At 47.0% G+C, this 283,629-nt stretch overlaps 9 protein-coding genes and 2 long non-coding RNA genes across 21 annotated transcripts in view; 7 read left to right on the top strand and 4 right to left on the bottom strand.

Moving 5' to 3' along the window:
• Positions 1-4,085, top strand: part of ZBTB47 (zinc finger and BTB domain containing 47) — a 10,388-nt gene extending 6,303 nt beyond the window's left edge. The window contains exons 3-6 of one of the 2 annotated variants that reach the window (XM_061196558.1): positions 524-671; positions 2,026-2,141; positions 2,792-2,936; positions 3,200-4,085. In XM_061196558.1, coding sequence (XP_061052541.1) covers positions 524-671; positions 2,026-2,141; positions 2,792-2,936; positions 3,200-3,537 — 747 coding nt within the window. In that variant the 3' untranslated portion in view covers positions 3,538-4,085. Of the gene's footprint in view, positions 1-523; positions 672-2,025; positions 2,142-2,627; positions 2,684-2,791; positions 2,937-3,199 lie in introns of those variants that run through there. The other variant, XM_061196559.1, reaches the window with a different exon arrangement.
• Positions 4,086-10,926: 6,841 nt separating this feature from the next.
• KLHL40 (kelch like family member 40) lies at positions 10,927-18,547 on the top strand. Its single transcript, XM_061195271.1, has 6 exons — positions 10,927-12,081; positions 13,573-13,733; positions 14,008-14,115; positions 14,299-14,484; positions 17,012-17,158; positions 18,019-18,547. Exons 1-6 carry the CDS (start codon positions 10,927-10,929, stop codon positions 18,128-18,130), a joined length of 1,869 nt encoding a protein of 622 aa, XP_061051254.1. The 3' UTR covers positions 18,131-18,547.
• Positions 18,548-18,890: 343 nt separating this feature from the next.
• Positions 18,891-26,053, bottom strand: HHATL (hedgehog acyltransferase like). The gene is made up of 11 exons (XM_061196552.1): positions 25,948-26,053; positions 25,487-25,554; positions 24,825-24,938; positions 24,504-24,698; positions 23,924-24,133; positions 23,525-23,696; positions 22,852-22,996; positions 22,700-22,735; positions 19,746-19,947; positions 19,199-19,340; positions 18,891-19,014 (listed from the first exon to the last, which is right to left on the bottom strand). Exons 1-11 carry the CDS (start codon positions 26,051-26,053, stop codon positions 18,893-18,895), a joined length of 1,512 nt encoding a protein of 503 aa, XP_061052535.1. The 3' UTR covers positions 18,891-18,892.
• LOC133095339 (uncharacterized) lies at positions 23,242-51,585 on the top strand. 3 transcript variants are annotated; one of them, XR_009701587.1, is made up of 5 exons: positions 23,242-23,759; positions 38,125-38,296; positions 40,020-40,110; positions 47,939-48,091; positions 51,407-51,585. It is a non-coding gene; the product is annotated as an uncharacterized LOC133095339 (long non-coding RNA). The 3 variants fall into 3 exon arrangements; XR_009701588.1 differs by lacking the exon at positions 51,407-51,585 and having other exon boundaries at positions 40,020-40,106; positions 47,939-48,510; XR_009701586.1 differs by lacking the exon at positions 51,407-51,585 and having other exon boundaries at positions 47,939-48,510.
• On the bottom strand, positions 33,299-61,872 carry CCDC13 (coiled-coil domain containing 13). The gene is made up of 15 exons (XM_061196551.1): positions 61,652-61,872; positions 59,655-59,803; positions 57,372-57,514; positions 55,706-55,795; positions 51,562-51,678; positions 50,216-50,320; positions 47,909-48,070; positions 47,118-47,294; positions 45,018-45,224; positions 43,338-43,477; positions 42,773-42,856; positions 40,437-40,559; positions 36,148-36,302; positions 34,016-34,130; positions 33,299-33,458 (listed from the first exon to the last, which is right to left on the bottom strand). Exons 1-15 carry the CDS (start codon positions 61,870-61,872, stop codon positions 33,299-33,301), a joined length of 2,148 nt encoding a protein of 715 aa, XP_061052534.1.
• Positions 61,873-78,175: 16,303 nt separating this feature from the next.
• Positions 78,176-85,029, bottom strand: HIGD1A (HIG1 hypoxia inducible domain family member 1A). The gene is made up of 4 exons (XM_061196553.1): positions 84,964-85,029; positions 80,611-80,725; positions 79,835-79,969; positions 78,176-79,154 (listed from the first exon to the last, which is right to left on the bottom strand). Exons 2-4 carry the CDS (start codon positions 80,705-80,707, stop codon positions 79,105-79,107), a joined length of 282 nt encoding a protein of 93 aa, XP_061052536.1. The 5' UTR covers positions 80,708-80,725; positions 84,964-85,029; the 3' UTR covers positions 78,176-79,104.
• Positions 85,030-85,142: 113 nt separating this feature from the next.
• LOC133095340 (uncharacterized) lies at positions 85,143-126,647 on the top strand. The gene is made up of 3 exons (XR_009701589.1): positions 85,143-85,228; positions 89,326-89,607; positions 126,306-126,647. It is a non-coding gene; the product is annotated as an uncharacterized LOC133095340 (long non-coding RNA).
• Positions 126,648-135,289: 8,642 nt separating this feature from the next.
• Positions 135,290-143,524, top strand: ACKR2 (atypical chemokine receptor 2). 4 transcript variants are annotated; one of them, XM_061195266.1, is made up of 2 exons: positions 135,290-135,417; positions 141,137-143,524. In XM_061195266.1, exons 1-2 carry the CDS (start codon positions 135,360-135,362, stop codon positions 142,324-142,326), a joined length of 1,248 nt encoding a protein of 415 aa, XP_061051249.1. In that variant the 5' UTR covers positions 135,290-135,359; the 3' UTR covers positions 142,327-143,524. The 4 variants fall into 4 exon arrangements, with proteins under 4 accessions (XP_061051249.1, XP_061051251.1, XP_061051252.1 ...); XM_061195268.1 differs by having other exon boundaries at positions 135,343-135,435; XM_061195269.1 differs by having other exon boundaries at positions 135,343-135,483.
• A 5,357-nt stretch (positions 143,525-148,881) lies between these two features.
• On the bottom strand, positions 148,882-150,441 carry LOC133094630 (5-beta-cholestane-3-alpha,7-alpha-diol 12-alpha-hydroxylase). The gene has a single exon (XM_061195265.1). It carries the CDS (start codon positions 150,415-150,417, stop codon positions 148,882-148,884), a length of 1,536 nt encoding a protein of 511 aa, XP_061051248.1. The 5' UTR covers positions 150,418-150,441.
• Positions 150,442-158,393: 7,952 nt separating this feature from the next.
• Positions 158,394-165,462, top strand: ZNF662 (zinc finger protein 662). The gene is given in 6 exon segments (XM_061196550.1): positions 158,394-158,484; positions 159,948-160,073; positions 163,104-163,161; positions 164,192-164,578; positions 164,581-164,628; positions 164,631-165,462. Coding segments are annotated over 5 exon segments (1,113 nt in total). The 5' UTR covers positions 158,394-158,484; positions 159,948-160,040; the 3' UTR covers positions 165,218-165,462.
• Positions 165,463-174,428: 8,966 nt separating this feature from the next.
• GASK1A (golgi associated kinase 1A) lies at positions 174,429-256,479 on the top strand. Of its 5 annotated transcripts, XM_061196546.1 has the most exons (9): positions 174,429-174,447; positions 176,448-177,162; positions 177,666-177,799; positions 186,321-186,434; positions 193,628-193,757; positions 236,878-238,146; positions 253,274-253,396; positions 255,209-255,312; positions 255,931-256,479. In XM_061196546.1, the coding sequence occupies exons 6-9, from the start codon at positions 236,923-236,925 to the stop codon at positions 256,139-256,141; spliced, it is 1,662 nt and encodes a 553-aa protein (XP_061052529.1). In that variant the 5' UTR covers positions 174,429-174,447; positions 176,448-177,162; positions 177,666-177,799; positions 186,321-186,434; positions 193,628-193,757; positions 236,878-236,922; the 3' UTR covers positions 256,142-256,479. The 5 variants fall into 5 exon arrangements, with proteins under 5 accessions (XP_061052529.1, XP_061052530.1, XP_061052532.1 ...); XM_061196547.1 differs by lacking the exons at positions 174,429-174,447; positions 176,448-177,162; positions 177,666-177,799 and adding an exon at positions 185,495-185,742; XM_061196549.1 differs by lacking the exons at positions 174,429-174,447; positions 176,448-177,162; positions 177,666-177,799; positions 186,321-186,434; positions 193,628-193,757 and adding an exon at positions 205,443-205,739 and having other exon boundaries at positions 255,977-256,479.
• Positions 256,480-283,629: the final 27,150 nt, after the last annotated feature.

The raw sequence follows: 283,629 nt of genomic DNA, 5'->3' as shown, positions 1-283,629 counted from the left end.
TCCCGCCACCGTCTATTGCCTGATAGGCCCGTGTACCTCCTACAGTCCCCAGTCCTTTGGAATCTGTCTCCTTGGGGATCTCCATGGTGTCAGGGCATGGGTCCCAGCAGGGGGAGGCAGCAGAGGTAATGGCCCAGCTCTGCCAGGACCTGTTATCTGAGGGACTTCTCCATGAACCGAGTAGCCTCCTCACCCACTGTGGTCCTTCAGCCAGTTGTGTCTCTTCTTTGTAGAAAGATGCCTTGTTGAAATGAGCACAGAGGAGGGACTTCCTGGAAGAGGTGGCCCCTGACCCTAGTGAGTTCAGGATGAGGGACCCACCCTGGGTGGGTGGGTAGGTGGGTAAGTATTTAGGGAGTTACCACCCCCAGCTCTCAGAACATCACATCTGGCTGGTCCTTGGACATCAAGGCCTCTCTCTCCAGCACAGTTCAGGTGGGGAAACTGAGGCCCAGAGAGGGGCAGTGACTAGTCCTAGGTCACATGGTCCTGACCCAGGGCCTAAAGTCTTCTCACCCCGCAGTGTGTGACGTGTGGCAAAGCTTTTAAGAAGCTCTGGTCCCTCCACGAGCACAATAAGATTGTGCACGGCTACGCAGAAAAGAAGTTCTCCTGTGAGATTTGTGAGAAGAAGTTCTACACCATGGCTCACGTGCGCAAGCACATGGTCGGTAAGTCCAGGCTGGTGAGGGATGGAGCCTGAGGTCCAAGCGGGCCAGCTGCTGGGTGTTCTGGGAAACACTTCCCAATCCAAGGGCAACATGAAGGGGTGAGAAGGCCCCTCGTAGCTGGGAGGTAGGGGGTGGGGGGCTGGTTGCAGTGGCAGGTGTGTCCTGGACAGGCTCTGGGGCCAGGGCTGCCATGCATAGTTGGGCAGGTTGCACATGGCACAAGGACTCCTGGACAAGATGGCACGTGGGGACCAGAATCCAGCTAGCACGCTGCCAACCGGGCTGTGCATCCTGCCATGGGGCTGTGTATCCTGCCATGGGGCTGTGTCCACCAGAGCACCTTTTTCTAAATTACACGAACTGCCATATGGGCTGACACAGGCCCAGTCTCGGTCTGAGGACAGCTGTGCCTCTGATAGGGCTTCAGGCTTCTCTGAATGCAACCCTCCCCCAGGGGTCATACCTGGACACGGTAAGGAGGCCCCCAAGTGTGTTTTGGGCCACTTCGCTGCCTTGGGCATGGCTCTCCCTCCCCTCTAGGTGGGAGTCTAGTGGAGTCTGGTGTCCAGGTGGCCCTCCCTTCTTTGCCCGCTTGGGGCCTGGAGCTCTAGGGAGGGGTAGCCAAGGAGGGGCAGTGTGCCCTGGCCAGGCCTTACCCCCGTTCTCTACCAGACGGTGCTAGAGGCCTCCAGCATGAACTGACTGGGAGCTGGGACCCTGGGGTCTAGGTATCGGCCAGAAGCATGCTGGGTAACCCAGGATTGGTGGTCCTTCCTGGGCTTGGATTCCCCAGCTCTGAACTCTGAGGGGGGGCCCTCTGTGTCTCCAGTTGCTTCCTCCCAGATCTTCCTTTGAGTTTGTTCTGGGAGGAGCGCAGGTAACTAACTCCCTCTGGATGGCATGGGACCCAAGGCTGAGGCCTTTACAGGTGCCACCCTCTGTAAAACCCAGCCACCCTGGAGGCCCAAGACCACTCTACCCTCTTTTTATAGAAGAGGATGCTGAGGCTCGCTGAGGCACACATTGGCCATACAGGGAGCCGGTGGCTGAGCCAGGATTTGAGCCGAGGCCAGTCCCACTTGAAATCCTTCTATCTTTCCCCGAAGCTTTGGGAGTGAGGCCAGAGGCTAAAGAACCAAGAGGGCCTCCATGCCTGTCTGACCAAACAGAGAGACCTAGCCGGGAGGGAAGGGGCCTCGCCTGGGGGACAGAGGCTATGGGGCAGGCCCCAGGGTAGGTGGTGCCCTGGGAGGCGGGATCTGGGCTGGATCTGGGGGGTGGTCAGGCAGGGGTCCCCTGGGAGGAGCCAGATGGGTCCCCCCGAGATGTCATGGCCATGGTGCCTGCCCTGTAGCCCACACCAAGGACATGCCCTTCACCTGCGAGACCTGTGGGAAGTCCTTCAAACGCAGCATGTCTCTCAAGGTGCACTCACTGCAGCACTCCGGGGAGAAGCCGTTCAGATGCGAGGTGAGCTCCCTTCTCCTCCTGCCCCGGGAGCCATCCTGGACGGGGCAGGGATCAGAGGCAGCAGCTGCTTAAAAACCAGGGGTTGGGGTACTGGAGTATAGGATGCAGAAAGAGAGGGGCCCCTCCTTGATGTCTGCCTCCCACTCCATCCTTACCTGGTTGCCCACCTGCACCTCCCCCCACACCCCTGCCACCCCACCCTAACCCAGTCCCCGAAGGTTCAGGGTGGGAAGTCTGCATGGGCTGGAACCATGGGGCAGGCTTTCTGGAGAGGTGGAGAAAGGAGCATCTTAGGCAGAGAGATCAGAGATGGAGCTGCAGGTGGGGATGAGGGGGGGCCTTTGGACCAGGAGGAAGGATGGAGGGCCTTAAGCATGAGGGCTCCCTCCACTCTGTGGCCTCTTCCCACTTCCTGAGCCCCATTCCTGCCTGGGCACTGCATGCCCATGGCCTCTCCACCTGTGCCCGTGCACTGCCCCACCCCAGGAGCACCTCGGCTGGCCTTTGCATCCACACCTCCTTGCCCAGGAGCCCCTCCCCATGTGAGTCCTTCCCACAGCCCTGTGGTCTCGGGCCAGCACTTCCCTCCCTGAAGGCTGTTCCCTGCTCTGCGTCGGGTCTCACCCCCTCACCCTCCACCCCGCCCTCAGAACTGCAATGAGCGTTTCCAGTACAAGTACCAGCTGCGGTCACACATGAGCATCCACATCGGCCACAAGCAGTTCATGTGCCAGTGGTGTGGCAAGGACTTCAACATGAAGCAGTACTTTGATGAGCACATGAAAACCCACACAGGTACGGCTGCCCCACGGGGAGGACCTCCACACCGGGCCGGGCCCCCTTCTCCGCTAGGAGGCTCAGCGCCGGCCTCCCTGCCTCCCAAGGTCGGGCGAGGCTTGTACAGGCCGGCCCAAGGTGGCGAGGATCCGACAGTGCCAGGGCCGGGCCCGGGATGGATCCGTGGACGCCCAGAGGCTGGCCCGGGGCGGGGGTGGGGTGGGGGGGGGCGTAGCGGCCCGCCAGCAACTCCCCACGGCCCATCATCACCCACCCCGCAGGGGAGAAGCCGTACATCTGCGAGATCTGCGGCAAGAGCTTCACCAGCCGGCCCAACATGAAGCGGCACCGGCGCACGCACACCGGCGAGAAGCCCTACCCCTGCGACGTGTGCGGCCAGCGCTTCCGCTTCTCCAACATGCTCAAGGCGCACAAAGAGAAGTGCTTCCGCGTCAGCCACCCCCTGGCCGGCGACAGCGCCCCCGCAGCCCCGGGCCTGCCCCCCGCCCCGCCCCAGGCCCTCCCCCTGCTGTCCGGGCTGCCCCAGACCCTGCCGCCCCCGCCGCCGCTCTTCCCCACCGCTGCCAGCCCCGGCGGGAGGCTGAACACCAACAACTAACTGCCTGCTGCACGGGGCCCAGGACCCTCCACTCGTCGTGGAGCGGGGCGGGGGGAGCAACACCTCCGGAGTTGGCTGGACACGCTCTGCCCGGGGCCCCTGACCCTGGGGGCTGTGCAGGCTGGCAGCCCCCAGAGCTGGCGGAGGACACCTCGCTCCCAAGTGCCCCCTTTCAGCGGCTCCTTGAAGCCTTTACTTTTTGTCTGTTTGTTTGTTTTTTGGAAGTGAAGGAAAACGAAAAGAGAGGAAACTCTTGACAGCATCCCCCTCCAGGTGAGGGGGGCGCTGGAGGCAGCAGGTACGGGTGGGGAGGGACCTGGGGAGCAGGTGTGACTGGTCACTCCGCCGAGGCCTCAGCCAGAGGGGCGTGGCCAGGCCCAGCCCAGGTCACCTTCAGCTGCTCATCCCCGCCCCTCCTGGGCCCCCTCACTTGCCCCTCATCCCGGAGGGTTTGGGGAAAAGTTGGGGTGCCGTCCCCCTTTGGAGGACTTGTGGGCCCACCGTGAGGGCTGCGGATGCCGAGGCAGGGACTTGGGCCCGGACGCGGGGGTGGGGGGGGTTGTGTGGGGTGGGCGTGCGTGGCGAGGTGCACCGCCTGCAGCTGTGCACCGTGGGGAGGGGGGCGGGCGGGGGCTGGACCCCAGGCATTTGCTTTCCCCATGGCATCCCCGACCTGCTCCCGGCTGCACCGAGGGCCCTGGGTCCTGGGGAAGATGTCCCCAGGAGCTGCCGGGCCTCAGGGTGTGGTGGGCCGGGCCCTGGGTGGGCAGATGGGCTGGCTCCCACAGCATCAGCCCCCAGGTACTGCAGCCCAGGAGCCCCTGCACATGGGTGGACCCCAGGGGCTGGGGCCCTAAGGAGCAGGCTCGGGCAGATGTTCTGAGGTTTCAAGGTGCTATCAGTGGGGCAGGGGGCAGGGCAGCTGTTCACGGAGCAGCCCATCCCTCAGCAGCTGCCCCAGCCGAATCTCCCACGCTAGAGACATCTGTGTCTGCGTCTGTCTCTGCTCCTGGAAGGCAGCACAGGCCTCAGCCACTCCCTGGGCCTGGCCACAGCCTGCCCCTGGCTGGTGTCCAGCGGCCTCGTCTCTCCTGCGCCTCTGCTCATGGGTGGGGCGAGGAGCCTGCATGATCAGGCCCTGGGGGTCGGGGTCGGGGGTACCGGGAGAGCCCCACCCAGCCTGTGCCCAACGCTTGCCCTCACGAGGCCAGCACTAATAGGACATCCTTTTTCGTTGTCATTTAACGTCTCTATTCCTGCCTTTGAAATGGGGAGGAAGGTTCCATAAGCTACCTGTTTCCTAGTTAAGCTCTTTCCTATTGTGTTTATACAGTTTTGTCTGTTATACTCTTTGCACCTTAAACCCCTCGACTGCCCCCGCATCACCACCTTCCCAGCATGGCTGGAGTGGGAAGAGGCCTGAGCCCAGGGGGCGGGTTGGGGGGACTGGCCCCACCAGCCCAAGGGCTGAGGGGGTCAGGACCCCTCTGACCTCCTTGTAAGGCCCATGGCACTGGGGCAGGGGGCTGGGGACATTTTAATCATCAATAAACGAAGCACTTTATTATGTACAGATGTGGGCAAGCCCAAGGAGCCCGAGTGATTTGAGGATTTAGAATCCAAGCCACACAGCCCAGATGGTTCTCTGGGCTTAGAGGGGGCAGTGCCCTGGCCCGGTTGAGTTTGGGGCTTTAGCAGGAACAGTGCAAGCCAGAGTCTACGTACGCACCCTCAGACGCCCCTGCTGTCCTCTGGGGAGAAAAAGTGGTCCCCTCCCCGAGAGGGGAAAGCTCCCTGCCTGGCTCCCAGGACTGAGGCTCCCCCCACGCCAAGGCTGGGAATTCCAGCCTCTTATGGGGTCAGCGCTGCGCCTCTCAGGCTCCTGCTTTACTGTAGCTCTTTTCCTCTCCTGCACCCCTTGATCTCTGGGCTTCCATGACGTCCTCAGGGTCCTCCCCTCCCTGCTCCCCCCTTCCCTTTGCTATTTCTAACCTCTGGTCCCAGTGCCTGGCAGCTTCAGAGCTGGCCCACATTTTCCTAAGAAAAGTCTGATCTCCCCGAATGGGCTGTAGGCTGGGACTCCAATGACTTTCCCACCCCCTGTTGCTGACGCTGGGGTCTCCCATAGGGGCTGGTGGCCCTGTCACCTGCTACCCTCACTGCAGCCTTAGTGAGCCTAGGGGGCCCTGGCCGGGCTGCGCCTCTGGTCCATGAGGCCAGACTTTGACAAGCAGAGGCTGGAGATGGGTGTGGGGAGCTGGTAGCAAGACCCTGTCCCAGGACTTGGGTCTCCTGTCCTTGTACACTTCCCCTCTCAGGGCACAAGAGGGGTCCAGACAGCAGGCTGGGCACTGGTCAAATGGTCATTGTAGCTGTAGGTGGGCACGGCCAACCCCTCTCCTGGGAGGCCCCTACCCCAGCGGGGACAGGAACCCTGTGTCCCTGGTGCTAAATGCTCTCTTCCCCTTGGGCCAGTGTTGGTGGGAGCTCCTTTTCGGCCAGACCACAAGGGTCTGAAGCAATAATGGTACCTCAGCAGTGCCAGTATGGATAGGGGTTCTTGTTTTACCAGCTTTTACATTTCCTTTTTAATTGTTAAATTAACAAGCACCTGGGTATTGGAGTGAGGGGACTGGGCATCATACCCACTTCCCAGGGCTGGCGGTGGGGAGGGGGCTTGGGATCATCACCTCCCACTGGAGATCTGCCAGGGCGTCCCTCTGTCCAGCTGGACTTCTCAGCCCAATTGGCCAAGACCTCAAGCCCAGAACCTGGGCCTGCCCCCTCCCCGGCTCCCCTTGTACTCCCTGGTCTTGGGCTAGCTGGAGGTGAGTGGCCAGAGAGATGAGGTGGGCCTCAAGCCCTAGGAACCCGGGCCGGGGGCAGAACCTGAGCCTCCGATCCTGATGCGTTCCACCACGGCCAACATAGCACCCCTCAGGGGGGCTCGGTGGCAGAACGGCTGTGCCCAGGCATGTGGACCCTTGATGTCTGGCCCTATGTGGCCACCCCACAGCCGCAGAGCGTGTGGGGGACAACAGGAGGGTGAGGAGAAGAGTGAAGGGGAATAAAGGCAGTACAACTGTCCCTTGGCCCAGCCTCTTCTTTACACATTGCCGCCCTGACTACTGGCTGAAGAGACTTGGACCAGAGCAAGGGTAGCGCGGAACCTGACAGCTTGGCCGAAGACCACATGGACACCCGTGCCCCGAGCATCTGCACACCCCGTCTCCCTCCCTTGAGGGTGGGATTGGCGCCTGGGGAACATCCAGGGTCAGGAGCTGAGGTCTGAAGGAGCCCGATGTCAGCACCCGGGAGGACATCTCAGATGGAAGACAGGTAGCGGACTCCGAGGAGGGAGCAGGCAGCTCTCCCTGCGGACCTCCAAGAATTATTTCACTGGAGCGCTGGCTCTGTGCAGGATAGAACTCCAGGCTGTGGTGACACGTGGTGAATGAGGCCCCCATGTATGTGGCACTTGGTCCCAGATACCTGGAGAGGGGGATAACTGGGAAGGGCTAGGAGAGGAGGCTGGTGGGTGGGTTCACTAACCAGCCAGAGAGGGGGTACAAATCCCCAGGATGGGGACATTGCCTTCCACACGGTCCCACTTCTCTGAAGGGAACAGGGGCTCGCCCAAGTCACCCTAAAACTGAAGCTTGCTGTCAGGCCTGCGGGCCTGGCTGCTCCTGCAGTGTCTTGTGGGGATTCAGCTTCTCTCTGTTTCCCCTCTTCTACCCGTCCGTCTGTGGTCTGTCTGCTGCCTCTCCCCATGGCCTCCTCCCTTCAGCCCCACCGTGCTGTGAGCAACGGCCTGATGCCACAAGCATTGTTTTCTATAGAATTCCTGGGAAAATATCTATTTTTTTAAATGAAAGTTTTACTTGGGCATAGTTGAAGAAGCCAAATATTGATACTTCTAGAACTTTCGTTTTTTAACAAAAACCTGCAGTCCCCTGCACCTGCTCCTCTCCAACTCCCAGTAGGCGAGCAGTTCCAATTCAGTTGGTAGTTTTGGTGTTCTCATGCCCACAAAAAGCACACCTCCAACGCTACTTTCCTGATTTTTTTCAGTTTTAGGCATCAGCTATGGATGTATTTCTTCATCACTCCCATGACACGCACAAGCACTATGCACACAATTTCCCTTCCTCCTTCCTCCCAGCATGGTTATATTATTGTTTGGGGTTAGAGTAATATTTAGTGTGTACATTATTATGACTGTGTAAACACTGATCTCAACCAAGCCATATAATAGAATATGATTCCATTGCCTTTCTTGCACAGCTTTTTACTTGTGTCTCTCTTAAACGTGATTTGCTTCGGTTTCTATGTGCTTATCACTGCTGCGTTCCCAAACCCTCTGCTATAAATTCAGTTTTCCGTCCAATATGTGCAAACACGGCGGGTGTTCCATCGATTTCATCACTCTTGTAACCAGGGAGCCGTGCAGCAAGATGACTCGGGGGTGCACACACTGCAACCAGCTCCCATGAGGAGACTCGAGAAACTGCCTAACAACATCCCCCAGCCAGTGGTTCCCTGTCCCACTTTGCTGAGACTGTATCCCTTTCAGTTCATTGCAGAGATCTTTAACTTCTAGAAGGTTTATGTCTTGGTGGACTCCTTTTTCCTAACCCTAAAATTTACCTTCTCCTCAGGACCACTTCAGGGAATTAAATTCCAAAGAGCTTGACTGTTTCTTTCACCCTGACACAGGAATGAGTTTGCCTGGGTCTAGAATTCAGGCTGGAAATCATTGCCCCCAGAATTTTAGATGCTGGCGCGTTTCTGTTGAGAAGCCCAGCGCCAAAACATTTAAAAGGATGAAGTGAGATGACAGTTTCCTTTGATTCAACTACAAGCCCTGGAGTCATGCTTCCTCGCTGCCACATCCGATCCCTGGGCATGTCCTTGGGTGAGAACAGAGTGGGTGGGGCAGAGATGACACAGGATTGGCCATGACTTAATGACTTGATAGTTGTTGAAATGGGATGCTGGGTACATGGGAGATCAGTATATCATTCTCTCTCTGGAAATACATGCATTTCCCATAATTATAATTTAAAAATAAACAGTGATTCCCCATTTCACTGAGGGGAAAAACTGAAGTCTGTACACTGGCCAGACATGATACCCCACCACAACCTCTCTGCCCTTTTCTCCTACTCACCTTCTCGTTCATTGTTCACTGGCCTCCTTGCTGTTCCTGGAACATGAGGGGTGCACTCCTGCCTCAGGGCCTTTGCTCAAGCTGTTCCCCTGCTTGGAAACCTTCTCTGCATTGGCTTGAACCTGCTCAGGTGTAGTCCTCTCAGTGAGTCCATCCTGACTGTTCCATTTAAAATTGTGACCACCTCCACCTGTCACTTCCCATGCCCCCTTCCCAGCTACTTGTCACCATAGCAGTTCTCATCTGACACCCTGTATATATTTATATATTTATTTGTTGCCCCCTCCCTCAACTGACGGTAAGCTGCATAAAGACAGGAATTCTTGCCCGATGTGTTCACTGCTGAATCCTCAGCATTTAGAAGAGTGCACAGTAGGTTCTCGATGAATGGATGAGCCACTTGTAAACATTCTAGTAGAATGCCTGGTAGGAAATGAGCACCATGGAATTCATCATAATCTAAAAATACGTCACTGAGTCATCTGATAAATATAAGTTAATTGTTCAGTCAGTACCTTCTGTCCTGGTCTTTGGAAAATGAGACTATGACTAACAGACATTTTTTGTTATTTGCAGGAGCAGCAAGGTAGAAAGGGATTCCCACAGTCTTTGGAGGTAGGCAGATCTGCTTCGAATCCTGGCTCAGCCACTCGCCAGCTGTGTGACTTGGCCAAGTTGCTGAGCCTCTCAGAGCCTGGTCTCCTCACTGATGGTTCTTACTGGAAGTGCCCTGCAGTCCAGGGCCGGGCTGGAGGCCCCTGGGTGAGCCTTTGCCCTTTCTGAAAGACAGACAGGACCACCTCCAGGAACCGCCTGGGTGCTGTGCCCCCCTGGGACCTGCTGGTGGGGTGAGCAAGCAGGTTGAAAGCACTGATCAGAGGGACAGGCAGTGACATCACTGAGATCACAAAACGGGGAGGTGACTCAGTCCTGGCCCAGCCTGAGGCCCCCTCGCCAATCCCCCCTTCCCCCCAAGGCTGAGGTTATAAACAAGTGACTCAGAAGAATGGTGGGAGAATGCCCCATAACAGTTCACACCAGTGTCTCGGGGGCTAAATTTAACCCACAGCTGCAGCCTCTGGCACTTTGGGAACAAGTTAATCTTGGTGGCTGAGGCTGATGTGTGTGTGCATGTGTGGAGTAGGGGGAGGGTGGTCAGAGGTCCAGAGCAGGGTGGGCATCGGGACCGGCTGTCCCAGACCTCTACCCCGATTCCATACATGCTAGACGGGGTGCAGGGGCCCCAAGGCTGCGGAGGCTCAGGCCAAGCTTAGTGTGGACCAAGAACCGAGCATAGACAGCTTTCCTGGAATATTAAACTCTGAGTGTTATGTTTGTTTTTTGATCCCTGGGGGTTTAAACACCTAGAATAGTTGAATCCTATGAAATTAAATCTTCTGGCATGTCTGACGACTTACAGGGTTAAACCCTGTGCCAGTGTACTCGCAGGGACACAGAACCTCAGTGCTTCCGAATCTCAGCAGAACTGAGGCCCTTAAAATTGAACTCGCCCATCTCTTCGCTGTGTAGGAAGGGAAATTGAGGCTCAACAGAGTGATCTGGCTTTCCCAGGACCCACAGGAAAGTGGTGACCTTGTTTATTTAAGTACCTTCTTGCTTTCTTGCACAGTCCAAGGAGGCACTCAGAGCTGGGGCAGAAAGAGGAAAAGCCTTCCCACTTTAAAGTTGAGGCAACAGGGTCCCCATGCCCAAGTTCACTGAGCAGGAAACCCAAGCACACTGCGTCCAGGGGTGGCTGGAGCAAGATACACTCCAAGGAGGAGGATAGAGGCACCTGGGCAGAAAGGCCGAGAAGGCATGAAGGAAGGGAGACCCTGGAAGAGGGACTCAAAGGCTTCCCTCTCCTTGGACTGAGGGGCAGAGCTTGGGTCATCCCCTCCCCTGAGAGGTATCACCCAACCAAGGAAAGCAGTCAAAGCCTCTCTGTGCTCCGTTTAGAAATGAGACAGCAAGGCCCCCATCTTTCAGGGAGGACAGAGACACCCCACCCCCATCCCATAAGCCCCTGGGCTGAGTCAAGACTGCTCTGGGAGGGGGCCTCAGCCCAGCTGTCCCCCCTGCGTCATGTGCAGGAGGCCAGGCAGCTCGCCTTACAGGGCCCAGTCCACCTCTATATATAGTCCAGCTCGGACAGCTGCGTAGACTGTGCGCGACCCAGCAGGAAGGCAGGGAGTGCGGAGAGAAGGCCACCCACCATGGCGCTGGGCTTGGAGCAGGCAGAGGAGCAGCGGCTGTACCAGCAGACGCTCCTGCAGGACGGGCTCAAGGACATGCTGGACCACGGCAAGTTCCTCGACTGCGTGGTGCGGGTGGGTGAGCGCGAGTTCCCATGCCACCGCCTGGTGCTGGCTGCCTGCAGCTCCTACTTCCGGGCGCGCTTTCTGGCCGAGCCCGAGCACGCGGGCGAGCTGCGCCTGGAGGAGGTGTCCCCTGACGTGGTGGCCCAGGTGCTACACTACCTGTACACGTCAGAGATCGCGCTGGACGAGGCAAGCGTGCAGGACCTGTTCGCCGCGGCGCACCGCTTCCAGATCCCATCCATCTTCACCATCTGCGTGTCCTTCCTGCAGAAGCGCCTGTGCCTCGCCAACTGCCTGGCGGTCTTCCGCCTAGGCCTCCTGCTCGACTGCGCGCGCCTTGCCGTGGCCGCCCGCGACTTCATCTGCGCGCGCTTCTCGCTGGTGTCCCGCGACGCCGACTTCCTCGGGCTCTCGGCTGACGAGCTCATCGCCATCATCTCCAGCGATGGCCTCAACGTGGAGAAGGAGGAGGCCGTGTTCGAGGCGGTGATGAGATGGGCGAGCAGCGGCGACGCCGAGGGGCAGGCCGAGCGCCAGCGCTCGCTGCCCACCGTCTTCGAGAGCGTGCGCTGCCGCCTGCTGCCACGCGCCTTCCTAGAGAGCCGCGTGGAGCGCCACCCTCTCGTGCGTGCCCAGCCCGAGCTGCTGCGCAAGGTGCAGATGGTGAAGGATGCACACGAGGGCCGCATCACCATGCTGCGCAAGAAGAAGAAGGGGAAGGAGGCAGCGGGGGCCAAGGCCACTGACAAGGGCACAGCCGAAGCCAAGGCAGAGGAGGATGAAGAGGAAGCCGAGCGCATCCTACCCGGGATCCTCAATGACACCCTGCGCTTTGGCATGTTCCTACAGGACCTCATCTTCATGATCAGTGAGGAGGGCGCCATGGCCTATGACCCGGCAGCCAACGAGTGCTACTGTGCCTCCCTCTCCACCCAGATCCCCAAGAACCACGTCAGTCTAGTGACCAAGGAGAACCAGGTCTTCGTGGCTGGGGGCCTTTTCTACAATGAGGACAACAAAGAGGACCCCATGAGTGCTTACTTCTTGCAGGTGCCTGGCCAGCCTTGGGAGGGGCGTGGCCAGCCTTGGGGCCCAGGAGAGGCCTGTGTCTCCTTGTTGGGGAATGTCATTGGGTCCAGGCTGAGATGTAGACCGGGGAGGATGACTGACAGCCGCTTGCCTGAAGGCTGAAGATAGTTATAGGCAGTTGACAATAAGATGCATAACTTTGGTGTCTCACTTTCAGGGAGATGTCAGCCTCAGGATGGTCTGATATGTTGGAGGCCCTAGCTCTGCACAGCGGGTGGGGTCAGGGACAGTGAGAAGGAAGAGCAAGGTCAGTGTAGGGGTCCTGGCCAAGAACTTTGCCTGAGGCCAGCACTGGAATGTGGAACGGAGTGTCTCAAACAAAGGGACCATCCTCCCTTGCTTTCCCATTGCACAGATGGGGAAACTGAGGCCCAGGAAGGACAAGGAGAGTGGGGTGCCCAGTCCAAGTTATAATGTGACAGTGGGATCTCAGAGGGCAGGAATGGTTTTCTGGTGGCTGGCCATGTAGGTGTGAGCCTTGCTAGTTGGGTGAATTTGGAGACATGGAGGGGAGGGTGCAGTGCTTCTGGCTGGGAACCAGTGAGCAGGGGACGGAGATGGGAAGGAGCCTATAGTGAGTGGTGTGCTTAGTGAGGCCTGACCAGGTTTGAGAGGGGTGAGGGGCAGTGTGGTGCCAGGGTTAAGCTGGGGCGGGTGGGGGGGGGGCATCTCCACCAGCCAAGGCACATCATGGGCACATTGTTTATTCTCTCTGGGCCTCTGTTCGTAAATGGGGATATTATTCTTCCTTGCTTGATAAGGTTGTTTGAAGGTTAATTGATGGTTATAAAGTGTTCATCAGCACAGTGCTCAGGCCTCAGAAAACTCTCCCAAAAGATGAGCCCCTAGTATGGTTATTAAAAGACTGTTGGGGGAAATTTCCTGGCGGTCCAGTGGTTAGGACTCCACTCTCACTGCCGGGGGCCCAGGTTCAACCCCTGGTGGGGAAACTAAGATCCCACAAGCCGCAGGGGTGCGCGAAAAAAGAAAAAAAAAAAACCTGTTGGGGTACACAGGGTCGCAGACTTACACTGTAGATTTTAAGGGGTGAGTGGCTGTATTTGGATGTTTCCTGTGCAGTGGGATGGAGTGGAAAACAGGGAGCAGGCAGGCCTCAGTTCAGGAGTTGTACTGCGGAAAGCCAGGACGGCAGCTGGGCCTCCTTCTCAGAGGCCCTTTCTCAGCTCTGTATGGGATGCCCCATCACGGTGCTATAACGGTGGTCTCCTGGCACCTAGGGGGGTGGGACGGTCGGCTGTTCTCAGCCTGATAGGAGGAGAAGCACTGTCTCCAGGCACCGCCTCCAGTCTGCGCTGGCCCTACCTGGAGACCCGGACTCCTCTGTGACCTGGGGGTGGCCAGAGGGGGCTGCGGTGGGGCCGGGCTGGGACTGGGGCGGGGGGTTGGTGGGGGACGTGGGGGGCGGTCGCTGACTGGCCACCCGGCCCGCAGTTTGACCACCTGGACTCAGAGTGGCTGGGGATGCCGCCGCTGCCCTCGCCGCGCTGCCTCTTCGGCCTGGGAGAGGCTCTTAACTCCATCTACGTGGTCGGCGGCCGAGAGCTCAAGGACGACGAGCGCAGCCTGGACTCGGTCATGTGCTACGACAGGCTGTGAGCGCGGCCTGGGGGCGGGGCCGAGGATCCAGGCGTGGAGCCTGGGGGCTGGTCCAGGACGGCGGCGGGGCGTGGCGGGGGAGCGAGAGCCCAGGACTGGGGGCGGAGGCGGGCTTGGGTAGGGGCTGGGCTGGGTTGGCAGGTGGGGTGGGAGCGAGGAGCTAAGAGGTCTGGGAGTTCCGGTAACGAATCGGGGGCATCCCAATATGTGTTGGGTGGTGGGTGAATGCAGAGACGGGGGCTGAGAGCGCCCTACTCCCCTCCCCTCTAGGTCGTTCAAATGGGGCGAATCGGACCCGCTGCCTTATGCCGTGTACGGCCACTCTGTGCTCTCCCATATGGACCTTGTCTACGTCATTGGCGGCAAAGGTAGCGACAGGTGAGGCGCGGGCCAGGAAGGAGTGCAGCAGCCGGGTCGGCGGGTAGAACGGAAGCAGAGTCTCCCCGAGGCTGTCAGGGGTCTGTCCTGACTGCCTTGCGAGGCAGCTGGAGGGACTGGGCCAAGGGAGAGGCGGCTCTGCTCCCGCCTCCTCCTTCTCACTCACTGCCCCCCACCCTACAGGAAATGCCTGAACAAGATGTGCGTCTATGACCCTAAGAAGTTCGAGTGGAGGGAGCTGGCCCCCATGAAGACTGCCCGCTCACTCTTCGGGGCCACCATCCATGACGGCCGCATTTTTGTGGCTGCTGGGGTCACAGACACAGGGCTGACCGGTTCAGCTGAGGTGTACAACATCGTGGACAGCAAGTATGGCTGCTTCCCCCCTCCCTGCCCCCGTTCCACTGGACAGCCAGGGACGAAGGGCCCCACTGTACCAGCCCGGCTGTGTGGCTTTGGGCCTATGTCAGCCCTCTCTGTGTCTGCCCTGGCAGGAAACATAGCCTCTGTCTTGAGTCTCCACTGTGCAGCTTGGACATCAGCACAGAACTAGCCCCTCTACTCTGATCAGCAGTGAGGTGGGCTTCCCCCACAAGGTGGGGCAAGGGTTGTGGCCAGCCTGGTCTGCAGGAGAGAGCTCTCAGGAGATGCCAGGTTCCTCATTCAGAGACTCGTACCAGGCACTGGCCTGGTGCTAGGGATACAGCAGTGACTGAGACAGAAGCTGCCCTGCCCTGGGAGATCAGGAAGAAAACTGAGCTGGCAGACCAGTTGGACTCAGCCAGCTAAAGGGGTGGTGGGAGAAGGATGCCCAAAGGCAAAGGAAGGCTGGTGCCGTGGCATTTAGGAGAAAAAAAGGCAGGCTCATTGGAGGAAAGGGCATTGGTCAGGCTGGATGGAGTGTGGTGGGTGAAGGGAGGTGGGGATTGTGGGTACTGGGGCTGGAGAGGGGGCAGTTGGGCTGAGGGACTTTATCCTGAGAGTAATGAAATGCCTCTGATGGGTTTTAAGCTCCCTTCTGTGTTTTCCTAAGATGCCTCATGGCAGCTCATGTAGAGAAGAGATTAGGGATTTCCTAGGAGGCAGGGGTACAGCTGTATAGCAAGAAGTGATGGTGGTCTGCAGCTGGGGGTACAGCAGGGATGGGGCAGAGAGCATGCACTGGAGAAAGACTTAGGCCAGCGCTTTTCACGTGCCCGTGAATCCCTGGGGATCATGCTCTGAATGCAGATTCTGATTCTCAGGTATGGGGAGGGACCTCAGAGTACATTTCTAATAAACTCCCTGGTGATGCTGATGCTGCCAGTCCGGGGACCATACTCAGGAGCAAGAGTTTAGCAGACAGAAGAATAGGGTGTAGCAACTGATTGGATGGTGGGGGTGAGAGGGAGAGGTGAATGCTTTTGAGTGAGGGTGAGAGGTCATTTTTTTTTCTTAATTTATTTGTTTATTTATTTATGGCTGTGTTGGGTCTTCGTTTCTGTGCGAGGGCTTTCTCTAGTTGCGGCGAGTGGGGGCCACTCTTCATCGCGGTGCGCGGGCCTCTCACTATCGCGGCCTCTCTTGTTGCGGAGCACAGGCTCCAGACGCGCAGGCTCAGTAATTGTGGCTCACCGGCCCAGCCGCTCCGCGGCATGCGGGATCTTCCCAGACCAGGGATCGAACCCGTGTCCCCTGCATTGGCAGGCAGACTCTCAACCACTGCGCCACCAGGGAAGCCCTCATTTTTTTTTAAATTAATTAATTTATTCATTTATTTTTGGCTGCGTTGGGTCTTCGTTGATGATCGCGGGCTTTCTCTAGTTGCGGCGAGCGGGGGCTACTCTTCGTTGTGGTGTGCGGGCTTCTTATTGTGGTGCCTTCTCTTGTTGAGGAGCACGGGCTCTAGGCGTGCGGCTTCAGTAGTTGTGGCACACAGGCTCAGTAGTTGTGGCTCGCAGGCTCTAGAGCGCAGGCTCAGTAGTTGTGGCGCACGGGCTTAGTTGCTCCGCGGCATGTGGGATCTTCCCAGAACAGGGCTCGAACCCGTGTCCCCTGCATTGGCAGACGGATTCTTAACCACTGCGCCACCAGGGAAGTCCCAAGGAGGTCATTTATTGAAGAACTGTTGGAGTTAGGTAGGAAAAATGAGGGTCGAGTTAAAACATGTGGATTTGAGGTGCCTGGGTGTCCAGGAGGAGCCCACTAGGGCAAAGAGAGAGCTCGAGGGTGAGATCTGGGGAGGGGGGACAGTACTCGGAGGGGACAAGCTCCCTCAGGAGAGAGGATGTTAGTGGGAGAAGCCGAGGCCCAAGCCCTGGGGGCAGCAGGGGTAGATGCATTATTCAGCAAGGAATCCCAAGAGGTGAGGCTGGGAGGTGGGATGTGAAGAAAGTCACATCAGCAGAAGTGCATACTGTGGACCCTGGATTCCAGAGCCCTGTGGTGGCTGGGGACCCGAGAGCAGTTTTGGAGGGATGAAGACCCAACTTCGGGAGCAAGGGGAGGGGAGTGAAGGCACCTTGAGATTCACTGGGCCGTGAAGGGGAGAAAAGGGATGGGGCAGGAGTGCAAGGGACGGTCTCAATGGTCACTGAGGTAGCAAGCTGGAGCTGGTTCAGGAGCAAAGGCGGGACACTGGGGAGAGCCCTGGTGGGTTTCATGGGGCAGGTTAGATGGAATGACAAGGGGACAATGGAGGGAAATGGGAGGGGCAAGAGAATGGGGAAGAAGTGAAGACCAGAGGGCATTCCTGAGAGGTCAGGAAACAGGTTGTGCTGGGAGCACGGGTGCCTGGGAGTCGGATTTTGCAGGGTGCACCTGAAGCTGTGAGTGCTGGTGGGGGACAGTCCCTGGGCTTGCTGCGGCCCCCCAGGGGCAGGCGAGGCACCTCCTCACGCCCCCTCCTTCCTGCCAGGTGGGCGCCCTTTGAGGCCTTCCCACAAGAGCGCAGCTCACTCAGCCTGGTCAGCCTGGCAGGCACCCTCTATGCCATCGGCGGCTTTGCCACACTGGAGACTGAGTCTGGGGAGCTGGTTCCCACAGAGCTCAACGACATCTGGAGGTGAGCCTGGCCCTAGGGAGGTGAGGGGAATCGTGAGCAAGGCCAGCTGGGCACCGAGGCAGCGCCCAGCAGGCTCATCTGTGGGCAGAGCTGATCCCTCTTCCAGGGAATCCTGTGGGGACAGGGCAGCAGACATGCCTTGCTCAGCCCAGGGTCTCTCCAGTTTGTTGGGAAAGTCTGGGTTTGCACACAAGGCACCACGCCCCCCTGTGGAGCATTGACAGTGTCAGTCAGGAGCTGGTGCCAAGGTTAGGGCCCAGAGCCACAGAACCGGGCCCCAGGGAGCAGAGCAGGCCCTGAGAGGCAGCCGGGTCTTTCCTCTCCCCTCCCTCCTGAGGCGGAGAGCTGGGTCGGGATTGAGAAGCAGCTGGAGCCCAGCTTCTCAGAGCCATTGCTTCTATGGCTGGTCCTAGCTGGGGGTGGAGGGGAGAGGTTTCGACAGCCTGGGGCAGCTTCTGAACCTTCAGTGATGCCCAGTGCTGCAGGCAGCCTCTAGAGAGCAGTGCTGCTGGGAGAGCAGGACCCGGGGGCACTTCTCGGAGGGCTGAGTACAGAAATTCTCAAGAGGAAGGGTTTGGGGAGGTGCAGACCTTCCTGGAGGGAGGTGGACTTCAAGGAGTGTGGGCTTCCTGAGAGGCGGCTCTTCCTGGAAGGTAGGGCAGGTGTTCTTTGGGGGTGGGGCCCCTTTTCCAGAGCGTGGACGCTCTCCAGGAGCTGACCTTCCTGGAGATGGGCCTGAGGCTGGGAGGTGGCACTCCCCAGGGGTGGCCTACTGCACCCAGCCACCCCTCCCTGCTGGGTCCCACCCTGGACTTGGCTGACCAAGCTCCTCATCCCTGTCTCCACTCCTCCCACCCCAGGTACAATGAGGATGAGAAGAAGTGGGAGGGGGTCCTGCGGGAGGTCACCTATGCCGCTGGCGCCACCTTCCTACCTGTACGGCTCAACGTGCTGCGCCTGACCAAGCTGTGACCCACCCAGAGGACCTGACTGCGCGCCCCCCATGCTGCAGCCCACACAGGCCCGGCCTTCTGGGATGGGGGCTCCCAGGAGGAGTCTGGGAGAGGCAAAGCCCACCTGTATCCCATCCCGTCATAGTGCCTGAGGGGCCGCTGCAGCCAGGAAAGGGAAATCGCTGCCTGGAGCGTCCCTGCTCCCTTTCGGGCAGGGACGAGAAACTTTTGGCCTCTCCGGTGTCTCCATATCCCCCGTGTTCTTGGTCCATGAGGCAGAACCTCGGGGGGTGTCAGGCTGCATCCTGGCCCAGCCCCGACCTGGCTGTGTGTGCCCGTAAACTCCCCACAGAACTCAGTCTCCTCGCCTGTCAGATGGGGAGGGTCCCCATTGAGTGCACCTTGCAGCCTGGGTAAGTCTCCTGTAAGAAGAATAAAGTGCCTTCCGAGCAAGCAGCTCGGGGTCTGGGATCAGGTGCGCCAAGCGTCAGCGACCAGGTGCTTTGAAGACCTGGGGCTTCCGTGTTCAGCTGCTGGGCTGCCAAGGTCGGTGGTCTCTGCCCTCCACACGTGTCTCCTACACGTTCTGTTTGTGCCAAGAGCTTGAGCCCCCTCCCTGAACCTCCAGCTCCTCATCCAGCCTGGACAGGGAGCCAGGAGACTGCTGGAGCAAGGGGCAGGGAAGAGCCAAACCGCGGTAGAAAAGTCTTTTATTCTATCAGTCAGGCCCCTCCCAGGAATAGCTGAGCGGAGCCCATCCCCCTCTCCCCCTCCCCCTCCCCTACTCGGGCTTCTCTTTGTCCTGCTTCTGCTCCTCCAGCGTCAGGGTTCGCTCTCGCTCCTTCACCAGCTGGACACCACAGTAGGTGACAAACAGGATGGCCAGCGTGGTCTGGGGGAACCCTGTGTGGGGAAGAGGTCATGGGCGCCGGGAAGCAGCTCCTCTTTCCCCCAGTGACTCTTCTCTCCCCACTTGACTGTCCCGCCCTGCTGAGTCCCTGCGGAATTGCGGTGGGGTGGGGACATTTCAGGAGGTCACAGTCCTTGAGGTTGATACCTGGCATATTCCGTATCCCCCGTCCCTCACCTGTGAGTAGCAGGCGCTGGGCGACCAGCTCTGTGAACTCAAAGCTGTTCAAGCTTACAAGGTTGTACATGATGATGGCCCAGAAGTTCATGGCCCCAAAGATGGCTCGGACCCTGCGGGACATCTGCTCCGACAGAGAGGCCTGCTGGGTCCAGGAAAACATAGGCAGTGAGGCAAGAGGCCCAGGGGAAAGAGGACGTGGCGGGTCAGAGGCCTTGCCTACGTGGCCACCTGGGTCCTGGGGGTATGCCTGTGTCCCTGAGAGTCCCCGGTCAGCTCTCCCTCATTGTTAAAAGATGGGAAACTGAACTCTGGAGAGAGGGCAGGGCCTGAACAACACAGCCAGGCCCGGGTGCACCCCGACCCTGCAGAAGGGAAGGGAGGGCCAGGTACCCACAGAGGGAGCCATTGCCCCGACGACCCGGAGGGGGGTGGTGGTGAGAAAGTTCTGGACTGGGAGCCAAGCGTGGCTGGAAGACTCCAGAGAGCAGTAGTGCCACCCCCTCCAGTGTCCCAGACAACCCAGCCCCAGACCTTCCTTGCTCACCTCAATTCGTGCCAGGGGCCCCCACTCTGCCAGCTTCTGTACCCAGAGCTCAAAGTTGAGGCCAAAGCAGTTAAGGCATGACCACAAGTAGACAGTATCACAAGGTCCGAGCCACAGAGTGGTGATGGCAAATGTGGCCACAGTGGCCCCCAGCTCTGGGATCACCGCAGAGTGCTCCCCACCAATGTGGTCATAGACGTACCTGCAGGAAAGGCGGGAAAAGGGGCCGGTGGGAGTGTGGGAAAAGGCAGGTGGGAGACGGGCAAAGGATACACAACGGGGGCAGCTTCCTCAACGCTATCATCCTGGGCACATTTAACATTCTGGGCCTCAGGTGGCTGCTGCTCCTCTACCCAACTTCAAAATGTGGAGGGCTCAGCCTTGAACTTCCTGTCTTCTCTAGCTACCTTCATTTCTCCAAGTGATCTCATCCAGACCCAAGACTGAATACTGTCTCTATGCAGACAAGCCCCAAATCTGTCTCTTTAGCCCAGTCTCTCTCCTGACTCATATATCCAACTGTTACCAGACATCTCACATAAATGACCAACTCCCCCATCCCTGCCCAAACCCACTTCATTCCCATCTCAGCTAATGATACCACCATCCATTCAGTTGCTGGCCAGAAGCCTTAGTGCCATCTTGGATTCTCAATTCCCCTCTCCACTCACATCCAAACCAGCAAATGCTACGGGCTCCACTTGGTCCTGAGCACTGCTTATCACCTCCACTAACACCACCCTAGTCGAGGCGATCATCTCCTGTCACACAGATTATTGAAAGAGCCTCTTAAGTCATCTCCCTGCTTCTGCCTCTGCCCCCTACAGTCCGTTGTCCACACAGCAGCTAGAGGCATCTTTTAAGAGTGTAACCCAGATCACCTCACTTCCACAACCACACCCTCCCGCAATAGCTCCTCATTACAATTAGAATAGACTCAACCACCTTCCTATGGCTAGAAGATCCCACGTCATCTGGTTTCTGCCTCCCTCCCTTACCTATCACCCACCATTCTCCCATTCATTCACTATGCTCTCCCCTTACTGGTCTTTCTGATACTCAGACACACACAGCCGGTTCCTGTCTTAAGGCCTTTGTACCTGTTGTTCCCTCTATCTGGAATTCTCTTCTCCAAATTTCGTTATCACTCAAGTCTCAGTTCATCTCACAGAGGCCTACCCGGACCCCAACTAAAGAAGCTTCTACCCCATTACACTCTTTTATTTTCTTCATAACACTTACCACTCTCTAAAATTATTTTTTTTAAACCTGTTTATGGTCTGTTTCTCCCCACTAGGCTGTAAGTTCCACGAGTTCATGGTCTTTGCCATGTTCACTGCTGTATCCCCAGTGCCTAGAACAGTGCCTGGCACATAGTAGGTACTCAATAAATATCTGTTAAATAAATTCAGTAGAAGACCCATTGCATAACCAGCCTCTCTGTTCCTTGACCTCCTCATTTCACCAATGGTTTCCTTTCCACTCCACCTCAGTCACCCACTCCCATGGCCACACCCCAACTTTTTCACCACTTATTTGACTCCTTCCTAATTCCCATCCTTCACCCTGCCCCACCTGACCTGACTCCCTAGCTCCACTTCTTCAGTCTCATTGACCCCCCCCACCTTCCTCATCTTGTGACCCCCTCCTATTTTTACCACCCTTCTTAACTATATTCAATGAGTCATCATTACAAATAACCTAAAAACCCTTCTCCCTCACTTCTTCTTTCTCACCCATCTGGGAAAGCCCAATCACCCACTTTCTCCTCACCTGCACCCAAGAAGCGAAGCCCTGATGGGAAAAATCCTACACCTTCACATATTAGAATCCATAAATCCACTACCCCCAACCCCACTTGAGCTGTCAGTGCCACGGTTTCTCTGGTCAGCATCTTCTCTGAGGCTCTGCAGTGGCTACTCCACCTCATCTCTCCTGCAAGTGTTAATGGGTGTGGTGATCTAGGCAGGAGGAGAGAGGCAGCATCTGTGTGGCTCCCTCCACCCCCAACCCTGCATCTCTCAGCTGATGACCTTGCCTCCTACTTCATGGAGAAAACCAAAGCTTTCAGGAGGAATCCCTCACCTTTCCACACTCACCTGCCATTCTTCTGCATCCACACTGGCCTTTCTTCCTCCTCCGTGTCCCGAAGCCAGAGCTCTGCCTGGTTCCATCGCCTCCCCACCTTCTCAGGGAGCTCACTCCATCAATCACCCCTCTATCCTGCACTGCCAACTTCCTCCTTTCTATTGAATAATTCCCCTCGGCACCCAAGCATGTCCCATAATTTCCTGTCTTTAAAACACCCACTTCTCCCTTCGGCCACTTCTGTGTGTCCCCCTTCAGTACCAGGCTTCTTCCAGGAGTTGTCCACACAGGAACTACCCTGCCGTTCCTCTGTCCCCCACGCCCCCAGCCCCGACTCCTCCCCACCCCTGCCTCTCCAGGGAAAGGCTGAGAACCTCCACGCCGCCCACACTCACGCTCAGTCTCTGGCTTCCTTGACGCCAGCAGCATCTGACCCAGTTGCCCCTACCATGCCAGGATGGTCTTCCCTTAGCTTCCAGGGTGTCCCATGGTCCTGACTTTTCTCCTGCTCCTCTGACCGCTCCTTTCAGGCCCTTCTGCCGGCTCCTCCTTCTCCCTTCAACCAGAGTCCTTCCGGGCACACGACTTCCTGGGAGTCATTGCCCTCTCCTTCCTGATGCCCTCAATCCACGGCCAAGTCCTGTCCAGGCTGCCTGCTGTGTGTCTCCACTCCATTCCTCTCACCTCCAGGGGCCACACCCAAGTCCAAACCTCTGTCTTTCACTTAGACCTCTGCCATGACCTCCTCCCTCCCTCCCTGCTTCCTCTGGCCCAGGGGTGATCTTTGAAGACGTGGACCCACCTGGCCACTGCCCTGCTCAGACACCTGGGGGATGGCTGTGACATCCCACCCCACCCCAACTCACCTGCAAAGCCAGTCGTTGATGCCACGGTCAAAGTGCCTGTGGGAGGAGAGCAGACGGGTGGAAATCAGCCAGGAGACGAGCTCCGGGGCTTGGGGCAAGAGGCGAAAGGGAGGTGGGGATCCCGGAGGCGAGTCCCCGGACCTCGCACTCACGTCTCCGCGAAGACGTAGAGCGCTGTGATGCACTTGGGAGGCCGGGGCGGGTCCAAGTGGTCGAGGCGCGCCACGGTGTTGACAACGCCGAAGAGGACGGCCGCCTTCACCCAGTCGTACACCAGGTTTGAGTAGGCTAGGCCAGCTGGGGACAAGGGGTCGTCACACAGACCTTCCCCCCCCCCCCCCCCCCCCGTCCCCCACCCCGCCCCGGGCCTTCCTAAATCCAGGGGAGCCGCGGAGCCCCGCCCTCCCCTAAGGAAACTCTCTCCCCAGCTCCGGGGTGGGGGGGGGAGGTCCTTGCGCCCCGGCCGCCCCCACGGAGGCCCCGCCCCCACGCAAGCCCCGCGCCCCACGCAGGCCCCGCCCCCACGTCCTGGTGGGAGGGGCTGGCCCCGGGGAGACCCTATCCGACTGGGGAAATCAGCCCCAGGCCCCGGCGAGGTGGGCGGCCTCTGTCGGGTGCCACTCCGGGTCTCACGGGGCAAACCTACCTCCAAGTCCCACGCGTTTCAAAGGCTAAATCCCCGCTCCCCCACCCTGCGATAGGTGCTGTCCGCCGGGGCGCCAGCTTCCCCAGCTGTGACTCCGCCGCCATTGGGGCGCAGAGGGTCCGTCCTTCTGAAGTGGCGGCCCCATCCCCGTCCCTGTTCTGGGCCCGGCGCGCACCCACCGAGGGCGCTGTCCGGGAGCCGGCTGGCGAACTTGAGGTCACTGGGGATGGTGAGGATGTAGAAGAAGTGGAAGAAGATGTCCACGGCCACGATGGCTACCACGCTGAGGCCCGCCTGGGCCCGGATGCGCCACAGCTCGCCCTCTCGCCGCACCGGCTCCACCTGGCTCACCTGAGGGACGGCTAGTGTCTGAGGGGGGGAGGCAAGCCCTGCGCGAGGAGCCCTGTCTTAGCGGTGAGTCACGAACTAGCTGTCTGGGGATGAGAGGGTGAGGGGAGACGCTTCATCCTGGCAACCCTGAGAGTGGAGACACGGGCCCCTCTGGGGTCTGAGGGGGGTTCACTTCCGCCCGGGGGGGACGCAGTCCTGTCTTGGGAGCCCACAGGGTGTCCCCTCACCTGAGCGTGGAAGCGATCAAAGGTCATAATGGGCCCGAAGAAGAAGAAGGGCAGGTAGAAATTGTACTTGAGCAGGTCAGCTAGGGAGTAGCGGCGGTCAGGGTGGGTACAGCTCTCCAGCGCAAAGCTGGTACAACGCAGCACCGTGAAACCGCTGCCCCCGTGAAACAGCACCTCTTGAAGATCAAAAGTCCCTGTTACAAACCCGCTCTGGATGGGAGAGAACAGGCCGCCAGCTCACCAGGGTGCCCCTTGCCTCTAGGAAGCCCACCCAGCCTCCCGCAGGGGCCCAGCCTGGTCCTGCCATCTCCCTCTCTGCCAGCGCCCGTCAACACTGGCCACCGAGGGCCAATTTCATGTTAAGTGCTGGGGCAGAGCAGGGAAGGAGCTGGACATGTCTCTGCTGCGGTGGAGGCGACCACCTTGTGGGCAGGGCATGCTCCATGGTCAAAGGCTTGAAGACAGGTGGGAAAGTGAAGGAAATGCTTGGGGAGACTTAGGAGGCAAACGTTTTGGATGGGGTGAGAGGTTTGGGGTCCTATCCCTGCACCCTCCAACCCTGCCCCGCCCCAGCGCACACCTGCCAGGAGATGAGGGGGTCCAGCTTGAAAGAGGCAAGGCTGGCCAGGCCGAGGCCGAGACAGAGCCAGGGCTGGCGCAAGAGTGAGACAACATAGAGGCCCACGCAGTGGCCAAGCAGCAGCAGCAGGTACCAAGGGCCCATCGTGCCCACCACCGCCAGGGCCCCGTACGCAGCATACATCCAGGAGCGGAGCTGTGGACGGGGAGAAGGCTTTGTCTACCTCTCCATGTGAACAGAGGTGGGAGCCCAGTTTGGCTTCCCCACAACCCTTGTAGCTGAGGGGGAGGGCGAGTCAGGGGGGGCTCAGGTCCAGCTCACCTGGGGGGCAACCATAGTGCAGAGTTTAGCAAACAGCACGTGTCCGGAGAGAGCGAAGATGATGGCGTTGCGGAAGGAGGTGAACCACATCACCCACTCGAAGTCAGCCACGTCCTGGGGCAGGCCCAGGCAGGTTAAGGTGGGGTGGGGGCAGAGTGGGCTGGCACTTGGGCTGGTCAGAGTCTCAGCCCCTTCCCTGCCCCCAGAGTCTTCTTGTGCATTAGAGGAGAGCAATGGCTGAGGTCCCTGCCTCCCCCTCTGAGGGAAGTACCGGGAAGGTAGGTAGAGAGGAATGAGGGGCACCACGTGGGCTGCCCTGCTGCTCCAAGCTCCCCCTCTGTCCAGCACATTGCCTGACATTCCACCATTATTGCGTTGTTCCTGGGGAGGATGGTGCTGGAGGCCCTGCGGAAGCCCGTCTCAGTTTGTTTCCTAAATGAGCAGGGTCTGAGGCAGGCTTGATTTGGCCCCAGGAGGACAGAGGAGGGGCCAGTGGAGAAACTGAAGATGCTGAAAATTCAAGCCAGAGACCTTCCCCATTGCGAGCCCTCTGTTATGTGGGACCATTGGGAACAGGGGAGAGCGGGGAAAGGTTTGGGACAGGAGAGATGGGCCAGGGATCAGAGACCCCGGTCAGGGACCCTGGGGTGCGGGGGACCTACCATCTTCCGGCCAATGTACTCCCAGCCGGGTCGCACAGACTCCCGGAAGGCTTTCCTGTGGGCCCCACCTGAGAACAGAGTCTGGTCTCAGGGCGCTTCACACCCACACCTGCCTCTACAGCAAGGCTGACGCCACCCTGGGGGGAGGGGAGAGGGTCTGGGTCTCTCTCTGCCTCTGCTTCTCTCTGGGTCTCACTGTGTGTCTGGGGCCAGGTCTCTGCATCCCTGAGTGTCTGAGACACACACTCTCTCTCTCTCTTTCTCTGGCTCTGTCCAGGTCTCTGTCAGTGCTTCTGCATTTGAGTCTCCCTGTGGCTGCATCTGACTCAACCCCCCAGCCCCAAGGCCTAGGGACTGCCCTTGAGTCTGGAGCCTCTAAGTTTCTGGCCTTGCTGGGTGGAGCCCTGAGACCCCCAGCGGAAGAACGGTCCCACCCCTCTGTCCCGGGGCCCAGCTGTTACCTTGTGAAGCCTCAAGGAGGCCCCGGGCAGCATAGGCTAGGGCCCCGCTCAGCACCAGGGAGTACAGGCCCAGCTCTGCCGCGGGCAAGGCTGTCTTGATGCCCATAGCCTGGATGGGGCTGAGGGAGACAGACTGGGTGAGGGCACTGCTGCCCCCCAGCCCTGCCTAGCCCAGTTCATGGTCCCCACTGAGGTGATGGGGTCCCCATTCTGAAGAGAGACAGCCCCTTGGGCATCTCATGCCATCATTCTCCCCGCCCATCTCCCACTCCTCCCAGGCCCCCTGCCATTTGGTGCCCCATCCTAGCTGCTACTCTCGCTCCCGCCCTTCCCACTGAAGGCTCTTGAAAGCATTGTCTTCACTCTCAGCCTGCCTTCTTCACCTTCATTCACTCCTCCATACCTTTCAGGTGGACCGGTCCCCACCCTCAGCTCAAACTGCTCCTCCAAGGTCTCAGATGACTTTCTTGTGGAGAAACTCCCTCTGCATCACCTCAATCATATTTCTGGCCCCCAGGGTTCCCACCCCCCTCAGTAAGTCTCTCTCAACTCCTGGCAAAACCCCCCTCCTCCGGGCCCCTTTCTCTGATTCCATACCCTCCTGAGCTGCCTTTACTTCCCATGACCTCCCCAGGTCCTACCCCAGCAACAAACCTCCATCCCTCTCATTCAGCCTATAGCTTCTCATTGACCCCCATTACCCCAACCAGCCCCTGAGCCCCAGCCTGCCATGTCCCTGGTTCCTTCCTGTGTCCGTGGCCACACCTGCCCACTCTCTCAGTGCTCTGTGTATTCAGGCCCTGGATGCCGGCTGGAGGCTGTGCTATTTGAAGAGGTGCCCTGGGGTAGTGGGTGTGGGGCTAGGCTGGGCCAGGCAGACACCAGGGAGTGTGCTGGCCGCTACCCAAGGTGCTGACCAGTATTGGGTTCAGGGTGAGCCTGGCCACTCCCTCCTGCCAGGGCCTAGCTCATCCCCAGGAGTCCTTCTGGGTCATCCCTGGGACCTAAGCTAGCACCTGTGACCTCTCTATCCTGCTCCGGCCTGACCTGTGGCCTTCCCAAGGGCCGCATGGGTGACAGACTCAGGGCCCAAACTGAAGGGAAGAACATGTCTAGGCATCCTTTCAGGCTGGGCTGAGCAAGAGATGGCTGGCATGGCCCTCTCTCCTGCCCCAGATCCTCTAAATCTCCCTCACCAATTCCGAAACCAGCTCTCCTGGGCCGCCACAGTCGGCATTCTCCCCATTACACAGATGGAGGGCTCATGGACCAGAGAGGAGCAGGGACCTGTCAAGGTCACACAGCGGACCAGGGACAGGATTGAGTGTTCTCAGTGAGCCCCCCTGCAGTCTCTGATCAGAGAAGACCGTCCGCTGCCCCTGCCCCTACCAGCGGCCTGCCGGACCTGACTTCTACACCGCTGGCCTGAGGGCTGAGGCACCTTCCCACGGGCCGGGTGGGGGTAGGGAGGCCCTGAGGATCGGGTTAAGGGAGCAGAAGTTTGAAACCGGAGCACGGCGAAGAGCCTGCGAATTAGCTTTGTCAGCTGCCTCCCACTCGCCACTTTCCAATTTTAGCTCCCCATGGCCGGTGCCGGGTGTCCCCTGTGAGGCCTCTGTGAGCAAGGCCAGGGCTGGCCCCCAGCCTGGGACCTCTCCTGATAGACCCCCAGACCTGGGCCAGCCTGTGGACAGAGGAGTGCCCCCTGCCCACTGACCTGCCCGCCTGAGGTACACCTGGAGTAAAGCCCACTTTGGGGCCTGAGGTTTGCGATGAGGGGCCTGGGGTGGGCTCTACAGGTCTCAAGGACCCCGTAGTGGCTACATCCCTGGCTGGCACTGACCTTGAGGAAGCTGTGAGGGACCCTGGCACACTGCCCACCTCGGGGCTCTGGGGTCCTGCGTCCGACCGTGCGACCGTCCGACCAGCTGGGCTCTGGGGCCCTGGTGCGGTGTGTCCAGCCCTGGGGTCTCCACCCCCTCGAGGCTTTGAACGGTGAGTGGTGACAGCAGGAGGGGTGGGGGAGGAGGAGGGCAGGGAGGAGGTGGCCTTCCTGGAGCGGAGCTGAGCGAAGTGGAGCAGAGCTGAGTGCCGCAGAGCTGCTGGCCACAGGGAGCTGCAGGGAGGATTGGGGAGGGGCAGAAGGGGTGGCCATTGGCATAGGCTCAGACAGGGACACCTGGACCTCACTTCGACCTGCCTCCCCTGGTCCGTAGAGCCTGTGTCTCCTTCTCACTGCTGGCCAGGACTCTCCTCTTCCAGGAAGCCTTCCAGGTGGCCCCCGCTGGCCTCTCCAGGCTTGTGAGCTCTGCCCCCGCCATGCAGACACACACACTCATACCATGCACACACTTTCATGTGCAACTCCATGAATTCCAGCGTACACCTTTACATGTGAATTCCCAATGGCTGTCCCACGGCACACCCACCTAGCCCCCTGCCCTGGTACATTTCATCATGCAGAGAGTCCTGGCTGGCCAGGCATCAGTGCCTGGGGGAGGACTGACTTGCCTAGTGGAATTGTAACTGGCAAGAGACATGTGGGCCCTATACCCCAGCCCTGTCCCATAGGGAGCTGACCAGGTGGAGGGGAGTTAGCAGGGTCACTTGAGTGGGTCCTTGGAGTGGCTGGCATCCTCTCCACGGCAGGGTGGAGGCAGACAACAATGTTCCTAAGCAACCAGGACTCCTCTGGGGGAGAGGAGTGGGGGGACAGGGCCCTCACTCTGGGAAGGGGCAGCCGAGGCCTCAGCCCAGCCTAACTGATGCAGAGGGGTATCCTGAAGGCCACCCCACCGTGGCCTCAGAGCCCAGCTGGTTGGACGGATGCATGGTTGGATGCAGGACCTCGGAGCTCCATGGTGGGCAGTGTGCCAGGGTCCCTCACAACCTCCCCAAGGCCAGTGCCACCCAGGGATCCAGCCACTCTGGGGTCCTTTAGGATGAGGATCTCAGAGTCTGTGAGGGCCTGTTTATGCATGTGCACGGGGGGCAGGGTCTGGGGTCTGGTGGGTAGAAGGAGCTGTGTGACTATAATGAGTCACAGGACAGGTCCTGGAGCCCGTGCTGACCCTCTGAGACCAGTCATAGGCTCAGCGGAGACTAGAGGAGGAAGAAGTGTTCTCCTACCCCGACCCTCAGCAGGGGCACTTCCAGGGCCTGAGCAAGGCCTGGGAGGGAGAGTGCCCTACCTTCCCACAATACCTGGAGGCGCTGAGCTTCCTCTCAGCACGCACTCCCCACAGAGTGACACGGAGGCCTGCACGGCGGGTCCCTGACTCTGAGAAGCATGAACGGTGATTACAGCACTGGAGGGGCTGCGTGCGGGCTGCAGTCATGGATCATGGGTGCTAGAGGAGGCCAGTGTTGGGGAGGGGGTGTGCCTGAGCCAGACTGTGGGCATTACGGAGGGCTTCCTGGAGGAGGTGGGGCACCTGTGTAGAGTCCTGAGGTAGAGTCAATGGTTGTTAGAGGAGAAATAAGTTAATCACAGTTCTAAGGCTGTACCTGGATTAACTCTTTTTAATGTCACCACAACCTCTAGGGAAGTGGTTGTTACCATTTTCCCCAGTTGATAGAAGAGGAAACTGACGAACAGGAGGTTAGATTAAGTCACTGGGTCAGCCGCATGAGCTTCTGGAGTTGATTGCCCTGCAGGGGCAAGAACCCAGCTCACCCACACCTGGTGCTGGCTGAGACCAGCCTGAGCCGGCCATCCAGCTGGTGCCCTCGTGAGGCTCTAAGAGAATGGCTCTGGGAGGCAGACGTGGTGGTCTGGCTTCACCGTTAAGAGCACAGGTGCAGCCAGCTGACTTGAGCCTGAGCTCCGCCTTGCTGGCGACCCACTTCTCTGAGCCTCAGATACTCATCTGTAAATGGGCACACTGCCGGCCCTGACCTCACTGGGCCCTTGGGGGGATTCGACGGCTCACTCCGTGGCCAGGGCCTGGCTCACTGAACTGCTCATAAAGAGAGGCTGTTAGAGAGGCTGAGACCCCTCACTCCAGAGGCCAAGACAGGCAGCACTCACACACAGCAGGAGGAGAGGTCCACCAGGCGGGCCGCGTGCAGTGGGGTCTGTAGGGAGCTTGGCTTGTGGGGATGGCAGGCGGGTAGAGGGCTAGGGAGGCCCCTTGGACCTGGGGCTGGACAGCCTGAGGCCAGCTTCCCCCGAGTGAGGGGTGGTGAGGGGAGGGCGCCTGGTGCCCACAAAACGAGGGGCAGGAAGTGACTGGGCTAAGACCAGCAAGGGCTACTGGGAAAGATGGGCAGGGGGCCAATTCTCTCAAGTCTCAAAGTCCTTTTCATTTGTTTCTTGTTGTTGCTCAAAGTAAAATGTCGGGGAAAGTGTGTGTGTGTGGTATGTTGTTTTTGGCATGTGTGTGTGTGTGTGTGTGTGTAAGGCTCAGGGACTACAGGAGATACGGCATGTGTGCAGGAGAGGGGGTGCGTGGGCAGAGACTTCCTTGTGGGGTGGCCGTGAGCTCGCTGGAGGAGGGGATGGGGAGGCTAGTTCTGGCCACCGGATGTGAGGGCCCAGAGGAGTCCTCTTGCTGCAGGCCACCCTGGCCTGGGCTACTGAGAGCAGGGGAGGGCCCAGGGACATGGGGACGTGTTTGGGGCTTGAATAAGCCTGAGGCAGACTGCAGCCTTGTCCGATTCGGCTGTGGTGCCCCAAAGGCCCCCAAGGGGACAGTGGCCAAGCCACACCCATGGCTCAGCCGGGTCTCACCTGTCAGTGTCGGAACCTGAGCGCCCAGGCCTGCAGCCTGGGGTGCGGCCAGGGAGAGTCCTCACGTGAGGTGCCTCCACCCCCGGCCTCATTGCTTGCTGTTCCTCCACTCTCCAGGCACCTGTCTCCCGCTCCCACCACCTTGTGGCTCCGGGTAGGGACCTCAGTGTTCCCATCTGTGAAAGGCAGGTCCAGCCCACCTGCTGCCCACCTGCCTGAGGGCTGGGAGGTCCTCCTCAGGGCCGCAGGGACAGGCGGTGCTGCTCAGGAGGGGCTGCAGGCACTAACCTGGACAGACCAGGTTGCCGCGCTCCGTGCCTGGCCCACCTGAGTTAGATCCTTCAGGGCCCCAGCCCTTGGTCCTTCTGACAACCCTTTCTTCTCCTGGGCCTTCCCCTCCCCCCCCTTGCCTACCCACACCGCAGGGAGATTGGAAGCACAGCCCTCACCCCACCCAGACCTGGGCATTGAGCCCGGAAGCCAGCAGGAAAGGTAGGAGGCTCTGAGATGCCGCTTTCTGTCTCTGCATACCCCCAACCCATCCTGCCCCGTCGTGGCCCTCTATTTCCCACGCCTCTCTGACCGGACAAGCAGCTCCCTGAAGGCCACAGCAGCAAGTCAGATTCGCCTCTGGGCCCCTCACAGGCCTGGAGAGGCTGGTATGCAGTTGGCACTTGATGACTGCTTGATGGCCAGCTGGCTCGGTAGATGGTGGCCTGGGAATCTGTCTCCCCAGCTGATCTGGGGCTTCCGGGAGCTCGGGGACTGAGTCTGCCTCACCTGGCACCCCCTTGCCTAGGGCAGAGTAATTGCTCAACAAGTATTTGTGGAACTAATAGAGGTAATACTGTGGGCTGACGTTTATTGAGCGCTTACTGTGTGCCAGCCGCTGCACTAGCACTTGGCACCTTTTAACTCAGTGAGTCCTGAAGAGGGATTCTGCTGGGGGAATGGAGCAGACCTGCTCTAAGCTGGCTCCTCCTCACACACACGTGTATGTGTGTGTGTGTGTGTGTGTGTGTGGATGTAGACGCACATTCCCGCTCGTGAAGACCGGTCACTTGTGTCACTTGTGCAGAGACTCACATATGCGGCATGCATACCATGAACCCCCTCCATGGGGGAAGCTACCTGGGGCTTCTGGGACCCTGTCTGCCTGAGCCCTTCCTCGGGGATGGGGCTGAGGAGGGACTCCATGCTGGCCCCGCTACTCGGAGCCCCGACCCTGCATGGGGTGACAGGTCTAGAGACCCCCAGCAAGTGTAGTGAAGGCCATCAGGATGAAAGGGTCCTCAGTTTTCCTGTGAAGGAAGTTTTTCTCTGATCCCATGTGAAGGGAAATGGCCAGGCAGGGCCTGTGAGTGTGGAGTCAGCACTGTCTGCTGGTACATGTGTGTCTACATATGATTCATGCTCCTGAGTCTAGGTATTTGTGTGCATCTGTGTCTTTGTGTGGGCCCCTGTGTGCACAGGTGTGGCCAGGGTGTCTGGGGTTGGGATGTGTGGCTACCCTCCATGGAGCCACCCCTCCCCATGGCAGTAACTGCAGTTGAGAGGGGTGACACTGCGGCAGTCACAGAGAGGCCTGGGGGCTCTCCTGCAGCAGCCCTCCCAGTTCACCCCTGTGCTGTGGTGAGGCAGGTACACTATGCCTTCGCCTGGACCCACTGCCTCAAAATCCCCCTGCCCAGAACTCCAAGCCGGCCCCACCTCTGCCCTCTGCCACCAGCACCCACCAGCTGCAGCCTTTTGGAAGCAAAAAGAGGTGCCTCTTGGAGCAGCTGGCAGGGGGACAGAGCTGCCCAGCAGTGGGTAGGCACGCCCACCCTGGGTAATCGGATCCACTGGAGGACCCTGGGTTTTGCAGGCAGGCAGGCCAGCGTTAAATATTAGCTCCGTGTCTTTCTGTGAGCCTCAGTTTCTCCATCAGTAAAACAGGGTGACAACCCCCTGGGTTGCTAGAGGTCTAGATGGGGTCAGGTTTCCACAGTAGGTGCCCACTCACTGGGAGCTGTGGTGATCATGAAAATCATCATTATTATTACAAGCCTGAGGGTCTGCACCTAAGGAAGAACACTAAGGGGTGGGCCGACAAGGTGGCTAGGAGTGTGGTGCCCCCAAGTCTGTAGAGGGTGGGGGTGCCCACAGAGCAATGGAGGTAAGAGTGGGGTGTGAGGATGCGCTGGTGAGGGAGGTGGGGCGGGGCTGGGCGACCTGGGGGATGCTCCCAGCCTGGAGCCCTCTGGGCTCTCCTGCACGTGTGGAGCCCTGTGGGCATGCAGGGTCCCCCGCTAGGCTCTAGGATAAGGGCAGTGAGCACCTGCCCAAGGGACTGCATCTGTCCGTTCACAGCCGGCTTCTCATCCCAGAGCTCTTGCTGATGCCGACAGGCTGCTGGCCTCCTCCCCTGCCATCACTAAGCGTGCCCAAGGCTTTTCCTTTGCCCTCCTGCCATGGGATGTTGGCTTTTGTCACCCTTGGAGAGCCTCTTCTAGGAGAAGGGGCCCAGCTGGCTGCCCCAGGTTGGCTTCCAGGAGCAGATGGAGTCCTCAGATAGAGCCTCGTCCTCTCAAGGCCTAAGGCTGCCCCGTCCAGCCAGGCTGACACTGGGCCGCCATCCTAGTGCTTGTCCGCCTTCTGCTGCCGCAGGGCCTGCAGGAAGACCCCTTTCACCTGGCCCAGGGTCTCATGGTACATTTGGAAGTCCTCCTCCTTTCCCTGGAGGGCACTGCCTAGGGCAGCCTTCAGCATTTCGTTCTCCTCCACCTGGATGGCCAGCCTAGACCACACAGAGAAGAGGGCTCAGCGCGGCTGAGGTGGCACACGTGAGTGTGTGTGCATGCGTGTAGAGGGCCCTGGGGATGGCTGCCAGCTCGGCTGCTCTTCAGACTCAGGGTACTCTCTGACCTCCTCTCAGGGACCCTTGGGGGAATACCATATGGGATTCCTGTCTGGGCCCAGCCACAGCTACTGGGCCTGGTACCCTGTTGTTCCCCCAAATGTTGGCTGCCTCAGGCATGAGTACTAATTTATAGAGGTTCCCCCTTTCCCACCACCGCATTTGACCTTAAAAGGTTTAATTGAATTAGAAAAGTGGGTTCAGTAACCCACACTTGATAAAACTTCTCTTGGGACCATGGGCTCTTTAGGGTTATGGCTGGGTTTCTCTGCCCTCTGATGGCCAGTTACTGAATTGCAGGCCTAGAACCCAGGACCCAGCAGGACCAGCCTTCTGGGCAAATAGAAGTCAAAGGGGGAGGGATGTGATCCCTCTGCCTATCAAAACACCTCCACCCAGGCAACACCACCCTTTCAGGAAGACGGGGCAGGGAGCACCTGGTGGTCAGCTCCTCCATCTGGGATTCCACGGGCACACTGGAGATCTGGGCGGAAGATGGGTCCTTCCTCTCACTCTCCTTTGGGTTGTGCCTGGTGTTAGAGGTGGGCACACCTGTGGGGCAGCAGCAGCCACTTTCCGTGATGAGGCCATGGCCCTGTGTTAACACTTCCTTCTCCCACCCCCAACTGTCCACTTCCTGCTTCTCCACTTGTTGAAACATTATACCTCCTTCAAGGTGCAGGACAAGGGCTGCCTTCCTCCAGGCCCTGACTGCCCGCTTTGTACCGAGGTAGTTCCTCTCACTACTCTCTCCATATTTGCACTTTATAAGTTTCTGGAAGGCAGCTGGGCCTGAGGTCTGGCCTGCAGGTTGAGTCTGAGTCTAGGCTGTCACTGCATCTGATGCCCTCTTACCACTGGGTCCCCCACCTCCAGTCTCCATCCACACTCACAGGGGATCCACGGTGGCTGGGGCCAGGGGACAAAGAGTGCTCAGAAAAAGAAATCAAAGCGCACCTGGTGGGGAACTCGAGCACTGTCACAGCATCAGAAAACCTCTGTGCTGAACAGGCCCTCAGGGGCAGCATGGCGCAGGGGAAATCACTTGGCATCAGCAGACCTGGCTTTTACTTCCTGCTGTGTGGCCCCAGGTAAACCATCAACCTCTTTGAGCTGGTTTCCTCACCTGTAACGTGAGGATAATAGTTCTTGCCTCTAGAGCTCTGTGAGGCCACAGTGAATACACATTTGGCCCTCAAGGCCTGTGTGATGGGACCATCTCCTCAGCACCTCGTGACTTCCCTACCTCACCACATATTCCCCTCCCCATGATCCAGTCTCACTACCTCCAAGCCTCCAAGCCGTGCACCCACTTCAGGGCCCTTGCACTTCTTCTTCCCTCTGGTATCTATGCCACATCCTCACCCCCTTCCACCATCCCTGCTCAGACATCAGCTCATCAGTTAGGGTGGCCGCCCCGTAGAAGACAGCTGCTCTCTGTACCTCCTGTCCCCTTACTCAGCTGTAAGCCACAGCACCCGCCTCCATCTGACCTACCATCTTTTACTGGTTTATTGTTCTCTTCCCCACTGGCATGGAACTGCCATGAGGGACCACATTGCACAATCAGGCTCCCTATTGTACAGGTGGAGGGGTGTGCTATGCCCCCAGGAGGGGCGGTGCTCTTCCCATGTCACAGGCCAGCATGGACAGAAGCCACGTGGTCACTTTCTCCCCAGGCAGTTGCCCTTCCCTGTCCAGGCAGGACCAAAGTGGTTTTTCCTGCTGTGGCTTAGCTGTCCCTAGTTGGGAGCCCGGCCACTTGGCAGGAGGTGAGTCCATGGCCTGGAGACACTACATTCCTAAGGGACCTGTTTCTGGAAGCCCAGTAGGGCTAAGCCCTCAGGACCTTCCCCAGCCTGGACTCGCAGCAGCTCCTGGAAGGCCCCTGGAGCCCTGGCCCTGCTGGTGGGAGAATGGCACCACTCCCCCTCTGTGCCCTACTTCTGGAATGTCCTCCTGAAACGTTCTGATCTCTGCGCTGGGAAAAAATCTGAGTGTCCTTGGCTTGGGGCGGGGGAGTACTGGGGTGTTGAGAGGCAGGGAAGTGGGGGGCAACACCTCTACTCCCGAGCCTGGAGGGGTTGGGATGGGGATGTTGGAGAGAGACAAGCTCATCCTCTTCACACTGAAGGTTCTTCCTCCCCAGAAATGGCTTCTGGTTCTGGCATCCCACACCTTCACTTCCCCAGCCCCACAAGATGCTGCCACTTCTGGTCTGGAGACTGTACCTTAAGAACTACTGTGTTAGAGCAGTAGAACTAACCTTTTGATTTAGGACAACTAAACCGTCCTCTGGAGCTGGTGTGGTCATGTGATTAGGATCTGGCCAATGGGATGAAAGCATAAGTGACACAAGCAACCTTAGGGTCCTGCCCTTGAAAGGTAAGGAGCTCAGGAAAGAGGGAGGAGCCAGTCAGCAGCAGCGGTCAGCCCCTCCGTCAGGGTGGAGCTTTGCCTGCCCCTGCTGCTGTGTGTCTTCTCCCCCCCTGGCCCCCGAGTCAGAACCAGGAGCCCCAGAGCACCGTGGGCCCAGTGTGACCCTGGGCCTGCCCCACCTCAGCCCTACCTGTTTTGCTCCTGGGGGCTGCTCTCTGAGAAGCTGACGTCCTCCCAGGCTCCAGGCGCATCTTCTCCAGGTGCTGCTCCAGCACCACGGTGCGGTGCCGCTCCTCCTGCAGCTTCCTCTCTGACTCCAGAAGCTTGCTGTTGCTCTCCTCCACCCTGGTGATGAGAGAGCAGGGGCTGCCATAATCCCTGGCACCCCACCTGCTCAGGCTCTCAGAGAGGTGGGCACACCTTACACCAGCGGGCATGGGACTCGTTCTTCCTGATTTTTATTGCAGTAACACAGGAATGTGCATTTAAAACCATATCGTTCTCTCCAAGGCTTAAAATGAAAAAAAAACCAAAAACAAAAAAACACACAGCCTCTCCCCACCCCTCCTCACTCCCAATTTCTGCTCTCCAGAAGCAACCACTTCTACCGCTTTTAGCTGTTTCTACAGATGCTTAGGCTGCTATTTTTTAAGTCTTAAATATAATCTTTTGACTTCCTGTCAGGCAACATGAGAACTTAGTTTTATTTTAGTACTCTCTCCTTGCCAAACAGAATCGCCTCTCCACCTCCCAATGTAGTTATATTACCATTTTTTGGCTCAATTAATGTTAGGTGGTGTATTAGTTTTCTATTGCTGCTGTAACAAATTACCACAAACTTAGCTTAAAACAACACAGATTTATCGCTCCGTGGTTCTGTAAGTCAGAAGTTCAGCAGGTTCTGTTGGTTTCTGTGCTCCAGGTTTCACAAGCCAAAATCAAGGTGTTGGCTGACCTGGGCTCTCACCTGGAGTTTCTAGGGGAGAATCTGCTTCCAGGCTCGTCCAAGTTGTTGGAAGGATTCAGTTCCAACTGAAGGACTGAAATCCCTGTTTCCTGCTGGTTGTTAGCTGGGTGACTTTCATCTTTTAGAGGCTACTTGGCCCCCTCCATCTTCAAAGCCAGCCAGATACCCTTTTCATGCTTTGACTCTAACTTCTTCTGAAGCATCTCTTTGGCCCGGGCTGGAGAAATTTCTCTGCTTTTAAGGGCTCAAGTGATTAGATTGGGCCCACGTGGTAATCCAGGATAATCTTCCTATTTCAGGGTCCATAACGATCATTACATCTGCAGAGTCTCTTTTACCATATAACATAAAGTATTCACAGGCACAAGAGTGGGGTGAAGGGCACGGAGGACAAAATCCTGTCTACCACAGGGGGTTACATTAGGACGATTATTCAGACAGGCAGTATACTCATGATTACATTCTCTTTCTTATTTGCTTGCTTTTCCTGGAGTTAGTGATTGCTTTCTGTTTGTTATTATTATTATTGTTATTCTCTATATGCCTGTCATGAATTCATGGGCCTTGAAGAACTTGTTATTTGGTTATTTCACTAAAGCTGGGGCTAAGGTCCTTCTTGTGGTTAGGTATGGCATTTCAGACTTCTGTGATACTGAAGGCTCAGCTAGAAGGCCAGGACTGTCCCAAGAGATCTCACCCAAGCAAAGGATTACATACGTACATACACACATGCAAATCAGAGTGGAAGCCTGGATATGTACGTGCAGTGTTGGAGGAAGTGTTCTTCCCACCTTGGTGAAGAGTCAAGAAGGAACAGAATGGTAACAGTTCTGAAAAGAATACAGCTACCAACACAAAACTGTATGCCAGCATAGTATACAGCTACTAACACAACCTGTTCAAACGTGTTCCTTGAAACTCATTTGCAAAAGCAAAAGACTAAAATAACCTAAAGGTCCATCAACAGGGGAAAGACCAAATGAATGGTAACATATTCACACCATGAAATATGGTAGAATATGATGGAGTAGTGCTGTTCAACACAGTGGCTGCAGCCTCATGTCCACATGTAGCTATTCAAATAAAAACTAATGAAAATTAAATAAAATTCAGTTCCCCCAAAGCTCTAGGGTATCAGCTGAGAGAGAATCACACACGCATGACTCTGAGAGTGAGTGTCTCTTTAATTTTGTGCCCCAGGTGCCTTGCTTGCCCCACCCTCATCCCAGAGGCCCTGGAAGATGAGGCACCACATGGAGAGAGAGGCCACATACAGGAGAATGGAGGTGCCCCTGCTGAGCTGGCTGAACGGGGCATGAGTGATCCAGGTGGCATGATGTGAAGCAGAATTACCTAGGCCACCCACAGAATGGTAAGAAAGAATAAACCATCGTGTTTGAGGCCACTGGGTTTGGGATGGTGCAGCAGTAGATAACCAAGTCACCTTGATGCACAAATCCACTGCCCCCAAACTCAGGTGTAACTCAAAGGAGGGACTTCCCTGGTGATCCAGTGGTTAAGACTCTGCGCTCCCAATGCAGGGGGCCGGGGTTCGATACCTGGTCAGGGAACTAAGATCCTACATACCGCAACTAAGCCTGCACCGCAACTGGAGAAGCCCCTGCACCGCAGCGAAGACCCAGCGCAGCCAAAATAAATAAATAAAATAAATAAATTAAAAAAAAAAAGAAACTCAAAGGAATTGGGAGAGAAAGTCATAATTGGGTATGTTTCTTCCATTGGATAGGCTAGAGGCTTGTACTATCCATTATATATATTTTTAAAAATTTATTTTATTTATTTATTTAAAAAAAAATAAATTTATTTATTTATTTTTAATTTTTGGCTACGTTGGGTCTTTGTTGCTGCGCACGGGCTTTCTCTAGCTGCGGCGAGCGGGGGCTACTCTTCGTTGCGGTGCCCGGGCTTCTCGTTGCGGTGGCTTCTCTTGTTGCGGAGCACGGACTCTAGGCACACGAGCTTCAGTAGTTGTGGCATGCGGGCTCAGTAGTTGTGCACAGGCTTAGTTGCTCCGCGGCATGTGGGATCTTCCCAGACCAGGGCTCGAACCCGTGTCCCCTGCATTAGCAGGCAGATTCTTAACCACTGCACCACATAATATAATGGAGGGAAGCCCTCCATTATATTTCAGTGACAGAAAAAGAATTAACGTTACTTTTTCTCATTTGCTTGAGCATGTCTGAAATTCATACCCTCCCTTTTCTACTGAAAAGAAAACAAAGCTGATCACTCCTCACTGCTTAGGGAGTGGCCATCCCAGCACCCCAGCTCCTTTGGTGACTGTACTCCATCTTTCCCTTTAGCAAGATGCCCCTCCTCCATTTCTTTTTTTTTTTTTTTGGCCGCGCTGCACGGCATGCAGGATCTTAGTTCCCCGACCAGGGATCGAACCCACACCCCCTGCAGTGGAAGTGCGGAGCTTTAACCACTGGACAGCCAGGGAATTCCCACCCCTCCTCCATTATGTCAGCACCTGGAGGTCCTTCCAGTCAGGGTGCCTGGCCTGTGTCCAGGGTTGGACGTGTGAGCCACCCAGGCCAGCTAGACCTTCTCTCCTAGAACCCACTGGCACAAGAACTGAAAGCCACTGGGCCTACATCGTTCCAGTGGCCCAGGAGAGACCACTCAAGGGTTCCTGCTACCAAGGTCCCTGGATCTTCTTGGGCTCCTCTTCTGCCCTGCAAAGGAGGGCAGTACCCTGGAGTCGGCCAGCACCTTCCCACACTCTCCTTTCCCTTAACTTAGGCAGAACTGGTTTCTTTTGTCTGTCACCAAAGAGCCCTGACTGACATGTGACACGGCCTGTTCAGGCAGACACTCAGTGGTGTCCTTTATATTTTTCAGTGCGGAGGTCACATGGTTGGGCCATGTGTTGGCCTGGGCACCTACAGTTCTTGCCAAAAGGGTCACTTGAGCGAGGAACGCTGATTTATCTGAATAGAAATCTGTCAACAACCCCTTGGAGGAAACCAAACCCCCTGGTCCACTGCCTTGGGCCACATACTTTCCTCCCCCAACCAGGGAAGTCTCAGCTCCCCATCTATCAGTGGCTCTCTTCCTCTTTGTAATTCCAGACCTCAGTCTAGCCTGGGACTTCTTCCCACCAAAGCCGCCAGTGACACCGAGTACAGTGCCATGCTCATCCTAGATCTTCATTATTGGTGGGTGAGTGGATCTGACTCATTTACCTACTCCAGAGAGTCCCTCCCTTGAGATGCCCACCTCACAGCCACCTGCGTGCAACTGTCCTACTGGGGGCACGTAGGACAGGGCAAACCACAAGTGTGACAATGGGGCCCCGAGACTGAGGGTCACGTGAGATGTGGCTGGGAATGCCCGGGGCCAACACTGTGGGAGCCAGACTCACCAGTGAGGTGGACCCAGTCATGGACGCGGCCTGGCCTCTGTCCAAGAGGGATGCCCTTGGGCCAGGCTGCCCACCCCCAGCCCACCTAGGCCCGTGAGAGTGCATCCCTGGCGCCAGGTGTTACCGTTTCTGCAGAACGGTGACAAACTCGGTGAGCCGGTCACGCTCCACCTCAGCGGCCTGCCACAGGGCTTTGAACTCTGTCACCTGTGTCTGCCAGGCTTTTTGTTCTGGGGAGTCCGAGAACCTGGGGACCAAGGTGCGGGCAGAGGTCATTTAAGGGTTACCTGAAGAGATGCTTATCCCTGTGGTGGTGGGAGGGGCTGGAAGGACATTCAGGGGTCCTCAGAGGGAGCCAGAGAGAAGAAGTCAGTCCAGTGCCTCCTGGCCTCTTCTGCTGGCTTCTTCTCAATTTACTATTCCCGGCCCTGCTGAAGTCTCTAGACCTCGCTTAGCTGGCTCCAAAGCCAGACCCCAGCAGGGCTATAGTTTCATCAGCACCTCTGTCCATCCAATCCCTGTAGGGGCCTGGAATTAGTCTGGCTGCTATGGAAGTTGGCTCTTGGGGACCTGGGGGTGCCCTGGGAACCTGTGTGGCCTGGGACCTGACCGCCCTTCTCAGTGTCAGGTAGGCCCAGCCTCTGTCTCCCTGTCCGCCTGTCCTGGCCCTCCTGTATCTCCTGGCATGGCCCCAAGCCCAGTCCACTTTCCTGGACCCTGGACACTTGCTTTGTAATTTGGTCAGTTTTCTCCAGCCCTGATCCAGCCCATCACCGGTTCCCTCCTCACCCCTGGGCCTTACCTGCTGGCTGGGGTTGGGACCCAAGGTGAGCTCTGTCCCCGACCCCAAGCCCCCAGAGCCCATGTGCGAGTGCCAAGCTGCTTTCTGCTCTGCCCTCACCCTTCCCAGGGAGACCCTGGTGATGCTGACTTGCTCTTCCAGAATCACAGGACATGGGGAGGGCAGGGCCCCAGTCCTCCCTCTAAACGGGGGTTGGTTGAGATGGGCTCTGCGGACTACAGGCTCCTGCATTTTCTGGCTCCTAAATATACTCTAAGGCCCTGCCGCTCAGCGTGGTCTTTGAACCAGCGACTGTGGCATCACCTGGGAGCTTGTTGGAACTGCAGGATCCCATTTCCTGCAGGATCTGACCTGCAGAGTCAGAACCTGCATCTAACCTGGCAGATCCTCAGCTGATTCGTGTGCACAGCGCAGTGGGGAACCCTACGCCAGTCACCCCTGTGATCTCACGTGTTGGGGGAGGAGCTGATCCCCTCGCCCCGCCTGCCTCCCAGGCACCCCGTCAGAGCCGCCACGCCAGCCCTGACAGACACACTCTCTGGGGTCACTCCCAGCCCGTGAACGTCTGTCCTGTCGCTGACGGGAGAGCACTATAAGTTCCATGAGGGCAGGGCCCGCATACGGTTGGGTTCAGTAAATATTTGTGTGTGGTGGAAGAAACAAGCTTAAGAACCAGCAGTCTGGGCAGCCCAGGGCACATCGGCTCCTGTATCCCTGTGGAGTGCAAAGGTCATGGCCACATAAGCCTGGAAGGGACCTTGGGGGCATCTTGTCCGTCTTCTTGCCTCTACTACTGTGACAACCACGTCAGAGTGACAGAGCCTGTCTGTTTTCCTTGTGGTGTGAGGAGAGAGTGGCAGGGGCCCTTGAGGCTCAGAGTTGGGCCCCTCTCTCCCAGTGCCCTTGTGACCCCAGGCTGCTGGATGGGGCATCTGCAGGGGTGGCCTTGGCCCACGGGTACCTGGGCTACCAAACGTCAGGCCAGAAGTATCCCAAGCACTTCTTGGGGAATAGCAGCCCAAGGAGGACCGATTTGCCGGAGCCACACAGCAAGTCAAACGTGAGACAAGGACCCCTCAGAGGCTCGACCGGAGCCTGAACTGACCTGCCCGAGGAGTGGGAGCGGCAGCTGACAGCAGGAGCATGGCTCCAGTGGACAGTGGGTAGGGCTCGGGACGGGGCTCCGAGGCAGGACAAAGCCACCCTTTGTCTGTGAGCTGGCAGGAAGAACAAGGGCCCATTGAAGCTCTAAGGCTTGATTCTATCAACAAAGAGGGGGCCAGAGAGCTGAGGGGATATCAGTGGCTTAAAGTGGGAACCCATATGACGTGAAATTCTCCCCCTAGAGATGGACTCTCAATGCGCAAGAGGAGGCAAGGGAAGGTGCTGGGCTCCAGGCCCTGGAAGATTCCTCGTGTTAACTCTGTGGTAGCAGGAAGGAACACTAGACCAAGACTGTAGTTCTGAAGCCACTTGCCCTATCACCTTGGATAAGGCACTGGACCTCCCTGACCCTCCATGTCGTTATGGAACCTTGGAAGAGTCCCTGGACTTGGCCTGGCCTCGGTTTCCCATCCTTGTAATGGGATGGCAATACTGACTGAGCAGTCAAGCATGGGAAGGCCTGTGAGGGCCCAGGGGGGGGCCTGGGTTCCTACCTGGGTGAGGGCCCGTGAGGACCGTGCAGGGAAGGCCATGTGAGAGCAGATTCCACCAGTGTGTGGCCCAGGCTGGTCACGGAGCTGTGCGAAGGCGGAATGGGCACATCACCACGGGCAGGCAGGCTGGGCCCAGCTGCGCGGGGAGCAGGGGCCCGCAGGGAACCGGGGAGCCGGAGGAGGGGGCCAGCACCGGCCCTTGCAGCAGCCCTGTGGATTTGCTGCCCTCCTTTCCAGAACTCTCGCTTGCTCAAAACAAGACAGGAGCAGGGGACATCAGAGCCTCGAACAATCCAACACAGGTGTGTTTGAGAATCCTAGAAGCAGGTGAGATTCGAGGCCAGCTGGGAGAGGATTTTACAGGGAGCCGCAACCAAACGCTCTTGAAGTAATAGTATCTGGACCTAACTGGCTCCTTCACGCAGATGCAGGGCTGACGGAAGCCCCCCCGCCACTTTGGAAGGACACCACCACAGACATCATAAAATTGCACCCGTGGCTTCCCATCCTTTCTTCTGAATAATTAATATTCACTTTCCAACCCCTCCATCCCACTTTGTCTTACCGAGAAGATCCAAGCCTGCCAGCGTGATCGCCTGCTGAGGCCGGGGACTTGGTCAGGCCTGGGTCCTCGGGGAACTTGGTGGAGGCCGGGTTGACCTCGGGCCCACTGGACCCCTCGCCTACTCCTTTATTCCGAAGATACTGCAGGGAACAGATGTGGGTTCCATTCTCAGGGCTTTGGCTCAGAGGCCTGGAGAAGGCAGGAGGGGGCCTTGGCTTGATTTTGGGGCTTTCAGGGGAAATGAAAGAGGTTTCTTTTCAGGAGTGCAAAGCGAGGCCTGTTTGATGAAGGCGCCCCTTGCATTATAATGACAGCTAATAATGCCTCTCTTCAGAAAGGGAGCTTCATGGCCAAAGGAGGGTGACCGGGCCAGGAAGCTGTTCCACATTCAGGTCCCAGGGGGAAGTATGGGGACAGGCCCACCTCTCTAGGTAGCCCCACCCACACGGATGAATGCCAGGTGTGACTTGAGGCCACTGGCCTTTGTCAGCTGGAGACACTCAGACCTTCCCCCATTCCTCCCTCTTCCGGATGGCTGGTGGGGCTGGCTGAAGGAGGAGCACTGGAGGACCCCCAGCAGGAGGTCAGGCTGCCGTCAACGGTGGGCCAGTTGGTGTGAGCCCCAAACAACCTGGCATGTCCCCCAAGCCCTGCCCATCCTGAGAAAACTCGCAGTGTGTGCCAGCTTGTCTGGTGGGTAGTGCTTGGCCCCAGCTGTCCGGTGGCCTCTGAGGTGAGAATCAGTCTTCTTTTGTGTGCCTGGAGCCAGGACAGCGGTGAGGTGAAGATGCTGTTCCTTCCAGGCCTCTGCCAAGGCAGAATATCTTCAGGAGCTCACTCCTTAGACGAGCATTGATTGAGCAACTACTGTGTGCTCAGTCCTGGGCCAGGCACCATGGTCTTTTCCCCCTCAAGGAGAGGTTGGGGGAGAAAACAGGAAATTGATCACACAGCGTGACCAAAGTTTGGCTTGGGAATGTACAGGGAGTTAGGAGAGTGCCCAGGAGGGGCACGTAACACAGAATGGGAGCCCTGGAACTTCCTGGAGGAGCTCTTGACTAATAAGATCTAAAGGCTGAGGGGGAGGAAAGGGAAGGTGTGTGCTTCAGGCATGTGCACAGGCCCAGAGTGGGGAGAAAGCAAGGCCATGGAGGAGCTAAATGGTATCCACATGGCCAGAGTTGTGGAAAGTGGGGAGTGAAGAGAAGATGCAGGAGGGAGGGCAGCAGGAGCTAGTCACATGGCGCCCTGCAAACTGGACGAAGGAGCGTGGCTTCCCTTCTGCCATCCCACTGCCTGGAATGTGGATGTAAAGGCTGGCACTGTGGCCACCATCTTGGACCATGAGGATGAAGGCCACAGCTGGGAAGGGAGAGGGTGAGCTGGCAGGAGCCCGAACCCTTGAGGCTTGAGTGAGGCAGAGGGTGATGGGGAGCCACAGACAGGTTTTATGTGGAGCAGGGAGACAATCTGGTGTGTCCTTTCGAGAGGAAAGGTGTGTGCACAATGGGCCGGGGAGCCAGATGGAAGCATGGAGCCAATGTGGGACCAGGTAGGATGTGGCGCAGCCCAAGTGAAGGCAGGTGGGGAGAAGTGGAGGTGGCTGAGGTTTCTCTGGATACCGGATGGACTTGCCAGGACGTGGGAATGGATGCTGGGCTGAGCCAGCGCCCCACTCACCTGCATACTGAGTTGCCCGATCTCCACCTCCAGCTGCCGCACCTTGGCCTCCCGCTCAGCCACCGTGGCCCGCAGCTGGGCCACGAGGCTGCTGCTCTGCTGGGCCTCATTGTTGAGCTGCTGGTCCAGGTGGTGCTGGGACACTCGCGTCTTCTCCTCCTGCAGACTCAGGCTGCCCAGAATCTCCTGTAGCTGCTTCAGCTGGTCCTGCGGGGCCAAGTGGGAGGGTGGGCGAGGGTCAGCCACGGCCCTGGGTAAAGAAGGACACGAGAGAAGACCGCCTCCTCCCACCCCTTCCCTGCTCCCTCGGGAACCTAACAGTGGGACACTAGTGTTTCCCTGAGAAGCAGGAGGAACACCTTGCCTGTCCTCGGGGGGGTTCAACCAGGCTTTCCTGTCCTCAACTTCTTTCTCCCTGAGATCGGGGCTAAGAAGGACATCCAAGGGGCTCTCGGGACAACAGAAAACAGCTCAGATGGTGGCCCCTCAGCCAGTGGGTAAAAAGAAGCCCTATCCCACTGTGCTGGAAGACCACCTTTGAAGGCAGTACCTGGACCCCTCACCACGGATCCTTCAGCACCTGATGGAGACCCCATCCCTGGAGATGCTCCCAAGGAGACCTCTGGGGTGGAGACTTCCTGCCTGGGGGGCTGGGAAGGACCATATTCGCGACCTGGAACAGGTGAGGGCGTTGTCTTCACGTCATTGTGGAGGAAATGGAGGCCCAGAGAGCCCAGGACACACTGCTGGTGAATGGCAGGGCTAGGGCTTGTTTGCAGCTCTCACCATGCACCTTCAGTGACAAAGAATAGTGGCCCCAGGGACCTCAATGGACATCCAGCCCACACCTTATTTAAAAACTGGGAGCTGAGGCTTCCCTGGTGGCGCAGTGGTTAAGAATCTGCCTGCCAATGCAGGGGACACAGATTTGAGCCCTGGTCTGGGAAGATCCCACATGCCGTGGAGCAACTAAGCCCGTGTGCCACAGCTACTGAGCCTGCGCTCTAGAGCCTGCGAGCCACAACTACCGAGCCTGAATGCCGCAACTACTGAAGCCCGTGCGCCTAGAGCCCGTGCTCTGCAACAAGAGAAGCCACCGCAATGAGAAGCCCACGCACTGCAATGAAGAGTAGCCCCCGCTCGCCGCAACTAGAGAAAGCTTGTGCACAGCAACGAAGACCCAATGCAGCCAAAAATAAATAAATAAAATAAATAAATTTATAAAAATAAAATAAAATAAAATAAAAACTGGGACCTGAGGCTCAGAGAGGGGATGCAACTAGTCTAGAATCACACAGTGAGGTATGAACAGAGGGGGCCCAGATTCCAGGTCTTCTGTGCCCTGCCCACCACCCTGCCTGGTGAATTATTATGGACCAAGGCATGCCTAAGCCAGCGTCAGTTCCCCCTTGCACCACTGTCAAGCCAGTCATGACCACCCCAGGGGCCTGTGGGCACAACTTGGAATTCAGAGGCCAAAACCCTGGGGTGGCTCAGGCCCCAGAGAGAAAAGGCCAGGTTAGGGTCAGGAAAGCAGTGCGGCTTTGTTAATCAAAGGAGGTTTTACGATCAGATAAATCTGGTTTGAATTCAGTTGTGTGGCCTTGGATGACTTACCTAGCCAATTAGAGCCTTGGTTTCCCCATCCGTGAAATGGGATTATGTGTCCCTAAGGGTTATCTTGGTGACTAACCATTATAAACCACACCCCACGTGCCCAGAAGTGGGGGTGCTGTATGCTGTCACACAGACAAGGATATGCACCAGCGCCCCCCTCAGTTGTCCCTTCCGTTCCTCCATGAGAAATATCCCAGGGTGTAATCCCATCTGCTGCCCCCTCATCCTCTTCTTTCTCCTTTGGGGTCCACAGGTGCAGTGGCTTGTGCCCGGCATCAACCTCACATGACACGACCTGTACTGGCCCTCGGGCAGCCTCTGAGCTGCTCCCGTACTTGCGGCCAAGCTTTGGGGCTGGGCCCAGTGGAGGCAATGAGTTCCCGGGTTATGCAGGTGGCATTTTGGGGCGAGGGAGGGCTCCAGGGGGGCTGGGGCTGGGTCACAGGTCTCTGGGTGGGGCGGGGGTCCCAGAGGTGGCTGTACCATGAGAGCGTCGATGAGCTCGTCGTCATGCCGGCCCTTCTCCACGAGGGTCCCCATCTGACTCCTGAGGGTCTTCACTTCGCTCGACAGCACCTTGTTCCGGGACCTCACGCCCTCAAACTTCTTTTTCAGCTCTTCGAGCTCTCTCTGGAGGGCATCCCGCTCTGCTGCAAGTTTCTGTAACCAGAGGGCGCGGTCACGGGCTGCAGGGCTGAGTGGGACTCGGGCCACGGCTGAGCCCTCGCTCTCACTCGCTGGTGAGGCCAGAGCTGGGAGGGGACTTGTTGAGGTCACAGAGCAAGTCAGTGGAGCTGGGGCCCTGACTCCCAGCCTCGGCCTCCTGGGGTGTCAGGCAGCCCAAGCACGTGATGGATGTGACCCAGATGGATGACAGCCTGAGAACACAGGGGCCAGACTCGGACACGAGAGGAAACCCACTGGCCAGCGCTGGGTGTGTCCTCCCGAGGACCCTCGATCCCTGCCTGAGAGGCAAAAAGAGAAAAGCCATGCTTCGGTGGACAGCGCCAAGCCTAGGGTTCAAACTGAAGTGCCTCATTCCACCAAGAGCTAGTTTCAGGTCCAGCATCTCCAAAACAGCCAGAATGGGGCCACCCGATGTTCATGAAATGGGCCCTGGGTGAGGAACCAGTCAGGCAGCTCAAGGGGGATGGATAGGACGTGAGGAACATGCACAGAGGTGACCCCAAACCCCAGAGCCTCCAAGTCCTCACAGGGGTGGTCATGGTCTCCTGGCCCCAGGCGCCCCTGACCTCCTTCCAGGCACACGTTACCTCCCAGCTTTCCTGTTTTTCCCTCTCCAGGTTGCGGATCCTCAGCAGATTTTTCTCCTGTGCCGACAGCTTCCTTGGATCGGGATAGACAGACAACTCATCACTGGCTGTTTCTACCGACCGGCTCCGAGTCTGTCCCAGCTGTTTCTCAAGCTCTCGAACCTGAGGGTGGTTCCACAACAGGTCTGCAGTCAGACTCGACCCTCAGGGGGGCCGCCCTGTGATGTGACAGGAGACCCCACTAGACAGACGACAACACGGTTCCAGATGGACGTGGAGGTCCCTAGGAGAGGGACTGGGGTGGGGGAGGGATGGGAGGGCTCTGCGGTGGCATCCTGAGCAAAACAAGGGGAGACACTGGGGAGGTTTAGCTTGGAAAAGAGAAACTTCAAAGTAAATGAGAAAAATCACCCTATCTCTGAGGCCAAGAAGCAGATGTGTAGCCCCAGGAACTTGGGAGGGATAGGATAGCAGGTCTCAGTACCAGGAAGAGCTCACAGACAGGCCACCCAAGCCTGGGCGGGCTCCTCGGGAGGCTGCGGGCTCCTGGCCACTTGGAGGAGATGCTGCAGGGGGCGGGCAGGGTTTGGAAGCGGGGAGACCAGCTCAAAGCCTCGCTGGCTGTGTGACTGTGCACAGGTTACTTAACTTCTCTGAATCTCAGGTCCCTCATCTGTGAAGAGGCCTGTGAGTACACGCTGCATAATGTTGTTATGAGAATTCAGTACCCTGAACTTGTCTGAGCCTGGGAATCCCCAAGACGCTTCTTGGGATGACAAATCTTGGGGCCCACTCCATACCAACAAGTCAGAGCTCCAGGGGAAGAACTCGGGGATCTGCATTTTAAACAAGTGCTACAGGTGATTTTTAGGATTAGGCAACTTCGAGAAACCCCAAAATGGCCTGGGTGAGGCCCTCAGCACAGGGGAGGTGAATGTCATCCGACAGAACGATGGCTTTATCACACTGGGTTTAAAGTGGATAACTCCTAGGGTCCTTCTAACCCTGATTTCCATGTCAACACAACATAAATGATGGAACAAAGTTGGGTAAACCTGAGCCAGGGGCAAAATTCACTAGGTTCCCTGGTAAAGGGCCTCGGTATGGCTTTGAAAGCACATTTCAGTGCCCTCATGTGGCACTGTGTGGTAATTCCATCTAAACGTTAAAGAACACAGTACTATTACTTTTAACCGTTTGTTTACACAGCTTAACAACACTAACAATAATAACCAATGTGTTGAGTATTTATTGTGGCCAGGCACTGTGCTGGGCACTTCCCAAACGATATTTCACTTAACCCACAACAACCCTACAAGGAAGGCATTATTATTTCCATTTTACAGGTGAGGAGACTGTGACACAGAGAAATGAAGAGATTTGCCCAAAGACACCAAACTTATAGACCAGTGACTGAGGCCAGACTCAAACTCAGGTCTCTTGAACCACAAGGCCACACACTGGTCGCTAACCACAGTTTTTCAGAGACCTCTCCCCCTTCATGTTGGCTTCAGGGATCCCACAGGAGACCCTGAGGGTACAAGCCACCTGGGAACCTGGGGATGAAGGCGATGCACTTGGCAAATAGTGGAAACGACACACCTATTTGTGTGACTCTTGGTTTCCTGGTACAGCTAACCTTCGGATGGTGTTTCCTGCATGCCAGGCACTGTGGTACGCAATTTACACATCTGTACTCATTCAGTCCTCCCAACAACCCTGTGGGGTAGGCACTGTCATTATCCACAGTACACAGAGGAGGAAACTGAGGCACAGAGAGGCGAAGCAACTTGCCCAAGGCCACACAGTTGGTGGGTGGTGGGCTGGGATTTGAACCCAAGCAGTCTGGCTGCGGAGCCCCTGTTCCTAGCCTCTAGAGATGCTCCAAAATATTTAGAGTGTAAAGAGGGAGACAGGCTAAGTTTTTTTTGCGGGGGTGGTAATTAAAACCTTCAAAAGCCTACAGGCATCTGGACAAAACTGGAAAAAGCCTACAAGTACAACAGTCACGCAGATTTACATGAACTAGGGGAAAAAAATCTGCCTGGAGTAAAATAAATCAAAGGCTCTGGCATTTGTTGAGCGCCAGTGCCTGGTATGTAGTGTTATATAAATGCTCGTTCACTTAATAACAAATGAAAACCAGGCTGGTTGGGGAGAATGTAAAACAACAGCCCTGCAAGTGCGCTCTGCAGAACCTAAAGGCCTTTTTTGGGTTCTGTGTCTCTAATGTGGGTCAGCGCGGGTCTTTCTGGGGCATTTCAAACCTAACGTTCAGGGCCAGGAGAAGTCTGATGACTCACTCACCTTGCTCTGCAAGACGAGAATTTGTTGAGCCCGACCCCTCCACGTCCCAGGCGAGGACAGGAGCTGCTGGATGTTCACATCTTCCCCAACCTCACTGGTTAACACCTGAAAAAGGTGAGGCCTTCAGTATGGCCGGGAGAGAGGGCTCTGCCAGAGCCCTAAAGCTGCTGCACATGCAGAAACAGTGCTGGGTGCATGGGGCTCCCCGAAGGCCCGGCCTCCACCTGCACAACCTTCCCCCTTCCCCCGCTCCCTGCCTCAAAGGCCAATTGACCACGCTCCAAGAGCAGCTCTCCCTGGGAAAGCAGTGAACCCATCATCCCCAGCACTTCTTGGTGATGCTTAGAGCAGACAAGGAACTGCTGACAATGCCCAGGTGGGGGCCCTTGCCCTTGACACATTCCGGGATGAGTGAACCACAGAGTTGACCAAGACCTGCTCCAAATTTGTTCACCTGTCACCCAGAACTATCATTCTGGATGGCTCCAGGGAGGACATGGCCACAGGGCCTCACCCTCCGTGCAAAGCCACTGACAAGGGGCCATGTCTGAGTGCAGCAAGGAGGGGTGGGCTACCGAATGTCACTTGGGGATGTTTGGTTCCAGAAGGGCCCAGCTTTGTGGCTGTTGCAGAGAGGTGTTCAGGCCCAACTTCGAGGCTTTGAGGTGGAAACAGTACACCCCAGCTTGTGCCCTGGTCCCCTTTGCAGCCTGTCACAGAAACCCATCTAGCGTACCAAGTCTCTGGTGCTTGTTTCCACAATAGAACTCTGTTTTGGAAATCTTGGCTGGCCTGAGTGGTTCCAGCAGGAACCGCTGCTGGTGGTACAAATGCCAGAGAATTCACTATGTAAATAAAAATAAATAATGAACCAGCTGGGCCTGCCTCCCAAGTCCGAGCATTTTCCTTTGAAAGGGGCCTTTAACACACAAACAACCTTTACATTTTCTAATATTACAGACAGCAGAGGGCAGGAGATGGGTCGTGGTAGGCTTCCAAGTCCAAGGTGGCTTATTAAGGAGATGCCCAGGATCTGTTGGGGTGCACATAGCACAGGGAAGGTTTAAGGGCCCCTCCAGGGTGGACAGCACTGTGCTCCCCCATCCAGGGTTGGGCGGGCACCACAAGGGCTTCTATGCAGGGCCCCGCAGGCAGCCGGCAACCCCCCTCACCTGCTGGGTCTGTTTCAAGGGCTGGTGGAAGGAAGTTACTGGATCTGAGCCTGACCCAGAACAAGCAGCATGATGCTCACGGGGCCAAGCTCCTGAATGGAAGCCATTGTCCCAGCCATGACCTTCCCAGTCCCAGGCCCACCCACGAGGACCTGAACCCTGGCTTGGAAATACCTTCTGGGCCATCCGGAGCTCCTGCTTCACAGCCTGGATCTGGTTGCGGAGGTCACTCATCTTCAGGTTTGTGGCCGCCAGCCTGTCCTGCAAGACCTTCACCTCTGGGCTGTCCTGCTAGTTGGGAAAGACAGGAGGGAGAGCAGTCATTTGAGGCCTAGATAGTAACAATAATCACAGCCCCCGTTTATCCAGGTATGTGCAGGTACCACACGAAGTGCTTGACAAGGAGCAACCCATTTCATCCTCACAACCCCTGTGAGGTAGGTTCCGTTACCGATGCAGAGCAGAGGCTGGAGGGGGGTGACCCCTCGGCTTGGGGGACCTGGTAGGTAAAGGGGAGCGTGGATGTGGATCCCGGCAGCCCAACTTCGGGGGCTGAGCCCTGTGCTCTGAGTGTGGCGCACACAGGGGGACGTGGGTGGTGGCCGCAGACGGGGAGCATCTGGAGGGGGCTGCTTCCCAACCCCCAGACACTCCCAGGCTCTGGGCTCTGCTGTGCTCAGAGACTGGCATCATAGCAAATCCATCCTCAGTCAGGATGAAGAGGGAACTGGTTCCTTTAGCGAAGGCAGCCCCAGCTTGGCAGGAGGGCCATGACCATCCCAACTTGGGGCCTTCCTCTCCTAGAATTGTCAGACTGGGCCTTGGGCTCCCTTTCCTGGCAATGAGCTCACTGAATAGAAATAAGGACCCAGTTTAATCCCCAAATGCTCCATTTCTGTGGCTTGAAGAACTGCAGGAGCCATGAAAACTCTGCCTGCTGGAACTCTTAGCAAAGTCTTTTTTTAAAAAAAATATTTCATTTAAACTATTTGGATGAAACTTTTCTCAAATGTGTTCCCCACTTATGACTTAAATAGAAGTTCCTGAAACTCTCAGAACTTTGGCATTAAAGGGACTCCAAGGTCAGCCCATTCAAACCCTTTCCGTAGGTGAGGCAGATAAGGTCCAGAGAAGGGAAATAACATGGCCTCACAGGCACACAGCTGGTTGGGATGACAGAAGTGGGAGTAGAGGCCTGGTGCTTCCTTTGCACTGGCGGATTCTCCCAATATAAGCTTTTGCTGATGCCAGGGCATCGTGGTGACAGAAACATCTGTTGGTTGGTGGGTTGAGTGTCCCATCAGGCAATGACACTAAGACCATCTGCTCCTGTCCCAGCAGATCGGGTGGACTAGACTTCTGGGAAACAAGATGGGTCCTGCAGCGGCTTTCTGAACTTACCTTAGTAGCCACAGACAAAACCGCCTGTGAACGCTAGTGTGAAAGATAGATCCCAGAAGACTGGGTCTGGGGAGTTCCATGGACCCCAGAGGCTCTGGGCAGCCCCGCTGAAAACCACTGGTCAAGGAAACTAGACCTGCACAGGGCCCAGAAGGCCTGGACTCATCCAGTCTTCTCATCTAGGAAATGGCTGCTTCCTCACAGCACCCCCAGGAGGCTAAACAGAGTAACCAGTGAGAGCAGAATTTGCAAATTGGGAATTTACATAAAACACACATGCATCTTTTAATCTATATTTTTGTATGTCCTTCCACCGCCTGGCTGTATGCCATCCCTCCCCACTGCTGTTGGGAGCCTGTCTGCTCCCCTGCTAAGGTGCTGCTTTGAATCTGCCCTGCGTTGGGAAGCAACAGTCCCTGCCTGTCAGATCTTCGGTGCCCTGAGCCCCCTGCTGGCTCTGGTGGGTGGCGGTACAGGAGCCGTGAGAGCATTTGGGAGCCTGAGGGCACGGAAAGAGCACACCGATTGGATCCGCATCTGAGACCCAGGCGGCAATAACCATCTCCAAGCCTCGTTTCCTCTTCTGTGAAATGGGGGCACGTTATACCAGCCTCCGGGGTATATGTGAGTATTGATGGGATAACGCACGTAAAGGGTGCCCTCTGGGGCAGATGCTGACGGGGGTTGATGCTGGGGGGCATAGCCTGGCTTGGGTGGCCAGCTGGCAAAGGCGGCTGAGGGCCATATTGTGTTCTGGTGAGGGCATCACCCTCTCTGCTCTGCCAGGCCCCAGACCTCCCCTCCCAGGAAGCTGAGCCAACCCTACCTGCCTGACATTTCAGAGCTGTTTCTGCCCAGAGTGAGATTTCACAAGCTTTGTGGGTGTCTTGGGCCTGGGCACCCCCTTTCCCCACCCCGGGCTGTTTCCTCTGAGGCGATACTGGAAATGGTGTCCATGGGAGCAGATAGCGCAAAGGCCACTCACACCACAGCTTCATGAGGCCCCACGCGGAGTGAGGGCGCTCAGCTCCACTCTGGAATGTGCTTGGAGCTCTGGGCTGGGATGTGGAGTGAGCCTGCAGGCTCTGGAGTATGGCCCAGGCTTGGGTCGCCCAGAATAGTCTAACAAGGGGAACATGGCTATTGTCCTCTCTCTGATCAGAAGATGCCCGGGAAAACACGTGTCCCGAGGAATGGAGACTGCAACCCACCACGCACTCTTCCGTCAGAAACCTCCCAGGCTCCCTGCAGCCACAGAATGAAGTTGGAATTCCTACTCCAGCTACCATCAAGGCCTCGCTCCACAGGTGACCCCGCCCCAGCTTTGTTTGGATATGTTCCCCTTTTCCTCCTCAGGGCCCCTGGGCTGCAGCCAAACGTTATCCAGCTGATGCCCAGCTAACAAACAAAATAGGAATATTGACGCTTTCCTGCTCTGAGCTTGCACTGCTTCTGCTGGAAGGGCCACCCCCATCTTCCTGCTCCAGCAAGGCCACTTGAGGAAGCCCTCATCCATCCCACCTCCTGGCTGCCTCAGGTAGAGCGTGTGCTCCCTCTGTGAACCCAGAGCCTAGGGGCTTTCTCTGAAGGCCCTGTCCCCCTCCTTCCTTTAGTATGCCTACTCATCTCCCCTCTTGAACCCGCTGTGGACAGTGGGCCTGTCTTTGATTCTCTGTGTTCCAGGGCTCAGAACATTCTGTCAGGCTCAACAAGTGACTGAACAAGTAGTTTCCCATTTAGGACAGCCCCAGTCAGAGATATGGATAAACAAGGGGCAGCTTAGAAGTGTCCCTCAGAGCTGGGAAAGGCACTGAACGACACTCAGTCTAGCGTCTGCTGAGGGCGGAGCCCCTCCGTTGCCTCCCCAGCAATGAGACAGATCTACACAAGACTAGCCTTCAGGAGACACGTTCACCCCTGGAACCTGAGGGGCCCATCACTCGAGGGCAGTATTCTCAAGACAGGCATGAGGAGGCTTGATCTTGAGTCGTAGACAACAGGGAACATCGGGTGGAAAAGGGGCACTGAACTAGGAGTCCTGAGGCTTGGATTCTGTTTCACCAACTCATTTGGCTTCTTAAGAAAACCATGGGGGGGAATTCCTTGGTGGTCCAGTGGTTAGGACTTGGCGCTCTCACTGCCGAGGCCCCAGGTTCAATCCCTGGTCGGGGAACTAAAATCCCATAAGCCGTGAGGTGTGGCCAAAAAAAAAAAAGAAAAAAGAAAACCAAGGGGAGGCCTCCTGGGATGTTCTTGAGACTCTGAGCTATTTATTGTCTGGCTTGGGCTCCATGCTTCTCCCCGGTAGCCCACTGGGTCAGACTGCCTTCCTTTCATGGAGCTGCAATTCCCATGCCCTGAGTTTCATGGAGGCTCATTGGCTTAGAAAAAATGGAATCTTGGGAACAGCCCCATTCCCAATAGTCACTTTTACGCTGTAGATTTGGAGTTCCACAAAGGGAAGACTTCTTACAATATGGATTGCCCCAGCAAAAAGCAGGGTTCCACTGAGGAGGAGTGAGCTCCCTGTCCCTGGGGTAAGGTAGAGAGGCTGGATGTCTCCCCAGTAAGGATGCTGTAACGGACATCCTTTACAGCTGGGCTGAGAGCAGGAGGCTAATTGGATCAGGTCTTCCCTCCTGGTCCTGAAATTCTAGGATTCCAGGGTCCTCAGGCCCCTCCTGACCTCCCTCTCTGGGGACTAAATCAGAGTTAGCCCCTCACCAGCCTTCACCGGGGCATTCTTGGCCTCAGACGGTAGACTTGGCCACTGTCCCCTGATGGCTACTCTGAGGATGCTGCAATGGCTCAGCAATGGGGTGGAAGCCGGACAGAGGCACCTACGCCCCCATGGAAGAGGGGAGGCCCAAGCCCATGGCTGCCTCACACACTCCCCAGCACAGAAGAGAATTCATACCAAGGCTCTGTCTCCCATCTGGGCCTTCGGCAGCTTGGCTCCTGCGTCGGTGGCCCCCTTGGCTGGCAGCCTGGCCAGGGCCATCTGCAGCTGAAAAAGCAAACCTGGCACTTAATATTTAATTCTGCTCAGCAGTTGCGGCGCCTGAGTGAAGGGCTCTGGTGCTGCCGTCGGATGTGTGGTCACGGATCTCAGCAGTCCGTCCCTTCAGCTCATTTTAAGACCCATTAATGGAAGAACTCTCCTTTACAAGGCGCTCTGCGATGGGAGAGGGTTTAACTGATTGTCTGCCCCACTCCCCAGTCACAGCCTAGGATTCACGAACAGCTTAGTAAATAATGATTCTGCAACCATGGTCTGCATCTAACAACAGCCTGGGAGCCGGAGAGAAAAGGAACTACGGACTTCACGTTACAGTTGAGGAGACAAGGTCAGAGACACTGAGAAACCTGCCACTCAGGCTCATGGCCTGGTGGCCAAGACCACTGCTGTATACAGACAGCCAACCAACCCTTTAAGGGTTTCCCAATTGTCCTTCACACAAAGACCATCCCTGTCTGACAAGGCTGGGCACAACCCGCCCTCCCACCTCTCTGACCTCATCTTGCTCCAAGCTCGGCCACATTGGTCCCCTTTCAGGCCTTTATTCCTATTCAGGGCCTTTGTACCTGCTGGGTCCTCTGCATGAAGGCCTCTCCCCGACCCCTCCGAGTCTGGCCCCTTCTCATCCTCCAGGGACCCACTGTGCATACTCCCTCCTCTAAGGGGCCCTCGATGCTGGTCTGTCTCCAGGAGGGCAAGGACCAGGCCTATTTTGCTCCCCACGGTCTCCCCAGGGCCTGGCCCAGAGCCTGCGATGGTTCTCAAAAAATACGTTATAGAAGAAAGAAGGTCTAATTCAATGCCAAGTGTAATGACTGTGGAGGATTTTGGAGGGCAACAGAACTGGATCTGAAATCTGGCACCACCACATGCTGCGTGACTTGAGAAAGCCTCTTAACCTCTGCCAGCCTCTGCTCCTCCAGCCACATAAGGAGAAGCTAAGTAGGTTCACTCTAGCTCCTGAGGGACCATGAACCGCTGGGGCTCGTGCCCTCCCTCGACTGGAGGGGTTTGTCATTAGCTGTGGGAAGCTCGGGGCAGCAGAAAGAGGAAGGTGGACAAAAGTGAGACGAACTGGTGGAATGCTCCTGGCTCTAGCTTCAGATTAGCAAGGATCCCTGTTAATTTATTCAACAATGCCTTTCTGGTGCTAACTACCTGCTAGGCCCTGTTCTAAGCATTTTACAGTGTTAAGTCATTTAATCCTCAGAAAACCTTGGGGTGAGTGCCGTTATGACTGCCACGTGACAGGTGGAGGCACGGAGAGTTTATACCTGGCTCAAAGTCACAACACAAGTCAGTAGTGGAGCTGAGATTCACACCCAGGTGGTCAGGCTCCAAGCTTGCGTCCTCCTTGCTGTGTCGGGCTATCTCTCCACCGCCTGCGTCCTCCTTGCTTCCCGACACTTTCCCCTCTCAGGATATGACAGAGACTGAGGGACTCCTCGAAAACACTGACCCACCAGTCCTTGGGAAGGACCTACAGCATCTAAGTGTGCTCCCTCTCTGGCGGAGTGGCGTGGGGTACAGGGAGCCCGGGGCAGGGGCGCCTGAGGCCCCTCACCTCTCGCTCCAGCTCCTGGATGCGGTTGCTCAGCTGCCTCGCTCTGGTCTTCGCACCCTCGGACTCTGCCATCAGCACGCGGTTCTTTTTGGACAACTCAACGATCTTGGTGGCAGTCACGTCCCCAGCCACACCAGCCGTCCCTAAAATGAAGGAAAGCAGTGAGGTCAATAAAAACACAGCCCCACACATCGAACAGGCTTGCTGCTGCTGGCCTGGGCCAGCAGCCATTTGGGCAACTATGAGTAGCTGTCCTCGGCCACCTCGTGTCTGTTGAAGAGGATTAGGACACATCAGGAGAAAGGAGAAAGAACCTGGGGAAGGAAACCAAACCTAGAAATACAAATGGTCCAGTGGTGAGTTCTCTGGTTATGTTTTCCTCCCAGGACCCAAAAGCATTACAAATCCTGGAACTAGACATCAGAAAGAAGTCTAAGAGAAGCCCTCTGTAGTCTGAAGGGCAGGAAGTGGGGCTAAGAGCGAGCCAGGGCTCTCTCCCAACACTGTCTCCAGACAAGCTCCACTCTTGAAGCTGCAATCCCATTATAATGGGGGCATCAGTGAATGGGCAAGCACAGAAATGCTAAAATATCTGGGTAAATATAATAGACTATTTTGCATCCTTCAGTTTTTTAAAACGTATAATGGTTGAAAGCAAATATGATAGCATAGTCTGATGGGATGTTCAACATATACAGACATAATACATATAAAAGCTGTAATATAAGGGGGGAGGGTAAATGGACTTATATGGTGGTAAAGTTTCTTCATTCCACTCGAAGTGGTAAAATATTAATTCTAAGTAGACCATGAAAAGTTATGTGTGTTGTAAGCACTAGCGCAATCACTAAAAAAATTGTACAAAGAAATAGAAAAACTAAACTAAAGCAAACACTAGAAGTCCACCCAAAGGAAAACCAGTTCATCAGCTGTCAGCAGCCTGTCACTGTAGCCTGGTTTAAAAACATGAACTGAGACTGTCAGACTTTTCTCTTCAAAACATGAAGTTGGAAATCAGAAATGGGGACTGCTGAGTGAGGACTGGATTTAAGAGGTCTTGAGGGAGCCTCAGGGCTGGCACTCAGATGAGGCCATGAGCACGCCAGCAGAGGCAGCAGAAGACAGGATGTGGGCCAGGCTGGAGAAGAGGGGGCAGGCCCTGTCTCCCAGGTCTCCTGGGGTGAGGAGGCATCTCCTGCCCTCCCCGGAGCCCATCAACTTCTCGACACCCTTGCAGAAGCTGCCCCTTCGCATCTGAACCCCGAGCCAGGTTAGGTGTTGTCTTCTCTTCAGTGTGGATTTGTTTTAGACAGAAGAGGCCAAAGAATGGAGGGAAGCACGACAGGCTACCAAGGGCCTTTAAGATACCAGATTCCCCTTGTTTTTTAATTCAGCACTGGTCCTCTGGGTGCACCTACTCTTAAAGTCATTTACTAGCAAAGGCAGAGAGAGACGCTCTGGCAGATGCCAGGTGAGGCATCATGCCCTCTGTGATTGCTGACACTGACTTTGTGCTTTCTCAGTCAGCCACCTGGGAATTGCTCAATGGGCGTACATCGAGCAGAGGACAATCAGGGCCAAGGTCCCCACCAGATCTGTAAGAACAAGGTCTAGCTCATAACCACAGAGTCAGTGGTCAATGTCCAGCCCACACCCACAGGGCTAAGGTCATCTCCAGGCCCACAAAGCCAAGGTCCCTAACAGACCCACAGGGTCAAGGTCTCCAGCAACAGAACCAAGGTCCAACTCCGACCTGAAGGGCCAAGGTCCACTGTACATGCTGCTGGATCTCAGGAAATCCTCCCAGAACAGCTAACTCCCCTGTCTTGTCCACCCTTCTGGAGCAGCAACAGCAAGTGTTGTAGAGTAAATGCCTACTTCCACTGGGGCTTTTTCACGTCCATGATACAGTGTTTGACCCGGAGCATCCAGATAGAACGGATGCCGTTGGCCCACCGAACATGCAGCGAGCATCACGGAGAACTCTTGTCATGAGTCTCAGTGGGGTCATCCACACTGCCTGGAATGCCTGCCTTCTGCCCCTGCTGTTCTCGTGCTTCCGTTTCCCAGCATGCTGGCCTACCTGGCCTGCTCCATTCCTCTCCCCTCTCCCTCACTTCCAGGATTCATCTGGACAAGCTTGAGCACAGCTGAACCTTGCACTGTCTCTTGAGCACCTGCCCTCTGGAACCTGCTGTTTGTCCTGCCCTGTAGGCTCCATGGCAGCTGGGCCAGCCGACCTGGACTTCAGAGCAGAAACTGTCGCAACAGCAGTGGAGCTACCTGTGAAGGCAAATCTGTCCTCTTCTATTTTCTTTTTGAGGTGTTTGATTTCAAAGTCCCTCTCCTTCAGCAACTTATACAATCGCCCGTTCTCATCCACTGTTTCCCTGAGTTGATCCCGAAGCCGTTCGATCTCGTCTTCAAGCATCCTGCAAGGCAAAGGCAGAATCACAGGAACCGATGGGCAGGGGTCAGGCCTCCACAGCCCAGGTTTGTTGTACCTGGTTGGGCACTGGGTGGAGATAAGAACTGGTCTGTACAAAATAGGAATGAGAAATTAAGGGAATCTCAGTGAGCAGATTTTTAACACACTGTTCTCAAAACTGAACGATTAAGGACACACACACAAGTGAAAGGAGAAAGAAGTTTTCAATAACATGGTTTACTACTGATTCAACAGAGCTATATAAAACCCCACCCAGAGAATTCATAGTGTTTTCCAGCATCCATGGAACATGCATAAAGATGTATTATAATTTAGGCTTCAAAGGCAACCTTAGCAAATTCCAAATAATGGACATCATACAGACCATTTTCTTTAATGGCAATTGACTAAAATTAGAAATCAATACTAAAAAGAGAACAAAAGTAAAATGAAAAACAGAACTCCAAACCCATCATATGCTTGGAATGGAAAAAAAAAAACCACACACATACACACACTCCTAAATTATTTATGGGTTAAGAAGAAATCATAATGTGTATTATGAAGCATTTAGAATGGATTGACTGTAGAAGCAATATATATGAAAACTTGCGAACAGCAGCTAAAGTGATACTTAGAAGGAAATGTATAGCCTTAATTGCGTATGTATATTAGAAGACGAAAGAGGAATTGTCTAAGCCTTAAGTTGAGACCAGGTCTCTGGGTCTCAGGTAAACCCAATAGGAAATCAGAATAGGTGGCTAGTTTTGTATATTACAATTGTCTTGCAAGTCATTTTTTTTAGAACTTTAAAACATGAGAAACATGTGACTGGTTGGTCTGTGATCACTTCTACCATTAGGCAGGGAGCCAGCTCCATAGAGGCAGTTGCTCAGGAAGTAAATAAGTTACAGAAATTATAGATAACAGTAATTATTTACTACCAGCTATTATTATTGTTGGTGTTATTCTACCAACAGCTCAAGTCTCCACAAATTCCAGTTTCTCTGACTTGGGGAAAGATCATTTGGGAATAGGTCTGGGGTTAACTTAGAGCTAATATTTAGGAGCCGTATGAATTTTTTCAATTATTGAGAAATCTTTATTTTTTCCTAATTAGCATTTTTCAGTAGAACATTGTGAAAATCAAGAAACCATGAAAAGTAGAATTTGCAGATGGAGAAGATAGATTCTGGGTGAAACCAGAAGCAAAGAGATAGCTCGACAACTGCTGTGATTTTTTTTTTTGCAAAATGACTAGCAAAGAATTTTGTTTCAATCCAGACTCCTGCTTCTAATAACCAATTTAAATCAATGCATCTGTGTGACATTGGCAAATTTAAAGCAAAATGAGAAGATTCTGGACTCCTTTCAACTGTTTCACCAACCATATAAAAGCAAGGAATCCATAAATTGCTTCTTCAGGACAGGTATGTTTATGTGTCTTTATGTGTCAGGAAAGGGAAATTGACACAGGAGAACAGTCCCAGATGAGGTTTGGAGTAGTGATCACCTGTGAATCATCAGGGCCAGCCAACCAGCTCCTCAAAAACCAAAACACATTTTTCACGAAAGAGAGACTACGTAAGAAAATTCAAGTGAATAAACTACACCTTGATGAGTTTCAAATTTTCCATTTGACTTTAAGTGGTTTTTGAACACACTTCATGTCAAATTATGTCCCTTTATCCGATGCAAGAGTCTTCAATAACAATCTCTGTGTCAAAACTTCTGGGTCTCAGCTGATAAACACACATCTGGTCAACCTGCCTGTCGAACTGTCTGCAATCATTCTCCCCCACCTTCCCTACCTCCCTGCAGTGCTCCTGGGAGAGTCCAAACTTGCATTTACCTCTGTTCAAAGCTGGTTTTTGAGTTCTGCTCCCCGGCTTGGAGGACGCTGAGGCCATCAGAGATCTCCAGGGGCTCTTTTTGGTCATCAACTCTGCTTTGGAGGCTAAGTTCTTTTTCCTTCCGTTTCTCCATCTGCTTCTGTAACCTTCTGTGCTGCATCTCCTGCATGGCCCTGAACTGGAGCCTCAAGGTGTCCTGTGAGCCTTCATCCTCTGCCATCTTGCCCTTGGAGTAGGAAAAGAAGCCTGAGCCTAAGCAGACTCCACAAACTGCTCCTTTCCCAAGAGTGCTCAGCACATAGTCAGCCCTGTCTACAACCCCCAAGCCTGGAGTTGGCTGCTTATCTTTGCATGTATCCATGAGGAAGCTTGGAAGACCCACCCTCACTTCAGGTCCCCTGAAAGCCAAAGCTGAGCCGAGCTAAGCGTCAGCTCTCTACACACCCTCCCGTGCCTGAATGTGCCACCAGACCTCGAATGGCATCAGAATACTCTCCCCATCACTCAGGTTCAACAGTTGACTCCTTCCTGTCCCTAAAAACAGTGGCTCTCAACTCTGGCTGACCATTAGAATCTCCTAGGAGTTCCTAAAATATAGCAAGGCTGGGGCGCATCCCTGAACCATTTAAAATCTTAATTCCTAGGAATGGGGCTCAGACATCATTACTGTTTTTAACTAAGGTATAATTTTAGGTTGAATTATAATTTACACATAGTAAAGTGCGTAAGTCCTGAGTGTACAACTCAATAAATCTTTACACAGGTATGCAGCCCTGGCTCCGGCCAGGGCCCCGGTGGCTGCCGGCTCCCCCAGCTCCAGCCCGGGCCCTTCTGTACTTTTCCCCGCACTTACAGTGGTCACTCCGCTGCTGCCTTCTTTGGCTGCAGCAGCTCGGGCACCTCTTCCAGACGCCTTATTGCGCTGCCCCGGCAACCGTCACCAGGGAAACCAGCCACGCCGCTGCGTGACGTCCTCACGAGTCTACGGCAACCAAGAGGGCGCCGGGAGTTCGGAAAGGGACAGAGGCGCAGATGGTCCGGGTTGAGGCGGTAAGTACATAGGCGAGGTGGGCTGACGGATGAGGGCGTCTTGTGTATGAGACTTTAAAGTTGGCCAGTGGTCCGCTTCTGGAACATATTTTAAAAGTTTTGTGGGCCAAACGTTCTGCACAGAGATGCGCATCCCGCACTCCTGCTGGGGGGAATTAAGGTGAATGATCCCACCATGAAATTTAACGTAGCCATTCAGAATGTCTTTGGAAAATGTGGAACAGTGTGGGGGGAAAGGTTATTTTGTGACGGTGAGTGAAAAAGGCAGAACACGAAATAGTAATTGCTAAGTAAATGAAGTTGTGTTTTTAAAAACTAAGAACGGAGGGAATTCCCTGGCGGTCCAATGGTTAAGGCTCCGCGCTTCCACTGCAGGACACGGGTTCGATCCCTAGTCGGGGAACTAAGATCTCGCCTGCCCTGCATGGCGCGGCCAAAACAAACAAAAAACAAAATTAATAACCCCTAGGAACAGAAACAAGACTGCGGAGGAATGCATAGAAATATTAAAGTTAAAAATGGTTGTATTCGTGTGCTGGAATTGCAGTGCTGTGTTTTTATTTTTGCACTTTAGAGGATTTAAAATATAGTGAACATGGTTTATTTTCAAAGTGGAAAACACTTGTATGTTTGTTTTTTTTTAAAAGACACTTACCAATTTAAGACACTACTGTATCCGGGTCTTTATAATTAGAAAGTCTTAAGATATCTCACGGTTGTTTTTCTTTCTTTTTTTCCTCATAAGGCATTCACCCACAGACATGCATGAAGGTGGGGCACCAGATCACATTTTGCAGAACTCTAATGCAATATCACAACCAGAATATTGACGTTGGTAATTTTACTTGTATTCATTTGTGTGTGTGTTTAGTTCTATACAGTTTTATCATGCTTAGGCTTGCATATTCACCACCATCCTCAGATATTGAACACTTAAATCACCACAAGGATTCTTCTTGGGCTTTTGTAGCCACACCCGCTTCCCTCCCTCCCCACCCCCAAAGGCCCTAATCCCTTGTGACCACCAATCTGTTCTCCATTTCTAAAATTTTGTCATTTCAGAAATGTTATATAAATGGAATCATATATATGTAACCTTTGGGGACTGACTTTTTTACTCAGAATAATTTTCCAGAGTTTCATCCAAGTTGTTGTATGTGTCAGTTTGTTCCTTTTTATTGCTGAGTAGTTTTCTATGGTATGGATGTACCACAAATTGTTTAACCATTTGCCGGTCAAAGGACATCAGGGCTGTTTCTAGTTTGGGGTTATTACAGATAAAGCTAATATAAACATTCATGTATAGGTTTCTGTGGGAACTTAACGTTTCATTTTTCTGGGATAGATGCCCAAGAGTCCAGTTGTATGATAATAACATGTTTAGTTTTGTAAGAAACCGTCAACTTATTTTGTAGAGTGGCTGTACGATTTTACATTTCTACCAGCAGTGTATGAGTGATCCACTTTCTCCATATCTTTGCCAGTGTTTGATGTTGTCACTTTTTAAAATTTTAGCCATGCTAATAGGTGTGTAGTGACTTCTAATTGTGGTTATAATGTGCGTGATGGATAATGATATAGAACATTTTTTTCAGGTGCTTATTTGCAATCTGTATATCCTCTTTGGTGCAGTGTCTGTTTATGTCTTTTGCCCAATTTCTAACTGTTGACTTTTGAGAATTCTTTATACATTCTAGATATTAATCGTTTGTTGGATTGTAGTTTGCAAATATTTTCTCCCATTCTGTAGCTTGCCTTTTCTCTTCACATGGGTTTTCACAGAACAAAAATTTTAAATTTTGACTAGGTCCAGTTTACCAATTTCTTTCTTTCGGTGTCAAGTGTAAGAACTCCTTGCCTAGCCCTCGATCCCAAAGATTTCCCCCTGTGATATTCTAAAAGCATTAGAGTTTTTTGTTCATGATTTATTTTGGCATAATTTTTATGTAAGATGTGAGGTTTAGATTGAGATTCTTTTTTTTTTTGACCTATGGCTGTCCAGTTGCTTCAGCAGTATTTATTGAAAAGTATCCTTCCTCAACTGAATTGCTTTTGAACCTTTGTCAAAAATCAGTTGTGTAAATTCAGAAACAGCAACAAAAAACAACCCAATTCAAAAATCGGCAAAGGACTTGAAGAGATTCCTCCCTAAGAAGATATACATATAGCTAATAAGCACATGTAAACATGCTCAACATTACTAGCCATTAAGGAAATGCAAATCAAAGCCACAGTGGGATACCACTCCATACCCATTAGGATGGCTGTTATTTAAAAAATGGAAAATAAAAAGTGTTGTCCAAGATGTGGAAAAATTGGAACCCTTATGCATTGCTGGTGAGAGTATAAAATGGTGCAGCCGCTGTAGAAAAGTTTGGCAGTTCCTCAAAAATTTAAACATAGAGTACAATCCAGAAATTCACTTCTGAGTATATGCCCAAAATATGAAAGCAAACAGATATTTGTACACCAATGTCCATAGTAGCACTATTCACAATAGCCAAAAGGTGGAAACAATCCAAATGTCCATCTGTAGATGAATGGATAAACAAAATGTGGTATTATCCATTAAATGGAATATTATTCAGCCATAAAAAGGAATGAAGTACCGATACGTGCTACAACATGGATGAACCTTGAAAACATTATGCTAAGTGAAATAAGCCAGACACAAAAGGACAACTATTGTATGATTCCACTTATATTAGGCTCCTAGAATAGAGATTGCCAGGGAGCAGGGGAAGAGGGAAATGGGGAGTTATTATTTAAGACTATGAAGTTTCTGTTTGGAATGATGAAAAGGTTCTGGAGGCAGATGATGGTAATGGTTGCATAGCATTTTTTTTAACGTTTTTTATTGGAGTATAATTGCTTTACAATGGTGTGTTAGTTTCTGCTTTATAACAAAGTGAATCAGTTATACATATACATATATCCCCATATCTCTTCCCTCTTACGTCTCCCTCCCTCCCACCCGCCCTATCCCACCCTTCTAGCTGGTCACAAAGCACCGAGCTGATCTCCCTGTGCTATGCGACTGCTTCCCACTAGCTATCTATTTTACATTTGGTAGTGTATATATGTCTATATATACACTACCACTCTCTCACTTTGTCGCAGCTTACCCTTCCCCCTCCCTGTGTCCTCAAGTACATTCTCTAGTAGGTCTGCGTCTTTATTCCCGTCTTGCCCCTAGGTTCTTCATGACCATTTTTTTTTTTTTAGATTCCATATATATGTGTTAGCATACGGTATTTGTTTTTCTCTTTCTGACTTAACTTCACTCTGTATGACAGACTCTAGGTCCATCCACCTCACTACAAATAACTCAATTTCGTTTCCTTTTATGGCTGAGTAATATTCCATTGTATATATGTGCCATATCTTCTTTATCCATTCATCTGTCGATGGACACTTAGGTTGCTTCCATGTCCTGGCTATTGTAAATAGAGCTGCAATGAACACTGTGGTACATGACTCTTTTTGAATTATGGTTTTCTCAGGGTATATGCCCAGTAGTGGGATTGCTGGGTCGTATGGTAGTTCTATTTTTAGTTTTTTAAGGAACCTCCATACTGTTCTCCATAGTATCAATTTACATTGTATCAATTGATACAATTTATCAATCAATTTACATTACTGTATCAATTTACATTCCCACCAACAATGTATGAGGGTTCCCTTTTCTCCACACCCTCTCCAGCATTTATTGTTTGTAGATTTTTTGATGATGGCCATTCTGTCCGGTGTGAGATGATATCGCATTGTAGTTTGATTTGCATTTCTCTAATGATTAATGATGTTGAGCAACCTTTCATGTGTTTGTTGGCAATCTGTATATCTTCTTTGGAGAAATGTCTATTTAGGTCTTCTGCCCATTTTTGGATTGGGTTGTTTGTTTTTTTTTGATATTGAGCTGCATGAGCTGCTTCTAAATTTTGGAGATTAATCCTTTGTCAGTTGCTTCATTTGCAAATATTTTCTCCCATACTGAGGGTTGTCTTTTCATCTTGTTTATGGTTTCCTTTGCTGTGCAAAAGCTTTTAAGTTTGATTAGGTCCCATTTGTTTATTTTTGTTTTTATTTCCATTTCTCTAGGAGATGGGTCAAAAAGGATCTTGCTGTGATTTATGTCATAGAGTGTTCTGCCTATGTTTTCCTCTAAGAGTTTGATAGTGTCTGGCCTTACATTTAGGTCTTTAATCCATTTTGAGTTTATTTTTGTGTATGGTGTTAGGGAGTGTTCTAATTTCATTCTTTTACATGTAGTTGTCCAGTTTTCCCAGCACCACTTATTGAAGAGGCTGTCTTTTCTCCATTGTATATTCTTGCCTCCTTTATCAAAGATAAGGTGACCATATGTGCGTGGGTTTATCTCTGGACTTTCTATCCTGTTCCATTGATCTATGTTTCTGTTTTGGTGCCAGTACCATACTGTCTTGATTACTGTAGCTTTGTAGTATAGTCTGAAGTCTGGGAGCCTGATTCCTCCAGCTCCATTTTTCGTTCTCAAGATTGCTTTGGCTATTCGGGGTCTTTTGTGTTTCCATACAAATTGTGAAATTTTTTGTTCTAGTTCTGTGAAAAATGCCAGTGGTAGTTTGATAGGAATTGCATTGAATCTGTAGATTGCTTTGGGTAGTATAGTCATTTTCACAATGTTGATTCTTCCAATCCAAGAACATGGTATATCTCTCCATCTATTTGTATCATTTTTAATTTCTTTCATCAGTGTCTTATGGTTTTCTGCATACAGGTCTTTTGTCTCCTTAGGTAGGTTTATTCCTAGGTATTTTATTCTTTTTGTTGCAGTGGTAAATGGGAGTGTTTCCTTAATTTCACTTTCAGATTTTTCATCATTAGTGTATAGGAATGCAAGAGATTTCTGTGCATTAATTTTGTATGCTGCTACTTTACCAAATTCATTGATTAGCTCTAGTAGTTTTCTGGTAGCATCTTTAGGATTCTCTATGTATAGTATCATGTCATCTGCAAACACTGACAGCTTTACTTTTTCTTTTCTGATTTGGATTCCTTTTATTTCTTTTTCTTCTCTGATTGCTGTGGCTAACACTTCCAAAACTATGTTGAATAATAGTGGTGAGAGTGGGCAACCTTGATCTGATCTTAGTGGAAATCTTCCTGATCTTAGTGGAAATGGTTTCAGTTTTTCACCATTGAGGATGATGTTGGCTGTGGGTTTGTCATATATGGTCTTTTTTATGTTGAGGTAAGTTCCCTCTATGCCTACTTACTGGAGGTTTTTTTTTATCATAAATGGGTGTTGAATTTTGTCAAAAGCTTTTTCTGCATCTATTGAGATGATCATATGGTTTTTGTCCTTCAGTTTGTTAATATGGTGTATCACATTGATTGATTTACGTATATTGAAGAATCCTTGCATTCCCGGGATAAACCCCACTTGATCATGGTGTATGATCCTTTTAATGTGCTGTTGGATTCTGTTTGCTAGTATTTTGTTGAGGATTTTTGCATCTATGTTCATCAGTGATATTGGTCTGTAGTTTTCTTCTTTTGTGACATCTTTGTCTGGTTTTGGTATCAGGGTGATGGTGGCCTCGTAGAATAAGTTTGGAAGTGTTCCTCCCTCTGCTATATTTTGGAAGAGTTTGAGAAGGATAGGTGTTAGCTCTTCTCTAAATGTTTGATAGAATTCGCCTGTGAAGCCATCTGGTCCTGGGCTTTTGTGTGTTGGAAGATTTTTAATCACAGTTTCAATTTCAGTGCTTGTGATTGGTCTGTTCATATTTTCTATTTCTTCCTGGTTCAGTCTCGGAAGATTGTGCATTTTTAAGAATTTGTCCGTTTCTTCAAGGTTGTCCATTTTATTGGCATATAGTTACTTGTAGTAATCTCTCATGATCCTTTGTATTTCTGCAGTGTCAGTTGTTACTTCTCCTTTTTCATTTCTAATTCTATTGATTTGAGTCTTCTCCCTTTTTTTCTTGATGAGTCTGGCTAATGGTTTATCAATTTTGTTTATCTTCTCAAAGAAGCAGCTTTTAGTTTTATTGATCTTTGCTATCGTTTCCTTCATTTCTTTTTCATTTATTTCTGATCTGATCTTTATGATTTCTTTCCTTCTGTTAACTTTGGGCTTTTTTTGTTCTTTTTTCTCTAATTGCTTTAGGTGTAAGGTTAGGTTGTTTATTTGAGATGTTTATTGTTTCTTACGGTAGGATTGTATTGCTATAAACTTCCGTCTTAGAACTGCTTTTGCTGCATCCCATAGGTTTTGGGTCGTCGTGTTTTCATTGTCATTTGTTTCTAGGTATTTTTTGATTTCCTCTTTGATTTCTTCAGTGATCTCTTGGTTATTAAGTAGTGTATTGTTTAGCCTCCATGTGTTTGTATTTTTTACAGATTTTTTCCTGTAATTGATATCTAGTCTCATAGCGTTGTGGTCAGAAAAGATACTTGATACGATTTCAATTTTCTTAAATTTACCAAGGCTTGACTTGTGACCCAAGATATGATATATCCTGGAAATGTTCCATGAGCACTTGAGAAGAAAGTGTATTCTGTTGTTTTTGGATGGAATGTTCTATAAATATCAATTAAGTCCATCTTGTTTAATGTATCATTTAAAGCTTGTGTTTTCTTATTTATTTTCATTTTCGATGACTGTCCATTGGTGAAAGTGGGGTGTTAACATCCCCTGCTATGATTTACTGTCGATTTCCCCTTTTATTGCTGTTAGTATTTGCCTTATGTACTGAGGTGCTCCTATGTTGGGTGCATAAATATTTACAATTGTTATATCTTCTTCTTGGATTGATCCCTTGATCATTATGTAGTGTCCTTCTTTGTCTCTTGTAATAGTCTTTGTTTTAAAGTCTATTTTGTCTGATATGAGAATTGCTACTCCAGCTTTCTTTTGATTTCCATTTGCATGGAATATTTTTTTCCATCCCCTCACTTTCAGTCTGTATGTGTCCCTAGGTCTGAAGTGGGTCTCTTGTAGACAGCATATATAGGGTCTTGTTTTTGTATCTATTCAGCCAGTCTGTGTCTTTTGGTTGGAGCATTTAATCCATTTACATTTAAGGTAATTATCAATATGTATGTTCCTATTACCATTTTCTTAATTGTTTTGGGTTTGTTATTGTAGGTCCTTTCCTTCTCTTGTGTTTCCTGCCTAGAGAACTTCCTTTAGCATTTGTTGTAAAGCTGGTTTGGTGGTGCTGAATTCTCTTAGCTTTTGCTTGTCTGTAAAGGTTTTAATTTCTCCATCGAATCTGAATGAGATCCTTGCTGGATAGAGTAATCTTGGTTGTAGGTTTTTCCCTTTCATCACTTTAAATATGTCCTGCCACTCCCTTCCGGCTTGCAGAGTTTCTGCTGAAAGATCAGCTGTTAACCTTATGGGGATTCCCTTGTATGTTATTTGTTGTTTTTCCCTTGCTGCTTTTAATATTTTTTCTTTGTATTTAATTTTTGATAGTTTGATTAATATGTGCCTAGGTGTGTTTCTCCTTGGATTTATCCTGTATGGGACTCTCTGTGCTTCCTGGACTTGATTAACTGTTTCCTTACCCATATTAGGGAAGTTTTCAACTATAATCTCTTCAAATATTTTCTCAGTCCCTTTCTTTTTCTCTTCTTCTTCTGGGACCCCTATAATTTGAATGTTGGTGCATTTAATGTTGTCCCAGAGGTCTCTGAGACTGTCCTCAATTCTTTTCATTCTTTTTTCTTTATTCTGCTCTGCAGTAGTTATTTCCACTATTTTATCTTCCAGGTCACTTATCTGTTCTTCTGCCTCAGTTATTCTGCTATTGATCCCTTCTAGAGAATTTTTAATTTCATTTATTGTGTTGTTCATGATTGTTTGTTTGCTCTTTAGTTCTTCTAGGTCCTTGTTTCTTGTATTTTCTCTCTCTTGTATTTTCTTCTCTTTCTTGTATTTTCTCCATTCTATTTCCAAGATTTTGGATCATCTTTACTATCATTATTCTGAATTCTTTTTCTATGCCTATTTCCTCTTCATTTGTTAGGTCTGGTGGGTTTTTACCTTGCTGCTTCATCTGCTGTGTGTTTCTTTGTCTTCTCATTTTGCTTAACTTACTGTGTTTGGGGTCTCCTTTTCGCAGGCAGCAGGTTTGTAGTTCCCATTGTTTTTGGTGTCTGCCCCCAGTGGCTAAGGTTGGTTCAGTGGGTTGTGTAGGCTTCCTGGTGGAGGGGACTAGTGCCTGTGTTCTGGTGGATGAGGCTGGATCTTGTCTTTCTGGTGGGCAGGACGGCGTCTGGTGGTGTGTTTTGGCGTGTCTGTGGCCTTATTATGATTTTAGGCAGCCTCTGTGCTAATGGGTGGGCTTGTATTCCTGTCTTGCTAGTTGTTTGGCATAGGGTGTCCAGCACTGTAGCTTTCTGGTCGTTGAGTGGAGCTGGGTCTTGGCGTTGAGATGGAGATCTCTGGGAGATTTTCGCCGTTTGATATTACGTGGAGCTGGGAGGTCTCTGGTGGACCAATGTCCTGAAATTGGCTCTCCCACCTCAGAGGCACAGCCCTGACGCCTGGCTGGAGCACCAAGAGCCTGTCATCCACACGGCTCAGACAAGCGCGGGGCCCCAAGGGCGGACTCTGCATAGCATTTTAAATATACTTAGTGCCACTGAACTGTACACTTAAAAATGCTTAAAATAGTAAATTGCTATGTATATTTTACAGTAAAAAATTTTTTTAAATCAGTTGAGCATATTTGTTTGGGTCTAACTGCTCTTTTTTCTAATCGCTAAATTACGTCCTTCCCACAGTTTAATGTAGCTCCAACTTTAAACTGGGACCTTTATCTTTTTTAAGATGATAAGATCACCAAATAGATTTCCCTTCACTGAAATAATATTCTGTCTCCCACAAATAAGTAAATATAACATAAGCAGTTAGTGATTCTACTCTTACTATGAGAAGCAAAATTGAATTGACTAAAGTCTGTCAGAAGTAAGAATACCTAGGCTTTAACTCTATGACATTAGTCAAGTCACAAATCCCAACTTTCTTCTTAAAATAGCAACAGTAAATTTATTCCCGTGATAACAAATAGGTCACGAAAGTGCTTTGTAAACTGAAATGCTCTTCAGCTGTCATGCATTATACAGACTTAGCTGTTTTGCCTCAAAATGGAAGTAAGCTTTGCTGCAGCTTAAAACCAAGACTCCATTTGGCTCTCCCCATTTCAGGGCTCTCCTCTTAATGGACCTTAGCTTTGCAGGTCCAAAATCTAATTTGGTCATTAAACCGGAAGTGTCTCTTGGGACCAGACTTATGCCAGCCATGGTATTAAGTGATTAATGTGTAAACAAGAACACTAAGGCACTAGTTTACACTAGGGGATTGTGCCCCATATCCAGAGCTCCTCCTTTCCCAGAATCAGACACCCATGAAGCCAAAAGAGTCATCAGAAAGATATTGTGAGCGATTCAGAGCAAACAGAAGCAAACTGCATTGAAATATTTTTGACCCAGGGTTAAGCCTTGTTAAACATTCTACTTCACAGTCAGAAGCACCCACAGATAAAAATTGCCTGTTGTCTCCAGGTTCAAGTTCCTTCTCGCTAAAAGGTGCTGGATACGCACTGCCAGTTCTGCCTCTTCATCTCCCCATGGATTTGGGCTTTCTTTTTTGGCCGCCAGCCTCTCAGACTCCCCTGCTCCCCGCACACTCTGCCTTTTAACTTAACACCATTTTGGCTATAGTCAAGTCCTATTTTATCTATGGAGCAATTTTGTCTAAGACGTGTTTGTATATATGGTGATCTCATTCATCATATGTTGACTTTATTAGAAGACTCAATGTTCTGCCAAGATTCATTAGTCCTTAGTTCCAAGGGGCCTCTCTGATGGCTGAGATCTACCGTGGCTCTCCTCCAAGCATAATGGATTGGTAATATATTTTCTATTTTCCCCCCAAATTTCTCAGTTTCACTCTTGGCTCACATCATGGTCTTTCAAAACACTTGGATGAAAGTCACCTTGTCTCAGTGATAACTGGTTTCTCCCCTGGTGATTAGGTCTCCAATGCCTTGTGTACTTCCTAGTTTTAATTTACTGCCTCCGCAGTAAGACCATGGTTATGTGGGAATCTCCGCAGCTTCCTTTTTTTTTTTTTTTAGTTGAAGTATAGTTGATTTACAATGTTCTGTTAATTACTGCTGTACAGCAAAGTGATTCATTTATACATATATACATTCCTTTTTAAAATATTCTTTTCCATTATGGTTTATCATAGGATATTGCATATAGTTCTCTGTGCTATACAGTAGGACCTTGTTGTTTATCCCTTCTATATACAAAGGTTTACATCTGCTGACCCCCAACCTCCCACTCCATCCCTCCCTCAACCCCCTTCTCCTTGGCAACCACCAGTCTGTTCTCTATGTCTGTGAGTCTGTTTCTGTTTCATAGGTTCATTTGTGTCATATTTTAGATTCCACATAAGTGATATCATATGGTATTTGTCTTTCTCTTTCTGACTTTACTTAGTATGATAATCTCTAGTTGCATCCACTCAGCTTCCTTCTTATATAAAGACCAAAACAAATACTGACTGAGGATTTTTATATATAAAAAACCTGAGGATAAAGCAGCTACAGTATATTAGAAAAAAGTATTGGATTTGGGACCTAAGTGGGGAGTAAGTGTGCATGTGTGTGCAGTGGAAGGTGGAAATGAAGGGAAGGGAAGAACAAGTATTTCTTGGACAGGCATGATTTTACGTACCTGCCTTCTGTTCCATCATGCAGTCTTTCCATGAGACCAGGGGTCTCAAGTTCTGGATTTGGGTCCCAGCTCTGTCACTTTTCAGTTGTGTGGACTTGAGTAAATTACAGCTTTCCACATTGAAAAAGTCAGGATAATACATACTTCATTTTTTGTGAGGGACTTTAAAGAGTATTAAAGCACTTTATATACAGCAAAGCACTATACAAAGTGTTACCATAGTGGAACACGCATTGTGTTTTAAACTCAAATATAGCAAGATTTGTAAAAAGGTAAAGTTCACCATGGCCTGGGAGAGTTGAGAGTTCACCAAAAGTAGAATTGGGTTGGGTCTTTAAGGAGTGCACTGAATTGTCAGGAAGGGGGAACATTCAGGAAAGGACTAGAGTCCAAGCAGAGGTGTCAGGGGCAGTGGTGAGCACAGGGCCTTTGCATCAGTGGCTCTGCTGGAGCTAGGTGGCAGGACAGGAGGTGAAGGGCCTAGGCAACAAGGAAAAGAAAAGAGCATATCTGAGTGATGAGGGACTCTGCTTATGAAAAATGGCAGAACTTGGTGACTGGCTTTATAGTGATAAATGAACAGGAGGAAGGAAAGACACTTCTGAGTTTGAGCCCAGGGTGTGACGTGTGAGATGGAGATCCCTGAGAGGAACGGGTGATCTCAGAAGGAGCACTGGTGGGGAAGACAGTAAGTATAGCTGCAGATAAACTGAGTTTAGGTCATAGGGCTCTAGCCGAAAGGTATGATGATGGCATTTCTACCTTATGTTGTAAACTTTTAGTCATTCTGTGACACTTCAGAGTTACACTGGGGACAGGAAAAAGACCTAACACCAATGTTATAAGAAGCTCAGGATACTACAGAGGGGACCTGTTCCTGGGTTCCTCTGAGGGGACCAACTGGATGCTGGCCTCCACTCTGGAACTATTTATCACTGCTGAATTTAGGAGAAAATTTCCTAACTTTCGTCTTGCTAAAAACACATTATTTTGCCCCATTTCAGTGACTAAGGGGAAAGTAGGCTCTCTTTATCTAAGAATAAAGCCAGGATGCATGAGTAGTAGTGGCTGTTACATGAACTTATAGCAGGTAAATCATTCACTAAGAAAGTGGTAATCAAGTCACGGTTGGTGCATGTTTGGTTTCCTTTCTCCAATTTCCTGTTCAATTTGAAGAGCTTTCAAACAGGATTAAGTATATAAATAATTGGCAGTTCCACTATTTGACACATGAGAACTTTAAAATACTTTATGTTCATTCAGCTTTGTTCTGGCCTTTGTTTTTTTTTTTTTGGCCTTTGTTTTGATGGGCTGTAAATTTAATGGGGGTAGAGTCTAAATTTCAAGTTCCTGAAACTCTGAGCAGTGTTTCCTCATCGGTGAGGCAAGAGGCATGGTCTGCATGACCAGTCCTCTACTCCAAAGTTCTGACTCCGTGGTACAGAAGCAGAGGGTACTTTGGGGATTTATGTGTGGAGTCAAATTCCAGCTGTCACCACCGGATGTCACTATTGCTCGTTAACTAGAAATAGGCTGATAACTTTTTTCCGGGAATAGCAGGATCCTGAATATAAAAATACAAAAACCTACTTATTCTTTTTTTTTTGAAGTTTTGAATTTTATTTTATTTATTTTTTTATACAGCAGGTTCTTATTAGTTATCCATTTAATACATATTAGTGTATATATGTCAATCCCAATCTCCCAATTCATCCCACCACCACCCCCGCCGCTTTCCCCCCTTGGTGTCCATACGTTTGTTCTCTACATCTGTGTCTCAATTTCTGCTCTGCAAACCGGTTCATCTGTACCATTTTTCTAGGTTCCACATATATGTGTTAATATACGATATTTGTTTTTCTCTTTCTGACTTACTTCACTCTGTATGACAGCCTCTAGATCCATCCACGTCTCTACAGATGACCCAATTTCATTCCTTTTTATGGCTGAGTAATATTCCATTGTATATATGTACCACATCTTCTTTATCCATTCGTCTGTCGACAGGCATTTAGGTTGCTTCCATGTCCTGGCTATTGTAAATAGTGCTGCAGTGAACGTTGGGGTGCATGTGTCTTTTTGAATTATGGTTTTCTCTGGGTATATGCCCAGTAGTGGGATTGCTGGGTCATGTGGTAATTCTATTTTTAGTTTTTTAAGGAACCTCCATACTGTTCTCCATAGTGGCTGTATCAATTTACATTCCCACCAACAGTGCAAGAGGGTTCCCTTTTCTCCACACCCTCTCCAGCATTTGTTGTTTGTAGATTTTCTGATGATGCCCATTCTAACTGGTGTGAGGTGATACCTCATTGTAGTTTTGATTTGCATTTCTCTAATAATTAGTGATGTTGAGCAGCTTTTCATGGGCTTCTTGGCCATCTGTATGTCTTCTTTGGAGAAATGTCTATTTAGGTCTTCTGCCCATTTTTGGATTGGGTTGTTTGTTTTTTTAATATTGAGCTGCATGAGCTGTTTATATATTTTGGAGATTAATCCTTTGTCCGTTGATTCATTTGCAAATATTTTCTCCCATTCTGAGGGTTGTCTTTTTGTCTTGTTTATGGTTTTCTTTGCTGTGCAAAAGCTTTTAAGTTTCATTAGGTCCCATTTGTTTATTTTTGTTTTTATTTCCATTACTGTAGGAGGTGGATCAAAAAAGATCTTGCTGTGATTTATGTCAAAGAGTGTTCTTCCTATGTTTTCCTCTAAGAGTTTTATAGTGTCCGGTCTTACATTTAGGTCTCTAATCCATTTTGAGTTTATTTTTGTGTATGGTGTTAGGGAGTGTTCTAATTTCATTCTTTTACATGTAGCTGTCCAGTTTTCCCAGCACCACTTATTAAAGAGGCTGTCTTTTCTCCATTGTATAGCCTTGCCTCCTTTGTCATAGATTAGTTGACCATAGGTGCGTGGGTTTCCCTCTGGGCTTTCTATCCTGTTCCACTGATCTATATTTCTGTTTTTGTGCCAGTACCATATTGTCTTGATTACTGTAGCTTTGTAGTATAGTCTGAAGTCAGGGAGTCTGATTCCTCCAGCTCCGTTTTTTTCCCTCAAGACCGCTTTTGCTATTCGGGGTCTTTTGTGTCTCCATACAGATTTTAAGATTTTTTTGTTCTAGTTCTGTAAAAAATGCCATTGGTAATTTGATAGCCATTGCATTGAATCTGTAGATTGCTTTGGGTGGTATAGTCATTTTCACAATGTTGATTCTTCCAATCCAAGAACATGGTATATCTCTCCATCTGTTTGTATCACCTTTAATTTCTTTCACCAGTGTCTTAAGATGATGTTCTAACTTAAGATGAAAAATCATCTTAAGTTAGAACATCACTTCCTTGGGGATACCTTCTCTGACTCCAGCCCTGAGTTAGGTCCCCCAGTCTGCCGCATCCTGTACCTAGTATTTATCATGCTTTTCGAAATCACTGATCTAATGCCAGCCTTCTCTGCTAGACTGTAAGTTGTGAGAGGAGGGCTCACACACCTTTTGTGATGCCACATTCCCAAGCCTAACAGTAACAGTGGTAACAGCAACCATTCAGAGATTACTAATGCATCAGGTGCTATGCTAAGCCCTTTTATGTTCACCATTGCATTTTATCTTCCCAGCAACCCTAGGCCACTGACATTGTCCCCACTTTACAGATGAGGAAACCATGGCTACTTGGCTCCTAAGTGGCAAAACCATGAACCCAGGTCTGACTCAATAAAAAGTAGTGTTACATCCACTTGAGCCACTTTTAAGAACTTCCATAATCTGATGCCAGCCTATTCATCCACCCTAATTTACCACTGTCTTCTTCAGGCAAGCACCCTTACTTATTGTCTCCTGATCACTTAATATGCTCACTACAGTCTCAACATTTTGCTCCTGTTCTTCTATCCTCTGGCATTTGTCTAGATCAATTTCTCTCAAATTAGTATTTATTTAACAAAATCAATAATGTACTCATCCATCAGAAAGAGTTTCTGAAACTTGTTCACAAATTTGTTCTTCTATAGAAGGCTTATCCTTCATGAAATAATTGTTAGGACTGCCTACAAGCAACTCCAATAATGTCTACTGGAGGCTGAGAAGAGTTCCTAGTAATAGCTTATATTTTTAAAGCACATTTCCCATAGACCCATGTAATGATCTATAAACTAGATAGGACTATAGAAATTACGTAGTCCAATCTCTCATTTCTAACTAGCAGAAAACTGAGAAAACCTTGATTGGTCCAGGTTATATAGTCAGTGGAGCGGTGAGCCAAGACCATGCCGTACCCTCTTGTCTAACAGTACTAATTTATGATAACCGCTGCCACTCAGCATTAACTTCACAAAGGCCAACATTTCAAGTCTCTGTTGGCATCTACTGCTTGACTGCCCAGGTTCTAGTCCCAAACCTACAACCTTCTCTAGCTTATGTGACCTTGGGTTAATTACTTAAAACTATTCATGCCTCAGTCTCCTCCTCCGTGAAAGGAGGATCATAGCTCCTACTTCTTAGGGTTGTTAGGAAACTTAAATGACATTATACATGAAAAGTGCTTAGAGCAGTGTGTGGCACACAGTAAATGCTCAATAAACGTTAGCTATTATTCCTGTTTGTTAAATACTCTTTAACTATGGCTCCTACAAAAGGCATAAAATGTTCTCCCTCTTTTCTTGGAACTACTTATGCTACTTTGAAGAATGATAGTTGTTTCCAAATTGAAATAAATACAGGACATTTGATGTGTTCACTTACTTTAATAACACTACATTTACCACGTTATCACCATGGAATGTAAATTCAGGTTAGACAAGAGAATTTCACAAGTACAACAAAGCATTCTGTAGTATACCAAAGTTTGTATAATGTCTGACCAAACCAGCTTGCTCATAAATCACTTCCATTATAGGAAATTTATTTAGTTTAACATTTATGATTCTTTCAGAGAAAATAAACAGACTGCACACATTTAAAAAGTATTTTTCATTTACCTTTGCATTAGCACTTAAAATACACACTTCTATTTCAAAATGCCATTTAAAAATTATTCTAATATAACAGCAGCAAACTATAATTCTGCAATTACAAAACAGCTAAACGAGGATCTACAGTTAAGTTATTCTCATGTTTACAGCTATGATTCTGAAACAGATACTACTTCAAAGCAGCTGTTACCAAAACACACACATAGTTGCTGGGAGGTTTATAATGTTGTATTCTGTGCACTGTTCTGAAAGGGTTCTTCAAGAGCTAACCAGACCTTAAAAACAGTACTCAGTCCACAAGGCAGTCAGAAAGAGTTAAATTAACTGGGGTAAATAGGATTCTTACATTACATCAAAAGCATATGATATTCTGCAGCAACTGGGAGCATTTTCAGGTTTGGCATGTTGTCCTCTTTACAACTAATTTTATCAGAAGAGTTTAAGAAGGTGGACATTGTACCACTATCAAGTGCATTTAAAAGTGACATGTTTTTGTGCTAATCTGACTCCCCTGAATGACCTAGCTAGTGAACTAGTCGCTAGGCAAATCAAGCCTGCAAGAAAGGAAGCCAATATTCAAATTATCATGTTATTGTCCGACCCACAGAATTTATTTTCAACATAAACATATAACCTCAATATGAGATGTCTAACTAAAGCAAGCACCACCAAGACCAAGACAGCATCTCCTCTTCTAAGGTTTAGGTTTTGCCCAGAATTCTTGATACATGGAATAGCCCATACCTAAAGAAAAAGAATGCCAGTTAAGCATTTAAATATTTTCTTCAGTATTAGAAAATTAAAAACAGTTCATAAAGTAGCTAAAAGTAGCACCCTTGCTAGCATACAATATTTACAAGGGGAACAAGGCACTAGGCTGCTTACATTCTTGCTTTCTTAAACAATTCAAATTTCTAAAATTCTTTTTACACAATTTCCCAAGTATCTCAAGGCCAGTATGACTAGCTCAGACTGTTAAAATATCAATATTTATCTGGCAACTTTAAAAGGAGTTACTCTTGCTATATAATACCAGATAAAGTCAATTAATTATAAAGCCTATAAAAGCATGTAATATCTTTTCCACCTTCAAAAACTCAATAAAACAGCAATCATGTCTCTCCCAGACGATGGATCTTATTACCAACCCTATTTACATATCTAGACTCTTCAACGAAATTATAAACTCAGTGATGGGCAGCACTATCTTTTCTTTCTTTCTTTAAAACCTTAGTAAGATTATATCATAGACAGTAAAACTATGTCACTACTTGAACTATTTTTATTCAGTTTTTATGTGAAAATGAATATAAGTGATATTTGCAAACTGCTTCAAAGTCAGCTAAAAGTATCTACCTTGTTTTATTTACAAAGAAATCCATTAATGGGGAACCACAAATTTGAAATGTCCTGTAGGAACCTACCAAGAGTCATTGCTCCCACAACAAAGCCTTGGGCTGCCACACGCATGTGGATCAGGTGAAGAGACATTTTAGTATTGCCCCTGCTCTTCAATTTATATAATCCATATGCAACGACTGCTGCAAAACCTGCCAATCCTGTAAAACAGACAGTCACAAATGTGTCAGATGCATGGGGGCAGGGAATCAAGATGATTTTATCATCAATCAACGTTCTATTTATTTTTTATAAGGATGCTTTAGGAGACCATTAACCAGCTAACGTACAAATTGAATTTTTAATTTTTTCCCCCTCAGAACTAAAAATCCACAATTGGAAGCAAACAGTAGCAGATCCAGAAAGTTAAGATCATCTTTAAAATGTGGGCTTGTGAAGCCAGTAAATAAATTCCTTTAAGAGTGCCAGGGGAACTCTTCTCTGTCTCACTTCCATCCCCAAAGGCAATCAGTTAATATAGTAGAGACTGTAATAAACCACAACTGTCAGTATAACAACTCTTAGTCTTGTGAGTCCTTCCAGCAAATCATTGAGACTGATGGTAGTCTTGGGGTCCCAACACATTCACTGAAATAAGTCACTAAAACAAGAAGTCTGAATACACAGAGAAGAATTTTTATAATGAGAGCTACATCATACCAATCTAAGCATATTTCAAGATATGAAAATATATTCAAAAATAAATGCTTTCAGGAAATTCTTGATGAACCAAACAAGTTTACCACACTTCTACTGTGTTAAAGCTTACAATAGCTTATTAGACCATCAAAGTCAAACTTACCAATGGGGACAAATGGTGCCTCTCTAGCTTTTCGGATAAGTTTAGATCCCTGACCTTCATCATATGACGAAAGAGAAACATCTGTGTCACTTGACATAGTGATTGAAGAATCTTCCTGAAACAGAATTTCCATGAGGTTCTGCAGTTAAAAGCATACTTCTATTATAAGATTATTCCTTTAAGTGGTACCAAAAAAGGCAAGATACTAGCCTGATTATATGAATTAGAGGGCAGAAAAAAAGATTCATTTCTATCACAAAGGGACCAAGGCTCCATTCTCCCTTTTTGGTCAATTTTTTTACACAAGACGCTAGTAGGCATTTCATCACAATAAAGTAATAAATTCAATTTCACCTTAGTCACAGTAACTATGTACATATTTCCTTCTGACTGAGCTGAACAGACTATAAACTGTACGCGTAGATAAAAAAGGGAGTCAAACATAGTATGTAAGTGCACAAGTCTCTGATTGACGTCAGTTACAATAAACTCAAAAGTTAACTGCCATTACCCATATAGTCTTACCTTAGCTTCTGGGTTTTTCATGTGCATCACACTCCCTTCAGTAATAATAGCTCTTATTCAACACTTTGCTATTCAAGGGGTTTAGTAGTAGTCAAGGTCCTCAAAGAAAATCCAACTCTAGAGGGGAGGCTTAGTGCTTAGTTTGAAAAGTGAAATTGTCCCTCCAAGCCCCCATCCTCATTGGGAAGAGTCCAATTCTGTCATCTGACAGAGAAGAAAACCTTAATGCAGATGAGTTGTACAGTATCACACAGCTAGATAGAAGAAATTAGAACTAGACTTTCTCTTCTTTATTGTGCTCCATTACCTGCTAATTGAATAAACCCTTTCTCTGAGCTTTTATTATATACAAGGTTCAACAAGCTCAAGGTTCAGGATGCTCACTATATATTTGAAGAGATAGAATGTAAACACTGAAATAATGTTTCACAAATTAGATTCTTTAAAATAGACATGCCAGAGTGTGATCACTTTGCCAGCAGAGACAATGAGAATTTGGAGTGTGATGTCTTTTGGATAACAAAGTTTGGGAACTTTCAGAGAAATATTTGAGATTGGCTTTCAAGATACTACATAAATGGTGACTTCCCTGGCAGTCCAGTGGTTAAGTCTCTACACTTCCACTGCAGGGGCCATGAGTTCAATCCCCCGTCAGGGAACTAAGATCCTCCACGCTGTGTGGCAAAAAAAAAAAAAAACAACCAGCAACAAGAAGATACTATATAAATGTACGAGATGGTAAGATTAAATACTGTATTTATTTTAGGCCAGTATGTTTATTAGTTTCCTTCATAACCAATCTAAACTTCCCAAAGGCAAAAGTTTCAAAGACTTTTCTGTTTTATCACAAATCCTCCTTCAACCTCCCTCACCAACCTCACATTCTAATCACATTAAACTTCTTATAGATGCTCTCTAAACCTCCAAGCCTTTGCACAAGCTGATTCCTCTGCCTAAAACGTTTCTTCCCTTTTCATTTCCTTCAGATACTCTTTCTGGGCTAAGTCCTCCCATTTTTCGGTTTCTTGCCTTAACTGACCTCCTCTGGAAAGTCTTCTCTGACTCTCCAAGTTTATGGTAAGTGCTTTGGTTACGCAGTCCCATAGGACCTGATGCCTTCTCTATAATAAGTCTTTCTTATAAATGCAAGTTTAACTGTTTTTCTCGCTAGAATCCTTGAAGTCAGGAGGTTACACCTGTCCTGCTTGTGTCTATACCATAGCCTGGCATGATGCTTATTACATAAAGTATACCACAAAATGTTTGTTGAATAAATTTTAAAGTAATATTTTCAACAATTAAAATTATTCTCAGGTAATTAGGAATATTTAGTGAAAACTAACAATTATACACATTTGTAGAGTCAGTAATAAAAATGTCAAGCTGTATGTACATAAATGCTTATTTTTCTTTTCATTCTTATATTGTATCTATGAAAGAACACATGATAACCTGAGTAGGTCTTGGATCCTTGCAACCACAAGAGACAAAACCATTATATACCACAATCCACTTTTAAAAACTAGCACCTTCTTTCACATATATAAAAGCATGTTTTCTTCCTCTGCCTTAATTATTCCTAAACTAAGAAGTCATTTGGGAATTGTCTTTAAAAGCAAGAAAGTTGGTAGTTTTTCCTTTAATCTATCACATCTGGATAACTTTAACTGTCCAACAGGTCAATGGAGCAAAAGTTCCCTTCTTCCTTTCAGGAGGGAGGAGGATCACCTTTCAGCAGTTTGTTCGGACAGGACATTAGATCTGGCTTTCAGAAAGTAGTCCCTGGGGAAAGAATCAGGGCGTGAGGGAACCATGTGGTCATTATGTCTCAAGTGACTAATGATAATCTGTCTCTGATCCAGAACACCTTGTGTGCACATTTCAGGATAAAATAAAGGGGAATATTAAAAGTCCAACATATCACAAAGTTATTTGTTATTCTATGGTTCAAATTATATATCTAGCATAATATATATCTGTAACACTCCCTGAGTAAAAGATTTTGATAATTCTCTTCCTAATGACCACCTAGAAGTTTCCCAAGTATTCATGATTTATAGCCACCTAAGTAAAAAATGGTTAACTTTTAAAATATCAGGGTCAGTAAGTACAAATCATATAACTTGAGAGTAAAAACCCAGATTATTAATCCATGCCAATAGGCTTATTTTACAGAAGCAAAAAAAAAAAAAAGGTTATGAAGGGTTAAATGAACTGCTCAACAACAGGAATACATCTCTGGCAGGGTAGGATTAGAACCCAGCTCTCCTGATACACAGTTGTGGGTTCTTTTGATTGACAATATATTGCCAAATCATCTGTCGTATAATGCTGTTATGTATTTAATCTGAAAAACATTTAAAATCTACTCCTTAACAGGAGCCCACATCTCTTTCTTTGAATTGTAAAAAATGTCAGTCATGCCTAAAATTAAATGGAACCTTCTTTCCCAGTGACTTAATTCATCTAACGATTTCAAGTGTGATTTGAAGATTTTTTTTTCCCTAGCGCCACTTCTGAATTTTCCTTTATTATCATTTTCTCATCCACCCGCAGCAGCTGACCCAGATCTCTTTCCCAGTCGGAAAGTTGAACAGGTACAAAAAGAGTATCTATAACCAGAGTATCTATAACCAGATACTCAAAGCCAGTTTGGAAAACACGAAGTAGTCTGTAAACTTGGTAAGATACTACTGAAGACCTTTCCAAATGCATGGGAACCTAGAAGAGGCATAAGGGAACTGGAGCTGCCCAGCATCACGTGATGTAAAAGATTTAAGGATCTTCACAGCCCGTCATTTTGGTCACTGGAACTACTATCTAACAACAATGGTTTCAAATTTTGATTTTGCATCCGTTACCTGTCAACCTATTTAAAATGGCTGCAAAGGCCCCACCCCGGAAGATTCTGATTCAGATGGTATGGGGCAGGGCCCAAGGAATCTGTATCTTAAGAAGACCCCTTCAAGAGATTCTGGTGCATAGGGAAGCAAGAGAACCCCTGGTATACAGAACTCAAATACGATTGTCATGCTGGGGCCTGGTACCGCTTAAATCCATCATAACTTTTCATCCAAACCGGTCTGGGTACTTCCGAAAGCACAGATTCCTTCCATAGGGATTACCCCGAAGAGGGATATAACTGCTTCCCGCACCGGTATAATAAAAGAGGCGAATAAACCTGCCGAATCATTTCGGCTGCTCCCAATACTAATCCCGTGCTATGTTTTGTAATTTCCAATCTGGCAGGTTTACTTTTTAGGGAGAAATGTAAATTACGTCAGAGATGCTTGATACATGCCCGGGTCCTTTTTACCTCCCTAGGGCCGAAGAGGGTCGCCAAAGGTGGAAGGGAATAGCGGCCCGGGGGAAGATGAAGCCGATGGCAGGAAGGTCGTTTGGTTTTACGCCCTCCTCTCAACCCTTCAACTTTCCTCCCCTCTCTCTTCTTGTGACCTTGTCAGGACTCTATGGCCAGAGCGCCCGCCCTCTCAATCCCTCCTCACCCACCCCGCTCTACGAGTTCCCCGAAGTCGGCCCCAGCCCCGTCCCTCCCCAGCTCCATCCGCGAGGCTTCGCTCCTCAGGCCTTTGCTGCATCCCCTCATAGGCTCCGTGAGCCCTCACCAGCCTCCCCTGCACCGCGAGGTGGGGCCTGAGCCCCGCCAACCAGACTTCGCCCCCTTCAGCCCAGGCATCGCCCCCACTCCCAGCCCTGCGACCCCCAATCCTCCCAAGGTGCTCTCAGCCGGGCCCAGCGCGGCCTCACTTCTTCCCATCCCAAGGCCCAGCATCCCCCGCTCCCAAAACCCCGGCATGCATCACTTACGGACAACGGCACGACGTCGCAGTCTCCAACCGGCTTCTGCCCTACCTAGCGCATCAGCTGTTGGCCCGGCTCCTCCCGGTCCGCCCACAGCCGGCCTTAGCCAATCAGAAGCCAGTGGCTGGGACGCCGGTGTCGGGGCCGGCGGGTGAGTGCGGGCCTATACGCGGTGCGTGGGGCGGCCCGGCGCGAGCCCCGGATTGGCTGGGGCGACGTGCGCGGGCGGTGACTCAGCGTCCCCGGCTCTCAAGTAGGGATCGCGTCAGAGGTGAGAGCTCGGCGATGGGGGTGTCGCGGAGGACGCGGGCGGGCTCTTGGCTCTTGGCCCGGCGGTACTTGAGATTACTCTCGCCCTTTTCCTCTCGGGACGCGGCGGCGGCAGCGAGCATCGCGAAGGCGGTGTCCCGAGCGCCGGCCGGGCGGGGCGGGGGATCAGGGGGTTCAACCGCTGCCGGTCCTTGTGGGGTTGCGGGTGAGGAGGGAGCACGTTCCTGCCTTCGGGGGCGCCGGCGGCGGTGGGGCGCTGGAGCCACTCCCAAACCCTGGCGGTTATCCGCCACGAACGTGCGCTGTCGGCCTCCCGGCTTGGCGCTTACACTGTAGTGGGAGGAAGCCACTCATTGCAAGCACGGGTGACTCCACCTAGATCGGGGTGGTTTACCTGAGGAGAGAAGTGTCAGAGGCCCCTTGTGGCAGTGAACTTCCCGGGACAGAGCCCCTAATTTGTTCGTAGAGAAGTCGGTAACCACCTGGCGAATTAGTGCAAAGCATCAAGCGCTACCGTGGGGACTCTAACTAAACTAGAATCTCTGGATGTAACCACGGAACGAGGCAGACTGCCAAGTGCTTTGTCCCACAGGTAGGAGCTCAGTGTCATAGGCTCAGGATTTTGAAAATCTTTTGTCTCATAATTGAGTTAAGACACTGGTAGGAAACATTCATGCTGAGTACGATAAATTAAAAACCCTTTACTTTGGTCATGTGGAGCGCTTTCAGCTGCTTGAGGGCACGTATATTTGTCTGGTTCATGCAGGCATCTCCTTGAACACTGTCTTTGAGCTCAGTAGGGCCTCAGTAATGCTAAAAGAAGAAGTGACAACTGATGCAGTAGCTGGAGGGCTTAAAAGATAAGTAGGGGGCAATTCCTTGGCGGTTCAGTGGTTACGACTCCACGCTTCCACTTCAGGGGGCACGGGTCGATCCCTGGTGGGGGAACTAAGATCCTGCATGCCGCGCAGTGCGGCCAAAAAAAAAATTGGAAAAAAAAAGATAAGTAGGAAGATCAGGAACTCATTTAGGTTAATTAAAGCGATAAAAGAGCCTGACAGATTTGAATGTGAAAGTCATATGCATAAATAAAGCAAGGGCTTCCCTGGTGGCGCAGTGGTTAAGAATCCGCCTGCCAATGCAGGGGATACGGGTTTGAGCCCTGGTCTGGGAAGATCCCACATGCCACAGAGCAACTAAGCCCGTGCGCCACAACTACTGAGCCCGCGTGCCACAGCTACTGAAGCCCAAGCACCTAGAGCCCGTGCTCCAAAACAAAGAGAAGCCACCTCAATGAGAAGCCCGTGCACCACAAGGAAGAGTAGCCCCCGCTCGCCACAGCTAGAGAAAGCCCGTGCGCAGCAACGAAGATCCAACGCAGCCAAAAATAAATAAATTAATTAGTTAATTAAAAAAAAAAAAAAGTAAAGCAGAAGTCAAGTCCCTTGATTCTGGAAAGACAAAGGCTAACTGCAGCAGTGACCACAGCATGTTCATTCCTGAAGAGGATTTATATGAATCAAAATAATGTTAGCTAATTTGCTAATTTCCAGAGAATGAGATTTGGGGTCAGGCAGACCAGTGCTGGTCCCAACTTAGCCACATACTAACCATGACCTTGGGCTTCACTTTCTTCCTTTGTAAAGTGGGGATAACAGTAGTGGTGGTTAATGGGGAAATAAATGTAGAGTGTTAGCTATTAGTTTAAAAATTCCTATGCCATGCATTGTGCAGAAAGATGCAGACCCTGCCCTATTTGTGTAAGAAATGATCTCTTTCTGATCATATGTAGAAACCAAAATCTTGGTAAATGGTGATGATGCCTATCTGTATCAGATGATGCAGAAGTTTTTTTTAAAGATTGTTCCGCTGTACTTTATTCAGTATCATGTTACAAGAAAACAACAGTGACAGCTGATTGAACTATTAAATTTTTCATAATAATTTTTCATAAGACATTGGTGACAAATGTACATCATATATTATTCCACTCTTCTTACTTTGTGTCATTTCAAAGTATCATATTGATGCAGAAGACTTTAAAAAATTATTTGGGTTCTCATGTATTAAATTAATCCACCTGTAATTTATAGGAAGGCAGCGCAAGAAGTCTCTGACAGCTTTGCTAATTTCCCCTCTTTAGAGAGCCTCTGTAACTTCTCATGCTCCAAGTAGCTGTCCACACATGATCATATGCACTATAAGGGAAATGGGCTTCTAAACTCAGATTTGGGCTAAAGCTCAGCTTAAAGCTACACTATCTGGCTTTTGACATCCTTAAAAAAATACTGTGTGATTTTGGAATTTTGTGGAATTTTGTCCAAAACAAATATTAAAACTTTCGAGAAAATTGGTAATATCTATGACTATTTTCAAACTACAGTTGAGAGTCACAGTCAGCAAATACTGGACATGTATATTGTGCCCTGTACAGGACTCAGAAATTAGACTCAGTTCCTTCCCTGAAATAATTTATCATCTGATTAGGTCAAAGGAACAGGTATAGAAAAATATCAAAAACAGTCTGTGATAAGTGCTTTGAATGGAAATCCAGGCAGATATCATAGTGAGTGAGCGGTTTCAAAGAAGGCTTCTTGGGACAGGGGCTTGAATGAGTGGGCTTTGAAGGATGACTAGCATGTAAATAAGTTGGAAGAATATTCCAGAAAAAGGAAACAGTGGGCAGAGGAATAGAGGTAGACTATGGGATTGTAGCTCTGGCATGGAGGACAGTGAGTGGGGAAAAGGCAAAAAATTGTGACTAAAGCAGAGTCAGAGAATAATGGAAAGTAGTGCTAAGTTCACTGGGGAGGACCTTAAATGCTAATCAAAGAACTTGGACAATATTATATTAGGTGGCCCTTGAAGGTTTTGGAGCAGGATGTTTCAAGAGCTGAGTGAATTTGAGGTACTTGGTAGTGAAGTTGAATGCATTAGAAAAGGACTATCAGCATTTCTCTGCCAGGAAACAAGACTATCCAGTATGTAGCTTATTATATTCTTTATATTGAAGCCATATCCTGGGTCTTAAGGATAGGGAAGGCTGCTACATGCTGTAGTGTCATCCCTCTACCACCTTGACAAGGCCTGCTGCTTTAAAGTAGCAACAGTCCATACAGACCAGTCTCCAGGGAGAATTGACTAGGGTCCAGGCCATCATAAAATTCCAGACTCCACAGCACGTCTGTAACTGAACATAATTATCTCTCTCTTCTCCTTCCCCCTGCTCTGGACACCCCTTCCTCATAATCCTGTACTTTCTCTTTAAATTCCCTGACTTGGTTGGTAGAACTGCTTTCCATCCCATTAACCGAACATGAAACCTGGGTAAATCCTTGATGCTACTCCTACTTTTGTGCACACGTAGCCAGTGACATGTGGGCAGATAACTGAATGACAAGGGGCCAGCCTTCTGAAGATGGGTGGCAGAGGTGAGACTGTGCCTTCACTCTCATAGTACTGTGCTCTGACCATACTGGCCCAGTGATGTTGAGAGGATCATTTATACAGGAAAGCACTTAAACAGATTAAATAAGGAAATACATTTGCATCATTTTACGCTTGATGCAAGACTGTTTTCACTGATAATATTTTCCAACAAAAAGCTGTGCGGTTGTCACTAAAAAATGGATCTTGGACTCACTGAAGCTCCTCAGAATTCCTTTTTGTTCTTCCTGTTAGTTATTTGCGGGGGGTGGGCACGGAACTTCTCTAACTGAGCGGAAGCCCTCCTGCCTCATTCCCTCGCTTTGGAGATAATTGGATTTGGAATTAACAACACAACCATCTCGTCTTAAAAATTTATATAATTTTATGTACACCTGAAACTAACACAACACTGTAAATCAACTATACTCCAATAAAAATTTAAAAAAAGAAAAAGGTAATGCAAATCATACAATGACCAAAAAATTTATATAATTTTATATCCTATATAATTTATTAAATGTGTCTTTTAGTAGAGAATAAGTAAGCAGAATTTGGTCTTTTAGTTTTATGTAGTTTATATCCTGATTTTAAAAATTAGAAAATTTGTAATCTTATATAAGCTATATAACTGAAAAGATTGACTTATTTTTATAATCTGTATTTGTACAGGTAATTTGACTAGATTGCACAAAGAAAGAATTGATCACTGGAAGCAAAAGCTTTCTGTTCGCCACAGCTCTTTCCACCAGAAAGCATAAACATGATTTTCCACCTGGGCTCCCCAGCTGGCTCCTGGTACTTGGTATGATGGAGAGTACCGTGGTTATGCATGAACGTTGGGTTACAAGCACCCTGGCATCAGAACCTCTGTTAAACATTTTCACGCACAGCATCTGATGGTGTGCTGCACGTGGAAAATACTTGTTGCCTCAAGACTATCTCTCTGCAGAGGTGAGTACCTGAGTTCAGGGACTCTAGCTGCATTTCAGCTACTGGGGCTGCAGTAGCTGGGCAGGGACTGTGGGCTCCTGTGGCTTCTTAATTCTCCTGATCACCCACCATTGACAGTCTCCCTTTCAGAACCCTCCTCTCCTCTCCCCCACTGCCTTGGATACTGATGGCCTCTCTGCTTCCCCCCACTCTGTCTCTCCCAACAATGATTTAGGGCTATTTTTACAGCCTGCTAATTCGCTGAGAATGAGGTGCCTCTTATGGAAGGCACTGCCATACTCAATGGCACTGCAAATAGGTTTCTATTGACTGATCTCCAGGCCCTCCAAGTCATTTTGCCGTGACACTGATTGTGAGGCACCATCTGTTTGTCTTGATGGCTTAATGAATTGAGGGCTCATAAACGTAGCCGACATCGAAATTAGATCCATATCTCAATGAGGACAGGATAATGGTCTCCTTTGCCAGAGATGGATGGACAGACAATTACTTCTATAACTCTGAGAGAAAAATGGATTATGCAGACAGACACTTCACCCAAATTGGTGGCGCTGAATTACTCTCCCTGTGCTGATGCTTTTGCTTAGGGACAGGAACCTGCCTACCCTGTTTCTGGAAAAACCGGAAAAGAAAGATTACGTGCCTGACCCAAGTTCACTCAGTGAATCAGCAGACAAGTGCTAGCCGTCAAAGTCCTTCTGCTACTTTGTTTTATGAGAGTCAGAAGAGTTTCTAGAATGATGAGTATTAAAATAACTGTAGAAAAAGTGACCTCATAACCTTGGCCTGTCGCCTAGTACAGTATGTCTGATTAGAGGGAAATGACAGGCCATGAGATGGCTAAGCATTAGGTGTCCTGCGCAGATCGTGATTCCTCCTGAAATTGGGTGAGTTGTTGCTTAAGGGCAGTTCGCTCTTTCCTTTAGCTGGGATCTGGAATCCTTGTGATCCCTGAGCTATAGTGAGAGAGTGTCCCTGGCCTCCCTCTTACCTGCAAGTATCTTACGTCAGAAACAAGCAGCACCACATGCAGCTACCCAAACAGCCTGCTGTACAACACCAGCACGTGCTCAGCGCCTCCCATTCTCTGGGCACACTGCTACGTACTTGATGTACTCAAGTGATCATTAAAACAACTCGATCAAGCAAATATTATTATCCCCGTTTTACTCATGAGGAAACTGAGGTTCAGCATGGTTAAGTAACTTGCTTATGTTTCCATAGACACAGAGGCAGGATTTGAATCCAGTCCTGTTTAGCTCATACTCTTTCTGGAAGGTTCCATTGCCTCTGTGCTTTCTTTTCCTTGCCTGTGCCTGGTCTTTCTCTTACCTTCCATTTCCCCTGGTAGAATCCCTATCAGTCACAACTTTTGTTTTGAAATATGTGTGTGTGTGTGTGTGTGTGTGTGTAGGTATATCTATATATGTATGTATATATTCACAAACACATGCACTTTCATATCTGTATATCTATATTTATAGATATTACAGATATTTATAAATAGATAGAGGTATAAATAAATAAAATGAGGAAAGGTGTACCCCTCAAATGTGTTTTTTTTTTAAAGGGGAATGTAATTTATTTTAAAAATAAATTTATTTATTTTATTTATTTATTTTTGGCTGTGTTGGGTCTTCGTTGCTGCGCGCAGGCTTTCTCTAGTTGCAGCGAGTGGGGGCTACTGTTCGTTGCGGTGCACAGGCTTCTCATTGCGGTGGCTTCTCTTGTTGCAGAGCACAGGCTCTAGGTGCACAGGCTTCAGTAGTTGTGGCACATGGGCTCAGTATTTGTGGCTCATGGGCTCTAGAGCGCAGGCTCAGTAGCTGTGGCACAAGGGCTTAGTTGCTCCGCGGCATGTGGGATTTTCCCCCCTGTGTCCCCTGCATTGGCAGGTGGATTCTTAACCACTGCACCACCAGGGAAGTCCCCCCTCAAATGTTAATGATGGTTTTATCTGAGTATAGAATAATGATTTGTGATTTTCATTTTTTTCTCTGTGTTTTTCTTCTCTGTATTTATCAAACCAAATTTATCGTGATCAGAAAACACTTTTTAAAGTCTTTTGTATTCTTTCAACTTCATATGCCACTACCTTTGTAAATAAAATCTTTCCTGATCTTCAAGCTGATGCTGCCCCTTTTTCTGTTTCTTTTTTTTTTTTTTTGCCCACGCCGTGCGGCTTGCAAGATCTTAGTTCCCCAACCAAGGATTGAACCCGGGCCACAGCAGTGAAAGTGCCAAGTCCTAATCACTGGACCACCAGGGAATTCCCTGATGCTACCCATTTTTCTTTTGAAACACACTCCCTTTCCCCAGCACTTTATATTTTGTTGAGTCATTTCTAGCATTTTGCTTTGTATTCTGTGTAACCTTAGTTTCTCGGGGCCCCACTCAGATATGAAGAGTCAGGGAAGCACACCTAATAATAAAAATGGTAACAGAAGAGTTATTACTCCAATCTGCTCCCATCAAGAAAGCTAGGATCTTCCTGCTATATCCACTATATGCCAGTCTTACATCTCTTTTCATCCCTGTGATCTTAGCTGTGTCTCCTCCACATTGCTGTTCCCATGACATGAGTCACCTGTCATGCTCACTCTGGTGTTTATGCGTGATGCTGTCCTGTCTCCTATCACTTGGTGCTAAGCTACGCCCCATTATTCTATCAGGCCCCATACAGTCCAGGCTGTGCCTCTGTTCTTTTTCACTTTGTTGAAGTTGAGGAAGGACATCTCTTCCCACCCAAGTTGTGCTTTTTCAAGTACAACCCTTGTACAAGTTACCCCTTCCCCTTGTTTTCTTGATCTCTGATAAAACCTGTTGTGTGACAACTCTTATGTTTGAGTTTTTCTGTCTTACAGCACCCCTCCCCTACCCTCTTGTCTAGAGGAACTTGTACTAAGCTAAGTCAGGGGTCAGAGTAATCTGACCCAGTCCTTCCCTGTTCTCAGTCAAGGGCCCTGGACAGAAGGGCCCACAGCTGTGCTCTTGTGCTCCCTCCTCCCGTTCTCCCTCTCTCTCTCTCTCTCTCTCTCTCATCTGAGAGATCAAGGTGTGATTTCATTCTATAACTTAATCAAGTGTCTCTGGGGCAGCCTGTTAGCCTTCATCTCACCAGTCATTGTCTTTCCAGGGAGGCCTATCTGGGCTCCCAGAAATGGAAGCCTGGTGGCCTGCTCTGACACACGCAATGCTTGAGTAGACAAGCAGAACCAGCCCTCTTTGGGCTATCAGTCCACTGTGTCCTCTTCTAACCTCTCCATTAGCTTCTAAGACCCTTGGAGAGGAGCTGAGCACCATTCAGCTTTGTATACTCTGAAGCAACTAGCATAGTTACATAGGATGGCAAGAGCTCCATTAAACTTTTGCAGAATGAATTACTACAATCCATTGAATCTTGTGCTCTGCTTTTCTTCCTTAACATTATTGCAACAAATGATCAAATAAAAGTTAATGTTTAGTTCCACTTTGTTCTATGCTAAGTATATCACACTGATTCCGATTCCATCACTTATCTGAGTTTTAAAACATTGAGATGTAATTCACATACCATAAAATTCACCCCTTTAGGGTGTACAATTCAGTGGTTTTTAATATATTCACAAAGTTTTATAACCGTCAGCTTTAATTCCAGACCAGCATTTTTATCATGCCAAATCTGGGTGATACTCATTAACTATCACGCCCAGTCGCCCTCTGTCTCCCCCCAACCTCCCCCCCGGCCCAGGCAAGCAATCACTAATCTATTTTCTTTGTCTATGGATTTGCCTATTCTGGATATGTCATAAAAATGGAATCATATAATATGTGGACTTTTGTATCTGGTTTCTTTCACTTAGCACAGTGCTTTCAAGGTTCATCCATGTTGTAGCATGTATAGGTGTTTCATTCCTTTTTGATGGCTAAATAATATTCCAATGCATGGAGACATATATATGTGTGTGTGTGTGTATGTGTGTGTGTGTGTGTGTGTATACACACATATATATGTACACACACACAAACCACATTTTGTTTATCCATTCATCAATTGATGGACATTTGGATTGTTTCTACTTTTTGGCTATTATGAATAAAATTATTGGGAACAGTCATGTACATGTTTTTTCTGTGGACATATATATAATTTCAATTTTCTTGGGTGTATACCTATACCTTGGTGGATCATATGGTAACTTTTATGTTTAACTTTTTTTTTTTGGCCATGGCTCTTGGCTGTGGGATCTTAGTTCCCTGACAAGGGATTGAACCCGCGCCCTAGGCAGTGAAAGCGCAGAGTTCTAACCACTGGACCGCCAGGGAATTCCCCCGTGTTTAACTTTTTAAGGAACTGCCAAATTGTTTTCCAGAGGAGCAGTACCATTTTACATTCCCAGCAGCAATGAATGAGGGTTTCAATTTCTCCACATCCTCATCCACACATATTACTGTTCATCTTTTTGATTATAGTTATCCCAGTGAGTGTAAAGAGGTATCTCATTGTGGTTTTGATTTTCATTTCCCTGATGCTAATAATGTTGAATATGTTTTTATGTGCTCATTGGCCATTTGATGTTTCTTTGGAAAAGTGTCTATCCAGTTTATTGCATGCTTTTATCATATCATAGGGTGTTGAAGATTGTCAAATGCTTTTTTCTGCATCTACTGAGATGATCATGTGGTTTATGTCTTTTATTGTAGTAATATGGTGTATTACATTGGTTGATTTTAATATGTTGGGCCAACCTTGCATTCGTGGAAAAAAATTCCAATTTATCATGGTGTGTAGTATATGTTGTTAGATTTGGTTTGCTGGTATTTTGTTGAATTGTTTGTGTGTGTGTGTGTGTGACTATATCCACAAGGGATATTGGTCTGCAGTTTTCTTTCCTTGTAATGTCTTTGTTGGATTTTGGTATCAGAGTAATAATGGTTCATAGAATGAGTTGGGAAGTGTTCCTTCCTCTTCTGTTTTTTGATAGATTTTGAAAGGATTGGTGGTAGTTCTTTAAATGTTTGGTAGAAGTCACCAGTGAAGCCATCGGATCATGGGCTTTTCTTTATGGGAAGTTTTTTGATTACTAATTCAATCCCTTTATTATAGGCCTATTCAGATTTTTTGTTTCCTTCTAAGACGGTTTTGGTAGTTTGTATGTTTCTAGAAATTTGTCCATTTCATCTAAATTATCTAATTTGTTGGCATACAATTGTTCATAGTATTCCCTTACAATCCTTTTTATTCCTTTTTTATAATCCCTCTTTTATTCCTGATTTTAGTGATTTGAGTCTTCTCCCTTTTTTTCCTTCCTTTTTTTTTTCAATTTTGTCAATTTTGTTGATCTTTTCAAAGAACAACTTAAAATTTTTTTTTCTGTGTTGTATTTTTGTTCTCTCTTTCATTTATTTCTGCTCTAATATTTGTTTTGTCTTTCCTTCTGCTTGCTTTGTGTTTAGTTTGCTCTACTTTTTCTAGGGTCTTAAGGTGGAAGGTTAATTCATTGATTTGAGGTCTTTTTTCTTTTTTAACATAGGCATTTACAGCTATACATTTCCTTCTAAGCATTGCTTTCACTGTATCCTATAAGTTTTTTGTATTTTGTTTTTGGTTTCTTTCATCTCAAAGTATTTTATAGTTTCCCTTGTGATTTCTTCTTTGACTCATTGGTTACTTAGGAATATGTTGTTTAATTTCCACATAATTGTGAATCCCCTAAATTTCCTTCTGTTGTTGATTTAATTTAATTCCACTGTGGTCAGAGAACATACTTTGTATGATTTCAGTTCTTTTAAATTTATTGAGACTTGTTTTACGGCCTGACATACGGTCTATCCTGAAGAATGCTCCATGTGCACTTGAGAAGAATGTGTACCCTGCTGTCATTGAGTGGAGTATTCTATCCAAGTTTTTAGGCATTCACTTTCACCTGGTAAAAGGTCCAAAGGATTTCATCTGTCAAGTCTTTCTTCATCCATCTCACCAGCAAAAATGTACAATTTCTTCATTTGAACTTCTGTCACCCATAACTATGATATATAGATATGCCAACACCCATAACTGTGGTATAACCTTTATTACAAGTCAGTCTTTCTACACGCTGATGTTATGGGTTTCTTTTGTGCAAGGACCAAGTCTTAACTGTATCTCCATATCCCTGAATATGCAGTATTCATTAGTGACTTTAAAGCATGCCATTAAAAGGATGAGAGAATCTGGGGGTTATTGAATACCTTTTAAACATTGAACCCTAGTCTGTATACTGTAGAGAGTGGAACAGGAAAAGAAAGGCAGGGCACTCTGCCTCTGGGGAACCTACAGCTTAGTTAAGAAGACAGTACATCTGCACGAGAAACCTTTAACACAGGATCTGACCAAGTGACAATACAAGGGCTCTAGGAGTTGGGCTTGTCCACTTTGTCTCTGTCTCTCTCTGTGCATGGGAAAGAGACTTACAGAGCTGCGAGGTTGGAACAACCCTCAGGACTCCTGATTCCCAGTTGTCAATCAGTGTGGAACCCTCTGGCAGCTGATCACCCAGCTTCCGCTTGGACACTCTCACCCACAGGGAGAAGGCCCACTAAGGACTTGATGATGGTTGTTTGCCAATTTTGGGTGGCAAGGGGAAATCGAATTGCTTTTTAGCTACCAAACACCCTTCAATCTTCCCCATAAAAGAAACTATAAGCCTGAAAGAATATATGTAAAGTCAATAAGGAAGGGAAAGAGCTCTAGTCAGAAGCTTTAATCTCAGTGGCATAGGTCACAGGATACTTACATTACATTTTGATGTCAGGTACGGAAAGTCAGATCAAGTTCATCCTGAGAAGGGTCACTTCTGGTGGAACCAAAATAAATTATTTTCTGAGGCCTATTATTTTCCCAGAGCCCACCTATATATGAATGTTCTGGGAAGGTCTGAGGCTACGAGATTTGGAGAGGTGAATTCATCCCACAGACCAGTTAGATATTTTATTCTGTCTAACTTAGGGTTAAAGACCAATGATTTCAGGGGCTAATTAGGGTATTTCTGGAGGCTTCTTGTCAGGAATACAGTGTAGTAAGGATGGTTTTCAAGCCAGAATGTAAACTGTTTTCTCTAGAAACCTCTGAAAATAGAATTATATCAGAAAATAAAATTATATTATGAAGTACCTACAATTTTGGTGGTGCACACTAAATAAAACAGGAGGATGATATAAGGGCTGGCCCATAGTTGTGTATAATATTTGACCAAATGAGTAATATCTTTGTTACAGTCTTCATGGTCCCATTTATTGGCAGCTAGTCAGAACACTACTGGGCAGAACACTCCTGGGGGAGGGGAACATCAAGCCACCTGATACTGGAGCATTAGAGAAGGGACAGAGCCGGTCTGGGGGATAACAGACTTGAGCAGGGTGGAAGAATGGGCAAGCTTTGGATGGACAGAACGAGAGAAGAGATGAGGGTTGGTGAGAGGGCCACAGAGGCTCGATGTATAAGACATGTTATTTGACCAGTGCAAAGTACCTAGGAGGCTGTAAACCTGGGCTTTGGTAGAGGCAAGGCACAGGAAAATTGCTGTCTTCGTGTCCACATAGGTGTGTCAGGAGTCTTACAGCTTTTGAACAAGATTAGCTTACTAAGTGCACATAAGTCATCCATGTGACTGTGCTGTAGGCAATAGCGCCTATTGAGTTGATGATTAAGGCAGTCTGTCTATGACTTACCAGAAATTCTCTTCCCAAGGAGGTCAGGGGAGAAAATGGGAGTGGTGGGCCAGGAATAATGGGCAATTCTGGGTGGGCCAGAGTGAGTCACCTTCCCCAATGCCAATACCAGAAGATCAGGCCAAGGGCTTTTGTCTCTGCTGTTTTTTCTCTTCACCTTTTCCCCAAATCCTAGCTCTGTCAGCTCTTTCATCCTTTGACTTTTCTGATAGGGCCCTGGAGTTGGAACAGCTCTAACTTTACAGATAAAGGCCCTGAAGCCCAGAGAGGCCTTATTCCTACAAAACGCCAGTTTCAGAGTTGGGACTAGAAAGGCCTCTTGACTACCAGCCCCCCTGCACTTTGTCCTTTCACCACGTGGCTTTCCTCTTTGAGTCGTCTCTCCATTGTGTCAACTGAGAGGCAAAAGGGATACAGAACAGGACATGGCAGAAACTTGAAGTGGTGTCCCTCAACTATAAGGTGCCCCAGGGAACATAAGGGGAGGCAGGAGGAGTCTGGGGCAGAGGCCCATCTACCATGACCCTACTCTCCCTTCTTTTCTTCTGCAATGTAGTCCCTACAAGTGACAACATCTTGCTTTGAAATTTTGTCTGTGACTCCGCCACCCCTGATGATTTGGCATGGTCAACGGGATATAGAGCAACACAGCAGAAGAACAGAGGTATGATGTAGGATGAAGCAGCAGGTGCCCACCTCATGAGATCCCTGAATGTCTTACTTTTGTGTTCTCCTCCCTTACCTTCCACTCCTGGTGATGCTGTACCTAAGGTCTGTCCCTGGGCTGGTTTACTTTTCAGAAAGGTTTTGTTCCTTCTGGCAAGCATCATAAATTAAACCTGTTGGTCTATCTGTTTGACCTCTGTTGTAACCCTCTCCTCTCAGACCCCTCAAAATCAGGTGTACTCTCTTTCCCCTTAGGTTAGATAAATGTTCTATGGATGCTTCTCTCTGGGTCAGGAAGGAAACTCCAGCATCTCTCCAGTCAGTTAATTTAAAACATTTTGGTCCCTCTTTTGTATAATTTGGAATTGGTTATACCAGAGATGGCCCAGAAGTTCCAAGACTGATCCTGGGACCATAATTTCCCGAAATGTTTAAGGCAAAACAAACAAACTCTCATCATTGCCAGACTGAGTCAGAGATCTGTGAGAAAACAAGGAAATTTCCACCCAGCGGAAGTGGCAAAACCTCATTAAGGCTATTGGTGAAATTCTTTTCTGGGAAGTCTTTTATGTACTTGTAAAAAGCCCCTGATAGCAAAAGATCAAGCCCTCCTACCTTTAGAGGTGTCCCAGTTGTCACTTAATGCCTCCTTATTCCAAATCCACCCTTCATTGCTTTGCTTGTGATATTAGAACATTTCTTCCTGTCAGCAGGCTCAGAGTTAAGTCTATCAGTAGGGGGTGCTGGAGGGCAAATTTCATCTGCATGAGTGAGTGGTTTCTTTATCTTCTGCCTACTAATACTTCAGTTGTGGGGCAGTCCTGCTTGCCAGTCAAGGCCCAAATATTGAAAATATTGTCAAGATATAATCAATATTAAATTATTAATGAGATATTTACATTCTTTTATTGTGCTAAGTCTTTGAAATCTAGTGTGTGCTTTGTACTTGCACCACTTCTCAATTCGGACATTCAAGTGCTCAATAGCCACATATGGCCAGTGGCTACTGTATTGGACAGCACACCTCTAGAACATGGTTTGCCCACACATACTTAATGGGAGTGACACTTTCGGAGACAGTTTAAAAAAGAAACTGCATAAAAAATCTTAAACTTTATTTGTAGCTTTATTGATCATGTTAATATGGTATTTTTAAACCATTTTCTTGTATTAGAATGAATATACTAGTGATTGTGTGTATTATTTTAGGAATCAAGATTTTCAGTATAAAAGAAAAGGAAGTACAATCACAGAATCAACAATTTAAGTAGAAACACTGTTGAGCACTACTGTTGAGTTTGCTACTCAATCATGTTATTAACTCGTTTATTGGTGTCATGAAGAATACAGAAACTGTTAAAAATAGCAGTTAGGAGACATTTTCTGACTCAAAGGGAATATTAGTAGCATGAACCTATACGTTCTGCCCTTGAGTCAGAAGAAAACCATGTGAAATATCCAAAATCCAGGACTTCCCTGGCAGTCCAGTGGTTAGGACTCCACGCTCCCACTACAGGGGCCACAGGTTCGATCGCTGGTTGGGGAACTAAGATCCTGCATGCCGCGTGGCGCGGCCAAAAAAAACCCCAAACATATATATATGTTTATATATAAAATATCCAAAATCCAATTGGATCTAATTTTAAAGATCCTCAAGAGTTACATAGTCCTATGAATATGAAAGAATGCACAGTTCCATCAGGTCTTCAAGTTCAAGGGTCTCTAGAGATATTTATGTAAAGGTATTTACATATCTTAACATATATACATTTATGTATCTTAAGATTTTGAAACTGAGTCAAAAAATCAACATGGCTAAGAGCTGTGGACTTTTAGGGAGAAAAATGCGTAACATAAAACTTGAACCCAGGGAAGTGGACTAGATGACCACTCCCCTATTTATGTATTTAGGTATGTATTTATATATTAACTTTTTCTTTTATTTATTTATTAATTAATTTTAGGCTGCATTGGGTCTTCGTTGCTGTGCGCGGGCTTTCTCTAGTTGCGGCACATGGGAGCTATTCTTCATTGTGGTGCGTGGGCTCAGTAGTTGTGGGTCGCAGGCTCTAGAGCGCAGGCTCAGTAGTTGTGGCGCAAGGGCTCAGTTGCTCCGCGGCATGTGAGATCTTCCCGGACCAGGGCTTGAACCTGTGTCCCCTGCACTGGCAGGCAGATTCTTAACAACTGCGCCACCAGGGAAGTCCCAACGTTTTCTTTTTTCTCCTAGAGTATTTTAAAGAAAATCCAAGATATTGTATATTATATTTATATTATGTTATGTTATATTATATTATATTATATTATATTATTTCACCCAATTATTACCACTTGGACATTTTGGAGTCTTTAACATAATCATATATAGAGTTTAGTGTTGCCCATGGGTTCTCAATAAGATTCTCAGCCTCCCAGCCCAACAGTCTGCTAGCAGACACTGGTATGGTAACTTCCTTCCTTAGGTGGGTAAACATCTTTTAACCTGGGAAGCTTCAGAATAAAGCATAGAAATATTTAAGAGAAGAGACCCATTAGCATTAATATTTTTTGTGTGTGAAGTAAGTAAGTGGCTTTACATATTTGATGCTTTATATATTTGTCACAGGAAGGGTGGGTTTGGTCTGGTAGAATGACGGCTTTGTAACTGGTTTGAAATGTTTGAGCAATATACATTTTTCTAAGGTGAAATCTTACTAAATTATTCTTAATATTGAGACATTTAAGAGACCTTTAGATTCCTAACATTTAAAGTTTAGTGTATGGGATTTATAAGTATGAATTTCTCCCCAGGAAAGCTTTGTTTATTATTTAAAGCAGTTGAAGTACATAAAGGGAAATGCTTGAGATGAAGCAGGCCATTGTGTGAATACATTTATAAGCTCCCTGTTCTGGTCTCTAGCCCCTTGTCACTTTCCAATGTAAGAACCACCGAAGAGCCTCTACAAAATGGGGCCCTGATACAGAAAAGGCTGCCCACACACTAGCAGGTTCCTATCCTGTGCTACCTATTTGTAGCCTCCACCAAGATGGGCAACCTGTGGTCGCAGGTCCCTCCTTCTCCTCCCTGCCTATCAAATGAAGGAGCATGATAGAATAAAAAATGCTAGGCTTGACCTGGGTTTTCCAATTTATTGGGTTTTTTCTTATGTGCACTGCCTTTCGTCTGTCACTGGTACTGGGGGAAAGCACCCAAAAAAGATGATCCAATTGTTAGGAGTTGTCCACTGGATCTGAGTTGTTAGGCATATTCTCTGGGTAGTATGAGGCGACCCCTAGTGGAAGGCAGATGTTACCACAGTCAGAAGAACTCGAAAAATGCATTCCTGTCTGGGAAAAGATAGACTTGTATCTAAACTCAGACTAATGTTCTCATTTTATGGGACAACTTTTCAAACGTGTATACATTACAAACCACACATCCCTTCCAACTTCCAAAGCTCTGGTGAGCTAGAAGCAAAATTATGGCACTAAGGAAAACTAAATAAAACAGCAACAAGGGGGCTTTACATGGCCTGAAACCCTTCCAAGATCAAGATGAACTCTGACGCTGCAGTTCTTCAATCTACCAGATCTCGAGACTCAAGCCACATCAACACTGTTATCTAGCTGGTTTTCCAGTAGTGTCACTCCAACCCTGAGAGCTTTCTTACTTGTCTTTTGCATTCTTTTTGTCAAGTACTCAGTTATGTCCTGGGTTCCTTTGCAGCCCAGGCTACCCTAGAATCCATATAGCACGCATGTTCCAGCAGGATACAGGGTCTATGAAAAGGAATTTCAATAAAGAACCTAGATGGAAAGAGCCCTATGATGTTCTCTTGGCCATCCCTATGGCTCTGTGAGGCTGTAGACCATCCTCAAGGATGCAAGGGTGACCAGCCACAACTACATCAAAACTGATAGCAAACAAGGTAAATCTGGATACAATTCATAGAGACCACCAAAGCCCTGGGAAGCTTTAGCCTAGAAAGAAAAGGGGGTTACTTTGTGGCATTCAAGATGCACTGAGTGAAGACCACAAAGTGTGGGACTGTGTGGAGATGCCAGATAAATACCCTCAGGTCCAGTGTGTGAAAGAGAAGACTGCCGGGCTAGTACTATAGGATTCTTAAGTCCTCACCTTGCTTACCACCATAGTTTACTGCTGCATATCAGGAGGGTCCCTCGTCCCTGCCCCTTTCCATCATAGCTTCTCCTTCAAATGTCTTTTTCAGTGGTGACCCATGACCACCCGGCAGTTGGTGCACAACAGACTTTAGCATTGTCTCTAAAGTTCTCTGATTGCTGCTTATTCCACGTTTGGGACACAGTGTGCTAAATGCTATAAAAATTTCCCTCACCTAAAGGCTACCTAAGTAAGACATGGATCCTCCCTGACATAGTATGTTTGCTGGTTAGCTGCTTTGTAATATAGAGAACTACTCACCTATAGGAACATTTGGTTTTATGTCCTTTTTCTAGTGCTAATCCTTAGAACTGGTTTGTTTGTTTTTTAACTTGCAAGGCCCATTGTAAAACCTGTGGGAATTCTAGAACAAGGCCTAATGCAGCTAATGCCATTGGGGCTTCACAAACCAAGTTGTCTTTTGCCTCTGTAAAGGAAGAATAAAATAGCTCATGAACTTTAACTGTGGCTCAAGGTAGATAGAAAAAGATAACCTCTAAAATTAAAGAAGTATCCCAGGTTCTTCACTCCATAAGAGGAATAATCCTTCTATTGGTTCAGGTAGATCCTGGACATTGGTGGACAATTGTTAAAAGTTATTCATTACAAATTATCCTAGGACTTCCCTGGTGGCGCAGTGGTTAAGAATCCGCCTGCTAATGCAGGGGACATGGGTTGGATTCCTGGTCTGGGAAGATCCCACATGCCACAGAGCAACTAAGCCCGTGCGCCACAACTACTGAGCCTGCGTGCCACAACTACTGAAGCCCGCGTGCTGTAGGGCCCACGTGCCGCAACTACTGAGCCCGCGTGCCGCAACTACTGAGCCCGCGTGCTGCAACTACTGAAGCCCACGTGCCTAGAGCCTGTGCCCTGCAATGAGAAGCCACCACAATGAGAAGCCCGCGCACCGCAACGAAGAGTAGCCCCCGCTTGCCGCAACTAGAGAAAGCCCACGCGCAGCAACGAAGACCCAATGCAGCCAAAAATTGAAAAAAAAATTTAATTATCCTGATTGCAAGATGAACTCTCTATGTATTTGTTATGCTACTTAGGGTTTGCTTGTCATGTTACATTAAACAAGTCTCCCTCCCAACTCTTAACTTTTTGAAAGGCCAAACAAATGGTTCTCTGAGGAGCAGAGAAACAAAGCCAAGACTGTGAAATTATTTATAGCCTGAAAGGGCATATTTGTAGGCTACCAAATATGTACTGTATGTAGATGGTACAACTATCAAAGGGAGGATACAGGGAGGAAAGCAGCCCCCATCATCCCTAGAACTTCATGCCATTTCTTCTGAAAGATAAACTCTGGATTAGCAGAAATCCTTAACTTTTGACTCTATGTACAGAAACTATGGCCCTCCTTATATATCTTCAGTGTTTTACTGGACATAAACTCTGACCTCTTTCAATATGTCCAATATCAGAACCCCCTTTCAAATAATACCTTCTGAAGTTTTGGTAATATAGGTTCATTAATCACAGGCCTAAATGTAAAACCTGAAATTATAAAATTTCTAGAAGAAAGCATAGGAGGAGATCTTTGTGACCTGAGGGTAAGCAAAGATTTCTTAGATAAGACACAAAAAGCACAACCCATAAAAGAAAAAAATTGTTTGTACTCCACTAAAATTAAGAACTACTGCTTTTCAAAAGACACTGTTACAATAATGAAAACAAAAGTCACAAACTAGGAGAAAATATGTGCAAACCATATACCTGATAAAGAACTTATATCCAAGATAAACAGAGAGCCCTCCATACTCAGTAGTAAGAAAACAGCCTTTTATTTTATTTTTTTAATGGACAAAAGATTTGAAAAGACACTTCACGAAAGAAGATATATGGATGGCAAGTTGGCATCCATATATGTTCAATGTCATTAGTTCTTAAGGAAATGCAAATAAATACCACAATGAAATACTACTTCACACTTAGTAGAATGACTGAAAGTAAAGACTGACCAATCCAAGTACTTAGGGGATTGTGGAGCAATTAGAACTCGCATATTTTGCTGGTGGAGATGCAAAATGGTACAGCCACCTTGGAAAACGATTTGCCTGGTTTCTTACACAGCTAAACATATACTTACCATACAACCTAGCTGTTTCTTTCCTAGTTTTTACCCAGGAGAAATGAAAACCTATATTCACCCCAAAACCTGCTTATGAATGTTTATAGCAGCTTTATTTGTAATCACGGAAAACTGGGAACAAACCAAATGTCCCTCAGCTGCAGAGTGGATAGACAAACTGGCATGTTGAATGGAATGTAATTTGGTACAATCACTTTGAAAAACTATTTGGCAGTATTTACCCAAGACAAACGTATTCCCCAGCAACTGCACTCCTAGAGACACCCATGAGAAATGAGTAATATTTGCCAAAAGGCTTATACAAGGATGTTCATAGCAGTACTACTTGTAGTAATGGTGTAATAAAGAATCTAATTCTATTTTTTTTAGTACCTTATTTTATTTTATTATTTATTTATTTATTTATGTCTGTGTTGGGTCTTCGTTGCTGTGCGTGGGCTTTCTCTAGTTGTGGCGAGCGGGGGCTACTCTTTGTTGCGGTGCATGGGCTTCTCATTGTGGTGGCTTCGCTTGTTGCAGAGCACAGGCTCTAGGCTTCAGTAGTTGTGGCTCACGGACTTCAGTAGTTGTGGCTCGCGGGCTGTAGAGCACAGGCTCAGTTAGTTGTGGCACACGGGCTTAGTTGCTCCACGGCATGTGGAATCTTCCCAGACCAGGGCTCGAACCCATATCCCCTGCATTGGCAGGCGGATTCTTAACCACTGCACCACCAGGGAAGCCCTCTGATTCTATTTTTGATGTTTGATCATGATAGCCTGCAAGCCCCATCACTCCCCTTTTCCTTTTTTTGCCCCACTCCTGGACATGCCAATAAGAAAACCCGGGTACTTGCTTCCTTGACATGAGCGGGATATTAAGACCACTCAAACTTCAGCCAGTGGGAGAGGGAGGCTTCTCCCCAACCACTGTAAAAACTAGAGCCACTTGCCTCTTCTGCTTAAGCCAAGCAGGCTGGTTTGAATGTGGGCCTTGCTCTCCCCAGAAAGCTTTGCTATGTTACTAATCTTTCAAATCCTCTTGTGAGTGTATTGCATCATTAGTCTCCAGCTCCAAACCAATTTTGGATGGGTGGAGGCATGGATACCATCCTCCAGGGAGCAACCACAAAGCAAACCCTAAACTGGACTCTATTCAAATGCCGACTCAACAATAAACAGACAAATAAATTATTGAATATTCACCCAATGGAACCTGTAGGGCAATGAGAATAAATGAACTACAGTGGCATGTACTCTAACAAACATAACTTGTTGAGCAAAAGAAATCAAACACAATATGTTCAATATGACTATGTTTAAATAAAGTTTAAAAACAGGCAAAACTAATCTATGATATTAAAAGTCAGGATAGTCACCACCATTCTAAGAGTAGTGGGTTACTGGAAAGGAGCACAGAGGGGGCACTTTTCTGCACGTCAGGCTCAATTAGGGTGGTTGGGGGCGGGGGTGGGGGGGAGCGTCAGGAAGCAGGGGCTGGGTTGGGGGTTGGTTCCAACTCTGAAATGTTCTGGCTCTGCTCCTGGTCCTGCTGACAGATTAAGAGTGTGAACCAGCTCCACCCAGTGGAAAAGTGTGGAAATGCATGTCAGTGCTTAAAGGAGGGTGACTGGCCCCTCCTGTGAGACACATAATGTCAGCCAATTTGGGGAGTGGGGTGCAGATACTGGGCTCAGAAATGGGATAGAGTATCTAAGAAGGGTCTGAAGTTAACCTTTCTGTCCTGCCACAGGGAGCTGGTCTCAGCCACACTGAGCGGGACAAATGACTTCTCTGACAGGAGAGGTGGGAAGCTGAGGGCTCCACTATCCCCAGGCTTTGTCTGCCTCACGAGGCAGTCTAGGCTGGGTTTGAATATCACCTTTATTCAGATGCTAGATACTAACTCAGTAAGGTAAGTAGTAATCCCCATTATACAGATGAGGGAACTGAGGCCCAGGTAACTTGGTTTGTAAATGGCAGAATTTAGGTTTGAACTCAGATGTCTTGCTCCAAACCCAGCTCTTAACCTTTTTTTTGTACCGTGGCTTCCACTGGCTGTCTGGTGAAGCCTATGGGCCCATCTCAAAATAATGTTTTTAAAAGTATAAAATAAAACACATAAGATTACTGATCCTATTGAAATTGCCAAGAAATGCCAATCCTATTAAAATACAGATATAAGCTATTTTTTCCTACTGTGGCATGGTATATGCTATATATGTGTTTCTTTACTGATGTCTTAAATACAAGATATAGCAGTGAGTCTGAAAACGACCAGAATTTCCAGGAAATGATGAGTATAAATATTTTGAGATTGTCTGCTATAATAGTGACGTGAAATGAAACTATCAGTGACTTTACTGGTGACAAAGTCACAGGTCGAATTCCATTTGAAGGAAATGCTGAATTTCCATCAGAGGCCAGTGAAAATAAGGATGTAATCTTGTTCCCATTTAAGTTCAGAGACCTCCTGCATACTAGGCGTGGGTCCATTGGGAATCTGTGGACCCAGGTTAAGACCCCTTGATTCTATTGTCTCTGACTCATCTTCCCTACCCTTTGACTGTTCCCAGGGTTTACTGGAAACCAGCCTGTGAGCTGGAGACTTGCAGAGAGAGCTGGGCGTTTGTTAAATAACAAGGAGAGATCACAGGGCCCAAGAGACACTGAAGGCCTCCAATGCCTCAGACAGGCTGTTGGACGCAGAGATACACAGAAGAATAACATGTAGCCATCCTTTCAAGGCTCCCAGCCTGGTAGAGGCAGTGTCTCCAAGTAGTTTATGATTAACCTTCAAATGAATTAAACAGGCAAGAAGTGAGTGCTTTGGGAATAGAGGAAGAACAATATTATGGGACGGGTAGTCCAGGAAGCTGTCCTGTAAGAGGCAACACTAGGGCTGACATTAGGGGTGGGCACCTTCAGAGGGGGACAGTACAACATAGTAGTTAGGCACATAGGCTCTGCTGTCAGACGACCTGTGTTCAAAACCTGGCTCCATCACTTCCTAGCTATGGGCAAGTGTGCCTGATCTCTCCATACCTGCTTCCTCATCTGTAAAATGGAGTGACCCGAGAAATTCATAGGGCTGGTGTGAAGATTAAATGAGTTTAAATGTCGTTAGCCATGATAATAGTGCTGATTATCATTGGAGAGGTGGACAGACAGAAGGACAAAGCCTTTCTAGGGGTTAAGGACAGCTTGAACTATACAGAGGCTGGATTATTTTCTTGTGAAAAGAGCAGGGGAGGGAGGGCCACTAGCTCTATGATTTAACGTGGAACACAGAAGGCATGTTTTATTTTCATCACTGTGTTTTTGTTTTACTTTGCATCAGGGAATAACTTCAAACCTTTGATTTCACCAGTAGTACTCCATAAGACAAGGCTAGTGTGAATATTTAAGTTTTAAAAAGTGATGAGTTGATTTAGAATATTCACACAATAATACATAGTGCAGATGGTATGGGATGTGGCAAAGAATGTGAAAGTAGTGGCAATGCCTGGTTTGAATCACTGGATTAGGAAATAGGAACCACCTTCACTTTACGGAATTTTATTTTTTATTCTTTTTAATTTATTGAAGTATAGTTGATTTACAATGTTGTGTTAGTTTCTGCTGTACAGCAAAGTGATTAGTTGTATATACATACATATATATATACATATGTATGTATGTATATATATATATATATACAATTCTTTTTCCTATTCTTTTCCATTATGGTTTATCACAGGATATTGAATATAGTTCCCTGTGCTATACAGTAGGTCCTCGTTTATCTATAATAGTTTGCATCTGCTAATCCCAAACTCCCAGTCCAACCCCCCCTTCCCTCTTGGCAACCATAAGTCTGTTCTCTATGTCCACTTTACAGAATTTTAGAGGCTCTCGTGGCCCAGCCCAACATTCTCTGCAGCCTTGAATGGGAAATGGAGGCTGATGGTAAATACACAGTATTTAGGAGAAGCCTAGCATTACTGTCCACATCCTTTCATTTCTGGATACATTCAAGGGCAGTATTTCAAACTGTGGGTCACCGCCCAGAAGTGAGTTGTGAAATCAGTTAATGTGTCATGTCCAGCATTTAAGAAATGTGAAACAATAGAATTGAAAATATCAAAGCACATTATGGGTAGTCAGGGTAATTATTATTTTGTGTAACTTGTGCAGTGGACTGCTAGGTAAATGCTTTTCCTCCTGTGGGTTACAGGCAAAAGCATCTGCTCGGGTGGAAACAGGCCTGGCTTCTGGTCCAAGTTCTGCTCCTGCCCTGCTGCCTAGTGGGGTGGTCCCCACACCCTCTGAGCCATGGAGGCAGATTAATTTTGCTGGGTGGTTAACGTGCTATGTTATGTTCGGGGCTCTTATTTATTTGTTTGTTTGTTTGTTTATTACTTTTTGGCTGCATTGGGTCTTCGTTGCTACGCGCGGGCTTTCTCTAGTTGGGGCTACTCTTCGTTGTGGTGCGTGGGCTTCTCATTGCAGTGGCTTCTCTTGTTGTGGAGCACGGGCTCTAGGCGTGCAGGCTTCAGTAGTTGTGGCTCTTAGGCTCAGTAGTTGTGGCACATGGGCTTAGTTTCTTAACCACTGTGCCACCAGGGAAGTCCCTATGTTCGGGGTTCTGATTTAGCCAAAGTGTTCTCCAGACCATTTATATGCCCAGAGCCCTCCACCTCCAAGGGACTGAGTTCTATAGGAGGCAGGCCTGGAATCAGGCCAAATAGGGCCCTGGTGCTTTTCACAGTCACCTTCCTGAGATCATACAAATGTTCCTTTTTGCAGATTTTCAGCCCACACCCAGGGCTTCTGCTTCCAAACACTTCATCACATTTCCAATTACAGCATTTTATTATCTCATGGTTTCCTCATTTTATGGCTACACTTCCCACTGTGATATGTAATATCTGGGTGGAGCATATCCCCAACCTGAAGCAGCCTCTGTGTTGTTTTGCCTCACCTCTCCTAAGACCCACTGTCCTGTGGAACCTGAGGAAGCAGACTGGTCCTCTCTAGATCTCAGGGGTTCATTCTCCTGGATTTGGTTCAGCAGTTTCCTCCCACTGATCCACCGCAGAGGTGGCTGGGTGGCAACTCAAGGGGACAATTCTTGGATGGAGTATATAGATAAATGTCTTAGCAGACCCAGAGACAGAGATTTGAGCTAAATTTTAGTTTGAACTATATAAAGTTGCCTTTTTTTTTTTTTTTTTAATAAGGCAAAGAAGGTCAGCCATTGGCAATGTCATGTGGTTCAAGTAGTAGTTTATTTGGGAGATGGAGACACAGGCAGGATAGTGGGGAAGTGAGGCAGGGGAGGGAAGGTCACCTAAAGGATGTGTTATCAACCCAGTTACACCTGTGGGTAACTGGAGTGTAATCCCATTGGAGAAATTCAAGAAAACAGTATAGACCATACACCTGAGAGTTATTTCACCCCAAGGGCAAGGGATGTGGGCTATATTTGTAACAACTCACCACAGCCATTGGTTGAGGGCTCTTGAGGGAGCGGGAAGCGTTGGTTCCCTGGAACTTCTGGCCCAGTCGTTGGTTGAGGGCTCTTGAGGCGGCGAGAGGCATTACTTCCCTGGAACTTCTGGCGTGCGGCACTGGTGGGCAGGGGTGAAACAGGCTTTGTTAGACAGAGCAAGCCCTCAGACAAAGCAGCGTGGGCGTTTCCAGTAGGGAGTCAGCCAGTGTACACTAAGTAGGTATAAGTGAGGGTAGAGTATAGGAGCACCAGCAACAGCACCTGCTGCAGAAGCTATGCCACTAGCTCTTGACCACAAACTCAAGTATATAAGAAAATAGGATTATATTTTCTAGAACAACTTATTTTCTGTTTTGAGACTCTGATCCACAGGATAATGGAAAATAAATATCAGTCAGTGTGAGGGTCACCCTTTGCCCAGAATTGCATCAGGTCTAAGAGATTCAGTCAGTGCCAAGGCCCAGGCAAGCACTGTGCCACATGGTTCTTGGTAGAATCTGTCCATATGGGCCTCCACTTAGACATCATTTCTTGCCTCCTTGTTGGTCACCAGCCCTATACATCCACACTCAGTATGGTCCACCAGCACCTTCAGGCCTGGCAGTTCATTTTGTTGCTTCTGTGCCAAGCTAGGGAATGGGATGGGGCTGCCTGTGGCCGTACTCACCTTGGACGCACCGTGTGCCATGTCTCTCTTCCCCTGGATTGCACAAACCCCAGGTCTCTGACCGGTAGGCAGAGCACAGGGTCAGTCTAGTGTCTACATTGACGTGCTTCCCTCAGGCCTCTCATCTTCTCCCCAGCCTGGGGAATAATATTTTAGTTTGATGTAGGATAGAAAGGGAACCTTAATTTCCTCAAACTCCTGTATTCTAAGGACAAGGAAAATTCAAAGATCTTTCCTAAGGTCTGGTTATTTGAGTGGAGGGAAAGTCAATAGGGGGAAACATCAATTAATGTTTCAAAAATGCCCCACCCTGCCATGACCAATGCAGTGTGACCACCGCCTCTTCCAGAGACGCTCCCTCTTCTACTCTTTGCCCTCTATGTTCATTATAGCTTGTAAAATGGAGGAGGCAAGTTGCCATTTTAAACAAGGCAGAAGTTCGTAACTTGGGGGCCCATGATATGACTCAGGGAAACCTGAATTTGGATAGGAAGAAAATTTACATTTTTATTTTCATTAACCTCTGACAAAATTAACATCTTTGATTATGAATGTAAGCAACAAAACAGTAGTATTAGCAGGACCTTGTCACAGGTATCTTAAAATATCATTTATATTCATCACTGTCATGGTAGTTGTAAGATTTGTCGCTAGATCTTTTTAAATATGTCAATAATGAAATGCATATATTACTATATCATAAATGTGTTTTTAAAATACTTTAAGAACTGCATTTCAGAATAATTTTTTACATTAAAAAAAATTATCTTAGCATAATTGTAGACTTGCATTTGCAAAAAATAATACAGAAAGATCCTGTATACCTTTCACCTGGTTTCTCCTAGTGTAACCTGTTGCAAAATTATTGTACATTGTCACAACCAGCAAATTGACATTGCTATATCCACCCACATACCTTATACAGATTTCACCAGTTTTATATGCAGTTTATCACATGTGTAGATATGTGTGCCCCCAGACAACTCCATCACCACAAGGACCCCTCATGCTGTTCTTTCATAGGCAGACTCTTGCCTCCCTCTCCCTTCCCAAGCCCTGGCATCCACTATTCTGTTCCCCATCTCTACACTTTTGTCATTTCAAGAATGTTATATAATGAAGTCTCTACCCTTTTGAGGTTTACATATTTTCAAAAGTTTGTAGAAGTGTGTAACCTTTTGAGATTGCCTTGTTTTCATTATGTATAATTCCCTTGAGATGTATCCAAATTGTGTAGATAATAGTTTGTTCCTTTCTGTCCTTGAGAAGTATTCCATGGTAGACACATATGCAATTAGTTGAACCATTTGCCCACTGAAGGGCAGTTAGGATTGTTTCCAGTTCTGGGCTATAATTCATTTTTAACATATTTTGTTTTGTGTTTTTAAAAACATTATTCTGAGAGGGAGTCCAAGGCTTTGCCACATTGCCCAGAAATCTGTCGTCACAAAAATGAAGTTCTAAGGGGGAGGAATATGTATTGCCACATTATTCCCTTCTACCCCTAGGGACTGGGTGAGAATGGGGACAGGGTAGGGTGGCATCTCAGAGCCTCTGCCAGGTCTTCTGTGCTGTTGGGTGAGACCTGAGGCATTACAGAGGCTGATCTTCACTAATGAGGGGAGGGCGTCTGTGGGGAGGGGAGTCAGAGGATGAAGAGTGGCCCAGGCACATGGCAGCTTGAAACCCAACCATTGCCCCAAACCTAAGGAATATCTGTCATGCTCACAAATGAGTCATGTGAGTGATTTTGAGGAGACAAAGTCGAGTGACGAGGGTGAGTCCCACTCCTGGATCTGCTGGGGCAGGGAACAGCTGTGGGAGGTGACCTGTGAGTGGGCTGGGGAGTTCAAGGATACAAAGACTCAGAGCTCGAAGTGACCGTGACAACATTAGCTCCTGGGAATTTTAGCAGGGGCAGTTCCCTGCTGGAGGCAAGCCCATTTCATTCCGTTTCAAAGGACAGTGTGATCTCAGCTAACTCTGAGTTACACTTGACCTCATCTGTTGAGAATTTTCTTATTTTATTTTTTATTTATTTTTTCCTCTGCTTTTTAAATCTCTTTTTTTTTAATTTTTAAATTAAATTTATTTTATTTTATACAGCAGGTTCTTGTTAGTCATCCATTTTATACACATCAGTGTATACATGTCAATCCCAATCGCCCAATTCATCACACCACCACCCCCACCCCCTGCTGCTTTCCCCCCTTGGTGTCCATACGTTTGTTCTCTACATCTGTGTCTCAATTTCTGCCCTGCAAACCGGTTCATCTGTACCGTTTTTCTAGGTTCCACATATATGCATTAATATACGATAGTTGTTTTTCTCTTTCTGACTTACTTCACTCTGTATGACAGCCTCTAGATCCATCCACGTCTCTACAAATGACCCAATTTCGTTCCTTTTTATGGCTGAGTAATATTCCATTGTATATATGTACCACATCTTCTTTATCCATTCATCTGTCGATGGGCATTTAGGTTGCTTCCATGACTTGGCTATTGTAAATAGTGCTGCAATGAACATTGGGGTGCATGTGTCTTTTTGAATTGTGGTTTTCTCTGGGTGTATGCCCAGTAGTGGGATTGCTGGATCATATGGTAATTCTATTTTTAGTTTTTTAAGGAACGTCCGTACTGTTCTCCATAGTGGCTGTATCAGTTTACATTCCCACCAACAGTGCGAGAGGGTTCCCTTTTCTCCACACCCTCTCTAGCATTTGTTGTTTGTAGATTTTCTGATGATGCCCATTCTAACTGGTGTGAGGTGATACCTCATTGTAGAAAGTGTAATCTGCTGTTTTTGGATGGAATGTCCTATAAATATCAATTAAGTCCGTCTTGTTTAATGTATCATTTAAAGCTTGTGTTTCCTTATTTATTTTCATTTTGGATGATCTGTCCATTGGTGAAAGTGAGGTGTTAAAGTCCCCCACTATTATTGTGTTACTGTCAATTTCCTCTTCTATAGCTGTTAGCAGTTGCCTTATGTATTGAGGTGCTCCTATGTTGGGTGCATATATATTTATAATTGTTATATCTTCTTCTTGGATTGATCCCTTGATCATTATGTAGTGTCCTTCCTTGTATCTTGTAACATTCTTTATTTTAAAGTCTATTTTATCTGATATGAGTGTTGCTACTCCAGCTTTCTTTTGATTTCCATTTGCATGGAATATCTTTTTCCATCCCCTCACTTTCAGTCTGTATGTGTCCCTAGGTCTGAAGTGGGTCTCTTGTAGACAGCATATATATGGGTCGTGTTTTTGTACCCATTCAGCAAGCCTGTGTCTTTTGGTTGGAGCATTTAATCCATTCACGTTTAAGGTAATTATCGATATGTATGTTCCTATGACCATTTTCTTAATTGTTTTGGGTTTGTTTTTGTAGGTGCTTTTCTTCTCTTGTGTTTCCCACTTAGAGAAGTTCCTTTAGCATTTGTTGTAGAGCCGGTTTGGTGGTGCTGAATTCTCTTAGCTTTTGCTTGTCTGTAAAGCTTTTGATTTCTCCATCGAATCTGAATGAGATCCTTGCCGGGTAGAGTAATCTTGGTTGTAGGTTCTTCCCTTTCATCACTTTAAGTATATCATGCCACTCCCTTCTGGCTTGTAGAGTTTCTGCTGAGAAATCAGCTGTTAACCTTATGCGAGTTCCCTTGTATGTTATTTGTCGTTTTTCCCTTGCTGCTTTCAATAATTTTTCTTTGTCTTTAAGTTTTGCCAATTTGATTACTATGTGTCTCGGTGTGTTTCTCCTTGGGTTTATCCTGTATGGGACTCTCTGCACTTCCTGGACTTGGGTGGCTATTTCCTTTCCCATGTTAGGGAAGTTTTCTGCTATAATCTCTTCAAATATTTTCTCTGGTCCTTTCTCTCTCTCTTCTCCTTCTGGGACCCCTATAATGCAAATGTTGTTGCGTTTAATTTTGTCCCAGAGGTCTCTTAGGCTGTCTTCATTTCTTTTCATTCTTTTTTCTTTACTCTGTTCTGCAACAGTGAATTTCACCATTCTGTCTTCCAGGTCACTTATCCGTTCCTCTGCCTCAGTTATTCTGCTATTGATTCCTTCCAGTGTATTTTTCATTTCAGTTATTGTATTGTTCATCTCTGTTTGTTTGTTTGTTTGTTTTAATTTTTACAAGAGATAAATAGACTGACACCAAGCATTGTACATGGATGACCACAACAAAAGCAACAATGATTGCAATTACCAAACATGAAACACACTCATACTATGTCATAATATTGACATTCAGTCCAGTAATCCTCCACTGTAACAGCTCCTTTACTTTGCAGTGAAAATTGATTTGTATATTCTTTGCCTCTGAGTCCTTGTGGGATTTTTTTCTTTTTTTAAATTCAAACAGAAAGTCACAAAAATTATACTCATCCTCATCAGTTCACTCAGTCCCATGTAATTAATTTTTTTTTTTCATCTTGATCTTTTGTTAGCACTTTTATGAGCGCATCAGTTTTTCATTAGAGTTCTGAAAATGCTTATTAATTCAGTTCAGCAGTACAGTCAGGTACCAGAAACCTGTACTTGTCAGAGTCTTTTCCATGAATTTCCTGAAGATGAAACCCTTTTATAGGAACATATTTACAAAAGCATCAGAGTACACCCAGAACTGTCTGTAAATGACAAAAGACTTAAAAATGACCACGGTTAAAGATTTGATGAAAGTTCATAATAATGCAGTTGACAAGAAAATTAGTTATTTCTGAGATATACCTTTTAAAGTAATAACTAGGATTATGACTTATAACATTATACCAGAACATATAAGATTTTTAGAAATTTCATGTAATGCCTGAAACATTTATATTAACATATTTCCATACAAATAACCCAATGAAACTTTAGTATTAGTTGTTTTGTTTGTTTGTTTGTTTATACTGCAGGTTATTAGTCATCAATTTTATACACATCAGTGTATACATGTCAATCCCAATCGCCCAATTCAGCACACCACCATCCCCACCCCACCGCAGTTTTCCCCCCTTGGTGTCCATATGTCTGTTCTCTACATCTGTGTCTCAACTTCTGCCCTGCAAACCGGCTCCTCTGTACCATTTTTCTAGGTTCCACATACATGGCGTTAATATACGATATTTGTTTTCCTCTTTCTGACTTACTTCACTCTGTATGACAGTCTCTAGATCCATCCACGTCTCAACAAATGCCTCAATTTCGTTCCTTTTTATGGCTGAGTAATATTCCATTGTATATATGTACCACATCTTCTTTATCCATTTGTCTGTCGATGGGCATTTAGGTTGCTTCCATGACCTGGCTATTGTAAATAGTGCTGCAATGAACATTCGGGTGCATGTGTCTTTTTGAAATACGGTTTTCTCTGGGTAAATGCCCAGTAGTGGGATTGCTGGGTCATATGGTAATTCTATTTTTAGTTTTTTAAGGAACTTCCATGTTGTTCTCCATAGTGGCTGTATCAATTTACATTCCCACCAACAGTGCAAGAGGGTTCCCTTTTCTCCACACCCTCTCCAGCATTTGTTGTTTGTAGATTTTCTGATGATGCCCATTCTAACTGGTGTGAGGTGATACCTCATTGTAGTTTTGATTTGCATTTCTCTAATAATTAGTGATGTTGAGCAGCTTTTCATGTGCTTTGTGGCCGTCTGTATGTCTTCTTTGGAGAAATGTCTGTTTAGGTCTTCTGCCCATTTTTGGATTGGGGTGTTTGTTTCTTTAATATTGAGCTGAATGAGCTGTTTATATATTTTGGAGATTAATCCTTTGTCCGTTGATTCGTTTGCAAATATTTTCTCCCATTCTGAGGGTTGTCTTTTCGTCTTATTTATGGTTTCCTTTGCTGTGCAAAAGCTTTGAAGTTTCATTAGGTCCCATTTGTTTATTTTTGTTTTTATTTCCATTACTGTAGGAGGTGGATCCAAAAAGATCTTGCTGTGATTTATGTCAAAGAGTGTTCTTCCTATGTTTTCCTCTAAGAGCTTTATAGTGTCCAGTCTTACATTTAGGTCTCTAATCCATTTTGAGTTTATTTTTGTGTATGGTGTTAGGGAGTATTCTAATTTCATTCTTTTACATGTAGCTGTCCAGTTTTCCCAGCACCACTTATTGAAGAGACTGTCTTTTCTCCATTGTATATCTTTGCCTCCTTTGTCATAGATTAGTTGACCATAGGTGCGTGGGTTTATCTCTGGGCTTTCTATCTTGTTCCATTGATCTATGTTTCTGTTTTTGTGCCAGTACCATATTGTCTTGATTACTGTAGCTTTGTAGTATAGTCTGAAGTCAGGAAGTCTGATTCCTCCAGCTCTGTTTTTTTCCCTCAAGACTGCTTTTGCTATTCGGGGTCTTTTGTGTCTCCATACAAATTTTAAGATGATTTGTTCTAGCTCTGTAAAAAATGCCATTGGTAATTTGATAGGGATTGCATTGAATCTGTAGATTGCTTTGGCTAGTATAGTCATTTTCACAATGTTGATTCTTCCAATCCAAGAACATGGTATATCTCTCCATCTGTTGGTATCATCTTTAATTTCTTTCATCAGTGTCTTATAGTTTTCTGCATACAGGTCTTTTGTCTCCCTAGGTAGGTTTATTCCTAGGTATCTTATTCTTTTTGTTGCAATGGTAAATGGGAGTGTTTCCATAATTTCTCTTTCAGATTTTTCATCATTAGTGTATAGGAATGCAAGAGATTTCTGTGCATTAATTTTGTATCCTGCAACTTTACCATATTCATTAATTAGCTCTAGCAGTTTTCTGGTGGCAGTTTTAGGATTCTCTATGTATAGTATCATGTCATCTGCAAACAGTGACAGTTTTACTTCTTCTTTTCCAATTTGTATTCCTTTTATTTCTTTTTCTTCTCTGATTGCCATGGCTAGGACTTCCAGAACTATGTTGAATAATAGTGGTGAGAGTGGACATCCTTGTCTCGTTCCTGATCTTAGAGGAAATGCTTTCAGTTTTTCACCATTGAGAATGATGTTTGCTGTGGGTTTGTCATATATGGCCTTTGTTATGTTGAGGTAGGTTCCCTCTATGCCCACTTTCTGGAGAGTTTTTATCATAAATGGGTGTTGAATTTTGTCAAAAGCTTTTTCTGCATCTATTGAGATGATCATATGGTTTTTATTCTTCAATTTGTTAATATGGTGTATCACATTGATTGATTTGCGTATATTGAAGAATCCTTGCATCCCTGGGATAAATCCCACTTGATCGTGGTGTATGATCCTTTTAATGTGTTGTTGGATTCTGTTTGCTAGTATTTTGTTGAGGATTTTTGCATCTATATTCATCAGTGATATTGGTCTGTAATTTTCTTTTTTTGTAGTGTCTTTGTCTGATTTTGGTATCAGGGTGATGGTGGCCTCATAGAATGAGTTTGGGAGTGTTCCTTCCTCTGCAATTTTTTGGAAGAGTTTGAGAAGGATGGGTGTTAGCTCTTCTCTAAATGTTTGATAGAATTCACCTGTGAAGCCATCTGGTCCTGGACTTTTGTTTGTTGGAAGATTTTTAATCACAGTTTCAATTTCATTACTTGTGATTGGTCTGTTCATATCTTCTGCTCCTTCCTGGTTCAGTCTTGGAAGGTTATACCTTTCTAAGAATTTGTCCATTTCTTCCAGGTTGTCCATTTTATTGGCATAAAGTTGCTTGTAGTAGTCTCTTAGAATGCTTTGTATTTCTGCGGTGTCTGTTGTAACTTCTCCTTTTTCATTTCTGATTTTATTGATTTGAGTCCTCTCCCTCTTTTTCTTGATGAGTCTGGCTAATGCCTTATCAATTTTGTTTATCTTCTCAAAGAACCAGCTTTTAGTTTTATTGATCTTTGCTATTGTTTTCTTTGTTTCTATTTCATTTATTTCCGCTCTGATCTTTATGATTTCTTTCCTTCTGCTAACTTTGGGTTTTGCTTGTTCTTCTTTCTCTAGTTTCTTTAGGTGTAAGGTTAGATTGTTTACTTGAGATTTTTCTTGTTTCTTTAGGTAGGCTTGTATAGCTATAAACTTCCCTCTTAGAACTGCTTTTGCTGCATCCCATAGGTTTTGGGTCGTCGTGTTTTCATTGTCATTTGTCTCTAGGTATTTTTTGATTTCCTCTTTGATTTCTTCAGTGATCTCTTGGTTATTTAGTAACGTATTGTTTAGCCTCCATGTGTTTGTGTTTTTTACGTTTTTTCCCCTGTAATTCATTTCTAATCTCATAGCGTTGTGGTCAGAAAAGATGCTTGATATGATTTCAATCTTCTTAAATTTACCAAGGCTTGACTTGTGACCCAAGATGTGATCTATCCTGGAGAATGTTCCGTGCGCACTTGAGAAGAACGTGTAATCTGCTGTTTTTGGATGGAATGTCCTATAAATATCAATTAAATCTGTCTGGTCTATTGTGTCATTTAAAGCTTCTGTTTCCTTATTTATTTTCATTTTGGATGATCTGTCCATTGGTGTAAGTGAGGTGTTAAAGTCCCCCACTATTATTGTGTTACTGTCAATTTCCTCTTTTATAGCTGTTAGCAGTTGCCTTATGTAATGAGGTGCTCCTATGTTGGGTGCATATATGTTTATAATTGTTATAGCTTCTTCTTGGATTGATCCCTTGATCATTATGTAGTGTCCTTCCTTGTATCTTGTAACATTCTTTATTTTAAAGTCTATTTTATCTGATATGAGTGTTGCTACTCCAGCTTTCTTTTGATTTCCATTTGCATGGAACATCTTTTTCCATCCCCTCACTTTCAGTCTGTATGTGTCCCTAGGTCTGAAGTGGGTCTCTTGTAGACAGCATATATATGGGTCGTGTTTTTGTACCCATTCAGCAAGCCTGTGTCTTTTGGTTGGAGCATTTAATCCATTCACGTTTAAGGTAATTATCGATATGTATGTTCCTATGACCATTTTCTTAATTGTTTTGGGTTTGTTTTTGTAGGTGCTTTTCTTCTCTTGTGTTTCCCACTTAGAGAAGTTCCTTTAGCATTTGTTGTAGAGCCGGTTTGGTGGTGCTGAATTCTCTTAGCTTTTGCTTGTCTGTAAAGCTTTTGATTTCTCCATCGAATCTGAATGAGATCCTTGCCGGGTAGAGTAATCTTGGTTGTAGGTTCTTCCCTTTCATCACTTTAAGTATATCATGCCACTCCCTTCTGGCTTGTAGAGTTTCTGCTGAGAAATCAGCTGTTAACCTTATGCGAGTTCCCTTGTATGTTATTTGTCGTTTTTCCCTTGCTGCTTTCAATAATTTTTCTTTGTCTTTAAGTTTTGCCAATTTGATTACTATGTGTCTCGGTGTGTTTCTCCTTGGGTTTATCCTGTATGGGACTCTCTGCACTTCCTGGACTTGGGTGGCTATTTCCTTTCCCACGTTAGGGAAGTTTTCTGCTATAATCTCTTCAAATATTTTCTCTGGTCCTTTCTCTCTCTCTTCTCCTTCTGGGACCCCTATAATGCAAATGTTGTTGCGTTTAATTTTGTCCCAGAGGTCTCTTAGGCTGTCTTCATTTCTTTTCATTCTTTTTTCTTTACTCTGTTCTGCAACAGTGAATTTCACCATTCTGTCTTCCAGGTCACTTATCCGTTCCTCTGCCTCAGTTATTCTGCTATTGATTCCTTCCAGTGTATTTTTCATTTCAGTTATTGTATTGTTCATCTCTGTTTGTTTGTTTGTTTGTTTTAATTTTTACAAGAGATAAATAGACTGACACCAAGCATTGTACATGGATGACCACAACAAAAGCAACAATGATTGCAATTACCAAACATGAAACACACTCATACTATGTCATAATATTGACATTCAGTCCAGTAATCCTCCACTGTAACAGCTCCTTTACTTTGCAGTGAAAATTGATTTGTATATTCTTTGCCTCTGAGTCCTTGTGGGATTTTTTTCTTTTTTTAAATTCAAACAGAAAGTCACAAAAATTATACTCATCCTCATCAGTTCACTCAGTCCCATGTAATTAATTTTTTTTTTTCATCTTGATCTTTTGTTAGCACTTTTATGAGCGCATCAGTTTTTCATTAGAGTTCTGAAAATGCTTATTAATTCAGTTCAGCAGTACAGTCAGGTACCAGAAACCTGTACTTGTCAGAGTCTTTTCCATGAATTTCCTGAAGATGAAACCCTTTTATAGGAACATATTTACAAAAGCATCAGAGTACACCCAGAACTGTCTGTAAATGACAAAAGACTTAAAAATGACCACGGTTAAAGATTTGATGAAAGTTCATAATAATGCAGTTGACAAGAAAATTAGTTATTTCTGAGATATACCTTTTAAAGTAATAACTAGGATTATGACTTATAACATTATACCAGAACATATAAGATTTTTAGAAATTTCATGTAATGCCTGAAACATTTATATTAACATATTTCCATACAAATAACCCAATGAAACTTTAGTATTAGTTGTTTTGTTTGTTTGTTTGTTTATACTGCAGGTTATTAGTCATCAATTTTATACACATCAGTGTATACATGTCAATCCCAATCGCCCAATTCAGCACACCACCATCCCCACCCCACCGCAGTTTTCCCCCCTTGGTGTCCATATGTCTGTTCTCTACATCTGTGTCTCAACTTCTGCCCTGCAAACCGGCTCCTCTGTACCATTTTTCTAGGTTCCACATACATGGCGTTAATATACGATATTTGTTTTCCTCTTTCTGACTTACTTCACTCTGTATGACAGTCTCTAGATCCATCCACGTCTCAACAAATGCCTCAATTTCGTTCCTTTTTATGGCTGAGTAATATTCCATTGTATATATGTACCACATCTTCTTTATCCATTTGTCTGTCGATGGGCATTTAGGTTGCTTCCATGACCTGGCTATTGTAAATAGTGCTGCAATGAACATTCGGGTGCATGTGTCTTTTTGAAATACGGTTTTCTCTGGGTAAATGCCCAGTAGTGGGATTGCTGGGTCATATGGTAATTCTATTTTTAGTTTTTTAAGGAACTTCCATGTTGTTCTCCATAGTGGCTGTATCAATTTACATTCCCACCAACAGTGCAAGAGGGTTCCCTTTTCTCCACACCCTCTCCAGCATTTGTTGTTTGTAGATTTTCTGATGATGCCCATTCTAACTGGTGTGAGGTGATACCTCATTGTAGTTTTGATTTGCATTTCTCTAATAATTAGTGATGTTGAGCAGCTTTTCATGTGCTTTGTGGCCGTCTGTATGTCTTCTTTGGAGAAATGTCTGTTTAGGTCTTCTGCCCATTTTTGGATTGGGGTGTTTGTTTCTTTAATATTGAGCTGAATGAGCTGTTTATATATTTTGGAGATTAATCCTTTGTCCGTTGATTCGTTTGCAAATATTTTCTCCCATTCTGAGGGTTGTCTTTTCGTCTTATTTATGGTTTCCTTTGCTGTGCAAAAGCTTTGAAGTTTCATTAGGTCCCATTTGTTTATTTTTGTTTTTATTTCCATTACTGTAGGAGGTGGATCCAAAAAGATCTTGCTGTGATTTATGTCAAAGAGTGTTCTTCCTATGTTTTCCTCTAAGAGCTTTATAGTGTCCAGTCTTACATTTAGGTCTCTAATCCATTTTGAGTTTATTTTTGTGTATGGTGTTAGGGAGTATTCTAATTTCATTCTTTTACATGTAGCTGTCCAGTTTTCCCAGCACCACTTATTGAAGAGACTGTCTTTTCTCCATTGTATATCTTTGCCTCCTTTGTCATAGATTAGTTGACCATAGGTGCGTGGGTTTATCTCTGGGCTTTCTATCTTGTTCCATTGATCTATGTTTCTGTTTTTGTGCCAGTACCATATTGTCTTGATTACTGTAGCTTTGTAGTATAGTCTGAAGTCAGGAAGTCTGATTCCTCCAGCTCTGTTTTTTTCCCTCAAGACTGCTTTTGCTATTCGGGGTCTTTTGTGTCTCCATACAAATTTTAAGATGATTTGTTCTAGCTCTGTAAAAAATGCCATTGGTAATTTGATAGGGATTGCATTGAATCTGTAGATTGCTTTGGCTAGTATAGTCATTTTCACAATGTTGATTCTTCCAATCCAAGAACATGGTATATCTCTCCATCTGTTGGTATCATCTTTAATTTCTTTCATCAGTGTCTTATAGTTTTCTGCATACAGGTCTTTTGTCTCCCTAGGTAGGTTTATTCCTAGGTATCTTATTCTTTTTGTTGCAATGGTAAATGGGAGTGTTTCCATAATTTCTCTTTCAGATTTTTCATCATTAGTGTATAGGAATGCAAGAGATTTCTGTGCATTAATTTTGTATCCTGCAACTTTACCATATTCATTAATTAGCTCTAGCAGTTTTCTGGTGGCAGTTTTAGGATTCTCTATGTATAGTATCATGTCATCTGCAAACAGTGACAGTTTTACTTCTTCTTTTCCAATTTGTATTCCTTTTATTTCTTTTTCTTCTCTGATTGCCATGGCTAGGACTTCCAGAACTATGTTGAATAATAGTGGTGAGAGTGGACATCCTTGTCTCGTTCCTGATCTTAGAGGAAATGCTTTCAGTTTTTCACCATTGAGAATGATGTTTGCTGTGGGTTTGTCATATATGGCCTTTGTTATGTTGAGGTAGGTTCCCTCTATGCCCACTTTCTGGAGAGTTTTTATCATAAATGGGTGTTGAATTTTGTCAAAAGCTTTTTCTGCATCTATTGAGATGATCATATGGTTTTTATTCTTCAATTTGTTAATATGGTGTATCACATTGATTGATTTGCGTATATTGAAGAATCCTTGCATCCCTGGGATAAATCCCACTTGATCGTGGTGTATGATCCTTTTAATGTGTTGTTGGATTCTGTTTGCTAGTATTTTGTTGAGGATTTTTGCATCTATATTCATCAGTGATATTGGTCTGTAATTTTCTTTTTTTGTAGTGTCTTTGTCTGATTTTGGTATCAGGGTGATGGTGGCCTCATAGAATGAGTTTGGGAGTGTTCCTTCCTCTGCAATTTTTTGGAAGAGTTTGAGAAGGATGGGTGTTAGCTCTTCTCTAAATGTTTGATAGAATTCACCTGTGAAGCCATCTGGTCCTGGACTTTTGTTTGTTGGAAGATTTTTAATCACAGTTTCAATTTCATTACTTGTGATTGGTCTGTTCATATCTTCTGCTCCTTCCTGGTTCAGTCTTGGAAGGTTATACCTTTCTAAGAATTTGTCCATTTCTTCCAGGTTGTCCATTTTATTGGCATAAAGTTGCTTGTAGTAGTCTCTTAGAATGCTTTGTATTTCTGCGGTGTCTGTTGTAACTTCTCCTTTTTCATTTCTGATTTTATTGATTTGAGTCCTCTCCCTCTTTTTCTTGATGAGTCTGGCTAATGCCTTATCAATTTTGTTTATCTTCTCAAAGAACCAGCTTTTAGTTTTATTGATCTTTGCTATTGTTTTCTTTGTTTCTATTTCATTTATTTCCGCTCTGATCTTTATGATTTCTTTCCTTCTGCTAACTTTGGGTTTTGCTTGTTCTTCTTTCTCTAGTTTCTTTAGGTGTAAGGTTAGATTGTTTACTTGAGATTTTTCTTGTTTCTTTAGGTAGGCTTGTATAGCTATAAACTTCCCTCTTAGAACTGCTTTTGCTGCATCCCATAGGTTTTGGGTCGTCGTGTTTTCATTGTCATTTGTCTCTAGGTATTTTTTGATTTCCTCTTTGATTTCTTCAGTGATCTCTTGGTTATTTAGTAACGTATTGTTTAGCCTCCATGTGTTTGTGTTTTTTACGTTTTTTCCCCTGTAATTCATTTCTAATCTCATAGCGTTGTGGTCAGAAAAGATGCTTGATATGATTTCAATCTTCTTAAATTTACCAAGGCTTGACTTGTGACCCAAGATGTGATCTATCCTGGAGAATGTTCCGTGCGCACTTGAGAAGAACGTGTAATCTGCTGTTTTTGGATGGAATGTCCTATAAATATCAATTAAATCTGTCTGGTCTATTGTGTCATTTAAAGCTTCTGTTTCCTTATTTATTTTCATTTTGGATGATCTGTCCATTGGTGTAAGTGAGGTGTTAAAGTCCCCCACTATTATTGTGTTACTGTCAATTTCCTCTTTTATAGCTGTTAGCAGTTGCCTTATGTAATGAGGTGCTCCTATGTTGGGTGCATATATGTTTATAATTGTTATAGCTTCTTCTTGGATTGATCCCTTGATCATTATGTAGTGTCCTTCCTTGTATCTTGTAACATTCTTTATTTTAAAGTCTATTTTATCTGATATGAGTGTTGCTACTCCAGCTTTCTTTTGATTTCCATTTGCATGGAACATCTTTTTCCATCCCCTCACTTTCAGTCTGTATGTGTCCCTAGGTCTGAAGTGGGTCTCTTGTAGACAGCATATATATGGGTCGTGTTTTTGTACCCATTCAGCAAGCCTGTGTCTTTTGGTTGGAGCATTTAATCCATTCACGTTTAAGGTAATTATCGATATGTATGTTCCTATGACCATTTTCTTAATTGTTTTGGGTTTGTTTTTGTAGGTGCTTTTCTTCTCTTGTGTTTCCCACTTAGAGAAGTTCCTTTAGCATTTGTTGTAGAGCCGGTTTGGTGGTGCTGAATTCTCTTAGCTTTTGCTTGTCTGTAAAGCTTTTGATTTCTCCATCGAATCTGAATGAGATCCTTGCCGGGTAGAGTAATCTTGGTTGTAGGTTCTTCCCTTTCATCACTTTAAGTATATCATGCCACTCCCTTCTGGCTTGTAGAGTTTCTGCTGAGAAATCAGCTGTTAACCTTATGCGAGTTCCCTTGTATGTTATTTGTCGTTTTTCCCTTGCTGCTTTCAATAATTTTTCTTTGTCTTTAAGTTTTGCCAATTTGATTACTATGTGTCTCGGTGTGTTTCTCCTTGGGTTTATCCTGTATGGGACTCTCTGCACTTCCTGGACTTGGGTGGCTATTTCCTTTCCCACGTTAGGGAAGTTTTCTGCTATAATCTCTTCAAATATTTTCTCTGGTCCTTTCTCTCTCTCTTCTCCTTCTGGGACCCCTATAATGCAAATGTTGTTGCATTTAATGTTATCCCAGAGGTCTCTTAGGCTGTCTTCATTTCTTTTCATTCTTTTTTCTTTACTCTGTTCTGCAACAGTGAATTCCACCATTCTGTCTTCCAGGTCACTTATCCGTTCCTCTGCCTCAGTTATTCTGCTATTGATTCCTTCCAGTGTAATTTTCATTTCAGTTATTGTATTGTTCATCTCTGTTTGTTTGTTTTTTAATTCTTCTAGATCTTTGTTAAACCTTTCTTGCATCTTCTTGATCTTTGCCTCCATTCTTTTTCCAAAGTCCTGGATCATCTTCACTATCATTATTCTGAATTCTTTTTCTGGAAGGTTTCCTGTCTCCACTTCATTTAGTTGTTTTTCTGGGGTTTTATCTTGTTCCTTCATCTGGTACATAGCCCTCTACCTTTTAATCTTGTCTGTCTTTCTGTGAATATGGTTTTTGTTCCACAGGCTGCAGGATTGTGGTTCTTCTTGCTTCTGCTGTCTGCCCTCTGAGAATTTTCTTATTTTAGTTGGAGGAGTCAGGGTTCACATTGTGATGATAGCTCGGCCTCCCGTCCGCCAAGAACATTCCCCTACCTGGGATGTTTCAGGTGGAATTTGTGCTGTCCCCTGCTTATTATGCCCAGCTCTGTGTGGTACTGTGTGTCCTTGACAGGAGTCTGGTGGCCAAGTGCCAAGGAATGCCAGGAGCTAAGAAGCCATTCAGGAGGAAGACACTTGAGCAAGGTCAGGGGTGCGCAGGAGTGCAGGGGGAGACTGTAAGTCGTCAAAGGTGCGCCAGCACCATTATACAAGTGCTAAAGAATGAATGGGGCTGGGCACTGAGCATCAGTGCCGCTCACCTCGCAAGAAGGGCAGCGGACCACACAGTACGTGCCTCCTGAGGGAAGAACAGAACTACCTGTGAAGTTGCAAACCTGAATCTGATCAAACCTCCCACTTCCAATTCACAGGAAATACAGAGAGCAGAGAAACGTGTTAAAGAGCACCATGAGGATGCAACCAGCACAGTCCAGACAGTGGGAACTTTACGTACAGGATGAACAACCAAGTTGCAAGGAAAAGCAAAACGATAGAGGTGGAGAGGGAACCTACAGATCTAAAAATACTTAAAATATACATCAACCACTAGCGGTGCGTGGACCTTATTTGGATCCTGAATCGAAGAAACAAACGGTGAAGGGAAAAACTTATGAGACCAGTGACTGGATATTTGATACTAAGGAATTAGTGTTAACTTTTTAAGGTGTGACAGTGGTCAAAGTCCTTATCTTTTAAGGACACATACTCAAATATTTACAGCTTACATGATATGATGTCTGGTATCTGCTTCAAAATAACACAAGAAGGGGTAAGTGGGTGGGAGTGTAAGTAAAAAGATTGAGCACTAGTTGATAATCGTTGAAGCTGGATGATGGATACATGGGAATTATTTTATACTATTCTGGCACTTTCTCAAAGTGTATGTTTGAAAATTGCCATAATAAAAAAACTTAATAAAACTATAAAACATATGTGGTGAGGAGAAAACATCTGGATTTGGAAGGAAGGTGCAGTCAGCCAACTGGCTGGGGGCCGAGAGTGGGAGTGCAGGAGTCAGGCTGCCTGGGCCTGGGACACACGTGTGGGGAGGGCCTCCTGGATGGGCAGATGGGGTAAAAAGGTGAAGGAGTGGTTGGCAAGCCTTTCAGTTCTCAACTGTTGATTAACAGTCAGCTTCCTCAGTTTCCAAGACCTTAAAAGTGTTTAAAAGAAAATAATTCCACAGAAATGAAATTGGCCACAGAAAGCTGGCGGCTCAGCTCGTCCATGCCTCCCACCTACTTCGAGGCTCTGTTATGAGCACCAGTTTCCAAGCCCTACACGATGTCATCTTTGCTTGGAACCCGAGGGTACGTGCAAGCTGCTGCTGTTTGCCGTCCCTGACCTCGGGCTGGCCAGGCATCCTGGCTTCAGTCATGTCCTCATGGGCAAAGTCCCAGAGCCAACAACAGAGTGTGCCAGCTGATGGAGTATGGACGTCATCGGGTCCAACCCTCTACAACCGCTCTCCAGAGAAGCCCCAGGGAGTAGAGTTTTTGTGTCCAAGCAGCACTGGGAGCAGTCTTAGGTAAAAGTAAGTAATTCTGCGGAGTTTTCAATGTTGAAGCATACGTTCACCCAGTACACTTGTATTGCATGTCTGCTGCATGTCAAGCCCTGGCTGGGCTTTTCTGTGAGGGATTCGCAGATGAGTAAGAAATAATTTCTGTCCTAGAACAGCTAACTAGATCTGAGTTGGAGGGAAGGGAGAAGGAAGGAGCAAAGAATTAAACAGAATATTCACATACATTATGGGCAAGAGAGCACTGGCATGGGAATCAGAAAGTCCAGGGGCTCCTATCAACTGTGGGTTTCTGGGCAAGTGACTTTCCCTCTCTGACCCTTGGCAACCCTATCTACAAAATGGGTGTGATAACCTCAGCTTGGCCTAACCCACAGAGAAGGCATCTGGAGAACCACTACATTAGCTCATGTAATATATGGTTGAAGGTATTTTGATAGATGAATAAATATGTTGATTTCAAACAGATATGTTTTTACCACAGCAAGGGACTGGTAAGTGGTGAAAAGATTACATACCCCCTCCCACCTTAGCTGAAAGCAGCCCCCTCCCAAGGCCTGAGCTCAAGACCCTGGGCAGATGTACAAAAGGGGAGACAGCACATGTCTGGGGTGGCTGGAGGGGGCCAGCTGGCGGGGGCGGCGCAGAAGGAGGTAATGGAAGAGGTGAGATGAACATTTCCTTCCTGCTGTGCCATCAATGGAGAATAATAGGAAGAAACTGGTCTGAGATTTTGACACAACGTCTAATCAAAGTGACTAGACACAGGCGCTAACAGATCTTCTAAACTGTGGGGCAAGTTTGTGATTTAGGAATTCCAACTTTAAGACCCTGGAGATGGACCAGACTGACCCTCTTGTGGGCTCAGCCCAGAATGGGGTGAACTTTGCCCAAGGAATACGGAGAAATAGAGAGAAAGAGACAGCAAGTGAGACAGAGGCTGAGGCAGGGCCAAACCGGGGCTCTTTCATCTAAAAGCCACTTTGTCAACTGCTGGCTGGGCTCCATCAGCAAATCAACTGGCCGCCTCTCTAGCTCCTGTTCTGTGTGGGTAGCACTGGATACTCTGTGTGCAGAGGAACAAGGCCCTTGACCTTGGAGAATTTGCAGAATGATGGAGAGACAGATTTGCCCCTGAATAATAATTCCCTTACAGACTCGGGAAGCTCAGAGCAGGGCATCAGGGAGGCCTGGAGAGACTTGGGGAGGCTTCTGGGGGGAGACAGGCCTGGAGCTGGCTCGTGGAGGACAGACTGCAGGCAGAAGCTTGACAGATTCACAGTCAGTCCTTGGCTGAAGAGAGAAGCAGGTGTTTTGAAAACGTGATGCCCCTTTTCACTGTAATTAGTAAATGTGTCCTGTGAGTTAGGAGTATGCCAGTATAGTAAAGATTTTAAGGTCACTACCCTATAGTTTAAGGGCATTGTGACCTGTGGGAGAGGCCTGTGTATCCTGGCTGAGTGGCTTCAGAGGCTGGGTCTACTCCCTTCCCAGGGAAGATAATCTTTGCACATCTTAAAGAGAGCAGAGAAGATGAGTTCAGAGCCCTCTCCCTGCAGCCCACATGGGAAAGTCCCGCTGCCCCCTGACTAGTTTCTCTTGCTGCAGTGCACTGCAGTCACTGTTTTGGCTGCCCTTGCAGCCAGTGGAAGACAGCTGGTAGCTCTCTCTTGGGTGGAGAGCAGTTCCTCTGTATGAATTTGAGTAAGTGTTGCCCAACTGTCTGCCACCTGGGCTTCTCAGCAACTGTCACTGCAGCAGAGCAGAGAAGGGGGAGTCGAGAACGAAAACCTCAGGACATGAGGTTGGCCGGTGCAGCTATGGGCCAGGTCAGGATTGGGGTGGAGAGCAGGATGACAGACTGGAGAGGAGTGGAAGGACCTGGGCCTACCTGGCCAGCCCTTCCTGGAACTCCCTGGCATTGGAGCCATGACTGACTTCCCCTGACTGGAACCTGCCTGTTCCAGGAAAAGGCCCAGCTCTTGCTGGAAAGATGCCTCAGTGGGTTCCAGGGAAACCTGACCACTCATGCAAAGACTCTGAGCTGCCCCCGTGACCTGCCCTGCCCATCAGGGAGTGTTTGATGTGCTGTGGCTGGGAAATCAAGTCAGCAGGAAGCAGATGGTTTGAGATATTTCAAAAGATGATGAGACAGTTTGAACAGCAAAAGAAATAATGATAATAATGAAATAAAATTAATACTCATGAGTCTATACTGATATAAATAAATAGGAAGAAAGGCTAACTTTCTTACAGTAAAATTCCAATTAAAAAATGTAGAAAGAATGATGGAAATAGAAAGTGACCATTTGGCAAACACGACAGTAATAATCGTTGTCAGAACGCATCATTGGTAGATGCTAAAATTAGTGGTAAAAGTATGATAAGAAGCAGGATATTTGCATAGTTTCAAAGTACCTCCCCACGAGATGCTTATTACAAAGGAATAAATAGTAATTTCATGGTGGAAAAACCTGGCAGACACTTCCTTACCAAGTGATCAAAGTTAACATTGCCAGTAATGAGCCATATTAAAATCAGGTACATCTGGTATCATGCGCTGAGAGGGACACGTCACTTCTCTGGTGTTCCTGCCCAAAATGCATAGCCTCAATCTAATCATGAAGAAGCATCAGACCAAAATTTAGGGACATTCTACAGTTCTCTTCAGAACTTTCAGGTCATGAAAGATAAAGCAAGACTGAGGAACTGTCCCAGAATGGAGAGACCAAGGAGACACAACAACAAAATGCAGGGTGGGGTTCTGCTTCAGATCCTGGACCAGAGAAGGGACATTAGTGGGACAATTGGTGACATTCGAATAAGGTCTGCAGATTAGTTAATAGTATTGTGTCATGGTTCAGATCATTGTATTGTGGTTCTGTAAGATGTTAACAGGAATTCTGTGCACAATTTTTGCAAGTCTAAAAATTATTTTTAAATTAAATTTTAAAAAGAGGGTGAGGAAGGAGCCCAGGTTCTAGAACTTAGTTGTTCCCCAAGGTGGAAGCAGGACTCTATGGCCTTATTCTCCCTATTGGTAACTAGCATTTGGCCTGGAGACTCACCCACTAGGAAGGTCCCCTGCTTCCCTCTGTGGGAGTGAGAACCCATCACAGGCTTGGCCTCCAGTGGCCTGTCGATGCCAGAGAAAGGCAAATGTCTGCCTTTGTCCACCTCTCTGGAGACATTCAGTTCTCAGGCCTGTCTGAGGGAGGCACCATCCCCACACCCCCAAAAGATCTGAAAACCACGGCTCAGAGAGGTGAAGCCACCACCTCTAGGTCACACAGCAGGTACATAGCCAGATTCAAGCCCAGCTCTGTGTGACCCCATTGCCGGTGCCTGTAACCACCTGACATTATTCTATTACTGCTCAATTCAGGTAGGGGCAACAAGCATTCACCAAGCAACTACTGTGTGTCAGGCTGGCAGTGGGGCTGGAGGTGAAGGTGGCTGAGACATTGACCCTGGACCACAGGTGCCATCCTGGCGGAGAGGTACCCTCATACTGCCAAGCATATGACAGGCAGTGTGTCGCACACACATATTCGTTCATTCAGTCTGCTCTTGCCTGGCCCTGGACTCAGGCTGGTGGGTCAGATATGGTCCTTGCCCTGGGAGCTCGTGACCCAGTAGGGGAGCAGACAAGTGAACAGACAGCTAGCTATGCGGAGATTCATGCCATGATGGGAGTGGCAGGGGGAGTAGGGAAGGGGAAAGAGGGAAGATGGTCTAGAAGGTCTAGGAGATGAGAATATCGCTGACACTGTGGGTGGAACAGACACAGCACTGCTTGGAGGGAGTTATGGTCAGAGAAGGAGAGTTGGGGGTGAATGAGGGAGTGGGTAGAATCCTGCTGGGGAGGTATCCAGGACCAATGAAGCTGGAGGCTGGGAAGGCCACCTAGATAGGGGACAGGGTAAGCGAAAGCCTGGAAGTCTGGACTGAGGCAGTTCTTGTCCTTGGCCCAGCTGCAGGGGAATCGTTCCAGAGAAGTGTGGTTGGGGACACATGTTTTCCAAAGTAATTAGACTATCTTTGGGGGAGATGTTCTTCCATGGGGGCAGTCATTTGAGCTTGACTCATTTTCAGTGAGGGAAACGGCTTGTGGCTGTGCAGCCGAGGTGGGTCTGGGGCAGGCGCAAAGAGGTACTTTGTTCCAGCCGGAAGGCAGGATGTGTGCAGGAAGCTGTCCAGGGAGGGGAAGAGCTTATGAAGAATCACTCCCTCTGCACTTGCCTGAGGAAGAAGGACCAGGCGCTACTGCTCTCCTCCTGGGTGCGAGGTGGACATCCCTAGGCAAGTGGGGCTGGCTCTGGTAGGTTTCTGAAACTCTCGGAATGGGGTGGGCCCTACACAGGGGCCACAGGTTGAGACTGGATCTAGTGGCCCCGAGAGTGTGGACAGTGTGGGGAGAGGCAGGTGCTAAGCGGGGTGAGTGTGGAGCTCTGTCTCTAGGGCAGCTGTTGGAGCAGTTGCCCCAGCAGCTGGGGAGTAAGGTGGTCTGCTGGCCCCTTGCCCCCTTGATTCCGGCTCTGAGAATCTGCTTCGTGGATTCTGGAAATCCCTGAGAGTTGGTACCGACATGGCTGGGTGACCTCAGGCATTCCCTTTCCTCTCTGGGCTGTACTGTGATGGGGACAGATGAGATGGCCTTTAAGGGTCCCCCCCCCAGGGCTGAGGTTCCCAGCGCACATCCACACTCTCTCCTTATGCACCCCCCATCCTCTCTTTTTACCCCCAACTCCTGCCAAGTTCTCAGCCCCTCCATCTGCCCCAGACAGTCCCAGGATCCCCTCTTATTCATCCCAGCTTGAGCCAAGTGTCATTTTAGGGTCTGGACGGGAACCAATAGTTATGTGCTAGGCACTTATTTAATTATTATAAAAATGCCACCAGGAAGCATTTTATAGGTGAGAAAACTAAGGCTCAGAGAGGTTAGGTAATTTGCCCAGGGTTACTCAGCCATTAAGAACTGGACCAATCTATAGTCTATTCTTCCATGCTGCACCATGCTGAGTGTACCACCCTCCCTGGGGGTGGTGGCGGTGGAGTGGGTATTTCATTTTGACCCCAGCATAATGCTGAAATGCAAACGCGAGGAGCTCGAGTAGCGAAATTTCGGGCAACAAAAAGAGAGGCCCAGAAAAAGGCAAAAATAATTCAGGAAAGATGTGAAAATCTTCAGCAGCAGCTCCTTGAAGAGTTGGGCTCTAAAATTGCTTAGTTTTTATTAATTGCAACAAACTTTGGGAGGAGGGGTTGCTCTTATGATTTCATCAATGTCACAAGCATCTCTGTTTCCTAGTAAGAGCCAGGAAACATGGAGTAATGTGGGGTCCCAGGGAGTGGGGAGTGGGTGGGCCTCACGGATCCCAGGGAGTAGGAGGCAGCATGTCTATCAGGAGGCTGCAAGGGGCCCCCTGCCTGGTGGGGACCGGACAAGACCACTCTCTTCCAGCCAGGCTCTGTGACTCCACAAACCTAGGGAAGGTTAGTGCAGGAGATGGGGGCTCTGGGCATGAAAAAGGCAAGATACACCAATATGTTCCCAAGGGTTATTTTGGAGGGAGGTAGGATTATGGGGAGGTTTTTAGCCTCTTTTCTATTTTTCTTCTTGTATATTCACATTTTACATTGAGCATATATTACTTTTGTAATCAGGAAAAATACATGTTAAAAATGTAAAGAGGGAGAGCGTGTGCAGTGGTCCAGGGCTCAGTGATCAGCGCTGTAGGGTCAGCTCTGCCTGGTTTGTGGTGAGGCCCTGGGCTTCCTGTGAAACCGGGGAGGGGACACCTGCTCCCCTCCTCACAGGGAAGCCAGGAAGACTTGCAAGGACCAGGGTATAAAAGAGCCTCATGTAAATGTCAAGACTGGTTTGTATTGTTTTCATTGTGTTTTATACATCACAATGAATCCAAATGCCATGCTTCCCAAGGGGGACCGTGCAGGGGGCAGCTGTCGGTCCTGTGAGTCTTCGAGGGCTCACAGCAGCTCGCAGTGTGTGGTTCAAGGCTCCAGATCTAGAGCCGACTGCTGGGACTTGATTTCTAATCCTGCAGTACACTTGCTGTGTGTCCTTGGGCATGTTACTCCCCCTCTCTGAGCCTCAGTTCCTCACTTGTAAAATGGGAATAACAATAGTGCTTGTCTCAAAAGGTCGTTGTGAGAGCAGTAAGTACCTTAACACATATAAAGCTTGGCGGGCAAGTGGGGGAGCGGCCGGGGGGGAGGGACCACAACTCACTTGTTATTTTCTTTGAGAGGCAATGTAATTTAGTGTTTAAGAGCATGGACTCTGGGGAATTCTCTGGCGGTCCAGTGGTTAAGACTCTGCGCTTTCATTGCTGAGGGCATGGTTTTAACTCCTGGTCAGGGAACTAAGCCATGCTGCCCGGTGGAAAAAAGGGCATGGACTCTGGGTTTTAGTTCCTGGTCTACTACTCACTTGCTCTTGGGCCAGTTCCCTAATCTCTGTGCCTCAGTGTTCTCAGCTACAAAACGGGACTAATGATAGTGTTTAATTTCTATAAGGTAAATATGAGGATTAAATAATATATGTGAAGCTCCTTGTCCCTGCACCCAGCACACTGTCAGGGCTGCATGGTGTTAGCCATTATAATAACTGCACCACATTTAATCCCACGAAATCCTTTGCTGTAGTATTATTTATTTTATGAAACAGCCTCGTGGAATTCAAGGGTTTAGGATGGAAGCCCTGCCTCTGTCTTGGGGCTGCATGAAGGTTTAAGCCCAAGAGCATCCCAAACTGAGCAGTGGAGCAGAGACCCACCTCTGCCCCCTGAGTTGGTCATTCCTGAATTCTCTCCCTGCGTGCCGTTCCCATGGCCCTGGACCTCTTTCCCCCTGTCCTTGTGTGGCTCCCAGTTCCTTTTCCTGTTTTCTATTCACGTACCATCAGTCCCACAACCAGCCTCCCATTCAAGCATCCTGAGCGATGGCAGCCTGGTCTCCTGTCACTCTCCATCTCTAGTCCCCAACTTTCACCCCTATCTTTTAATGAGCTAGCCCAGACTCTGGGCCTGGGTTCAAATCCCAGCTCTGCTACTTACTAGCTGTGTGCCCTTGGGCATGTTCCCTAGCCCCTCTGTGACTCAGTTTCCTCACAGGTAACATAGAGATAATAACTATCCGCCTCAGAGTGTTATCGCAAGGATGAAATGAATTAATGCATGTAAAGTTCTGAGAACAGAGCCTGGCCCATAGGAAGTGCTATGTAAGTGGTGGGTATTGTTGTTATTGTTATACATACAGTAGAGTTTAATATCTTGTGTTTTCCCAGACCCAGGAGGAAGAAAAGAGAGATCCCAATGCTGTTACCAGGTCCCCCACCTGTGCCCCAGCAGAGCACTTTCCACAGCCCGACACTGTGGTCGGAGTGTCAGTCACTTCACAACTCCTGCCTCAACTTTTCCAGCCACAGCTGGGCTGGGATGGGATGGGAATGCTAGAATTATAGGCAGAGAGGGGGGCCCATCACCAGCTGAGCCAGCTGAGGTTGGAGTCCAGGCCTTGGGACTCTATCTCCACCCTAGTCCTCCCAAAGCAGTCAGGGGAGCCTTCTGAGGGAGGGAGCAGGGTGTGGCCACAGGGAGGCTTGCGCCAGCTGGAAGCGGCCTTGAACTTGGCTCAAGTGGAAACAGTGGGGGCTCTGGGCCGGTCACATTCCATGGTCACAGGCTCCCAAGACTGCTGAGGCAGAGCTTGCCCAAGCTGAGGAAATAACTCACGGAAGGAGGGTCTTGGCTCAGCTGTGTGCCGGGCACCAGTGTGGGAGGGAGAAAATCAGGCCAGGGAAAAAGGAGGCGAGAGAAAAAGGGAGGGAGAGGGTGACTGTGCTGATTAATTGCATGGTCATTTGTTGAATGCCTCTCAGATGTCAGCCCTGTGCCGGGGAGCTCCAACGCCTGGGAATCCCCAGTCTAGCAGAGGAGGCAAGTGATCCTCAAAAGGTGACTCTGTTTCTGGGAGGTGGATTTGAGGCTGAGGAGTGATCTTCTGTGAGTGCTTGGGGGGCTGGGGCAGGGGGTTCACCAGGCCAGTGGCCCAGGTAGCCTCCTGGGAGGGGAGGATTGAAGTTGCATTTTAAAGGATATAAATCTTTTTCCAAGGAAGCCAGCAAAATTATCGTCCACTGAAAGTGATCTCAAATGTTATTCTTTGTTTTATATTACGAAAGCCGGTGTGGCCTCTTAGGGTCACGTTTGATCTTGTTTGTTCACTGGTCTCAGCTGACTGTGGGCAGCACACTCAGCATGGGGGTGCTGTGGTCAGCTGGGAGGGGACCTACACCTGACCCTGTCCTCAAGGCCTCTTGGCTGGGGAGGAGGGCAGCCATGGGGTTGATGTGAAAGGTGTAAAAGGGAAGGTGGTGGGTGACAGCAAGACAGGCAGGTTTGGTCATGCTCCATGGGGTCCTGGTCAGAGGTATGCTGGTAAAGGTTCTACAGCCGATTCTCAGCAGCGGTGGGCGAGGGAAGGGAAGCTCTGGTTTACAGCATTTGCCTTGGTGTAAATATTCCCACCATGACCCATTTCAGGCTACTGACTTATCACTGAATGTGGAATTGGTTATTCCATGATTGGTTGTTGAATGCCTCCCAGATGTTGCATTACTGGCTCTTGCCAGCCGGTACGAGCCAGCCTCAGCATATGGCTGACTTTGAGTCTTCTCTGCCACCCATTGATGAGGCCAGAAGTCCCACTATCAGAGGCTCATCCTTCAAACTCAGGTTTGGTTCATGTTGAAAAGGGGAGCCGGGGGAAAAGGGCCAGTTCTGTTACTGAGTCCAAGCTTGTACTGCTCCCCTGCACGACAGGGGACGAGGTGTTGGGCAAGGAATAGCGACTTTATTCAGAAAGCCAGCAGCCCGAGAAGATGGGGGACCCGTGTCCCAAAGAATCATCTTACCTGAGTTATTAGAATTCAGGCTTCTTTTATACTAAAAGGGAAGTGGGGTGTGGCTGGTTGTTGCAGACCTCTTGGTACCAGCCAGACCTCGGTGGGGATGTGATAATCCTTTGTTCCTGCAGCTGACCACGTGGGACTGGTCAGATGTTCCTGTAAACCTTCCACAAGACAAATGTTATTTTCTGTTCTGCAAATTTTTATCTCTATATGAATGAAAAGTGTTACGCCTTTAATGGTCAAGCTTGGGAGGCAGAGCCTTGAGAAAGGGTTATTATGTATATTTCAGGCTGTAAGCATCATTCTTTTACTGTTGGATGAGACAAAGGTGCAGAGCCTGCATGGCTAAGCCCAGGCAACAGAGCCAATGTGGAGTCAGGTTTGTTCTTCTCTGTTACAGTTCTACCTTGTATTGTTAGGGCCATCCAATCCTGGGCCCATCATTTGCTGATCTTAAGCTATGGGCAATTGGGCTTCACCTCTCCAAGCCTCAGTTTCCTCATCTGGAAAATGGGGATCATAATGGTACTGCTTATCAGAACTATGGTGAAGATTAAATGAGAAGGAGCTCAACTAACATAGCTACCTTCCTGTCTAGATGGACACAGCAGTATCCTCTCTCTTATTGCCTCAACTTTGACTTCTCTGAGAGGCCTGGGGAGGGGAGGCCTGGATCCTCAGGAGAAGACATTAATCTCCAGCCAGATTCTTGCTAAGTTAAAGCTGGAGTCAGCCCAGGCCAGCAGCCTCAGGATGATGTTACTGCCCCAGAGACAAGCTGTAGTTTGCCCTTGTGCCCTTGGCTTCATTGCACGGGAAGCTCAGCTGACCTTGCCCTTGCTGTCCCTGCTCCTTTCAGCCTCCTCTCTATCTAGTTCTCCGGATTCCCCAGAGGTTCTACTCCAGAGCTTCATTCGGGATTGCCTTACTATCTGCTAAGATGTGAATAACTGACACTGCAATTCATTCCTCTCAAGGTGTTTCTGGGTAAGCCAAATAAATGAATTCAGGTAATAAGGAAAAGTGAAAAAACAAAGAAAGGGAAAACAGAACAGGGCTAGATGGAGTGTTAGGGGTGGGGTAACAGAGACCCGAAGGGCAGTCAGACATGGGGTATGTGGCTCAGTGCAGCCGTACAGAGATGACTTACTGTATGCTTTGCACAAGTAGTTCCCTCTCTTTGAGTCTCTGTTTCCCCACCTGTAAGTCGGAGGAGGTGGACACCATGCACTCTCACTCCCTCAGTGTGAGATGCGGAGGGCACAAGGGTCACCGGAAGTGACCCTATTGCCACTGTGTCAAATTACCACAAATTCAGTGGCTTAAAGCAACACAAATTTATTATCTGAAAATTCTAGAGATCAAAAGTCTAAAATGGGTCAGCCCAGCTGCATTCCTTCCGGAGGCTCAGGGGAGGATTAGTTCCCTGCCTCTTCTAGCCTTTAGAGGCTGCCTGCATCCATTGTCTTGTAACCGCATCCCTCTGACCTCTGTTTCCATCGTCACATTTCCTTCTCTGATTCGGATACTCCTGCCTCCCTTATAAAGGACCCTGTGAGTACAGTGGCCCCACCGGGATAATCCAGGGTACTCTCCCTAGCTCAGGATCCTTAATTACTTCTGTCAAGTCCCTTTTGATATGTAAGGTAACATATCCACAGACTTCAGGGATTAGGATGTGGATGTTTTGGGGAGGCTACTCTGTTGACCGTAGGGAGACTACGTTTCTCAAGGAGGCTCCATAAAGCCTTGGGGGCATTAATGGTGGAATCTACCGAGGCTGGACCAGCCAATGGGGGCGAAACCTGGGCAACCAAGACCTCCCGAGCTCAAATCACACCTCCCTCAGGTGGCCCCTTTTGATAACTGCTAGACAGGGCAGAACAGAGGCCGAGAATGAGATGGGACCAGGGACAAGGCACTGTTTCTGAGTCTGAAGACCTGGGGCTCAGATGCAGCTCAGCCAGTGACTTCCTGCGTGATTGTGGAGAAGTTACTTTGCTCCTGGGTTAAGTGGGGCTGACAGTTCCTTCCTGGTTTGCCTTCCAGGACTACCAGAGTTGATATGAAGGTGCCTGGCCAATTGTCATGTGCATATGACACATGCTGGTTGCTGTTGTCATCCTTGTTGGTATTATTGATGAAAGTGATGGGAGGGGCTTGTGGCCCCAGAGGTCCAGAGAATGTGGAAAGATTCCCAAGGTGAACGATCAGGAGGCCAGAGGCCCCGAGAGGGAAAAGAACGGAGTGTTCCAGGTGAAGGGAGCCTTGTAAAGGTGACCTGGTCCAGCCTGGGGCCTGCTGACCCTGACTTCTGGCTTTGATCAAAGCAATTATCAGACTTGGTTGGTTGTTAAAGCAAAAGTCAGAGACTTTCAGAAGCCAGGGCAGGATCAAGGTCAGTGCTAACAGACTAGAAGAGCTGGTATTTAATTAGTGGTAACTCCTGACTAATAAGCCCTAGTCAGGCCCAAGTGCAGAAGGGCACTCCCTCCTCCCAACGCCAGCAACTCACGGGCTCCCAAACCAGCCATGTGCTGGGGGTGGGGGGTGCCCATACTGGTGCCCAGGAAAGAAGGGCTCAGGGACAGGAGAGCCCAGATGCACAGGAAGGGAGTGAAGGACGGAGAAAGGAAGGCACAGGGCCAAGTTCTCGAGGCCAGTCAGGAGCAGAGCCCAGCCCTAGTTAAAGCCGCCCAGGCCGAGGTCTTGGGGTGGGGATAGGACGTCTGTGTTTCCCCAACATCTGGCCCAGAAGCCAGTTGACAGGAGCCCAAGGGTGGGGCAGAGGCTCAAGGAGTAGGAGGACTCCAGGGCTCTCCTGAGAGAGGTTCTGCCTCAGCAGAATTGCATTATTTCCATCACAGGGTCACGGTGTCATGGATACTAGAAGGGTCAGCTGAGGACCTGAGTCAACGTTTCTTTCAAAATTCTACCTGGAAAAAAAACCAGACAAAACTTCTACCGGGAAGGACTGGGGAAAATGTTTGCAATATATATGTAAAAAGCTAAAATCCTTACTATATAAAACCTCTTATAAAATGAGAATCCCACCCATTAAAACAATAAATCATGCACAGAAGACATACATACAAAATAATACATTAGGTGTATTAAAAGTTCAACCTCATTTGAATCAAGGAATAAAAACTAAAATACAGAGGTACAAGGTGGAGTTGATTTGTATTTCTGGGTTTGTGGCCCATTATCATCACCAGCCTACAGGTCCTATTCTGGTGGCTGTGCATGATTGCCTGCTTGGGCCACAGATTCTTTTTTTATCTCCTTCCTCTCTCCTCCCCAAACCCTCTTCCCCCTTGGTGAACAATCTAATGTGCTGAACATGAAGCCTCTCTCCTTTTAGAACACAGAACAGGATTGAGCATAATCCTTGGTTCATGACACGTTTTTCACTGGTTCGTGTGAGGCTCTCTTTTTAAAATTATGTTTAATAGTACAATTAAAACCTGGGAAACTGCTGCCCAGAGAGAACTTGACCATGGAAAGTGACCCGCCCCATCCCACGTCTCTGGCTTCTCCTGCCCAGGCAGCCACCATCTTCAGTCTGGTGCCTATCTTTCCCCTGTCTTTCATCTCTTTGAGCTCCTTCACAGCATATATTTATATCCTTCCTGAGGTGGTGGTTGTTATATAGATATGTTTCATTTGTCTTAATTTTATTAAAAGAGTATCATGTAAATATTTTTATCATGTAGGTATTTTTATGGAACCTGGAGATAGCAGTAAAGAGGTAGAGACACAGAGGGTGATGGTGAGGGGTGTGAGGAAGGGGTCTGTGATGTCTCCCACGTTTCAGTCTTAGGTGACCAAGTAGCTGGTGGTGCTGTTCAGTTAGATAGACAAAGGAGAGGAGAAGAGGCTGGTTTGGAAGATGATGAGCTCAGCTCTGGGCAAAGTAATAATTTAAGCAAATGTTTATTGAGTGCCTCCTATGTTCTGGGCATTCTTCATAGAGCTCGAAACGCTCTGCCTGAATTATAACATTTAAGCCTCACAAGAACCCCACGAAAAGGCACTATAATTAATATCATATTAAAGATGGGGAAACTGAGGGATTAGGTTTAGTTCTGAGCCTATTGACATGATGGTTCACACCTTTCTGCTGAAAACCTAGAAATAGTGGATAAAATATTTTTAAAATATTAAATATTTATAAATGAAGATATTGACATAAAACTAAATATGTATAAATAAAATATTTTTAAAATAACCAAAGGAAGGGAAATCCTCAAGTGAGAGAAGTAAAGAGAGCTCAAAGCCAGAGTAGACACACTAGGTATTTATAGAAAAAACAAGCCCCACTGAAGAGAAGCTCTCATTAAAAAAAAAAAAATTATAAGCCACACAAAGAAGAATAATTTCAAGCCACGCATGAGGAAGAGTATGTACACAATAAATAAGTGAATTGGTATCCCTAAATAATAAAGAAAAACACGAAAGACATTATCAGTCTTTATAAATGATGAGGGGGAAAATAAAGAAGGGAAACCATCATGAAAGAAGTGAGTACTGTGAGAACACCTGAGGTTAAGTCAGCTACCCAAGGTGACATAACTATGAAGTGGTAGCCTTGGGCTCCCCATGCTTTTCCTCGTACTTGCTAGCCTACGGGTTACTGGCGTAAATGCGAAGAGTCTATTGGACACCCCAGAGCAGTGGCTAAAGTGGGTTTGGAGAGAGGGTGGATTTGTCTCCTGTTGGTCACACTGCTCTCTGGCCCACAGAGCTCCAGCCCTGGATGTGTCCTCCCGCCATGGCCGCCACCACCTCTCCTCTGCCACCCACCGCCAAGGTGGCCAGTTCTGAGAACAGCAGCTCCTTCTATGACTATGAGTACTACCTGGACGACGTGGCCTTCATGCTCTGCAGGAAGGACGAGGTGCTGTCGTTCGGCAGAGTCTTTCTGCCCCTCTTCTATGGCCTGATCTTTGTGCTGGGCCTGGGCGGGAACCTCCTTCTCCTAGTGGTCTTGCTCCGGTATGTGCCTCGAAGGCGGATGACCGAGATCTATCTGCTGAACCTGGCCATCTCCAACCTCCTGTTTGTGGTGACGCTGCCCTTTTGGGGCATCTCTGTGGCCCGGCATTGGGTCTTTGGGAGTTTCTTGTGCAAGGTGGTGAGCACCCTCTACACCGTTAACTTCTACAGTGGCATCTTCTTCATCAGCTGCATGAGCCTGGACAAGTACCTGGAGATTGCTTGCGCTCAGCCCCACCACCGGCTGAGGACCCGGGCCAGGAGCCTGCTCCTCGCAGCTGTCGTGTGGGCTGTGGCCCTGGCTGCCTCCGTCCCCGACATGGTCTTTGTGAGGACGCATGAAAACGCCCCAGGCGTGTGGGACTGCTTTGCGGATTTTGGGGGGCATGGGACCATCTGGAAGCTCTTCCTCCGCTTCCAGCAGAACCTCCTGGGGTTTCTCCTCCCCCTCCTTGCCATGATCTTCTTCTATTCCCGCATTGGCTCTGTCCTGGCCAGGCTGAGGCCCCCAGGCCAGAGCCGGGCTCTGAGGATGGCCATAGGCCTGGTGGTGGCCTTCTTTGTGCTGTGGTTCCCATACAACGTCACCTTGTTTCTGCACTCGCTGCTGGACCTGCAAGTCTTTGGGGACTGCACGGTCAGCCAGCGCCTGGACTATGCGCTGCAGGTGACAGAGAGCGTCGCCTTCCTCCACTGCTGCTTCACCCCCGTCCTCTATGCGTTTTCCAGCCGCCGCTTCCGCCAGTACCTCAAGGCTTTCCTGGCCACTGTGCTCCGACGACACCAGGCTCCTTACCTTGCCCAGGCCCCACCGTCCAGCTATTCTGAGAGTAGTAGGCTCAGTGGCCAAGAAGATATAACTGGCATGAATGACCTCGGGGAGAGGCAGGCTGAGGACTCCCCCAACAAGGGGGATGCGGGGAAGAATTCAGCCTGAGTGGCCACACCGCCGTCCATGAGAGCAGATGGGACCCAGCTCAGCTGCGCATCCACCAAAGCCCTCGCTTCAGAGGTCTCAGTGACCGTGTTGCTAACCAGTCAGTTCTTGGTCCTCAGCCATCAGCAGCGTTCGCTCTCTCCTGTCTTCTCCCTCCTCTTTCTCCACTGCCTTCCAGGACGCCACACTCGCTGGCCTGAATGGCTGCCACAGTTTCCCAGCTGTCCCCTGTGCTTCCTATCCTCGTGCTCTCCTGTCATCTAACCTACACCCAGCAGCCAGAGTAACCACAACACCCTCAGCCATCTCTCCCATCCCCCTCAGAGCAGCCCGAGGCCTGCCACCCACCAGACTGCCGCCTTCCCTGTGGCTCAGCTGGGGGAATATTATTGCAAGATTGTTTACTATCACAGCCTTGATGGTGGCTCCGGGGTCTGGCAGTCAGGAGGGGCTGGAGGTGCTCCACACGTGGGAGTCTGCGGGTGGGAGGCAGAGTGAACACGTGTTCCTGGTGGTCCAGGAGCATCTGCCTCCCTCTGCCTCCCACGCCCCCTCTCAGGAGCCTTCAGGGCTCCCTAGACCCTGCACTATCAAGTCCAGAACCTTTGTCCAATTTAAGGCTGGAGCTTTCACAATTAGAATCCCATACACCGTTTCACCCTTGTACTCCTTCACCTCCCTTTTCATTTCCTGGTTGCCACACCCATTGTTCTTTCCTGCACGTTCCCATCTTTGCTTTTGCGCTTTCCGGTTCCCTTATGGAACAGGGATCATTTTCCAGCCAGGTATCCCCTCACCCTTGTTGTGTAACTGAATCCTACTTGCTCTGGGAAATGACTCCGGGGTCACTCTGCCCTGTGCTTTGGGTGGAGGTTGGGTAGAGCATGGGTCTTTGACCAGTGACGACCTTATGTTTTCCTGGCACAGTGATTCATTTATGGATGGGCACATGACCCAGGCAGAGCTTGTGAAATGTAACTTGACTAGAGCATGCTAGAACAGAGGCATGAAACTGAAGCCAAGGGGATGTGAGGTCTGGAGCTGCTCCTTCATTGGCTCGAACTTCAGAAGGTGAGGTGACAGCAGTGAGTGAGCAGATCCTGGGGGCAGCGCTCGAGCCCTAGAATCAAGGCACGGCTGAAGCTCATCCCAAGCCTGGACTTGACGGTGACACGAACCAATAAATTCCTTTCCAGTTTGGGGTGGTGGTGTTTTGTTACTTGCGATCTAAGGATTCCTGATGGATATGCCCTGCCTGGGTGCTTCATGTCTCCCACGGTCGGCATCCTTCCTGCCCACTGACACGTCCACTGAGAAGGCTTTCCCCAGGGAGCCCCTGGCCTACAGTGCCATCTCTTTCCTGAGCTTCTAAAGCATCACTGCTTTCTCCTACCCCACAGAGCCACCGGGCACAACCTGCCATGTCCTGCCATATCTGTCCTGCAAAACCCAGCACAGAGCCTGGCAGACAGTAGTGTTCAGAAGGAAACCTTTAGATGGATAGAATGGAGACCAGGAGGACATATGGCTGGCTGAACGTAAGCTCCAGGGGAACAGGGACTCTGCCTGGTGCAAAATCTGCATCCCCCATGCTTCAGTCAGTGCTGGGAATGTAGTAGGTGCTCACTACGTTTTTTTTTTTGAATGAATAGCTGGATGGATAGAGAATTGAGCAGGTGGTCAGTATCCTGCCCACTCTTTCTTCTCTTCCCCTGAGCTTGGATGGTCTGGTCACAGCACATGTGTCATGAGCAGGGCTGTCCCTGGATGTTGCCTGAGTTGACCTGGCTGACTTTTCCCACTGTGTCAGCTCTGGTGCCTCTGGTTCTCTCTCCCCAAGGCCCCAGATTCCCCAGTGTCAGGAAGGACTGTGCGCCCACTCAGTCCCCTGGGAAATGAAGATCCTCTGGATGTGAAGGTGGTGGTTTGTCTGATGATGTGGTGGTGACGTTCTATTTTAGAGCTCTTGAAATCTTGCCCGACAGCGGACCTCAGTCCTGCCCGCATGGCAGCCTGACTGGTGAGATACAGCCTGAGCCGTCCTGGTAGGATCTAGGTTCCCAGAGTCTCTGACTTGGCGCCCATGACACACAGATGGGATGGGACAAGGTATGCCAGGCAAGGGACACCCAGCAGGGCTTGTCACCAGCATTGGTGGATTTGCGTGTGTGCGTGGGGGTGGTCTGTGTGCGTGTGTCTGTGTTGCTGTTGGGGCTGTGTGGAGCACATACGGCTGTGTGTATGGATCTAGCATGAATGTGTCTCTGTGTCCATGTGGGTCTGAGTATGTGCCCGTGGGTTTTCCGTGTGTTCCTATGTGCCTTTCTCCGGCTGCGTTAAGTGTGGGTGTGTGCTCTCTGTAAATAACAGGTGTATAAGATGTAGTGCCCTGAAGCCTGTGCCTAAAGGGGAGGAGAAGGCCTGGCTGCAGGTGGCCCATTGGTCCCTCTCACTGTCTAGTTGCCATACACCACAGCTGACCACAGTGAGGGCTCTGAGTGTGGCGCAGTTTGCGAGAAGGCTCACTGGCACTGGTCAGGGAGTGAATTGGAGGTTGGCTCTCATACACAGGTCAGGATGGAGAGAGCCAGGACAGTGCCCTCTCCATCCTGACCTGACTTCCCAGCCTGGACCTTGGTTCCTCCTGCCACTCTCTGCCCACCCCGAGGCTTGGCTTCCTGTCTGCACTGCCCAACATACCTGTATTTCCTACCTGAGGTCTGAGGAAAGTCCCCAGGATTCTCTTGGCTCTCAGGCTCTGAGGCAAGGGAGAGTGTCCCGCCCGGCTGAGCCAGGGAGAAGGGCGGGCATGGCTCTGCTTAGGAACAGGGCTGCCCACCCTCCACCTTGTGAAGTGAGGTGTGAGCGTTCACAGCAGTTACTGCCTATAGAAACATATCTCTTTATTTTCCTAGGGGCTTGCAATTCCACCACTGGCACGTCATTCCTGATCTTGCTTTGTTATAAGCTATCCTCAGGATACACAGAGGGAGAAAAAATTTGGTGCAGAAATGAGGGGTTCGCAGACAGAACTGCTGGGTGAGGACAGGCAGCGACTAGATGCGTCCTTGTGGGTCTCAGTCTTTTCACTGCCCCGAGGCCTCTGCCGGGGCAGGAAGGGTGCCCTTGTGGAGGGTGTGTCCAGCAGTCCCCAGGCCAGGGGGAATACAACTACAGGTGCCACGGGCCCCTCCCCTGCCAGCAGGTGGGCATGGGCCTCCACGTGCACAGGCTAATCCTGGCTGCTTGCCACTTCCTTGGGGGGAGGGGGGGCTGTTGTTATGGTGGACATCCCTGACTGTGGGATGGTACGCTCGTCTTCACCTCACACCTGACCCCCCTGAGGCTTCCCTCGGTCCCAGGCAGACCCTCAAACCGATCACAGGATCCATGCAGTTCCTGGGACATCTGCACGTGGTCACTCTCAGCTGAGGCCTCTTTGTCCCGACTTAGTGGGCTCGGGCCCGCAGCCCCGTCCAAGCCTGTCCACAGGCCCGGCTCCTGGTCCATAGTCCTCTGGGTGTGTGGAAAATGAAGGGATGCAGCACCCAGGTCTGGGCAGGGCCAAGGAGGTGTGGGGAAGCCCTGTGTCTTTATCCTTGTTCCCACACCTGCTCTGGCACAGGGCCTGGCTGCGTGGAGGAGGTTGCTGGTAAGCTGCCCAGAGACACCTCCTGGCCTCCAAGCCCCCTTCTCCCTCTCCTGTGCTCCCCACGGGGCTCTTCTCCTTGCGCCCCTGGCCCTTGTGGAAGGGAGTCAGATGTCTGGCTTCTCCTAGCCAGTCAGAGCCCTATCAGGCTCTGGGCAGATGTCACCATTTTGGGGCAGCTAGACCCAGAAAGAGGCAGGCCCCAGCCCAGAGTCACACAGCTAGTGAGGACAGACTCCTGTCCCCGGCCCAGCCCCTGCCCAGTCTAACAGCCTGTTATCCTGGCCAAACTCGGGGCAAAACAGGCAACCTTAAGACAAAGGAAGAGGCCAGTCAGAGGTGTAGGGTTGGGGTAGCAGAGAGAAGCCCCCCTGGGTGGTCCCTGCAGGGGATCTGCGATGGTCCAGCCACCGCAGGGGGTCTTCCAGGTCCCGACGGAGAGGGGTAAGGGACTGAATAGCACCGTGAGTATGGGGTCAGAAGGACCAAGACAACTGATGGTTGCAAGGCACTTTATTTAGAATTTACTGAATCTTATAAAGACAGAAGAGGAACTCATTATTAGACAATAATCCCATGGAATTGCTTATCGTCTCAGTTCAGTCACTACCACGGGACGTCAACAAGTTTACAACAACTATCCTTGAACATTATCTTCCCTTAACCAGGCTCACACACAGCCCCCAGCCATAAGGAACAACCAGGACTCTCAGTTCCCCGAGGTCTCCTGGCTTGAGATAGCTTTGCTAATCTCTTTTACATTCCTCAGGCCTGGGAAAAAGAGTGTATTCCAAGGTAAGGGCTTTGCTTTTTGTGAGAGACATACTGTCTCCTCCAGGAGTTACCTCCGGCTAAGACTGCATACTCCCCACAGGGATCCATGCTGCCTGGGCCTCCCTTCTCCAGGACGCTCTATCAGCTTCCACGGTCACTAGCCTTCCTATCCCAGACCCAGCCAGGGCCCTGCCGTCAGCCCGCTGCAGCTCTGGCAGTAGCACCCTCTCATTCTCTCCCAGCCCTGGTAGGCACGCCTGGCAACAGGGATTGTCTCCATTTCACAGGCCGGAAAGCTGAGTGAAGGTGGGAGGGGAAGGAAATTATTTGAGGACATGAAGTAAATTAGCCGAGTCTGGAAGTCATGTTTCTGTAATTTAATTTACATTTAGGGAATTGGGGTCAGACATGAAGGGATAAGATACCAAGCCCTATGGGCTCCAGTCTGGAGCAGGGGGCAGGAGGCAGAAACCAGGACACAGAAAGCAATGACATAACAGATGTGCTGTGATACACTCGGTGGTAGGGGAGATCAGATCCAGGGGATGGAGGCCATTTCTGGCCAGAGGATGGGATGGGCGAGGTTCAAGAAGGCTTCCGGGAAAACTCATTCCCAGAAAATGTATCTGGAACAATTTCATACAACTTTTAAAAAATAAAAAGAAAATCACCCAAATAAAAAAAAAAAAAAAAAAAAGAAGGCTTCCGGGAGTAGCTCGCACCAGGGTTAACAGTGAAAGCGAGCCCTGTACTTTACAGACAGTTCCACTGGAGAAAGTTGCCAAAGTTGAATTGCACTGGATTGAAAATTTGGGGACCAACTGTGGCAAAACTTAAATGTCAGGTGTGTGGAGGTGATGGGGAGCCAGAAAAGTAAAAGGGGGACACCCAGAGGTGCTTTTGGAAAAAAAAAAGTTTCTGGCAGCAGGGTAAACAGAGGGCCCACAGGCCCCACGTGGATAGAAATGTCGAGTTCTGAGCTATGAGAAGGGCAGTGGGGGGTGGGGGGGGGAAGCGGGGGGGACAAGGTTCAGTGGCACCACAGGGGGTCGGGCTGACAGAACTCTCTCCCTATGGGGGAGAGAAAGGGAGGAGCCAGTGTGTCTCCTCTGTATCTGCCTTGGGGGAGGGGGTGGATGGTGGTGTCCCGAGGAAAGAGAGGCAGGGAAATCAGGAGAAGCAGGTGGTTCAGGGCAGAGGTTGGGGGGACAGATGCTGAGTTCTGCGTGGGCCAAACTGAGTCAGAGGTGCTGTGAGACCCCTGTGGGGAGATTGGGGGTCTGGAGTTAGCAGAGAGCTCTGAGCTCAGCGATGGTTGTGGAAACCAAGTGAGGGGTTGAGATCACCCCAAGGTAGGGGTGCAGAGGGGAGAGGAGGGCACGGAGGAGGGACCTTGAACAACTCCTACATGAAAGGCAGCCCTTCTCTAGAGCTGCTCTATCCAATACAGAAGCCACTAGCCCCACGTGGCTATTGAGCACTTAGGATGGGGCTAGTCTGAACTGAGACGTGCTCAGTATCAAGGGTTAAAAAGTACATACCAGATTCTGAAGGGAAAAAGAAATGTAAAAATATTTCATTAATACCTTTATATTGACTCCCTGTTGAAACGCTAATATTTTAGATATATCAGGTCAAGTAAAATATAGTATAAAAATGAATTTCACCTCTTTCTTTTTACTTTTTAAAAAATGTGTCAACTAGGAAATTAAGAATTATGCGTGTGGCTTGCCTCTTACTGCTATTGGATGACACTGTCCTAAACCCTGAATTCCACAGGATGTGGAATAAGTGTTGAGGGAAAGAAAACAAAGCAGAGTGGGAGGGTGGAGACTAAACGTTTGCAAGATGCTGCATTGCCCACCGTAACCAGTGTCTATACTGCAGGACTTGTCAAGGCGTGTGTTAGCCCCCAAACTGAGTTGCCCACAGATATTGCCCCTTCCCTGGACTTCCTGTGAGACGCAGTTTCTGCAGAATCCACTGTGAGAGACAGTGTTTTAAAGAGAGAAGAATAAGCCTGTGAGGTGACTAGAAGGAGGCCGAAGAGCAGAGAGGGCAAGCAGGCCAGAGGAAGGGGTGGTCTGGGGCTTCAGAGGGGTGAGAGGAGGTGGAGACCCCAAGGGAACCCCCTAGCCAGGCTTGCGGCCACCTGGGCAGAGCTCACTCCACAGGCGCAGGCGGTAGCGGAATCGCACATCGTGGCTGGGCTGTGTGGTGCCAAAGCCCCAGCGCTGCGGGTCCACGGGGGGCACAGGTGTGTCAGGGTCCACCAGCTCCAGGTCAAAGTGTGTGACCATGAGCAGGACAAAGAGCTTCATCTCGCTGAGGGCCAAGAACCTCCCAGGGCAGATGGAGACACCCGAGCCCCATGGCATGGTGTAGTGGTGGATCTTCTTGCCTGCCTTGTAGAAGTCTACTTTTCGGCTGCCGCTGGGGGTGAGGAAGCGATCGTACTTGAAGGTGGTGGGCTCGGGGTGGATGTCGGGGTCCATGTGCACTGAGAGATAAGGGAAGAGGGCCAGGATGTCTCCACTGCGGAGCAGGTACTCCTGCCCACTGGCCATCTTCAGGCTGTGGTCATTGTTCACCACCCTGAGGAGGGTCGGCGCGGCCCCCAGCCGCAGTGTCTCTTCCATCACGCTGTCCAGCACCGGCATGCGGTGCAGGGCACCGACCTTAAAGTTGAAGGACTGCTTGGCCTCCAGCCTGGCCTCCCCCAGGACCTGGGTGGCCTCTTCCCTCACAGCCCGCATGGCTTCTGGATGCTTCAGGAGGAACAAGAGGGCCCAGAAAGAGGTAGGCCCTGTGTTACCCTGGGAGGCCCAGAGCATCATGAAGTTGAACTTGTCCTGCATGGCTGGGGCGACTCCCTGCTCCCTCAGATACTGAAGCATATAGGTGATCCAGTTGCTTATGCCGTACTTCTCCATGTTGTGTTCCACAGAGAGCGTCTTGTGGAAGAGACGCTGGAGCCGGCCCACTTCCAGCCACTCCCGGGGCCCCAGCAGGGAGTAGACAAACCTGGGGAACAGGCGGTCGAACTTGCGGAACTGCACGAATAATTCCTCTGCCTGTAGCAGGTCCTGCTCCTTGTCCTTTGTGTAGCCGAACAAGCTCAGGTAGCCGGCCTTGAACAAGATGTTGTAGCAGAAGTGAAAGAGGCCATCCTCACGCCAGCTACTGGCATCCAGACTGGGGCCCGTGGGCCCCAGCATAACCAAGGACAGGCTGTCCAGCATGGCTTTGTTGAGCTCCTCCAAGCCATCCCCCATGAGGTGCTTGGTGCTGGCTGAGTGTATCATATGGTAGTCTCCCGGTATGGAGCGGTATCCAAATACCTTTAGCACCAGGTTTTCCGCATACTCCACAAAGTCTAGTTTTCTCTGCGTATCCTTGAGGATGGGGCCAAAGGAGAGAGGGTCCATGACAAAGGTGAAGTACTGGCCCCCTAGCTGCACCGTGAATATGTCCCCGTGTTTAGCCCGCATGTGCTTCAGAAATTCAAACATATTCTTCCGGAAAGCCATAGCATGGCCCAGCCAGGGCACGGAGCCCTTATCCAGAGGGGGCTCCTTGGGCCTTTGTTGCCGGAGCAGCTCCTGCAGGCACAGATACCCCACAGTGGCCACCATCAGAGCTCCCAGCACCAGACCCCAGAGCACCATGGCTGTGCTCTTCCAGGTTGAGCTCTGGACACGTTGTTCTCTGGGTGCCAGAGAGTTTGGGAGGTCTTGACAAGTTGAGGGTAGAAAAATCTGTCCACCTGGACCTTGCCCGGTGACTGCAAGTTACAGTAAATAACCCTGGCGAGACAGTACCTGGGAGCAAAACGTTCCCCTGGATTTTGTTAGGACCTTGTCATGTGGGAGGAGGAGGCGGGACTAGGAAAAAGCCCAGAAGGAAACCTCTAGCTATGTTCACAGCCCCCTCACCAGCTTCAGGCTTTGTTCTGACCTTTTCAGACCCAGCTCCAGCATCTTCTCTGCCAAGCCTTCCTTGACTCCATCCTCACCCCCGTGACTTACTGATTATTCACTACTTTATTTACTCATGAATTCGTGTATTCATTAATTTGCTAGTTCATTCAGCAGAAATGCACCGAGCACTTACTAAGTTTCACATCCACCCCTTCCTTATCTTTAAAAGACACACAGAACCTCCCAGACAGAGGACCCTTCAAGCACAGGCTCAGACTTCAGTCTCCAAGCCTCTCGCCAATTGGCTTGCATACTTCTCTAGCAAGAAATACAGACTGGGAATCTTGGAATTATGAAATGTCAGAGATGATAGGGACTTCAAACAAACTGCTTTATTTTACAATAAGGATCTAGGTTCAGAGTGTAGTGGGGACTTTTTCTGACACCTGCTCTAGCTTGGGTGAGGTGAGTTGACAGTTTACCGGGGACCTTCTGTGAGATGTCAGGCCAGGTCCCTGCCAGCAGGCCCAAGAAGGAGAAAGCTGTGCCGTTGACTCTCAGGGTTTAGTCAAGCAACCTAGCTCATTGTTGCAATAGGTGATGAGGTTCAGACTCGATTCAACCAGTTCTGATAACCCCCAAGTTACTCTTTAACTTCCTAAATGACCTGCAAACAGGGACTTTGTCTCCTCAGACGACCATAAGATTCCTACATCCCCTCTTGAGGGAGCTCCCTTTGCCTTGTGCAGCTCCTCCCAGCAGGGAGCTGAAAGCATCCACACTCTGCCTCCACGAAGTCCTCTCTGATTGCTCATGGCAACCACAGCAAGTACTCAGCTCCACCAACTCTCCTTAGCCCTAGAATACGGTCAGAAAGGGAATTCCCGGGACTTCCCTGCTGGCGCAGTGGTTAAGAATCCGCCTGCCAATGCAGGGGACACGGCTTCTAGCCCTGGTCTGGGAAGATTCCCACATGCCGCGGAGCAAATAAGCCTGTGCGCCACAACTACTGAGCCTGCGCTCTAGAGCCCGCGAGCCACAACTACTGAAGCCCGCGCGCCTAGAGCCTGTGCTCTGCAACAAGAGAAGCCACCTCAATGAGAAGCCCGCGCACCGCAACGAAGAGTAGCCCCAACTAGAGAAAGCCTGCGCGCAGCAACGAAGACCCAACAGAGCCAAAAATAAAAATAAATAAATAGATAAATTTTTAAAAACATAAAAAAAGAAAGGGAATTCTTTGGTGATACAGTTGTTAGGACTTGGTGCTTTCACTGTGGTGTCCCGGGTTCAATCCCTGGTCAGGGAACTAAGATTCTGCGAGATGTGTGGCCAAAAAAAAAAAAAAAAAAAAAAAAAATATATATATATATATATATATATATATATGATCAGAAACTGTGGGTCAACTCCAAAAAGCTGAACTTTGTCCCTCAGTTTTTAATGGATGGCAGCACCATCTTACATTCATTCTCACCTTCATTTATTCATTCATTCACTCACACCCACTCATCCATTCATTCCCCCCTTTCTTGGAACAGCACCTTCTATCTATTCAACAGATATTTAATGTGCACTCAATTGCCAGAAATTTTGCTACAACCCTAAATGAGATAGACCCTGTCCCTGCCCTCTTGGAGTTTATGGCCTTGACTGAAGAAGCATATAATTACAAATGTGTTAAGTGCTGCAAAGAAGGGCAGAATAGGAGGCTTCCCTAGTGGCGCAGTGGTTAAGAATCCGCCTGCCAACGCAGGGCACACAGGTTCGAGCCCTGGTCCGGGAAGACCCCGCATGCCGCGAAGCAACAAAGCCCGTGCACCACAACTACTGAGCCTGCGCTCCAGAGCCCGCGAGCCACAACTCCTGAAGCCCGGGCGCCTAAGAGAAGCCACCGCAATGAGAAGCCTCTGCACCGCAATGAAGAGTAGCCCCCGCTCGCGGCAACTAGAGAAAGCCTGCGCACAGCAACAAAGACCCAACGCAGCCAAAAATAAATAAATTTAAAAAAAAGGGCAGAGCGGGAAGGAGGGTGGCGAGTCAGGGAGGCCACACTGGTCAGGTGGTAATTAAGTGGAGACCCGGAGGACAAGGCCAGGTCAATGTGTGCTGTGTGTAAGGGTGTAGGGGACGTGCTTCTAAGGCATGTGGCAGGGTCGTCCCAAGGGAGCCTATGTGGCCGGAGTGCTCAGAGGAGGGGGAAGAGTCTCCAGCTCAGTGCGGTTTCCGGCTTTGACCCATCACGCTGCACTGAGCTCTTCCCACTCCAGCAGGTCCAGCCACCCGTTCGTCTGGGTCCGGGCCACTGAAGGATGGCCAGATGGACCAGCAGGTGGAGGCTGGCCTGCCCCTGGGAAATCGGCCCACGCGGCTGCCTTCCCAGTCCTCCGGAGTGGCCGGGGCCCAGCGGTGCAGAGTGAGCACCGCAAGCCTGCAGCTGGTCTCAGCCTTGCCCACTCCAGCCGCACCTCCGGGTGAGGGTGGGGGCGGAGTCACCATGGTGGGCGGGGCAGTCGAGGAGGATCAACGATAAGCATAGGCGACCTCCGGGCCTGCTAGAGCGGCCTTGGGGCCTGAGGGCCGGAAAGGCGGTGACGTACTTCCGGCCCCGCCCCCTCCATAAAGGCGTCTTTAGGTAGGCGCCGCAGGCAGTTCTTGGTCTGGAGGCGCCCTCTGTCCGTAAGTTGGCGGAACTTTGCGCAGAGGGCTGTGTGTCTCTCATTTCGTCTGCGGAGCACTATGGTTTCTTGACTGCTCCTCCCGTGTTTCTGCATTCCCTCCTTTAAGATCATTAATTACTGAGACCTGTTCAAGGGCAAGCGTTGCAGCCAGGCTTAAATCACAAAATGGGTTAGGCCAAAATGGGTTCTCAAGAAAGTCATTCTTTGTTCTCTCTTTCAGGGGACCCCCTAACCTATCTGCTTAGACCGCTGCTGTTTCCAACGGGCGCGCGCTGAGAGAAGCCACCACTTAAGGCCACAAGCCTGGGAATTCTCCTCTTATACGAGCCCGCCCTTTCTGTTATCCTTCAACATTTTTTGTGCTCCTCTGTTGCTCACCTCATTTGCACATTACATGGTGGGCCGGAGGGTGGGTTGAGTTCTTTTTTTTTTTTTTTGGCCGCGCTGCGCGGTATGTGGGATGTGGGGTCTTAGTTCCCCCACCAGGGATGCGCGGAGTCTTAACTACTGGACCACCAGGGAAGTCCCTGGGTTGAGTGGGTTGACCCACAGGGCTCAAGTGGGTTTCTGGTGCCGTCAGATCTCATGTTTTTTCATTCCATAAATGGCCCAGAACTTTAAGCAACTGTGCACCGGCCAAAGAATTCCGTTTACCTGCTGTGGTTCCTCTGGGCATGCTCTAGACCGGATACACTGGCTACCCCTTGAGTCTTGTTTGCCCTTTGTTCCAATTCTGGGTGATATTGACTCCTCCCCCAGTGCTAGCCACTTCCTGCCCACTGCCTCACCCCTAGGAGTCAATAGCAGTACCTTTGAAATGGAGATGCAGGGAAAAAAATTATTTCACTCTACCTTTAGATCAGAAAGTAGTCTCATTTAACTTAGAGTTGGGCTTATTTATGGCTCCTCTTCCTCCCTAGCTTTCAAGTTTTCTTTTTTCCAGGAAGAGAAGGAAACCCATCCATAGCACCTGGGTTCTTGACAGCCTGGCCCCAGGTTAATTACCTTACTCCTAGTCTGCATCTCATGTACCAGGTGACAGTGAAGCAAGTGTAGGACTTAAAGGGCAAACCTGGATTCTTGTCTCAACTCTGTCACCAACACATGACATGATGTGGGACATTTCATTTCACCTTTCTGGGCCCTGCTGTTCTGCTATATCAAACAGGAGGCTGAACTTGAGGTACTTGCCGGCAGTGAGATGCCATTATAAAGGTATTGGGCTGTTCATTCACTAAGAGGCTAAGAGATATGAGGGCATATAGTGGAAGAGAATGGGAGTAGGATGGGGATTGGAATAATTGGCATTGGGTGCCTATTCTGTTCATGGCCCTGTGCTGGTCATCCCCATTGCCACCGTGACCACTTATTTTTTACCATTTAAGAATTTTACCATTCTTATTTTGAGAATTTACCATGAGCCAAGAATTACACCAAATGCTTTACATGTTTTATGCCACTTAGTTCTCATAACCCATGTCAGGGATCTCCAGGACCACCTTCACATTCAGAGATTCCCTAGAAGAACTCACAGGACTCAGCATATAGTTTTACTCATGACTAAGATTTATTACAGTGGCATACTAAGGATACATAGCCAAATCATAAGGGAAAAAGACACACATGGAGTCTGCAAGAATCCGTGTACAAGATTCCTAATGCTTTCTTGAAAGAAGCATTTACAAGAGAAATTAGAAAATACCTTGACATGAACGAAAATGAAAACCAAAACTTATGGCATATAGTGAAATCAGTACTCAGATGGGAAATTATAGTTGTAACTGGATATAGGCAATTATAGAAAATGATTATAATGATCATGAATTATGAGGTGATAACTCCTAAGGTGATTTTGGCATGACTCACATGTCAGAGGGTGGGAGATGGTCTAGGGTGTTACACGTTTTATACGTAGGAACTTCTGAGCTAACTAGGGATGAGCTGAAGCGTATAGTGTGGGAAGACATGGGGAGGATTGGGGAAAAGGTGAAGTAATTGTTGCAGAGACTGGTCGTAATGATCATGTGGCTGTGGAAGGAGAGGAACAACCCTGGTTGGGAAGAAGAAAACACCTTAGACTCTGAAGTCAGGGGCAGAGGGAGGGATCGTTAATCTATCTTAGGTTTTGTCTGTGAGATATCTGGCCGATTTAACCCAGGCCTTTGCCACTACCCTCAGTTTGACTACTGGCCAGCAAATGATCTTAGTTTAAAAACTCAGAATCCTCCCAACAGCCATTGACTCCAGAAAGGAACAGCCTCATCAAGAAACAATAGAACAGGATTAACTTTGTGGACATTGACATGATTCCCTTTAGCCTCATACTGTTATGTTGGACTCTCTTGGACATTTTTCACAGATCAGTGATTTTTCTAAATTCTCTAGCATGAATGGTAATGGACAATTGTATTGCCCTGGATTTTTTGCTAGCCAGTTTAGCTGGGGTATGTGCCATTGCTAGTTTTTCTTGTCTCACCTGGATTAATGACACATTTAGTTGGCTTGGCTCTGGGTGTGGAGCCTGATGTGGTCTTTCCTCCAGTGAGCCTGGTTATACTACTGTGAGTCGTAATCATGGTCACTCTTGTCCAGTGCTACCTAAGACAAATGGAATATATTTGGCCCAATCCTCTATCTGTACAATTAATTAGAGTATCTGATGACCTGTGTGGTGACTTATGCTCCCGAGAATTCTTTCTGTGTTGGAAGTTAGGAGGTAAAGTTGTAGGGGAATGGCTCTACCATGGTGCCCTGGCAATTTCACGCATATCTATATAGGCCGTGCAGGCAAAGGCTTGAACTATAGCTAATTTGAGTCTTGGCAGATCATCTTGTGATCATTCCAGAACATGAGAGGATGAGAGGAACTTTACAAGATTTTGAGGCCATCTCCCACTTCTGTCCCTATCTCCGTGGGAGGCTGCCATGAGACAATTTGTCATTGCCTCCCAGATTCTGATGAGGTATGAAGCTTTCTGCCCCACTCTCCTCAGGTTATAACTGCAGACTATAACACTGTTTAGCTGCAGTCTACAATTGTCTCCTCAGCAAGGCGTATCCCACAACCCACGTTGCAGTCATCCAGCCCCCTTTCGTTTCCGTGTCATTGTTTTTGGTGTGTGGGTCAAGGACTTGGGGAACTGGGATATTTGGCTACTCTTCCTTTTGCTGTTTATGTAAGTAATACATTATTATATAAATCTAAAAATGGCATGTTGTATCTTTACTGGTCAAATCAGTTAGGAGTTGGCCTTGGCCTTGGCCTTGCCTGCTGCTGTGTGTTTGACAGAAGAACAATAGAGTAAAAATATATGGTTAATTATGATAGACTATTCCTCTCCTCTTTAGTTTTCTAAAAAATTTTGAACCAAACGCTGATCATAGTCATAAGAGACCTTTCTTCAGGTGGACGATGACTTAGTCATCAGTTATCTGAGGGCTCCTTGTTCTGAGCTAAAACTCCCATAATTGTTTTGTCACCAGTTCAGTTTTCTCCATCTGGTCCCAAAGAAAATCATGGGAACATTTTTTTTGTATGCTCAACCTTCCTGGTGATCTTCCCCAAGTTAAGAGTCTCTGCTTCCTTCTCAGCACTCACAGACTATCAGCTAGTGTCCCTTTATGAGTTATTCCAGTATCCTCTTAGAAACAAACCAACCAGCCAACAAGCCTGGGAGTTCATCTGAGGTCTCCTTTGCTCTGTGACTTTTCATAGGTATGGTATCTGTAAGCTCTCAGTACCTGGGTAGCTATAACGCATCTGAACCTGTAGACTTGAATTCCTGTGAAGCAGACATCATCTTTCTACCTTGTTCACCCAAGAGACTGAATATACAAATGGACAATGGCCAAACCATATAGAAAAATAGAACTCTGACCCACAATCTGCAGCAGCCTGTCCAGGAAACCAACCCACTATCTGCAATAACCAGTCCAAGAGTTCAAACTACTATCTGTAGCAATCAGTCCAGGAAGCCAAAATAACCCCTGTAGTAACCAGCCTTAAACAGCCAGAATTTGAATAATGCTTCCCAACCAATCACATAAGATGCTTTGCTTCTAGTAAGCCCTCATGCCTACAATCTTTACTCAGAGCATACCTGAAGCCTTCCTTTTTTCCTACTACAAAGCTTTCCCACTTCTCTGCTAAATGCAAGTATGGTGGCTGACTTCCTTGCTATAATAAGCTCTGAATAAATAGCCATTGCTTGTTCTCAGTTGGGAGGTCTTCCTTTATTTCCACAACTTTCTTTAAAAGCATAGCTTCCTGACATGCTGTGTGATGTTAGGTAAGTCGTTTCCTCTCTTCGGGCCTTACTTTCTTCAACTGAAAAACTGGTTCAACATTTAATCATGCTTGTATTCAACAAACATTCTATGCCACTTAAAGAAATTGGGCCCTAAGAGGTGCTAGACGTTGGGCGGATGTTAGAGGCACAAAGATGAACATATCGAGGACATAGTCTGCTCTCTGGGAATGTAGAACTTAGTAAAAGGAGGCAGATATGTGAACAGGCATAGTCAAGTGAAGGATGTGCTACCTTATACCAGCATCCATCCTACAAAGGTGCAACGAGGTGGAGAGGAGTGGTCAGTGGGAAGAAAAGGGCCAGGAAAGGATTCCCAGAGGAAGCCTCCTCCCCAGCCTCCCCCCACCCCCCCTACCGTTCTCCTTGATTTCTGCAGCGCCCGGAGCCCTCAGTGTCTCTGGGAGAGCTGGACCACTCTCCCCTCCCTACTTTGCATGGCGAGAAGGGAGTACCATAGAGACGCGGAGCCCTCCACCGTCCTAGAGAAGCCGGAATGGCAAGAGTGCTGCAGCCTCAGCCTCTCGCATGCAGAGACCTGGCCCACGCAGAAAGTGGGGAGCTGGGCATGGGGCTGGCTGGGGCTTGGAGCCTGGCTCTTGTTCGGGCGGCTCCCGGGCCGGGGGCCGCTATGTCAGGCCCGCCCGGATCTGGAGCGTCCCTCCCTGACCCCGGGCAGTCCCCGGTCGGGCCCGGTGAGCGCTGAGCCGGCTCCACGAAGCTGGCTTGGCTCTGACCCGGGCTCTAGGCCCAGATGAGGGGCGGAGAGGAGGCAGTGCGGCTACCGATAAATCGGGGTACAGCCCATAGTGGAGAGCCCGGAGGAACAGGTAGGGGCAGAGTGGATTCGACATCCCCCAGGCTTGCGGCGGCAGGGGAAGCACACGTGCAGATGCACAGGCATGAGCCAATTCTGGGGCAGAGGTGTCCCAGCACAGAGCGCTGTGCGCGGCGACGAATGGCCAGAATTTCCACGACTGGTTTTACAGAGCTGGTTTGGTTTGAGGTGGGTCTTGAGAAGAACATGAGCTTGCAGGAGTAGGAGGAAGGATCTGGATCTTCAGGCCGGGGGTGGAGGGGGGTTGGAGACGGAGGGGGTGTAGGTCCAAGGATACAGATCTGGGCAAGGAAAGGGTTTGGGTTCATAACGGAACCGTGACAGTATAGGGCATGAGGGTGGTCTTGCAGGAGATGATCCTTGGGAAGTAAGCTGGGTCCCTGAATGGTGACTGGAATTGTCTGCAGTTCAGAGGAGTTGGACTTTTTTAGGCAGGCAAAAGTGAGCCAGCCAAAGTCTTTGAGCCTTGGAATGCTGGGTAAGTTGCTGTGGGAACATTGCCGGGCAAGGACTGATGGGAATGGACCAGAATTGGCCCCTCCATAGTATGGAGATTGAGATCCTGAATGAGGCAGTGGCTGGGAATTATAATAAGTCTTGATGGCTCCAAGTTAGCACTGTTTGTGTTTCTCAAGGAAGAGAGTGAGAGAGAAAGGCAAGAAAAGAAAAGGTGCAGGAGCTAGGGCTCCCAGAAATACAGAAAAAGGAACATTGGGACTGGGATGTGGGGAAGAAAGAGTAGGGTAGGTGCGTTAGGGAGTAGTCAGAGTTGGGCTCTGCCCTGTTGAGTACAGCCTCTTGAGCAGCCTGAGTGTTCTGAGGGGCCCTTAGCTGCCTCTTTGGCTGGTGGCAGTGACTGGGAGGGAGAGAAGAGCAAGAGTCCTAGACAGGGGTGGCAGGAGTGAGGATAGAAGACAGTGTGCCATAGTAGGTAAGAGCCAGAGTCCAACAGGCCTGAGTTCTGTCTCAGCTCTTTAACTCGGGGGATGTTAATCTCTGAGTCTCAGTTTCCCTTCTGTAAAATGGGTCTAATGTCCTTCTCACAGTCTGTGAGGCATGCCCAGAGTAATATATGTAAAGTGCTTGGCACAGGCTCAATAAATGTCAGTTGGTCTTGTTATCAAGGGTTGGTGACCTCTGAAGGAGGATACACTGTGGAGAAAGGATGGCACTTAGAGCATATATGGGAGTGAAAAGGGAAAACTTGCAGAGACTCATGAAAAAGATGAGAGGATGTTTGCTGAAGTAAAAATGAAGAGACATGAGAAGATTGGTAGCTGATCCCTTGTATCTTTGTAAGTAGCGGGCAAAAATCTGTTGAGAGTTCCCTTAGACATTCAGAATCCAGAAACTCAGTGGGCATCCCCTCCAGTACCTCTTAGTGCCTGGGTCTAGCCAGACTCCAGGCCTGGGTCCTGGGATTGTCCTAGGACATTTAAACACATGTTGTTTCAGGAGTCAGTGACCTTCGAGGATGTAGCCATCTACTTCTCTGAGAATGAATGGACTGGCCTGGCCCCTGCTCAGAGTGCCCTGTACAGGGATGTGATGCTGGAGGATGATGGGGCTGTGGCTCCCTGGGTAAGGGTCTTTCCCTTTGGACTCTGCCTCTACCCTTTCGAATTTCTTGGCTCCTTCTTCCTCAAAGGCTCAGGAGTCTTTGATAACCTCAGTTGAGTGGCAACTTCAGGCTCTTGGATTCTTAATGACCCAACCTTAGTGGTTGCTGGGAAGTAGGAAGTCCTGGTATCAATTCGGGCCTCACATAGGACTTCTTTACCCCCAGCTGAGAGCTTCTGTTCTCCTGACTCATGTGCTGTGGATACAGTGGGAGGAGAGAAGATTCCTGGTGCCCCTCTGAGCCCTCAGTTCCCACCACCTCAGTTTGGGAGACCCAGCCCAATACCAACCATCCTCATGCAGACATCTGAACTTGAGAGCTCTCGGAGAGGGAAAGCACAAGAAAGCTCAGTTCCTCAAAGAGTGAAGTCATCTATTTGCTCACTCACGCTGTTATTGAGCACCCTTCCTCTCTGTTTCCTGACCTTTGTGAGCCTCCAGGCCCCTCTCCCCTGAGTCTCCTGTCCCTTTCCCCAGACTTCTTTTTCTTGTTCTCCCTAGTAATTTCCCTTCTTTCCCCTCCCACCCATGAAGACACAGGCCTGGGAGGAGCCCTGGGATTGCTCTGTGTCACCCTACTCACCTGCCTGTCCCATTTCCCTCCTGTCAAACAGCATTTCCATTTCCCAAGCTGGCTCTGATTTTCCAGCTGGAACGTGGGGAAGCACCATGGAGCTTGGCTCCTCAGGGAGCTCTGGATGGAGAGGGCCCGAGGGGCATCTCCTCAGGTGTGTGAGGATACATGTGCCAGTCATCTGACCAGTTCCCTTGTCTTAATCTTTAAATTGTCATGGGTGTGTGTTCTCTTAACCTAGTGCTGTAGACACCAGTGGGATTCCTTGTTTTCCTCTGTGTTCCCATGGTTTTCCATCTTCTTGAGTCCTTGCTTTATTCATCCGGGCTCCTCTGTGTGCCATCTTCATACACCTGTTTTGCCTCTTCCCCATCTCCACTGTTCTTTTCAGGGCCGTTATGTATCTTTACTCCCTGACTTTTCTGTTTCCTTTCTGATCTGAGGTGGCCTTTCTACTTTCCTGGCCTGCTTATAATCTTCCAGCAGAAGATTTGGACTGCCGTTTGGGGTATCATGGCCATTTTTATCATTAGAAATCAAGAAGTCTAAATAACCCTGAGCCAAATACTTCCTGTTCCTCAGCGATTTCTGGTGGGAAAGCCCTGGCATTTGTTTAGGCCCAACACAGGGCTTTCCTGCTCCTAATTTCCTACTGAGAACTGTGTCCTCTTATTGCCCCCCGGCCCCATTTCATCTTCTTCCCACAGAGGCTCTTCTGTGGGCACAGGTGACTTGAGCTGTGCCCTCAACTTCGCCATTCACACAGTTCCTTGCTGTGTCTGGAAGTCTTTCCGTGTTAGGATACCGTTGATTGCAAGTAACAACCCAATTCAAACTGGCTTAAATAAAAAATAGGAATTTATTGTTTTGTGTAATTGGGAAGTCCATAGGTAGAATGGGCTACAGGTACGTTTTGATCAGAATTTCAGTCTCTGCTCTTCTCTGTCTCCTCGTATGTTGGTTTTGTCTACAGTCTGGCTCCTCTCGTGGTTGTAAGGTGATTGGTAGTTGTAACCAGGACTGTGCTTCTTCACACCGATGGGGAGGAACAGAGCAGGCCTTCCTTAGGCTTTAACCATTGTGCATCTCAGTCCCAAGTATTGCTCTGCTGCACCATCTTAAGTCTTATGCCGGCTCTAAATTGGTCTCTACAGCCAGGGAAAAGCTGTGCACTGATTGACTTGGCCTGGATTGCTGGTCCCTGAACGGATCTCTCATGTAGTGAGTGGGATGGGAGAACCTGTTTGGCTTAGCTCAGTGAGGGCCTGTACCAGGAGCTGGACTTGGGATCACTCCCACCCAAAGGGCCTGGCTACTCCCTAGTGGGGGAGGGGTAGAATGGATGTAGGGAGGCACCTACAGTGTCCTCTACATTCTCTCAGGATCTCAGTACCTACTCTCCCTGCCACTCAAGGGCATTCTCATCTCTGCTTTAGGCAGAAAGCTAACAGCTAAGTTATTCCTTGAGCAAAACCCTAACTCCCTGAGTTGCGGCAACCCTCCTTGGAGCTCATGTCCCTACTCAGAGTCTTGAAGAAGAGAATACTCACGAGGCACACAGTCCTTTGCCTCAGCAGCATGAAAGGTCATCATTTTTTTTTTTTTAAGTCCTCTCCATATATTTATTTATTTACTTAATTTTTTTATACAGCAGGTTCTTATTAGTTATCCATTTTATACCTATTAGTGTATATATGTCAATACCAATCTCCCAGTTCATCACACTGAAAGGTCATCATTTGGAAATTGCAGAATTGATCTGTTTCTTAGGAGGATTTGGATGGGAGTTACAAAGAGACCAATCTTAGCTAAGTCTGAAGAATTTTTTAGAGTGGACATTTGTAAATAGTGGTGTTTATTGTTAGAGTAAGAAGTGACTTCTGGGAATGGCTGAATGAGGCTTTGAGGCCATTTCTTATGGATGCCATAGAGAGACCCATTGTTGATCCTTTGTGAAAAGAGAAGGCAGTAGATAAATAGATAGGAAGGAAGGAAAGTAAGAGGTGGTGCTTTCCCAACATAGCCTCAGGAACAGCTCCTTGGAATTCTGTCCTATCCTGATACTTTTCTATATGAATTGGCTTTCAGCTCCTAGGGACAGGTGCAGAAGAGACCTTAGTCTTTCCTGTTTCTTCTTGACATTTCAAAATGAGTGATAAGTTTTTGTATATTGGTGAACTGATGGAATCACAACCCCCCTGAACCTCTATTTCCTATCCTTTATATTCTTATTACTCTCAAGTTTCAGGTCATCTGTTTTACCAGTCTTTCCCCCAACCTTCATTCTCCCCTACCACTTCCGTCTCAGCTCCTTTCCTAATGGGCCCCACTTCTCCAGCTGAGTCAGCCTTATTTATATCTTGATCCTGGCAGGATATCCATTTCTAAAGCCTGCTGGGATCTCCCATCTTGAGCAGGTAGAAGAGCCATTGAAACCGAAACTGCAAGGAGAGGGTCCAGGCCTAATTTGTACCGGTAAGTGAGAGGGAAATGAGCACTTTTCTCCCAGTCACACATTTTTCTCCTGTCTTTCCTTTGTAAAATGTTAAAATTCCATTCCGTTTATGTTCTAAATAAAAGACCGTCTAAAAATCCCCAGATCAACTAATTAATCAGAGGAAATGTAAACTCTAAACTTTCAGCTTTTATTTGGAAAAGTGCAGATAATTAAATTTGGATGGATCTTTCATCTTAGGCTCAAACTGAACAGAGGCTTACCTATCTGGCTGCAGTGGTCAGTCAATATGTTAAAGGTAAATGCTGTATTTTTCTCATTGTGTTCATTGCTAGGGATCAAAAATCAAGTAATATATGGCTCCTATCCCGGAAAGGCTCACAGTCTGATGAGACATTATACAAAAATGTATAATTATAACAAAATGTGATGCTGTAACAGAGATTTGAATAAGACACTGGAACAAAGAGACACTTTGCCCAACACTGCCTAAAGTAATTCAGGGAAGCACTTTTCATGGTGGACCTGGTGTTTGGATTGAATGAGAAGACTTTATTTCCATTCAGTGTTGAAAAGTATGAGAGAGTCTTCTTTGTGCTTCCCACTGTGTGTGATAAGCTCAGGGTCCCCAGGTATACCACAGATATTCTTTATTTCTGAACAGGTCCTCTGCTCTGAATCCTGGCTAGTTCTTCTCATGTTATAAACTGAACTACCTAGAAGGAATTTTGACTTAATTCCCTTAGAATTCAATTCAACTATTTCCCAAGAGCATCCCCCGCCCCCAACTCCCCACCTGCCTGCCCCATGCTTGCTCTGGTGCTGGAAATCAGAGCCTTCAGCCCTCAGGGACTGTCTGCCTAATTTCTGCCTTTTGATTTTGGTTGCTTTCTGTGTGTTAGCTCTGTTTCACCGTTTTCAGCTAGGTCAGGGCCACTTAGACACAGGGGTGGCACTTGGAGAAAAATGGACATATTAATACCACTTGGTGACCTTAGTCACTCTGTCATGGGTAATGATGACATTTGCAGCTCTGGTTTCTTCTTTCAGAGTCTGTGTCCAAGAGTGAGAAAGAAGGTTTTATTTTGAAGGAGGATACTTTTGAGGAGGCACAGGACCACATGGTACTATCAGGTGGACCCCAGTGCTGTGGTTCCCAGGAATTCTGGTTTGGAAAAACCTGTGAAGAGGAGAAAAGCAGGTTAAGGAGATGGCCTGCCTACCCCAGTAGGGAAAGTGTGGAGAACACTACACGTGACATTACAGAAGTGATTGTCAAGGATGAGATGATCTCAGTAGAAGAGCATTTGAAGGATGCTGATGTTTATACCCACCTTGTACCTCAGAAAGGTCTCCATGAGCAGGTATTCTATATATGTGAAGAATGTGGCAAGTGTTTTGATCAAAATGAAGACTTTGATCAACATCAGAGAATTCATATGGGAAGAAAGTCTGTGGATGTAAGGAATGCGGGAAGACTTTCAGTTTCAGTCACACTGCATTGTACATCAGACGATTCACACTGGGGTGAAACCCTACGTATGTCAAGAATGTGCTAAAGCCTTCGTTTGGAAATCAAACCTGACTGGGCACCAGAGAATTCACACCGGAGAGAAACCCTTTGAATGTAAGGAATGTGGGAAGGGCTTTAGTCAGAACACAAGCCGTACACAACATCAGCAAATCCACACCAGGGAGAAACCATATACATGTAAGGAATGTGGGAAAAGTTTTACTCAGAACCCAGTCCTTCTTCGACATCAGAGAATCCACACTGGGGAGAAAGCTTATGAATGTAAGGACTGTGGGAAAGACTTCATGTGGAACTCGGATCTTGCTCAGCACCAATGGGTCCACACTGGAGAGAAGCCTCATGAATGTATTGACTGTGGGAAAAGCTTCATTTGCAAGGCACGCCTTACTCATCATCAGAGAATCCATACTGGGGAAAGACCCTATAAATGTAATGAGTGTGGGAAGGCCTTCAGTCAGAATTCTGTTTTGATTATGCACCAGAGGCGCCATGCTAAAGAGAAACCCTATAACTGTCAGACTTCTCACTTTCTTGAACATTAGAGAATGCATAATGGTGATACTTGTTTATAATTCTTATGCTCCAGGAACCCCAGCCACCAGATGAGATGACTGCCCACAGTTTGCTATAACTGTAATAGCCAGTATTGTCTTGCCCCTTCTCCTGAGTAGATACCCTGTACTCCAGCAAGACTGGTCTCTCTGTTCAGCCATATTCATACTAGGCAACATTTAGTTGAGCACCTACTCTATGTCAGGTACTGTGCTAACCATTTTGCATACATTCCCTAACTTTTCTTAATCCTATAAGGTAGGTACTCTTATCCTCATTTTACAAATGAGAAATCTGACGTTGAAAGAGGTTATAAACTCATTCAAGTTCACTCAGCTAGTAAAGTTTAGAGTTAAGATTGGAACCAGGCCTATCTGACTCCCGAATCTATTGTTCTTTATCTGTGCACATTTCTGCTTCTGCCTGTTTTTATTTGCTCAAATTTCCCTGGGCTAAAAGTCTCCTTTCCTCATCTAAGACCCAGCTCCTTCAGGTGAACAGACCTCTCTTCGTTTTCTAATTGTAGGCAGTACCACCCAAGTTGGTATTTAATTATGTGCTGTCTTATATTTTTTCTAATAGTCTCATGCTGTTAGTCCGGCTAAATGACTCTTTGAGGATCAACACCGCATTTCTTTATGTTTTTCAAATTTTGAAACGTATTTATTTTTGACTAGCTATAACATACTCATGATAAAAAAAAACTGAAATAGTTCAAAAAGGTGTTCAGTGAAAAGTAAATTTCCTTGTCACTCCTGTCTCCCAGTCCTCCTCAGAGACAATACATTGTTTCTGTGTCTTTCTGGGTACACGCCCGCATAAGTATTTATTAATACTACTTTCCATAAGTCTACCCCGCTTAAAACCGTATTTGATATAGTGTTATTGCTGTTACTTTGCCAACTCCAGGACCTTCTCTTCCTCAGAAGTTGTGGGCCTCCTTTAGGTCACCAAGGTAACTTAAGGAAAGCAGTGGAGATAGTCTGGGTTGCAGAGTCTTGGGAGACCTGATTGCCCTTGTGTTATAAGAGAGTACTCTGGGACTGGGAAAATGTAAACCAAGTGGGAATTTTTTTTCATAAAAATTTGTAGAGCTACAACCCCTCTCATTGCACCACTATCCTAAATTCTCTCCTAGTCTGTCCCCTTCTCATCACCATAATACCTACATCCCGAAGTAAGCTGTGGGGCTATCACCAAAGGAGGGAGAAGTGGTCACTTCATGCTCTATTGGGTATCCTCAATCAGTTAGCAGTGGAAATATAATCCAGTATCTTGGCGTCAGGGTCACAAATGCCCTGCATAGGTCCAGGATCAAACATAAATGGCATGCATAGATTCTATGCAGCAAGTAAGGGGAAGGTGAAGAATTCCAAAATTAACTATACTTGAAATCAAGTCTGTAAAATAAAATATTTTTAAAAAGGGGATACAGGCTGTTAAAATATTAACTATGAAGAAATGCAGGATATTAATGAATGGTATGAACCATCTTAAAGAGTCAGAGAACCAAAGGCCCTATTCAGAGAAGAAGAACGCTGGCCAAAACAGATGAAACATCCATTCCAGACTCCCCACCTTTAGAGCCATTTTCCAGACTGCAGTTTGCCCCATTGCTATTTAGGCATCCCACTTTATAAGCTCCCAGCCAGTGAATATAATTGTTGATAAAGGAGCAAGGAAGAGAAGCCAGAGGCCTGCTTGGACCAAACTTCTGCTTCCTGAAAAGTACAAACATACTGATAACTGGAGTTTCTGACTGCTGAAGCCAAAGGCCATGTAGTAAGTAGAACTTGGTCTGGTGTAGTCCAGCTAGAGTACCTCTAATAAGCAGTAAAAATTTTATTTTGTACTACACAGACGAGTACGAGTTCACAGACTCATTTCCATTGCGAAATGGAAATGAGTGATGTGAACACGTGTTTTGAGGAAGTTGTTTATTATGCAAATATTACCGAGCACCTGCTTGTATGCAAAGCACTGTGCCAGGTGCTGTAAAGGAATGATAAGTCAGACCTGCTCCCTGCCTTCCTGGAACATTAATCTAGTGAAGATTAAAGGGACCAACCAAAAAAAAATCAAGTGAACAAGATTATTAAAGATTGCTAAGTGCTCGGAAGGGAATGAACAAGGTACAGAAAGTGGGGCCCTCTTTCTATAGATGCTCACAGAAGGCCTATCCTAAGAGGTAACGTTAAAGGTACGACTCAGAGGATGAGAAAGAGCCTCTTGTATCAAGAACAGGAAGAACAGCAGGCAGAGGGAACAGCTGTGCAGACTCCCTGATGTGTGAAGAGTTTGGCACGTTCAAGAAAACAGAAGGTTTTCGCAAAACGAACAGGGCATGTGTGGCACCAGTTGGGATTATACAGATCGATGGGCCAGATCATTCAGTTCCACCCTAAGTGAAAAGAAGTCATTGAAGGGTATTCAGTGGAGGAATGACATGTTTGATTCTTATTATAAGATGATGATGAGCACTCTGGCTGCTAATAGAAAATGGGTTGTAAGGGGACAAAAGTGAAAGCAGAGATCATGTTGGAGACTGCTGGCCGTCCAAGTTGGAGATGATGGTGGCCTGGAGAGGGTGGTGGTAATGGAAATGAAGAGAAGGTGGATTTAAGATATATTTTGGAAATAAAATCAGTGAGCTGCTGCCAATGGATTAGATGCAAGGATAATGGACAGGGAGGAATCAGGGATTGCTTTCTGGCTTCTGACTTGAGCTGAGTTAGACAGTGGTGCCATTTACTGGACTGAATAAGACTGGAATGGGAATAGGTTTGGAGATGGAAAAGTCTAGAACTCTATTTTGGATTAACATTTGCGATAAGTGTGAGATGTACAATTAGAAATTTCAAGTAGGTGGTTTTATATATGGGCTGGACCTCTGGGTTAGTGATACCTGGAGCTGTACATTTGAGAGCGGTCAAACGAACAGAAAGTATTTAAAGCCATGGGAAGAAATGAATGTAATCTCCTAGAGCTGCACTATCCAATACAGTAGCCACTAGCCACATGTGGGTATTAAAATTAAATTTAAAATGTATGCCCTTAGCCACACTGGCCAGATTTCAAGCACACAGTAACTATATGTGGTAGCTGGCTACCTTATTGGATGGTGTAGGCGTAGAACATTTTCATTATTGCAGAAAGGTCTATTGGGCAGTACTGCCCCCAGAGACAGTACAGCAAAATATGAGGGCCCAGGATGAAGTCTTATGGAATACCAACTGTATTTAGGGAATTGGACAGGGGGAAGCACCAAGGAGAAATGCTAAGAAAGAGCATCAGTGAGGGAGTGGCAACACTACACTACCAGTGGCAACATTATGCAGGCAGCAGTTGAAATAGGGTTGACTTTCCAATTGGGACTCTAAGGAGGTGCTCATTAAAATCCTAAATACTCAAAAGCTCCCAGAGTGAAGGTGATATATATGTTAGATGAGGTCAGTATTTTAAAATGGGAGAGAGAGAGAGAGAATGAATAAGAATAAGAACCCATGGAAATGGAACTATGAAAGAGAAGAAACAGTTTGGACTTAACAGGAGAGGATCATGGAAGTTGATCAACCCTAGGAACTCTCTTTCAAAGATGGAAATGTTTGTAGGCAGAGTGGTGGAATGGCAAGACAAATTTTAGAAGTATCACAATGAGAGAATTAGCAAAACATGGCAAAAGATAGGTGTTCTAGGAGGATTAAGAAATAGCACATGGAAATGGATGTCCGGTAAGACAAAGTCTCTAGCAGATACGAAAAAATCCTGGGCATTCCACATGATCTGACTTAAAACATTGGTGGCGTGGCAAACCCAAAATTCACATAGGTAGGGTAGGGGAGCCTGGAAGATACCTCAAAGAAATTGGAAATTATCCACTGGAGAATCTGGAACTGAGAGTATATTTTCATCAAATTTGGAAGGTATGTTACAGTATGACAAACATTAGTCCGGTGGGATTCACGAAGTTAAGGTTAGGGCATGAAAGGTACCTATTTAGACACTTAACCTCCAAGCAACTGAGATGAAATACAAATGAGGAGCTTGTGTGACCACTAAGAGAAAATGTGATATTAAGGTGCTATACAAGAAAACAGTGCTTTCAAATATAAGCCAGGATCAGTATAATTAATTTGCAAATGACAGAAAACCCAAATCTAACTAGTTTAATAAAAGATGTTTATAGGCTCACATAACTGAAAAGTTCAGAAGTAGGACAATGTTCCAATACCTATTGAGAGGGACAGGGTTCAGACCTAGAGAAGATTCTCTGATGTTGAAAGACAATTCCTCTGGCCAGTGATTGAGATGTAAATTATAGAGTGGAAAATTGCTTCCTTACTTTAGCAGAAAGAGAAAACAAAAAGAACTGGCTCTAACCATTTTTTTTTCTCCGAAAGAAGGACTATATTTGTCTGGTGGAAGTGACATAGATATTGGAGTTAAGCAACTGAATTGTTCAGCCTCTACCCCCATTTCCAGCATATGTAGTCCAGGCTAAAGTGTGCTTAGCATGAATGCAGCTGGAGGCCCGATGTCTTCTGATTTCCACTGTATTGTACCCCCTGAAGCCAATAAAAACTTATTCATTGTCAAGTATATAACAGAAACTTTATTCTGTTGATAATATCAAAAGAAATGAGAAAGAACTGGTGTGAAAGAAGAAGCCGAACAGTACATTTGTCTGGCAGACAATCAGCTGGTGTCTTGGGTTGTGTCTTATACTACAGATTTCTCTTCCCACAAGAGCACCCGGTAGAAAACTCGACCTCGCCTTTTCACTCTGACCCCTTCTCTTTGAGAAAATATTAACTCTGAGTGCAAGGGATCTAACCACCAGGCCCCAAATTTATTTTATTATTTTCCTGGGGGGCTCAAAGGGTATTCAGGCAAATGGGGCTAAGCTCCCTTACTATTTCTGCCTTGGGGGTGGCAGATCAGATTCCCTGATGTTCCTTTGAAAAATGCAAGCCTGGGTGAAGAGGGAACAAGAAAAAGAGGGGAGTGATATATGCTGGAAACTGGTGGCAAATAAGATTCAAAACAAAAAGAACCCCCAGGATATATAAAGCGAAAGTATTCTGAAAAGGTGACAGATATACCTGAGGGAAGCCGCACATGGTGATGTTAATATGGAAACTGACAATCAACTCCGCACAAACATAAGAGGTGGGCATGGCCCATCCAGAGAGCCTTGATGCCGGCTCCACCTGCAGGTGGGGCTGGAGGCTGTTGCCCTGCAGAGTGGGAGTTGTTCTGAAAGACTAGTTCTGGTTCATGACAGCTACTCTCTATTTCTCTTCTGTCTGTCCACTAGCTCCTCAGCCCGTAGCAACTGACCTTTGCTCCCTCCAAACTCCTTGAACTGAGGTTACTAAAAGCGCCTGGCTTCCTGGGCGTCGTCATCTACAGTATGTATCCCTGTTGATAATTTACACCCCTTGAAAATGTCCTCTTGGCTCTTGGGTCACCACTTTCTCCTGATGTTCCTGACCTGTTAGTTCCTGCCTCCTTTGAGTTTCCTCCATTTCTGTCCACCCTCTAAAGGTAAGTAGTCGCCTAGGGATCCAATCTTGTCCCTCTTCTAACTCTATACAGTGTCACCAGGTGACAGGATTATTTACCCATTTGGAGTAAACTATATCTGGGGGACTTCCCTGGCGGTCCAGTGGTTAGGACTCCTCGCTGTCACTGCCGAGGGCCTGGGTTCAATCCCTGGTCAGGGAACTAAGATCCCACAAGCTGCGTGGTGTGGCCAAAAAAAAATAAATAAAAATAAACGACATCTGGGAGCCACATGTACAAAAACGAACTTATTATCCTTACCCACGGGTACACGCTAACCCCTGTTTTCTCCACCACCTGCCCACTTGTCCAGGCCAGGAACCTCATGGAAATCTTCAGCTCCTCTCTGTCCTGCACCCTCATAAATAGACTACGTTTTAATGATTCCATTTCACAGATGCAGCAGCTTGGCCATTTCCTTTCCACATCCTCTGCTCTATTCTCCATAGTTACCACATCAGAGTTTTGTGATAGCTGTTGTCTTTTCAATCCTCCCTCATTCTTAGATCAAGAAAATTTCCTTAAAATGAAAATCAAATCATATCACCCTCTTTCTGAAATTCCTTTAATGATTCTCCCTTGTCTATAAAACAAAACCCAAGTTCCTTAGGTGAGTATTCAAAACTATGTCAGTGATTGGTTATAACCTTTGATTTTATGCTCTCTCTCCTCAATCTCCCACTTAGCTCTCAACCACACCCATACTTCTCTGCTTCTCATTCTCAACCACATCTTGCTCTTTCAAGGAATGTGTGAATATATCAGTATAGGTCAGTGGTTCTCAACTGGCAGTGAATTTGCTGCTTTCTCCCAGAAGACATTTGGCAACGTTCAGACACATTTTTTGTTGTTGTCACAATTGGGGATAGGGCTGCTACTGACATCTAGTGGGCATCTAGAGGCCAGGGATGCAACTAAATATACTACAATGCACAGGCAAGTCTCCCATGACAAAGAATTATCTGGCCCCAAATGCCATTAGTGCTGCTGTTAAGAAAATCTCGTATAGGGCAACCACATGTGGAAGTCTGTTGATCATATCTACTGTATCAGACAAATAGGTACAAAGAGAAATAGAACATCCATGTCCAAAGAGTACCTATTTACTCTATTGGCAAGAAATCACTACTTGTGCTAATATTGGATAGAAGCTCTGTGAAATGAGCTTTACCTGTGAGAATTTGTGTTGTGTTTTCTTTTGTGTCCTTCAGTTCATGCTTTTAACTACTCTTTGTCCTTATTAGAGTCTTTCTACCCACAAAGATGAGGTGTCTAGCATCATCTGACAACTTTTCCCATGACCCACATGCCTCGCTTCCCTCACCTTCCTGGAAGTCTTTTTTCTTTTTTCTTTTAATTTTTATTTATTTATTTATTTGGCTGTGCCAGGTCTTAATTGCGGCATGCGGGATCTTTAGTTGTGGCATGTGGGATCTTTTAGTTGCAGCATGTGGGATCTAGTTCCCTGACCAGGGATCAATAGGGCCCCCTGCATTGGGAGTGCGGAGTCTTAGCCACTGGGCCACCAGGGAAGTCCCCCTGAAGTCTTTAGAGTCAGAATGCCGTGAACTTGGGGAAACTGCAGACCTGAAATTGGGCTGTGAGCTTTTTGTCTTGCTGTTCATGCATGACATGTGAGCAGAGGGAGGGGAACTGGGTGTGACAATAGCAATCATTTCGTCTCAAACCAGAATTAACCAAAACAAACAGTTAAAGTGTAGCGGTCCACCAGCACATATAGTTTTATGCAGTTGGGAATCTGTGGTCTAACCAGTGGCAGCTGTTGTGTTGCAGGCATTGTCTTTAATGAGTGTACCTCGCAGAATCAATCCATGGCAGGATCCCTGTTTTCCAGTGATGAACTAAGTAGCTGACACAGAGTGGGATTTGGAAGTAGGTTACTCTTATAATACTGTAATATTTGGGACATGCCTTATAACTTGGGATGTAATTTTAACATGACTACCATTCTTTTTTTTCCAACTTACCTTCTCCCCACCCTTGCCAGAGCGATAAAATTAATGAAGAATCTTAAAATCCATTGATATATCTTAGGAAAAAAATAGTAGTAGGGAGTCATCAAAATTTATTGTTAAACCATCTGTAAGTCTTGTTTCAGTTTTGTTCCTTTGACTCATTGACTTTATTGCTGAAAAGGACATTTGAAGTTGTCTAGTCCAACTATCTTATTTCAATACAGGAAAAAAGACAGAGGTTGAGAGTTAAGGACTTTTTCAAGGTCTTCCAGTGTTTGCCTGCATTTTTTTTTTTTGAGGAGTGATAGCATCTTTATTATTGCTGTTAATGGAACAAAAGGTACCTAATCACACCAGCTTCTCTTTTGAAAGAAAACTACAAATATCCTAATAACATCACATATCAAAGGGTAGTTACTTTTGCTGCCTTCTGTTAAAAGCAATTACATGCTAGGAAACCACACATTGCTCACACATTGCCAGAAGCATGGAGGGAACTGAATAGACTGAATAGCATCAGGCTATTCTTATCACATGAAGCCAGACACAGTCAACTCTCAGTAAGCCATTCTCATGGAGGGAACACTGATAATTCACAATAGTTATATCTGCCGTTTGAATGCATCACATAGTTTGTTTAGGCTCCTATAAAATTAATTTAAATTAAAAATATGATCCTTAAGCCAGTGTTGACACATGACAAAGAGCATGAGGTAATGGTGCTGGGGAGGCAGGGAAACATCAGACTAGTATTAGTACTGGGCCACTGGATAGACTAAAGGCACATGACACATATGTGGAGAACTTAGCCAAGAGTGGCTAGGAACTTCAATATATTGTCACTCTTTCTAGATTGGTTTTATATGGGGAGCTATGTTTTTCAACACACCGTATGTACATTTTGTTTGTTTGTTTGTTTAGTGGGCAAATTGATTCATTCAGTTCTGTCACTTTATGAGTATAATTTTACTGGGTCGTTTTAATAGAAATATATTAATACTCTACATAAGCTAGGTAACATTGAGTACACAAGAATAAAGTACTTAAAAGGGCAAGATCACATCAATAGCCTATCCTTGTCCTGTGGGACAGATAAGGGGATCTTGAATTGAGGTTTTTGATAATAGAGCTTTACTCGGCACAGTCATACTACAGAGAGATGCAGTGGTGTTGAAAAGCACAGGCTGTGGATTCAGTCTCGCTCTAATGATGCCTGCATATTTAATAAACGTTTTCCTATCTCTGGTGTGTAGTCTCTAGGGAACTCTATTTACAGTTTGGGGGCTCCACATTTCTTCTTGGCTTATTAATCCTCTGTCCATTATCTCCCCCAGCTTCCTCTCCTGGATGCTTTCCTGTGATCCTGTGATTATGAGTCTAGATTCATGGAACCTACAGTTTTCTCAGGCTCCTTCCTGGAATGATCTCTGCGTTGTCTCAGCATTCTGAGACGTGCCTGTTGTCTTCCTCTCGTGAGCAGAGAATCATGCTGCCAGTACAAACAATGTTAAATGTTAAAACAGAACCTGGGGTAGAGGTTCTTTATGGGAGTTGTGATCAGTCCATCTTGCTGATGTATCGTTCTCTGCCTTAAGCTACTGAGAATCATACTTTTCTCCATAAGAAGAATTGAAGAAGCTAGATGATGACAGGCTGTGTCCCTTAAAACCAAGCCTCAGGTGAGCTTTGTTCCCTTTGACCTCTGTCCACTTGAGTTTTGAGGTAAGCCAGCGCAGGCACTTCATGGAAACTGTGTCCAAGGTGAAGCTGCATCCATCTATATTCACCAAAAGGAGCCTCTGAGAGGTTTCAGATAAGACAAGATAGGTACAGAGAAGAGGTACACCTGGCCTGCGAGGACAGGATGAAGCCTGGAACCTGAGTGGTGGCAGCAAGAATTACCCTTAGGACATGGGTGTACATGAGGACAGGCATAAACTAGTCATATGGAAACTCATTCCCTTATTCTCTTATTAACCAACATTTGAATATATTGGTATAACGCCAAAAATGTGGGATATTCTAACCAACATTTAGAAATATTGTAATTGATGATTTGGCATCCATTGATCATAGGGTCAAACTAACAGCCAAAGTTGATTATATTTCCCCTTTGGGTGTGCAAATATCATATTACAAACCTTCCAACCACAGACCCCAACATCTGTGTTTTGCTTCCTGCCCAGCAGGAGAACGTCCCCACCTAACAACTTCCCACCGCTCTAGTAATAAAGGCTTTTGCCTATGCTTTCTGCCCCCTCCTCTGCCTCCTGACTGACCCCATGGTGCTTCCCCATGGGCCCCCTGCGTGGTGTGGCATGCCCCCTCTTTTCAGGAACTGTAAGTACTTCTTTTTTCAAAGGCAGTTGTCTCCTTGTCTGTGACCTTACCATACATGATTTCTAAAAATCCTGGGTGTATGTTAAACACGGATGAACCCCACAATGTATAAATTTTTATGGCAGGTAATGGTAAATGCTATGAAGGATAATAAAGCAGGGAAGGGGTATAGAAAGGGATAGATAGAGTGATCAGGGACAGACTCTGATGAGGGGGCATTTGAACAAGAGACCAGAGTAAAGTAGGGAGCAAGATGTGCTGATATTTAGGGGCAGCTTTTCAGGCAGAGGGAATAGCAACTGCTAGGGCTGAGGAGGAGGGAGCATGCTTGGACCGTGTACATAGGGAGATGGTGAGGCTTCGGTGCTTAGGAGCGGGATGGGTTCAGCATATGGCAGGTGGACTGAATTGTGTCCCGCCCAACTTTATATGTTAAAGCCCTAACCTCCAGTACCTCAGCATGTGACTGTATTTGGAGACAGGATCTTCAAAGACATAATTAAGTTAAAATGAGGTTGTTATGGTGGTCGCTAATCCAGTCAGACTGGTGTCCATATGAGAAGAGGATATTAGCACACAGACACCAGGGGTGCACATGTGTAGGGGGATGACCGTGTGAAGAGGCAGCAAGAGGTTGGTCATCTGCAAGCCAAGGAGAGAGGCCTCAGAGGAAACCAACTAGCTGGCACCTTGATCTTGGACTTCCAGCCTCCTATACCATAAGAAAATTAATTTCTGTTAAGCCATCCAGTCTGTGAAATTTTGTCATGGCCTAGGGCTAAATCATGATGGCAAAATGTTACCTTGCAGTTATGGTTAGTTAGTCAGTGTGGGTGAAAGTTTGATCTGTGTTCTCCTGGCCGAGTGTTGTTTTCTCTAATCTTTTATATTGCTTATGTTTTCAGGTAATTTGCAAGCTTCGTGATAGCATTCCTCACATACCCCTAAGTTGGAATATCTAAGTTATTTAATTTAATTTTTTGTTTGACATTTAATTGATGAAGAGGAGTCTCACCAGCCCACCCAACACAATATCCTCTTCACTTTTCATTCTTTTTTGGTCTTCTGAGGCCGTTCCCATGATCAGATTTCCATTTTCAACAATGTTACTCTCTTGGACCAACCATAATTATCTCGTCTCCTTTTGCATCTTTGGCCATGAGACCAGATGCAGCCCCTTTCCCTTTTGGGTCCCAGGGCTTTTCCTTGTCTTTCTTCATTCCCTATGCTCTGTGAAACCAATTTGTAAACATACAAAAGCTGTGTATTTACAGCATACAGTCGTATCTTTGATGATCTAGTTCCCTCTCTAACATTTGCATTTATTATTTTTTCTCAGGTTGTGAAATCAGGGCTGAATTTGCGCTTTAGGCCTCAAAACAAGACATTTCTGAGAAAAGTGAATCCCGTGGCTTGGCCTCAGAGGAACATTAAGAGACCTTCCCCAGGGACCTGGTTTTCAAGTTACCTGTGAATCAGAGAGCAAGATAGAGAGGCCTTCAGGAAGTCTCATAAGGGATGGAATGAAGAAAAATAAGAGAGATTCAGCAAAGGAGGGAGTAAATAATGAGAAAATTCCTATAAAAAATAGATGTCATGCACATAAGAAATCAGAAAAAAATGTTGGGGTCAGTTCACACATCTGCAATTTCCAGGTGTGTGGCAAAGCCCTTAACTTCAACTCAGTGCCAGCAAGTCAGCACTGGAGAGAAACCTTTTAGATGCAAGGACTACAGCAAGGCCTTCAAGCAAAAAGTCAGCTTAAATCAATATCAATGGATCCAAAAGAAAAAAAGAAAAGGAAAGAAAAATGAAAAAGAAAACCCCAATATCAATGGATCCACCCTTGGGTGAAGCCCTACAAATGCAGAGTGTGGGAAAGGCTTCAACAAGAGTTCAGGATTGAAGCAGCACTGAAGGCTTCATGTTAGAGAAAAACCCTGTGAATGTGGGAAAATCTTCATTCAGAACTCAAATTTTATTTGTCATTGGAGAATTCATCCTGGAGAGGAACTTTTAAATGTAACCTTGTTCTGTGTGTCCCCCTAGTGCAGGTTAGCAGGCCCTCCCCTTCTTGGCCTGATTATCCCAATCCAGCTGTACCTCCTGCCCTCCCCAGACTCTCCTCCAGCCAGTCCTCTCCACTCACTGCAACACACACTGTTTCAGTTTCTTCCTCTGAGCTTGCGCTTTTTCTGCTCCCCCAGATGCCCTCTCCCCATCTCTTCCCCTTTCTTTGATCCTATCTAGCCTTAAGACTCTTTGAAGCTTACCACTTTGACTCTGCCTTTCTCACTACAGCGTCTTTTGTCTGTTTTCTTAAAGACAGCCTTATTATTTTTTTTTTTAAAAATTTTTTGGCCGTGCCATGTGGCATGTGGGATCTTAGTTCCCCGACCAGGGATCGAACCCACGCCCCCTGCATTGGAAGGGCAGAGTCTTAACCACTGGACTGCCGGGGAATTCCCAAGACAGCCTTATTCTATTTACAATGAATTTATATGCTGGTTGTTTTCTTATTGTTGTTTTGTATTTTTATTTTTTGTTTTCCCTCCAGCTGACTCAATGTTATTTCCAACTCTGCAGTTGTGAGCTTCTCCATAGCAGGATTGGTCAGGAAGGTGGACTGTCCCCAAAGGAGATGAATATAAGGAATGACCTTGAGAGTGTCTGTCTTTCCTTAGATTTTAGGTAAGTTGTTTGCCCTGAGACTTCAGCTCTCTGATGTGTTCAAGGAAAAATTTCAGACTATCTGGCTATTTTTTTTTTTTTTTTGGTTGCACCATACAGCATGTGGGATTTTAGGTCCCTGACCAGGGACTGAACCCGCGCCTCCTGCAGTCTTAATCTCTGGACTGCCAGGGAGGTCCCAGTCTGGCTATTTTTTGTTGTAAGGGTGGGACCATATTCTTCAGGTTTTTAAAAAATTTTATTTATTTATTTATTTATTTTTGGCTGTGTTGGGTCTTCATTGCTGCTTGCGGGCTTTCTCTAGTTGCGGCGAGCGGGGGCTACTCTTCGTTGTGGTGCACTGGCTTCTCATTGCGGTGGCTTCTCTTGTTGTGGAGCACGGGCTCTAGGCACACGGGTTTCAGTAGTTGTGGCACGCAGGCTCAGTAGTTGTGGCGCACAGGCTTAGTTGCTCCGCGACATGTGGGATCTTCCCGGACTAGGGCTCAAACCCGTGTCCTCTGCATTGGCAGGCGGATTCTTAACCACTGCGCCACCAGGGAAGTCCCTTCTTCAGTTGTTCTACATCTTGAGAAGAGGTGGATTTTTGGATTTTTAAAATTTTCAAAGTGGACCACACTTAAAAAAAAACAACAAAAAACACTGAACAACAGTTTGTAGATATTCATTAGCAACCAATGCAATGTGATGAGTTTTGAGAGAGATGAGACACATAACATGAATCTCACATTCCCCAGACCTTCTCCTTGGGAATATTTGCCGAGTTGTGGCCCAGAGAGTTACAGCCTTTCTCAGTGTGTGGAGGAGATACAGATCAGACCTGCTATATGTTTTTCTTTTTTTAACGTATTGTATAAATATGGAGAAATGTGTTGAAAAAGCACCAAGTAGTTGACAAGGGGGAGGAGTGTGTGACATTACCGGTGGCTGAATCCAGAGCCATTTCCAGGGCTATCCTGTATGGTTGTGATAATTGTGCAAAGAGGAACTGCTCTAAGGGACAGATGGGAGTTGAAATCCTGCCCTTGTTCCATTTGCCATGTCACGCACCTATGGGATTGTATCTCTTTAGGGGCTACTCTTTCCTAATAGGTACTGATGTGCCTTATGGGCTATTCTGGCCTTTCCCAGCATTTTTCTCTGTTGCTGTCTTCACTCTAGAGTATAGGAAAGCTAGATATTCACATTTCCAGTCTATCTTGCATTCTATCGTGCAGTGGACATGGTAATGACTGTTACTCGTCACCTAGTCTCCATTCTCTTCTGCTTCCATAAAAATTGCTAAATTTTCCAGTTTTTTCAGCAGGTATGTTTGGCCATGTGACCAACCTCTGGCCATTGTGAAATGGTATGTGCAACTCTCTGGCCATGCACTTAAATGCATTAGACCAAGGAAAACAGGGTCCCACCCCAGGTCATGTGCCCAGGGTGTGCAGGGGGTCCTGCACTTTGGAGTTCCTTCCTCTACATTTTTTTTTTATTGGTTTATTTTTATCCTTTTATTTATTTATTTATTTTGGCTGCGCTGGGTCTTAGTTGCGGCATGTGGACTTCTTAGTTGCAGCATGTGAACTCCTAGTTACGGCATGTGAACTCCTAGTTGCGGCATGTGAACTCTTAGTTGTGGCATGCATGTGGGATCTAGTTCCCTGACCAGGGATCGAACCTGGTCCCCTCCATTGGGAGCGTGGAGTCTTACCCACTGGACCACCAGGGAAGTACCCCCTTCCTCTACATTTTAAAAGTCATCTACTGTTGCCTGGGTGTGGCTAGGTCAAATAGGGCTGTCACATGGGGTGCTCCGAGAGTAGATTGTGATCTCCATGGGCCCTGGGCTCTGTCTCTCCCATTTGGGGTGCTCTCTGAGCATTTACTCAGTGTGTGGGCTGACCAGGTGTCCTAAGGAGCTCCAGAATGCACACCTATAGGGTTGTGCCAGGGCCCTATGGCTGGACCTCAGTTCTAGGAGGGAGGCCAGCCTGGGTTTTTCCCACAGGATCACATGACACTGGGCCATCAGAATGATGCTGACTGATTCGGGGTGACTCATTCATCTTAGGCACAGGTTTGAATTCAAGGCTCTGGGCTACTGTGGGTCTGCTGTCAACCCTTGGGGTGGGCTGCATATGTGGGCCCCTATGTCAGCTCTTGCTCTTCTGCGTTCCTACTGCAATGCTGCTTATGGGCTACAACACCCAACGACAACAGAGGTGGCAGCAAATATCCTTTATCTTGTGCATTCCCCACTCTTGGCCATGAGGGTGGTCACTCTTCCCCGCACAACATGTCAGGCAGTTCTCTGGGGGTGGCCACACCTCTCTCCTCTGAGGGCTTTCAACAGGCTTTCTGATAGATGTCCTCTCTTACCCCCCACTGATGCAGTGACGCCATGCTGTCCTGGGTCAGTCTTAAGCTGTGCTGGAAGAGGACATTCATTTCTTGGGTGAATTGAACTGCTCTTCTTACTCTTCGCATGGGCCCATTGCTTATCCTCCCCGTTGTTGGTGGTGGTATGGAAGGGAGAAAGATAACCGACGTTGAAAGACATCACATTCTAGGAACGCAATGATTATAGCAGTTGCTATGGTCTCAATGTTTATGTCCCCTTCAAAATTCATACATTGAAATCCTAATCCTGATGTGATGGTATTAGGAGGTAGGGCTTTTGGGAGGTGCTCTCATGAACGGGATTAGTGTTCTTGCAAAAGAGATCGCACAGAGCTCCATAGCTCCCTTCCATGTGAGGGCACCACAAGAAGGCCCTGTCTATGAACCAGGAAGAGGGCCCTCATCAGAATTCGACCATGTTGGTGCCTTGATCTTGAACCTCCCAGCATCCAGAACTGTAAGAAATAAACTTCTGTTCTTTATAAGCTACCCAGGCTATAGTGTTTTGTCTAGCAGCCTGAATGGACAAAGACAGCAGTTTAAGAGCAGTTGTGGTTGTAAAATATGTGATTCAATGATTAGACTATAACATTCCAAATGGTAAATTTAACATGACCAGAAAACTTATTACAATTAATATTTTCCTGAATATCCTGCATAAGACCTGTATTTGCAGTTATTGTAATAACCTTTGAGGATGTCATTGGAAGCCAATATTCATGGGTGGCATGATGATTCAATGCCATTAGTAATGATCTAAGCAGCATTCAATAAATGGTATTAAAGAACTGAAGAGGCAAGAATATCTATATTGTTTCAGTTCTGTGGTGAGTTCAAGGATTTGAGGGATGATCAAGAAAAGACAAGACCTGAAACATATAATATTGTACATCAACTATACCTCAATCCAAAAAAATTTTTTAAAGAAAAAGAAAAAGATAAGACCACTAGATGGCACTATTGTACAACAAACTACATTGGGCGGCCTCTGTACCGCTCGCAGGAGAGGGGAAGTCCCTTACTGAAGGGACAACCCAGCAGGGGAAGAAGGCAAGGGAATCCCGGGGAGGGGGTGGGGTGGAGAGGCAAATTGGAAAGGAGGCTTACTTGTCTAGGCAGTGTTGCTCAACAGCAAGGTGGGAGTCTCTGCCCTTCAGAGAGCGTTGAAGGGCAGCAGCGGTTTGGGGTCTTTTACGGCCACAGAGTTTGTCTTATCCATGGCTAGCAGACATTAGGTGCAGTTTCACGAGTTATGCAAAGCAGGCAGGCTCTAAATGGCTAAAAATATGCTAATATGGGTTATGTTTAAAGCAACTGGATGAGTAAGAATTTGTAAAATGTGTAAAAATGTGTAAAAAAATATTGTACCCTTAAAGCTTGTAAATATTGTACCCTTAAAGCTTGATATAAATTTCCTATGTTTATAGGTTATTACACAATTACAACTGAACATTCAAATTCGATAATATTCAAATTGCATTAGTTTAATATTAGGAACAGTGATGTTTTGCTAAAACTAGATTGCTCTTCTAAGATGAATATTATACTATAGGTTTTTTTGTTTGTTTGGCCTCACTGCACAGCTAGTGGGCTCTTAGTTCCCCGACCAGGGATCGGACCCAGGCCCTCAGCAGTGAAAGCTCAGAGTCCTAACCACTGGACCACCAGGGAATTCCCTGGCATAGGTTGTTTTGATTTTGCCTTGGCAAACCTACCTAACCAAGTGTCTTTGGTTGATGGGAATTGGGAATGGCCTACTCCAACTGTCAGCATGATTTCCAGGCTCCATATCTTCTACATGGAAAATATGTCAAAGAGCAGAAGCAGTGACTTACATCTGAGAACATCCCGGTGGGAGGGAAAGAGAAATCATGTTTATTCCTCACGAATACTGAAGTGCCCTGGAGTAAGCTGACACTCTTCTGTAACAGTGTTATCAGTAAGGCTTTAAACTCCAGGTTCTTTTGAGCAGGGAAATCCTAACCCCTGCTCTCCCATATTTAAAGGTCTTTTGGAGGTGACCACTGACACTCCTATAAAGCTCTCAGGTTATGCAGACGATTGAGGACTTGAGGTTATCTTGAAAAGATGTGACCTGGGTTCCACACAAGGGCCTCATGGATCCCGAGGAAGTGTCGGCCTCAGTAGGATATGGCTGAGGGCTGGATGCTCCTCTGGACACAGCCTTCTTGGCAGTGGGAGACGAAAAGACTTGTAAACTGTGAGCCCCATGTGGGGCATCACAGTGGCCGGGGTAGGAGCTAGACACATGAGGACATTTGGCAGTGGTGGACAAATGAAGTGGTGGACAAGTCTAAGAAAGGTTGCAGGACTGTGTGTAGGCTTCTAGCTGGGACCCGGATTCACTTCTCACCCTCCCTCACTCATTCATGGTGGCTCTCCCTATGCAGGACAGAAAAGCACCGCCTTTTTGACTTTCTAAGGGTCTTCTGGATATATATTAAGATCACTACTCTGTTCCTCGACTTTCATTCATTCAGCAAACGTTTCGGTGCCTCCTCTGTCTTGAGGTCCCCACCCCGTCCAGGTCAGGCCCTCAGCCCAGTTCACCTCTCTCTCCAGGTCCCTGATTTCTCCTCTAGGCCCTGAAGGGAGGGACTCACCCGTAGGTGGAAAACCTGCCAGGCAGGGGCCGGGCCTGTCCCGGCAGGGAATAGGCTCCTGCCTCCAAGAGGAAGGATGACCTCGCAGGCTCCGCTGCTCATTGGCTCAGCTGGGCCCCGCCCTTTCACCCGATATCCAATGGAATGAAGGTCCTGCTTCCTTCTCCGGCCTTAAGGTTAGGACAAGCCAAGTCCTCTGCCTTGACTCAGAACGCGGAGTCCCGTGGATTCCCTAGTGGTCCAGTGGTTAGGACTCTGCACTTTGACTGCCGAGGGCCAGGGTTTGATCCCTGGTCAGGGAACTGAAATCCCGCAAGCCGTGCAGCGCGGCCAAAAAAATAAAGAAGAACGCGGTGCCTGAGAGGAAGACACCTACCTCGCCTTTTTTTCCTCAGGCTCGTCTGGTGGGAACTAGAAGGAGGAACCACCGAGATGTGGGGTCCTCTAAGATCACTAGAGAGAATTTCAGGGAAATTATAGGTTGACAGGTCACTGTGATGACGTACTTCCGGCTCAGCCATTGCTTTTAGCGCGTGAGGGTTTGGTTTGTGAGGACCCGCGAGTGGTTCCCCAAAGCTCTGTTCGCTGGAAAGGGGCAGAAGCCACTCAGAGCCCACGGTGAGCGGGTCTGGCTTGGTCAGAGCAGGACGGGAAGGACCCTGGGGGAGACCGGGAGGGCTACTGCTGCTACCGGGGTTCTCACCCCAACGCCCATGCTAGACGCGTTCGCATGGAGAGGGGGCGCTGGCGGGCCGGGGGCACCGGCCGCAGGCTCCTGACGCCTAGTTTCTTGTCCCCAGGACAGCCTGCGGCCTATTCACACTTGGATACTGACACAAAGTCAAGTGTTGACACCGAGGTCCTCAAAGTTTTTTAACTGTCTGCGCTCCACGACGCGCTGTCAGCAGAGAACACTGCCCTCGGTCGCTCCAGCCCCCTTTTGTCCAGGCTGCGGAGACCCCAGCCCTACCCCTAGGCCTGTGCACAACTACTTAACGCTCTTTCCCTTTTCAGGTGGTCTCAGGAAATCAGTCTGTGATCACTTTATTCGCCTTACTTGCCTGGCCAGGTGTAAACCCAATCTGGAAGCGAATCGTAGAGTACCCAAAGTTTTGAGGAGACTGAAATGGTTTTCTCCCCCCACCCCCATGGAGGCTACTTCCTTCACAGAATTGGAGAACGTGGAGCCCTGGATTTGGATTGGCTCATATGAATGTTTAATCTAAAAGTCTTGGGACTTCCCTGGGGATCCAGTGGTTAAGACTCGGGGCTTCCACTGCAGGGGGCACAGGGTTCCATCCCTGGTTGGGGGACTAAGATGCCTCATGCCGTGCAGAGCAACATAAATAAATAAATACAAATAAAAATCTCTTGAGGGGTTATATCCATCAAGCACCTAATATGTGTCTAATGTTTAGCATATGATATCCTATGCACAGTATTGGGGCTATGGAAACATTATTTATTTATTATTATTTTAAAATTTTATTTAATTAATTTTATTTTTGGCTACGTTGGGTCTTCGTTGCTGCACGTGGGCTTTCTCTAGTTGCGGTGAGCGGGGGCTACTCTGCGTTGCGGTGCGCGGGCTTCTCATTGCGGTGGCTTCTCTTGTTGCGGATCACGGGCTCTAGGCATGTGGGCTTCAGTCGTTGCGGCATGCGGGCTCAGTAGTTGTGGCTCACGGGCCCAGTTGCTCCGTGGCATGTGGGATCTTCCCAGACCAGGGCTTGAACCCGTGTCCCCTGCATTGGCAGGCAGATTCTCAACCACTGCGCCACCAGGGAAGCCCCCTCTCATTCATTCTTGATATCATATTGGGGTTTTTTAATTGCCTTTTCTCCATTAAGGAGTGATACAGAGCACCATTTCATATGTTTATTGCATATGTGGATGTCCACTTATGTGAAGTCACTGTTGAGATACGTTCCCATTGTTTCTTACATTGTGTGTCATTTTTTTCCTCCAAGTTGTAGTAATTATGGATATGAGTCCTGTGTCAGATGTATGTATTATGAAGTTCCTTTTCCCAGTCTGTGGCTTGCTTTTTCACTCTCTTATTAATTTATTTTTTTGGCCGTGCCCCGAGGCTTGCAGGATCTTAGTTCCCCAGTCAGGGATGGAACCCGGGCCCCCTGCAGTGGAAGCGCAGAGTCCTAACCACTGGAAAGCAAGGGAATTCCCACTTTTTCACTCTCTTAATGTTGTCCTTTGATAAACAGACTTTTCTCTAGCCCATCTCAAGTAAGTGGTACTTTCCTGTGCTTCTCTAACCTCACTACCTCTACATGGGGGTGGGGAGTCATGGACAAATGTGAGAGCATTGTGCCTGGGGTAGTGAGAAAGGAGGCAAGAATGAGGAAGAACTTGGATGAAAGCACAATTGAGAAATGACAGGAACATGAGCAGCCCAAATAATCACCCAAATATATTATACAAAGTGCGAAGGGGCTCAGAGCTAAGGTAGCAGCCATATCCCATTATATGTTAGTTTTTCTTTTATATATATACATTCATGCTCAGGCCCAAGTCTAGCTTCTATATTATAGTCTATTTGGAGGTCGCATATGTTTGGAAGCTCATAGTGAAGATGTATTTTGTTCTAACTGGGAAAGTAGGTGGAACTCTGGCTGGCTGTCTGCCTTTAATTTTTGTCCTCTTCCTCTACACCTTCCAACTTTTACACAAAAACCTCTCAGGCACATGAGGGACCCAGTACTAAATATACGTCCTTGTGGATGCTGTTCTCAGCCTCTCAATTGACAGTTTTGACCATCACCAAAGTCCTGAGGCCTGGGATAGGAGGAACTTGTCGTTTCAGGAATCAGTGGCTTTTGAGGATGTGGCTGTGTACTTCACTGACAAGGAATGGGCCAGCTTGATACCTGCTCAGAGGGCCTTGTGCAGGAGCGTGATGCTGGAGAACTCTATGTAAGGCCTCTCTGTTGCTGGTCTCTCTGGGCCCTAAGAAGTTAAAGGGTTCTCTTATAACTATTAACTGACCCCAAATGGCGATGTTAAGAGTTTCCAGGTACACAGAGCCCTGGAGTCTATTTGACTTCCAAGAATGCTTTCCTTCTTTTTCCATTGTAAAAGCTGTCCTCCCTCTGTACCTGCCTTAGAGGTGATTCTCTGGGTACACCAGGGCTCGAGCAGTCTCTTGGTACCCTCACCCTAGTATTGAACCTCCAGATTATCTTGAGAGAACTCAGCCCCTTTGTCTCCATGTGGGAGCTGCTCCTAGGAGCCATACATCTGTTTTCCACAGTTAGAGAATTTTCCATTCTTTAACAAGGAAGGTAAAACATTTTGTTTTCCTTTAAATAGAAATTCGCCTCCCAGAGTGTCTCAGGCTTCCTTGGAAGCACTGTCCAAGATCTCCTCCCAGAACCCTTCCTGTACCTCTTTAGGGTACCTCTTGCTCGGTTCCCCCGGGGTTCCTCTCCTTGCTGAGACTGACCCGTGTGACTCTACTCTTCATTGTGTTGTTTCTTCTTCCCTTCAAGCAGCATCGTCCACTTCCAGACTAGCTCTGGTCTCTCATCTTGAGCAAGGGAAAGAGTCACGTTTCACCCAGCCCCAGGGACCCCTAAGCAGGAGGAACAGGAGAGCAGGTTCTACAGGTGAGTTAAACAAGGAATGCCCTTTGTTTTTATTTGATTAAAATGAAAACGTGTGTTCTCTGTGCCCAGCATCATGGAGTGTTTGGGATCCTTAATCACACTGTTTCTGATTGGTCTGTTTTTCATCTACTTAAATGGAGTACACAACACCGTGCTTCAGTGTCTTACATACTAGGATGCTTTTATCCCTGGGGATATGTGGAAAGATTTTTCGAAGTACTTTACTGGTTATGTGTGATAACCATTTACCAGTTTCTCCCAGTTTTACAAAAATGATAAACTCAGTGCAGTATTATCTTGTCAACTAATCAACAAAACAAATAGAAAAAATTATTTTTGCTTTTCATGATTATTAATAAGTTAAATATTTTTAAAAATTTGATTCTTATTTTATTTTGGAGTACAGTTAATTTACAATGCTGTGTTACTTTCAGGGGTACAACTAAGTAATTTAGTTATATGTATCCATATACTGATTCTTTTTCAGATTCTTTTCCATATAGGTTATTACAGAATATTGGGTAGAGTTCCCTGTGATATACAGTGGGTCCTTGTAGATGATCTATTTTATATGTATATTAATGGGTATGTGTTAATCCAAACCTCCTAATATATCCCACCTGCCCACCTTTCCGCTTTGGTAACCATAAGTTTTTTTTTAAAATCTGTGAGTCTGTTTTGGGCTTGTCAAGTAGTTCATTTGTTTCAATTATTAGATTCCCCCTTACCCTTCACCTACCCAGGCAGATGCCAACCCCTGCAAAACCGCTCTGCTGAGCGTGCAGTCATCCGTACGTGGGGCGACTCTAAGGAAGGTGGCTGGAGGTGGGGACCTTACTGCTAGGGGACTTGGAGACTAGGTGACTTGTCAAAGCTCTTCGAGGCCAGCGGGTCCACCATCCTTTGGGTGCACTAGGCTTGGTTAAGCTGTAGGAGGGCCCGCCTGGATCTGGTGACGGTGGTCCCATGCAGAGGGGACCAGGCACTGCAGGGCCAGCGGGAGCTCGTTTGCTGGCACATCCTCCCCAGCTCCCTCAGCCCCAGGACCCTCCATCCTTGGGACCCAAGCCTGCGCAGGCTCCAGGGATGTGACATTAGCTCAGGTTACCAGGCCTGAGGGGAATATAGTAGGCATTTCTTTCCTTCTTCTTCTTCTTCTTTTTTTTTTTTTTGTTTCTAATTTAACTTTTAGGTTATATTGGAGTAGAGCTGATTTACAATATTGTGTTTATTTTAGGTGTAGAGCAACTTGATTCAGTTATACATATCAATACATCAAAAGAATTCTTTTTCGAATTCTTTCCCCATTTAGGTTATTACAGAGTGCTGAGTAGACTTTCCTGTGCTATAGAGTGGGTCCTTGTTGATGGTATATTTTCTATATATATGAGTGTGTGTATGTTAATGCCAACCTCCTAATTTATCCCTCCTGCTCACCTTTCCCCTTTGGTAACCATAAATTTCTTTTTGAAGTCTGCAAGTCTGTTTCCGCCTTGTGAAGTAGTTCATTTGTATCAATTTTTAGATTCCACGTGTAAGTGATATCCTATGATATTTGTCATTCTCTGTCTGACTGAATTCACTTAGAATGATCACTTCTAGGTCCATCCATGTTGCTGCAGATGGCATTATTTCATTCTTTGTTGTTTTTTTTTTTAATGTCTGATGGATACTCCATTGTGTATATCAACCACATCTGCTTTATCCATTCATATGTTGATGGACATTTTGGTTGCTTCCATGTCTTGGCCATTTTCAATAGGGCAATGAACGTTGGTGTGCATGTGTCCTTTTGAAATAGGATTTTCTGCGGATATAGTCCCAGGAGTGGGATTGCCGGATCATTTGGTAGCTCTAGTTTTAGTTTTTTAAGGAACCTCCATACTGTTCTTCACAGTGGCTCTTAACCAATTTCCATTCTCACCAACAGCGGAGGAGGGTTCCCTTTTCTCCACACCCTCTCCAACATTTATTGTTTGTAGACATTTTGATGATGGCCATTCTGACTGGTGCGATGTGATAGCTCGTTGTCATTTTCATTTGCATTTCTCTGATAATTAGCCACGTTGAGCATCTTTTCATGTGCTTTTTTTTTTTTTTTCCTTAACAATGTGAGTAAAAGTTACCTCTTGAAATGGGCTTCTGGAAAGTCTTCCCGTTTTTGAATTCTTCTTCGATGACCTACACCAGGACATTACTTGAGGGCAGGTGTCACTTAACGCCCCTCAGGCCTTGTGAACATTAAGTGCCCAGCAGCACCGAGTTTATAGCTGTTGTTACAGGAAGCGGCCACAAGGCGGCAGGATTTCTTCATGCTCCAGTGCGGTGACTCAGGCAACCAGAGCCTTAGGGAAAGTTGTGTTCCTGGCTTGTAAATGAGAGAGGAGTGTGCCAGCACAAAGACTCAAGGGCTTGTGCCTCATTCCTTCTTCCCCTTACCCTGGCAGATGCCAACCCCTGCATAACCACTCTGCTGAGGGTGCTGTCGTCAGTACATGGGGCGACTCTAAGGAAGGAGGCTGGAGGTGGGGACCTTACCATGGAGGACCTGGTGACCAGGTCCCTTGTCAACGCTCTTTGAGCCCAGAGGGTCCACCATCTTTTGGGTGCAGTAGGCTTGGCTTAGGTGTAGGAGGGCCTGCCTGGATCTGGTGATCGTGGTCCGATCTAGAGGGGACGGGGCACTCTGAGTCCGGGCGGGGCTCATTTGTTGGCACGTCCTCCCCCCTGGCTCCCTCAGGCCCAGCATACTCCAGCCAGGGGACCCAGGCCTGCTCAGGCTCCAGGGATGTGACACCAGCCCAGGTCACTAGGCCTGAGGGCAATAGAGTAGGCATTTCTTTCCTTATTTTTTTTTGTTTTGTTTTTCATTTAACTTTTACTTTAAATTGGAGTAGAGTTGATTTACAATGCTGTTTTTGTTTTAGGTGTACAGCAACTTGATTCAGTTATAGATATCCATATGTCTATTGTTTTTTGAATTCTTTCCCCATTTAGGTTATTACAGAGTGCTGAGTAGAGCTCCCTGTTCTGTATAGTAGGCCCCTGTTGATGATCTATTTTATATATATAATATATATATATGTGTGTGTGTGTGTGTGTGTGTATATGTTAATGCCAACCTCCTAATTTATCCCCCCTGCCCACCTTTCCCCTTTGGTAACCATAAATGTCTTTTTGAAGTTTGCGAGTCTGTTTCTGTTTTGTCAAGTTGTCATTTGTATCAATTTTTACATTCCACCTATAAGTGTTATCCTATGATATTTGTCTTTGTCTGACTGTGTTCACTTAGTTTGATCACCTCTACGTCCAGCCATTTTGTTGCAGATGGCATTATTTCATTTTGTTAAATGGCTGCATCATATTTCATATATATGTACACCACATCTTCTTTATTGATCACCTAACGTGAGCCAAGTATTATTGTGTGGAGTTTATATTCTTTATCTCAATGGTATAATAGCTCTGTGCAGTAAGGGGTTATTATTGTCACAATTTTTTTTCCCATAAATAAATTTATTTATTTATTTATTTATTTTGCCTGTGTTGTGTCTTCGTTGCTCCCCGTGGGCTTTCTCTAGTTGCGGCAAGCGGGGGCTACTCCTCGTTGAGGTGCGTGGGCTTCTCATTGCGGTGGCTTCTCTTTCTGCGGAGCACGGGCTCTAGGTGCGCAGGCTTCAGTAGTTGTGGCTCGAGGGCTCAGTAGTTGTGGCTCACGGGCTCTAGAGCACAGGCTCAGTAGTCGTGGCACACAGGCTTAGTTGCTCTGGAGCATGTGGGATCTTGCCGTATCCCCTGCATTGGCAGGCGGATTCTTAACCACTGCGCCACCAGGGAAGTCCTATTGTCAGAATTTTACAAATGAATACATGGGGGTTTACTGAGAGGTTTGAATTCAAATTCAGTGAGTATGTCTCCACGTGTGACCATGGTTGCACCACTTTCGTTTTTCATCTACCCCTATTGCTGCTTTGTGCCTCACTCTAGGTTCTTGAGGTAGGTATCCCAGGCTTCTCTCTCTTCACTACTCCTGGCCCTGCCACTGAAAGACCTCCTGTGACCTGGCTCCCATACATGGAGCCTGTGGAAGGGCCAGTCGCAGCCTCTGTCTTCCCTTCCATACTCAGAACTGAAGATCTTACTCAGAGGCCTTACTGGTGAGGAGTCAGACACTTACAGAAAATAATAGGAACAAAAGACAGAAGAGTTGGGGAAAGCAACTGTAGAGTTTATCACAGCCTGGCGATGGGGAAGAAGGCTAGAGAACCATGTTGGCTGGCAATCGATGTTACATGAATGAATGCGTATGTGAAGATCTGATTGTTTATGTAGCAGAGCCAACTGTTGAGATAGGCATGTACGACAAGAAGCTGATAGCTGCTTGGACTTGCTAAAAATTGAATTAATTTTAAGCAATACAATGTTTAGTGAGGAGAAGTGGCTACGCCTCAGTATATTTCCAATGCCAAGAATATGCTGGTACCTAATTAGGCACCTGAGTCTTGTGCCACCCTGTGATAGAATCTGCACTGCATGCCATCCATGCCAGGAGAACCAAACACCAGTCCAGCAACTGGAATGGAGGAGAAGCCCTCAAATGGACACTATAAGGTGGAGGGTTATTGAGATAATACCTGAAACAATGTCCTGAGAGCACCGTGCTGCTGGATTTGACTTTAATAAAGTTTTTGCTCCAGGCGTATTGATATCTCAGAAAAGCCTGTGTACTTATAACAAAATTAGAAGTTTATTTTTTTGTTATTGAGTGTTGTAGTACAATGGGAACTGACACAGCAAAATTTGTTAACATTGCTAGAAAGTGGGTTATGTCCTTCTAAATTTCACTGCATCTACCAACTTGTAGCCAATAGGGATATGGTACGACCAATTAACATTTTATATTTTAAAATACCACTCAGAAATGTTTAACTTAATATGATGATTTGAGCACAGACATCCAACTCTCTAATTCCCCATCCTTGTGACTGATCTTGTCCTGAAAGGAATACAAAAGAGAAGAGAACAAATAGCAATATACTACCTTTTGCCTCAATTCTTAAGGACTTTTCTTCATTCTTAAGGACTTGTGTAGATGGATCTGAACTGATCCTGAGGGATGACTCAAAGCCTTTTCTGAGAAAGTTTCTGTTTCTTAGGCAGCAAGTAGAGGAGATTTGAGCAGGGTTTTATTAATGTCCCTGAGTTTGGAGGAGCTAAGAGGGCATACTGAGTGACTGTTGAGGGACCAGATGAGAATGTCAGTATTTGTTGCAATAGCTCAGTAGTAATAGAAGCTCTATTAAACAAAGCCAAAGATGGACGGGTCTTCTCTCTGACTATCCTATTCTGAAGAATAGGACAAAGAAGGAAAGTACACACAACATGGCCAGATCACAGGGCTTCTCGGTCAAAGAGAAAACTGATAAAGCCAGTACCTGGCAGATTGGCATCATCAAATGCGAGAGACACTCTGTAGGTTCCCCTCAATTCCTGAATTCTGGTTGATCTTTGAATGGAAATGTTGACTTGTATCAAACAGTCCTGGAGCTTACTGTCTGTGGGGAGGACCGCTCACGTGGGCAATGAGCTCATATTGCCATTCACCAAAGAGTCACTTATTCTCTCTGCAGGAGGGTTATTCTTCACACTCTGTTGAAGTCAGCCTTGGCCATGAGACTTGTTTTGGCCAATGCAAAGTGACCCTGACCCAGCCTCATGCACAGCGTCCCGTTCCCTTTGAGTAGAATGCCTCCCCTTCCCGAGTTGCCTACTTAGAGAGCTCCTCCTCATCCCAAACAGTCAGCTGGCTCAGAAGCCTTAGCCCACCTATCAGGCAGGTGTCAAGGGAAGCCTGCTCATTCCTTTGTGGTAGCTCTAGTCATATTATTCACTTCCACACCTTCTCTCTCCCACCTGGAGATCCTTGTGGGCAGAGGATAATGTTCCAGTCATCTTTGTCACCCTGGCCCCTTATATAGTTCATGGCACATGGGAGATACTTAAGAAATCTTGGATCAAGAGGTGAGTGAGTGAAGTGATTTCTGCAATCAGTAGTTACAGCATGTATTGGACAGTTCAAGCACTTTAACATTCATTTATTTGGCAGACATTTATTAAGCTCATTCTTTGTGCCAAGCATCGTGATAGGTGCCAAGATTACATTTGTGAATAAGTTAGTCATGGCATCTGTCCTCATGTTGCTTAGGAAACCTATATGAAGGTAGACAGCCATATACAGTGGAAGGCAGGAGTCTGGCAAGAAATACAGTTTCATGAATCCCACCCACACTGAAAGATCAGAGGGCAGAATATAGGAGTGGGGTGGGGGACTTCCCTGGTGGCGCAGTGGTTAAGAATCCACCTGCCATTGCAGGGGACACGGGTTCGAGCCCTGGTCCAGGAAGATCCCACATGCTGCGGAGCAACTAAAGCCTCTGTGCCACAACTACTGAGCCTGCGCTCTAGAGCCCGCAAGCCACAACTGCTGAGCCCGCGTGCCACAACTACTGAAGCCTGCGCGCCTAGAGCCCATGCTCTGCAACAAGAGAAGCCACCGCAATGAGAAGCACGCGCACCACAAATAAAGAGTAGCCCCCGCTCGCCACAACTAGAGAAAGCCCGCACGCAGCAACGAAGACCCAACGCAGCCAAAAATAAATAAATAAATTTATTTAAAAAAGAGAAAAAGGAGTGGGGTGTGGCTTGCTCAGGTTAAGGTCTGTACAATGCCTATGGCAAGGGGTTGTTGAATTAATGCCTGTTATGAAGCTAGGAGGCCCTAGAGGCACAGTGGGCTCAGAGCCACAGATCTTCTTGGTGAGGAACAGATTGTGGGACCAACTGTACTCATTTTCCTGAATGTGTCTTAGTTCTGCCTCCACCCTTGTGAAGCCAGGACATGATACAGCAGTTAGGAGAAACCCCAGGCTGCATCACAGCACAGAACAGCTTCCATATGGAATGTTGGCCACGCAGGGGTGCTATGTACTTCTTCAAATCCTCATTATTGAAAACATTTCTCTTATACTCCTGATTCTGGGACTAGCCTAGGTGGTCTCTGTCAAACCCCACCTGCCAGCCTTGAAGTTCAGTGCATTTCCTCATTTTTATGCTTTCTGAGGGGATTGCTGTCTGTGACTGGGGAGAGCAATTCAGGATACCCATTACTATGCGTTCTCGGAATTCATCCTCAGGCCTTAAATGGTGTGATCAGCTAGACAGTGTCTCCTGACCTTGAGAAGAAGCGATTGGCATTAGGAAGCACGTTGAGCTGATGCTGCCCTTCATTTATTCTCTAGACTGCTGCTTGGTTCCCGGAACAAGGTAAGAGAATCATCATAGCTTTTCTGAGGGCTCTATGAGCAAGGCCTTGATGAGGCTGGAAGAGAAGACAGCTGTCATTCCATGAGCACCCGTTAGGTATTACGTTCCTTACGTTCGTTGTCTATTTAAGACGGTCTAATAAACTTCACGAGGTAGGCATTATATCCCCATTTTATAGATGAGGAAACTGAGGCTGGATGGGTACATTATTTGTCCAAGGTTATACAGCCCAAAGTGGTGAAATTCAGTTTTAAAACCAGGTCTGACTATCTCCACAGCTCCAAATTCTCTTTCTTCACGTGATTTGCAAGATGGAGCCCCTGCCCTTGTAACACTTGTAACTTGCTTAGGGAGACAAGATTCCTGAAAGTATGTTTAATAAAGAAAGGTGACAGCAACTTAAACTTGATGAAAGAGAGCTACTTTTATTGACATGGGAATGGTCACAATATATTGCTAAGTAAGAAAAAGCAAGCTTGAGAATAGCAAGGTAGGCTCCACTGGAGGCAAACAGTGAGGTGTCTCATGCCCCCTACCCAGATCAAGATAGCCCAGATGGCTTCCTCATGTCTCCTACAAGTCAACCTCATCCCAAGGGTCAACCACTGTAATGATTTCTCTTACTATAGGTTAGTGTAGATGACAAACAAAATAATTTAGTATCTGCTCTTTTATGTTTAGATGCTTTTACCACATTTTGTCTGTGAGGTTTATCCACGTTGTTACGTGTAGCAGAGGCTTTTTAAAATTGCTGAGTGCTATTCCATTGACTGAATATACCACTGGTTGATGGATATTTGGTTGGCTTCAGATTTGGGGCGTTTGTAAATACTATGAACATTCTTTTACATGCCTTTTGACTGACCTATTCATGTATATCTCTTGAATATCTATAGGTAAATAGATACATTTATATAATTTTATATTAATTAATTATTATATGAGTGGAATTGTTGCATCATACAGGTTAGGCATATGCTTGGCTTTGACAGATACTGCCAAAAGTTTTACAAAATAGTTGTAATGATATATCCTGCTTCCAGCAGTGTATGAGAGTCTTAGATACTCTGCAGCCTCCTCCTTCATAGTCTTTTGTAGTTCCCTGAACACGGATTGAACCCATACTCTGCAGTCTCCTCCTTCGTAGTCTTTTCTAGTTCCCCGAACACGGATTGAACCCATGCCCTCTGCATTGGAAGCACAGAGTCTTAAATCACTGGACCACCAGGGAAGCCCCTGGGTAGTCTTTTTAATATTAGCCATTCTGGTGTTAGTATAGATGTAACATATTGTGGTTTTAATTATATTTCCCTAATGACTAATGATGTTGAGTACCTTTTTCATATCCTTATTCGCCATTTGGATATTCTTTTTGTGTAAGTAGTAGCGTTGGGGTGAGGGTTCTAAGTGTGCCTGCAGGGGCTGGCATGGTTTGAACTTCCACTGGCACCAGGAGAGGGAGCCCGCAGGGTTTCTTACAGGCCTGTCCAGGTGTGGGGCGATAGGAGAAGAGGGAGGAAAGAGGCTTGAAAACTCTTAGTGATCAAATATCAATAATGAAGTTATACTCTTTATTACAATGTTGCTCAGATCTGTGGTGATAAGATAATAGATCTGAAATAGCCAATACTTACCTTGTTGCCTACACTTGGAACACGAGATAAATAAGTATGAAAATGAGATACTGATTATCTTAACTCTTTGGTCTGGACCAGGGAATTAGCCTTTAAATGTGATATGTCCTGCTTGGCTGAGCTGGGACTGTTTTACAAGTGAGAACTAGTGGTAGAATTTCAGAAAAAAAAAAATACAGTTGTGACATAAGCATGGATCCTTGACTCCCCAAATAGTAATAAGCTTAAAGAATATATCTTATGTAAATTATTTCTTCTCAATTCTCACAGAGACTGTGGGATAGAGAGGGGAAGGCATCATTTTATATTTGCTTTTATAAGGAATATAAACGTTAATTAGCTTGCCCATAGTTACTGCTTTCTGGAGCAGTAATTTCAGACAAGGAGTTTGAAATACAAGGTCGAAGTGTATTTAAACATTTTAATAATGATTTAATTATTTTAACATTAAAGTACATGCTGACCATAAGGTGGTTTACAGCCTCATCCCTGGTCATGTGCCTTGAGTCTAAATTTTCTCTGACCTGCCATTAGAGACAAAGTTTAAGAATTACTGCATAAGGGATGCAACTCTTAATAAAACCAGGTCCTAATGTTCCAGAAACAAAAGGATGCACCTGGAGGGTGCAAAGGGCAGTGGGACTGGCAGGCCCTAACTCACCCCTCTATAATTTGTTGTCTTTCCCTTAGAGTTACTGAATTTTCTCCTCTTTGCCAGTGTGTCTGACCCTTAGTTTACTCAGATATGGTTCCTCTCTAGCCAAGGCAAGGACAAAAATCCATTTTCCACTTTTCCCCAATTCCATGAGTGGTGGAGCCTAGATTTTGAGGCTTACTTTTTCCATCTATAAAATGGATACTATAACAGCTACTTGTGGGGCTATTATAAATATTTTTTAAAAAATTAAATGCGCATGAAAAAACCTTGCACTATATACCTGATCATTGTGGATGCTCAGTAAGTGTAGCTAATTACTCATTGAATCCATCCATTCTGGAAGTTGATATAACTGATATAGACTCTGAGCTTCCTTTAGGCAAGGGTGACTAACCCCCTGGTTTGCTCAGTACTGTCCCAGTTTTAGCACTGCAAGTTTAGCATCCCAGGAAACCCCTCCTCAGGACACAGAAAGTTCCAGTTTTTGGTGATGGATGTAGAAGTCTGGAGGAGAATATAGAACCCCACAAGGCTACCTGAAAAATAGGGGCTGAAAGCAATACTATTTTTAGTGTCAGATGGATATGGCATAGATTATCTGCCTTCTGTAGTTGCTGTTGCTTATTTTTTTCCCTTACCATTGATGCAGGCAACCATGATTTATGGTTCACAAAAATGGAGCACTCATTGTAACATCACTCCAAATGATGTGACTTAAATGTCCACCTTAAGTGTGTTGTAATCATGAGCACTAACAGTCTATTTTTCATTTTGCTTATGGATTAACTATTGGACTTTGTATTGAGATAGTGCTAGTTTAATTTTTGACATTGAATATCATGACCATGTTTTCTAAGAGTTCACATAATGAAAACAGAATGATTATCCTACCAATGCCAGTATGACCCAGACATCACTGAAAAAGAAGGCTAAATGACTTATTTTTTTATTGAAATATAGTTGATTTACAATGTTGTGCCAGTCTCTGCTGTACAGCAAAGTGACTCAGTTATACACATACATACATTCTTTTTTTTTTATATTCTTTCCCATTATGGTTTATCCCAGGAGATTGGATATAGTTCCCTATGCTATACAGTAGGACCTTGTTGTTTATCCATTCTAAATGTAATAGTTTGCATCTACCAACCACAAACTCCCAGTCCATCCCTCTCCCTCTCCTCTTCCCCCTTGGCAACCGCAAGTCTGTTCTCTATGTCTGTGAGTCTATTTCTATTTTGTAGATAGGTTCATCTGTGGCATATTTTAGATTCCACATATAAGTGATATCATATGGTATTTGTCTTTCTCTTTCTTAGTATGATAATATCTAGTTGTATCCATGTTGCTGCAAATGGCATTATTTCTTTCTTTTTTATGGCTGAGTAGTATTCCATTGTATATATGTACCACATCTTCTTTATCCATTCATCTGTTGATGGACATTTAGGTTGTTTCCATGTCTTGGCTATTGTGAATAGTGCTGCTATGAACATAGGGATGCATGTATCTTTTCGAATTATAGTTTTGTCCGGGTATATGCCCAGGAGTGGGATTGCGGGATCATATGGTAATTCCATTTTGAGTTTTCCGAGGAACCTCCATACTGTTTTCCATAGTGGTTGCACCAACTTACGTTCCCACCAACAGTGTAGGAGGGTTCCCTTTTCTCCACACCCTCTCCAGCATTTGTTATTTGTAGACTTTTTAATAATGGCCATTCTGACCAGTGTGAGGTGATACACATTGTAGTTTTGATTTGCAGTTCTCTAATAATTAGTGACTTGGAGCATCTTTTCATGTGCCCACTGGCCATCTGTATGTCTTCTTTGGAGAAATGTCTATTAATGTTTTCTGCCCCTTCTGCCCATTTTTCGGTTGGGTTGGTTTTTTTTTTTTTTTTTTTTTGAGTTGTATGAGCTGTTTGTATATTTTGGAGATTAAGCTCTTGTCAGTTGCATCATCTGCAAATATTTTCTCCTATTCCATATGTTGTCTTTTCATTTCTTTAATGGTTTCCTTTGTTGTGCAAAAGCTTGTAAGTTTGATTAGGTCCCATTTGTTTATGTTTGTTTTTATTTCTATTGCTTTGGGAGACTGACCTAAGAAAACATTGGTACGATTTATGTGAGAGAATGTTTTGCCTATGCTCTCTTCTAGGAGTTTTATGGTGTCGTGTCTTATGTTTAAATCTTTAAGCCGATCTGAGTTTATTTTTGTGCATGGTGTGAGGGTGTGTTCTAATGTCATTGATTTACATGCAGTTGTCCAACTTTCCCAGCACCACTTGCTGAAGAGACTATCTTTTTCTCCTTTTATATTCTTGCCTCCTGTATCAAAGATTAATTGACCGTAGGTGTGTGGGATTATTTCTGGGCTCTCTATTCTATTCCATTGCTAAATGACTTATTTTAATGACAGATTGAAGGACGTGTACATCTGGATTAGGGCGGTGAATAACCACACAGAGCATATTGTACACTGTGGAGAAAAGTTCTGGACACTGGAAGTCCAAGATCAGGGTGCCAGCAGGGTTCGTGACTGGTGAGGCCTCTCTCCATAGGTTGCAGATGGCTGCTCAAATGACCTCTTCTTTGTGAGCATGTGGAGAGAAAGAGAAACCAAGCTCTCTGGAGTCTTTTCTTATAAAGACACTAATCCTAATGGATCAGGGCCCCACCTATGACCTCATTTAACCTTATTACTTCCTTAGAGGCTCCATCTCCAAATACAGCCACACTGGGGGGTTAGGGCTTCAACATATGAATTTTGGGGTTGTGGGCACATTCAGTTTATAACAATGTCCTTCTTTAATTTGGAAATATATTAATGAGAGTGGAGAAAAGTATTATAGCAAAACAATTTATATGCTCTTTCTCCAAAGCTGTTTGATGATCTTTGAAGAGGCCACAAAGTCTGAAAAAGGATGAACTGAGTACATCTGAGTCATTTGATGTTATGGATAGGTTGCAACAAAAACTCATACAAGCAAAAAATGACTTGATTTTTGGAAGTAAGACTGCTTTAGAACTCCAAAAGAGTGTCACCAGAAAAGGGCAGCCCGTTTAAACAGGACTTTCTCAATTAATTAAAAAAAAATTTTTTTTTAAATTGAAGTATACTTGATTTACAATGTTTCAGGTGTACGGCAAAGTGGTTCATATACATATATATATCTATATATATATAGATATATATATATACATGTATTCTTTTTCAGATTCTTTTCCATTATAGGTTATTACAAGATATTGAACATAGTTTCCTGTGCTATACAGTAGGTCCTTCTTGATAGTTATCTATTTTATATATAGTAGTGTGTATCCGTTAATCCCAATTTATTTATTAAAACTGTAACTGATTTAGAATTTAATTTTACAACTTCAGATTATCTCTGTGCTTTAAACTATTTTCCCTGAGAAAGAGGTTTAACTTATGACGACATCCAACATGCTTCAGAGTGTTTAAAAATGATGGACATTTCAGACATAGATAGCCCATCTGATGAATTTACAGATGCAAAGTACCTGACTGACAAACAGCTGCTCTACCAAAACAAACCTGTAGATACAAAGTAGATGGACATTTTTGGAGAGCTGGAAACTAATTCCTATAAGTTTATAAGCCTGCTGTTGCAGGTTCATAAGATAAACCTAGTAAGTAAAATCCTAAGTTTCCCATGGTCGAATGCCTTTGTTGAGAGGATATTTAGCTTGATGTCATCACATTGGACTGATGCTAGGAATCAATGAAACATACACTTGATAAGAGCAGAGCTACAGGTCAAAGTAAGGTTTATCTTTGACAGGAGAGTAAAAATATCCTACTATATTATGGGATAGAAGGAAGCATATTGTTATTTTTAAATTAAATCTAGGTAATATCTGTTTAAGTAGTCCTATTACATTTCTGTTCTCTTTTTAAGCAATCTTACATTTATATAGCTTAAGAATATACAATGATATAGTTTATATAAATATCCAATAAAGAGTTTAAATAAATTGCTATATGAGAGGAGAGAAAGAAACCAAAATTTTGTTACATTTTTCTCACACATATTTTTCATTGCTACTAATTACTATTGCTAAGTAGTCCTATTTTTGTTTTGTTTAAATAATAGAATTTATGAAACAAAAATAAATAATATAGAATAATAGATAATTTAATATGACATCTGTTTCTATATTTTTATGTTGAAGTAATGGCATATATATGTATAATAATTTGTTATATATTATGTTATTATGGGACTTTTTGGTATGATAGGGCTCTTTTTTTGACCTGGGAACCCTTTTGTCCTAGATTGACTCTCTAAGCGCTTGGCCCTCCTACCTGTATGCCTCAACTTTTACTATAATAATGTCATGGAACAAACTTCTCTAAGACTCAGTGATTTCCAACCGCAGCGTTTATCCTCATGCCTCTGGGGCGGCTGGGTGTGACTCCAAGCAGTGAGTTGGGCTCAGGTCTGTCCCACGTGTCTCATTCTAGGGCTCAGACTAGAGGGTAGTGGCTACCCAGGGCTTGTTCTTTACATGGTGAACTCCCAGAATGAAAGCCAAGTGATGCTGCACAAGCAGATATAATGCATCTACTTGCTCACATTCTAACAGTTATGGTGAGTCCATGGCCAAGCCAAACGACAGTGGCACAGACACATGCTCTGCTCACAGCAGGGTGAAGGGGAGTGAATATTTGCTGAGCGATAATCAAAGCAATGCCAGCCCCCTGGGAAGAGCTTCCTGTGGGCCCCACTCAATGACTTCCATTTACTTCCCATTGACTGTCCCTTTTTGCAAGTGGGGTTGTGAAATACGTAATTCTTTTGGCTGAGTACACTGCTGCCCTCTAAAATACAGGGGTTCAGTGAGTGAAGTTAAAAAGAGAAAATGTAAACTGGATGTTAGCATTCTCTGCCACAAAGGAAGTTTCTTTCTTATTCATTCATTCCTTCATTCATGGATTCAACAAATGTGTTTGAAAGTTTGTCATGACACAGGCTTTGTTCTGGATGATGTAATTTATATGAACCCATTATATGGTTGTAGGAATCCAGGGAGGTGGGCTGGGCAGGGATGATGGTTCTTATTTGTCAGGTGAGGAATGTGAAGCCATTGGAGCAGAGTTGCTTTTCTGAGTACCCATGCTTGGTGAGCGGCAGATTCATTATCGAACCCCGGTCTTCTCTCTTATTTCTTCATTCAAAAGCATTTACTGAGCAGTTACTTGGTGCTAGGCAAGTGGACACAGAAGGCCCAGAATGGTCCCTTCCTCTAGGGAGTCCAAGGTCCATGAGAGAGACTAACAAGGTAATAACTTCAGGGAACACGCTGTGCTGGGTCTTCAGAATAGAGAGGATTTGGGGGTGGGGGTGAATGGCGGTGGAGGTGTGTCAGGTTAGAAATGAGTGTATCAAGAAAAGGCTTTGAGGGACTTCCCTGGTGGCACAGTGGTTAAGAATCCGCCTGCCATTGCAGGGGACACGGGTTCGAGCCCTGGTCCGGGAAGATCTCACGTGCTGCGGAGCAACTAAGCCCGTGTGCCACAACTACTGAGCCTGCACTCTAGAGCCTGCGAGCCACAACTACTGAGCCCACGTGCCACAACTACTGAAGCCTGCGCGCCTACAGCCTGTGCTCTGCAACAAGAGAAGCCACCGCAATGAGAAGCCCGCGCACCACAATGAAGAGCAGCCCCTGCTCGCCACAACTAGAGAAAGTCTGTGCGCAGCATCAAAGACCCAATGCAGCCAAAAATAAATTAATTAAAAAAAAAAAAGAAAGGAAAGGCTTTGAGATGGAGGGAACAGCACTTAAGAAGGTTTAGAAATGTGTAAGAGGCCTGAGAGGTCATCAGAAGTCAAACGCTGAAGGACCTTGAAAGCTACGCTGAGGAATTTGCATTTAATCCCAAGAGTTATGGGGAGCAGGCCAGTGGCAGGTCCACATTTACGTTTTTGTAGTGATGTGCAGGATGGATTGGAAGGAGCAAAAGCAGAGCCTGGGAGTCCCTCCAAGAGTACTGCGAGTGAGACAAGAGTTTGGGTCAAAGAAGTGGCAGTGAGAATGGATAAGAGAGAGATTCCAGAATCATTTAGAATGGCCATTTAGACATGGGAGCCAAGAAAGAGGAGTTGCTTAGCTCAGCAGTTCTCAGCCTAGCTGTGCTTTAGAATTAATTATGGTGCTTAAAAAATGGACAGAGGGCTTCCCTGGTGGCACAGTGGTTGAGAATCTGCCTGCCAATGCAGGGGACATGGGTTCGAGCCCTGGTCTGGGAAGATCCCACGTGCCGCGGAGCAACTAGGCCCGTGAGCCACAATTACTGAGCCTGCGTGTCTGGAGCCTGTGCTCCGCAACAAGAGAGGCCGCGATAGTGAGAGGCCTGCGCACCGTGATGAAGAGTGGCCCCCACTTGCTGCAACTAGAGAAAGCCCTCGCACAGAAACGAAGACCCAACACAGCCATAAATAAATAAATAAATAAATAAATTTTTTAAAAAATGGACAGATTCTCAAGCCTTGGAAATTTTGATTTAGTAAGTCTGAGTTGGAATGAGACATGGAACCATATCAAGGAGTGGGCCAGTTGTGGGAATTCCCTGGTGGTCCAGTGGTTAGGACTCCTCGCTTCCACTGCTGGGGGCACGGGTTCCATACCTGGTCGGGGAACTGAGATCCCGCAAGAGCAGGGCGCAGCAAAAAAAAAAAAAAAAAAATAGTAGCCAGTTGGGCAGCTGCCTGGGGTACCAATTTATAAGGAGCTCTAAAAGTCATTAGAGCAAATTGTAAGTCTGACTCCTTGGGAATGGTTAAGGTGAAGACAGATTCACTCCGCGATGAAGTAGGAAGCTCTCTCTGGTGGAAATAGTAAAATATTCCTCACTAGCACCAACCTGTCTCAGTTGAATGTTTCTCACTTGCAAGCTCCACTGTGTAACCAGAGGCCCTACCAGTATCCTGGGAGCAGCCAACTCTCAAGCAGCCCAAGTTCTGAAAGTAAATACTGCCTGAAGTGCTGTTGCCTAGAAAGGAGGGATTTATTGGTTATCTAAATTTAATATAACTTCATAGGATTTCAGAGCTGGAAGGAATCAGTTTCAATTAGGAGTTAGTCAAGAAAGGGAAGGCAGGAGTCTAGGCAGGATCTTGTGAAAGGCAGGTGGCTGATTGCAGATCCCACGTGCGTCCTCAGCTGGATAGTTTATCTGCTTCCTCAGCTGTGGTCATTCCTGGACACTGACCGCTCACATTCATTCTGGGTTATAAAAGTGGCAGTTGTTCATTTACGAATGGAGTTCCTACATTCACCATCTGGGTAGTTGATCCTTCTCTGAGCAGAGTATCAGGTGAAAAAAATGGTGCTGAGCTTGGGAGTCGGGCTTCAGAATGTAGAGTTTTCACTCCCTGTTCGTATGCGACACTTCAGTTGTCTGGACCAGGTCCTGGAACAGCTTTTCCCAAGGGTGTCCCATGAGTCCTGAGAGATGACTCCTCTGAAAAAGAGTTCTACATCCAGTAAACCTGGGAAAAACTGGGCACTCTCCTCCTGTCTCAGAAAACCTCAACATATATTAGCATCAAAGGCTCTGGCAAGTCCTACTGCCAAAAACAAAAACAAAAAACAAAAAAACTGTGCTCAGTGTTCTCAAACTTGACCAACAAAATCCCTGCCTTTAAAATTCCTTTTCTATATAACAGATACATTCTGTAGAAGACCACAAAGCTCTTTGAAAACATTAAAGAAATGTCTCTGTTCTACTCTCAAGTACAGTGTTTTTCAAACTATACTCAGTAGTGGATGTTAGGGAAATAGAGTAATTAGAGACCACCATTAAAAATAATTAAGATGGAATAGAATAGAACATATTGGAGTGCACTACGTGTAACAATGATTTATAAAACTTTGTTTTAGTTACGTTTGTACCTGTGTGTTTGTGTAAAAGGTCATGACAAAGAATGTTCATCTTATGTGGGTTGCAGTCAGAAAAGGAGACTCAAAAGACCACATCGTCTCCCCAAACATCTGGACAAAACACAAAAAAGTTTGTACTGTCTGTCCCTCTCCCCCTTCCTCCACATTCCTCAGCCAGCACTCAGATTCTCAGTTCTCACTGTCCTCCCTATGCACAAATAAGCTCTAGTTTTCAGCACCGCATCCTGCCTCCTGTTCCTGGCTTATCGATTTCTTCCTCTTTCTCACGTGCTCTAGCAAATAGGCTTTGGTTTGCTAAACTACTAACTGACTATCTGGCCTCAGGAAAGTCACTTCAACTGCCTAATCCTCAGTTTCCTTATTTGAAAAATGGTGGTAATAAAATTTCTCTCTTAGGATTGCTTGTGATGATGAAATGAAATAACCTCTGGAAAGCATCTGGAACAAGATAAGGACTGAAAAAAATACTTTCCTTTCCATCTGTCGTAGCCCCAGCACACACACACACACACACACACACACACACACAATTTAAGGAGACCCTCTTAAGAAGCACTGTCATCAGTGACAACCTCAAAGCATTCTGTAGCAGGGAACTTCTGGGAAGATACCAGTTTTTGTCCGTCTAATAATGGTTCTTACTAGTTTCAATCTTGGAGGGTAATATTTTAGCCTGGTTCCCAGATTCTCTGAGTCCTACTGCTGACTCTATCCCCACCTCCACCTTCTTGCCTGCAGGCTGTTAAGAATCCTGAGATACAACGTTGGGCTGCTTAGGGACACTGGTCTCAAAGAGGTCCAGGCACTGGTAGAAGGTCACTGAGCTGTTTACAGAGGGGCCAGCCCCCAGTTCCAGGGCTATGGACTCCAAGCCCAGTCTTCTCTCCAACAAGGAGCAGGAAGACCCAGGGGACACAGGGCCCTGTGTTCGCATCCTTAGTGGAGAGGTTGGTATCAGTGGCTTACTGCAGCAGCTTAAACACTGATTAGTTCTCAAGGAGAAAAACTGTTCATCGTTAATGACCTTAAGTGGTCAACGGATTCTCCTTCCGTGTTTCTTTCCAAATCGCCCTTGGGGACTGGGCCCAAGCAAGGCTATGAGGTGCCAGTAAAGGTGTCTTTCTGAGGCTTTGCAGGGGAAAGCGATAGTTTGGGAGACCCTCCGCAGGAACCCCCGGGTTGCCACGGGCTCACGGTGCACCGCACCCCTTGGAGGCGAGATCGAGGCGATGTCCCCAGGCCTTGCGCAGCGCCCCTCGCCCCCCAGCCTCGGCTCATCACCCAGCGGACCGGCGGGCGGGGCCCATTCCTTCCTGGCACCTGGGCCCCTGCTTCAGGCGGCTGAGGCTGCTCGAGCCCGGGGCAGGGCTTTTATTGTGAAAGGAGCTCCCCCCTCCCGCGCTTTCGGGGAAGTGGGGAGGCTGGGCCGGGACGCGAGGCCAGGACTTTGCAAACTCTGCAAACGTCCCTAGCTGATCAAGGAGGCTCGAGCGAGGCTGCGGGAAGGCTACCGCAGAACGACAGATCCCGCGTGTGCATTCTCCTAGACCTCCTCTACGAAGCCTAACCTCAGAGCATCCCGCCGCGCATCGCCCGCCCCGGAGTTGGCCGCTAGAAAGCTGTGGCCCCTCGGTCCGGATCCCCCGTCCCGAGAAGCCGGGAGAGCCACGGTGCCGGGGGCGGGCCGGGCGGCTGGATGAGCTGGCGAGCAGGCTGAGTGCGCCGAGGAGCTGGTCCAGCCACCGAGGGGGACATGGTAGGAATCACGGGAGGGGACGCGCGTGTGGGTTGGGCACCCAGACAGGTGACCGTGGGCAGCGCACCCGCTCCGGGCGCGCGGAGCCTGCGCAGCCTCCTGGGGCCAGAATTGTTCCCCGAAAGTTGCAGGAGGGCGGGGACTTAGGACGCGGGCAATCGGCTTTTCTGCTTGCCTCTTGGGAGGAGGACCGTAATAAGGCGGCTTTCCTTTTGGACCTGCACACCCTGGCTGCGCTGTAACCCTATGGCAGCGCTGCACAAACTCCATCCAATCCACAGCGCAGGGAGAGGAGAGGATTCCATGGGACACCCAAGGCAGCCTCTGATGGGTGAGACGCCTTTGGAGTCACTTTATTCCTCAGAAAAGTGCATGTGAATTCTGTATTAGCTTATATCTTAGCCATGTTTTAATATTAAGAAGTAATGCCTTGGGACTTCCCTGGTGGCACAGTGGTTAGGAATCTGCCTGCCAATGCAGGGGATGGGGGTTCGATCCCTGGTCCGGGAAGATCCACATGCCGCAGAGCGACTAAGCCCCGGCGCCGTAACTACTGAGCCTGTGCCCTAGAGCCCGCGAGTCACAACTACTGAAGCCAGCACGCCTAGAGCCCATGCTCCGCAACAAGAAAAGCCACCACAATGAGAAGCCCGCACACCGCAACCAAGAGTAGCCCCTGCTCGCCGCAACTAGAGAAAAGCCCGTGCGCAGCAACAAAGACCCAACACATACAAAAAAAAAAAGAAGTAATGCCTTATACTTATTACCATAGAATTAATTTGGCCCTGGTAAAGTTCAAATGCCTGTCTCCCAGTGCCCCATTTCCCACCACCTCCTGGGACCACAGGGCAGGTGTGGGAGCACTGGACGGCCTGGGGCATCATTCATGAAGCCAGGGACCTTGTGAACAGTGGCCCTTCCATCGATAACACTCACAAACACCAACAAGCAGGAAAAACAGACCCTTTGAGAATGTGATCCGGGCAGCTTAAAGCACAGGTGCAGCCTCAGGAAAGGGGCTTCCCTCAGCACTGGATGCTGATCAGCTCTGCTTCCAGGTAGAAGCTATGTGGAGCTGCCAGCCCCCCACCCCTCCTGCAGTTCACCGTCCTTCCCCGGGGGCAGGGGCTGGTGTCAGCTACAAGGATGAGTTTGAACTCTGAAGAAACCCAGAGGGGCTCTCCTGTCTGCTTCTATGGACAGCCCTCCCCCTCCCCACCCCAAGCTCATAGAGGGCAGATTGGAGCTCAGGGGAGATTCTCCTCAAGGAGCTTAGCTGTGGGCCTGGAGTTGAGAAGGTCCCCAGAGATTCCCTGTAGGATGGACAGTCTCTGGGAGAATAGTTCCCTGTGTGCCAAGGTGTCCTGGCAGTGTCAGAACCAAAGGCAGAAGCCTGGTCACCAGGAGCGGGGGCCTATGAGGCTGGGTGTGTGTGTGTATTTCACTTTACCCCTGCATAACACCTTCTCCCCAATCCTCAGAGTTTTGTTTTGTTTTGTTTTTTCCCCTCAAGGCTGCTAAAGAGGAATTAATAATGGAATTTTAAGGTTGGAAAAGGGGAGTGATCAGAGGTACAGGATGTGAAAAGTGTGGAGATTTTTTACCACAGAATTCCCTGTTCGGTGGCCAGAGTGTTTCCAGAAGAGAGTACGGGCTAAGGCCACCCACTCAGGGCCGTTACTGCTGTCTACAGGAGTATTCTGTCCATGGCAGAGCCTCTCAGGCCTCCTGCGGTGGAGGCCGGTGCAGGAGGGAGAAGATACCTGCCTTCGGCTCGGGCAGCCTCTGGGCACCACAATGATGTGATTGCTCCACTGCCAGGGTGGGCTTCCTGTTTCCCTGAGCCAGCAGCCTCCTGGCTTCTCATCCTCAGTTCTGGGGTGTGTTAGGAACAGGACTTGAGTCAGGATTTCACTGTGTCTGGGTCCACTTGCCAGAGAGAGGGGCCTGATGGGCAACCTCTGGCAGCAAAATGGCCTTGGAGATCTGAAGCTTTCCTTTGCTTCTCCCTCTGAATGAAGGGTGTTGTGGTCCAGAGGCCTGGGGGCCCGGCATTGGCAGGAACCAGTATAGGAGGAGACAGGGGACCAGGAGCCCTTTGGGGGCCTCAGTTTCTTCCTCTGTAAAATGAGAGATTAAACTAGATGTCCTTTGAGGTGCCATTTAGCTCCAAAAATGGATGATGCCTGAATAATTCTGTGGTTGGACCCCAGCCCTGGTGTTGACCTCTTCTTCTCATGGGTAGCTAAGAGGGTGTGAGGGCGAAGTGGTTCTCAGCACTGACTCTCACTACTCCCTAGACCAAATCCAAGGTGGGACCCAGACCAAGAAGTTTTTAAAAACGAAGTCTCTCTAGATGATCGCAGTGTGTAGCCAGGACTGAGAACCACAGGGCTAGAGGGCTGAGGGAACAGGAACTGTGCTTACCCAGATGTCCCTGCATCTGTGGAACTGCTACTCTTTGAGATAGTCCTGAAATAGAAGACTTTGGTGAACTTCAGCTGGGAAATGATATATGTTATATGCCCCTCTTGGAGGATCTTTCCACAGAGAAGCTTCTTTTAATTCATTAAAACTGAGATGTGAACTTCCCCAGCTTGTTTGAATATTCAGTAATTCCTTAACACCATCATATTACTGATCCAAGGTACATAAAATGGGAAAGCCTGAGTTAGAAATATAAAAAGTCTGGAATCCTTAAATGTCTTTTTTGCAAAAGTGAACATTGAGCTGCGGGACCTGTGAGGGCATTTTTGATCATCATGAAGGGGCTGTGAGTCTCTGCCAGGGCTTGGTGTGTGTATTTCTGAAGCTAAGAGTGGGACACTTGTCCCTTTCCTTACAATAATGGTGGGAGACTTGATGTATGCTGAAGACTCTGAACTTGGATGAAAAATATTGATAGAAGAAGTTAAGACTATTACTGCCAACTTAAAAAAAATTTCCTTCTGGTCCTTGGGGGATAAAAAATATATATGATAAAAATATATGAAATATAATATATTTTATATAACAGCCATACTGCCAACTTCTACAGGTAACCATGGTTATCATTTTGGTGTATCTTCTACTCTCTTTGAGTATTATTTTAAAGAGTTGTATACTGAACATGCAGTTTTGCAGTCTGATTTGTTTTACTTCACTTTTTGTCAAAGCAAGTTTCCATGTGTACATCTCTAAAAAGATCTTCATCGCTGTACTTTCAATGCTCAATACCATGATTTTGATAATCATCTCCCTGCTTGTGGACTTCAGGTCATTTCCACTTTGGGGCTGTTTTCAGTGGCATGGGGCCAGCTTCTGATCATCCATGGAAATGGGGATCTGAGTGCCTGGTGAAGTGGGAATCAGGCAAGCTCACAAGCACAAATTCCTTCAGCCTCCTCGTCAAAAATTTTACTGCAGCCATGCTTGAGGGCCCAGAGTGTGGGTGTAGGAGGAGTTTCCTCTTGTCTGTCTTCACTCTACTATGAGCATGTCATCAGGCAGGCCGTGGAGAGAAGGGGGTTCCAGGAGAGCCCACACATGGGTCAGTTCTCCTCGGAAGAACCAAGACCTCAAGTCCCTGGAGGTTAAGACTCAGAGGGGAATCTCTAGGTGAAGGGGCTAAGGCCAGAGAAGCGGTGTGACCTTCTCAAGGTTATTCAGAGCCGGGCTAGAGCCCAGGTCTCCTAGTTCTTCACTCCCCCATCCCAACCCTGCAGGTCCCATCAGACACTGTGGCTTCTTCATATACTTGAGGCCTTTGGTGCAGCTTGGAGTGGTGGAGAAAAGGCACAGGGTTTGAAATCAGAACGAGGTTTGTGCCAGACTAGCTACCGTGCAGCTTTGAGTAAGCACTCTAGTGCTCTGAAGCCCAGGCCCCTCATCTGTAAAATGGGCTTATACTAAGGGGTTGCTATGAGGAGCAAAAGGAATGTTGGAGGTGAAACCACTTGGTACGCCAAAGGTGGTATAAGAGTGGGGGTTTGACAGAGAACCCACAAAAATAAGTTTTCTTTTTGTCAGGACCTAAAACAAACAGTAAGGAAGTCATCGATGTATTTCATTCAGTACCTGACTAGGGGGTGCTTCTGGGACTCTAAGTGTGGACCAAGTATAGACAGATTCTAACCTAAAGTAGTTTTCTTGCTCCTTTAGATCTCTCTTCTCACCAGGCAGGAAATACCCAGCCCGTAGGAGATGTTTGCCGTCTGTGTGCCCTGGGCCTCCTTGCTGAATGCTGGCTGGGTGAGAAGGTAGCCCCACTCAGCCGCAGCCCCTGAGTTCTAATGATGGGGTACCCCGGGAAATCACCCTGCCGAAGGTCTGAGTGAAGCCCTCAGGTTCTCGGGCTCAGCCGGAGAAGAGAAGAGGTTAACCCAGTTTTGGAATCAGAACTGGGAATCAGGACTTCCAGCCCTTGGAGCCTGCAGGGAATTTGATACCCTCTCTTGTGGGCACCTCCCTCACGGAGCAGCTCCTTCTACATACACGAGCCAGGCTCTGTAGGCCTGGCTGTGGGGAGCAGAGGGGTTTAAATAATCCGCTGGTCCCAACCAGACCAAGCAGGAGTTGGTCCAAAAACAGGGGGTTGGAAGGGGTAGGACGGGGGTGGGGGAACTGATAGGCCTCACAAAGAAGTGAGCAAAGGCCTTAGCAGTTTCAGGGGCCAGGGAGAGAAATGTGCTTCAGATGGGCCTCAAAGATGCTGACAGTCCCCTCAGAAGAGGTCCGGGAGGCTAGCCCTCCCTCCCTGCCAGGGTGCTGACGTAGAAGCAGGGTGCTTCCGGTTTCCTTGAGGCCTGGGTGCCTGAGCCACCTGGGCTTTCTTTGCTTGGATTGTTTTTTTGATGTGACTGCTAAAGTGTTTCCATCTGGGGCGTTCGGGGTGCAATCCCTGTATTGTCTGAATGTGTCTACATAGGCCTGCGTCTGATGGGCCACCTGGCCTGAGAGTGAGGATGGAGCAAGGGTTTGTGGGTGACCCCCAGGCTGCCCTTCTCTGTGTGTCCCCCCCGCACCACGTGCACATATTCTTGGAAGTGGCCTTGGGGCTCCAGAACTGCTTACTGAGAGGGAGCCAGAAGGTGCTTTAAGGTAGCAGCCAGTGAACTCAGAGGTGAAGGGGGGTAAGAGTGGAAGGTGGGGAGAGGGCCTCCGCTGGTCTCCAGGCCTTGACTAGTTCTGAACGAACATGGGTCTCCTTTGGCTAGGGCCTGAGTCTTATTCCCTGTGGCTTTGGAATTCATTTTTTTAAAAATTAATTTATTTAATTTATTTAGTTTTGGCTGCATTGGGTCTTCGTTGCTGCACACGGGCTTTCTCTAGTTGCGGCGAGCGGGGGCTACTCTTCGTTGCGGTGCACAGGCTTCTCATTGCGGTGGCTTCTCTTGTTGCGGAGCACGGGCTCTAGGCACACGGGCTTCAGTAGTTGTGGCACGTGGGCTCAGTAGTTGTGGTGCACGGGCTTAGTTGCTCGCGGCATGTGGGATCTTCCCGGACCAGGGCTTGAACCCGTGTCCCCTGAATTGGCAGGCGGATTCTTAACCACTGCGCCACCAGAGAAGCCCGGCTTTGGAATTCTTGAGGGAGGTTTTTGGAGTGATGGAACTGTTGTGTCCTGATTGTGGTGGTGGTTCTATGCACATGTTCAGACTCATAGAACTGTATACAAAAATTTTAGTTTTACTGAGAAAATAATAGAAGAAATAGTTAAAAAATAATAAGAAGAAGAGGCAAAAGCAGTCTAGCAGAAGGAACGACGTGAGCAAAGCTCTAAAGGCAAAGGTGAGCTATCAAAGTTGCCTGGGAGGGAGTTGGGGGAAACCTTCTGGAAATGGGGGAGGCAGAGCCTGGAAATGGGGCACGAGTGGTGTAGCCAGCAGGGGATTTGTGTTATTATCCTGAGGACAGAGCGGGCAATGGAAGGACTTTGGAGCTTGGAGAGGTGGGACTGTGTTTGCATTTTAGAGAGCAGTTTCCAAGGGAGGGGAGGCTCCGGGGTGTGGGGTGGAGAGGGAGCGTCTGGGGAACGATTATGATCCCAGTGGACCAGAGGGAGGAATGGCCCTGTGGCTGGCCAGAGGGAGCAGGGGCGGGAGATATTTGGGCAGGAGAACCTCCGACCCTTGGCAACCTGAGGGCAAGTCAAGAGCAACTTCTGCTTCTTGCTCAGGCATCTGGGTACAGAGGTTTCTGTGCCTTTCTCCTCTCTCCTCATCTTTATTTTATTTATCTTATGGGGTCCTTTAACTAGTCACATTTAGAAGTAACCATGATATAGAAGGTACTTATTTAGAAATGATACTAACCATTTCAGCTGTATAAAATGGATCACTATGGTATATTCTTAAGAGCCACGGTGAAGTGTTTGACATTTCTCCCTTCATCCTCTGGATTGGTTTTGCCATTATAATCATAAAAATAGACTAGAGAGAGTTGCAATAATAAGTGAGTACGGTGTTATTTATGCCGCTCCAGCCGCCTTGCCTGCAGCCCCTGAGGCCCTCTGCCAGCCAGCGCAGCCACAGAGGTCCCCTTCCTCCTGGCCCCCAGGCCCTGCTGGAGGGTGGGCAGGGCTGCGGCTGCTCCATCTCTCCTGGCCCAGCTTCCCTGCCTGCCATGGGCTTGGGCTTGGGTTTCTGCTAAGTGGCCGCAGGAAGGGGCTGTGTCACATGCTGTTTACTTGCGGCCAGTTTTTGTTTGGCTTTCAAGGGTATTTGCTTGCAATGAGCAAACAGCTTCTTCCAGAACCATCTGGAGACTTCACATCCTTCCATCTTGGCTTGGGCAGCATGGTCATGGTTCCACGTTTAGAAGCCAAGTCGGGTAGGGGTTTTTACAGAAATGCCCTCAGCCAAAGAACTGGTCAAAGACAGCAGAGGGGTTAGGGCTAGAAGAGAGAAAGGGAGAGAAAAAAGAGAAGAGTAACAGCTGGAGGTGTATGGATGTGAGACGGGTAGGCTGAGGCTCAGAGACAAAAAGGACGGCCCCGGGGAGGCCCTTTCACCCCTCGGCACGCGTGTGGAGCCCACAGGTGCCCCTCGAAGTCTGAGCGTGCCAGGCGGGGGACACAGGATCGGGGCTGCGCTGGGCACAGTGCTCCGGGCTGGGTTTCAGCAGCATGCTGCCCTCTGGCAGAGCAGTGATGCCTTCCGCTGGCCTGGCTGCCTAGGGCCGACTGCCACTGCCTCTCTGCGCTTCCTGTGTCCCCGTGTCTGCCCTGTGCTCCTGCCAGGGAGCTGTATCAGCAGAACAGACTTGGTTGTCCAGCGGCTGGCCTTGCCTCTGTCCAGACTGGTTTCGCACCAGTGCTGTGAGTTGCCTTCCAGTGCACTAGGCACCGGAGAATTCTCAAGACATTCTGTCTCTTATATCTCAGTCTCCATGTTTCCTGAAAGGAGTTTATCCATGAAAGTCCAATCCTCCATTCCAAGTTTCCTTCATATACACACACAGGCAACTTATACCTCCCTCAGTAATTTCTACAACCTAAGTACGTAGTGCAGCAGTGTTGTGTATGGTCATGTTCTCATCTGGGCTGTAAACTAAAGGCAGAGGTCATGCCTTTCTTCTTCATTCTGGCCATGATTTAAAACTTTGCTTTAGTACTTTTAAATGCTTGGGGTCTTATTTGAGGTGGGAAGGGAAGACCCACATACAGTTAAACCTCTAGCCTTAGAAGGTCATAATTTCAAAAAGTACAGGATCCGTAACCCCCTTCATCCTTTTCTCCAAAGGAAATGAAGGAACTCCAGCCCCAAGGATAATATGATAACTGGTTTCCAGCCAGGTGGATGGAAGGGGCGGGGGGAGTAACGGACTCACGCTGTGCCCAGGCTGGGATGAGGGCTTTGGGTCGTGCTGCCTGGGATGCCTGGGCCCAGTGGAGGTGGAGGCTGCAGCCAGTTTGAGGGCTGGAGGCTGGGATGGCCAGTGAATGGGCCATTTGGATGCCCATCCCTGTGCTGGGAGGAGAGTGGGGGCAGGGCACACAGGCCTCTTTCTCCAGGACAAAGTGGCTCTGTTGTCTGTTCACACAGAAGCTCAGTGTGTACCTGTTGGGGGACCTGGTTCCCGGCTGGGGAACTGGCCACCGGCAGTGATGGCCTCCTGGACAGTACTCCCTCCCGGCCTCCCTTCACACCCAGCCACTGTCTGCAGGCCCCAGTCCGAGTCAGCTCCTACAGTTCTGTCTCACCCTCCTTCCCCCTGCTCTCCCCACTTCTCCTGATGCCCTAGAGATCCTGTTGCAACTACAAAGATGCTATTGTATTCCTTCCTTTCAGAACATTCTCTCTTGAAACTCTAGTTTAAATCCCCTCATTTCCCTTTGGGAAGGGCGTAGGGAGGGCTGGGCAATGCCACCCTGTTCAGCCGCTTCTCTGGGTGTCAGGAAAGGCTCCTGGTCCTTGTTCACATTCACCCATCTCCTGGGCAGCGGCCCAGGGTGACTGGGCTTAAACTCTAATTGTCACAATACCTTACTTGGTATGGTTTTAAAGCATGAAGGATTCAGAGGTGAGTTGTAATCAGAACTGAATTCAAACCCTGCTTATCACCTGGGGCAAGTCAGTGAAGCTTTAACCTCTCGGCCTCTGTTTCCCCTAAGATAATACTGCCTCCTTGTGAGGTTGTGTGTTCGACCCGTAATGAGCATAAAGCACCTCATACAATAGTCATCAGCACATAGTAAGTGCTCAGTTAATGGGAGCTGCAGTTACCTTGTCCCTAGACAACAGATAGAAGATGCAGCAAGGAGATGCAGCAAGGCCTGGGCCACCAGGACTGTTAGTAGGATCCTTCAGTGCATCAGGGGAGCAGGAGTTGGGGGGGTATCCTTGGACCCTAGCTCCCATGCAGAAGGGGTTCTGGAGGGGGGGAATTGGGGGAATATGTGCTATAAAGGGCCTGCCTTTATATAAGCCATATGGATCTATCCCTATAATGGTGAACTAGAGAAAGGCAGAATCAAATGGTACCAGGTCAAGGGTACCAGTTCAAGGATTCTTGACCGGGATCCATGCCTAGAATTCAGAGGAGCCCTAAACTTGGATGAAGAAAAGTTCCATCTTTATTTTCTCTAATCTCTCACGGAAATTCAGCATTTCTTCAATAATGAATGTAGGCACTGACCACAGTAGCGTTAGCAAGACCTGTGACTTTGTCACCAAGAGGAATCACAGAGATTTTACAACATGAGAGTAGAAGCAGATCCTTTGAAATATAGTCTTTACTCCTCACTACTTTGAAAGTGCATTGGTTATTAGATGTGCTGACAGATCTCATTATTTAATGGGTTAATAAAGAAGCACATGTATTATTATATCACATATTGTTTTTTGGAATATTTTGATGACTGTGTTTCAGTATAATTGATTACCTTTGTAACCCTATGCCTTTTATTTATACATTAAAAAAAAAAAAAAGCATCCTGAGAAAGAGCCATGTCTTTACCAGGTGACTGAAGTAGTCTTTGGTACTAAAAAGATTCAGAAGCCCTGCTTCTGTGTAGATGTTCGTCTGTGTGATCTGATCTTGGAATATGCCAAGAGTCCCCTTTGTCTAAAAATGTCTTTCCTCACCTTCTACTCCAGGATCATTAAAAAATGATCTTCAACAAACTTCTAGTGAGTGCTGGCCTGTGTGCTGGCTGAGGGAAGATCATTCCCCCTTAGAACTAATAACAACAAATATTTGTGTTGGGCTTTGTAGCTTTCTTATCCATTATCTCATTGAATCTTTAATCCTTCAAGTGTTAAGGCTGGTATCATTAGATCCATTTTAGAGAGCAATAAAGTAACTTAGAGATCAATGATGCTGTAATTGCTGAGTCATGCAGTTCATAATTATGAAGGACTTCAAGGTGGGCCCTACAACCAGAAATCTGAGTCTCTTTCCACTTGATCAACCTGAAAATTCTCACACTTAGATGCAGCTGTTTTCTTTTGGTGGCATCTATGGAAATTTTCTGTTGAAAGTAAATATTCTTGGAAATTAGTTTCTTGTGTAGAGCGTTGCCCTGAGGGTCTGGGTTCCAGGAGTGTCTTGTTTAGACGTAGGGGAGGGAAGGGCAGGGGCTGGAGTAGGAGCCCTGGGAGTGGGCGAGATCTGGATTCGTGGAGAGGACAGAGGACAGCCTTGAGAGGCGTGAGGGCAGGAGACACAGGCAGTGGGGTGTTTTGGAGTTTGACTCTCCTTGTGTGTTTTGCTTGGGGAGCCTCTAACACTTATGCCAGACATCAAAGCAGCATCGCCATGACGGGGCTGAGAGAGTCCCGGTGTCTGGAAGCCTCTGAGGAGACTGCCTGGACTGGGCCGAGAGGGCATGCAATGGGCAAGCAGAGCATTTTCTTTGTATCATGAAAACAGAGACCTGCTCCCCTTCTCTGGCTCTGAGAGGGTCCCTGTGACACCAAGGGGTACTCCCTGTCATCTCTTGTCGCTGGCTATGGCTTTCTCCCTGGTTAGATAGCGAACCGCTGGAAGGCAGCCGCTCTCCCCAGAGCTCCCAATGTGGCACAGACGTAGAACTCAACAGGTATATTCACTGGATGGTAGCCTCCACATCTTATATTTAAATCTCTCCAGAGTCCAGCCCAGTACGACTTTCTGAGATGATGGAAATGTTCTCCTCTGTGCTGTCCACCACGGTGGCCACTACTCCCAGGTGACTGTTGAGTACTTGAAATGTGGTTAGGACAACCAGGAATGGAAATTTTTAATTTTAATTAATTTAATGTAAATAGTCACACGTGGCTCATGGCTCTCATATTGGACAGTGCAGCTCTGGACCAAGAAGTATAAACTGAAGTGCTTATGGAGCCTGGGTTGCTGGCATAAGTGAAAGAAGTGGGCTGGGTATAATGAAGAAAAAACCAATCTATGTTTTGTTTTCTCAAGTTGTCGTGAGCTGTGGTCAGAGAAGTGTTTATCTCCTATGAAAAACAATAAAGCAAGTGAGATTCCAAAGGCAACTGTCCTTCCTTCTCTTGGGAGACAGACAATAGGGAGTGGTGGAGCCTGTGGTGAATGGCAGAGAGCATATCATTGAGAGAGGGAGCCATACTCGACTCCAACCATATGAGAATGTGGGCCCAAGTTGTGGCTAGAACTTCCCCTTTTTCAGAGGAAGCCGGAAATCTGGATTTTTGTGGGAAATATCCTGGTTTTTAAACATTGGCTCGAATTTATTCAAAACATTTCAAGCCAAACAGAACACATCTGCAGGCCAGATTTGGCCCAAGGATCCCAGTTTACAAACTCTCCTCTAGGCCTTATTCTGGAGAAGTCCATATGACCTGCTATGACTGGGATGGATTTAAGGCAAAGAGTGAGGTGGATTTTCCCCTCAGTGTCCCTAATTGGCTCAGCCCCGTGTTGTCACGGGTTTGGTTGGAATTGGGGGGAAGTGTGTATGTAGGACACAGACCTGCTCCACCCCCCACCAACTCTTCTCTGGGGCCGTGTCCTTGCCTCTGAGCAGCCAGAGAGTAGAAATCTCTGGAAGGCTGGAACAGAATGGTCCAGAGAGAAACTTTAGTTTTTCAGCCTCAATCCCCACCCCCAGGCCTGAGAGCAAAATGTATGGCTGTTAATACCAAGGCAGCCAGAGAAAATTTCCAACAAATGGCAGGGTCTCGAATATTCCATCAGGCCTGCGGTGTTCCCACACTAGTGCTCTTGTGAGCTGGAACAAAATGGTAATTCAGTTATGGGTATGGAGAGGGCTCTTGGGGCAGCCAGTGGGACTGGAAAAGCCCCAACATACAATCAGCATAGAGATTGGAGCAGAGCAACCAGTCAGCAGGGAGGGGGAGAGAAAAGACACGTCGTTTAGCCCCCTCCCATCTCGGGAGTCGGGGGTTCGCACGCCCACCTGATGGGCATGTGTTCTGAGCGCAGGTTCCAGGAACCCTGCCATGGAGGTAACCCCATGGGTCCTGCTAGAAAATTATGATCAGTTATGAGTAAACATAACTGATTTCAGGTTCTGTTTTGAATGTTTTACCTACAACAGCTCATATAACTTTCACAGTACTTGATGGAGTGATCTTATTTTTATGAGTGACAAGTCATATTTTTTTTCCCCACTGGAATGTCACCATCATAAGGGGAGTGACTTTCATCTGTTTTGTTCATGATGTTTCACTTCTGCCTGGAGCAGTGCTTGGCTCAAGAATATCTGCTCAATGAGCTAGTGAATGGTCCACCTATGAGGGGGGTGCCATTCTTATCGCCACGGTACAGGTGAGGAAATGGAGGCCCAAGTTCACACAGCCAGGATGCAGTGGAGCTGGAATCAACATCCAGGCAGCGTGGCTCTGAACCTATGTGTCATTAAGGGGCTGGTGGTGGTAGGTGAGCCTGGGGAGCTGCTGCATCCCTCTGGGCCCAGAGATGAAGCTTGCCAAACAGCTTGGGGACTGGGGGAAGGTCGTGGTGAGCAGATTTGCCCTGGGGGTTGGTCCTGAGGTCAGGGACTGAGTGGGGCCCCCGGGGTCATTTGGATGTGAGTGTTCAGTCCCTTGCTCAGCCTATACCCGTGGGCTGTGGGCCGTCCTCACTAAGCCTGAGGGCAGGGGGCTCCCTGGAGAGTGTGCACAAACTCCAAGAGGCTGTTTGTCTTTCTGATGACAAGTAGGTCACTCTGTCCTGGAGCGGAGACCTGGCAGCTGTGCCCCTGTGGTGGGAAGACATCTTAAAGACTGTATGGCCCATCCCTGCAGCAGCCAGGGTAGGGACTGTATTAGTTTCCCCTTGCTGCTGTCATAAATTACCATAGACTTCGTGGGATAAAACAACACAAATTTGTTCTCTTACAGTTCTGGTCAGAAGTCCGAAATCAGTTTCATTGGGCTGAGGTTAAGGTGTTAGCAGGGCTGCTTCCTTCTAGAGGCTCTAGGGTAGAATCCTTTTCCTTGTCTTTTCCAGCTTCTAGTAGCCACCTGTATTCCTTGGCTTGTGGCCCCATCTTCTGTCTTCAAATGGCACCACTCCAATCTCTGCTTCCATCATTATACTGCCTTTTCGTCTTCTGTAGTCAAGTCTTCTTTCGCCTCCCTCTTATAAAGACACTTGTCATTACATTTAGGGCTCACCCAAGTAATCCAGGATAATTTCCCCATCTCAAGATCCTTAATTTAATCACATCGACGAAGTCCCTCTTTGCACATAGAGTAACTTTCACAGGGTCCAGGCATTAGGTCCTGGATGTCTTTGGGAGCCCTTATTCAGATTACCATAGAAGTCATCCAGCTTTTGCTTTGAGGATCATGAGTTACTTCCCCCTCATCAGCTGGCCCTGTGAGGTCAGGCTCGGGCTGTGCTCTCCTAGGCGTCCTGTGGGACCAATGTGACTTCAAATTCCCAAATCAGTAGTAATTAGGTATTTAACAAATAACTTCCAGAGTTAGGTTGACAGCTCTTCAATCAAGTTCTTTTTTGAGTCTGTGGAAACACAGGGAGCTGCAGAATCTCAGAAGTAGAAGGAACTTAGAGAGCGTATAAACCAGGGGTCTCAAACTGGTGGCCCCTGGGCCAAATTAACCAGATTCTCCAGGCTTGGTCCTTGTTGCTAAGGAGAGATGAAGGAATCTGGGAAATTGTCTTTCAAGACAACAGCCTCATCTACAAGTCTGTGTATTTCCACATAATTCTATTTTGCATGTTAGAAGTTAGAAGGTCTAACTCCTTGCACTGTTTTATGACATTCTTCTATATCATGCCCAGATAGATGGATAAGATGCAGCTCAGGGTCTCAGGAATGCAAGCAAGAATTAATACTTTGTAAACACTGTCCTTCTTAAACTTGTTTCAGAGTGCTGCTCCCAAGAGATGAACTGTATAATCATCTAACAAGTGGTTGAGGTTATGGACAATTTCGTTTTAGATGTATTTGGGGATAGAATGGGGGCATAGAGGACACTGAAGACTAATTTCTCCTCCTTGCTAGTTTTGCCTTTTAAAGTCTTGCCCTGGACACACCTCCCTGACCAAATTTTACATTTTCTTGCAGACGGGGAAAAATCTCATTCTTTCTTTCTTTCTTTCTTTCTTTATTTTTAACATCTTTATTGGAGTATAATTGCTTTACAATGGTGTGTTAGTTTCTGCTTTATAACAAAGTGAATCAGTTATACATATACATATATCCCCATATCCCCTCCCTCTTGCATCTCCCTCCCTCCCACCCTCCTTATCCCACCCCTCTAGGTGGTCACAAAGCACCGAGCTGATCTCCCTGTGCTATGCGGTTGCTTCCCACTAGCTATCTATTTTACGTTTGGTAGTGTATATATGTCTATGCCACTCTCATTCTTTTGTCATGCACTGGTGAGGTACCCAGCGGATGCCTGTCCCAGGAGAGAGATGGAGTTCAGCCACATTTTCCTGCCTAGGAGAGCTCTCTCCTTGGTTCCTCTTCCCTGTTTCCACCTCTGCCCCTCCCCCGGTGTGTCCACTGGACACACATCCCAGATGTTCCAGTGTTGGGAACACCCAACACCAGATCTTCTCCTTGGCAGAACTCTGTCTAACCAGGGCTCTGGCACGTTTGCTTATTTATTCATGAATACAGAGCTGCAGATGGGGGAAACATCGATTGACTTTATCCCTTTCAAAGAGGAGAGCTGGGATTCAAGGTGGGGCGGGGGCGACAGCTCCTGACTTCCAGGAACACCTGATTTTGCCAGGAGCTTCAGTGAGAAATTAGGGAAACAACGTAGGTAAAGGTGAAGGTGGGGCCCTCGGGTTGTCATCAGAGGGCTGGCATTGGGGGGTGTCTGGGGCAACATTACTTTTAAAAATTTACATGACCAGTGAGAGGGCAGTCAAGCTTGCTTTGGAGAAAGAATTTCTGCGGGCTAGAGAGGCTTCCTGCCAACTGGATCCTAGGCTCACTTCTTCGTCTTATCCTGCAGGCTGCTGCCCCTCTCCTCAGGCACCCTTTTTCCCACCTGAGGTTGTGTCTCCTCAAGGCCCCCAGCTGCCCTTGAGGCAGCTCCCTGACCTTTTTCAAGGTCACACACACACCCTTCTCCTTTTTGGATTCTTCTTATTACCAGAAACTGCACAGCACGGAAACTCTGCTGATTAGAAATCTGGTGTTAATTATTGCTAGTCTTCTTCCAAATGTGAATGGAGCTAAGTGGGTCTGCATTCAGACCTTCCTCCCCCAGAATCTCTTGGTAGACGGTCCAAGTGTTTCTCAAGACACATGGTCTCAGAGGCTGAGTGTGCTACTGGAATTTCCCAACTCTGTGGTTTTATTTGTTTGAGACAAAAGACTCAGCCTCTTTTCTAAGGTTGGAGGAAAAATAGATGTGTATACATTTCTTTCTTTCTTAAGGGATTTTCAAGGGTAGTTTTGATCTAGACTTCATTTTTGCCTAATTTGCTCTATTAGAATCTAACTCTCCCGTCAGTTGGAACCCCATCGCACTGCAATTTTTATGCTTGCCTTTGTGTTTGTGTTGACAGCTGCATTGGTCCAAGTGATCTGGTGCTGAGGAGTAAACCATTTGGAAACACTGTATGTCTGAAACTGGTCTTATTTTACCCTCACAGTGGGATTGATAGTTTGGTTGAGTATAAAATTCTAAGGCAGAATATAAAATTCTAAGCCAGAAATCATTTTCTGTCAGATTTTGAAGGATTTGCTCAATTGTGCTCTAGCCTTCCATGTCGCAGTAATGAGGCCAAAGCCTTTCTTATTCTTGATTACTTTGTATAAAACCTGTTTCAGTTTTTTTCTTTCTCTCTGGAAACTTGTAGGGTATTTCCCCCAGTGTTCTGAAATTTCACAATGATGATGTGTCTTGGTTTGTCTTCACCTGGGTTCCCAGTAGCTGAGCCTGAGGCAGAAGGTTTGTGTGCTACTGTTTTTTTGTTGTTTTTTAAAAATTTATTTATTTATTTATTTACTTATGGCTGTGTTGGGTCTTCATTTCTGTGCGAGGGCTTTCTCTACTTGTGGCAAGCGGAGGCCACTCTTCATTGCGGTGTGCGGGCCTCTCACTATCGCGGCCTCTCTTGTTGTGGAGCACAAGCTCCAGACGTGCAGGCTCGTAGTTGTGGCTCACGGGCCCAGTTGCTCCGCGGCATGTGGGATCTTCCCAGACCAGGGCTCGAACCCGTGTCCCCTGCATTGGCAGACAGATTCTCAACCACTGCGCCACCAGGGAAGCCCTGTGCTATTGTTTTGTTGGAGAGTGAGTGCAAGCTCAAGGAACACACAGAGACGCAGGGAGAGATGTTAAGAGGATCCATTTTTAAGCTGGCTGCTGCTAAGTGTAATTGACTGCAGGATCTTACAGCCCTACCAAGACGCTGCACAAATTGAATTCAGGACCACTTGAATTTATCCACTGGGTTCATTCTCCCAGTGATCAAAGGTTTGCTCCACTCGACCTGAATTTCGCTGTGCTTCCAGGTTGTGTACTCGTGGGTACCACCCACCTGCTAGTCATGGGGGCCAGGGGAGGGGCAGGTGAGAGGCATAGCAACTGTGGTTAGGCTTTCAGGATGTGCCTATTGGTGGCTTAAAGAGCCTCAAGTAGCCACTGCTGTGGAAGCTTTGGCTTTTAATGGCTGCAGCAACAAACTGACTCCATGACTATGGGGACAAGCCAGGCCATCGCTAGGGCTGATCCATCAAAATGCAAATGTGTGAATGTGTGTGTATGGTGGTGGGATGCAAATAATTGTGTTCACTACAACTTGTGTCTTCTTTTCAGCCATTTTCTTGGCTACTTGGGGGGGCCCCTGCAATATTTCAATGTTCAGTGTGTAAATGCTTTCTTAAAACTTCTCTTTTCAGTATAGTTCCCTGCCCTCAGTTGTGCCAGATGCGCCCCAGTGTACAAATTCCCTGGCTTTCTCTCTCCAAGTCCTTAGCCAGGTGCAGGGCTGCATTATCTGGCCAAGCAGCATGGAACAAGGGATCTGGGGGGCTAGCTTCTTCTTAAGTAGACTGTCAAGCAACCCTCTTGTTTTTGACTCACCTTCACCCCCACCTCTGGAGGTACTTGGTGGCACCAGTTCTGGACATGTTGGGGTGGCTTCTGCAGGATAGATCATGGTGAGTCTTACCCTTCCGCCTTCCTGTTTAGAATTCAGCCTTCATGGTCTGCTAAGTCCATTGCCATTCACTCACCTATTTTCTAGCGTACTGAATTTAGCTTCCATTGCCTCCTGCCCAGTTCTCTTTATCCTTGTGGGTTTGTCCCTTAAAAATAAGACCCCTTTACTGTCATTTTTATGAGGTTTCAGGAGGGCAGAGAGGAATGGCATGTATTTCATCCACCATCTTTAGATGAACAACAGCATTGCTTTTTCTAAATTGAATTGTTTGGCTCCAATCGAGTCCTCACCTAGGTAACCTAATATCAGACAGAAAGCCTAGCTTAATTCACCTCTAGAAGCCTTGGCTTTTGAAAGCAAAGGCTTTTTATTCTCTCTTGGGGCAGGATGAGGCCAGCTTTCCAGGTTTGCTTGCTTGCTTGCAGAAGGGTGGCAGGGAGGGAAACAACTCTTGTTCTTTGAGGCTTCTGTAATAGCAGGGACAGAATTCTAGTTAATACACTGATGGAGTCAGCCAGACCCAGGTTTGAATCCCACCTCTGCCACTTAGCTATGAGGCTGTGAGGACGAGACGTGAGCTCCCTGTGCCTCAGTTTCCTCAATGCCTGATGTGAACAGTGATGCCTTCCCTAGAGGGAGGTTGCAGGCAATAAATGAGCTGTTGCGAGTCAAGTACCTGGCATGGAGCCTGGCACAGGAGGTTGCTCCACAATGCTGGATACAGCCGACGTCATGGAGTGTCCTGGAGGAAGGACCTCTGTGCCTCCAAGACGGTTCCATCTGTGCCCCTAGACATGGCTGCCCAGTTCCTCCCTAGTCCTCTTGAGCCCCAGGCCTCCTGCTGGAAGGAGCTCTATGCCCCATGGTTGTCGGGAAATGCCCCATGAGCCCTCTCACAGAAGGGTCCCTTTATTTCCCCTTCAGCCCACAGACTGCCCATCTGATAAACTTGCTCAGATTCCAAGGGTAGCTTTGTTTTAACCCTCCCAAGGGCTAATCTTCAAAGCATTTCATGGCTGAGCCCTGCTCTCCTGCTGGCAAGCTTCTCTCCAAGAGTATTTAACCCTCTCTGGGGCTCCACAGCCGATGTCCAGAAGTTTGGGGCACTGGGCTTGCCAAGCTGGAGTCAGAGGCTGCTCTTTTGGTCACTTGAGCAAATGGTGGCTCTGAGGATGTATCTTAGCATCAGTTCCTGAGACTTCCCAATGCGCCTTCCTCTCAACCATGACTTACCAGTCCTCAGAGTGCTGTGACTTAACCGTTAACCAGCGGTTCACAGTTGGAGAGAGTGAGGCACAGGATAGTAACCTAAAGAAGGTACTGGAGTCACAAAGTTCTGCAGGGATTTAATAATCCTGGGATTAAATAATAGTGCTGAGTAATCACGATAAAAATACATGCAGTGCCCTGTTCTTAGCACTTTATTAAAATTCATTGAATCCTCCCCACAATTCTTTGAGGTTGGTACCATTATCATACCCATTTTTCAGGTGAGGAAACTGATGTTATGTGACACGCTCAGTAGTGGTGGAGCTGGGGTTTGGACCTAGAGAGTCTAGCTCCTGTGTGTCCTCCAGGGTGTCCTTTAGGATTCTGCCTTTCTGAAGTGGATGTTTGGAAAGTATTTATTGAAGGATAATGAAGCCCATCATCTCCCGTGTCTCAGCTGGTATCAGGTTCCCAGCTCGTGTAATGAAGAGACAGACGTAGGAATTTCTCAGGTCTTCTAAAGCCTTTTGCTGGCACTGGCTCCCCCATGTCAGCTGGGAGCATCAGAAATGCTTCTGAGAGAAAAACAAATACCGTATGCTAACACATATATATGGAATCTAAAAAAAAAAAATGGTTCTGATGAACCTAGGAACAGGACAGGAATAAAGATGCAGATATAGAGAATGGACTTGAGGACACGCGGAGGGGGAAGGGTAAGCTGGGACGAAGTGAGAGAGTGGAATGGACATATATACACTACCAAATGTAAAATAGATAGCTAGTGGGAAGCAACTGCATAGCACAGGGAGATCAGCTCGGTGCTTTGTGATCACCTAGAGGGGTGGGATAGGGAGGGTGGGAGGGAGACACAAGAGGGAGGGGATATGGGGATATATGTATATGTATAGCTGATTCACTTTGTTCTACAGCAGCAACTAACACAACATTGTAAAGCAATTATACTCCAATAAAGATGTTAAAAAAAAAAAAAGAAAATGCTTCTGGATGAGCACCCAAGGGCCTTAGCTCAGCCTTCCCTCGTGTGTTCCCAAATCCCCAGGCCTGGCTCCTGTGTGCAGGAAAGCACTTGGTCTCTGGAGGCTGAAGACCTGAGTTGGAATCCCAGCTCTTCTGTTTAGTTGATGTGCCACCTTGCGCAAATGGCTAGGTCTCTCTGAGCCTGAATTTCTTCATCTGTAAAATGGGCATGGTGAGAATTCCTTCTTCCCTTCCAGGGTTGTTGTGAGAATGTCTGGAAACAACATCCTTCTAGCCATATAGTGAAGAACACTAAACAAATGTGAGATGTTATCTGACTGTGGTGGAGTCCTTGGGGAGTGGCACCCAGCTCTGCTCCCTGGCTTTCCATACTCTGCCATCTGCACCCCTTCAACCTTAGGAAGATAGATGCCCTGGATATAGGCAAGGCCAGTTTTGTGGGGGGCTTTGGGGTGGCCAAAACAGGTTTGGGGCAAATGATTGTATCATTCACATTTTTACAATGAGACAGTGAGTTGCTTAAGGGCAGAGCCAAGCCTTCCTCTTGCTCGTGTCCCTGTTTCCTGACCCAGTGCCTGCCCTATTGGGGTACACAGTATAAAAGGGTAAGATTGTGATGTAGCAGAATTTGGGGAGCAACACTTTTCCGTGCCTCAGCCCTACACTGTCCCTTTGGAGGAAGTTGCCTGCCTCCTGCCCTAGGTACCTTGAATCCCCACACTTGTGCCCTGAGGGTCTCAGAAGTGCCTGACATCACATGGCTCTCCCAGTGTCCTCCACTTCATGGTGCTCTAGTCACGTGTTGGTTTCCAGGCAGTTGTAGATAACACCTCAGTTGCCACTGACAGAAATCACTACAGTGAACAATGGAGACTGAAAAGGCAAACCCATGCTCAGGTGTTACCCAGCCAGAGCCTCCCTCCTGACGGGCGGTGTCCTCCAGTAGAGCTCTAATGCTTGCAAGGGCCACTTCCTAGGCTTTCTTTTTTTAATTTTTTATAACTTTATTTATTTATTTATTTTTGGCTGCGTTGGGTCTTCATTGCTGCACGCAGGCTTTCTCTAGTTGCAGCAAGTGGGGGCTACTCTTTGTTGCATTGCGGGAGCTTCTCATTGCGGTGGCTTCTCGTGCAGCGCATGGGCTCTAGGTGCACGGGCTTCAGTAGTTGTGGCACGCGGGCTCAATAGTTGTGGCTCATGGGCTCTAGAGCGCAGGCTCAGTAGTTGTGGCGCATGGGCTTAGTTGCTCCGCGGCATGTGGGATCTTCCCGGACCAGGGCTTGAACCCGTGTCCCCTGCATTGGCAGGCGGATTCTTAACCACTGCGCCACCAGGGAAGTCCCCTAGGCTTTCTTAAATCCCCAAATCTGAAAACACCTTACAACCCTTTATGTGCTAAATAAAATGCAGCCAAGTGGGTGGAAAGAGTTGAAATATCAATTTCTATTAAAGTTCTTGAAAAATAATTTTTATTTTGGCTGAAGCCTTTGCTGAAACAATTTCTTGAATTGCTTTTCGTATTTTCATGAGGGTGTGGCAAATTCATTTGGATCATAGATGTCTGCTATCTCAAAATGTAACATTCTTCTCTTTATTGTTTTTAGAGCTTGTATTTTCTGGGGCTCTCCCCCCTGTTTCTTTTCTTCCCCCGGAATGAGAACCATCACTTTCTGAGATTTCATTTGGTCTTCATTTCTATCTCCAGCACTAGCTATTGCCATTGTTCAACCAGGAAGTTTCCATCACATCACAAGGTTACTATGTGCCTGAAGTTATGCTGTGGAAGCTAAGCGGCAGAACCTGGGCAGAGAGCCATGGACTCATTTGCTTGGGGTGAATGAGATTCAGATCTGAGCCTTAGGAGAGCTTCAATTTATCCCCCATCATGAACCTTTAGCCCCCGTCTCTGCCATAAATCCCCCAAGGCCGAATACCTGTAGTGCCTTTATGTGTTCAAAATGCTTTACTTCAGGTGTGCCAAGGAGAGCATTTACTTGGGCAGATTAAGGAAAGGTGAAGAGGTAATGAAAAGAGATTTTCATTTTTTAAAAAAAATTGAGGTATAGTTGTTTACACTGTTGTGTTAGTTTCAGGTGTACGGCAAAGTGATTCAGTTATATATATATGTATATATATGTATCTATATATATATTCTTTTTCAGATTCTTTTCTGTTATAGGTTATTACAAGATATTGAATATAGTTTCTCATTGTTTATCTATTTTAAATGTAGTAGTGTTATCTGTTAATCCCAAACTCCTAATTTATTCCTCCTCCCACCCCTTCCCCCTTTGGTAACCATAAGTTTGTTTTCTATGTCTATGAGTCTATTTCTGTTTTGTAAATAAGTTCATTTGTATCATTTTTTTAGATTCCACGTATATGTGATATCATATGATATTTGTCTTTCTCTGTCTGACTTACTTCACTTAGTATGATCATCTCTAGGTCCATCCATGTTGCTGCAAATGGCATTATTTCATTCTTTTCTATGGCTGAGTAATATTCCACTGTATATAAGTACCACATCTTCTTTATCCATTCCTCTGTCAATGGATATTTAGGTTGCTTCCATGTCTTGGCTGTTGTAAATAGTGTTGCAATGAACATTGGGGTGCATGTATCTTTCCGAGTTACAGTTTTCTCTGGATATATGCCCAGGAGTGGGATGGCAGGATCATATGGTAGCTTTGTTTTTAGTCTTTTAAGGAACCTCCATACTGTTCTACATAGTGGCTGTACCAATTTACATTCCCACCAACAGTGTAAGAGGGTTCCATTTTCACCACACCCTCTCTAGCATCATTTGTTTGTAGACTTTTTGATGATGGCCATTCTGATCGGTGTGAGTTTTGATCTGCATTTCTCTAATACTAATTAGTGATGTTGAGCATCTTTTCATGTGCTTTTTAGCCATCTGTATGTCTTCTTTGGAGAAATGTCTTTTAGATCTTCTGCCCATTTTTTGATTGGATTGTTTGTTTGTTTGTTTGATATTGAGCTGTAAGAGATGTTTGTATATTTTGGAGATTAATCCCTTGTCAGCTGCATCATATGTGAATATTTTCTCTCATTCTGTAGGTGTCTTTTCATTTTATTTATGGTTTCCTTTGCTGTGCAAAAGCGTTTAAGTTTAATTACATCCCATTTGTTTATTTTTGTTTTTATTTCCATTACTCTAGGAGATGGATCCAAAAAGATATTGCTACAATTTGTGTCAAAGAGTGTCCTGGCTATGTTTTCCTCTAGGAGTTTTATAGTATCCAGTCTTACGTTTAGGTCTTTAATCCATTTTGAGTTTATGTTTGTGTGTGGTGTTAGAGAATGTTCTAATTTCATTCTTTTACATGTAACTGTCCAGTTTTCCCAGCACCACTTATTGAAGAGACTGTCTTTTCTCCATTGTATATTCTTGCCTCCTTTGTCATAGATTAATTGACCATAGGTGCATGGGTTTAACTCTAGGCTTTCTATCCTGTTCCATTGATCTATATTTCTGTTTTGGTGCCAGTACCATACTGTTTTGATTACTGTAGCTTTGTAGTATAGCCTGAAGTCAGGAAGCCTGTAAATCTTAATTTCTATAGTTGTAAATTTATCATATTTACAGTACATACTTTGTGGGGTTTTGAGTGTGCTTGGGGCATGGTATATGCTTGGTAAGTGGCTGTTGTTAATAAGATCTGCTATAGTCACTTCTCAAGTCAGATATGTTCAATTTCATGGCTACAGTCTTGAGAGTGCTTGAGCTGAAAGGAACTTGGGCACCATCTTCTTTTGGACGGAGCAGGAGACATAGAACCTGCGTGGTTTTGAGTCAAGCCCTAGATTTAATTTGAGGATAACAGATTATTAGAAACCCGCTTCTGATGTTACCTCTCAAGTACGCCCAGAGTTGAGTGGGTCAAATGGTGGCATTTTCTCACTGATATTCTTCTATTTAATAAAGTACAGCATGAAACACAATAAGTTATTTTCATTTTGAAAGAAGAATAAATGTAGCCTGAAAACATTTTATTTTCCCTCAACTTGTCCCAGTGCAAAAAGGCTGTCACCTACCGTTGATCTCACTCAAGCTTCATTTTACAGATGAACTGACCAATCCCAAAGAGCTAAACCTTTGAGAGCAGGGCCCACCCCTGAGACCCAGTGCAGTCCTCTGGAATCAGGGCTGGAGCAGGGGCTGTGGATAGCAGCCGCTTTCCAGAGTGACCCAGCTATTAGGTCACTGGCTCTGGAACCAGATGGCCTGGGTTCATGTCATGATGCTGTCCTCTGTGAACTTGGGGTCACCTCATTTCTCTATGCCTTGTTTTCCTTACCTGTAAAATGGGTTAGTAATCCTCATATCTACCTCGCAAGACTGGCATACAGATTAAATGAATTAATAGAAGTAAAGTTCTTCAAATAGTCTCGGGCTCATAGTGAACACTGAATAAATGTTAATTATCATTCCTTTGGGTTTCCCCTGCCTAGAGATTGGCTGGACCAGAAATTACAGGGGCAAAAGTTCCTTTCTTGTCTTGAAGTTGCTGATGTGGAAGGAAAATCACAGCTCTCCAATGGACCTGAGCAAGGGGCCTGGCTGGGTGGTGGCTTAGGAGACAGGCAGCCTGGGGTTCTGCCCACAGTAGCACGAACAATTCCGGCCTTGCAGGACCCAGAGATCTGACTGGGAGAGGGGTGCCTTGTGCCTGGAGGGTCCAACCGGCTGTGCCTGTTGCCTTTGCCCCCAGAGTCTTGCGCCAGCCCAGCTCCCCCTGCCTAGGGCCTGATTCTGGGTTCAGCCAAGGGAAGCAGACTTTGAGCAGGTCCAGCCTGCAGTGTTACTCACAGGACCAACATGTGGTTTTAATCCAGCCCTCTGAAAATATGCTTATGTATTCCCTCTCACCCGAGCCATGGTTTTGTTATGAAAATTATTTAACTGGTCTTTAAAAAATGGAACAGAAATTCCAAATTGCAAAATCTCTGCCAGTCTTACCCAGAGTCTGAGTAGTGATGAATCAGTGATCAGCCAGTGGGGGCTGCTAAGTAGAGGGCAGAGGTCGGGGGATGGAACAGAAGGGGCTGTCACACCTTAGTGATGACTCCAGAACTAGAGCCAAACTTGATTCTTATTACACACACACATGCGCACACACACACACACACACACACACACACACCCCATGTGGCTTCCCTCTGCCCCTTCTCCCGCCCAGGAAACTCCCACCAAGAAACACTGTACAAGTGCTTTGTGATTCTGTCTGTTGTGATGGGGAGAGGAACATGCGATCCCTGTATTCTCCCCACCTTCCCTGCCCTGCATGTTATCCCACCTGCCAAGGCAGTTCAGTGGAGGACCAGGTTTTCGTTGTCTTTTTTTGACATCCGGGAGCTGAGAAAAGATGGCTTTGCCTCTGTCCCTGCCAGCTCGTTCCTGTGCAGCAGCCGGTGAAAGTCATATCTGATGAGCCTGGGATGTCAGGGTTTACAGCAGGGCGTTCTGGGAGGTGGTCTGGGGAAGGGAGAGCTGGTGCCCCAAAGTGAGGCCGAGTCCTGACTAATTTTCCCAAAGAAGAAGAGCATTCCTTTTCCTGTGGCCCTTTAGAAATGAGGAAAAGTCTCCTGCTGGTGATTACAGTACTAACTGTAATCGAGTCCTTTTCTCTAAATGTTCGAGTTTCTCAAACTGTGTCTGTGCAGAGGCCACCAGTGTATGTTGGAATTTTTCCAAAAAGTTCTGCTCAAAAGACCGCTCTGGTTTTCATTTGACAGAAGGCGTCCTCCATGCCATCTGCCCATCTCATGGGGGAAACTGGTTCACGGGATGTGTCCGTGACCAGGTTGCACCATCATTGTCGTCAGAGCCTGTCATACATCTGTAGTGACACCACTATGCCCTTATTAGTCAAGGGAAGGGCACTACATTACTAAAACTGCCTTACTGTTTTCTGACAAAGGGCACACATTGAGCCCAAAAGAAATCACCAAAGGATCTGTATTAGTTAGGGTTTGCTGTGATCATGCTGCATAGCAAACAGCCCCACAATCACAATGGTTTACAACAACATACACCCTGATCTTGGTTCCAGGTCTGTGGGTATGCTGGGCCCAGTAGGGGGTGGCTGGGTTAGGTCCAGGCTGGGGACTGGGTTCAGGTCTGCTCCAGGTGCCTTGCCTGGGACATGCTCCTGTCATGGTGGAGGACAAGTTTGCAAGGCGGCAAACACCACACAAGCACATTTAAAGCCTCCAGTAGGACGTGGCCTGTGTTTTGTCCACTTACATTCCATTGGCAAAAGCAAGTCACATGACTGAGGTCAAAGACAGTGGGTGAGGAAGTGTATTCCATCTTCAGTGAAGCCATGGCAGGGTGAGGAGGAAAGAATAGTGAACAAATGATTCCATCAGTGGGGACCTCCCTGGCGGTCCAGTGGTTAAGACTTCTCCTTCCAATGCAAGGGGTGCGGGTTCGAACCCTGGTCAGGGAGCTAAGATCCCACATGCCTCGTGACCAAAACACCAAAACAAAAACCAGAAGCAGTATTGTAACAAATTCAATAGAGACTTTAAAGAAATGGTCCACATGATTCCAAAAGTGACACTGTCTTTCACTTCATGTTTGAGAGCTGCCTGCACCCTGTATGGAGGGAGGCGATGATGGGGAGTTTGGTGGCGGCTCCTGTGTCCAGCCCAGCACAGCCTGCAGCTTCTCAGTGGACCGGGCTCTTTACTACTCTCCTGGGTCCCCTTCCTACAGTTGTCAGGGAAGCCAAAATCTCAGTCTTTTCCTTGTAGGCCTTGTGCATATGTCCTTCTTGGTTCCCACCCTTTCTCTCCTCAACTTCTCATATACTTTTTTTTTTTAATTTTAATTTATTGGGTCTTCATTGCAGTGCGCGGGCTTCTCATTGTGGTGGCTTCTCTTGTTGCGGAGCGTGGGCTCTAAGTGCGCAGGCTTCAGTAGTTGTGGCACGCGGGCTCAGTAGTTGTGGCTCGAACAGGCTCAGTGGTTGTGGCACATGGGCTTAGTTGCTCCGCGGCATGTGGGATCCTCCCAGACCAGGGCTCGAACCCGTGTCCCCTGCATTGGCAGGCAGATTCTTAACCACTGCGCCACCAGGGAAGCCCTCCCATATACTTTTAAGCCAAGTGATTCCTTCCTGTTCCATCCTGGATTATCTTTGGATGGAGCCTCTGCAGGGTAAGACCCTTCTCACTGCCCAGGTGGCCTCCTCCTAATTTATGCTTGTGGTTTTATGATGAAAGAGTTTCTCTTTCTGTCTCTGCCTTGAGCCGTACTCCCAAATGTCCCCATTGCAATATGGCAAAACCCAGGAAGGGGTGGTGGTGGAAATTTTTCCGATCCCAGAAAAATAGAGGGAGTTTGGAAGGTGGGGACAGAAACCCTGATCCCACCATGTAAATGTACCAAACTATGTAGTGGGTCCTTTCTATATTTTGACTCATTTTTTTCTCATGCCAGTCTTTGGAAGGAGGAATTATCTCATTCTCCTCCATTTTATAACTGAGGAAATGGGGTAGAGTGGTTGTGTATCTCACCCATTGTAACTCAACCCAGAAGGGCACAAGCTAATCTAGAACTCAAATGTGTCTTCCCCAAAGTTTTTCTGGCTACTCTCTTTTTTCACCCCGCTTCCTCTGCAGCTGTGAGCGATGTGCCTGCTGGTCCAGTGGGCATCTTCTCTGAGAAGTTAAGGTGGGGAGTCTTGGTGAAAGGGTGGGAGGTGAGATTTGAGGAGGGAGGAGAAACAGAGCAACTGTAGAACCAGACACCATTCTCCTTTCCCTACTGCCACCAGCGTCGCAAGAGACAGTGCGTGTGTTTTGGATGGGAGAATTGGGGGCGGGTTCCACTGGCCAGTGTGTAGCAGTGGGGTCAGTTGGGGTTCCACCAGCAAACTTTCTAGTACATCATGCATCATTCCCTTTACTACTTTCTCTAAAGTGCTCTTTATTATTCAGCTGAATATTTCTCTCCAGAGGATGTTTTTACGGTTCAATCAAAGCAGCTTTTCTTTTCCCAAAAGCTTTGCTTGTGTGGCCCTACAGGGACATCTGCTCATGGCTGTTTTGAACCTTTCTCTCTGCACAACTGCACAATTGCCAACTTTCCCCAGGTTGTCTGAAGCCAAGTGAGGCCTAGAGAAGGATCAAAACAGCCTGTCTTCTTGAAACATTTTTAAAAGATGATTTATTTTTCCCTAGTGGTATCCGGAACTTTGAGAATCCAGATTATGAATCCAACTTGAAAACATAGTTTTCTTTTTATTGTAGAAGGAAAAAACAAAACCAGACAGACTTCTTTGTCCATGGCCATTTCTGCTTTTAGTTTTAATTAAAAATACTGGTATTCTTGCCAGCTGTGTGACTCTGGGCAAATTAGCATTCTGGACCTTTCAGTTTTCTCATCTGTAAAATAGGAAATGGAATAATTCCCATTTCCCTACATTGTTGTGAGGATTAAGGGAGATAATAACTCATGTACAATTGAAAAGTTAACATCAATAATGGGATCTGCAGTTGGTTGAATCTGGGGATGTGGAACCCATGATTATAGAGGACCAACTGTGTTAGCTGGGTTTTTCACAGTGCTTATCTATGCATGTATTACACATATGTGTGTGTGTTAAATAGTAATAAAGATCATATTAAAATATATCTAATAAAGACAAAAATTTAGACTCTCTCTTCAAAAGGATCATCAGCTAAAGGCATCTTAGGGGGAGACAAAGATCATCTGTTTTATAGAAAAGAGGCTCAGTCCCACTGGGCATATCCTGTGGCATCATATAGACTGCCTCTCAGAATTGTCCCTTTGAAGGATGGAGGCTGGGCATTTATTTACCCACTGACTTTTGTCACCTATGTGTTGAGGGTTGTCCCCAAAGGTGTTAATTTCCTCTGTGCCTCCCTGAGAGTGGGCAAGAAAGCAGGGAATGGTTCCGGGGCTTGAGGTGGGGGGATTGTCCACTGTGAGGGCAGCTGGAATCAGTCGGGGGCCCAGGGGAACATAACACAGGGCACAAAAAGCATACTCTATAGAGAGGGGGCCCCTGGAACCCCAAACAGAAATTGGATGAGCCCTTCTGAGGATTTATCTGAAGGAAAAGAAATCTTGAAGAGATATCTGCACTCCCATGTTCACTGCAGCATTATGCACAATAGCCAAGACATGGAAATAACCTACATGTCCTTCGATGGATGAATGGATACAGAAAATGCATACATGTATACAGTGCAATATCACTCAGCCATAAAAAAGAAGGAAATCCTGCCATTTGCAACAACATGGATAAACCTGGAGGACATTATGCTAACTGAAATAATCCAGACAGAGAAAGACAAATACTGTATAGTATCACTTGTATGTAGAATCTAAAAAAAAAAGACTTTCAACTATAAAATGAATAAGATCTGAGGATCTAATGTACAGCATGGTGACTAGCTAGTATTGTATACTTGAAATTTGCAAAGAGAGTATATCTTAAACATTCTCACTACACACAAAAAAGTTCTATGTGAGGTGATGGATGAGTTAACTAACTTGATTGTGGTAATCATTTCACAATCTATACATAAATCATCATGTTTAATAATTTAAATATACACAATTTTATTTGTCAATTATACCTCAGTAAAGCTGGGAAAAAATGAAAAAAAAAAAAAAAAGGGAAGAAAAAGAAAGAATTCTGAGGGCTCCTAGGCAGGGTAAAAAGCCAGTCTCATCTTAGATTTCTCCACAGCATCATTTGATGTTAGAAAACTGTGGAGCAGAACCTACAAGCTATTCCAAGAAAGAAACTGTGAGCAGTATTTTATATCTTGCCAAACTTTCTTTCAGGTATGAATGCTATAGAAAAATAGTTTTGAACATGCAAGAACCCAGAGACTATTATACCCATGAGTACTTCTTGAGAAAATTATGGAGTTTTAACTTCAGTCAACCAGGAAATAATGGAAAACTAGGGCAAAAGGGGACAGGCGTATGCAAAGAATATATTTAACTGAAGAACTAAGACCGAACAAATGTGAGTATTGGAGTAATAGAGTAGAAGGGACATGTTTTATATCCTAACAATGTAGAAATGACACAAATAGAAAACTTTGGAAGGTGAGTGAGGGAAAAGTGGGAGAAAGAATAAACATGCTGTTTGTGAATAATAGCTGGGGACCAAAGAATATCATTTAAAGCTGATAAAATATAGTAGAAATGTAAGCATTTTTAATGGTACAAAGGCAAACATTAGAAAAGATAATACTAGTGATTAAAATTGAATAGCAAAAGAATGGTGGGGAATTGGGGGAAAAGGAAATAATTTTATGATTATTCTTACTAGGGTTTAAGAGCTGCTGTTTAAAGAACTAGACATTTAAGGGCATATAATCATAAAGGTAATCATTAGGATCCAAATCAAAATTTCCTAAATGTTATAAGAAATATATACCACAAAACAAAGTAAACATAACTGAAAACATAGTGAAAGACTTCAAAAATTATAAATACAAAAAATATACCATAAAATACTATGACAGAACAAAGACTAAACGTGTATGGAATCTCAAGTAATGGAAATGGGCTAAATCCACCCAGTGAAAGACGAACAGAGAGCTGGGCCAGGTCAGGTCTGGAACCAGAAGCTTCAGGAAGCTGGGCAGGTGCTCCCTCCTGTTTGGGTTTCTGGTTTGCAGCTGTTTCTTCTCTCTCCCTGCAGACTGGCTCTCAATAGCATATGGCCGCTGCTGTCATCGTTAGCTGGGCAGCCATGTGCCCCTGATCTCAAGTTCACGAGCAGAGCAAGCCAACCTTGCTGACTTGCCACAAGCCTTTGTTCCCGGGGCAAGGTTGGGGCTGAGGAGCTATTTGGCCCAGTGTAGATCAGGGTCCAGGATGGCCCCATCAGCTTTGGTCAGGGGTCAGGGTGCCTGGACTGATGTAGCTGCTGGGGTGTTGTAGGGGATGGAGATGGCGCCTCAGGCTCACAGTTAGGGGGGCTCCAACATACAGTGGCTTAAACAGCTTTTGCCAGTTCTGCTCCCATGGGGTCATGCAAGCTCCCAAGTTCCTTCCTTCTGGTGGCTCCACGGTGCCCAAGCATCAGAATCACCCGGAGAACTTGTTAAAACACAGGTTGCTGCGCCCGTTTCTGATCTAGTGGTTCCGGGGTAGGACCTGCGAATTTGCATTTCCGACAAGTTTCCGGGTGATGCTTATGCTACTGGTGCAGAGATCACATGCTGAAAACTCACTGCCCCAGGGTGTGTCCTTGCCAAGACGTGTGGAGTTGGCACTGCCACACCTGTGTGCCCAGAGAGGGGAAAGCCAGGGCAGCCAACCGCCTTTTGACTGCTTTGGGCCATAGGCAAGGACTTAGTCCCAGGGTCACACTTGGCTGCTAGGGAGGCCGGGCAAGGTCATCTGTAGCTGGGTGGCCGTGTACCCCGGAAAAGGGAAGAGCGTGCTTGTGGGAGACGACTGCAGGTCCGCAGAGTGGGATCACGTGGAGGTGAAACGACAGGGGCTGCACTTAGTGGTGGGGGAAGATGGGGAAAGGCTCTTAGTGTGCTTGGTGACTGGAGTCATAATGGCAGTTTATTCAGAGAGGAGAAGCCTAATCTGCCTGCAGGCATCGGCCAGGGCTGTCCCGGAGACAGAGCAGGCTGAGCTTTGAAGCAGGAGCGCAGTTGGCAGCTCCCGTGCCTCTCCTGAGGACAGCTAGGTGCTACTCCGCCTGGCTCTGCTCTTTTCCCGCTTCGTTCACCCAAGATGTTCCTTCATCCACCGTCCTGTTGTTTTGTGGGTTAGGGCTGATGTTTTCGCAGGTCTTAAGCTTTCTTTTTCTGCCCCGTCCCCCAGGCATCTTGGCTCTGGAGAAAGCTGCGTGGCAAGAGGCGGCAGGTGATGGCATTCTGCCTCTTAATGGCTCTGTCTGTGGTGGCTGTCACCCGCTTCCCTCCACAGGACCCAGCCGCCAGCCCAGACCCTGGTCCCATGGAGCCCCAGCGGGTAACTGGTGCCCCTGCCCCCCAGAGCAGGCAGGCTCTGAGCTCCGGCTGGAGGCAGCGGGCAAGAAACCTGAGGTTCCGGAGAGGCTGGGCCTTGCCTGGGAGCTCCATCCTGGTGTGTGCTGAGGAGCAAGGCCACGGAGGGAACGTGGACAGCAGGCGTCCAAGGAGGGTCAAGAGGGGCATTACTTTGGCACCTCCAGGAGATTTGAGACTCAGTACCCGGCATCTGGTGCTCCTGAGGGAGGATGAGGTCAGGGGTCCAGGAGCCAAAGACCTGGACCTCCCCTGGCACAGTGGTCCCCTCTGGGAGGCACAGAGTGAGACGGGCACCCCAGATGGCCCCCTCGCAGGGCACAACATGGCAGCATTACAGACTTGGAGAGCTACTGCTGGACCGACCCTCTGGCCTCATCCAGCAGAAGGCGGGGATCTGCCGGGAGTGAGGAACAGAGCCTTGACTGGTGGACGACAAGCAGGGGGTCCCGCCCCGGCCACGGGGGCTCATCAGTGGCCTGGCTCTGTTGGGGAGCTGCAAGGATCTGTGTGGTGTGACGCTGAGACCCCCAGGCTGTCGAGTGGCTTGAGGACCAGCGAGCAGGTGCCCCCGTGGCTTACAGAGCAGGATGTGCAGACCCTCCAGCTGCTGGCGCAGGGGCACGTGGTGGGCAAAGCCAGGGTCCCTGGCCACGGGCAGGTGCTGCAGGTTGGCTTCTCCACCAAGGGTGCCCTTCAGGACCTGTCTCCGGGGCTCAGCCACCTCTGCTCCCAGGGGCTCTGTGGCCTGATCAAGAGGCCTGGGGACCTGTCTGAGGTCCTGTCCTTCCACGTGGACCGCGTGCTGGGGCTGCGCCGGAGCCTACCTGCCGTGGCCAGGCGCTTCCACAGCCCCCTGCTGCCCTACCGCTACACGGACGGTGGCGCAAGGCCCGTCATCTGGTGGGCACCCGACGTGCAGCACCTGGGTGATCCAGATGACGACCAGAACTCGCTGGCCTTGGGCTGGCTGCAGTACCAGGCCCTGCTGGCACGTGACTGCAGCCAGCCGGGCCAGGCCCCATGCCTGGGCATCCACCGTGCCGAGTGGGCACGCCTGGCACTCTTCGACTTCCTGCTGCAGGTAAGTGGGTCCAGGTGGGGCGGGGGTGGGGGAGCAGCGGAGGTAGGGGATTTGAGGTGAATTGAGACGCCGGAATTGTCCACCTGAAGATGGACGGTGACTTTCCCCCTAGTCCTTGTCTTTTGATCACCAAGCACCCGTTTTTGTTGTTTTTCTGCCTCTAAGTTCATTCATCCAGTGGTGTGCTGGAACGAGCTCATGTCAGCTCACAAGAATTTCAGGAATTTTATGACCTGGCTGTGAAACACAGGCATTATTAAAATTTAAATTATATAAACTCACAATATAATAAGTTATATTAGAAACAAAGGTAGTAAATACTCCGAACTCATTACTTAATAATTATTTTACATTGTACTATTATCTGAGCTCTTGAGGTTTTTTGCATCTACCTAGTAAATACTACATAATGCTGAGTTACTGCTTATCTCTTGCTAGCTCCACATTCATCCATGTTGGTAGCTTGAAATTGGCCAGCGTAGGAGTATTTACACCAAGGGAATCAGCAAATGCTACAAATCAGGACTCCTCCCTATACCCTGAGAGCTGGTTGTTAAACATTTATCAGCAGCTACTGTTTGTAATGTTTTATCCTTGAATCAAGAAGGATTCAAGATGGTTGCATAATTCGAAAAAGAAAGTTGAGGTGGAGGAGAGACAGAATGGGAGAGGGGAGAGATAAAGGGATGATACTGGTCCAGCTTGGGCCCTGAAGAATGAGAAGGAAGCCACAGGGCCAGCTGAAGTCCCTGCTGGGCCAGGAGTTAACCCTGGAGTTTTCGGGGGTCCTGGAGAAGGGGTTGGCGGTCAGGGCCCAGGGGTTAACAGGGGGACTGCAGGCATTAGCTATTTACTAAGTGACCTGTGAACAGCCAGTGTGGCTGTTCCGGGACCTGTGAGCTGGATGTCAGCCGTGGAGACACGAGTGGGGAAATGTGGCCAGAAAGAAAGACAAAAAACGATTAGAGTGCAAAGCAGGTGGATATGTGTGCTAAATGCACACCAAGCCAGCCCCCATTTCTGTAGGGACCCCTGTTGAGGAAAGAGATCAATACTAGCCCTAAATTTACGTACTGGGGTGAGTGGATGCACCACCGAACGAGTTCAGTGCCATAACCAGGTAGCCAGGGACTGATGCGCCCTCTTTCGTCCATATAAGGTTGGTTCGAAATGTGTTTTAGAAAATTCTCAGACCACATTTAATACTTTGGAGATTTCTCATGAAAATCCCACTTCCTTTGAAACATTGGATGGTTTAGTAACATGGGGCCTTCATTCCCATGTGGCAGGAATCCTTCTGAGCTGAGTAGCTTCTGCCCCCTTTAAAGGCTGCCATACTCTCCTTTTGGCCAAAGACCATACCTCTTAACTGTCTAACACCCACCCCCAAATGCTTGGATGTTACCTGTCTGCCTGTGGATGTTGGTCTCCAGTCACTGGACTAGCTGGGCTCCCATGATACTCGCAGCTGCTCTAGTCCTTGTCTCATGGCTGCCCTTGTGGAGGGAAGAATGTGGGCCCTGGTGGTTGGCATGGGCTTTGGCATCAGACAGACCTGGGTTTGAACTCCCTGCCCACAGGCCACTTGCCACTGTGTGACACTGAGCAGATTAGTTTGCCTCTCTGAGCTTCACTTCTCTCACCTCTAAATGGGACTGGGTGTCCCAGCCTTACGCCCTTGGGCACCTGGTAGCCCTGAATTGCCAGCACCTGCATCTTCGGGCTTCCTGCTCTGCCCAGGGTGTGACAGGCTGAGGGCTGGGAATTAATGCCCTCTGGACAGTGTGACCTGCCATCTAGCCTGGGATGGAGGGGTTTCCCAGACCACAGACTTACAGTCCTGGGCAAACTGGGAGAGCTGGTCATGCTCCCTCCAGGAGCTGCCCTCCTGTGACTGATGGGAGCTGGTGTGTAAAAGCCCCGGCTCCCTGACTGGGGTAGCTCTGTGGTGCGTATTCCATATGTCTCTCAGTTCCCTACCAGGACCGAGCCCTAGTTAACCCACAATGGTCATTGCTGGCCCTCCCTGTCTCCCTTCCCTACTCCTTGCTTGTGTTTTTGAATTAGCTCACAGATAAACTGGTTTTGCTTTGAATTCTTGTCTCAAGGTCTGTCTCTGGGGGAGCCCGGCTTCCATCAGATGATAACACTGACCTTGTGTGGTTTCTGCATGCAAGATCATTCACGTAATGTACTTCATACAGCGCCTGGCGGGTGGCCCAAGCTCAATAATAAACAGGCACTGTCTCCAACACTTTACAGGAATTAATTCATCCAATCCTCATGGCAACCTTACTAGAGAGATACTACATTTCTCCCTATTTTAAAGTTGAACAGTTGAGGCCCAGAGAGGTTAAGTTACTTGCCCAAGGCCATGGCTAGTGGAGCTGAGACACAGCTCTGACGGTCTGACTCCAGAGCTTACCCACTTACTCACAGAGTCCTCTTCATCTAGCCATGAATGAGGGCAGGAAAAGGGGGTGCTTGCAGGGATGCCCTGGGGCTTTGAGCTCGGAGGCCCCTCCTTGCAAAGCCCCAGTCCAGCTGATGTGCACGCAGCAACTTTCTGCCCACACAGAGCCCCTCTGTCCGTTTTTGGAGGCTGTGGTGTGGAGCCTTTCCCCAGCTGCCAAGCCCTGCCATGGGGGTGGAAGGTTCAACAGCCAAAGCACACGCAGGTTGGGTGTGTGTGGTCAGACGCAACTCGGCTGGCCTCGTGCCACCTCTTCCTGGGTTTGCTGAACACCAGGCAAGTCAAACACCCCTGTCTGGAGGATGCCGCCTTCCTAGAAACCACGGGCAAGTTGGAGAGAGGCGGGGCTGTGGGTTTCCCAGCCCAGGAACCTGAGGTCCCTTCTGACCAGAAGCCAGGTACAAACTCCACATGCAGCCCGCTCTGCAGTATGCTTGCTTGTCTGTTTTGTCTCATCCAATCTAAACCCTTGTTATTCTGTGTTTATGTATCACAACATAACATTTGCCCAGACACAAACACTGTACTCAGACACATTCCTCGTACCCCACAAACCATACCCTGTACTTTGCAAATCCCCCATAACACTCTGCATTAGTGATTGCTGAAATAATGCCACGTAACAAACCTCTCCAAAACTCAATGGCTTGAGACACCAGCTCTTGATTTCTTGCTCCAGCGTCTGTGGGTCAGCTGGGCTCAGCTGAGCTTGGCCCCAAGCGGTGGGTTCACGTCTGCTTGTCGTTTCTCATTCTGGAGCCCAGGCTGAAGAGGCAGCACCACCTGGGGCAATCCTTCTAATGGGGAGTGGAAGAAGCCCAAGGGCTCAACCAAACTGCAGAAGCGCATTTAAGGCCTCTGCTGATGTCACTTCTGCTAATATTCCCTTGGCTAAAGTTAAGTTAATGGCCAAGCCCAATGTCAGGGAAGGGAAGTACACTCTGTTCAGAGTAAAAGGGGGACAGGAGCAAATACTTGTTAGACAATAGTCAAGTCAGTCACACACACCCCCAAAACACACACTGTACATGAACACACACTGTACATGAACTTACACATGAACATAGCCACATACATGCTATAGCCACATATGTGCACACCATTCACATCAACCCACATACTCTCCATATGGTGCCCAGACACTGCTGTGGGCAACTGGGGCTCCATCCCGCTGAGACCTTTGGGGGAGTATGTAGGAAACGCCTCAAGTCGTCCCACCCAAGGGCCAAAGAAGCTGGGCTGTTCACCCACTAACTCCCAGCCATCACTGGTTGAGACTGCTCCTGAGGGCATTGACTTCCTGGAACCTCTAGACTGGTCCATGCTCCTGCAGCCAGAAAGGGGCAAAGGCAGAGAGCTGCAGGCACTTGCGGTAGAAAGCCATCAGTATGCGCAGGAGTGGTGAGTGCCAAGGAGCGGGGGTGGGTACCGATAGCATCTACTGCTCCCAGTGAATGATACGTCAAAACCAAGTTTCAGCAGGCTGGCATGACCAGGATGGTGTTCTTGATTAATAAACTGGTTTCTCTAAGAAAGATAAAGGACTGATAGAGAGTGGGTGCCCTCCCACCCCACCCTGGGCTGTGTCATCAGGAGAAGTAAGACCAAGAGAGAGGGTCAGTGAGAAACTGGTTGTACTCGCTGGACACAATGGGTGGGAGAGTGTGTATGTGTGTTGCTGGGGGGAAGGGGCTCAAAGAGCTCTACTCGCCTTCCTGCCAGGGCTACTTGCTGCCAGAGTTGCATTCACTCTGGTGAGAGACACAAAGTCCTCCTCCTCTTGGGACGGTGAAGGTGGCACAGCCAACCGCGTTTGGGAGGAGCTATGACCATCACATCCGCCGTAAGCCAAATCCAACCCAAGGGCTGTCGTGCCTGGACCCAAGAGGGCCTTCTACCCAGAGGCCAGAGGGAGAGAAGGAAGTGCTGGGGGGTTGGGCACATTTGCATTTTTCCCTTTCAGACAGGCTTCTTTTCTCACGCCCTGCTTCCTCTTAGAGGGCACGTGCTTGGCTCGACTGGGTGAGAAGCTGTGGAGAACTCGGACAGCCTGTGAGAGAGTCATGTTCGCCCACGGAAGTCATTCTGCAGCTTCTGCTTATGAAGGGCCTTCATGTTCTGGAAAGTCCAGACCCCAGAAAGCCTCGGCTCCCACCAACCTGGTCCAGGCCGCCATCTTTTCTTACCTGGACTTGTCTCCCTGCCTCCGCTTATGTCCCCCTCCAATCCAGTCTCCTTACAGAAGCCAGAGTGATGTCTTGATTTCATTTCCCCCAGGCAGACCCTGAGACCAGGATTCCACTGTGGCGGTTCATCTGCAAGGGGACCCCAGGAAACACCTGTAGGGAAGAGGAAAGTGAGATGGAGGGAAGGCAGCCAACAAAGGGCATGTCAACAAGCAGGTCACCACTGTGGGTGACTGGGGCTTAGTTCCACAGGAAAAGTCTGAGAAATGGTATAAAATACACGTTCAGAGTTAACCCACAAAGAGGTGAGGGATGCGAGGTATTTATAGCCAAATCTCCCCTTGGTCTTTGGTTGAGGGCTGTTCCTAGAGGTGTTAATTCCCTGGCATTTGGAGAAAGCCCCTGGGCAAAGCTTACAGCAGCTGGAAGTTGGAGGGAGACCTCTGAAGTTCACAGACAACTGGTCAGGTAGAGAACATACCTCTTTTACGATTGTAAATCAGATTGTGTTACTTCCTTGTTACAATAAGGCAAAGCATCTCAACGCCCTCGGTATCAGGTTCTGCAAGGACCCACGTGATCCATCCCTGTCTGCTGTCTCTAGGCCGGCTTCTTGGCACGTGGCCTCGGTCAGTTTCTTCAGGTGCAAGGGCCTCTAGCTCCGTCGTGCCTCCGACTCCTCCTCCCCGGCCCTCAGCCCTCCTGACTCTACTTCCCCGTTGTTATCCTCTTTCTCCTTCGTGCTATCCTATCTATTTCCTTTCTGACTCCCAGCACAGTATGTAAGTTTTATTTTATTTATTTGTTCATTTCTGTCTCTGTGTTTTGTTCACTACCACATCCCCAGCACCTAGCACAGGGCCAAGCTCTTGGTTTGGTCCTAGATAAGCACTTGTTGAATGAGTGAATGAGTGGATGAATGGATGAACAAATCAGTGAATGAACCCAGGGTCTCTGTATGACTTCCTATCTAGGTGCTGCTGTGTTCTGCTTCCTCAAATACCACTCCTTCCTCTAGACTGAAAAGAATCCCAAGGGCTTCCCCATTTCTTTTCGGGTCTGGTAGAGAATCTTAGAGGCAGAAAACAATGTGAGAGTCATTTGTCCAGCCCTTGCCTCTGGCACATAATTAACTTATGCATCCAGAACAGATGACAGCATAAAATGCTGCCTGACATCCTCCACATCAGGTCCTGTGCCAGCACTTAGCATGTGTCGATGCATAACAGCCCTAGGGGGGGGCACAGTATTTTTAGCTCCTTTCCACAGGTGAGGAAACAGGTTTAGAAGGGCTAAGGAACTTGCCCACAGTCACGAGGCCTTAAGTGTTGGAGCTGGGATCGAATCTCGTGCGGTTTGGCCATAGAGGGCATACCCTTGCCCTCTTTGCTGACTTAACTGACTCTGGAAAAGTCATTTCTTCTAGGTCTCTTCTGGGTAAGGCTGGCCCATTTCCTTCCTGGGGAGCCGGGTTCAGTCATTTGTGATCCTGTGTGTGTTCCTTATTTTGAGTTCAAGTCTATGGTTCATGGCATCTCCTCTGGCTTGGGCTCCCTGGAACATCAGGTGTTGTGGCAATTAGAGAGGAGCCCAGATCCGTGACCACTGCTGACCTCTCAGGCTTCCAGCCGGTGACATGAAGTATAATAGTAGCTACCGTTTATGGAGTGCCCACACATGAGCTCCTTCAAGTCCTACAACAGACCCAAGAGATGGGTGCTGCACTCCTCCCTCCTGCACAGATGGTACAGCCAACGATGGAGGAGTGAAACAGCCCGCTCGGACAAGGGTGTTTAAAGGGCGACATCAAGCACCTTTACATATATTTAAAAGCAGGACCTCGACTAGGGTGAGGTGTGATGGGCAGAATTCTAAGATGGTCTCCAAGATAACCACCCCCCTTAGTGTTAACTCCTGTCCTTGAGTAGGAATGAGACCTGTGAATAGATGGAATATCATTTCAGTGATTAGGTTATCAATCAGTTAACTTTGGGTGTTTTTTTAAAATTGAAGTATAATTGACCTACAACACTATGTTAGTTCCAGGTGCACAGCATAGTGATTTGATATTTCTGTACATTACAAGATGATCACCAAGATAAGTCTAGTTTCCATCTGTCACCATACAAAGTTATTACAATATTGTTGAGGTTACTAATCAGTTAACTTTGAGTTAATCAAAAGGGAGATTCTCCTGGGTGGGCCTGAGCCAATCAGGAGAGTCTTTCAAAGATGAAGCATCAGAGAGATTTTCCTGAGGGCCTCGAGGAAGAAAGTAAACAGCCTCGCTATGAACTGCCTATGGGGAGGGGCGGCCTCTGGAAGGACCCTGAGATCTCGGGGAACATAGTCTTACAACCACGAGGAATGGTTTCTGCCAACAACCAGACTGAGCCCAGGAGAGGAGCCTGAGTTACAAAAGAGATGTAGCCCCGCCTTGAGTTCAGCCTGAGACCCTGGGCAGAGAAACCGGCAGAAACGGGAGGGACTTCCAACCCACAGAAACTGAGTTAATGAGTCATTTTTAAGTGACTAAGCTCGTGGTCATTTGTTATGCAGCAATAGAGAGTTCATGAGGCAAGGGAGGGGCCCCAGGTGCAAACATTTTAAGAGTGCCCGTCTCAGGTGCTGAGCCTGCTGTGCATGTCCCGGACATCGAGAAGCACTTTCTTCTGCCTCACCCTCGTCCTGCCTCTTTTTAGATTTTTTTTTTAATCGTTCATATCCTTTGCCCCATTTTCTGTTGGATTGTTGGTCTTTTTCTTAATGACTTTAAGAGCTTTATATAGATTAAGGAAGTTAGTCTTTTGTTTTCATTGCATTGTAATATTTCTCTCAGGTTCCATTGTCAATTAAACTTTGTTTCTAGTCTTTCTGCTGTGCAGAAATTTAAAAATTTTTTTAATGTTGTTAACATTATCAGGTTTTTCTTTTATGATTTCTAGGTTAGTGTATTATGTTTTAAAGGGCCATCCTCATTTCAGGGTTATTTAAAAAATTCTCCCATGTGTTTACATATATTTTTGATCCATCTGGAAGTTATTTTGGAATAAGAGATCAGGTGCAAAACAATGACCTTTTTTTTCAGATGGCAACCCAAATGTCCCAGCACCATTTGTTGAAAAATCATTCTTTCCCCCAATTTGAAATGCTGTCTTTATCATATAGCCAATTTCCATATGTACTAAAATCTATTTCTGGACTCTTCTGTTCCAGTAAAGGGTCTGTCTATTTATGTGTCAGAATCACACTGTTTTAATTATCATGCTTTATATTTTAAGTTAATAACTGGGAGTGCTCGGTCTTTCTCATTGCTCTTTTTTAAGATTTTTCTGATATTCTTGCATACTATTCTTCTGTGAAATTAAGAGTCAGCTTGTTACTTCCTTTGCCTTCCCAAGTCCTTTTGGGACTTTACTGGAATCATATTAAATTTGCATGGACTAATGTAGAGAGAATTTACATCCTAAAATACGGGGTCATTCTAGCCAAGAACAGGCTATGTCTTTCCATTTATTCCTGTTCCTCAGAAGCATCCTGATGTTTTCTTGAGCTAGATCTTCACTTCCACGTTGGGGTGATACTGTTATTTCATCTTCTTGTGACCACTGAAAATGGCCTCTTTCCTTCCATTATATTGTTACTGACCTGGGTTCTTGGACTCTTTAATCAATAGAAAATTTTTTTTTTAACATCTTTATTGGAGTATAATTGCTTTACAATGGTGTGTTAGTTTCTGCTTTATAATAAAGTGAATCAGCTATATATATACAACGAAAAGACAACCTTCAGAATGGGAGAAAATATTTGCAAACGAAGCAACCGACAAAGGATTAATCTCCAAAATATACAAGCAGCTCATGCAGCTCAATATCAAAAAAACAAACAACCCAATCCAAAAATGAGCAGAAGACCTAAATTAATAGAAATTGATAAGAAGTCAGATGAGAAATTCAGGCAAGGCTTTATTGGAGCTCGTGCTGCAGCACACGGGAGCGAAAACAAGAAACAGGTGCCCCTGCTCACTTCCCAAGGCGAGGGCGAGCTGGTCCCTTAAATGGGGTGAGGCTGGGGGCGGATGGGTGGGTTGGACAGGAGGCGTAGCTTAGGTGGTCTGCACACCCCCTTGGTGGTGCTGTGTGCAGGGATCATGCGTGCGGGGGCCCTGCTTTTGCTCCCGGCACCTCAGAAGTGGCAGTTGGTTTGTGATCTTTTTGTATCTTATTGTTCATAATTTGCCCCACTGAGCCTGTGTGCAGTTATTTTTAGTCCCTTATAGTTTCTTTGTATTGCAATCACTCTGGTAAAGGGTCCCAGGTCCCAGCCTATCTCAATATGTTCTGGCCCGTAGCTCTTGGTCTGTGTGAAGGATATTATTTTTGTGTCGTAGTTTGGTTACTGGCCTCTTGCCCACTTCGTACTGCTTCTAACAGTTGCTTGGTTTATCCCCTGGGTTTTCCAAGTATACGATCATTTCTTCTGTAATGAATGCACTTTGTCTTCTCATTGCCTCTTCTTTCTTTCTTCTTACCTCACTACAATTGTGGTGCCTCTAGATTAATGGTAAATAGTAATGGGATGATGGACTTGACTTGTTTCTATTTGGGACAATTTCTAGTGTTTTGCCATTAAACATCATGCTGGCTTTTGACTGAAGAACTATTTGCTATTCTTGCTTTATTAAGAGTTTTTCTTGTCAGGAATGGATGTAAAAATTATATCAAATGCCTTTTGAGTATCCATGGAGGAGCTCACAATACTCCCCCCTCTAGTGTATTGATGTGGGAACTTTTTGTGAAAGGTGTTCCCATGGTGACTCATCCCAGTTTTCTTGATTGGAACCTATTTTGCTGTGGTGGATTCATCTTTTCACAGCTGCTGGGTTTTGTGTTGATGTTTAAAATGTAGGGTGATCTACAGACATCTTTTTAGATAAGGTCTAGTTCTTCTCAGACCATCTCCTCAAAGCCCACCAGCCAGTCTATTCACCCACATCCAGAGCTGGTGCTGAGACCTCTGGCCTCAGGCTTGGGGCAGATGAGGCATCCAGATGTTCCTCCCCAGGGCCTCCGGGAAGGTTGCCCTCTGTCAGGACACAAGGGGAGCACTGCAGAGGGAGTCATCAGAGGAGAGTAAGAGTCAGTGCCAAGTAACCCATTCCTCCCCCACCCCTGACCTCCCCAAAGCCTCACGAATTCTTTAACAGGCAGCCAGTCAGTGCGGGACCAGCCTGCTGCCCTCCTTGGACAGAGATGCTGCCACTCTGGGGCAATCTGGCAGTGAGCTGGCCCGGCCAAGAGCCACCCTTTCCATCCAGAAGAACCTGGGCCTGTGACTGTCCCCAGGTTGGGGGAGGGTCCTGCATAGGGGGCAGGACCACCAGGGACAGCAGGCAGTTCTTCTGGAATCCACCAGACTCAGATCAGGCACTGGCTGAGGAACGCGTCTTGGCCCAGGAGCCTGGTGGATGGGTTAGAGGACTCGGGCCACCCCTCGTGCCCCGTGCTGGGCTCCTCCCAGACCTCCCCTCCCCACAGCTGGGCCTGGTGTCCCTCTTGGCAGACTGCAGTGTCTTGTCCCACCAGATGTCCTGTTTGGGGGCCCCAGAGCCAGGCCTCCCCCTGAAGCCTTCTGGTGTTGGTATCCTGGACAGGGATGTAGGGCTCACCTGACAGGCAGGCTTTCAGTGATCAGTCCTCATGTGAAGCACCCCCCGATCCCGGCCCCAGATCCTTCCTGCTGTCAGCCAGCCATGCTCTTCATTCATTCATTCATCCTTTCACTCAAAAAACCTCAGCTGAGTCTCGTTGTGCAAAACAAGTGCTGGGGATCAGGTTGAACCACATCTTCTTCTTTGCATTGGGGAGCTTGTACTCTCTGGTGCCAAAAAACATGTACCTGCCACCCAGTCTGACTCAGTGGTCAGAGCCAGACTGCCTGGGTCTGAGTCTAGGCGCCACCGCTTTCTTTCTTTTTTTTTGGCCGCGCGGGCATGTGGGGTCTTAGCGTGGCGCGTGGGATCTTAGTTCCCTGACCAGGGATCGAACCCGCGCCCTCTGCATTGGAAGCGTGGAGTCTTAACCACTGGACTGCCAGGGAAGTCCCTAGGTGCCACCACTTTCGCTCTGTGGGACCCTAGGCATGTTACTAGCCTCTGTGACTCAGTTCCCTCATCTTTGAAATGGGGATAATAACTGTATCTGCCTCCTGGCTGCTGGGAGGGGTTAAATGAGTGGTGATGGGTAAAGCACTCAGAGCGGTACCCAGCACAGATTAAGGGCTTCACGACTGTTTAACTAGAATTAAACAAAAACTTCACGATCATCCAACTCTGCTAGGTTCATCAGAAAACCAAAACTGCAAAGGATTATCATTTTTTCTTGGTAACTCCTCATTTTTTCAAAAAGGGGAAAAAAAATCAAATCCTGAAGCGATTTGGGAATGAAGCTTAAGCTTGGTCCTGCTTGACTACTGCAGTTTAAACTGAATTTCTCTTCAGTGGAAAAAAGTTCCCAGACAGCGTGGCAAATTAATCACACTGGCAACTGCGCCTGGCCAGCCCCTTCCTGCTCAGCATTCAAATAGGTGTAGATTTGGGGACGCCAGCGCCGCCCGTATCGTATGGGCTGTTATTCCTTGTAGCTTCCAGCATTTCAACTTGCAACGCTGCAGCGAGTTGAAATCTGCACAGGGTCAGGGAGCGTTTGGTAGGAGGAAGGGGGTTTGGCTGGCTGTGTGCATAAGGCATCACGTGAAATCCAGAGCAGTTACTGTATTTCAGTCTTGCTAAAACTGTCCTGGCATTTTATTCTCCCAGCCAAAGAGGACTTGGTAGGTGGTGTCCATCTCACAGATCTGTCTGCACTCCAGAAACCAGGCCTGCACGTAGAAGAGAGTGGCTAGATTGTCATGACGCTGCTTTATTTCAGACTCTGGTTCTCAGGCCTATAGCTGGGGTGGACCCAGGGCTTCTGGAGGGAGGAACCCCTGAGATTCCTCCAGGCCTTTGGGCCTGTCCCTTCCAGGGCCCTCCAGGACAACCACCCTTGCTTTGTTTACATCATCACCTTGTGTGGTCCTCAGTGAGGACCTGAGGGAGTATCACTGCCCCACTTTGTGGATGAGAAAACTGAGGCGTAGTGGGGTTAACTAACTTCCTTAGGTCATGGAGTTAGGACACAGTGGAGCCACGATTCACCCCCAGATCTACTGGACTCCAAACCAGGGTCACAGACATGGCCCAGATTGTAGGCCAAATTCCCCTCTCTGCGTTTCTGTATGGCCCATGAGCTAAGAATGGTTTTAGCATTTTTAAGTGGTTGAAAAGATCAAAAGAAGAATATTTTGTGACATATAAAAATTATATGAAATTAAAATGTCGTGTATGTAAATAAAGGTTTTTTGGAACATAGCTATGACCATTTGTTTGCATATTATCTAGAATACCTACAATATGTACTACAGAAGCAGAGGTGGGTAGTCGTGACAGAGACCGTATGGCCTCCAAAGCCTAAAGTATTTACTGTCTGGCCCTTTATAGAAAAACCTTGCCGACCTCTGTTCTAAACCTCTGTGTGGGCAGCCTCAGAAGGCTCCTGCTGAGGAAGGCATGTGTGTGGATGCACGGAGGAGGACCACCCTCACCCGCTAAGTTCTAGGACCATATGGAGAAATATGGGGGCGTGATACTAGCTTCAGGTGGATTTAAAAATAGTTGGAGGGCTGGGAGGTCTCTGGGGCATGCCGCAGGGCTCCGTCCTCAGCCCTGTCCCGGTCAACACTTCTATTACGAGCCTGAGTGAGGATATTGGGGCTCCGGTGGACCCAGCTGATTGCTCTCGTTCCTTCTGCACAGAGCCCTGGTGTGATTCACCTTCCCCCCATGCCTGGGCTCAGAGGTCTGTGCATCCCTAGCTGCCACTGGACCAGGGATGATCCTGTGTCCAAATATGGTCCAGTCAGGCTGAAAGGAAGGACTTCTATTCCATGGTTATTGGGGATAGCTTCCTTTTCTCTCCTCGCCTCCCCGCCCCTCCCTCCCTCCCTTCCTGTGTCTCTATCTCCTTCTCTCTAGACATGAAGAAGGAAAAACGTACCCACAACAGCCACCTGCAGGCTTCCTGAGACAACAAAGGGATGTCCTTAACATTGTGCGGGTATAGTGAGAAGCAGAAAGAAACCCGAGTCCTTACCGTGACAGTAGGAGCTGCTAAATCCCCCAGCCTGCCCTATCACGAGACTTCCTGCGGGAGATGATCTTAATTTCCCCTACGGTTAAAGCCCTTTTGAGCCAGGCTTTTCTGTTACTTGTAATTGTTGTTATCCGAAGTCTGGGAGACCAAAGCAGTGACTGTGTGCGCCGGGGGCTCATTCATGGGCTCGCTGCCTGGACAGGGCTCTGGCCGTTTGCCCCCGGCCAAGCTGGGTCTGTCCTCCAGCTTTGGGACAGTAGTTGGGACTGTTTAACACTGTCTCATTTCTGGACTCTGGTTTTGTGAGGTTGATTGGTGAATAGAGCTATAGTTATTTTCTGGCTTGTGTAGAAGGAAATCAATTTTGTATTTCTTCAGAACATATGAGAGTTTCCTACAAAGGGAGATGGAAATGGAGGGAGACCTTTTTCGGCCAGCGCTGAGCTGGGGCTGAGTGGGCTGCGAGGTGGCTGGCCCGGCTTTGATGAGTGCCGCATCCTGGGGGTTATAGGTTGTGTCGTCCCCCCAACCCTGCCCCCATCCCCTCTGCCATTTGTGGAGGGGGTTGGCTGCATGTGGCAGAGGGAGGCTCGTTGGTGGTGCTGGCTAAAGCTGGATCAGGTCTGCGGCTTGGGTTGGCAGAACAGCGACCACAGAAGATGGATGTGGACCATCCAGACAGCCCCTATGCCTGCTGCTGCCTCAGTTGTTGTCATGGAGGAGGAGGATGGGCTCTGAGACTTCTGGTTCCTCCTCTTCCTCCTTCACAGTTTTGAAAGCTCTTCTCCAGCCTTAACTAGTGTAATGATGGGGACCCCACTTGACCTCTAACTGGCTCACCCTTCCTGACCTTCAGGGAAGCAGGGCAGGATAACAGAGGGCACTGGGCTCAAGCCAGGCAGACCTCGGTTCAAATCCCAGCTGTACTGCTTTCATATGTATGACCTTGGGCAAGTCTGGGGTCAGTGTCCCCCTGTGTAAATGGGAACAATAATGTTTCTATTGCAAGGCTGCAGTGAGGCGTGGGTGAGATAGAGATGCGGCAGTGGTGCTGGTCATCTGAGTGATGTCTTCTGACCCCACCAATTCTCCAACTCCAACTGGGTGTACAATTTGATTCTGACACTATCCACCTGGACTCAGTGTCAGATCCCACAAGTGAAGGGCTCATTCCCACAAGACTGCTGCTTCAGACGCCAGTCACAAATCCTGGGCCACCCGGATTTCTGACCAACTGGCTATAAATTGGGGGTTCTCATGACCCCCTCCTCATGTTTAATAATTTGCTAGAATGGCTCATAGAACTCAGGAAAACACTTTACTTACGTGTACTGGTTTATTACAAAGGATGTAAGTGAACAGTCAGTTGAAGAGGTACATGGGGTGAGGTCTGGAAGGGTCCCAAGTATACAACCCTGTATGTCCTCATGGAGTCGGGGTGCATCACCCTCCTGGCATGTGGGTGTGTTCTCCAACCTGGAAGCTCCCCAAATCTCACTGTTCAAGAGTTTTTATAACCCAGTTTCCAGCTCTCCTACTCTTCCCAGAGGTTGGAGGGTAGGGTTGAAAGTTCTACTCTCTACGTGTCTATCTGGCAATCAGCCTGAAGTTATCTAAGGGCCCCCCTGAGTCACCTTATTAAACTCTGATATGGTCAGAGGGTTTATTATGAATAACAAAAGACACTCATATCACTGAGCAAATTGCAGGGGTTTTAGGAGCTCTGTGCCAGGAACCAGGGACAGAGACCATGTTTCTTATTAAAGCACGTCATGATCATCTCTGAGGGAGCGTCATTGCTCCCATGTTAGGCATCCAGTGTAAGAGGAGCCAGGAACAGCAATGCTCTCCTTCCTGACTTTGATTCAGGCCTCCTGCAGGGTGGAAGCACTGTCCTAGAGGCAGGAGCTGCCTGGATGGTCATTAAAAGATTTTTATCTCTGTAAAGGGAGGAATCCCTGATGTAGCATTTGCTGAGTAAAGAAAAAGTGGTCATGTGTGGGTCTCCCCAGGTGGACCAGACAGTCAGCCCCAGGCTGGAGCTCAGGGCCAGTGGCAGAGATTAAGCAGTGAATGTTGGGTGGAAATCCGCACAGTGTGAGCAAGCAATCCTGGTGCAGGGCAGGCTGGCTGAGGAGCAAGCAGAAGCCCCATCACAGCCGGAGGCCAGCAGCAGAGCTGACCAGCGCCAAGATCCCTGAGGACGGCCCCCAGCGTGTGGCCCCAGGGCTCCGGCGGCCCGAGTGCTGGGCCCTCAGTGCACGGTGTCCCCACAGGTCCACGACCGCCTGGATCGCTACTGCTGCGGCTTCGAGCCCGAGCCCTCGGACCCCTGTGTGGAAGAGAGGCTCCGAGAGAAATGCCGGAACCCGGGGGAGCTGCGGCTGGTCCACATCTTGGTATGTCCCCAGGTCGCCCCAGACTCAGGTCTTCCTGTCTCCATCAGCAGATGCTGTTGGCAAGTGTCAGAGATCACGTGACCTTGGGGTGTCCCAATCCTGTTCTTTTTAGCAACAGAACCCTTTAAATGTTTTCAGGAAGCCTTAATATATAGAACTGACACAGGTGGAGCTTTGGGGATGTGGTTTAGGTAGGTATGGGGTGTGGGCTGGAGCTGTTGTCACTAACTCCTCTGAGCCCTGAAGACTCCGGGGACGCCCTAAGGCTCCAGGAAGCAGAGTGTGATAACTGTGTGTCTAGTAGGACGTCCTCAACGTGCCAGTAAATAGGGAAATTGGGGCCTGGAGCGGGGAAGGGGGCTTCCCAAGCTGCATGTCTGGTTGGTGGCAGTGACAGGGCGCTCTCCTGGCCCCTGATGGCTCACAGGCTGGGGCTGTTGGAGGAACACCGTGCTGCCTCCTGTGGAAACTACAGCCCAGGGTGGGAAGCCATGTACCGAGGCCATCGGTGAGAGGCTGGTGGGGCAGAACAGCCGCTTCTCCTGCACGAGGAGCAAAGTGCCACCCCGGGGAAGGGCTGCTCTGTCTTCCCCCAGGGAGGCTGGTGTCCTCACCGCCTCACCTTGGCCAGCTGCTTTGGAGGGTAGCCGTCAGATGCTGCCCTGGGCTGAGCGTCAGGCAGCCCCACCAGCCCGCAGGCCAGGGCTGCCTCGTGGTGCTGCTGGGCGGTGGGAACTCTCCCTCCCCTGCCCCAGAGCCACCTCTCTCCTTCCCCAGTAAAAGGCAAATATTCCTGGGAGAGGGAGGGCTTTTATATCCATCCTTTACCCCTGGTGGGCAGCTGTCTCACAGATCCTTCCCAATAGCAGTTTTTGGAGGGAGGAGTCATCGGGTTTCGAGAAATAGATGATCCCTGGTGTGTGCAGGGGGGTGAGAGGTAGAAGAAGCAGAGAGAGGGGAAGCTGAGGTCCTGAAGACAAAAGTTCATAATTTAAGCCCAGGTTGCTGAAGAGAATTATGGGAAACTACCAGGGAATCTTGGCGAATGTGTAGGAATGGAGTGTGTGCATGGGGGTGGGAGTAGGGAGCCGGAAGAGATGGCCTCCTGTTCCCACCATACCAGAGTTTTAAGGTGCTAAAGAATTCCCTGCTGCTGGTTTTAGTTTTGAAGAGTTTTCGGAGGCCCTAAAACTGTGGGGACAGAGGATGGGCAGTGCTACCCGAGGATGAAGGGTGTCTTGTGTCCTCGGTGATGCTCAGGGGAACGCCCGGGACAGGGGCACAGGGGGCACGTGGGCGGGCGTACGTGTGTGAGGGTGCACGTGTGCGATACATCCTGCAGCCTCAGCCCCTGGGTGGGCTACCTCTGCCCCTTCCCATTCCCACCCGTGCTCCTCACCCCTTCGGCCACCAGAACAGGAATCAGCCCCTCTGCCTTGCAATTTTGCAGAAGGTGCTGGGGCTTGTGGCTACGGGTCCAGGTTTGAACCAGCCAGCTACTTATTAGCTGTGTGAGCTTATGCAAATTACTTCTTTGTGCCTCTGTTTCTGTAAAATGAGGCTAATATCAGTGGCCACCTCCCAAGGTTGCTGGGAGGGTTCGCTGAGAGGGTGCCTGGATTCCCTAAGCACGGCAGTAGCATGGGGTGAGATCACTGCTCAGTGCAAGGCGACCATCTGGGCGAGTAGCAGGGTGGGCGGTGGGACTGACAGCTCAGGGCCCCCCAAGCTGCTGAGCCCCGACAGAGTCCAGGGGCACCGGCTAGGCTGCTCCCTGACTCTCCTCTGTCTCTGTCCATGTTCTTGCCTGAGGTCCGGAGCAGTGATCTCTCTCATCTGGTCTACATCGATAACGCCGGCAACCTTCAGCACCCGGAGCACAAGCTGAATTTCCGGCTGCTGGAGGGCATCGACAGGTGAGGGTCAGAGCGGTTGGGTGGAGGTTCAGGGGCTGAGGCTTGATGGCCCTGCTGTAGACCTTGAACTGTGGCTCCAGAGAAGTCCACAGTCCATCAGACAAAAGCTGCTGGATGAGCCTCAGAAGGGGGTGAGGAGTCCTGGGAAAGCTGAGGGGATACAGCCAGCAGGCCCTTCAAGTCCACGATGGGCTGCCCCCTCCCCAATATCCAGAGGGCCTCCTGGCCCTGCACAACATGGGCTCCCCTGCTGGGGAGTGGGCAGGCTGGCCCTTCCCTGGCAGGGAGCTAGCCTGGGAGCCACCTTCCCTGCTCACACCTGCAGCGGCTGGGCCTTCCTAGGGCTCCTCCTCACTTCACCCGGGCCAGCAGAGTGGATTCACCCACTCAGGGGGGTGGGACCCATCGAAAGCTCTATCCCCTGCCTGCTGTCACAGCAGAGCGGGTGGAAGGGTTCCTGGATAACTGGTCAGCAGGTGGCCCCGGAGACTTTGCTGGCTGGCTTTGCGGGTCCCCAGCTGTGCAAGTTCTGGCCGACTGGCCTGGCCTTTCATGGAAACTCTCTGAGATGGCTTTTGCTCTTCCTTTCTGTTATGTGACTGGGGGACCTTCCTCCAGGTTTCCTGAGTCTGTCGTGAGGGTTCTCACATCAGGGTGTCTACAGAATATGCTGCTCAAGTCACTGCAGACAGACCCGGTGTTCTGGGAAAGCCAAGGCGGGCAACAAGGCCTACAGCGGGTCCTCCAGACCCTGGAGCGGCGAGGACAGGTCCTGCTGAGCTACATCCGGACGCACAACCTGACACTCTTCAGGGACGAGGGCCCGTAAGCCCCCCACGGTCTGGGCGGGACTCTCACCTCACTGCAGGGGGAAGAAGGGGGGGGCACCTCACGACATGACCTGAGTGGATAAGTGCCCATCCTCACGGCCACATTTTCTTGGGTTCACCCGTCTTGAAGACAAAAGGGAAAAGCCAGAAATCAGGAGGGCACCATGGATTCCACAGGACACGTCATCTGCTTGGGATGGTGGAGGAGGTGGTGGGTGTTGGGTTTTCAGTCTCATCACATTCTTTTCTGCCTGCTCAGCTCTGGCTGTTTACTCCCTTGCACCAATAAATACACAAGAATGTTCTATGAACTGCTCCAGGTTCTGTAAAGTCATGCATACCACATGCACATGTGGAGCTGGACAACTCTGTGTGTGTGTGTGTGTAGAGGCGTGTAGGTAGTTGTGCATGTGTGGTATGTGTGTATGCCCGCATGCACACATGAGATGAGCCTGATAAAGGATCTTCACAGAGTTGTAAAGAGTTGGCCCAGAACTGCTCTGGCTGAAAGTGAACTCAGATCCAAGAAATGAAGCACTAAGCATTTTGTCTTTATAGGCTTTAGATGTTCAATCCTTATTCACTTATGTTTTTGGTTTAAGAATTATGAAAGTAATACATGCTCACTAAAAACAGATTCATAAATAATAGAAGCATATAAGATAAAAAGTGAGAGTTCCAGAGACCCCCTAGAGATGTGATACGCATTTTATTCACACTCACACTGCATGCAAATGAAAATATAATAAAGTAGGATATCTTTGTTTGTCAACTCACTATTTGTACTTTACTATATTTACTATGTTCTGTATCCGCCATCTGGGTTGACCCAATTCTTATTCATGACTGCATGGAACTCCCAGGCAGGGACGTGTCATATTTCATTTAGCTGTTCTCATTATGATGAACCTTTAGATGGCTCAGACTTTTCACCAATTCTGGACAATGCTGCCATGAACATCTTTGCATGGTGTGCAAGTATTTCTGCTAGCTAGGTTTCTATGGGTGGGTTTCTGCATCAAAGTATATGGGCATTCTTTATTTTCAGAGAAACTGCCAAATTCCCTCCAAAATGGTGGTGTCAATTTACGCTCCTACACAGAGGGTAGGGGACTAATTGTTTTCCCTACACCTCATCAACACTTGCTATTCTCAAACTTTTTGTTTTTAATTCATCTGATAGGGAAACCTATTTTTTTTTTAATGAATTGCTATTTCTCTAACGCCATTTTATTTATTTATTTATTTTTAAATTTTTATTTATTTATTTATTTATTTATGGCTGTGTTGGGTCTTCGTTTCTGTGCGAGGGCTTTCTCTAGTTGTGGCAAGTGGAGGCCACTCTTCATCGCGGTGCGCGGGCCTCTCACTATCGCGGCCTCTCTTGTTGCGGAGCACAGGCTCCAGATGCGCAGGCTCAGTAATTGTGGCTCACGGGCCTAGTTGCTCCGCGGCATGTGGGATCTTCCCAGACCAGGGCTCGAACCCGTGTCTGCTGCATTGGCAGGCAGACTCTCAACCACTGCGCCACCAGGGAAGCCTGGGAAACCTATTTTTAATTTTCATTTTTCATTGAAGTATAGTTGATTTACAATATTGTGTTAATTTCAGGTATACAGCAAAGTGATTCAGTTATATATCTATAGTTTCAGATTATTTTCCATTATAGGTTATACAAGATATTGAATATTGTTCCCTGTGTTATACAGTAAATCCTTGTTGCTTATGAGTTTTATGTAGAATAGTTTGTATCTGTTAATCCCAAACTCCTAATTTATCCCTCCCCATTCCTGTTCACCTTTGGTAACCGTAAGTTTGTTTACTATGTCTGCAAGTCTGTTTCTGTTTTGTATATAGATTCATTTGTATTATTTCTTAGATTCCACATATAAGTGATATATAATATTTGTCTTTCTTTCTCTGGCTTACTTCACTAAGTATAATATTCTCTAGGTCCATCCATGTTGCTGCAAATGGCAATATTTCATTCTTTTTTAAAAAATTATTTATTTATTTATTAATTTAGGCTGCGCCAGGTCTTAGTTGTGGCATGTGGACTTCTTAGTTGCAGCATGCAAACTCTTAGTTGTGGCATGAATGTGGTATCTAGTTCCTCAACCAGGGATTGAACCCAGGACCCCTGCATTGGGAGCATGGAGTCTTACTCACTGGACCACCAGGGAAGTCCCAATATTTCATTCTTTTTTATGGCTGAGTAATATTCCATTACACATATATACCACATCTTCTTAAACCAAATCGTCTGTTGATGGGCACTTGGGTTGTTTCCATGTCTGGGCTATTGTAAATCATGCTGCTATGAACATAGGGGTGCATGTATTGTTTTAAGTATAGTTTTGTCTGGACATATGCCCAGGAGTAGGATTGCTGGATCATATGGCAACTCTATTTTTAGTTTTTTGAGGAACCTCCATACCATTCTCCATAGTGGCTGCACCAATTTACATTCCCACCAACAGTGTAGGAGGGTTCCCTTTTCTCCACACCCTCTCCAGCATTTGTTATTGTAGACTTTTTAAGGCTGGCCATTCTGACCAGTGTGAGGTGGTACCTCATTGTAGTTTTTATTTGCATTTCTCTAATAATTAGTGATGTTGAGCATCTTTTCATGTGCCTGTTGGCCATCTGTATGTCTTCTTTGGAGAAGTGTCTTTTTAGGTCTTCTGCCCACTTTTTGATTGGGTTGTTTTTGTTGTTGTTGTTGTTGAGTTGTATGAGCTATTTGTGTATTTTGGAAATTAAGCCCTCGTTGGTCGCATCATTTGCAAATATTTTCTCCCAGTCTACAGGTTGTCTTTTCATTTTGTTTATGATTTCCTTTGCTGTACAAAAGCTTGTAAGTTTGATTAGTTTCCATTTGTTTAGTTTTGCTTTTATTTCTATTGGCTTGGGAGACTGACCTAAGAAAATATTGGTACGATTTATGTTAGAGAATATTTTGCCTATGTTCTCTTCTAGGAGTTTTATGGTGTCATGTCTTATATTTAAGCCATTTTGAGTTTATTTTTGGGTGTGGTGTGAGGGTGTGTTCTAACTTCGTTGATTTACAGGCAGCTGTCCAGCTTTCCCAGCACTACTTGCTGAAGAGACTGTTTTTTTCTTTTTCCCTTTTTTCCATTGTATATTCTTGCCTACCTCTGGATCTATTTATATTGTCTGATTTTTTTTCCTTCCACTGTCTCTTGATATCCTGGGAATTTTGGTTGAATGTCAGACACTGTGTATAAAATTGCAGAAGCTCTAAATGAGCCTTTAGCTTATGGCAGGCAGGTAGAATTAGGATAGGTTGTTTTAATCCAATCACAGAATGGATTGGCTATCAGTCTTTATAAGATTTGGTTTACTTTTTTTTTAAAATAACTTTTAAAATAATTTATCTATTTATTTATTTATTTATTTTTGGCTGTGTTGGGTCTTTGTTGCTGCGCGCGGGCTTTCTCTAGTTGCCGCGAGCGGGGGCTACTCTTCATTGAGGTGGCTTCTCTTGTTGCGGAGCACGGGCTCTAGGCACACGGGCTTCAGTAGTTGTGTCATGCGGGCTCAGTAGCTGTGGCTCGTAAGCTCTAGAGCGCAGGCTCAGTAGTTGTGGCGCACAGGCTTAGCTGCTCCGTGGCATGTGGGATCTTCCCAGACCAGAGATCGAACACGTGTCCCCTGCATTGGCAGGCGGATTCTTAACCATTGCACCACCAGGGAAGCCCTGGTTTACTTTTAGTTCACTTTTATTCCTAGGGTGCAGGCCTTTAGGAGTTCCATTTGAAAGCATGAGGTGCTTACCAGAGTCTCTCTCTCTCTCTTTTTTTTTTTTTGGCCACGCGGCTTGTGGGATCTTAGTTCCCCAACCAGGGATTGAACCTGCGCCCCCTGCAGTGGAAGCGTGGAGTTCTAACTACTAGACCGCCAGGGAAGTCCCAGGAGTCTTTCTTGTCAGGACTTCAAAACCGATTTTTATCTTCCATACTTCTAAGGACACAAAACTTCTGTTGGCTGCCACTTTCTGCTTTGTTTCTCTCAGTCTGCACTGTTTGTGAACTGGTGAAAGCCTTGAGATAATAAACATGTCATTTTTCTGTACCACTGAGAGGATCTTAGCCTCTCAAGCCGTAGCTGTCTTAATAGCTTGGAACTCTAATTTTTGCCTCCTCAGACCCTCCTCAGACTGCTGACATCTTTGCTCAGATTCTGTGTCACTTAAAAGCATTTCTTTGTTGCTTAGTCTCTTTGGCTGTACCATCCAAGAACCCACATATGCTTTGAGGGGAAAACAGCATAGAATGTGACTCACCTTAATTACTTTTCCATATATCTCTAATCTCAGATCCTCAAGCTGTGACTGTCTTGGTAACTCTCCAGTCCCCAAACAGATTTGTTTTAGTCCAGCCTTTTTAACTGTTTTCAATGAGTTTTTTTTTTCCCTTCAGCAAATTAATCTGGCGTTATCCTCCTTTTTTTTGTTACTCTAAATATTGCTTCAGTGAACATCCTTACACATAAACATTTGTCTATATATCTCCTATTTTCTTAGGGTAGACTTGCCATAATGAAAATTTCTGAGTCAAAGGGTACACATTTTTTTTTTTAACATTTTTCCAGGTGCTCTATTCCCAGATGCTCATCTTTTTTTTTTTTTAATTTAATTAATTAATTAATTTATTTTTGGCTGTGTTGGGTCTTCGTTTCTGTGAGGGCTTTCTCTAGTTGCGGCAAGCGGGGGCCACTCTTCATCGTGGTGCGCGGGCCTCTCACTATCGCGGCCTCTCTTGTTGCGGAGCACAGGCTCCAGACGCGCAGGCTCAGTAGTTGTGGCTCACGGGCCCAGTTGCTCCGTGGCATGTGGGATCTTCCCAGACCAGGGCTCAAACCCGTGTCCCCTGCATTGGCAGGCAGATTCTCAACCACTGCGCCACCAGGGAAGCCCTCAAAGGGTACACATTTTTAAGGCTTTTGACACATATTGTCAGGTTGCTTTCCAAAAAGATTGTATCTATTTACATTGCCACTGTCTGTGTGTGAAGGTGCCTAACCCAAACTGTTAATTATTACTCTCTTATATAATATGCCAAGCTTCATAATAAGCAAGGATAGCTTCAAATGCCTGGAACCAATTTATTTTTACCCTTAAAATCAGAGTCGATAATCCAACATTTGTTGAAGATGGGAGCAGATGTAGTTATTGAAAACATATAATGAGATAGGCATGTTATATATGTTACAAGAAAATATTTTGTTTTGTAGAGGCAGTAGATTGGATTGCTGCCCCAATTCTTGACCTGTCGCTACCTATGTTCTTTGCCATGTGCCTTTTCACTTCAAAGCAGTGTGGTGTACATTTCTATCCCTTGATTCTGAGTTCAGCAATGTGACTTTCTTCGGCCAAAAGAATTGTTAGCAGACACGGTACAAGCAGAGGTGTGAAAAAGCACTTATATACAGTTGGGCCTGTGCTCTTGCTGTTTTGCCACATTCTTGAGAAGGTACACGCCTGCCCAAGTCCGTTGGATCCAGGAGGAGGGTGAGACATATGGAAGAGAACTGCCCCAGCTAAGCTGCCACAGTCAACTCACAGACGCATAAGCAAACCGACGGAGATCAACCAGGGCAGTCCCCTGCCTGACATACACACATGGGAGTTGTAATAAAAAATGACTGTTACTGTAAGCCTCTGAATTTTGGGGTGGCTTGTGGTGCAGCAATAGCCAACTGATAAGAAGGTATCATTGCATGCATTTTACGAAGGAAAAAACTGGGGCTTAGATAGGTTCAACAGGTTTCTAGCTTATATTATCATATTAAGATGTCTCAGTAACCTATGAAATACATCCTATTAATATTATTACCATTTATGGAGAGCAAGCAATTTGCCCAAGGTCACACAGTTAGTAAGTGGTGAGTCAGATGTTGAAGCCAGGCCTCTCTCATTCTAAATTCCATGCATCATCCACCTCATCGTGCTGCTTCTACTAAAGTGGGTATAAAAGGGTGGTGTGACATAGGTAGAGGCATAAGTTAAAAATCTTGCACCCACAGAGCTTACAACCCAAATGAGAAGACAAAGTGTACAGACACAAAACATTAAATTAAAGTATACGGTAATTTTATATCAGTGCCAAAGACTTTCAAGGCTGTGTCTCAAGACCACTTCCTCTCAGCTTCCAACATAGTGATCTACAACTACCTGCTTGACATCTTTTAGATGTCTCAATCGTTCCTCAGACTCAATATGCCCAGAACTGACCTCATCGTCTTTCCCTACGTAGTCCTGTGCCAGCCTTCCCCATCTCAATGATCGTCCACACATCAAAGCAATTGCTCAAGCCATTAATACAGATGACAACATTGGTACCTCCCTCTCCTTTCCTCCCTGTATGCAATCCATCACAACTATTGCCAGTTACCTGCTAAATATCTGTTAAATCTGTTTACTTTTCTTCATCTCCACCATCTCCATCAACTTGGTCTAAGCCACATCAACCCTTATTTATTTTTTTTTTTTTTAGTTGTTTTGTTTGTTTGTTTATACTGCAGGTTCTTATTAGTCATCAATTTTATACACATCAGTGTATACATGTCAATCCCAATCGCCCAATTCAGCACACCACTATCCCCACCCCACCGCAGTTTTCCCCCCTTGGTGTCCATATGTCTGTTCTCTACATCTGTGTCTCAACTTCTGCCCTGCAAACCGGCTCATCTGTACCATTTTTCTAGGTTCCACATACATGCGTTAATATACAATATTTGTTTTTCTCTTTCTGACTTACTTCACTCTGTATGACAGTCTCTAGATCCATCCACGTCTCAACAAATGACTCAATTTCGTTCCTTTTTATGGCTGAGTAATATTCCATTGTATATATGTACCACAACTTCTTTATCCATTCGTCTGTCAATGGGCATTTAGGTTGCTTCCATGACCTGGCTATTGTAAATAGTGCTGCAATGAACATTCGGGTGCATGTGTCTTTTTGAATTACGGTTTTCTCTGGGTATATGCCCAGTAGTGGGATTGCTGGGTCATATGGTAATTCTATTTTTAGTTTTTTAAGGAACCTCCATATTGTTCTCCATAGTGGCTGTATCAATTTACATTCCCACCAACAGTGCAAGAGGGTTCCCTTTTCTCCACACCCTCTCCAGCATTTGTTGTTTGTAGATTTTCTGATGATGCCCATTCTAATTGGTGTGAGGTGATACCTCATTGTAGTTTTGATTTGCATTTCTCTAATAATTAGTGATGTTGAGCATCTTTTCATGTGCTTCTTGGCCATCTGTATGTCTTCTTTGGAGAAATGTCTATTTAGGTCTTCTGCCCATTTTTGGATTGGGGTGTTTGTTTCTTTAATATTGAGCTGAATGAGCTGTTTATATATTTTGGAGATTAATCCTTTGTCCGTTGATTCGTTTGCAAATATTTTCTCCCATTCTGAGGGTTGTCTTTTCGTCTTGTTTATGGTTTCCTTTGCTGTGCAAAAGCTTTGAAGTTTCATTAGGTCCCATTTGTTTATTTTTGTTTTTATTTCCATTACTGTAGGAGGTGGATCAAAAAAGATCTTGCTGTGATTTATGTCAAAGAGTGTTCTTCCTATGTTTTCCTCTAAGAGTTTTATAGTGTCCAGTCTTACATTTAGGTCTGTAATCCATTTTGAGTTTATTTTTGTGTATGGTGTTAGGGAGTGTTCTAATTTCATTCTTTTACATGTAGCTGTCCAGTTTTCCCAGCACCACTTATTGAAGAGACTGTCTTTTCTCCATCGTATATCTTTGCCTCCTTTGTCATAGATTAGTTGACCATAGGTGCGTGGGTTTATCTCTGGGCTTTCTATCTTGTTCCATTGATCTATGTTTCTGTTTTTGTGCCAGTACCATATTGTCTTGATTACTGTAGCTTTGTAGTATAGTCTGAAGTCAGGGAGTCTGATTCCTCCAGCTCCGTTTTTTTCCTTCAAGACTGCTTTGGCTATTCGGGGTCTTTTGTGTCTCCATACAAATTTTAAGATGATTTTTTCTAGCTCCGTAAAAAATGCCATTGGTAATTTGATAGGGATTGCATTGAATCTGTAGATTGCTTTGGGTAGTATAGTCATTTTCACAATGTTGATTCTTCCAATCCAAGAACATGGTATATCTCTCCATCTGTTGGTATCATCTTTAATTTCTTTCATCAGTGTCTTATAGTTTTCTGCATACAGGTCTTTTGTCTCCCTAGGTAGGTTTATTCCTAGGTATTTTATTCTTTTTGTTGCAATGGTAAATGGGAGTGTTTCCATAATTTCTCTTTCAGATTATTCATCATTAGTGTATAGGAATGCAAGAGATTTCTGTGCATTAATTTTGTATCCTGCAACTTTACCATATTCATTAATTAGCTCTAGCAGTTTTCTGGTGGCAGTTTTAGGATTCTCTATGTATAGTTTCATGTCATCTGCAAACAGTGACAGTTTTACTTCTTCTTTTCCAATTTGTATTCCTTTTATTTCTTTTTCTTCTCTGATTGCCGTGGCTAGGACTTCCAGAACTATGTTGAATAATAGTGGTGAGAGTGGACATCCTTGTCTCGTTCCTGATCTTAGAGGAAATGCTTTCAGTTTTTCACCGTTGAGAATGATGTTTGCTGTGGGTTTGTCATATATGGCCTTTATTATGTTGAGGTAGGTTCCCTCTATGCCTACTTTCTGGAGAGTTTTTATCATAAATAGGTGTTGAATTTTGTCAAAAGCTTTTTCTGCATCTATTGAGATGATCATATGGTTTTTATTCTTCAATTTGTTAATATGGTGTATCACATTGATTGATTTGCGTATATTGAAGAATCCTTGCATTCCTGGGATAAATCCCACTTGATCGTGGTGTATGATCCTTTTAATGTGTTGTTGGATTCTGTTTGCTAGTATTTTGTTGAGGATTTTTGCATCTATATTCATCAGTGATATTGGTCTGTAATTTTCTTTTTTTTGTAGTGTCTTTGTCTGGTTTTGGTATCAGGGTGATGGTGGCCTCACAGAATGAGTTTGGGAGTGTTCCTTCCTCTGCAATTTTTTGGAAGAGTTTGAGAAGGATAGGTGTTAGCTCTTCTCTAAATGTTTGATAGAATTCACCTGTGAAGCCATCTGGTCCTGGACTTTTGTTTGTTGGAAGATTTTTAATCACAGTTTCAATTTCATTACTTGTGATTGGTCTGTTCATATTTTCTGCTTCTTCCTGGTTCAGTCTTGGAAGGTTATACCTTTCTAAGAATTTGTCCATTTCTTCCAGGTTGTCCATTTTATTGGCATAAAGTTGCTTGTAGTAGTCTCTTAGGATGCTTTGTATTTCTGCGGTGTCTGTTGTAACTTCTCCTTTTTCATTTCTGATTTTATTGATTTGAGTCCTCTCCCTCTTTTTCTTGATGAGTCTGGCTAATGGCTTATCAATTTTGTTTATCTTCTCAAAGAACCAGCTTTTAGTTTTATTGATCTTTGCTATTGTTTTCTTTGTTTCTATTTCATTTATTTCTGCTCTGATCTTTATGATTTCTTTCCTTCTGCTAACTTTGGGTTTTGTTTGTTCTTCTTTCTCTAGTTTCTTTAGGTGTAAGGTTAGATTGTTTACTTGAGATTTTTCTTGTTTCTTTAGGTAGGCTTGTATAGCTATAAGCTTCCCTCTTAGAACTGCTTTTGCAGCATCCCATAGGTTTTGGGTTGTCGTGTTTTCATTGTCATTTGTCTCTAGGTATTTTTTGATTTCCTCTTTGATTTCTTCAGTAATCTCTTGGTTATTTAGTAACGTATTGTTTAGCCTCCATGTGTTTGTGTTTTTTATGCTTTTTCCCCTGTAATTCATTTCTAATCTCATAGCGTTGTGGTCAGAAAAGATGCTTGATATGATTTCAATTTTCTTAAATTTACTGAGGCTTGATTTGTGACCCAAGATGTGATCTATCCTGGAGAATGTTCCGTGCGCACTTGAGAAGAATGTGTAATCTGCTGTTTTTGGATGGAATGTCCTATAAATATCAATTAAATCTATCTGGTCTATTGTGTCATTTAAAGCTTCTGTTTTCTTATTTATTTTCATTTTGGATGATCTGTCCATTGGTGTAAGTGAGGTGTTAAAGTCCCCCACTATTATTGTGTTACTATCAATTTCCTCTTTTATAGCTGTTAGCAATTGCCTTATGTAATGAGGTGCTCCTACGTTGGGTGCATATATATTTATAATTGTTATATCTTCTTCTTGGATTGATCCCTTGATCATTATGTAGTGTCCTTCCTTGTCTCTTGTAACATTCTTTATTTTAAAGTCTATTTTATCTGATATGAGTATAGCTACTCCAGCTTTCTTTTGATTTCCATTTGCATGGAATATCTTTTTCCATCCCCTCACTTTCAGTCTGTATGTGTCCCTAGGTCTAAAGTGGGTCTCTTGTAGACAGCATATATATGGGTCTTGTTTTTGTATCCATTCAGCAAGCCTGTGTCTTTTGGCTGGAGCATTTAATCCATTCACGTTTAAGGTAATTATCGATATGTATGTTCCTATGACCATTTTCTTAATTGTTTTGGGTTTGTTTTTGTAGGTCCTTGTCTTCTCTTGTGTTTCCCACTTAGAGAAGTTCCTTTAACATTTGTTGTAGAGCTGGTTTGGTGGTGCTGAATTCTCTTAGCTTTTGCTTGTCTGTAAAGCTTTTGATTTCTCCATCAAATCTAAATGAGATCCTTGCCGGGTAGAGTAATCTTGGTTGTAGGTTCTTCCCTTTCATCACTTGAAGTATATCATGCCACTCCCTTCTGGCTTGTAGAGTTTCTGCTGACAAATCAGCTGTTAACCTTATGGAAGTTCCCTTGTATGTTATTTGTCGTTTTTCCCTTGCTGCTTTCAATAATTTTTCTTTGTCTTTAATTTTTGCCACTTTGATTACTATGTGTCTCGGCGTGCTTCTCCTTGGGTTTATCCTGTATGGGACTCTCTGCGCTTCCTGGACTTGGGTGGCTATTTCCTTTCCCATGGTAGGGAAGTTTTCTACTATAATCTCTTCAAATATTTTCTCTGGTCCTTTCTCTCTCTCTTCTCCTTCTGGGACCCCTATAATGCGAATGTTGTTGCGTTTAATGTTGTCCCAGAGGTCTCTTAGGCTGTCTTCATTTCTTTTCATTCTTTTTTCTTTAGTCTGTTCCGCAGCAGTGAATTCCACCATTCTGTCTTCCAGGTCACTTATCCGTTCTTCTGCCTCAGTTATTTTACTATTGATTCCTTCTAGTGTAGTTTTCATTTCAGTTATTGTATTGGTCATCTCTGTTTGTTTGTTCTTTAATTCTTCTAGGTCTTTGTTAATCATTTCTTGCATCTTCTCAATCTTTGCCTCCATTCTTATTCCAAGGTCCTGGATCATCTTCACTATAATTATTCTGAATTCTTTTTCTGGAAGGTTGCCTATCTCCACTTCATTTAGTTGTTTTTCTGGGGTTTTTTCTTGTTCCTTCATCTGGTATATAGCCCTCTGCCTTTTCATCTTGTCTATCTTTCTGTAAATGTGGTTTCTGTTCCACAGGCTGCAGGACTGTAGTTTTTCTTGCTTCTGCTGTCTGCCCTCTGGTGGTTGAGGCTATCTCAACCCTTATTTTTTAAATAGGCTTTTTGAGATATAATTGAAGTAGAATGAATGGCACATATATAAAGTATACAAGTCGATGAGTTATGGCATATGTATCCACTCATGAAACTATCACCACAATCAAAACAATCAACACATTCACTCCCCCAAAAGTTTCCTCGTGTCCCTTTGTAATCATTTCTTCCTGCCCTTCCAGCCCTTCCTGCCTAGGGAACCACTGATCTGCTTTCTGTCCCTATAGATTTGCATTTTCTAGAATTTTATCTAAGTGGAATCATACAGTATGTCTGATTTCTTTCACTCAGCATATTTATGTTGTTATTGATATCACTAGTCCATTCCTTTTTGCTGTTGAGTAGTATTTCATTGCATAGATAGACCACAGGTTATCTATTTACTTCTTGACGGATATTTGGGTTGTCCTACTTTAGCTATATGAGTAGAGTTGCTGTGAACATTTGTGTACACGTCTTTGTATGGATGTTTGCTTTCTTTTATCTTAATTAAATACCTAGGAGTGGAATGGTTGCATTATGTGGTAGGTGTATGTGTAACTTTTTTAAGCATTTACCAAACTGTTTTCCAAAGTGGTTGTACCATTTTATTCCCTTTAAGTAGTGTATGATAGTTCCAATAGCACCACATACTCACCAGCTTTTAGTATAATTTAATTTTTAATTTTAGTCATTCTAATATGTGAGTAATAGTATCTCATTATGTTCTTTTTTTTTTAAATTAATTAATTAATTTATTTATTTATGGCTGTGTTGGGTCTTCGTTTCTGTGCAAGGGCTTTCTCTAGTTGAGGCAAGCGGGGGCCACTCTTCATCGCGGTGTGCGGGCCTTTCACTGTGGGGCCCTCTCTTGTTGCGGGGCACAGGCTCCAGATGCGCAGGCTCAGTAGTTGTGGCACACGGGCTTAGTTGCTCCGCGGCATGTGGGATCTTCCCAGACCAGGGCTCGAACCCGTGTCCCCTGCATTGGCAGGCAGATTCTCAACCACTGCGCCACCAGGGAAGCCCTCATTATGTTCTTAATTTGCATTTCCCTAATAACTAATGATGCCAAGCATCTTTTCATGTGCTTATTTGCCAGTGACATAGCTTTTTTGGTTAAGTGTCCATTCAAATCTTTGCCCATTTAAAAATGTTGGTCTTGGGACTTACCTGGTGGCGCAGCGGTTAAGAATCCGCCTGCCAATGCAGGGGACATGGGTTCAAGCCCTGGTCCAGGAAGATCCCACATGCCGCGGAGCAACTAAGCTCGTGCGCCACAACTACTGAGCCTGTGCTCTAGAGCCCGCGAGCCACAACTACTGAAGCCCGCGCACCTAGAGCCCGTGCTCCGCAGCAAGAGAAGCCACCGCAGTGAGAAGCCCGCACACCACAACGAAGAGTAGCCCCCGCTCACTGCAACTAGAGAAAGCCCGCACGCAGCAATGAAGACCCAACGCAGCCAAAAATAAATAAATAAATTCATAAAAAAAGTTTGTCTTTCTATAGTTGAGTTTTAAGAGTTCTTTATATATTCTAAATACAAGTCCTCTGTCAAACATATGTTTACAAATATTTTCTCCCAGTCTGTGACTTGCTTTTTCATTTTCCTACCAGTATCTTTTGAAGAGCAAAAGTTTTTTGTTTTGATTAGGTCCAATTTATTAATATTTTTCTTTTAAGGGATATTTTATAGGGTTATCAAGTTATCTATTTTTTCTAGAATTTTGATACTTTGTATCTTTCAAGTTTCTATGGTTTTTAACTTATTGTCATTAAATTGTTCATAACTTTTCCTTATCAACCTTTTAATATCAGTGAAATCTGTATGATGTCGCCTCTCTCATTCATAGTATTGGTAATCTTTTAATTTTTCTTTTTATTCTGCTCAGTCTTGCTAAAGGCTTACAAATTTTATTGATATTCTCAAAGAATCAGCTTTTGGTTTCATTGATTTTTCTCTATTGTTTTTCTGTTTTCTCTTCCTATTTCTACTGCTGTCCTGATCTATCATTTCCTTTTCATCTGCTTACTCGTGGTTTAATTTTTTTTTTTTAAGTTCCTCAAGGTAGAAGCTGAAGTCATCAGTTTGAAAACTTTCTTTTTAAAAAAACCTAGGCCTTTGGTGCTATAAATTTCCTTTTAAGTACTGTTAGTGACATCTCACAAGTTTAGTGTGTTGGGTTTTTGTTTTCATTCATTCATATTTTCTAATTTCCTTTTTGATCCATGAGTTATTTATAAATGTGTTATTTAGTTTTCAAAAATTGGGGGATTTTCCAGGTATGTTTCCATCATTGATTTCAGATTTAATTTCACTTTGGTGAGAGAACCTACTTTTAACTTGAATCATTTTAAGTTTATTAAGACTTATTTTATGCACCAAAATATTGTCTGTCTTGGTAAATGGTCCATGTTCATTTGAAAAAAATGAATATTCTACTATTTGGGGTATTCTTTAAATATCAGTTAGGTCAAGTTTGTTGTCTTCTATATTTTTACTTACATATTCAAGTCTCCTACATTTTCAGTGATTTTCTCTCCGCTTGTCTTATTAATTATTCAGAGGGAGGTTTGAAATCTCCCAGCCCCGTGTGAGCTCTGGGAACTATTCCCTCTAATCCTTTCAGGTGATTCTTTCTTTGGTCTCTGGGAGTTTCCTCATACACATACACTGATCGATATTCAACCAAAAATTTGAGGGGGACCCTATCCAGAGCTCTAGAACTCTCTCTTTTATTTTATTTTATTATTTTTCAAATTGAAGTATAGTTGATTTACAATGATTCAGGCATACAGCATAGTGACATATATATATATTTTTTCTTTTTTAGATTTTTTCCATTATAGGTTATTACAAGATATTGAATATAGTTCCCTGTGCTATACAGTAGGTCCTTGTTGTTTATCTATTTTATATATAGTAGAGTGTATCTGTTAATCCCAAATTCCCAATTTATCCTTTCCCCCCACTTCCCCTTTGGTAACCATAAGTTTGTTTTGTATGTCTGTGAGTCTATTTCTATTTTATAAATAAGTTCATTTGTATCATCTTTTTAAGATTCCACATGTAAGTATTAACATATAATATAATATTTGCCTTTCTCTGTCTGACTTACTTCACGTAGTACGATCATCTCTAGGTCCATCTGTGTTATTGCAAATGGAATCATTTCATTCTTTTTTATGGCTAGAACTCTCTCTTTTTGTTTGAGTTCTCTCCTTTCCAGTACTCTGCCCTTTGAACTCTGGCTGCTCTGGCTCCCCAAGACTTCCAGCTCTTTTTCTCAACTCAGGACTCTGCCTGGTTTCCTTTTCTGTTGGCCTAGAAACTCTCCATGAAGTAAGCTGGGGAAATTATAAACTCTACCTCATTTGTTTATTCTCTCTCAGGGATCACTGTGCATCATTAAGCATGCTCGATGTCTTAAAAACCATGGTTTCATATGCTTTGTTCAATTTTATAACTATTTCAGGCTAGAGGATAAATCCGGTCCCTGTTACTCTATTTGGGCTGGAGCAGAAATCCTGCCATCAACTCTTGACTTCATGACTTCTTCCACTCTTTCCTATTCTGACCCATTCTCTGCCCAGCAACTATCTTCTCTTTTTTAAAAATCTATTCAATTTTAAAATCTAATTACATCACTTCCTAGCTTAACAATCTTCAATGGCTTCCACTGCTCTAGAACAGAGACCAAAACCTCGAGCACAGCTCACACAGCACTGCACAGTACGTTTCATACTTACCTTTTTAGCCTTATTGAGCCCCAAATTGTCCTCTTGCTCTTTGACCTCTAGCCTCACTACTGTGGCCTCTGGTGCCTCAGGGTCTTTGCACATGCTATTTCTTTCTTTTTTTTTTTAAGATTTTTAGAAATTTCATGTAATGTCTGAAACATTTATATTAATATATTTCCATACAAATAAGCACATGCTATTTCTTCTGCCTGAAATGCTCTTCCCATCTCTCTCTCACCTCTAGTTAGATAACTCTCACATCCTCCTCAAAGAAGCCCTCCATGATTTCTCAAACCAGGGTATGTTTTCCTGCCATCCTTTCCCTGAACTCGCAGTTCTTTTATTCTACCTCACTTTTTCACTGATTTTATTATATACTTGCATGCTTATTTAATCAACATTGGACTTCTCTGCTAGATTTTAAGCTCCAGGAGATTGCAGATAGTGTCTGTGTTGTTCTTCATTGCAGCTACAGGATCTGGCACAGGGCTTCACACAGAGTGATGAGTTAGTGAATAAAGGAGGGAAAGTACAGCAGATGCTGTCATTGCCTACCCACATCCCCTCAACCTTCCCCACTCCCTTGTATAATGATGGATTCTTAAGGAACACACCTGGGATTCTCCATCTGAGGGCTTTCTCCATGAGTGCAGGGCAGGAGTTTCTGAGACTCCTAGAAACAGCTCCTGCAAAATGGATAGGAGGTGAAGGATAAAAGCCTCCATTCCTACCCCACTCAGGCAAGATGACAATGAGGCGGGGTTTGTGCAGTCTCCAGAGCTCCCCAGTGGGACTGAGACCCTGATTCCCACAGTGGTGGTATTAATTCCCCCTATATTAGCTTCCTTCCCTTCCTGTATCACATCTCCAGCCCTTGGCTGGAGCTTCCTGGTACAGCCTCTCAAATAAACTACTTTCTCTCAAATTCTTGTTTTGGGGGAAGCCAACTTAAGAGAATGATACAACAAATGAAAGTCATAGAGGAGTGAGAGATTCCTGTAGGTGGGGATGATCCAGATGGTATATGCAGCATCTGGTGTCTTCACTGGGCTTTGGAAGTCTGGCATTGGAGGAGGAACAAGGAGTGAGCTCTATGTGCAAACCCCAAGGGCAGGTGTGGGAAATGAGCAGCCTGTATTGGATTTCCTTCCCTGCCCCAGGAATGGAATGACTTTTCTGTTCCAACAAGCTATCTTTGTTTTGTTTTAAGAATTCTCCTCTCTCATCTTCAGGAATAATCTTCCTCTTCTGAACTGATGAATCTTCATATGCCAGTGAGATCATTTGCTCTTTAGGCCACACTGCTGACGTCAGCCTTATTACAATTTCTGCTTTTACAAAATGTCTGTTTCACAAGCCAGGATCAAGTTCTTGACAGAGGAACAAAATATGGGACAGAGCAAGTTCAAGAGCCTGGTCTTCATCCCCCCAAACTCAGGCCAAAGGCTGGCGATTTCTCCTGTGACGGCAATCTAATGAGAGCAGGGCAAACACAGGGTTTCTTTTTCCTCCAGAATGATTTAGAATGTCTTTCAGATGATTGCCCCCTTCTAGCTTGGCTATGAATCAGGTAGATTCAATCAGACTAGAAGAGTTTTTCCAAAATTAAAGGAAGCAAAGCCAGCAAGCCTTCAACCTTGTCTTCAAATGCCTTCTCTGAGGTTATGTAGTCTGAAAATACACATTGAAGATTCCCCCCCCAAACACTGATAAATACCCCCAAATGATATATTGCACAGAGTGTTTGCTGAATGAAGGAAATTGTTGAAGGATGGTGTTCCCCACGTAGAATTAGAGACCCAGAGCTCCTCTTAACTTCCGTGGGAGACTCCCAGCAGTGAGCAGCGCCGTTCCACATAGCGTCTGCGTGAAAGTCAACTTGCCTATAGCTGGGCCTCCACAAACCAACTACCGCCCTAATCAGCAGACATTCTCTTGCTAGAATTTGTGTGTGGTGCACAGTGGATTGTTTAGGTAGTTTGAAAAAAAAAAATAGCGTCTCCTTGGGCAACTAAGCAACTGAGCTCATCTGGGGCATCATCCAAGGCAGAGATGTTATCCATCTTGCTGTCTCTCTGAGGTTTCACCTGGATATAGTGCATTCTCTAGTCATGGTGCCTCTGGACAATCAACCAAAAAATGGTGAAGGCGGATGGAGATACACAGCAGAAACTAAGTCAGGGACTACCGACAACTCTGGAGTCTTGTGAAGGGCTGCCTCATTCAGAGGTTTCAATAGGTAGAGTCGATGGTAAGTGAAGTTGGTCATTCTTGCAGAATGAAAAGACACCCAGGGAGAAGTGAGATGGACCACAGGAAGAAAAAAATTAAAGATGAACACTTTCATTAATGGATCCTTCCCCCACTCTCTTTGCCTGTTCTCCTTAAGCACCTTGGGTTGGAACTCCCACCCCCCAACCTTGAAGGGCCAGCTGGAAAGGTACCTCCTTACTGGTTAATAGTTAACATGTACTGAACACTTACCATATGACAGACATTGGCCAATAGCTTCACAGCCTTATTCTATCTGATTTTCATGCTGCCATGTAAAAAGATAAAGAAAAGTGTCTTAAAATCTGGCAAGAGAATTCCTCTTATGAGAGGGACTGTCTTTTGAAAAGCAACTACATGAGGTGCTTGGTGAGGGTAGCAGATACAGAAGTCTGCACTCATCAGGATCTCACTCTGCCCTCACTCCAACCCCCTTCCACCAGGCTGTCCACACTGGAGATGGAGGAATACAAACTCCATCTCCCAGACTCTTTGCAACAAGGGATCCCTGGGACCAAGGCTCCACCAAGCAGATGCACCCTATAAAACGTGGAAGAAGGAAGAGAACGCCATGAGGTGGTACCCCTGCTGGGGGAAATGGTGGCAGAGGACTGCGGTTTCTCTATAGCTGGAAGAGTCAGTGGTAGCTTCCATCCCATGGCAGAGCAGCATGATCCCAGAGGTGGGGAGGCAGCTGCTCCCTCGGCAGTTCGGTTCTCAGACATTGCGGGAATTGTTCCTAGAAAACCAGTCTAGAGTCTGTTCCTCATCCATCCCAGTGAATCTCTGAGTCACCTAATATTCCTTAATAAATCCCATTCTGCGTCCTCTTAAGGGCTGCAGAGAAACATTTATGCTTCCCTCCCTACTTTACTACTTTGGCTGAGATGGAACCCCCAGCCACATTCCTGCTCCCTGTCTCTACCCACCTCCTCCTCGGGAAGAGAAGTTGCTAATCGGATGGTCAGAGCCTGACATTCACTGAGACATTGCACTTAGTGAAAATGCATGTCCATGAATCCTTTCCCGCTGTAAGAAACAGCTGTGGTGTGTAAGCACATGCACATATATAAGAACACATCTCCAGTATAAATTCCTAGCAGGGGGATTTCTGAGTCAAGAGGTAAGTGTATTTAAAATTTTTAATTTTGATAGCTATTTCTGAATTGTCCTCCAAAAAGTCTGCACCTCATGGCAGCCTACCCAATATCCATTCTCCCTTAGTCCCTTAATAATCAAAAAGCTACAATTTGGGGCCTCCCTTGTAGATGGGGTGGCCAGTGAGATGGAAGCAGAAGTTTTGAGTGAGACTTCCAGGAAAATCCTTTTTGCTTCCAGTCCTTTTTCCTCTTCCAAATGGTCTCTGTTGTGATGGCAGGAGCTGCAGCAGCCTTCTTGTAACCTTGAGGATGGACACTGTGCACTAAGGAGGGGGGAGCAGGGAGGCTAAATGAGTCTGGGTCCTTGAAAGCCCTGTTAGAGCTTTCAAACAGCTCTGGGCTGTTTCTCAGACCTGAGCAAACAAAGTCTTAATTGTTCTAAGCTACCGCAGGCAGCCCTCTGCTGCTAACAGCCCAAAGCAGTCCCTGACTTATTCACACTGATTTATATTCTCATCTGTAGTGTGTGACAGCACCTTTTCCCTCATACCGTCACCATCTACTAGGTATTACAACATTCCCTATTTTTTTAGCATTTAATTAATTTTTTATTGAGGTATAACTGGCATACAACATTGTATTAGTTTCATGTGTACAACATAATGATTCAGTATTTGTATATATTGTGAAATGACCACCACAATAAGTCTAGTTAATATGCCTATACATAGTTACAGAATTTTTTTTCTTATGATGAGAACTTTTAATATCTGTCTTAGCAACTTTCAAATATGCAATACAGTATTATTAACTAATCACCATGCTGTACATTACAGCCTCATGACTTATTTATTTTATAACTGAAAGTTTGTACCTTTTGACTCTATACACCCCTTTCGCCCACCTCCCACGCCCTAGCCTCTGGCAACCACCAATCTGTTCTCTGTGTCTATGAACTTGTTTCTTTTTTGGGGGGGCGACCTAGATTCCACATATAAGTGAGGTCATACAGTATTTGTCTTTCTCTGTCTCACTTATTTCACTTAGCCAATGTTCCCCGTTTTTAACCTCTAAGTTTCCAGCAAAATTATCCTCCAAGAAATTCAGGACATCGGGTGGGAGAAAGTGAAATAAACCACTGAGCTGGAGATTTCAGAAGCAGCCATGTTCAAGGGGTAACTGCAGCTATTTGCATAAATGAGCCAACAGAGGAAGACAAGCAAGTGACCCAGGACCGTCCTGTAGCAGGTGGGGCGGCCAGTTTGCCAGATTCTCAGTTAGGTATTCCCCACGTATGTGTACCAAAGGCACTGTTTTTTCTTTGTAACTGTGAGCATTTGCCACTAAAGGATGTGTCTTCTCTCTCACATTCAGAGTAAAATCTTTTTCTGGAAGCCTGCATGAGCAGGACAATTAAAATAACAGTCACTGACAGGAGCAAAAGGAAAAAGGCAGTGTTGGGGGAGAGGAGATGAAAGAATGGGATGATTTTGAATTATGCAAATTTTACATATTCCTCCAAAACTTAAAGTTTATTAAAGGCAATCGTTTGAGCTTCAGTTTCAAGACACTAATGTGTCTTTTATAATTATCCCTCTTCCTAGGTAGCATTTAATTATCTATACAAGTCAGTGTGTAGTGGGGGAGACTCCCCAAAGCTGTGATTATACCTCCTGCTTATCTGCGGGGAGTGCTCCCTGTGGGAGGAGAAGTGGAATGTCCCCATGGCAAACAGGCTTGGAGAGCCCAAATACTAGCAAAATGTCTTAACATGCCATCAGTGAGCTGGGCAAATATAACCTAAAAACATACACTAGGGGAGGTTTACGAAAATTATATTTCCTCAAAAGTAATTACTAAAATTTTAAAAACATATTTTTTTTAATGAATGGTTAAGTTTTTTTTTTTACATATAAGTTTATTTATTTATTTATTTTTGGCTGCATTGGGTCTTCATTGCTGTGCATGGGCTTTTTCTCTAGTTGCGGAGAGCAGGGACCACTCTTCATTGTGGTGCCCGGGCCTCTCACTGCAGTGGCCTCTCTTGTTGTGGAGCACAGGCTCTAGGTGCACGGGCTTCAGTAGTTGTGGCACGCAGGCTCAGTAGTTGTGGCTCGCAGGCCCCAGAGTGCAGGCTCAGCAGTTGTGGTGCACAGGCCCAGTTGCTCTGCGGCATGTGGAATCCTCCCAGCCCAAGGCTCGAACATGTGTCCCTCTGCATTGGCAGGTGGATTCTTAACCACTGCGCCACCAGGGAAGTCCTAAAAGCATATTTTTACAGCCATTGAAAACCTCATTCCGCTTCCATAGCCAGAGAAACCAGCCCGGCATTAACGGCTGGGTAGAAGGGCTCTTGTTCTCTGCCTCTTCTCTTAATCCAGCTCTCCGGGGCCTTGCCCTGGCCTTGTTTTCTGATCTGGGCACAGATTCCATTGAGATTATTTGGCTTCCTGTTTAGCCATTTGCTTTGAGCATGCAGATTCCTTTTAAAGATCCTAATACGGTAGATGCGTGGGTTTCAAACTGAGTACAGTAGAGCTATAACAGGTTGCTGGAGTTTCTCCCTTAATTTAACAAATATGTATTTTTTTTAGTCATATTTTTGGGGACCACCCTGAATCAGGACAGTAGAGGCAAGGTTGGAAGAGGATGAGGGGGAGGATAAACATGGCAGGAATTTACGCAACTTGGTGGTGAGGAGAGAGAAGGTGAAAGTGACTTGGAGGTTTCAGGGCCCGGGAGAGTGTGGAGAGGCTGGGATGGAGTCACACCAAGCTGGGTTCCATCTCCCTCCATTTGCTAGGTACTTGCCCCTGGGCAAAATGTTTACTGATTCTTAGCCTTTCTCATCTATAAACTGGGGACAAATATAATCTACTAGGAAACCATAAACAAGATGAAAAGACAACCCTCAGAAAGGGAGAAAATATTTGCAAATGAAGCAACTGACAAAGGATTAATCTCCAAGATTTACAAGCAGCTCATGCAGCTCAATAACAAAAAAACAAACAACCCAATCCAAAAATGAGCAGAAGACCTAAACAGACATTTCTCCAAAGAAGACATACAGATTGCCAACAAACACATGAAAAGATGCTCAACATCACTAATTATTAGAGAAATGCAAATCAAAACTACAATGACGTATCACCTCACAGCAGTCAGAATGGCCATCATCAAAAAAATCTAGAAACAATAAATGCTGGAGAGGGTGTGGAGAAAAGGCAACCCTCCTGCACTGTTAGTGGGAATGTAAATTGATACAGCCACTATGGAGAACAGTATGGAGGTTCCTTAAAAAACTAAAAATAGAACTACCATACGACCCAGCAATCCCACTACTGGACATATACCCTGAGAAAACCATAATTCAAAAAAAGTCATGTACCACAATGTTCATTGCAGCACTATTTACAATAGCCAGGACATGGAAGCAACCTAAGTGTCCATTGACAGATGAATGGATAAAGAAGATGTGGCACATATATACAATGGAATATTACTCAGCCATAAAAAGGAATGAAATTGAGTTATTTGTAATGAGGTGGATGGACCTAGAGTCTGTCATACAGAGTGAAGTAAGTCAGAAAGAGAACAACAAATGCTAACTCATATATATGGAATCTAAAAAAACGGTACTGGGATTTCCCTGGTGGCACAGCAGTTGGGAATCCACCTGCCAATGCAGGGGACACGGGTTCGATCCCTGGTCTGGGAAGATCCCACATGCCGCAGAGCAACTAAGCCCATGTGCCACAACTACTGAGCCTGTGCTCTAGAGCCTGCGTGCCACAACTACTGAAGCCTGTGCAACTAGAGCCCGTGCTCAGCAACAAGAGAAGCCATCACAGTGAGAAGCCTGTGCGCCGCAACAAAGAGTAGCCCCACTCGCTGCAACTAGAGAAAGCCTGTGCGTAGCAACGAAGACCCAATGCAGCCCCCCCAAAATAAATAAATAAATAAATAAATAAATTTATTTTTTAAAAAACGGTACTGATGAACATAGTGGTAGGGCAGGAATAAGGACGCAGACGTAGAGAATGGACTTGAGGACACGGGAGGAGGGGAAGCTGGGACGAAGTGAGAGAGTGGAATGGACATATATACTCTACCAAATGTAAAATAGATAGCTAGTGGGAAGCTGCTGCATAGCACAGGGAGATCAGCTCGATGCTGTGTGACGACCTAGAGGGGTGGGATAGGGAGGGTGGGAGGGAGACACAAGAGGGTGGAGATATGGGGATATATGTATACATATAGGTGACTCACTTTGTTGTACAGCAGAACCTAACACAACATTGTAAAGCAATTATAATCCAATAAAGATGTAAAAAATATATATAATCTACCGCATGAGGTTGTTGTGAAGATTAAATGAGAGCATTTCCATCTAAAGCCAAGCAAATAATAGGTACTGAACAGATGGTATCTCTGATTATCATTATGGCAGCCAGCCTCCAAGAGGGTCTTCAAAGATCCTTGTCGCTTGGTATTCGTACCCTTGCATGGTCCCTTTCCACATGAATCAGTGTCAACCTATGTGACCAATAGAATACACAGACGGGACATGGTATGAGGCCTCTGAGGCTAGGTCACAAAAGGTATTCTTCTGCCTTGGTCTCGTCTCAGCTTCTGCCTTGGTCTCTTAAATCACTTGCTCTGGGGAAGCAAACTGCCTGGCCACGGGGACACTCAAGAGGCCGTATAGACAGGTCCACATGGAGAAGAACAAACTTTCCAGCCACGTGAACCAGCCCCCTTGGAAGCAGATCCTCCCGTCTCTGTCAGCTTTCAGTTGACTGCAGTCTCAGCCAACATCTGATTGCCACTTTATGAGAGACCCTGAACCAGAACCAATGAGCCAAGTCATTTCCAGATTCTGGCCCCAAAGAAACTGTGAGGTATAATAAATGATTATTGTTGCTTTAAGCCAGTACATTTTGGGATTTGTTATGCAGTGTTAGACAAGTGTAATACAAGGATATTATTTATCTAATGTTACATAACCATATTCCAAAACATAGCGGCTTGAAAATCACAAAAATCATGTATTATTGTAATTTCCGTGGGTCAAAAATTTAAACACGACAGCAGGAACAGCTTACCTCTGCTCTGTGATGTCTGGGGTATCAGCTGAGGTAGCTTGAAGGCTGGAGGGTGGAATCACCTTAGGGCTCATTCACTCACATGTCTGACAATTGCTACTGCTTGTCAGCTGAAGGCCTACTTGGGGCCGTTGCCTGGTACACCCATTGTTATGGAATGAATTGTGCCCCCCCCAAAATTCATATGTTGTAGTCCTAACCTCCAGTACCTCAGAATGTGACTGTATTTAGAGATAGGGACTTTAAGAGGTAATTAAGCTCAAACGAGGCCATTTAGAGTGGGCTCTAATCCAATCTGATGGACTTGTGTCCTAATAAGGAGAGGAGGAGACACCAAGGATGCTTGTGCACAGAGTAAAGGCCATGGGAGAACACAGAGAGAGGGTGGCCACTGGCAAGCCAAGGAGAGATGCCTCAGGAGAGAAACCAAACCTGCCATCACCTTGGTCTTGGACTTCTAGCCTCCAGGAATGTGAGAAAATAAATTTCTTTTGTTTAAGCCACCCAGTCTGTGGCAGCCCTAGCAAACAAATGTGCCCATGCATGTCCTTTCCATGTGGCCTGAGCTTCCTCATGACATGGCAGCTATGTTCCAAAGGCTACCAGAGAGACAGAGACAGAGACAGAGGTGTAGATGCTATGTCTTTTTTAAGACCTAGTTTCAGAAATCACATAGTATCGCTTCTGACATATTTTATTTATTAGCAGTGAGTCATTATATTATACCACTAAATGAATCACTAAGTTATTCAAGGGAAAAATAATTCAACTTCATCTTTTGAAGGAAGGAGAGTAAAATCATTTGCAGATCTATTTAAAATCATTACCATCATCGTCATGTTCATCACATAGACTTTAAGATGCTGTCAGGTAAGCCAGGTAGAAATACGCCCCAAGCAACTTGATCAGAAGTGTGGATCTGGAACTCAGGACTAGAGATGTGGATTTGGGAGTCATCCACATATAGAAATAGAAAAGGAATGTGACCCCAGAGGAAGGTAGAGGACTCAGTCATGAGGAATGCCAAACCCAGCTTGGTGCTGCATAAATACTTGATTTATTGAAAGTATTGGTTAAGACTTCAAAAAGACAGCTACTCAGCCCACCTTGGGTATTTACTACAAATGAAAGTACTTGTTTTTTCCCAGTCTATTAAAGCTTCCTACCAGCAAGTAAAGCACTACCTAATGCTCCACAACCAGAATAGTTTTTAAAACATGATTGGCTCGTAAAATGAAACATCATCCTGGTCTGCAAACTGGGTCCTAGGGGACCCACAGGCTATGTCCAAAGCAGAAGACTCTGCTTTGTCCAGAACTCGATCACTTCCCACCTTTGGTAATGGGCTGCTTTCTTGGGCTACTTGGTGCCTCTTTCCATCGGCTGACCATTACTGGCTTTCTTGTAGAGCAGGGTGGCGGGCGAGGGAGCAAAGCATCACTTGCAATACCGCGTGAACCATCCCCACCTCCGCCCCCCGCCCCCCACCCCCCATCCTGTCCGTGGAAAAATTGTCTTCCGCGAAACCGGTCCCTGGTGCCAAAAAGGTTGGGGACAGCTGTTGTAGAGAACCGTGAACTCAACCTAGGAGCTTTGTTAAAACTAAATACGACTTAAATTTAAACCTTAAAATTAAAATACATGTTCATTGCGGGGGTGGGGGAGAAATATATATATATAGGTAATGAACAAGATGAAAATAAAAATCATCTATAATCTCACTACACAGGGTATGTGCTGACATCCTTCTGGACTCTTTTGCACAAATATACTCTTTTTAAGGAGGGGTCACTTTGAATGTTTTGGTGCTTTTTAAAAATTAAATATGATATAATATGAAATATCTTCCAAGTGTTAAGTGAATATTATTTTGCAACATTCTTTTAATGATTTCTCACATGGTCCATGATGTTATTTAATCAATCCTGTATGGCTAAGGACCTAAGTAATGTCCATGGTTTTTTTTGTTTGTTTGTTTCTTTTTAAAAACTTTTAATTTTGAAATAATTATAGATTCATAAGAATTGCAAAGATAGTAGAGGTTCCATGGAACCTTTCATCCAGTTTCCCCCAATGGTTACATTTTACATAATTATAGTACAGTATCCAAACCAGGTGTTTGACATTGGTATAAAGTTGTGTATGGTTCTGTGTCATTTTATCACATGTGTAGATTTGTGTAACCACCACCACAGTCAAGCACCTCAAAGATCTCCCTCCTGCTACCCTTATATAGTCACACTCACCACTTCCCCCCACCCCATCCCTAACTCCTGACAACCACTAATCTGTTCTCCATCTCTACAGTTTTATCATTTCAAGAATGTCATATAAATGGAATCATATATATGTAACCTTTTGCAATTGACATCTTTTCACTCAACATAATGCCTTTGATATCCATCCAAGTTGTTGCCTGTATCAATTGTCCATTCCTTTGTAGTACTGAATAGTATTTTATGGTATGGATCCACTACGGCTTGTTTAACCATTCATCTGTTGAGGGACATTTTGTTTGTTTCCAGTTTTGGGGTATTACAAATAACGCAGCTGTGAACAATTGGTACAGGTTTTTGTGTGAGTTTTCATTTCTCCAGGATAAATGCCCAGGAGTGTGATTGATGAGTCATATGGTAAGCGCATGTTTATTTTTTTTAAGAAACTACCAAACTATTTCCACCAGCAATGTATGAGAGACAGAGTTCTCTGCATACTCACCAGCATTTGATATTGACATTATTTTTTAATTTAGCTGTTCTCATCATGGTATTAATTCGCATTTCCCTAAGGGCTAGTGATGTTGAACATCTTTTCATTTTTCATGTATTTATTTGCCATATATATATATATATATATTCAGTAAAATGCCTATTCATGTCTTTTGCTAATTTTTATATTTATGGTCCAGGATAGAGTTTATTTTAATATATATACTGTGAGTGTTTGAAAAAATGTGTATTCTTTTGTTGTTTAATGGAGTGTTATGTAATGTCAATTAGATCCTGTTAGTTTTTGGTGTTGTTGAGCTTTTCTGTATCCGTGCTGACTATTTGCTTAGTTGTTCTATCAGTTGTTGAGAGAAGGATGTTGAAGTCTCCAACTGTACTTACAGGTTTGTCTAGTTCTACTTTTAGTTACATCAGTATTTGATTCATTTATTTTTGAGGCTCTATTGTCAGGTACATTCACATTTAGGATTATTATGTCTTGTTGGTGAATTGACCCTTTTGTCATTACATAATATCCCTTCTTATCCCTGATGATTTTCCTTGCTCTTGATTCTACTTTGAAATTAATATAGCCACTCCAGCCTTATAACTTATTATCATTATAAACAGCACTGGTCAGCCTTTGCACTCATCCACATTTATTAGAATTTCTTGGTTAGAGGTCTGCATGTTTTTAAAGGCTTTTGACTGTATTGTCAAATTGCCCTGCATAAATTTACGAACTTTTACTGCCTCACCACTTGGGCATTATCATTTAAAATAATTATAAATGAAATACAGGGTTTTCCCAATTCGAGAGACAGAAGTGTTATCTCATAGATCAGTGGAGGTGCAGGTAATCATAGTTGGTGCACATCTAAATGAATAAAATTTTCATCTATACTAGCAAAAAGTCAAGAGGTCTAAAATTCATAAACGAAGAAGTAGGGATATATAT

Source organism: Eubalaena glacialis, chromosome 7 (genome assembly GCF_028564815.1).
Source record: "Eubalaena glacialis isolate mEubGla1 chromosome 7, mEubGla1.1.hap2.+ XY, whole genome shotgun sequence".
Lineage (NCBI taxonomy): Eukaryota > Metazoa > Chordata > Mammalia > Artiodactyla > Balaenidae > Eubalaena > Eubalaena glacialis.
Note: the sequence above shows the minus strand (reverse complement) of the source record. Positions and strands in the feature narration are given on the sequence as shown.

Coding starts and splice junctions, on each gene's coding strand:
- KLHL40 (XM_061195271.1), top strand. CDS start 10,927: ATGGCGCTGGGCTTGGAGCAGGCAGAGGAGCAGCGGCTGTACCAGCAG. Junction 14,485..17,011: donor TACAACATCGTGGACAGCAA/GTATGGCTGCTT, acceptor CCTTCCTGCCAG/GTGGGCGCCCTTTGAGGCCT. Junction 17,159..18,018: donor GAGCTCAACGACATCTGGAG/GTGAGCCTGGCC, acceptor CTCCCACCCCAG/GTACAATGAGGATGAGAAGA.
- HHATL (XM_061196552.1), bottom strand. CDS start 26,053: ATGGGCATCAAGACAGCCTTGCCCGCGGCAGAGCTGGGCCTGTACTCC. Junction 24,939..25,486: donor AGTACATTGGCCGGAAGATG/GTAGGTCCCCCG, acceptor GGCCTGCCCCAG/GACGTGGCTGACTTCGAGTG. Junction 24,699..24,824: donor GCACTATGGTTGCCCCCCAG/GTGAGCTGGACC, acceptor CCCCGTCCACAG/CTCCGCTCCTGGATGTATGC.
- HIGD1A (XM_061196553.1), bottom strand. CDS start 80,707: ATGTCAAGTGACACAGATGTTTCTCTTTCGTCATATGATGAAGGTCAG. Junction 79,970..80,610: donor GGCACCATTTGTCCCCATTG/GTAAGTTTGACT, acceptor TCTGTTTTACAG/GATTGGCAGGTTTTGCAGCA. Junction 79,155..79,834: donor TGTGGGAGCAATGACTCTTG/GTAGGTTCCTAC, acceptor CTTTTTCTTTAG/GTATGGGCTATTCCATGTAT.
- ACKR2 (XM_061195266.1), top strand. CDS start 135,360: ATGTCAGCCCTGTGCCGGGGAGCTCCAACGCCTGGGAATCCCCAGTCT. Junction 135,418..141,136: donor TCCCCAGTCTAGCAGAGGAG/GCAAGTGATCCT, acceptor TCTGGCCCACAG/AGCTCCAGCCCTGGATGTGT.
- CCDC13 (XM_061196551.1), bottom strand. CDS start 61,872: ATGGCAGAGGATGAAGGCTCACAGGACACCTTGAGGCTCCAGTTCAGG. Junction 50,321..51,561: donor AGCTCCGGATGGCCCAGAAG/GTATTTCCAAGC, acceptor CACCTTTTTCAG/GTGTTAACCAGTGAGGTTGG. Junction 36,303..40,436: donor GTCACCGTTCTGCAGAAACG/GTAACACCTGGC, acceptor TCTCATCACCAG/GGTGGAGGAGAGCAACAGCA.
- LOC133094630 (XM_061195265.1), bottom strand. CDS start 150,417: ATGGTGCTCTGGGGTCTGGTGCTGGGAGCTCTGATGGTGGCCACTGTG.
- GASK1A (XM_061196545.1), top strand. Junction 238,147..253,273: donor TCTTCGACTTCCTGCTGCAG/GTAAGTGGGTCC, acceptor GTGTCCCCACAG/GTCCACGACCGCCTGGATCG. Junction 253,397..255,208: donor TGCGGCTGGTCCACATCTTG/GTATGTCCCCAG, acceptor TTCTTGCCTGAG/GTCCGGAGCAGTGATCTCTC.